This window comes from Camelina sativa, chromosome 12, assembly GCF_030686135.1.
Source record: "Camelina sativa cultivar CO46 ecotype springtype chromosome 12, ASM3068613v1".
Lineage (NCBI taxonomy): Eukaryota > Viridiplantae > Streptophyta > Magnoliopsida > Brassicales > Brassicaceae > Camelina > Camelina sativa.
Window position 1 is genome coordinate 22,056,567 of NC_141891.1, and position 243,367 is coordinate 22,299,933.

General features: G+C 37.0%; 16 protein-coding genes, 6 long non-coding RNA genes, 1 other non-coding gene and 5 pseudogenes across 47 annotated transcripts; 13 read left to right on the forward strand and 15 right to left on the reverse strand.

Moving 5' to 3' along the window:
- Positions 1 to 7,680: 7,680 nt before the first annotated feature.
- LOC147930890 (uncharacterized) lies at positions 7,681 to 9,472 on the reverse strand. Its single transcript, XM_087477077.1, has 3 exons — positions 9,080 to 9,472; positions 8,396 to 8,950; positions 7,681 to 7,965 (listed from the first exon to the last, which is right to left on the reverse strand). Exons 1-3 carry the CDS (start codon positions 9,470 to 9,472, stop codon positions 7,681 to 7,683), a joined length of 1,233 nt encoding a protein of 410 aa, XP_087333203.1.
- Positions 9,473 to 10,617: 1,145 nt separating this feature from the next.
- Positions 10,618 to 12,920, forward strand: LOC147930891 (uncharacterized; annotated as a pseudogene).
- Positions 12,921 to 15,427: 2,507 nt separating this feature from the next.
- LOC104732417 (E3 ubiquitin-protein ligase SDIR1-like) lies at positions 15,428 to 19,251 on the reverse strand. 10 transcript variants are annotated; one of them, XM_087478265.1, is made up of 14 exons: positions 18,765 to 19,251; positions 18,433 to 18,473; positions 18,266 to 18,338; positions 18,012 to 18,101; positions 17,691 to 17,846; positions 17,436 to 17,540; positions 17,273 to 17,327; positions 17,130 to 17,182; positions 16,814 to 17,042; positions 16,626 to 16,677; positions 16,491 to 16,538; positions 16,208 to 16,410; positions 15,853 to 16,118; positions 15,428 to 15,740 (listed from the first exon to the last, which is right to left on the reverse strand). In XM_087478265.1, exons 6-10 carry the CDS (start codon positions 17,511 to 17,513, stop codon positions 16,643 to 16,645), a joined length of 450 nt encoding a protein of 149 aa, XP_087334391.1. In that variant the 5' UTR covers positions 17,514 to 17,540; positions 17,691 to 17,846; positions 18,012 to 18,101; positions 18,266 to 18,338; positions 18,433 to 18,473; positions 18,765 to 19,251; the 3' UTR covers positions 15,428 to 15,740; positions 15,853 to 16,118; positions 16,208 to 16,410; positions 16,491 to 16,538; positions 16,626 to 16,642. The 10 variants fall into 10 exon arrangements, with proteins under 10 accessions (XP_087334391.1, XP_087334390.1, XP_087334388.1 ...); XM_087478264.1 differs by having other exon boundaries at positions 15,428 to 15,749; XM_087478262.1 differs by having other exon boundaries at positions 16,626 to 16,716.
- A 515-nt stretch (positions 19,252 to 19,766) lies between these two features.
- Positions 19,767 to 21,765, forward strand: LOC104732416 (cytochrome b561 and DOMON domain-containing protein At4g12980). Its single transcript, XM_010451959.3, has 3 exons — positions 19,767 to 20,738; positions 20,834 to 21,088; positions 21,240 to 21,765. The coding sequence occupies exons 1-3, from the start codon at positions 20,082 to 20,084 to the stop codon at positions 21,510 to 21,512; spliced, it is 1,185 nt and encodes a 394-aa protein (XP_010450261.2). The 5' UTR covers positions 19,767 to 20,081; the 3' UTR covers positions 21,513 to 21,765.
- A 468-nt stretch (positions 21,766 to 22,233) lies between these two features.
- LOC147930892 (uncharacterized) lies at positions 22,234 to 23,292 on the reverse strand. Of its 2 annotated transcripts, XR_015574423.1 has the most exons (3): positions 23,159 to 23,292; positions 22,697 to 22,731; positions 22,234 to 22,539 (listed from the first exon to the last, which is right to left on the reverse strand). It is a non-coding gene; the product is annotated as an uncharacterized LOC147930892 (long non-coding RNA). The 2 variants fall into 2 exon arrangements; XR_015574422.1 differs by lacking the exon at positions 22,697 to 22,731.
- Positions 23,293 to 26,044: 2,752 nt separating this feature from the next.
- On the forward strand, positions 26,045 to 26,928 carry LOC147930893 (uncharacterized). The gene is made up of 3 exons (XR_015574424.1): positions 26,045 to 26,305; positions 26,518 to 26,607; positions 26,735 to 26,928. It is a non-coding gene; the product is annotated as an uncharacterized LOC147930893 (long non-coding RNA).
- Positions 26,929 to 37,591: 10,663 nt separating this feature from the next.
- On the forward strand, positions 37,592 to 39,417 carry LOC104732415 (uncharacterized). Of its 6 annotated transcripts, none has more exons than XR_015575268.1 (5): positions 37,592 to 37,727; positions 37,873 to 37,935; positions 38,159 to 38,234; positions 38,354 to 38,387; positions 38,855 to 39,081. It is a non-coding gene; the product is annotated as an uncharacterized LOC104732415 (long non-coding RNA). The 6 variants fall into 6 exon arrangements; XR_758803.3 differs by having other exon boundaries at positions 37,617 to 37,727; positions 37,869 to 37,935; XR_015575271.1 differs by having other exon boundaries at positions 37,617 to 37,727; positions 37,869 to 37,935; positions 38,159 to 38,225.
- A 3,820-nt stretch (positions 39,418 to 43,237) lies between these two features.
- LOC104733733 (uncharacterized) lies at positions 43,238 to 44,533 on the forward strand. Its single transcript, XM_087477078.1, has one exon. The coding sequence runs from the start codon at positions 43,238 to 43,240 to the stop codon at positions 44,531 to 44,533; it is 1,296 nt and encodes a 431-aa protein (XP_087333204.1).
- A 7,528-nt stretch (positions 44,534 to 52,061) lies between these two features.
- Positions 52,062 to 52,821, reverse strand: LOC147930894 (uncharacterized). Its single transcript, XR_015575177.1, has 2 exons — positions 52,522 to 52,821; positions 52,062 to 52,374 (listed from the first exon to the last, which is right to left on the reverse strand). It is a non-coding gene; the product is annotated as an uncharacterized LOC147930894 (long non-coding RNA).
- Positions 52,822 to 54,243: 1,422 nt separating this feature from the next.
- On the forward strand, positions 54,244 to 55,028 carry LOC104732414 (EPIDERMAL PATTERNING FACTOR-like protein 9). The gene is made up of 3 exons (XM_010451958.3): positions 54,244 to 54,477; positions 54,620 to 54,678; positions 54,779 to 55,028. The coding sequence occupies exons 1-3, from the start codon at positions 54,387 to 54,389 to the stop codon at positions 54,935 to 54,937; spliced, it is 309 nt and encodes a 102-aa protein (XP_010450260.1). The 5' UTR covers positions 54,244 to 54,386; the 3' UTR covers positions 54,938 to 55,028.
- A 2,556-nt stretch (positions 55,029 to 57,584) lies between these two features.
- LOC104733732 (uncharacterized) lies at positions 57,585 to 58,984 on the forward strand. The gene is made up of 2 exons (XM_010453287.2): positions 57,585 to 57,830; positions 57,914 to 58,984. Exons 1-2 carry the CDS (start codon positions 57,600 to 57,602, stop codon positions 58,982 to 58,984), a joined length of 1,302 nt encoding a protein of 433 aa, XP_010451589.2. The 5' UTR covers positions 57,585 to 57,599.
- A 1,611-nt stretch (positions 58,985 to 60,595) lies between these two features.
- Positions 60,596 to 63,773, forward strand: LOC109128079 (uncharacterized). 2 transcript variants are annotated; one of them, XR_002034523.2, is made up of 5 exons: positions 60,596 to 60,863; positions 61,404 to 61,506; positions 61,650 to 62,197; positions 62,337 to 62,425; positions 62,547 to 63,773. It is a non-coding gene; the product is annotated as an uncharacterized LOC109128079 (long non-coding RNA). The 2 variants fall into 2 exon arrangements; XR_015573782.1 differs by having other exon boundaries at positions 60,762 to 60,875.
- Positions 62,395 to 63,733, reverse strand: LOC104732413 (peroxidase 17). Its single transcript, XM_010451957.3, has 3 exons — positions 63,417 to 63,733; positions 63,143 to 63,334; positions 62,395 to 63,072 (listed from the first exon to the last, which is right to left on the reverse strand). The coding sequence occupies exons 1-3, from the start codon at positions 63,624 to 63,626 to the stop codon at positions 62,479 to 62,481; spliced, it is 996 nt and encodes a 331-aa protein (XP_010450259.1). The 5' UTR covers positions 63,627 to 63,733; the 3' UTR covers positions 62,395 to 62,478.
- A 27,133-nt stretch (positions 63,774 to 90,906) lies between the features above and the next one.
- On the reverse strand, positions 90,907 to 92,898 carry LOC147930895 (uncharacterized; annotated as a pseudogene). The gene is made up of 6 exons (XR_015573695.1): positions 92,777 to 92,898; positions 92,494 to 92,698; positions 92,283 to 92,410; positions 91,917 to 92,204; positions 91,617 to 91,835; positions 90,907 to 91,296 (listed from the first exon to the last, which is right to left on the reverse strand). The product of XR_015573695.1 is annotated as an uncharacterized LOC147930895 (transcript).
- A 375-nt stretch (positions 92,899 to 93,273) lies between these two features.
- On the reverse strand, positions 93,274 to 196,672 carry LOC147930896 (uncharacterized; annotated as a pseudogene).
- LOC104732411 (serine carboxypeptidase-like 20) lies at positions 123,868 to 126,931 on the forward strand. 3 transcript variants are annotated; one of them, XM_087479882.1, is made up of 13 exons: positions 123,868 to 124,426; positions 124,529 to 124,751; positions 124,843 to 124,965; positions 125,044 to 125,146; positions 125,276 to 125,313; positions 125,402 to 125,503; positions 125,593 to 125,673; positions 125,758 to 125,994; positions 126,081 to 126,146; positions 126,229 to 126,350; positions 126,441 to 126,554; positions 126,627 to 126,672; positions 126,749 to 126,931. In XM_087479882.1, the coding sequence occupies exons 1-13, from the start codon at positions 124,278 to 124,280 to the stop codon at positions 126,830 to 126,832; spliced, it is 1,488 nt and encodes a 495-aa protein (XP_087336008.1). In that variant the 5' UTR covers positions 123,868 to 124,277; the 3' UTR covers positions 126,833 to 126,931. The 3 variants fall into 3 exon arrangements, with proteins under 3 accessions (XP_087336008.1, XP_087336009.1, XP_087336010.1); XM_087479883.1 differs by lacking the exons at positions 125,402 to 125,503; positions 125,593 to 125,673; positions 125,758 to 125,994; positions 126,081 to 126,146; positions 126,229 to 126,350 and having other exon boundaries at positions 125,276 to 125,329; positions 126,482 to 126,554; XM_087479884.1 differs by lacking the exons at positions 125,402 to 125,503; positions 125,593 to 125,673; positions 125,758 to 125,994; positions 126,081 to 126,146; positions 126,229 to 126,350 and having other exon boundaries at positions 126,508 to 126,554.
- LOC104732410 (gamma-interferon-responsive lysosomal thiol protein) lies at positions 127,258 to 128,522 on the reverse strand. The gene is made up of 5 exons (XM_010451954.3): positions 128,163 to 128,522; positions 127,995 to 128,060; positions 127,765 to 127,887; positions 127,584 to 127,676; positions 127,258 to 127,502 (listed from the first exon to the last, which is right to left on the reverse strand). The coding sequence occupies exons 1-5, from the start codon at positions 128,427 to 128,429 to the stop codon at positions 127,374 to 127,376; spliced, it is 678 nt and encodes a 225-aa protein (XP_010450256.1). The 5' UTR covers positions 128,430 to 128,522; the 3' UTR covers positions 127,258 to 127,373.
- On the reverse strand, positions 133,139 to 134,600 carry LOC104732409 (gamma-interferon-responsive lysosomal thiol protein-like). The gene is made up of 5 exons (XM_010451953.3): positions 134,055 to 134,600; positions 133,860 to 133,925; positions 133,635 to 133,757; positions 133,451 to 133,543; positions 133,139 to 133,350 (listed from the first exon to the last, which is right to left on the reverse strand). The coding sequence occupies exons 1-5, from the start codon at positions 134,331 to 134,333 to the stop codon at positions 133,210 to 133,212; spliced, it is 702 nt and encodes a 233-aa protein (XP_010450255.1). The 5' UTR covers positions 134,334 to 134,600; the 3' UTR covers positions 133,139 to 133,209.
- On the forward strand, positions 143,329 to 144,464 carry LOC104719173 (early nodulin-like protein 19). The gene is made up of 2 exons (XM_010437033.3): positions 143,329 to 143,878; positions 144,081 to 144,464. The coding sequence occupies exons 1-2, from the start codon at positions 143,704 to 143,706 to the stop codon at positions 144,311 to 144,313; spliced, it is 408 nt and encodes a 135-aa protein (XP_010435335.2). The 5' UTR covers positions 143,329 to 143,703; the 3' UTR covers positions 144,314 to 144,464.
- On the reverse strand, positions 144,812 to 145,447 carry LOC147930897 (uncharacterized). The gene is made up of 3 exons (XR_015575365.1): positions 145,319 to 145,447; positions 145,138 to 145,230; positions 144,812 to 145,034 (listed from the first exon to the last, which is right to left on the reverse strand). It is a non-coding gene; the product is annotated as an uncharacterized LOC147930897 (long non-coding RNA).
- Positions 151,232 to 152,156, forward strand: LOC104732408 (early nodulin-like protein 19). Its single transcript, XM_010451952.3, has 2 exons — positions 151,232 to 151,570; positions 151,773 to 152,156. The coding sequence occupies exons 1-2, from the start codon at positions 151,396 to 151,398 to the stop codon at positions 152,003 to 152,005; spliced, it is 408 nt and encodes a 135-aa protein (XP_010450254.1). The 5' UTR covers positions 151,232 to 151,395; the 3' UTR covers positions 152,006 to 152,156.
- LOC104732406 (gamma-interferon-responsive lysosomal thiol protein) lies at positions 152,504 to 153,689 on the reverse strand. Its single transcript, XM_010451951.2, has 5 exons — positions 153,390 to 153,689; positions 153,234 to 153,299; positions 153,011 to 153,136; positions 152,830 to 152,922; positions 152,504 to 152,726 (listed from the first exon to the last, which is right to left on the reverse strand). The coding sequence occupies exons 1-5, from the start codon at positions 153,645 to 153,647 to the stop codon at positions 152,580 to 152,582; spliced, it is 690 nt and encodes a 229-aa protein (XP_010450253.2). The 5' UTR covers positions 153,648 to 153,689; the 3' UTR covers positions 152,504 to 152,579.
- LOC147930898 (small nucleolar RNA R71) lies at positions 159,131 to 159,237 on the reverse strand. The gene has a single exon (XR_015576783.1). It is a non-coding gene; the product is annotated as a small nucleolar RNA R71 (small nucleolar RNA).
- Positions 196,673 to 202,761: 6,089 nt separating the features above from the next.
- LOC104732405 (calmodulin-like protein 2) lies at positions 202,762 to 203,551 on the forward strand. The gene has a single exon (XM_010451950.2). The coding sequence runs from the start codon at positions 202,932 to 202,934 to the stop codon at positions 203,388 to 203,390; it is 459 nt and encodes a 152-aa protein (XP_010450252.1). The 5' UTR covers positions 202,762 to 202,931; the 3' UTR covers positions 203,391 to 203,551.
- A 3,404-nt stretch (positions 203,552 to 206,955) lies between these two features.
- On the forward strand, positions 206,956 to 210,147 carry LOC104732403 (uncharacterized). 3 transcript variants are annotated; one of them, XM_010451946.3, is made up of 14 exons: positions 206,956 to 207,130; positions 207,574 to 207,696; positions 207,794 to 207,853; positions 207,976 to 208,077; positions 208,176 to 208,250; positions 208,328 to 208,446; positions 208,537 to 208,638; positions 208,736 to 208,852; positions 208,945 to 209,010; positions 209,112 to 209,178; positions 209,280 to 209,333; positions 209,419 to 209,538; positions 209,631 to 209,663; positions 209,763 to 210,147. In XM_010451946.3, exons 1-14 carry the CDS (start codon positions 207,101 to 207,103, stop codon positions 209,859 to 209,861), a joined length of 1,167 nt encoding a protein of 388 aa, XP_010450248.1. In that variant the 5' UTR covers positions 206,956 to 207,100; the 3' UTR covers positions 209,862 to 210,147. The 3 variants fall into 3 exon arrangements, with proteins under 3 accessions (XP_010450248.1, XP_010450250.1, XP_010450249.1); XM_010451948.3 differs by lacking the exon at positions 206,956 to 207,130 and adding an exon at positions 207,144 to 207,406; XM_010451947.3 differs by lacking the exon at positions 206,956 to 207,130 and adding an exon at positions 207,173 to 207,293.
- LOC104732404 (uncharacterized) lies at positions 209,390 to 212,575 on the reverse strand. 2 transcript variants are annotated; one of them, XM_010451949.3, is made up of 12 exons: positions 212,200 to 212,575; positions 211,971 to 212,081; positions 211,786 to 211,886; positions 211,619 to 211,688; positions 211,465 to 211,534; positions 211,334 to 211,390; positions 211,183 to 211,250; positions 211,004 to 211,084; positions 210,847 to 210,924; positions 210,622 to 210,777; positions 210,378 to 210,530; positions 209,997 to 210,286 (listed from the first exon to the last, which is right to left on the reverse strand). In XM_010451949.3, the coding sequence occupies exons 1-12, from the start codon at positions 212,353 to 212,355 to the stop codon at positions 210,203 to 210,205; spliced, it is 1,185 nt and encodes a 394-aa protein (XP_010450251.1). In that variant the 5' UTR covers positions 212,356 to 212,575; the 3' UTR covers positions 209,997 to 210,202. The 2 variants fall into 2 exon arrangements, with proteins under 2 accessions (XP_087335838.1, XP_010450251.1); XM_087479712.1 differs by lacking the exons at positions 209,997 to 210,286; positions 210,378 to 210,530; positions 210,622 to 210,777 and adding an exon at positions 209,390 to 209,497.
- A 20,110-nt stretch (positions 212,576 to 232,685) lies between these two features.
- LOC109128161 (non-specific lipid-transfer protein 2P pseudogene) lies at positions 232,686 to 233,212 on the reverse strand (annotated as a pseudogene). Its single transcript, XR_015574169.1, has one exon. The product of XR_015574169.1 is annotated as a non-specific lipid-transfer protein 2P pseudogene (transcript).
- A 2,514-nt stretch (positions 233,213 to 235,726) lies between these two features.
- Positions 235,727 to 236,227, reverse strand: LOC109128162 (non-specific lipid-transfer protein 2P pseudogene; annotated as a pseudogene). Its single transcript, XR_015574095.1, has one exon. The product of XR_015574095.1 is annotated as a non-specific lipid-transfer protein 2P pseudogene (transcript).
- Between the last annotated feature and the right edge of the window lie 7,140 nt (positions 236,228 to 243,367).

A 243,367-nucleotide genomic window follows, 5' to 3' on the forward strand; every position in this document is an offset into this window, starting at 1 on the left:
ACATGGTTAATTAAACACTTAAAGGTCGAAGGTGCAGTAGTGACCTTCACTAAGGGTAGAAATCCCAAAATAAAAATTCGAGGAAATGGCCCAGAAAAGATTTAAGAAGGAAGAGGAAGTAAAACAAAGAAGGATGACCCAAGGAAGTCCGAAGAAATATTTGTGAGTCGGAGAATGGCCGAGCCAAGACTGAAATGATCGGAAGTGCGATGAGACCTTAAGACCGATCGAAAATTATCAGTTTTTGCAGAAATAGCATCCGCGGAAGAAACGGTTAAGTACCAAGAAATATGTGTGGGTGATGTCTGAGAGAAAATCGTGATGTCCGAGAAAAGATCGAGATGTCCGGGAGATGATTGAGGAAACCGAGAAAGGTCCGGAAGAGACCGAGAAAAATTGTCCGGGAGTTACCGGGAAGGCCGATAGCGATCGAGGAGCCGAGAGGATTATCCGACAGTTGCCGAGAGAATCGACAATGTCCGAGAGACCGAGAATATTATCCGGATTTGGTCGAGAGAATCGAGAGCGTCCGAGGGACCGTGAGAATTGTCTGGAATTTGCCAAGAGGACCGAGACATCCGAGAGATGTCCGAAGATACCCGATAGAGCCGAGAGTTGCCGAGGATATCCGAGAGTTGTCGAGGATTGCCGACACTGTTCGGGAAGGGAATCGAGAGTTGCCGATAACGTCCGAGAAGAAGGACCGAGGGGCATGTCCAAGAGACACGGAGAAATGCCGAGACTGACCGAGAGTCGTGTCCGAGCGAGATCGAGAAATCCAAAAATTGTCGAGAGCGCTGGACGAAGATGACGGGTTTTGCCGAGGAACGTCGAGAGATGACCGACGACCGGCCGACCCGACAAGATTCCGGAATTTGCGGAATTTGTTTGCTCAAGAATCAACCAATGGGAAAACATGCAAGGCATGCAGAAATAAGATGGGTTGCAAATGAAAATTGTTGCTTATGGATTGGGGAGTGAAGGAGACGCGCCACATGCAAAGAAAATATTGCCATTTGTCGCGAGCGTGAAATGCACGCTCTACATGCAAAAGGAGAGATGCAATTTGTCGAGTTCCACTAAGGGAAGAGGAGGAGGATGTCGAGCCTATAAATAGAGATGTTGGGAGATCATTTTGCTCATTTCCTCAAAATTCTCTCAAAAGCTTAATTTTCTCTCAAATCCGAGAGAGAAAGAGAGAGACGAGATTGAGCGATTGCCAAGAGAGATTGCCGAGAGGGATCGCTAAGAGAGACGAGAAAGATCGTCGAGAGTAAGATTGAAGGCGAGACGCTATCCACGTTGAGATTGAGCCAAAAGCAAGACGCTGTCTGCGTGGAGAAAAGACCGAGAGAGTACCGGTTGTTGTTTCGAGTAAAGACGGTTGTAGTGGACGAAGCGAGAGGCTGTTGTCGCGAAGAGAAGGAGTGTCTGATCCGCGGTGCCGTGAAGTCCAATCATCACCGATCACGTAAAGGTGAGTTCTGCGGTAATTGTGTGTTGCATGCAGACTAGATTCACGATAGAATCAGTTAAATTGTTGGACATACTTAAAATTTGGACAAAGGATGTTGCATGCGAGATGAGAAGTGAAGTGGTTAGCAATTTTATTTGCTTAAAACCGGTTGCATGCATGGTTAAAACTAGGTGAAGTTTATTTGGAATTTTATTGCATAATTTGGTTGAGGTTGGCTTGCATGCATAAATGGACTTAATGATTTAAGCGGTTAAATCAATTTGGTTGCATGCATATTAGAACTTGTTGCATTGATTTTGCTTAAGTTGCTTAATTTGGTTGCATGCATGTGGAACAATCTTAAGTTGCTTGAAATATATTTATTGCTTCTTGTTGATTATAGCTTGTGTTATTCTTGATTGATTTCTTGCTATGTGCTTGATTTATCAATGCTCGAATTGGTGTGGTGTGTTTTATTTTAGCTTAGCCTCTTGAAATTTGTTCTCGAGTCTAGCTAGAATAGTGAGTCGATTTTTCTGTTCCAAAAGCGGTTGTCACGCGTGGGTTCCCGACGACCACTCATGCGGGGACACTGTCACGGCTAGCTAGCTACTAGTGTGACCGCTACATGACGATGTAGCTAAGTTGTGGGCTCATTGCTGGTGACCTTTGTGGTCTCGGCATGGGGAGATGGTATGGAACGGAACAGATAATCGAGGGCCCTTAGGTGAAAAGAGTCTAGAGTATTCCAAGCGATCCTTGTAGTATTCTAGACGTCTTTGTTGGTTTGGTAGGCGAAGGAGTCTAGGTAATTCGAGTGTCCCTTGTTTTACTCTAGATTGTCCTTATGAGTCGCGTATGGGTCAAGAGTATAAAGTGTTCTTTAGTCGTCTTGTAATGTGTATAGCGAGTCTAGATCATCGAGTCGAGTCGTATGGATCTGACCTCTCTCGCTTGTGTGTGGTTTAAATTGCTTCCGCTATGGTTTTCGTTGCGTAGCTTTGATAACTTGCTAAGTTTGTTTACTTGCTTGTTTTCTTTGTTTGACGGGGTAGTCGGGTTGTGGAATAGTAGAATCCCGTTTAAGAGAAAGGGGTGCCCAGACTCACTGAGTAATCTTAGATTACTCATGATATTATTTTTGGTCTTGCAGGGAAGCCTAAGTGAGTCTAGAGCTGGAGCAAACTTTAGGGTGCCGGATAGGGTTATTCATGTGTTCTTTGTAAAAATAAACGATTATGTAAAAATTTCCCGACTATCTTTATATATTGCTTTAATGATTTATTTTTGATGAATTATTTTATTAAAGTGATATATACGGTTTTCAGGAAAACATGGCAAGTTGCAAATGATACTCGGCCTTGTCCGGATTAACACAATGCACCAGGCCGTGAGGGTTGCAAAGCCTAAGTAACCTCGGTTGCGGGTGGATTTGTGCCGGGGAGGACCGGTCGGGAAGTCTGCAGCTTCCGTCCCTCGACCGGATCACCTCGGTGCAATTCTGCAAGTGGCGTCCCGTGGCTGTCCGATGGCCTTCGTGGTCATAGAGCGGTTCGGGGGCGTTACAGGTGCATTTGATAAACCGAATGGCATAACAACCATTCATACAAACCTTGCTAGTTTTGAAAGTGGTCTTCATCTCCTTCCTTCATCCTCACTTGGTGGTATCCACTTTTGAGGTCGATCTTGGAGAAAATAGTTGATCCGCTGAGCTCGTCCAACATGTCGTCCAGACGCGGGATCAGATGATGGTACTTGATCGTGATGTTGTTGACAGCCCGGCAGTCGACGCACATGCGCCACGATCCATCTTTCTTCGGGACAAGCAGGACAGGAACGGCACAAGGGCTAAGGCTCTCTCGGACATAGCCTTGTGACATGATCTCGGACACTTGTCGCTCTAATTCTTTGGCTTCCTCCGGGTTTACTCGGTACGCCGGACGGTTTGGCAATTGTGCTCTGGGGATCAGGTCGATCTGATGCTCGATGCCTCGAAGAGGTGATAGACCTTCAGGCAATTCTTCTCGAAACACGTCCGAGTATCGCTGAAGCACGTCCTTGATAGCGTCCGGGAGCGTATCCTCGAAGCCACCTGTTCCTTTAGCCAACAAATCTCTAAAAACAATCAAAAAGACTTGGATAGAGTCCTTAATGGACTTTATAACATCACTTGATTGGATAAGAAAGTTCATTTTAGAGTCTGAATCCTTAGACAGCTTCACTTGCATTTCCCTAACTTGTGTTGGAGTTAGGGGCTTCAAGTTTATACGTTTGTTATCGTATACAAACGTATACTGGTTGGTGCGGCCGCAATGTGACGTTCCCTTATCAAACTGCCAAGGTCTCCCCAGTAAGAGGTGGCTAGCTTGCATCGGTACTACATCACATAAAACTTGGTCCTTGTATGGTCCGACACTAAATGGGACGAGGACTTGGTCCTTCACGCGTATCACGGTCTTATCGTCTAACCACTTAAGCTTATAAGGTTTGGGATGGCATGTGGTTGGCAAAGAGAGTTTCTTGACCATGTAGGAGCTTGCTACATTCGTGCAGGAGCCTCCGTCAATGATCAAGCCACACACCTTCCCGCTTACCGTGCATCACGTGTGGAAGATGTTGTCGCGCTGGTTGGAGTCGTCCAGCTCCTGACTAACGTTAAGGATTCGTCGGATCATCAAGAGCTCTCTGACTTTGGGTTCAGCTACGGCTTCGTCCATGTCCGCTTCGTATTGGTTGTTCACCTCGGTCATTTCTTCTTTGGACTCGAGCTCTCCAGATTCGGCTATGGTCATAGTGCGGGCGTTCGGGCAGTCGCGGGAAATATGGCCTCGGCCTTGACATTTGTAACAAATGATGTCCCGACTCCGCATGTCATTGGTCATCTTGCGAGGATCTTGTCGGTTGTCCCTGGTCGGCTCCTAGGGCTTAAAACGCGAGTCGACAATGGCCGCTTTAGACTTCTCTTTTGACGCGCTTGGCGACCAGTTAGGGATGCCTTGAGTTTGGGTCCGGCTTGCGGTTGCGAGCTTCTTCTTCATTTGGATCTCTATTTGCATTGAAAGATGCAATAGTTCTTCAAATCCTTGGTACAGTTGGCGCTCGACCTTGCGCGCAATCCGATCTTGTAGACCATCGAGGAACTGAGCCATGAGGGACTCCTCGGTATCCTCTACTTGCAGCCGGTGCTTAGGTGCTCGAACTCCTCGTAGTATTCTTCAACGGATTGCGAACCTTGAGTGAGTCTCCTAAATTTCTTTTGGAGCTCGCGATGATAGAGTGGTGAGACGTAGCGACGTCTAATAACAGCCTTCATGGCTTCCCAAGTAGCAATTGGCCGGTCATGGTCCCACCATGTGAGTGCATAGTCGGTGTATTGTGCCACGACATAAGAAATCCTGCGTATTTCCATGTAGTTGTAGCAGGAAAAGATGTGGTCCATCCGGCTCTCCCAGTCAAGGTACGCCTCGGGGTCAGACTTGCCGGCGAAGGTCGGAGCTGACATCTTGTGTCATGGTTCGGCCGGACTTGGAGCTTCCTCGTACCGATCGACGTGGCTCATACTCGTCATCGGACTGGTCACTTTGTGCCGGTTCTTTTCTTCGTCGCCGTACGGGCGGTAGATCTTCTCTCGGAGGGTTGGGGAGTCTGAGTCGCGCCAATCGTTCGGCTACTTGTTCTATGCCGTTGCGAAGGGCCGTTAATATGGCACCAATCTCATGCGGTGGTAACGGGACCTCTGGTGGTTGTTGTGCGTCCATAGCGTCTGTGGTACAGACGGTGGTCGTACGGACCGATGGCGGTAATGTACTCGGAGTCGATGGATGGACAGAAAACTCGATCGACTGATGTCACAAACAGACCTCCGGTCACGAATGGTGGATATTACGATCGAGAGATGATTCTCGAATGATGACGTGGACTTGGTCCGTACGCGATGCGCTGGCCGAGTGAGTCACATACTTCGTCCAAACAAAAACGAATATTCATGAGTATAATGTGTCTAAAGCTGGCGGATAAGATATCATTTGGGTAGTCAATGATTGATAGGACAGCAAGGCAAACATACAACCTACTAAACAAAAAGCAACTACACGCGCCTAAAAGCAAGCACACGCACAAAAAGTAAAAACTATTGGGACCACAACATGAACGAAAAACAAAAGACGCTACTTTGCAGATCTAACAAGTCCTATACAAGAACATCGACGAACAAAACCCACAAACAGACAAAGCAACGACAGGACAAACGATCTAACAAGGATGCTACGCATTAAATGAAACCTAACGAACCTATGCGACTCTAAGGACAACTAAGGAACCGCAAAAGACACAAAAACGAAACATTTAACGCTAGAAGGAAAAGATCTGGAGTTTCAGAAAGATACAACCTTTAGTATAACCTTTTAGCTCTGATACCAGCTGATGTTAGCACCGAACGGTTTAGCAGCTCGGATGGAGGTCGGACTCACGGGACGCTCAGGAAAATGGTAACTTTCCTCGGACCAAAAAAACACGGTAAAAGGGCGACGAGGATGGACGATGGAAACGAGATTCAAGGGCAAACAAACAAGTGGAACGTGGATTTGTCCGAGCAGCTGCGTGATTGCGGTTGTTCGAACGGATGGACGCGGTAGCGAATGGAATGATCGGTGGGAATCGAAGGCGGCTAGCGAACCAAGTAAGAAACTTGACCTTGGTTCTCTAGAGAAAGATGGAGTCGAAGTGGAACACAACGGACGATCGGAATCGGATGCCGTGCGGGAGAGACGGTATGGAATGAACCGGCGGTTTGTACGAGCAATGGGAAAACGTCGTACGCCGACTAGAAGGAGAGCGACTTGTTTCGATCCTTCTAGGGTTTCTTTCAAGCGTAGCTCAAAGACTAGGTTGCGAGAAAGAGAGTTGAGACAAGAACATAAAGATTCACTCTTTGGAAAATTATAATTTCATTCAAGTCTAAAGAATCTAAGCTAGCGGCGTTGGGAGCTTAAATAGTATAAGGGTTTAGAGGGAACTAGGGACACGCAGACTCGCTTTGGTCCGCACATGTTTCCCTTGACGCGTCTCCACAGACGGTGAACACGTTGCCCTCTATGTGGTTTAAAAAAGGCCACACACGTCACACTATTCCAACGTTCACACGGGAAGGATCTAGAAAAGGTTCAAAACGCAAAGCTTAAAGAAAAGACAAAAATAGGCCACGTCCTTAGGCTGAACGTGGGAACCATGTCATTGGCTTCAAAACCCGGCGTTGTGCGTCAGGACTCGTCACCTTTTTAAAACCTTCTCCAGTAAACCTCATGGGAAAAACCCGAAGTAAGGAAAAAGAGTACGAGTCATGATCCTGACGTCTTTGGCGCCTACATCCTTGGGTAAGCACGAAGGCCGTATGGACGGTCTCGCCGATGGTTGCCTTGGCCGAGTCGATCTCTTGTTCTTCTTGGACAAAGGCTTGGACGAAGTGGTTGATCTTGTGTCTTGAAGTCCTGGCCGAGCTCTTTGTACGAGTGGTTGCGCCGGGAGTGATCCTGGGCATGCTGGCTCCGAGTTGTCCCGCAGGTGCTATGAGTGTCCCAATAGTGTCCGGGTCTGGTGCGAGCGTTCCTGGTCGAGTGTCCGATCCGGTGCTCACATAACTATATGTCTTCTCATTGATCACAGCTTCCTTTTAAGCTCCAAAATACCCGTTTCACCTGTTTATACACACAAATATGCAAATGCTATGCAAATTTTATCATAATGCATAAACTGAAGCTAAAATGCAGAAAGTGCTACAACTAGCTAATAAACAATGCAAAACATGAGATAAAAGTATGATTAAACATGGTAAAATAGAGAGACATCACATATTCTCCAACCTTGTGTTCCACTCTTGAGGACACCTCATAGTAGCAGCAACCTAAGAAGAAATCAACCAAGAATTCAAATCTAAATTAGAAACATATATAAGAAAAACGGAGAGATGTCAAAGGTTACAAAAGCATAGCTGAACCCATGACATGAACAATGAAGATTACCCATGTTTTTCCATTTTATTCACTTTATAGATTCGAAAACCAAAAAGTACAAACCACCATTCATAAGACTTGACTAAGCTCAGCAAGTTAATTTCAGACCTATATACTCCAAATTTAAACATGATAAAAATGGGTAAATCTCAGATACTAATACGATATAAAATTGGTACTTTTACAGCTAAATCAATCTTAGAAGAATCGATGGAATCATGAATGATCTGTATCAAAGCAAGAATCGAGGATCTGAGCGGAGGAGAAATCAGATTTCTTTAGGAATTGGCTAGCGCAGAAATCAGATTGGAGACGCTTGAACTTCTTGTCTACCTCCTTCATCCAGCATGACGTCTTCGTTTCTACATCCTCTTTCACATCGAGAAGCTTTGGTGGTGGTCTCAACAACATAGAAGAAAACAGTGATGACTGCTCCCCCTCCCACAATTCTAATCCAGCAGGACGCTTCGTTGGACGCTTCACCAGCCGTAAGCTTTGAAGCTACACCTGTATCTATGAAAAGCTTAAGTTTAATATTCGATAAGTTATGTAAAAGATATAATTAATTTTATCCTTTATTTATATCACAAATGCTAGGTTTGAGAAATTTGAGAGTGTGTGCTAGGTTTGGAAGAAAAACTTGGATTAGTGCTATTTTAGGTTATTTCTCAATTTAAATTTGTTTTTCTAAACCAAAATTTTACTTTCAAACTCATTAACAATAAGCTTAATTAACACTAATCTAGTACTCATTCACCAACAATTCAACAGATGAGATGACTTTATTAAATAAAAAAACCTTATAAAACTCCATTTTTAAAATGGATATATCTATATGAATAATATACTGTTTTTTTTTTCAACCAAACATTATATTAAATTAAAAAAGAACTTCAAGATTGGTTGCCCAAACAGGAGGATAAGAGTTTACAAAAGAAATTTCAGAAATTAAAGATCTCGACCAGCGAGCAAGACAGTATGCTTTCACGTTGGACACACAAGATATCATATTAAGAGTGAAGGCGGGGAAGGAGGCTCTGAGCAAGGAAAAGTCATCCAGCAGATTCGAGAACGCGGGCCAATCATCAGGCGTCTGGACCATCGCGACTAACTCTGCATAATCCGTCTCAAAAACTTGACAGTCGACACCAACCGCTAGAAGGGACTCCATAGCCCAGATCAGAGCTTGTAGCTCCGCATGCAAGGGGGTAGGGCTACGTCTAAGACTACGTGCTCCCAGGAGTAGCGTTTTGTCCTCATTATTACAATACCACCAACCCAGACCTTCGAAAGGATCTGAACCTTTCCAGGAACCATCTACCTGACACCGAGGAAAGGGTTCCCTATCCTCCATACTTGGTGAGAACTCCAAATATCTCTCAGAAAAGGATTTGGCTTCCTCCCATAACAATTTATCATTAACCGCTTGATTTATAATGTCAATAGGTTCTGCCTCAATTTCCTGAAAAACCTTTTTATTCCTGTCCTTCCAAATTGACCATAAAATTCAAGGTAGACGAAACGCAATATCTGCAACCCTAGATTGAGAAGACGCCCGCCAATAAATAAAATCTAGATTCGAATATAGTGAACCATATGGAAAACCCTCAGGGACTAGCGAAACCGGAGACAACTCCCAAATACTACGTGAACGGGGACACTCAAAGAGAGCGTGGTTTATAGTCTCCAACGCAGAGTCACAACGTTTACACAAAGCATCACATCGGACACCCCGATGAGCCAGCCGTTCCAATACAGGGAGAGTACCGGAAGCAAGCTGCCAGAAAAAATGTTGGACCTTCGGAGGAACTGCAAGTTTCCAAGCCTGTGCCCGAAGAGCCGAACACGACGGCCCGATCTCAACTGCCGTAATTAGGTCCCTAGAAAACCGATATCCCGATTTGACCGAATACTTACCCGACTTAGTAAAATGCCATACTAAGAGATCCGGTTTAAAAGTTTTACTAACCGGCATACTCCGAATAATTTGAATATCCACTGGATCCATCTACTCCTCAAGAATAGGCAAATGCCATTCTTTCGTAATTGGATTTATTAAATGGTTAACTATCAAATTCGGATGTAACAATCTCCTCAAGAATAATATATTGTTTTCTTATAGAAAAATTATATTTATAAAAAAGTAAGACCTAATAAAAATGAAATTTATAAAAAATAGATTTTATATTAAATACTTAAAACTTTCAACCAGGTCCAGCCCACCCATAAAGCAGCCAAAACATTTGCTTTAGGCCACACAATATAGGTAAAATTTTAAGACCACATCTTCAAGTGATTAGGTAGGTCAGCTGGCTATGTGTCGTTCAATTAAGTAGCTTGTCATTGGTTTGAGCCTTCTACTCTGCACCTTCTTTATTGCGTTTTTTTTTCCTCTTTTACAGTTTTCTTTTTTTCCGTTTGCTTACGTTTTTTTTTTTTTTTTTTTTGGTAAGGGTTATCTAAAATTTTTAATTAATTTTGTATAATTCCTGTTTTTAATAATAAAATCTCCAAATATTAGATTCTACTATATATTAAAATATTCAACTTCTTCAAATAAAACTAAAATTAAAAATTCTACACAAGAACATCGATTATTGTTGCTGCTGGGTAACTGGATAAGCTTTTGTTTTTTCTCTTCCTTAACTTTAATCCTTATTTTATTATAATAATACTATATTATCAACTGTTTTGAATTATTATCAAATCAAAGGTTATGATTTAAAAATAATAAATGTATTTGGGAATTAAGGATTGCAAAATCATGTTCGTCTCGTTCTGTTTACATCAATAATATTATGTTTCTATTTTAGTTTCAATAATTTAAACTCGTTTATGATTATAAGTATATGTTTTGTTTGTGACGATGCCTCCGGTTAGTTTTAGAACACATGCCCATGGACATGAAAAAAGACATAATGAAAAAAGAGAAGAATAATCAACCAAGTCTCAAACTAATGACATGTTCAAGTATGTCACTGTAACGTAAAAATCCAGAATTAATGATGAAGTTGTTGAAGTTGAGCTAAACGAGACTAGCGATGAGAATCCTGCTTTTGAAGATGTTGATGATGTTCAGAAAGAGTTGCACACTGACGAGCCACATGGAAGCGTTAATATGGATGTAAACATGGAGCAACATGTGAATAAAGATTCGACAGACACCCAAAAAGATCAACAGGAATAAGTGGATATTCATGATCCAGGAAACTGGGCATAGATTAGACAAAATGAGGGAGATTTATTGGTGAAAAATGGTCCTCCGACTAAACCACCAAGTAGTTATCTATTTTCGAAAGATAAAATTGGTAGGTGCTTTTCTCATTCATCTTATACAAGAAAAATGAGCAATGGAGAAAAACATGATAGGCGATGATTAATTTACTCAAAATCAAAAGATTTTATCTTTTGTTTTTGTTGTAAATTGTTTAGTCATGAAAAAAATTCTCCTCTATTGGCAAGTATCGGCTATAATGATTGGAGAAATAGTTTGTCGCGGTTAAGAATTCATGAAACTGGTCATAAACATATTTTGTGTATGACTAGGTGGACAGAGCTAATAACAAGACTGCAAAAGAAGACAACCATTGATAAACAATTGCATGAAGAAATTAAGAGGGAGAGATAACACTGGAGAGATGTGTTGCGTAGAACAATTGCAGTAGTTGATACTCTTGCCACTAGAAACATAGCATTCCGCGGTGAGAATGAGAAGATTGGTGATCGGAAGAACGAAAACTTTTTGGGTATGATTGAGGGGATTGCAAAATTTGATCCAGTAATGAAAGAGCATTTTTGTCGGTTTAAACAAGGTGAAAGTCAATGTCATTACCTTAGTCAGAAAATTCAGAACGAGTTGATTGAGATGCTTGCACATGAGATTAAGGTCATGATCATCAACAAGATTCTAGAAGCGAAGTATTTTGCGATTATTCTCGATTGTACTCCTGACGTTAGTCGTAAAAAGAAATTGACTCTTCTTATTCGATGTGTGGATACCTCGACAACCTCGCTCAAAATTGAACTGTTCTTTTTGACATTCTTAGTAGTCAAAGATACATCAGGAAAATGAATTTTTGGCATCTTGCAAGAGGCACTGATTGATCTTAAGTTGAAAATTGATGATATGAGAGGGCAAGGATATGACAATGGGGCAAATATGAAAGGAAAATATAAAGGAGTGCAAATCCGCTTGCTTGAAGTTAATCCAAGTGCATCTTATACTCCGTGTGGATGTCATAGCCTTAATCTAGCACTTTGTTATATGGCTTCCTCATCTACAAAAGCTGTGTCATTTTCAACGTCTTTATTGTTTGTTTTCATCATCAACTAAAAACTGTGATATATTCAGGGAAATGGTTGGTGGCATCACACTAAAACCATTGTTGCAGACTCGCTGGAAAATTCGGATCGACAGTGTGAAATCTATAAGATTTCAAGCTACAAAAATACGAGATGCCCTATTTTATTTGGCTGAAAATAGTGATAATTCAATGTATAGAAGTGAAGCTGAATCTCTTGCAGAGAGTGAAGTACATGGAATTGGAGGGTTTGATTTTTTGTTTAGAATGGTTATTTGGCATGAGCTCCTTTCTGCTTTTAACAATGTCAGCAAGCTCCTTCAATCAGAGAACTTGGATATTAATGCTGCTATTTTTCAACTGAAAGGGCTTGTTTTCTTCTTGAAAGATTATCGAGCGAAAGTTGAAGCTACACGGATCGCAAATGAAATGGAGATTGAACCTGAATTTCATGTAAAGGCCGAAACGTTCCAGAAAAAGGAAAAGACATTTTGATGAAGATGTTCAAGACATTGATGAAAGTACAGTTTCACAAGGTGAAGAAGGCTTTATAGTCGATTATTTCCTAAACATCATGGATCAAGCGATTGTTTCTGTTGAGACACGATTTGAACAATTTGAAAGGTATGAGCAGATTTTTGGATTTTTATTTGATTTAAAGAAGTTGACATCAGCTAGTGATGATTGGTTGTTGGAATATTGTGTTAAGTTAGAAGCATTTTTAACGCATGGTGAACATTCTGATGTGGATGGAAAAGATTTATTCTTAGAGCTTAAACTTCTAAAAGAAGTTTTACCAAAGGAGATTAAAAGGGCTATAGAGGTGTTGGATTTCTTAAAAAAGATGGAGGGTTGTTATCCAAATACATGGATTGCTTACCGTATATTGTTGTCAATTCCAGTTTCACTTGCTTCTGCAGAAAGAAGTTTTTCGAAGCTGAAGCTGATAAAAAATTATCTATGATCTACAATGTCACAAGACAAGCTGAATGAATTAGCAATGATGTCTATTGAGAGATATGATGGAAGAACTCGAGTATGAGAAGCTAATCAATGAATTTGCTGCAATGAAAGTTAGAAAAGTTGTTTTTTAGATTTTTTATATTGTTCAAGTTTTTAATAACTTTTAAAAATATTGTTAATTATATTTTAGTATTTTAACAGAATTTTTTTTAATTAGATTTTACATAGAAAATATGCGTTAGGCCACCAAAATTCAAAGACCGGCCCTGCTTTCAACCGTATGCTCCAAAAAATTTGATCATTAATTGTTGACTTTATTTGTTTGGTCCATGGGTCAGGCCTGCGTGGAAAGAAAAGCTAAACTATCTTGAAGGATTCTAGAGCTTTTGCCGTCTTTACTTGTATTTGAAAATATAAAAATGAGATGTTATGTTTAAAGCTTCACACAAAACTTTAGAGCCTTAAGTTTCTTCGTGTATAATGAATATAGCTAGGGATTCAATGATACCACAAAGGAGATGCAAGAGGATATGCCAATCTTTCTAAACGATAGGTGCCTGAATAGAGTTAGCAACCAATGACAGTTAATATCTTTTTTTTTGACAATGACAGTTAGTTACAATCAGAGAATTCCCTGAAATTCCAGTCACCATCTGGTCATTTTTTTTAAACCATTGGGCCATAACTGGCCAGCCCATTAGCCAAATTCCTACATTCGTAGAAGCCGGGACTCGATCCCGGGTGTAATGGTGCCTTCTACAAATTGATTTACCTCCTGCCACTGCACTAAGGTCACTTCAGATTTGGTCATATTTTATGTTACTTAAAATAATACTCCACTAGGTAACAATCCGCACATAATACGGAATAAATTGAATCAAATAAAATTATTATAGAGAAAATTATTATTTGGGATCTCAGGTGTCAAAATAATAATTTTACTCAATTTTTTGTGTTTATTCAAATTTGCATTTAATTATTTTGTGTAAAAATATGTTTTAACCTTGAAATGTGAAAAAGAATTTCAACGTGGTGGAAAAAATTTTAGTAAAATGTTATCATTTATGGTAATCTGTCTTTTCATGTTTTTAGAAATCAAATTCATATATTTTATATTTCATATTATTATCTACATCGATATGCCATTGAATAGATAAGACAATGTTTTCAAACTAATCAATTAAAACTAATCCTAAGTTTAAAAATATCATGAAGAAAATATATAAAAAAGGTTAATAATAATAAAAAGTGTAGTAGTGGTGAAAATTTGTAGGGAAAAAATGAATGTCCAGGATTTTTTTTAAAAATCAATAACAAGTTAAGATCGTTGAATCACCATTTATTATTAAATTATTAAAAGTCAATATATTATTATTATGATTATTGTGGTAGTTATTTTTTATAAAATTTTAAAGATATCTGAATAGTCATTAGAATTTTTAAATAGGAGACAGATTTTTTGTTTTTCAAAAATTTAAATTGGTGAATAATTTAAAATGTTTTTAGGAAATATTATTTATTTTTAAGATTATTGTGATAATTAATATTTTAAATATACTTGAATAGTCATCAGATTTTTGTAAATCAGAGAATAAGTTTTGCATTTGAAAGAGTTAAATAGATGAATAAGTTTTTAATAGTTTGTGAAATGTAATTTACTTTTAATAGTTAAATATGTTATGAAAATGATAATTAAATAATTAACTATATTTTCTGATTTTAATAGTTGATTAATTCTCTCATTTTTAACACTAATAGAAAGAAATATTACTTTATATATATATATATATATATACTAGCAATTGACCCATGCTACGCGGGGAAATTAGATGAAAGTGTTTTTTTGGGTTGTTTTGGTATATTGTTTTTTGGTCATGTATTTTTTTCTCTTTGCATCTTGTTATGTTGTTTGTATGTTTTTTTTGCTGTTTTGTTGGTTTTTATTTTTCCTGTATATTTTATCAGCTAGAAGTTCTCAAATGCAAGTTCAGTCTCCATTTAGTTTGATATTTAGAGCAATCTCTGTAAAGCAAGGAATTTTTTTTTTTAGCGTTGAAGAATATAGTAAACGGCTTGTTGATCTTATAATCTAATAATTAATGAACATCCTCCCGAACCAAGCAAGTATAGTTTCATAACTGGAGGAAAACATTATATAATAACAATAATTACCTATTAGTTTGGCATACATATATATAAAAGATGTTGAATTTACTTCAATTGTTGTCAGCTGATGTAATCATCCATCAAAATTTGGATGATCCTTACATCGCATCTTTTGACTAAACCTTTTTACATCGCATCAAATTTGGATGAATTTGGTGATGCTTCTTAGACTTGAAGACCAAAGCAACACAAAACCATGAGAATATAATAGATTAACAATAGAGTTTAACTGAGAGAAATTACAAGTGTTACCTTTCCTAACTTTTATTTTGGCCGAAAAATGTTTATGAATTTATTTGTAACTGAATAGTGGAATTGACCAACAACAATATAGAATCGAATATTGGTAAAATCATAGAAGTTTGTTTCTATGCAAATCCTTGTAAATTTTCACCTAGTCATCCTAACTCAAAATCATTATTAAAATGTAAAGTATCTTCCTAAAACCGAGTTGGATAATTTGTGGAACTTATGTTGGATTTAAATATTTCGTTCATAAAAAAAATGTTGGATTTAAATAAAACACAAAATAATGAAATGTCAATATTTATGTTACTATTAATAAAAAATATTGGAAGACCTTAAACATAAGTATATAGAAGTCGCTTTCGCTAAGAACATAACTAAGTAGAACAAACAGGTTGATGATCCTACTAAGTATGGTGTGGTGGTTATGGAAGAAGCTACAGCGAGAGTTGAAAGTTTCGTCGAGAAACCAAAACATTTTGTGGGAAACAAGATACACGCTGGGATATACCTCCTGAACCCATCTGTTCTCAACAGGATAGAGCTGAGACGGACTTCGATAGAGAAAGAGATATTCCCTAAGATAGCCGCAGAATGTACCTGAACTCCCTAAGAGAGAAAGCTTCGCAGGTATTGGTTACAAGGGATAACATAATTGGGAATGTTCTTGTGGATGAAAGTGCGGTTATAGGAGAAGGTTGCTTGATCGGACCTGATGTGGTGATTGGTCAGGGATGCGTGATTGATTTAGGTGTTAGATTGTTGGGTTGTACTGTAATGCGTGGAGTTTGTATCAAGGAACATGCGTGCATCTCTAATAGTATTGTGGGATGGGATTCGACTGTTGGAAGGTGGGCTCGGTATTTACTTGTGCGGGTAAATACCGTTGTCGTAAGTACCTTCTGCTGTCTTTTTCAATTGTGCCAAATGAAGGTAGTGACTGACTCTCTCCTTCTCCTTTTTTAGACACTCTTCAGACTGCAAATATAAGATCGCTGACGTTAGTAAACATAGTCCCCTGAAACTTAAATAAAGCACAGACACAAAAATGAAATCCGGAGACATGCCTTTATCATGTAATCATGACAAGAATCCTCCTCGATCCAGCTTGAGGCCTTGCAAGAATAGTAAGATGCGGTATCTTGAAGAATGAAACTTTCAAAGTCGTCTTCGTATTTATTCATCTCTCCCATTCCATTCCCAACATAGACATCTATTACGTTTTTCAGCAGTGCTCTATCAATCTGTTGCCCTCACGTTTTTTATGAATCTGGCGGCAATATATACAAATTGTGTTAGATAACCAGTATCACTAAACCAGAGTTGCTCAAATTAGTTTACATTACTTACCAGTGCAAGTACAGCGTCTTTAACAATGGACTGCACCTCTTGATAAACCTGAAGTACATCATAGAATTGCATGAACAGTTAGGACTTTTGTGGCAATTCAAAATTCGGAGCTACCTACAAGAGAGCATGACAAACCAGGTCGCGGAAGGATGTCAAGCCAACATCATGCAGTGATGGAAGACCTCTCCTGGCAATGAAGTAACGGTTAAACCAACAGTTGCTGCATCTGCTAGACTACGAAAAAAGGGACAAACGGGGACGATAACGGCATGTCAAATCCTAAAGTTTACTAAGAAATCAAATTCTAAACAAAATTCACTGACCTAAGTCATCAAACTCCCGATCAAGAAGAGCCAGCTGGAGCCTAAGTCCTTGAAGACGTCCTCTTGTAGCAACAGCAATGGAGGGAGGCACATGCAACCTCAGCTCAGTGTGACTAAAGAGACCACTTGCTACTGCAGCATGAGCTTGAGCCTGAGCTTGAAGTTGTTGGCAAGTGGCATACATCCTAAGGGTCGTTGCCATCAAAAACACCTCAAGCACAAGCCAGAGCTAAAAAAAAATTTGGAATGTCAAACTGAGAACCCTAAAGATAACTAACTGAAAAGATAAAAACTTTATTGAAAGTATATGACAAACCAGGAAATTAGGAGGCATCTGATGTGAACTGAGAATCATAAACAGCAAAAGAACTGTAGAAATACACAAACCAAACAAGTATTACATCATAACTGAAAAACGATTGCAGAGAGACATAAGGGTTGAAGTTTAAAGAAAATCACCTATAACCAGAAAAGCGAGGGAATTAGAATGAGCTGGTCGAGCTCCATGAACACGCTGTAGTGTTCAATAATACCACCATAAGTTTAACAAAAGATCAATTTGTAATGGAATGGATTTATATATGTTTCCTGCATATGAAATTGTCAAGAAGAGAAAGCATACCATAGCTCGTCTCTCGGGTATAAAACCAGAGAATCCGCTTTCTAAATCACCTCTACTTCCCCGGAAAACAAAACTCATTTTTCCCAAAATTCACAAGTGAGCCCCCTGCAAAGTTTTGCTCAATACAAATTATCATATTAAAAGCATGCAATACAAAAAAGAAAGACATGTAAAGGACTGGAAGCATAAAATCGTAAGAAAATTATAAGAAGCATGAAATTGGAGGAGATGACATTATATAGGACTTAAACTTACGCCAATTGAAAGTGTAGAGGGCTGGAAGACTTGAATTCACATCAAATAGTGAAACGGCATGGATTGTGAGTTAAGGAGAAGAACAACCGGTGGAGAGAGCAACCGGTGGAGAGCTGCAGTGTGAACCAAATGGTAAAGAGAAGCTGTTTGCCACACCTGAAATAAACATAAAATCGGAGCCAGCAAGCAAACCGGAGCCACCATGAGGCTAAAAATTACTATATGAGCTAAAACCATTGTTCCAATATAAGAATGTGTTCACGGTTTGTTATCATTGAGACGTGAAAAAGGAGTTTTCTGTTGGAAAAGGAAGAAACATACCATGTCATTCTCCTTCTTCTTCTAAATTAGCTTTATCGACCAGTCTTGCTAACTCTTTGTGAGGCCAGACCACATCATCATATCCATCATCTACATTCAAAATCTATGTTAATATGTGATTAAGAATACTGTAACCATCAAGGATAATACATTAACAGGAGAGTGGAGACTAATAGTACATGTAATCAACTAAAACTCATTATATAGTTCTTGTCAAAGGATGAGTCAAACGTGGTTTGGCATAAGGAACATACCTGAACACTACAACATCACCACGCACAAACTTGTAATCCTTGAGGCAAATTTTGTCCACAAGTACAAAATCATCTGCACCAACAATTGAACATCTAATAAGAAAAGAAGAATAGACCAAAAAATGCAAGAGTCAACTTTGAAACAGTTTTGGCTAAAGGACACTCACCTAAATAAGAATTTTTCTGGGGATTCATTGTCGGAGACCATCTGCAACAAAATCCACAAGGCTCCAGAGTTAATAAAGCTTTTAAATAATGTTTTCTAATACAAAATAACATAATCTATCAATTGCATCTTACAATAATCTTAAATAATTCCCATTCCAAACCAGACCCAATACAGTTATACCAGACTTAAAACCATAGTATTGTCAAGCAGCATGAACCGATCTGTAAATCTAACCTTAATTAAACTATGCTAAACTAATTGAACTAAACCTAATCGATTCATGGAGATGCAGCTATAAGCCGTTTGCCATTTAAAAAAAAAAAATCGTACCAATAGAAAGAGATTGGAGCATCGAAAGAGAGATTGAATCATTGACCATCGATTAGTGTTGGGTTGCTTCTCGATTCTCCTCTAAATTCATGTGCAAGGAACAATACACTCGTCGTAGCCACTATCATTGTCTTCACCAGTCTCAGCGGGCAACCTCGTCCCGTGTCTGCTGTAATGAACGACAAGAACGTCGCCAGAATCAGCAGATCCGACGAGATCCTTAAGCGCACGGCGGATGTTCTTGCCAGAAGACTGGAAGACTTCAATTGGCATCAGATGGTGAAACGGCATGGATCAAGAGTTAAGGAGAAGAGCAACCGGTGGAGATGGAGCGTCGTGACAGCGCGGAGGAGAGACATTCATAGGTTTAATCGATAACATAGAAAAACAATTGGGCCTGAATTATCTTTGAAAAACTTTGGACTAAGTTCAATCCGAAAAACCCAAAATATTTAAGAGGAGATGTTGAGGTGGCAGCACTAGGAGTGAGTAAAGTGTACTTTATATATATAGATAGATATATATATTTTAATAGCATATTTATGTGAATAATAATGAAATAAATATTTCCTTATATATTTTAGTGGCACATTCAATAAATCAAAAAACTTGTTTTTGTAAATATGTTTATCTTGAGATGCTTAACTGCAATTAAATCTCCAAATTGTTCAGGCGACGACACATCAACATTTTCAACAAAGTACTTTCCTATTAATATAGAGAGAATCTTTAGATACATATAATAGAGAATCGAAATAGTTTTAGGAATAAATGATTTAATGCCCTTTTTTGGGACCAACTAAGATTTAATACTATCTCAAAACATGCATTCACACTTTAAAACATGCTAGTTACTTAGAAAATAATAATGTAAATTAGAATTTATTTATTTAGAATGAACACCTTTTAAAATAATAATGTGAGTTGTAATTTATTTTAATAAAAGATATATAAAATACCCTATAAATATATAAAAATCCTCATATTTCGAAGGCCAAAAATACTTTTAGATCCTTAGTCTTAGGTCAAACATAATAACTGTCAACTAATCTGATTATGTTCTGATTCACGACCTTCCAGAATCCCGACAACAACAACAACAACAAAAAAGTTCGTTGTGCTGTTTTTTTTTTCTTTCCGAAAATCAAAAAAGAAAAAAACCTTCAAAAAAATATATATATATATATACAAATCTTAATTAACTGAAACCAGGTGTGTATCGTAGATTTAGATACAAGCTATAATTATCACACACCGTTTCACCTATTTATCTCCTCCGACCAATACTTAACGGTTACTACAACTCATCTCATCATCATGGCGTCTTCTTACCTTGGAATATCTCTTTCCTTTGTCTTCTGGGCTTTGCTACTCTCACCGGCTGTGTCACAGTCATCATCTTCTTGTTCGTCACAGACATTTGCCGGCGTCAAATCTTACCCTCACTGTCTCGACCTCCCTGACCTCAAAGCCTTTCTCCATTACTCCTATGACGCATCTAACACAACCCTCTCCGTTGTTTTCTCTGCTCCACCGTCAAAGCCTGGTGGATGGATCGCTTGGGCTATTAACCCTAAATCCACCGGCATGGCTGGATCTCAAGCCCTCGTTGCCTCTAAGGACCCGAAAACAGGCGTCGCCTCCGTTACCACCCTCAACATCATCTCATACAGCTCTCTTGTTCCCTCGAAGCTGTCGTTTGAAGTGTGGGACGTTAAGGCCGAGGAGGCGGCTAAAGACGGTGGAGCTTTGCGGATCTTTGCGAAGGTGAAGGTTCCGGCGGATTTGGCGGCGAAAGGGAAGGTTAACCAGGTCTGGCAGGTCGGACCTGGAGTGTCCAATGGAAGGATAGCCGCTCATGATTTCAGCGGTCCAAATCTCAACGCGATGGGAGCACTCGATCTGACCGGAGCCACCCCATCAGTCCCTGTTTCGGGAGGCGGTGAAGGGAACTCTAAGGTTCATAAGAGAAACGTGAGTTTTTATATGATTATGTGATTTTGTTTTTAAAACCGTTCTCTCCAAAACTTTGGATCCTTTGGCTTAACGATTTGAATCTGAATTGGTAGATCCATGGGATATTGAACGCTGTGAGTTGGGGAATTCTGTTCCCGATTGGAGGCATGATAGCTAGATACATGAGGATATTTGAATCAGCAGATCCTGCTTGGTTTTACCTCCACGTGTCATGTCAGTTCTCGGCGTACGTCATCGGTGTAGCCGGATGGGCCACCGGACTTAAGCTAGGTTCCGAATCCAAAGGTATTCAGTACAACAGTCACCGAAACATAGGCATTGCTCTCTTCTCTATTGCCACTCTTCAGGTAATAATTAAACCAATGCTAATCCTCATTAGGACCATGCATTAGAGTGTTATTTGTTATACTAGTGGATATTGCAAGTTGGCCAATAGAAAAGATATGTTTTGTTCTGTTGTTGAACTATGCTTTTGTGTCTTTTTGCGCGTGTTTAAAGATGTTTGCGATGCTGCTGCGGCCAAGAAAGGACCACAAGTTTAGATTTGTTTGGAATATTTACCACCACGGAGTTGGATACTCTATCCTCATCCTTGGAATCATCAATGTTTTCAAAGGTCTTAGCATCTTAAACCCAAAGCATACTTACAAGACGGCTTACATTGCTGTGATTGCGACCTTAGGAGGCATTACTTTACTCTTGGAAGCTGTTACTTGGGTCATTGTCCTGAAGAGAAAATCTGCTAATTCTACTAAGCATCCTAAGCGTTAACCAGTGTTGGCACTTGGTATAGTTCAAAGAGTTTGTATTGCTTTATTATTTTCATTTGAGTTAGAAACTACATTATATCTTTCTCCACAAATCATGATTCATCCCTAGACACTGCTTGTTTTGATGATGATGACTACTGCTTTTGAGGTTTATATGTATAGTAGGAGAAAAGAAACACATATATGCGTTTGTGTTTTTTATTTTTATCGTTTGTTATTGTGATTCAAAGTATTTGTAGGGATTTTTTTAAAAACTTCTATCTTTCCAATCCTTTTTAGATGTCCGAGATTATGACGAAACGAAATATGATCAAAAGTCTACGTGGGGTAAAACACTCGTCATAAGATTCTTATTTTTGGGTATTTTGAGTGACGATAAGTTATCATTGATAACGTTTAAAACTTTAATGCGTCCACCTACTACCGAATCAGCTTTAATTACATCCCAAATTTATAAAAATACAAGATAACGACCCGCCCAATGTTTTGTAAATAAAATTAAATTTAATAAAAATATATTAAAATATATTGTACTTTATTTATAAATTTTCTTTTTACTATAATACACTGATTTATATCCATATACAAATCTTTTATGTATGTTACCATTAAAAATGTATTTTTTACATCTAGGTATACTGTATGTTACAAATATAGTATTATTTACCACCACCTAAAAAAATGTCTATATGAAAAAATTAAGCCTAACTATTATATGTCTCTTTACTTTCACTTTTGCAAAGTTTCATTAATCAATAAAATTGTTGGATCAAAAAAAATTTTGAATAAAAAATAAATTACATTACAATAGAGTATGACTAACCATGGAGAAAACCTCGGCTCTGCCCTCCTCTCTTATGGAGAGAACCTTGCGTCCAACCTCCTCCACCATGGAGAGAACCTTCGCTCCGCTTTCGTCTCTTGGGGAGATAACCTTGCGTCCAACCTCCCCCACCTTCCTCCCTTGGGGAGATAACCTTGCGTCCAACCTTCTCCACCATAGAGAGAACTTCGGCTCTGCACTCCTCCTGTGTGGAGAGAACATGTTCACGTCTTTTAGCTATCTCAAAGTGGCTTGCTCCAACAACCAATGAATCTAAAGACTCTTATCTAACATCACAAAATCGTTTGATAGTAGCTAATGTTAAATTTTCCAATGTAATCATGGAAGTTTCTTTGACACACCATGATGTAGCCTCTGTCTCTAAGCTCCTAAAGATCTGTCAACAACGATTTATATTTTTTCAATATATCTATGTTTGTTGTAAGCTTGTGTTTGATTAGCTTATTTTATCCAACCATTAGGTTAATGACCTTCTCCTCTTTATCTCTTTTTAAGATTGAAGGAATGGTAACAGTTGTGTTTGCACAACAAAAAGGTCTATGACCAACCAATCAAGGTTGAGAAATTAAAAAAAAAATTAATTTGACATAACTAAAAAAATAATAGAAAATTATAAGCACGATAATATATGAACCTCAAATAATTCAAAGATGAATATAAAAATTAAATAAAACAATCTAAAACTACTACAATAAAATTTTAAAATACAGTATTAGAAAATGAAGATGCATATATTAATCTTCCATATTAGAAAATGAAGATGCATATATTAATCTTCCATATCTTCCATATGTTAATCTTACCTATTCTAAACTGAAAAAGTAGAAAGTATGAGTATATTCTAGTTTTAAAAAATAAGGAAAATTTGCCTTCACATTAAAAGACTTCACCAATAGAACAAAGTTGAAAGCAGTATGAATAAATTATTTTGTTAGATGAATAATATGAGACGATCTATGTTTATATAGACGTCAGTATTTACATTTTTTAGAATTAATAATTTTCTGTATATTTTCTTTAATCCCTTTTCTATTTTTTGTATAATTAATAAGTAAAAAAATTTATAATTTCGAATTTTATGAATTATATATATATATAATCTTATTATAATTATTTAAAAAACTGTTTAATTTTAATAATTTTTTGATAATTATCTTTTTATATTATTAATATTGTTTAAAACAATTTTATTTGTTTTTGTCGTAATCTTAAATTCTTTATTAAATATTAACTTTTACACATGTCAAGATCTCAGATTAGTAACTTGACACATATCAAAATCATGGTAAATACACCCCTCTATATAAGCAAATAAATGATCTTATGATCATAGAAATTATTTTGTTTTGATCGTTAAAATTGACACGTGTCACGATCTGATAAGTTACTAACTTTGATATGTGATTTCTGATCGTTAAAATTAACACGTGTCACGATCTGATGAGTTACTAACTTTGATATTTAATCGTTAAAACTGACACGTGTCACGATCTGGTGAATTTTTAACTTTGATCTATGATCGTTAAAACTAACACGTGTCACGATCTAGTGAGTTACTAAATTTGAGAACTAAGGTTTATATAATAAGATACTATACATTACGAGTATATATATATATTTTTTTTTTCCAAATTTTAGTGGAATACATTCATATTTTTTAGATGAAATTCAAATTCTAGTGGAATTCTCTTTCGAAACTTTTTCAACATTGTTTCCACTTTTCTTTCCTAAAAAAGTGGTTTGCACTTTGCACTGATCTACCCAAGATTGACTCACATATTACACCAACACTTTGAAAATTTAAATTACAGTAAAACCTCTATAAATTAATAAGGTGGGACCATAAAATTTTATTAATTTATAGAGGTTTTAATTTATCGATAAATTATTAATTATTAATTTATCGATAAATTAATAAAATATTAACTTATGAATAGATTTTTTCATTTTCGTAATTTTGGAAATTTCGTATTACAAAATAAGATACTTTTGTTATCATTCACATTTTTAAAGAATTTCTTTAATTTACAATTATGGCTATCATAATAGGATGAATGTCAATTGTTTACTAGATTATCTAGGTAAAAATGATAAATGTTAGAAGTTTAGAGTCTAAAAGAAATTGCTACTACTATCGTTCATGGTAATAATGAAGTCGAAGAAGATATTACGATACCTTTACAACCAGTTACTAAATAAGCAATTACCGCATGATTCTCTACAATTTTTGGATACAACTTTAGAAGATAACAATTAAAAAGATTAAAAATGAGCTCTAACAAGAATGCAAATCCAAGAATATGCAAACAACAAGAAAGTTATATTTCACTAGATTTTGTTAGATAGACAAACAACAATAGAGTCATATCTCACTAGATTTTCTTATATATATATATTTATATATATTTATATTTATATATTTTAGTTTATTTGATTATTAATTTATGATATTGATGAGACCATATTTTTACATAGGATTTCCAAAAAAAATATTATCTTATTATTTTATCGAAATATGTTATTTTTTACAATAGCCCAACTTGGGACTGGAAGAATTTATTAATTTATAGCGAGTATTAATTTAAAGAGTATGAATTTATAGAGGTTCTATTGTATATTTTATTTGTTAAATTGTTTTGTTTTCTTTAATGTTTAAGATTAAGATTTTATAATTATATTTTGATTACTAATTTTATGGTTTAACCTGCAGCATACCGTGAGACTATTTGATTTTTATATAATATTAATTTAATTAGATATATTTATTACTCTAATATTGATATTGTTAACAAACTAATGAAATGATTTGTTACGCGTATATCACCGAATTATTGATATTTTTACATTTTAAGAGTTTAAATTCTTTAAAATAAAGAACCGGAGTATATATACCAAATAAAATTTATAAATTTAAATGTCTGATAAATTAAGCTCTTTGTTCATTCGTATTCGAAATCATTTTGGTTTCTTTTATAGTATGACACTATGACTTTAAACCCTTGATATATTTTTCCAAATGATGTGGGATATTTTTATACACATTTTTTTATTTATCGATTGAGTAAAATATGTCCGTTTTAAAAAATTTGAATCACATCATATGCAGAAAAAATCACAAATTTTATCAAATAAATTTATTACATAATAATTAAAAATAATTTAAATATAAAATAAAATAAAAGTAAAAGGAGAATCATATATTTATGTTTGAATTAGATAGAGATATTTATGGAAACTATATAAAATTTTAATTTCTTTTTCAAAAACCTTTCATGCAATCCTTTATATTATAATTCACAAGTCATCTGGCCAATAAAAACTTGCCACATCAGTATATTTTGGCAAATTTTATTTTAAAAAATCTAATACCAAAAATAATAAGACACGATCGGGAAAAAAAACAGTTGGGAAAACTTTTAACTGATTTCATTTTTAAAGCATAAATCGCATTACCAATCAAATTTTGACAAATCAGAAAAACAAATTATTTTTGAAAAGTAAATACAAAACAGAAAATGAAATCGTGGCATAAAAAAAAAAATAAACGATACTGTATACTAACATTTTTTAGAAAAAGACAATTAAATCTAACTAATGTGAAAGCAAATAATTAAATATATATATATATATATATAATCCCTAAACCTTTGCCTTCTTTCTCGCCGTCTCCCTGTCCCCATGTCTTGCAACCGTTTCTTGCTAATCTATATATTGTTACATTTTCTAAGCGATTTATTTAATTACCACTTCTAAATTTCTCACCTTCGGGTTAGTCAGTTGCTTTTTCTTCCACCAGTTTTACTCCATGCCGCCATGGCAGATTAACAATTCTTCTATTATTATTTTTGTACGCTTTCTCTTCTAAAACCAGAATTCATCTCGCTCTCCCTTCTCCTTAGAGATCATTTATGGCTAAGAGAACGAAGAGAACTTTTATCATTCCAACTAAGGTATCAAGTTTGTATTTCCGAGATTTAATTTGCATGTCTCTTGGTTTTGCATATTTTGCATGTCTCTTGGTTTCGTTTTAACATCATTTTAATTTATACTTTGTAAATAATTATAATTTCGTTCTTATTACATCATTTTGTCCATTATTAATTTGGTCTTCAAAAAGTGTTTGAGAAACTAACAGTGGGAAGAGACATGGCTTTGTTTTCAGGTTCCGTGTGAAACATCAAACATATTTAGAAACGAAAACTCTTACACAAATCAAATCGATAATATCTATATCGTTTGTGACCTACCCAAGGTTATCAATTCTCATTTAGTTCTTCATTTTTTTTTTCAGTTAACAATTGATGTCATAGTTTTAAACGTAAACTCAAGTGCTTTCTATATATTAACGATTTTGACTGTTTGATTTGGTAAAATTACAGTTGAAAGAAAACCAAGCCACACAAGCACAACATGCAACAACTTTAGCAATGAATCCAAGTTTTTTTTAAAGACTTCATTCCCGGTTTAAAATGGTGAGTATGCTTTTTCATCTAAATTTTTTTATCTAATGTGTTGATTTCTAATTAAGCACACTGATGTTCTCAAAACAAATTAACATATAAATTTTTATTGAATTATGTTTTTTTCCGGACATAGTCCGGGCTTCGTACTAGTTAAATATAACTAAAATGATAGATTATTGTACTTTAAAAATGTTAATAATTTGGATCACAATCAAATAAATTAAAAACAGTTTTTAAACATAATTTAAAATACAAACCACTGTACCAATAATAACTTGACATGTCAGCAAAACCCAAATTATTTTTTAAAAAGTATCTAAAAAAGGTGATCCTAGAGAAAAAAAGGAAAAAAGGATTAAATCACAAATAAAGCTTTTGAAACAATCGAAAAAATTATCTGTTTTTAACTGCTTCGCCCCACTATGCTTCCACGGCTCCACGATATCTCACTTTCAACAAAGTCTTCACTTTAAAAATTCATATTATAGTGAAACTTCTATTTGCTTTCATCCTCTCTCCAAAACCCAAAAAAATAAAAAATCTAGATCCATGCAAGAAGGAAGAAGACGAAGGAGACAAGATTGAAACAAAGAAAATGAAGGAGACAAACAGGTATGATCGTCGAAACATGTACGGGAACTGGAAATGGGAACGGAAAATGACAAAGTAAAAATTAATAGATATGGATACGGCATGGTTACTTCAATAAATATATAAGAAAATTATAAATATATCTTCAACATAGAAGAAAAATAGTTGAGAATTTGTTAAAAATGCCCCTTTTGATATACCTTTTTCAAAAATACCCTTTTTTCTGGCCATTTTTATTTATGCCCTCTTTTAATTTTTAATGACCATTTTACCCTTATATGAAAATTATTTTATTCAATAAAAAGAAAAACAAAATTTTCCTGCAAAAAATTTTCCGACATTTTTTCCCGCCAAAAAATTTTCGAAAAAATTTTCTCGCCAAAAATTTTTTTGTCAAAAAAATTTTGATAAAAAATTTCGAAGCAAAACCGCCAAAATTTTTCTCGCCAAAAAAAATTTACAAGGTTTTTAAAAGGTTTTTATAAGGTTTCTACCTTATAAAAGCCTTATAAACACCTTGTAAAGGCTTTTACAATATTTTTTAAAGAGTTTTAAAAGGTTTTTTAAACAACTTGTAAACGTTTTTACAAGATTTTTAAAAGGTTTTTAAAAGGTTTTAAAAGGTTTTTAAAAGGTTTTCAAATGGTTTTTAAAAGGATTTTTAAAAGGTTTTTAAACACCTTCTAAACGCTTTTACAATGTTTTTAAAAACCTTGTAAAAGTTTTTATAAGATTTTTAAAAGGGTTTTAAAAGGTTTTTTAAAAGCGTTTACAAGGTGTTTAAAAATCTTTTAAAGCATTTACAAGCTTTTTAAAAGCATTTACAAGGTTTTTAAAAGCGTTTACAATGTGTTTAAAAACTTTTTAAAAACCTTGCAAACGCTTTTTAAAAGCATTTACAAGATTTTTAAAAGGTATAAATTTCAATATTTTTGGCGGGAAAAAAATTTTGGCGGGAAATTTTTTTGGCGGGAAAATATTTTCGATTTTGATGACTGTACATTCTTGCTGTCACTCAAAAAAGGGTAATTTGGTCATTTTGTATGTAAAGAGGGGTAGTTTTAAAAATGGTCAACATGAAGGGGTATTTTTAAAAAGAGATATGGAAAAATGGGCATTTTTGAGAATGCCCCAAAATAGTTTAAAAAAACAATTAAAAACTAACTATTGAGGAATTAATTTTCAAAATCCGGATCATCTAATGAAAGGTTTGATAACTCCATAATCCCCGCTTCAGCTTGAATATACTTTCATCTTTACCAACATCCCACTTTTTGGTCTTTTCATTTTGATATTTATCAGTATTTCTTGATAGAAGCCACAAATTGTTGTGGATGTAAACCAAGTCTTCAGCACGACTTGTACTAAATTTGTTTCTTTTGAGTGAGTGGATGAACGAGTAAGTACTCCAATTGTGTTCATCACAAGAAGAAAAGCTAGGTTGTCCAAGAAGTTTAGAAGCGAAAGTTTGGAGGAGAGGAGTTTGAGCACCAAAGTTTACCCACCAATTCATAGGTTCCATATTCTCCATCTCCAAAATGCATATCAAATCCTGAAAAAGGACCACTCTTCGTTGAGAATAATGCATACTAATTCATCACTTTATTATGATCATCACTACTAGGAAACAATCTCCGGAGACATTTCATCCTTTCAATTGAGATTTCTCTGCATCTTTATGAGGACTTTGTTTCATCTTCAAGTAGCCAAGCTTCAGTATAAAATCTATGACATATAAAAAATGTGTTATATTTATATAACATGTGGCAAGGTAACAAGAAAAAAAAATATTTTAAAATCACATACCTTGGATTTAGAGAGTGAGCTAAACAATGTAGAGGAGTGTTATTCTTTGCCTAACGAGCCACCAAGATATCATAAACAACATCATAGAAGAGACTATATTCAGATCTTTGAAGTCTTTCTTTCTTTTATATCTCAAATTTCACCTTCTCAATCATGGAATGCCACATCTCATATACCAAGTGAAGGCATGGCTTATCAGTATCACAATATCTAATCATATCATAGATAGGTATTGTGAAATCGATAATACAAGTGACTTTGTCCCACCAATCATCATTCAAAAGCTTATCCTTAACAAAGTTTGTTTTCTCTGTGTCATCCTCTCTATAAGTATACCATTGCTCACTTAAAACCATGGACTGGAGGCCGGTTTTGATAAGCTTCAATCTCTTAAGCATCACAACAATGGAAGCAAAACGAGTATCAGCCACCACGAGTAACTTAAGAGGAATGAACTTACCGAAGATATCTAGTCTCATGTTGTGGTTCATGATAAAATGCTTGATTGCGAGAGCATCCCCATGAACATTTGTTATCCAATAACATGCATCACATGTTTCAAAATTTGATTCCACAATTCCTTGCCGCACATATATTCTTCAAAGCAAGATTAAGAGTGTGTACCACACAAGGTGTCAAATAAATGTGAGGATAAGTACACTCAATAATCTCTCCAGCCACCTTATAGTTTGCTGGATTGTCAGTGATGATTTGCACAAATTTTTGATGACCCACTTCATTTATAACTTTTTTCATCAAATTAGAGATGAAGACCTTATCTTTCACTTCCTCAGCACAATCCACAGCTTTCAAAAACAGAGGAGCATTTCATGAAACACTAATGAAATTACTCAGAGGCTTTCTTGTAGGATCACTCCAACCATCTGACACAATCATCACCCCTTTTTCATTCCATGTTAACTTAAGCGGTACTAATAAATCCTCAACATGGTTTCTTTCTTTATGTAGCAAAGTCGTCCTCAACTTATTATAACCAGGAGGCACATAACCATCAATTTTATTGGCACCAGCAAACTGATATGACCTAGGCCAATGTGGATTCCTTGCCAGATTAAAAGCCAAACCTCCGGTGTAAAACATTATGGCGATTTCTTGATTCAACTGGTCTCTGGCTGCAATTCTAAATGCTCAATAGGTGAAAAACTAGATTTCCTCTTCTTGAAAGCAGAATCCGTTTCACAAGGCAAAGATACTTCTTTTGGTCCAAACTCTTTTTTCCTCTCCTCAAACTCGTTTTCTAACCTTTGCATGTCAAGCTTTTCATTCATGCGTACTTTCTTACATGCAATGATTCCAGCATTTTTTATTCCAAGCAAGTGAGCTTTAACTCTAGAATACCAACCTGATTGCTGTTCACCACAAAAGTTACACTTGAATTTCCAAGTTCCTCTTGTTGCTCCTACTTTCTCTATTTTTGTCACACAACTGCAGAGTGGAGCTTCATCGCTTTCATTTGTAGAACTTGTAAATTCATTACCAGCGCTACTACTACCAATATTATCACTCTGTTCTTAAGAATTGTTCATCTGATTAAACAACATAATGTTAAATTAAAATTAATCAAAAACAACAAGAACAAAGAAGGTAAACAAACGATCACACACATGATCATTGTATAATACTCCCTTTGTTTCACAAAAAAGTGTTATTCTGGAGTTTTTCCTTTGTTTTACAAAGAATGTCACTTTATATTTATAATATGATTTTAACATCAAATTTTCTAATTTATCCTTAACACAAAACTCTTTTTATTAAACTTAAATGATAAATTACTCATTGAATGAGGGCATATATGTATAATTCAATTTTTCTTAATTTGTGTGCAATGTGTCAAAATGAAACTATTTGTGAAACAGAGGGAGTATTTAAAAAGTTAAAAGAGAAAAGAGAAGAAGACTAGAAGAGTAATTAGAATTACCTGTTCTGGTTTCGCTCTTCTTAGAAGACGTCAAAGAGAGAAAGTGATGTGAGCACGGGATCGGTCACTCGGCCACGAACACTCACATCTCTCGGATACCTCTCGGCCACCTCTCGGACACTCGGACAAACAGTACCAGCGTCCAGTAGCTAGCGTAGGCGGTAAGTATCTGACCCAGAACACCAACGTGGCATCCTTCAGTCCCCAAGGGATCATCAAGGACGAGCAAGACAAGTCGTCTATTGGGCAGTTCAAGCCAAGCTCCAACTCTTACACCAAAGGCTCATGGCTAGCATCACCAAAGAAGAGCCTAGGGTGCGACCAGCTTTGGGAAGCTTGATACGCATGTCTTCACCAACAAGCTAGTGTGAAGACATCCCTAAGTCATTAGAAAAAGCTGTACTCTTTTTCCTACTCTGGGTTTGTCCCAATAGGTTTACCAAAGAGGTTTTAATGAGGCAGCGAACTCTAGTGCATCTCCACTTCATTCCCACTTGGCTCATGACTTGGAAACATTCATTGACATGCTTAGGAGCCAAGGAAGTGAAGATCCTATCACCACGTCCCACCAATGACGTGGCATTTCTATCTTTTTCCTTCCTTTTCTTTATTTTCCTTTGAACTCTCTTATGACTTTTGGATTGGTCTTTGTTTTGAATTGCTTTTGCTTTTGCTTTTAGGGACATGTGTGTTCCTTAGCTAGTGGCCGCGTGTCTAGGGTTTTAGTTTCTCCCATATGTTAGCCTCCCTATAAAAAGGCCTAAACCCTCATTGTAAAACTTAGACTTGAATAAGAATTAAAATTCCCAAAGAGAGAATCTTTGTTTCTCGTCTCACCCCTCTCTTCCGCCCAAGTCCGAGACTTGGCTCCAGAGAAATCCTAGAAGGTTCACGAACCGGGTTTGAGACCTTCTAGTCCGACCGTATCACGGGCCGTGCCATCTCCCGTGTGTCGTCGCATCGATCCACCTTCACAACCATCGTCACTTCGCATCGCAACCTATCGCAACCATCATCGCATCGCATCGTGTCCCCTCACAACCACCGTCGATCCGTTTTGTAACCGGTCACGGTCTCTCATAGCCGCTCGTGTCCACCGTCGTTCCGCAATGTAGCCGCTCGACCAGGCCGAGGCCAAAGTTCGAAACTCTCAAACCACTCGTTGTTTTTCCTTCATTTCGCGTTTCCATCGTTGGTTCCCACCCTAGAGATGATCCACCACGCCTTGACCGAGGAAAGTCGCCCCTAGCTCGACCGGCCCGAGAGCATCTGATTCTATAACATCCGTGTTCCGGGATTGCATTTTAGGCTGTGTTGATTAAACCAAATGAGTGGATTTTAATTAATTTTGGTTTAATTATTGGTTTAATTATCGGTTTAATTAAATCCTGGTTTAACCTAATTAAACCAAAAACCCCTAATTTTCTCCTCTTATTGTCGACGCCTACTCTCCTTTTGTGCTACTGTCGACATTGTAATCAGAAAAAGAGAGAGAGAGAGCCTTGGTAGAGTTGGTTTGAAAGAGAAAGAGAAAGAGATCAACAAAGCTTTGTCTTAGTGAGAAGGAGAAGGGAGCAAAATCGTTAGGGTTTGGGAGGAAACAGTTTCGACATATCAAATCATTCTCAAAGGTAAAGAAATTTTGTAGGTTTATTTCCAAATCTTTCATCGGCATTCCCTTTTTACAGAAGTAGATTTAGATTTAAACTCGATGAGTTATTGGCAGTTTCGCGAGTTGGAACCATCGGGGATTGTAACTGAGATCGTGGTCTCGTCTGGTTCCTGATCGGTACGAGATTTTGTGGGAAGCTTCGTGACATCTAGGGCTAGCTGTTCACCGGAGGCATTTAATAGTTAACTGTTGGTTTTTATTTTAGGGTTTCGTCTTTGAGACTGTTCTTTTCTGATGTTTCTGTCCAGTTTTGCTATAAGTCGTTTTTGGTTGTGTGGCTCGTTGTAGGGAATTGCTGGGCTGTTTCAGACGTTAGGAGAGTCTCAACGGGTTGTATTCGTTGTTATAATCAGTTTGATAAGGTGAGTGCGTGACCATGAGCTTATCTAAGCGATTGGGTTGTATAACTTGTTTTGTGTGAAGTTGTGTAGGTGTGATGAATGTGTTATTGGATGTTCTGTTCAATGGCTGGTTTGTTATGTTTTATTTGTGGTTGTACTCTTGATTTGCTTGTTTGTATAGCTCGTAGATGGGAGGATCGTCTCACTAGGTATTTCTGGTAATACTCACGCATCTCATTGTGTTTGTGGTGCAGGTAATGTGTAGCGTGGAATCATGGCGATGAGGAGGAGGATGATCTAGGGTCTCGTTTGTGTGATGTTGGTTATATTATTTATGTTGGAACCTTGGTTAGAGTTATGTTAGGTTGCTGGATAGATTGGATAGGAATGTTATTGTATTGATTATGTATCGTTTCTGTATTATTGGTATGTTTCCGCTGTGCATATTGGTTGTTATTGGTTTAATGAGGAATTGTGGTTTGGGTGGTTTAATTAAGTAGTATGGGATGCTTAATTATATGTTGTATTTACTATTAAAAAGAAAAAAAAACGGGTCAGGTCGTTTCAGATTCCGTCCGTACCGCGAGCCGTCCGGCGCTCACATCAGTTGGTATCAGAGCTAAAAGCTCCTCCAAAGGTTGTGTCTTTCTGAAACTTTAGATCTTTTCCATTTATCGTTAAAGCTTTCATTTTTGTGTCTTTTGCGGTTCTATAGTTTGTCCTTAGCGTCACATATGTCCGATAGTTTGTTTTATCGTTGCTCTGCCTGTTTCTGGGTTTTGTTTGTCGTTGTTCTTGCCTAGGACTTGTTAGATCCGTAAAGTAGAGCGTTTCCTTTTAGGCGCGTGTAGGTTCTTTTGTTAGTCATAGGTTGTCGTTTTTGCCTTGCTGTCCTCAATCATTAGCTGTCCCAAAGAAATATCTTATCCCTTGTCATTTGAATGTAAAATACTCACGCATATCCATTTTGTTTTGACGAGGTACGTGACTCACTCGGCCAGCGCATAGCGTACGACCAAGTCCACGTCATCGTTCGAGAATCATCTCCCGACCGTGGTATCTACCGTTCGCGACCCGAAGCCTGTTCGTGATATCAGTCGTTCGAGTTTCTCGTCCATACCGCAAGTCATCGTTCATACCGGTCATCGTACCAGCCGTCCGTACCGTCGACCATCTCTGCTAGCCGTCCGTACCATCGACCATAATTCGTTCCAAGACCGCTTCCAAGACCGCGATCAACATGCAATGCTTGATTCCACACTGATCAAACATGGAATCTGATGGAAACGATTCCGAGTTGGGATCATGGTACAATGAAGACCATGGCCTAGACCCAAAGCAAGAAGCCACCGAGGCCGAGCCATGGTACGACAAACACCATGGTACCAAACTGGAACCAGAGGCTACCGAGGATGAACCATGGTACGAAGAGGACTATGAAGAAGAGCATGGATCACCATACCGCAATTGATCGTCAGCTCCGCAAGCCACACTTCATCACAAGCCATTGCCGATTAGTGACGAAGATTCTGAAGGTGGCAACTTTGGTTCTTACTATACGCCACCGCGGTATAACCAAAAGCTGCCGAAGGAGTACTCGAGAAGCACCCGAGAAATCCTGACCTGGTCACCATGCGGACCGTCCAGCAAGTCAATTGCTTACCGTACTCGGAACCAAGGTCTTCTGAGCTGGTCTCCAACCGCATCATCGGTCAACAAGTCTAGTCGCGGTCAAGACAAAGCCAAGGCGAGCATTGTGGGTTCTCGGACTAAGTCAAGGGAACAAGCTTCAAGGAAGCCGATGCATTCTCCCAGAGCACTAAGTTTCACGGACGAGTTGATCTCTATCCAATCTCAACTCGGACATCTTGGAGAAATGTTGGACCAAGTAGAATCATCATACACTCGTGGAGAGTCATCGCGGCACCAACACTCGGTCCTTGTGACTTCACCAATGCCGGATCCGCGAGTTCATCATCGGCCGGAGCAAGATGAGTTGAAAAAGAACAGGCCGAGTTTCGAGTTGGTTAAGGACGATGCACCAATGGCGCAAGCTGACCGGGAGCTGAGCTTAGGACTGGAATTCGATCAATAAATCGGTCCTAAGGAAGTCATTGGCCCAAGAGGAATCATAGAGAAGCCAGCCGAGCCGCCTGACCACCAAGCTTGCGTACTCGGAGATACAAGTCCCAGCCGATACACGGACCAAGGTTAATTCTTAACCGTGTCCGATCAAGACCGAGCTAACACCCAGACGCAATGTTCGGACAGGTGCATGGTGTGTGAGTCCTCAATCGGAATGCGTATCAAGCAACTAGGCAAGGCCAAAAGTGACTGCCCCCGCAATCGACTTCATATCCGGAGTTCACTTGTTAATGAGGAGTTTCAAGCTAAAGGAGCCACCGGAGATGGCCACTGATGGATATTTTCACTCGGTATTGTTCATGACTACTTCAAGTAGTAAGCTCCAGCTGGGAGTCGCCTATACCGTGCCATCCTTCTCCATTCTCTGCGTCAATGCCGTTATCGCACATGGTCCTATGGCGACGCATTTGTCCGACTTTGGAGCGGATCAAACTTATGTGTGGCATCCTGGAGAGCCTCAGCAACCAACAACGGTTCATGAAGGGATCAGAGCGACAAACGCCACTGGCCTTACCGGGGAAGTCTTATCCTTTTCTCTTAAGGCCTTCCTGTTTCCTTTTGATCCCGGTAAATTAAACCGTGGTTCAACTTTTGATGCTGCTGATTTGGGTTTTCCTTTTTGATCCAGGTGATGAGCAAAGTTTTGAGGACAAAACTTCTATAAGAGGGAGGGAATGATGTGAGAACGGGATCGGTCACTCGGCCATGAACACTCACATCTCTTGGACACCTCTCGACCACCTCTTGGACACCTTTTGGACACTCGGACAAACAGTACCAGCGTCTAGTAGCTAGCGTAGGCCGCAAGTATCTGACCCGGAATACCAACGTGGCATCCTTCAGTCCCCAAGGGATTATCAAGGAGGAGCAAGACAAGTCGTCTATTGGGCAGTTCAAGCCAAGCTCCAACTCTTACACCAAAGGCTCATGGCTAGCATCATCAGAGAAGAGCCTAGGGTGCGACCAGCTTTGGGAAGCTTGATACACGTGTCTTCACCAACAAGCTAGTGTGAAGACATCTCTAAGTCATTAGAAGGAGCTGTACTCTTTTTCCTACTTTGGGTTTTTCCCAATGGGTTTACCAAAGAGGTTTTAATGAGGCAGCGAACTCTAGTGCATCTCCACTTCGTTCCCACTTGGCTTATGACTTGGAAACATTCATTGACATGCTTAGGAGCCAAGGAAGTGAAGATCCTATCACCACGTCCCATCAATGACGTGGCATTTCTATCTCTTTCCTTCCTTTTCTTTATTTTCCTTTGAACTCTCTTATGACCGTTGGATTGGTCTTTGTTTTGAATTCCTTTTGCTTTTGCTTTTAGGGACATGTGTGTTCCTTAGCTAGTGGCCGCGTGTCTAGGGTTTTAGTGTCTCCCATATGTAAGCCTCCCTATAAAAAGGCCTAAACCCTCATTGTAAAACTTAGACTTGAATAAGAATTAAAATTCCCAAAGAGAGAATCTTTGTTTCTCGTCTCACCCCTCTCTTCCGCCCAAGTCCGGGACTTAGCTTCAGAGAAATCCTAGAAGGTTTGCGAACCGGGTTCGAGACCTTCTAGTCCGACCGTATCACGGGCGTGCCATCTCCCGTGTGTCGTCGCATCGATCCACCTCGCAACCATCGTCACTTCGCATCGCAACCTATCGCAACCATCGTCGCATCGCATCGTGTCCCCTCGCAACCACCATCGATCCGTTTCGTAACCGCTTGCGGCCTCTCATAGCCGCTCGTGTCAACCATCGTTTCGCAACATAGCCGTTCGCAGCCTTCCGTAGCCGCTCGTAGCCTTTCGTAGCCGCTCGACCAGGCCGAGACCAAAGTTCGAAACTCTCAAACCACTCGTTGGTTTTCCTTCATTTCTTGTTTCCATCGTTGGTTCCCACCCTAGAGACGATCCACCACGTCTTGACCAAAGAAAATCGCCCCTAGCTCGACCGGCCTGAGAACATCCGATTCCGTCCGTACCACAAGCCGTCCGGCGCTCACATCAGAAAGAGTCAAAAACTGATACACGTGAATAGAAGACTAGAAGACGTCAAAACAGGGCAATGAATCGATTATATGAAAGCCTTAAGCCTTAGAATATATCCTTTAATTCCTTTTTTGTTTGAGTTTTTCTATAGAAACAAATGGTCCCCATCAAGTATCTGTCCCCAAAACGAATCCGGGACGTGAGACGGCTGTTGACAGACGTCCCCGTGCATATAGATGATCGTCACTATTTCAAAATCTTTCCACATATAATTCCTTTATACAACAATAAAATTCAACTTTGTTTCTCTAATTTATCCGCGTTTGTTTCTACTACCCCAAACTTTTTAGCCCCTTCTCTCTTTCCTTTTCATATGAACAACAAATGAGTCAAACGTATCTCTTCTCAACCACTACTTTGAGAGAACGTATACTACATCAGCGGTGAATCTCTATGTTTTTGAAACACTTTCAGCTAAAGGGATTCTAAGTCATCATCGGAATATTTTTCTTATGATTTTCTTTGAATATATTTATTTTCTTCTTCATCACATTTATGTTTTTGCTTTTATGTGTTTGACATAGGAAGACGACTGAAGGCACTTGAAATTGAAAATTTCTCTCGAATCAAGGATTCTTTCACATTCAATCGGTGATATACAACTCTTTAATCGATTTAAATATCAAAAAATTTATCATCTTGGTTACGTATCCATGTCTCTTGATTCTATTCACGATTTGTTTTGCTAACTAGGCCATAGAGAAACCTTTTTAATACAGTTTTTAGACTTACTATTAGCCATGTATCTCCTATTCATGGCTGGCTTTTCTGTCACTTCTTCCTTACTAACAATCCATTCTCTTACTGATTCTAGGAACAATTGAGTGGTCATATCTATTTCGATGTACCATTTTTGGGTTCATTCATTTCAAATGATTTAGGTAATTAAGGTATAGTTAGTAACTCATTTCTCAGTTCTTTGTGTGTTTTGTTGGATTTTGTTTTTTCTTTTTACTGAAATTAATATTTAGCAGCGATTGAAACTTTAATTTTGCCATTTGTTTTGCAGGAGAAAAAACAGACCTAATGGAAACAACAACAAGGTTAGTCTTCTATTTCACACAGAGTCAAATTCATATTCTTCTCTGTTTGGCAAATTTAATGAACCTTTTTTTTTTGTTCGTAATATGTACCTTTTCCCCAAATCATCCTTATAATTTAGCTTATTAGCTTATAATATAGATGTGTAATAGTTTTTTTTTAAATGTTTTTCCCTCCAACGCTTATTGTCTTTCTGTGCTTGAATTTTTTTTTTTTTTTTTTTTTTTTTTGTAGTAATTGCTTTTTTTATTTTTTCACTCTCAAAAATATAATTAGTTCCTCAATCAAATTGATCTCAAGCCAAGTTTTGACTGCAACTATCTTAATATCCGATGCTATTTCTATATGTTTTCTAAAGTTGATGTGTGATTGTTGGTAACTAGACCAAAATACCAAAAATGGTTTTTATATTTGTATCTAGGTTTGTTATGCTTATTTTATCTTATTATTTTTGTTTCTCGACATCTAGGTTTGTTATGCTTGGATGGAACAATAGAGGAAAAAAAGAGGAGCATAACAAGTTTGAAAAATTAAAAAGCTGAGATGAAAACGAAATTGTTCTTAATAATATTAGGCACTAACAAAATATATATACATAGCTTACTTGATGTACACATTATATATATCCGTTTTTTTCTTCGAATCTTGGTGTATGCATTGTTCTTAACTATATTAGTTAAATGGTTTTTTTTTCAATCATATATGTTATGCTTTGGTGAATTTTTTTAATTTATCCAGTCCAATTTTTTTTTCTATGATAGTGCCCCTGTTCGGGAGGCAATCGCTGCTATAGCAACCGACGATCAAAAATTTGCTTTCAGATCTCCTTCATCTCTTATTCATCTCATTTCCATCCCTCAAAATCTCTGTCGCAGCGATTAGAATCTTAGAAATTTGGTGTTGCTGGATTAAACAGCAACATAACCCAACCATTTAATTTGAAGTAGCGACTGTTGCTGTTTTATTTTTTATTTTGCAGATCTGTTAACCCAAATCAAATTACCATTCCTAAAAATTTACAAATCTGCACTATTATATTTTCTTCTGCCATTAACGACACAACCTAGCTTTAAAAAAAAAAAATTAAAACTCTGTCGTTTAAAACCAGTCGTTACTAAGAGTCGCAGCGACACTCTCCCTAACAGGGCCAGTATCACACTTCGTCTGTACCCGTGCATCAATACTAGTATACAATATTTAAACAAAGGTCTTTGCTAACCAAATATATAATGCATGTCGACATGCACCTACAAACACAAAAATAAGATGTTACTTTATATATCTTGCATAAGTAGGTCATGTTTTTGCTATTTTGCCAAACTTCAGGTCAATCAAATCAAACGACTACATAGAACAACTAGAAAACCCATATTGGTGTTTCAATGCACGATGATACACACCAATAGGAGGAATGGTAATAAATATTCTTTTCGTAATATTATTTCTCAGAAATGTATACTCAGGGTCTGAATGGTGACTGCGTATTTTGTTGTGCGGGACAAAAAATTTAGTAGTGCGGTACGGTTCAACTGCGGTTCATGTGGGAGAAATATATTTGCGGGACAAGTGCGAGTAATAGAAAATAAGCGGTCCAGAATATAACTTGATTGGTGAAAAAATGTGCGGTTTAAAATAAGCGGTACAAAATAATATAAATAATTAATTTAATTATAAATTATTATGTGTAATATATAAAAAGCTCAATTTTGGTTTGTGGAAATATATATTTAGGGAAAATGAAATGAAAAAAAATTCTTTGACAAAAAAGTTATTAAATTAAGAAACAATTTGTTTTATAACATGTTTTAACAAATATAATATACCAAAATATTACATGTTTCTTCTTCAATATTTATCCAATAATAATAAAGTTAAAAGACAATATTATTTTAATATTATATAACAATGATATAAGAAGAAAAAGAAGAGAATACATAGCTTAGGTATAAGTTACTCCCTCCGTTTCATATTAAGTGTCATTTTAGACTGTAAATTTTGTTTCAGAATAAGTGTTACTTTGTATTTCCAATGTAGATGTTTGGTAAATCTTTTAATTTTATCCCTACTGATTTAATGTATTGACCAATAGAAAAAAATTGTATAATATATTAATAAGGGGTAAGATAGAAAATTTAATGATTTTCTTAATATGTGTGAAAAATCCTAAAACGACACTTAATATGAAACAGAGAGAATATATATGTAGGAGAAAACATAACAGCTATATACTATTTTAATAATAATAAAAATAATAATATATAAAATATATATTGTCCATTGCGGTCCGACTGCAGGGTAATTACTTCTTTGAAGTTTTAGTGCGGTCCAAGGCTATTTCTGTTCTCAGAAAACGCACCCATTTTTTTTTTTCCTTTTTTTGCAAAACCACAAAAATGTAATATTAGTGGTGATTGGTAACTAAGGTGCGTTATTCATATTTTTTTTCTCAATTCCGCAAATTACTTGCTTCCATTCAAGGCCTCAATGTTTTTTAAAAATCTAAGATCCATCCAAATACATGTGTAATCTTATCAAAATATACAAAATTACTTTTATATATGAGTAAATTTGTATACTTATAAATATTTTATGAAACTTATAATTACTTGGATCAAATATATGTAGTTATTATTCAGAAGTAACTTATAAACATTATCAACTTTTTAAAATTCAGTGAAGAACCTTTTTAACAATGAATAGTTGAATCGGATATTTTTGAAAATGAACACCAAAAGGGAGACATTTTTTGTTGATTTTTTTTTTAAAAACAAAAGATCAGCTCATATGAGTTAATTTGAAGGAAAATTATTTACACACAGAATATTATGTGGAGATGTATGCGCTTAGCGTGCGAAAGAATTCACACTTATAATTGCATTTCGTGAAACTAAAGATAAATAGAAAAAAGAGAACTCCTTCCTGTCAATATTGATATTGTCTAGATTGATTAACCTAAATTATAAGTCTAAATAATAAAAAAAGAAAAATTTAAAAAATATTACTAGTTATGAATTAATTAGGGGTTTTAAAATTTTTCTATTGAATAATGTTATTAATAAACTTATTTTTAAAAATGATTATTATTTTGACTAAGTTTATAATTTTAAATTTAATATACATGTGGGAGTCAACAACCATATCTCATGATAATAAAAATATTAAATTTATAATTTCAAATTATGATCCAATACCATGTAAAAAATTATAATACAGTTCAACTAATTAAGCTTATATTAAAATCATGATTTAAGTTGTGATTTCTGATAATTGCACTTTTAAGTTTGTTTGATACTAGTTGTGCCATAGCTTTTATCAACAACGAGTCTATTGCACCCCATCAAATCAAGTAAAAAAAAACGTTCAATGAGCTTCTCAAAACTTCTTTTTGTTGTTTTTAGAAAAGAAAATGTAGATGAATAATACTATCTTTGACATGATTATATCATCAACTATAAGAATTAATTCTAGAGTTTCCCATCCCCAATAAAATTACTCGTCAACCAATGCCTGCTTGATTAATCTAATACTACTACACACTTAAAGTCATATTGAAACGAGTATGTATTTTTGAGGAAATCCTGAAATACTTATTTTTTTTTGTATCTGTGGACTGTGGATATTTCTTTTAATCCAATCTCTGGCTATAACAACTCAAATACAATCTATCACAATACCTCCATTTCACCATGGTAATTAATTACAAAAAAAAAAAAATGGTTCATATGAAAGGTCATCCATTTTTTAATAATAACTCATAAGAATCTCTACTTTTGGAGTAAATTTCAACCATATCATTTTTAGACCTTATCAAATACTAGCATTACATTCAAAACAATCCCAGAGATTTAAAAAAACACAAATGATATGCAATATGAATATAGTTTAGGACATAATCGCATTATTGTGTCAATGGTTTTCGTTAAAAATGGTTTCTCTAGTTTAGAGCCGCGTATTAGACACGCCGAACTGACTTTGGTACAGCTTTTCGTTAAAACTGACATTGGTTGAATCTTCATTATTCTCTACATGATAGATTGGAACATTATGAACTCCACCTAAATGGTTAATTGAGGTGGATTTCCGAGAGAATATCCAATTATTATAGGCCATTTGTTCGATCATATGTTGATATTGGGAAAATCTCCTCACTTCGCTTCAATTTTTCAGGTTAACTCTTTCCCAAGCGACTTGTCTTCGTGTATATATATGATAAAGATAACCTCCTCTGAAAGTGCATCAGAGCTCTGAACGTGACAGGAGCTTGTGAAGTGACTCAGAGTGCTGATATGCTGACGTGGCGTGATGTGCTGACGTGGAGAAAGATTGTGAAACGCCATGACAAGATGCGTGAGAAAGAAGGAAGAAGAGATCAAGATATACACGAAGTTATTGAGAGTATATTTGATCTAGAGAGATAAGGAAGGATATTTTCTTAGGGATAAGGAATATTTCATTTTAGTTGAGATACACAAAGATCTAGGTTAGAGATCGTTTGTGAGATTATAAAGAGATGAGGGCTAGCCGCAAAAAGAGCTAGCACTCGTGGGGTTAAAGTTGAGAGATTTGTAAACCTTCAAGCAATCTAAAAAATGCTTAGAAGGTGAGTGTGTTGTTTTACTCTTTTAGATCTACACAGGGTGTTGTGCTAGATAGATAGGAGAGTAGGCTTAGGTTCATTTCTTGTAACAAACAGAAGTTTTTATAAGATTGAATAAAAGCGTTTGCTTGGCGCGTTTCCAAGCGGGTTGTTTGATTTGTGGTTCTCTATACCTTTACAATTGGTATCAGAGCAAGCACCTGATAAAAAGTTCTGGTATCCTTTTTTCAACAGGTGAGATCTTGCGTCAAGGGTATGAAGAAATCACTGGATTTTGTTGCGGTCCAATCACCATTGAAACTCGATCCTGAGTTCTTTGGTTTTTGGAAAGTGTCAATCAAGCAGGCCATCTCAAGCATCGACATGGAAGCTTGGTTTGCATTGGAAGATGGTTGGTCACATCCTACAGAGAAGAATGAGGAAGGAGAAATGGTTCCTAAGCACAGGAAGAAATGGACAGCAGAAGAGAAAGCGGAGTCCAAACATAACTCACAGGCACTGTCAGTTATCTTCAAGTCCTTGCCTAGGGATATCTTCAATCAAGTTCAAGGATGTGAAGCCGCCAAGGAAGCATGGGATATTCTGGTAGTCACGTTTGAGGACACAAGTAGGGTCAAACGTACAAGACTGGACAATCTTTCATCAGATTTTGAAAACTTGCATATGTCTGAAACTGAGTCAGTCGCTGATTACAGCAGTCGGTTGAGTGGTATTGCGCAAGAAGTTGTAGTCTTAGGTAAACGGTATAAGGACAAGAAGCTGGTGAAGAAATTTCTTAAAAGTCTGCCTGACAAGTTTCAACCACATAGGTCTGCTATAGATGTGTCGCTGAATTCTGATGAGCTCAAGTACAATCAGGTGGTTGGAATGATGCAAGCATTTGAGATACAGCTAAAGAAGAAAGAAAAGATAAATGAGAAGTCTTTTGCCCTTAAAGCCATAGAAGAACAGAAGCTTGTAGAGTCTCAGGAGGTTGCGGATGAAGAGAAAGTGGGCTTGTTGGTTAAGAAGTACTTTAGCAAGATGGAAAGGGGTCCGCGGAAGGGAACCACATCGCTCATAAAATCCGATACTGATAAGGAGGTCAGGAAGAGTGACAAGCAAGAGCGACATTGTGCTGAGTGTGAGGGTTTTGAACATTATAAGTTTGAGTGTCTAAACAACAAACGTAAGAGTTCTCTGCCGTGCTATGGGTGTAAGGGTTATGGTCACACTAAGTTCGATTGTCCTTCACGTGAGAACAAGCAGAAGTCTTACATTACTTGGAGCGAAAGTGACTCAGATGAAGAAGTCAGCAAAGGAGAGGTTCTGAACAGCTTCCTGGCACTGCTGGGTGTCATTGAGGAAGACGAAGAAGATGATGTGGTGTTGGAAAACAAAGACATAGATGAGAAGGTTGAATCTGATTCAGATGGAGAGGAGGCTGATTTGTCGGTAGAAGATCAGATAGAGCTTCTCATCAAGACAGTGTTACAGAAGACTCAAGACAACACCCAGTTGACTTCTGAAAGAGATACTTTGCAACTACATATTGCAATGATCAGAAAATAACTAAGCGAAGAAAAGGCTAAGACTCTGCGTCTTGAGAAGCAGTTAGAAAGAAAGCTGAAGAATATCAGAGTGCTGAATAAGGGAACTAAAGATCTGGATACACTGCTTAGCGCTGGAAGATCAAGCAATCTGAAGTGGGGTCTGGATTATCAAGGAACAAACACTAACACGACCACTCAGTTTGTCAAAGGGATGGGGTCTGAGCCCAAGCTGAACGAGAAGAAATTCTCTACAACGACTAGACCATATGATCAATGTTCTGTGAAGCAGAATCCAAGAATCCCAAGGATGAGGATGCAGCATGAGTTGTCTACTAGACCGCCATATGCCTCAAGTGGGTTTCAGCAGACGGTCCAAAGACCTATTCAGCATAGTAGAAGAAAAGGTTGTTGGTACTGTGGACATCTAACTCATACTATCAATTTCAGAATCGTGTGTCTAGCGTGGTGCAACGTGGTGACTTTTATCCAGCTGTTAGAAGGAACACTCAGGGATATGTCAGGAAAAAACAGAGGTTGATCAGGCCAAGTGGTACTTTGACAGTGGATGCTCCAGGCATATGACTGGTGCCCTTGACAATCTATCCCATTTAGAAGATGTTGCTGGAGGAAGACTTACTTTTGGTGATGGAGGAAAGGGAACAATTCGAGGAAAAGGTACAACTAGTGGTGATTCTCAACCACATCTTAAGGATGTTTTCTTGGTCGAAGGGTTGAAGGCAAATCTGATAAGTATTAGTCAGTTGTGTGATGAAGGCCTGGATGTCACATTCACCAAGAAGGGGTGCAAGGATGTTGATCAACAAAGATCAGTGCGACTCAGAGGCAGGAGATCTGGAAATAACTGCTACATGTGGAAATCATCAATGCAGTGCTTTAACACGACTGTTGAGTTGGACACAGAGCTGTGGCATCAGAAACTCGATCATCTTAACATTCGCACAATGATGAAATTGGCAAATCAAGAAGTTGTGCGTGGAATTCCTAAGCTGAAAGGTGACTCACATTTCATTTGTGGTCCTTGCAACAAGGGCAAGCAAGTCAAGGCGTCTCATGGGCCAGTGGCAGACATTCGAACTAGTCATGCACTTCAGCTGGTACATATGGATCTGATGGGTTCAATACAAGTTCAAAGCATTTCTGGGCGACGGTTCATCTTTGTCATGGTTGACGATTTCACTCGTTACACCTGGGTGCGATTTCTGCGTGAAAAATCGGATGCTCTTGAATGCTTTCGTATACTTGCCCTGCAGATTAAGAGTAAAAAATGTTCTATCCAAACTATTTGGAGTGATCATGGAGGAGAGTTTTAGAATGACAAGTTCGATCAATTCTGTGGGCATCAGGGCATTGTTCATCAGTACTCTGCTCCAAGAACCCTAGAGCAGAATGGTGTTGTTGAACGAAAGAACAGAACACTGCAAGAAATGGCACGAGCTATGCTGCATGGTAATCAGGTTCCTCATCGTTTCTGGGATGAAGCTGTTAACACTGCCTGTTACATCATCAACCGTGTGTATGTCCGACCAAGGACCAGCAAGACTCCCTATGAATTATGGAAAGGAAAGTCTCCAACAGTAAGCTACTTTCATGTGTTTGGCTGTCTATGCTACATTCTGAATGACAAGGATCAGTTAGGTAAGTTTGACTCAAAGAGTGATTAAGGGATCTTTCTTGGTTATTCAGGCCACAGCACTGCTTTTCGTGTGTACAACAAACGCACGAGATCAGTTCAGGAAATGGTAAATGTTGTCTTTGATGATACTTCTTTTCAACGAGTTGATATGGTCCCTGTTATCTCCGACAAGGATCTGGTAACTGATGATGAGAAGCACGAGCAAGGGTCTGAAAGCCATAGTGACCTTGCCAGTCCTGGGTTGTCAACAGATGCTCTTACTCCATCTTCTCAAGTTCAGAATCACTCCTCAGGCGATATTATCGGTGCGATTCAGGGGGGTAGAGTTACCAGAGGCAAGCATATTGATTTTGCTCAACTGGCTGGAAAGAAACAGAAGGCTGTGGTTCCAAACACTGTCTCTCAGGACTCTGAGATCGTTCAATTTGCCTACTTTGTTTCAATTATGGAGCCAAAAAATCACAAAGAGGCTCTTCGAGATGAGTTCTGGGTCGCTGCGATGCAAGATGAGCTGGAACAATTTGAGCGCAGCAATGTGTGGGAACTCACTAAACGACCTGCTAATGTCAATGTAGTGGGAACAAAGTGGATCTTCAAGAATAAGAGTGATGCCAGTTGATGCATTGTGAGAAACAAAGCAAGACTGGTTGCTCAAGGTTACTCTCAAGTCGAAGGAGTTGATTTTGATGAGACCTTTGCTCCAGTAGCGAGATTAGAATCAATCAGATTCATGTTCGGTATGTCATGTGCTCTCAAGTTCACATTACATCAGATGTATGTCAAAAGTTCCTTTCTGAATGGCATATTACATGAAGAGGTGTTTGTGGAACAACCAAAAGGCTTTGAGAATCCACAACATCCTGAGCATGTGTACCGGCTGAAGAAAGCGCTATATGGTCTCAAGTAGGCTCCGAGAGCATGGTATAAGAGGTTGACTATGTTTCTTCTGGATTAAGGCTACGTCCGTGGAAGTGTAGACAAGACATTGTTTGTTCTCAACAGTGACAACGCGTTGATGTTTGTTCAGATCTATGTGGATGACATCATCTTTGGTTCTACCTGTCAACCTCTGGTGCAAAGGTTTGTGAAAAGCATGTCACAGGAATTTGAGATGAGTATGGTGGGAGAGCTGAAATACTTTTTGGGCTTGCAAGTGGAACAATCTGCTGATGGGATCTTTGTGTCTCAAAGCACCTATGCCAAAGAGTTGGTACAGCGGTTTGGTTTAGGGAAGAGTAAAGAAGCAAAAGTTCCTATGGGGGTCAATGACAAGCTTTCAAAAGATGAGGGAGGAGAGGATGTGGATGAGCGACTATACAGAGGTATGATTGGAAGCTTGCTTTATCTGACAGCAAGTCGTCCTGACATATGTTTGTCAGTAGGGATATGCGCACGGTACCAGGCCAAGCCTAAGATGTCCCACTTACTGGCAGTCAAGAAGATCATCAAATGCGTCAAAAGGACAATGAACTATGGTATTGTCTTCACCAAGGATACAAATACCAGTCTGAGCGGATACTGCGATGCTAATTGGGAAGGTTCTGTGGATGATCGTAGAAGTACAAGTGGAGGATGCTTCTTTATGGGCAACAATCTGATATCGTGGCACAGCAAGAAGCAGAACAGTGTCTCACTATCAACCGCTGAGGCTGAATACATTGCCTTAGGCAGCTGTTGTACACAGCTTCTGTGGATGCGTCAAATGTCCTCCGACTATGGTATGGATTCTGATACTGTGTTGATTCATTGTGTTAATTTGAGTGCAATAAACATCTCTAAGAATCATGTCCAGCATTCTAGAACTAAACACATAGATATTAGACACCACTTTGTTCGTGAGCTAGTTGAGGCGAAACTGATTGAGATAGACCATGTGAGCACCAATTTTCAGCTGGCTGATTTGTTTACCAAGCCTTTGGACTTCAACAGATTCACAAATCTGAGGAAGTCTATCGGTGTCTGTGAACTCTAACTTTTTCTCTGAGTTGTGTTGGTCTAAAACAGGAACTGGAGCTAGGACATATCATGGAAATCCTGGAATATATAGAAGATCAACATTTTGGAAAGTGTGGGAAATAGCTGCATGTCATGCCAGTCTGTTCATCCTGTTAAACATTGTCATGATTTAAGGAGGTCAAAGAGCTGTGAAGAGACATGCACATGCATTCTGAGGTTCAATGACCTGGAGAATGACAAGCTTAGAATCAGTGACTTACATAATCAAATGATGTCATTGAAGCTCAAGATGCTGAAGCAGTCATCATAAGGCTGTTTGGAGAAATTAAAAAAAAAAAAAAAAACAAAAAAATATGTGTTCTTCAAAGAGATGATCTCCAGCTGCCTTAACATGTTGGGATGGACCGAAGACTAAAGGCATGCCAGTATAAAAGACTACCCATATGCTATAGTTCTCTGATCTTCGACAATTCAAGAGGTTGTGATAGTTCCTAGTAAAGGTTCTTAACAAGTGGCTGACACGACAAAGGTTCTGTTAGTGTTCTGATTTTCATCTTATTTGTCTTATAAAAAAAATTAATTAATAATTAATGCTCATGTGTGTTTAATTCTCGATCTGGATCCCTTCGAGCTTATCATTAGTGGCTGTGTGAATCTGTGTTTTGATTCATGAATGTGATAAATTTTGGTCTTAAAAGGGAATGAATGCTGTTTATCCATGCATTGTCATTAATTGGGACTGAATGAATTGACAGATGAATATAGTCATAAAAGGAAATAGATACGGTGTACACTGATGGTTTGATTTTATTTTTTGGGCCGAGATCGTGCAGCCCATTGAAACTCACGGGTTTGTATAAAGAGGAGCGGCTAGGGTTTTGGCGTTTTCCTCATCAATTCTGCGATTTCAATCCTGTGTCGATTAAACTTCTAATCATCTTTTTGCTCTCTTGTTGATCAATCCTCTAATCGCCATGAAGTCAATCTTTAGTGGTTTCCACTATGATTCCAGTTCCGATGAAGAGCTCCACACTCCACCATCTTCGTTTCTTCCGCCCACTCCTCACGCTCCGATCGATCCCTCGACAACAATTGTCATCTATCAGCCCCGCGACGAGTCCACCACTGCGACTCCGGCTCCGGTGGATCCAATCCCCTTACCCTCCTATTTCGAGGGGAACCACGAGACTTGTGACTCTTCATCTTCTCTGCCGAAGAGGTGTCATCCCAATTCATGGTGGTAGATCTTACTGGTGATGTCCCCGTGCCTGCTCTATCGTCCTAGGGAGTCTCTTCGCGTCTGCACAAAAGTTAACCGCCTGCAGATCTTGACAGTCGTGACTCCAAGCGTCCGTCTCTCCCCAGAGATAAGGGTACCTCCACAACCTCTCGCGGTGCATCTTCGAAGGACTTCGATGCCAAGTGGTTTATCTCCTCAGAAGCAGCACGACGATATGGGTTCTTTGCCTCTTGAATGCTTGCTCCAGAAGTCTGTTACACTCTAGGAGTAACTGATCAGGCTAGGGATTTCATAGAAAGAGCTGGACTACTTAAAATAGTCACGCATATCAAGTCTTACGATTCAAATGTGGTCTATGAATTCCGGGCAAATCTTCCAACGGTCAAGGTTGAGGGGGAATCTATTGAGGTGCTGGTCCGTGACTGGGTCTACGATTTCTCTCCAAGCCGCATCATTGCATTGTTAGGTCTTCAGTCTGTTGATGTGCATGAACAGAGGCTGCAGACGGCTGCAATTCTGGAGGAGGATCTGGCTCTATTCCTCTCTAATGGAAAGGTCAAATCGTGCAAGCAGCTGGTGTCCACTGCGATCAAGAACCCTGTCATCAAGGACCTGCATCGGATCTGCTGTAGCCACTGGTCTCCCACGGTAAACACGGGTTACATCTCGACAAACAGGGCTCTGGTGATCTACATGATCATGCATGGGATTTGGTTCGATTTTGGACGGATGATCTATGATCAGATCATTCAGTTGGGGTTGCAAGCTCAGTCTGGCTTCCGGTTGCCGTTTCCCAGTCTCATCTATCAGCTGTTGACTGCTCAGCGACCTGTCACAAGTCTTCCGTCTAAAGATGCAAAGAAGACCAAGGGGAAGAAGACTGCATCGGTCCCTGTTGAGCCTGTTTCTCGAAGTGGTTCGTCTGTAGAGCGAAAAGTCATCCGGTTGGCAATCAAGATCCTGCAAGATGCCTTGGAAGCTGGTAAGTGGTTTCTCGCCTTTGTGTTTGCTTCAAATTCTGGCTTATTCTATTGATATTTTTGACGAAACTGTGCCAAACAAGCAGGGGGAGATGAGTCTGACTCAGAGGCCTGAGGGGGAGATTAAGCTGTGGGGGAGCCGTGTGTTTTTGGGCTCTGTTGTTTTAGTTGTTTTATTGTGCGAACTTTTATTTGCCTCTGTTTGAACTTAAAACTTGCTGGTGTGTTTTTGATGCAATGACTTTTGGTTCGGGGTAACAAGCGGTTGTGTATTTAGACAATTGTTAGTTGCATTTGGGTGTTGGCATGGTTGTGGTTTGTTGGCTGTGTTTGTGTCTTTCAGGTTTGATGATGTGGTTGCTTGTGTGGCAAGATTCAGTCAAAAAGGGGAGACTGAAAGTGTATCAGAGCTCTGAAGGTGACAAGAGCTTGTGAAGTGTCTCAGAGTGCTGATATGCTGACGTGGCGTGATGTGCTGACGTGGAGAAAGATTGTGGAACGCCGTGACAAGATGCGTGAGAAGGAAGGAAGAAGAGATCAAGATATACACGAAGTTATTGAGAGTATATTTGATCGAGAGAGATAAGGAAGGATATTTTCTTAGGGATAAGGAATATTTCCTTTTAGTTGAGATACACAAAGATCTAGGTTAGAGATCGTTTGTGGGGTTATAAAGAGATGAGGGCTAGCCGCGAAAAGAGCTAGCACTCGTGGGGTTAAAGTTGAGAGATTTGTAAACCTTCAAGCAATCTCAAAAAAGCTTAGAAGGTGAGTGTGTTGTTTTACTCTTTTAGATCTACACAGGGTGTTGTGCTAGATAGATAGGAGAGTAGGCTTAGGTTCATTTCTTGTAACAAACAGAAGTATTTATAAGATTAAATAAAAGTGTTTGCTTGGCGCGTTTCCAAGCGGGTTGTTTGATTTGTGGTTCTTTATAACTTTACATCCTCATCACTTAGGTTTAGATTTTTGCTTACAAAGCTTATATAGTAAAAAGTATCTACCGAACTTGATTCGGGTCGAATCCAACACAAAATGGGTGCAAATAGGTGGTGGGTGTGATCGTTCTGTGGATGGATGGTGCTAGCTTGTGGTTCTGCGAAAAGGGTGAAAACAAGTTTATTTTCTTTGTCAATAGTTGCCGTCATAGTTGTATAAGGCCACTTGACATAAGTTTTGCTTATCTTAATAAACATCTGTTTTGCTGATATTTCTTGAGATAGGTTGGTCTATCCATACTAAATTTGGAAATCAGTTTACTAGAGAGGATCGTTTTCTCTTAATCCGACTTTGACTCCTTTAGAGACCAAGGTCTTAACACTTAGAATACTGGTTCAACAATCTAAGATATGGAGGTTTACCACATTAACATTTTATGGAGATTCTAAAATCTTAGTTGGCTTACTTTAGATCAATGCAGCTCCTTTAACATCTTCGTGGAATTCTAAGGATTGGGGACATCCTATTGTCACTCATATCAATGAAGTTCTCTCTCTATGTTCTTAGGTCTTGAATGGAGAAAGCATGTAATGTAGAGCAGATCAAGTGGTTCAAGCAGATCAAGCAGAATAAAAGTAGATCAAAAATTTGGCAGTTCAAATGCAGATCAAAGGTGAACAGCATCAAAAAAGCTGTAGACCAGATCTGCACATATTTCTCCTGCATTTACCACAAAAAAACAAAAAAATATGAACTGCACACAGTTCATCTGCATTAATTTTTAAAAACAAAAAATTTATTGAATGGTAACTTAGTGATAGGAGGACTACATTAAAGGGTGATCTGCTATTTTTCTGTCCTCCCATTCAAAGTCTTACTTTTTACATGTTTCTTTAAGTTCATGAATATCCAAAAGGGAGCAAATCATGTAGAGTGTATTATTCCGACACTTTAGCTAGAGAAACTCTAGCTGACGAGTAAAGAGAAAGAGCTCGTTTAATAACGAAGATGGCGTTATTGTACTTGGTCTTCAACCTCTTATCATCGCTTTCTCCGATCGCTTTGTCGATCTCCATCTCTCTTCTTCTCACCTGTGATAACCCAAAATAATGCAAAGATCAATAAAACCCAAACTAAGAAAAAAACCCCAATGCTTTTGCAATTAGGGGACTAAGATTGAGTAATCCACAGATTTAGGAGCTTGTGGGATAAATAATAAACTCAAAAAGTTCTCTCACCTTTTGATTCCGACGACTCGAGATATCTCTATCTATCTCATCGGAAGTATTTAAGATTGGCTCCCCGGAGGAGAGATGCAGAGAGATAAAACAAAAACGAGAAATTCGTTTTGGATTCTTAAGAGCAGATTCTTCTTCTTCACTTTTATTGTTTTATGGATTTTTTTTTTTTTTTTTTTTTCCTTATGGGACAATTTTTCAATTTTTTATTGCCACACCCAATTTATCTAAAACCCACCCAAAAACAAATTATGAAAAAAATCAAAAGAGATAACAAAACAAAAGAAGATTATGAATATTGACAAAATAATAAAAATTTGAATATGAAATAGCAGAGAAGAAAGACAAAAAAGCTTTGCTCACATTCAAGATTTTCTTCTTTTTGCATATTTTTTTTAAAAAGTAATAATAAAAAGAATTTTCCTTGCAACTTGTTTTTTCTGCAGAAATTTTTTTAAAAAAAAAAATCTAGTATGTAACCGGAGACTTACAGTAGTAATTCAGTAAATGTAAAATGTAAAATCCATGATGTAATAATAGTCTAATACCAATACATCATCATTCAGAACCTAGTACAATTGACAACTAACCTAGTATATAAAGTTGTTAATGAAATTTATTTAAGGGTTAATTAGGTGAATACCACAATTTTGAAAGTTATTTAAGAGAATACCACAACAACATTTTTTCATTGGAAAATATCATAGGGCCCACGTTTTTTTTGGAGTGAAAAGACATAATCACCCTTTTCTGTTTTAGTGTTAGATAGAAAGAGTGAAATATTTGGTGTGATTTTTTAAAATAGCATGTAATATTTATATTTTACATGTTATATTGAACTAAATAACGTTTAATTGTAAACCCAAATCGACAAATAATCTCGTTTTAATTGTAAAAATCTAAACCCTAACTATCTAATTTCGTTTTAATTGTAAAATCTAAACCCTAACCATCTCATTTGTTAACCCAAACCGACATATAATTTCGTTTTAATTGTAAAATCTAAACCCTAACCATCTTATTTGTGAACCCAAACCGACATATAATTTCGTTCTAATTGTAAAATCTAAACCCTAACCATCTTATTTGTGAACCCAAACCGACATATAATTTCGTTCTAATTGTAAAATCTAAACCCTAACCATCTCATTTGTGGACCCAAACCGACATATAATTTCGTTCTAATTATAAAATCTAAACCCTAATCATCTCAATTATGAACCCAAACCGACATATAATTTCGTTCTAATTGTAAAATTTAAATCCTAACCATTTCATTTGTGAATCAGAACCGATATATAATTTCGTTCACAAAACAAAAATTACATGATATTTAAACAAATAACATGTAATATATGTAATGGGTATAAAAGTAATTGTATATGAGGAGAGAGAATGCACTGTGGGTACTATGGTAGTTTCTTAAATACTTTTGAAAATTGTGGTATCTAGTGCATATTCCCTTTATTTAATTGCCGATAAAAAGTAAACAATAATTTCTAATTATTAGATGTAAGACAGGAGATGAGATAGGGAGGCAAGAGTGGGAAAGAAAATACTAGAAGATGTTGACCGAAGAAAAAAAAGAGATAAATATGTTTGGCTATTAAAAAGAAAGAGAAGAGTTAAATGTTTTTTTAATCTCCCTTTTACAATCTTGTGGGTTAAAAGTGAAAACTCATCCTCTGCAATTTAAAACTCTTATCTCTACGTGTGCACAAACCTCACCATTAGATGATTAGTAGAAGACAAAACTTACAGCCAAATTGACAAACTTATCTCTCTCCAAAACATTTGGTCCATACGATAAAGCAAGAAGAAGAATTAATAAAAACAAGAAGAAGAACAAGACGAAGAGGTAGAGGATGAAGCATGAAATGGTGAACATCAAGCTACGATGCATATCCATCTTCTTTCTTCTCTTTGCTTTGATTCTTGGAAATTATGTAGTTCAAGGTATCTTTCTAGACCCATCTCCTTCCTAATCTATCTTATAATTTTCAATATGTTTCTAAGTGATTTGAATACAACTAAGTGACTTTTTTTTTTTTTTTTGGGAATTCTCTCGTTTGTGTGTGTTCTTCTTTTTTTGAACCAGCCTCAAGACCTCGTTCCATCGAAAATACGGTCTCACTTCTCTCACAAGTACATCTCCTGGTAAATTCCCATTTATAAGTAATTACTACAAGGAAACCATCAATATATATATATATATATATATATATATATATATTAATTTAAAAATATTTCAAAGCAGAATTCGAGGAGGAGGAATATGATAGGGTCGACGGCACCAACTTGTACGTACAACGAGTGCAGAGGATGCAGATACAAATGCAGAGCTGAGCAAGTCCCAGTCGAAGGCAATGACCCTATCAATAGTGCTTATCATTATAGATGTGTTTGTCACAGATAATAATGATAAATCTCTTAATTTTTTGCCTTTCTTTGCAATTTTTGTATGACTTGATTACATTTTTGTTTTTTTGAATGAGATGATGTTTTGGCCAGCTAGCATTATTGATTATTATTATTATTATTTTTTTAACAATTAAAATTGTTTTAAGTATTAGTTCACTAGCCAGGAGTGTCTGCAAGCTTATTAACCTTGTGTGCATGGGATAATATGGTAAGGTCTTGTTGGTACGTGTTGGTATTGGTATTGGTATTGGTGTTGATGATGATGACGATGAGGATCGTGGAGATGATGATAACATTTGGGTGTTTATAAACCGGAGGGAAAATTCTCATGGTCCTGTGGTCCAAATTTGAGGCATAAGTCAAGAAAAGATCACATGAGGGAACTAGAGTTGTTATGTTTGTAATTGTAGCCCTCCATCTTTTGTTCTGTTACGTACATATTATGACAATATGCATTAAAGACATTTGTTCTATTAGGTTACGTATGTTCCTCCCTTTCAATTGTTTTTATACACCTCATGAGTATCCATTTTATTTCTTCTTTTTAGTAACCAAAAAATTCTTAATCTTAATCTTGTTGTGGTAGGTGATATGATAATATTTAAAAACGTCCAATCCAAAAGAAGTTAATGTGTGTATGGTGTTTAATCACGCTGTCTAGACTGCTATTTACACCACTAGTAATTTACGGGAAAATGGCCATTTCATACTCGTACACACCTCAAAAGTGTGAATTGCTACATGTACAAACAAGAGGTGTCAATTTAAACATGTACCATAAGACATTTCACATTTCATACCTGTACTCACAAAATCGAGCCAATTGCATAGTCCACGTTAACGGATTTAAGTTAACCGTTAGAGAAGCTGACTCAGAATCCACGTGTTTTATGACGTGCCAACGAAAATGCAAAACGACGCCGTTTTGATACGTTTTTATCGTAAAAAATTGTGGAAACTCCACACTCCGGAGATTCGAACTCATGACCTCACATGTGATTAGCATAGGACGTAACCAGTTGATCCAACAACAATATTCGACAATATAATACAAATTAATCTTCATAAACCTAACGTAACATCCATCGAAATCGAAATTTTTTTGGGAAATTCACACTCTCGTGGGTCGAACCCGCGATCTCAAATTTTAATAGCGTAGAACGTAACCAATTGATCCCACAACATTACTCGGTTATATCACACAATTTTATCCTCATAAAGGTAAAAGAAATCTAAATCCCAAATAATTTGAAACGTCGTCGTTTTGAATTGGGGGAAAAATAAAAATCCTAGGGTTCTTCTTCTTCTCTCAAATCGCGATTTGTCTTTCTTTCTTCTTCTTCTCCGGAATCGGCGACGAGAGAACCGACGAAGATGGACGAAGAAGGTGATTAATTCGAATGGAGAGAGGAAAGAGTAGGACGAAACGAATAGATAAGGTAAATCGAAGTAGATTTCAATGTCTGATTTAAATTTAGGTTTTATTTTAAGGTTTTAATCTTAGATTTCATGATGTTGTAGTGATTCGAGAGTGAAATTCAATGTCTACAATGGTGGATACTGGGCAAAAGATTACAAAGGTGATGTTTTTTTTCTCGAAGGTTCAAAATCGGCAACTATAACATGTAATCCGAAAGAGTTATTTGTTAAGGTGTCGAATGAGTTTAGAGAAGGAATTTATGGGCATATGTTGTGGTATAAGTTTCCATTTGAGGAACATAAGGAGCGAAAGAGGTTGATAGATTCTTATATAAGTTTTACAAAGATGTGTGATGCGGCCATATGGGTTGGAGTCGTTGATGTATTTATGGTTAAGTCGTCAGAGCATCCTCATGATGTGGAGATTACTGAGCCCTGTGATGCAGAGATTCGAGTTGAGAGGAATGTAGCCTCTTTTCTTGATGAAGACCCGAATTTTGACTACCATGACACACCTCCAAACTCGGATGATGAAGGTTGTGGAGAGTAGTTTGTAAGATTCAAAAAAGATAGTGGTCAGCTGCAGTTCAAACAAGTGTTTGACACTCTAGAAGATTTCAAAGAGTGTTTGATAGATTATGCCTTGAAGGGAGGATACAATATTAAGCTTGATAGATGGGGGAACGAAAAAAATGGAGCTGTTTATTCAATGGATGGTTGTCATTGGAGGTGTTACTGTTCGTTTCATAACCCCATTGGGAAGTGGGTTCTAAAGACATTTGAAGATGATCACAATTGCACACCTGATGGGTATTGTAGATTACTAAAGTCGGCTGTGGTGGCAAAGATGTTTATGGATGAGATAAGGTCTAATCCTGATTATTCACCGAAAGCTATACAATATGAGGTCCAAAAGAGGTTCAATATTATGATAACCCCTGATGTATGCAAGAAGGCGAAGAAAAAAGTAATAGAGATGATTCACCGTGACCATATAGAGCAGTTATCTAGGCTCAGAGATTACAAAGATGCAATCCTTGAGTAAGTTATTTTTTTAAATGATTGTGTCCATATTCTAACATTTTTATGATTGTTTCCATATTCTAACACATTTTTATATTTTTTGTAGGACTAATCCTAACTCCACTGTGGAGTTAGACACTATCATTGGTGATGATGGTTCAGAACTATTCCGAAGGTTCTATGTATGTTTTGATGTGTTCCGCAAGTTATGGCCAATGTGGTGTCGACCCATATTTGGTATAGATGGCTGTTTTCTCAAGTCTACATTTAAAGGGCAATTGTTGGCTGCTGTTGGAAGGGACACCAATAATGGCTTGTACCCCATTGCTTGGGCTGTTGTTGATGTTGAGGATGAGGAGAACTGGACATGGTTCTTAAGTAAGCTAAAAGATGATTTTCATCTGCAAGAGGGTCAAGGATTCACAGTCATTTCTGATAGACAAAAGGTATGTTATTGTTCTAATTTCATTGACATTTTATTGGCCCTTGATATTTGAATCTGATCTAATTTGTTACTTTTCATTTATAGGGCTTGTTAAATGCAGTAAACAGGGTGTTGCCTTATGTTGAACATAGGATGTGTACTAGGCACATTTATGGTAACTTGAAGGGTGATTTCCCTAATCAAAATGAAGTGAAGACTCTGTTTTGGCGTGTGGCAGAAAGCTACACGGTGGCTGAATATGAAACAAATTTGGAAAATGCAAGGAACTATGATATCCGATTATATGATGCCATTATGCAGAGAAATCCCAGGAATTGCAGTTTAGCTTTCTGTTCACCTACAGCCAAATGTGTTGATGTTCACAACAACATATCAGAGTCGTTCAACAATGTCATCGATCCAGCAAGGTACGTACCAATGGTTGAGATGTTGGACACTATTAGGAGAAGAACCATGGTGCGTATTGATTTCAGGAAGACTGCGTCCAGTCAGTATACAGGTCGAGTCACTGAGAGGGCAAAAGAGATCTTAGAAGAAGAAGCTAAGTACATAAAGTACTGCTCATTTGTCCCAGGTGCAGACGGTAGATATGATGTTTGTGAGTCTGGTGTAGGTTACAGTGTGAATCTTAGGCTGAGGACATGTGTTTGTAGAAGATGGGATATGAGTGGAATTCCATGTCGTCATGCTCTACATGTGATCACCGAGAAGAAGCTTAACCGTGAAGATTACATTAGCGACTGGTATTTGAACTCGAGGCAGCAATGTATTTATAGTGATTCGATTGCACCAGTTTATGGTATGTTGTTCTGGCATAGAACTGGTTCTGTTGTGGTGCCACCTGCTGCTTTAGTTGAACAGATTGAAAACAGGAAAGGTAAGAAACCAAAGTTGAAGAGGAAGAAAGCAAGGCATGAGTCTCCTACAAAAACGAAGAAGAAGCTTAGTAGAGAGAATAGGATCATGCATTGTAGTCTATGTGATTACCCTGGACACAACAAATTAAAGTGTCCTAATGTTGGAGTCAAGAGATACAAACCACCAAGGAAACCAAGGAAGAAGAAGCAGCCATCAAATGCAACTCAAGGAAGTCAAGCAACTCAAGGAAGTCAAGTAAGTCAAGAAGCTCAAGGAAGTCAAGCAACACAAGACTAACTTATAATTTGTTGCTTGTTATGGGATTTATGGTATGTTTTTCTTTTTGTATGCCTTGTTATGGAGGTTTCTTAAAACAATATGATATGTATTTGGTTTTCTTAAGACTTGGTTTAAGACAAGATGATTAACATGTTTTCATCATTTTGTATGTCTTATGAGTTTTTTTTTTTTAAAAAGCAATATGATCATTCATTCAATACAACATCATACGATACATCATACATCATACATTCACTAAAACTAAATTCAAAAGATAAACCTAAAGAAGAAAATCATCACCAAAGCAAACACTACAATGTTCTTCAAGCTACGAAGCTGCATTTTCAAATCTCCAACCTCCTTCTCAACCACAGCCTCACATACACGAGTATCCATTGTCAAAATACCAATTTCTGATTCACAAACATTGAAGTCTTTTTCCATTTTCATCGAAGCTCCTTCAAGCTTAGTAACTTTCTCTATCAAGTCTTCAATCTCTTGAACCATACATGTATCCATCCATTTGAACACATGACCCCTATTGTCCTGTAACATTTATCTAAAGCTTATACACATAACCACAACCAAATGCGAAATTGAAAAAACCACAATCATATGCGAAGAAGACAAAATCACAACAATATCCAAAATTGAAAAAACACACTTACATGTTCTCCAAATGGACAAGCATGAAACAGTCTTCCAGGTTTCTAACCGTGTTTGACGTCTTCATCACTACACTTTCTCCACACCAACACTTCTTAGGAACCCCTCTGAATCGCTCACCCATTCTCAATCACTGTAATTCGGTATCAGAGAATAAAACCCAAATAAACCACAAATCGGGATTTGAGAGAAGAAGAAATAGAACCCTAAGATTTAAAATTTTCCCCCAATTCAAAACGACGACATTTCATTTAATTGAGACTTAGATTTTTTTTTAGCTTTATGAGGATAAAATTGTGTGATATAGCCGAGTAATGTTGTGGGATCAATTGGTTACGTCCTACACTATTAAAATCTGAGATCGCGGGTTTGACCCACGAGAGTGTGAATTTCCCAAAAAAATTTCGATTTCGATGGATGTTACGTTAGTTTTATAAGGATTAATTTGTATCATATTGTTGAATATTGTTGTTGGATCAACTGGTTACGTCATATGCTAATCACATGTGAGGTCATGAGTTCGAATCTCCGGAGTGTGGAGTTTCCACAATTTTTTGCGAGAAAAACGTATCAAAACGGTGTCGTTTTGCATTTTTGTTGGCACGTCATAAAACACGTGGATTCTTAGTCAGCTTCTCTAACGGTTGACTTAAATTCGTTAACGTGGAATGTGCAATTGGCTCGATTTTGTGAGTACATGTATGAAATGTGAAATGTCTCATGGTACATATTTAAATTGACATTTCTTGTTTGTACAGGTAGCAATTTGCACTTTTGGGTTGTGTACGGGTATGAAATGGCCTTTTTCCCAGTAATTTACACTCAAAACTCATATAGCACACTTTTTTATAATAACTTTATCTATCTTAGGCATTTTGATATTACATGTATTCGAATGAATATGTTTTGGTCAGCTAGCATTATTGATTATAAAGAAATAAGAAAAGCAAAACAAACAAAACTGCTTTTGGATTGAGCATCTAAATACATCAAAAGATGAGATATAGAAACGAACATCATTCAAATACAATAAATGGACAACATCACCTCTGCTACCTCAAACCGGAACATTTGACTCTGATCAGACTGCGTCTATTCTTGAACCGGTTTGACGGTCAGTAAAAGTTGGGCCTTACATCAGTATTCGGCCCAGTTATGTTCAAACCCAATGAGTTCTCCGGTGGTTCATCTGTTTGTTGATTTCCGGCGATTGTGAGACATCTTCGTGGAGGTAAATCTCCAGGTTTCTGAACTCTCACATAGACTTTATCTAATTACATGTAAATCTGCAAGTTTCAGTATTGAAAATCAAATCGTAGATCCCAATTATAAGCCAAAAGCTTTGTTCTTCATGTGTCTCTCTCTCTCTATTCATTATGATGGTTTGATATGTTTTACATTTTGACGTTCTCTGTTGAGTTCATTGTCAAATTCTCAAATTTTGTGGGTTTTTGTTGTTGTTGTTTTTGCCCCTCTTAGTTTAACATTGTGAGCATCATCTTTATAAAGGTTGGTGTCCTGAGGATGGTTAGATTGAGTATTTGTTTTGCTCATATGCTTGTTAATCCGATGTAATGGTTTCATCGGAAAATGCTATGGACAACAGCGTGCGTGCGACGACTAGTTAGTCTACAGACTTGTTTCTGCTCCAAAACTGTTCTGTTGCTATTGTAATTGGTAACTTGTATGTGTGTAGCTAGCTGCAGGCGAATGTTTGTAATGTATGGTTGGTTATATGTAGAGGATATTGACACATTTTTGTGGTATTTAGAGGAAAAGGAACAAGAAAAGGCTTACTCAGTTGGTCTATTGAAGAAGCAGCATACAAAAACAGAGTCCAAGTTCTTAGTATGTCTCCAAACTTGTCACCAGGGGTAAGCATTTGTGTGATATGTTGTAATATACATTTTAAGCTTCTTTGTGTACCTCAAAATTACATGTTCACAGATAAACCAAATCTTCTTGTTTTGTGATTTTGGATATTGATATGGTATCACTGACCCGACATTGTTTCCAGTTTTACAGATCGAAGTTGCAACCGCAGGCTTCAACAGGTACTGTTATTCACAATCAACTTGTGGAAATTCAAAGATCATGGCATGGCATGTAAGTGGAGAAATATCTACGGCGATACCGATGAAGTGAATCGTGTACAGAAGGATATCCGACGCCGGTTTGCTCTCGATTCCTCTTGCTAAGGAAGGAGCAATCGTCTCTCTGCTTCCGATATCTCTGCTGCTATAGTTGCCGAAGCTGAGATGAAGGATAGCTACTATGTCAATAGCTACAGCTACTATTAGTCTACCGAGTTGTTTCTGCTCCAAAAATGTTATGTTGCTATTGTAATTGGGAACTTGTATGTGTGTAACTACAGGCAAAGGTTTGTAATGTATTATGGCTGTATCAAGAAGAGGCTATTGACACATTTGTGTGGTATTTAGTGGAAAGGAACAAGAAAAGGGCTAAATCAGTTGGTCCAAGTACCAGAGGGAGGTGCCTCTTGAAGAAGCAGCATACAAAAACAGTGTCCAAGTTCTTAGTATGCCTCCAAACTTGTCACCACGGGTATGCACTGAAACCTTAAAAACATGGAGTATACATAATTTTAAGCTCATGTCCACAGGCATTTTCAGATAAAACCAATCCTCATTTCTTTGTGATTTTGGATACTTGTATGATTTTACTGACTAGACATTGTTTCCAGTATTACAGATCGAAGTTGCAACCACAGGCTTCAACAGGTACTATTGTTCACAATCAACTTGTGGAAATTCAAGAATTATGGCATTGCATGTAAGTATTAAAAGTTTTTGCATCTATTTAGAAATCATAACATCTCTCTAAATTCAAGAGTCAAACCGCAGATCACTAGGCCTTCTATTAACAACCCTACAATTTAACCTAATCTCTCCAGGTCTTCCAGATTGCAAATCACCCATCTTCACCATCCCTTGTTCAAAAGCTCTGAAGAACTCTGCTTGGTCTTCACTAAACATCTTCACATACCCTCTAGTCTCTCTACTCGTATACAAAGTCTGGTCAGAGTTCAGAAACCCTCTCCCTGAAACCAAATCTTTGAAGTACTGATTGTCAAAAACGTGAGGCGTTGCATCCAAATCTCCGGTCACATTCTCATCTCCACCCAAAGGACAGAGCTTGTTAAGCTTCTTCCGGTATCTTGGTTCGAGAGCTGGATCAGGTTTACCAGACCCGGATTGGTTATAAAGCCTAAACATGATGGAGAAACATCGACCTTTACCAATTGAGTGAGACCCTGATAAAGCCACCATGTCTCTTACAGAGAGATTGAATCTTTCGAAAAGATCAATCAAGAAAGTTGCATTGGCTCTCGGACTCGGCATGATATCATCTGAATCTTTCTGACTAGCTGTTAAACTGTCTTTCCTCCCTAGCTTCACCTCCCAGTCAGGTCCTCCTGTCTGGTTGTTCAAGACCAAAATTACAAAACCGAAGTCGCTAAACCGAGAAAATTTCGAAGAAACTACTTACTAGAGCAACGGCATCACGAGAGGCCATGATAACAATATCAGCACAAGATATAGTAGCTGGACAAGCTTCCTCTAAAGCTTCTTTGATGTCATCAACGACTTCGAAAGATCTCAGTGAATTGATGTTGGAAAGTGATAGTTTCTCACCAAGCATGTCTGGTGTGTCATCAAGCAACACAGAAGCGTCACATCCCTTATTCAATCATCAGAGAGAAACAAAGTTAGAAATCAAGAAGAGAGAAAGAGAAAGATTCTATGGTGGGGTTTGTGTTTACATTGACGAAGCAGTCGTGAAATTGAAGACGCATGACTGAAGCAACGCTTCTTGCTTCTTTAATCATGGCTTTCTTCATTTCTCTTCTTACTATGGATTCAGCTTCAGGGCATGTCTCACTGTAGAATCTTGGTCGGAGGATTTCACCGTTAACCACCGTCAAGATGAGAAGATAGAGGATGAGATGGGGACGAAGAAGAAGAAGAGACATACTTTTTCCTTATAATATTTTTTTAATTCTTTTGGATTTCAGTGATGGAAGACGAAGTGACTTTGTTTGGTTATAAAGATCTTTCTTGAAGAAGGAACCAGATTGGTAAAATGAGGAAAGAAAAAATAAATAGTTATTTCTTTGTGATTTTTCTTTAAGGGTAAAATAATTTATTACTTGAATAAGTAATTATTTTAAGCTAATAGTATTATTTTTTATTCTAAAGATTATATTGGAATACACTATTAGCATTACTTAATTAATAATCTGTATATAAAGTTAATTTTTCTACTTTTTCCTTCCTTCACATCAGTAACACTAATTTTTTAATTAAAAATACTATTTTAATATTCATTTATCAGTAATACTATATTCATTTTAATAATAGTAAAAAATTAATATAAATTTGTTTAGTAAATAATAAAAAATAACTATATAAAATAAATTAAGTAACATAAATGGAAATTTTAAAATAGTAAAAAATAATATTATGAATTTGTTTTAGTAATAATGTTATTATGGAAATTTTAACGAAACAATGATCAGATTCCAAAATTTAGAACGGATTATTGAGTTTTAGAATGAAAGTAAGATTATAATGCATGGTGAAGTTAAAAAACAATTTATGTAATTGTATTTATAAAATTTTAAACATAAAATAAAAATTGTAGTGAAATTAGTTTCTAAGAAACATATACTACAAAGATCTATTATGAAATTTCACTTAAAAAAATAAAATATTAATTACTGAAACAACCGACCCGTTTTATGTTTTAATATCCTAATAACCAGTGATCTCATATTCAATAGCAACCTAACCCCAATCAATAACAGTAGATAACACAAAACAATTCCAATAAACCAATAACGAATAAATAAATAACATAATACCATTTCTAGCACAATTCAAAACATAAACAAAGTCATAGAATCAGCAATCCTAACAGCCGTCCTAGACAACTAAGTTCCACTCTAACATCCTATCAAAGACACAGAGCAATCAACCAAGCCTCTAGAACATCCTCCTCTTCATAGCCTTGATTCTATGTTCACGTTTTGCCTTTACCTGCACCACAACACAAAATAGAGGCATAAGTATTACCAGAAATACTTAGTGAGGCAATCCTTCTATCTATTGGGCTATACACAAAAGCAATAAGATCTCTCATGCCACAATCAACAAACAATAAAACAAACCAGACAACATAGAGCAAACACATCATCAGCCGCTCCTAAAGGTTGGTGTCGACCGACACCCGCCTAATGTCGATCGACACTGACGCCTGGCGAAGGTTTTCTCGACCGACACACGACATGTTTTGATCGATACAGACCACCTTGCGTCGACCGACACACTCCTTGTGTTGATCGAAGCATACTCAACATCTCACAAAATCCCTAATTGCATCGACTGACACCTCCACATGACATCGATCGATGCTCGTAGGTTTCTCGCACCGTCCTCGCATTAGTGTCGACCGACACACACCTTGTGTCGATAGACACTCATGCCGAGCATCGCTTCCTCATGATCAGAAACTCTGAATCTCGCCTCCAAACTTCTCCTATTCATCCCACACTATCTCATGAACGAATCCAAGCCTCAGGAGCCACGAAAAACACATAGAACTTAAAGGGAACAATCACATAACACATACAAAATTACAGAAACAAAGATCTCAACTTAGAGCCATAGTCATGCACTCACCTTAGCCAAACATCGAGATCTAAGACCCAACAACGAAACTAGCACCACATCAACCTTCCCACCATGTTCCTAGTCTTGAATCCACACTCTCCAGGAAGAAAACTCACTCACAGGACAAAGGATCTCCAAAAACCCAAGAACGCTCTTTGGAAAATTCTCATTTCTTATTTTCTCTCTAAAAGTGTGAAAACGGCTAAAAAAGTTGAAGAAATCGAATTTTTCCTTTAATACTCGAGTTTACGGCTCTCCTAAACCAACCACGCAAAACCGGAAGGAATCAAAATAAAACCGGTTGAACCATCCACTTAAGGTGTCGATCGACACCCTTACCGAATTTCCACAATTCGGTTCACGGGTGTTACAATTACGCAACTCAACTTAAATTATTGATCTAAAATGAAGACATCGAAAGAGTCATATTTTTTTGGGAAAACTATGAAAATAATCTTGAAAAAATAATCCATTTAAAGAGACAAAATCAATGGTCACAAAATATAGAAAACATGATATGCAAGCCGTTACAAAAGTGATATGTGATGTAGCATATCTCATAAGGCACATTAAGTGGAGCTATAATTCTATAAAATGATAAATAAAAAAATATATAAAACAAGCTTGAGATTTCATCAATTTTATCAAAAGCTTTAACCCAAAACATTGGCAGAAACAACATGTTTAAAGTACACTGTGTTTTTTGAGAAGAAAAAGCTGAGATTGCATCACAAAATTAATATCTTTAAATAACGTATGAATGTAACTTGGATTAATGAATATATATTTATTGGCGGGTCTAACCATTTCACCATTTAACCATTCTTGACTTGGTCTGAAATTTTTTTATGGCAGGTGATGCACTTTAGCGACATAGTACTAAAAATGTTCATGAAACTTTGCATATTTGTATTTAATGTGGGATATTGATATGTTTAAATGATCTCTATAATTAGGCCAACGATCGACATTCGACGTTAGAACTTTTAAAAAGATGTTTTCATGGGATATATGAATATAAAATGAACTCTTCCAGGGAAAAAATATCATAAAATTGTCAACAATATTGTTTACTCTTCCACTGACGTTCTTAACTCATTTTTTGTTACCACGTGATGTATTGTTGATTTGCCAAAAAAACATTATTGCGACAATAGACAATATATGTTATAGATAGATTAGTAAAATAAGTATGGCGTTTATATATATTTATCTTTTAAACTTCAAATGATTATATTTATATTTAATAATTTTTATTGATAAAAATTTTAAACTTAAATCTCACGCAAATAGATATAACAAAGAAACATTATCTTCAACAATATATATGTTGTGTTAGTAAATTAAGTTTAGTGTTTATATAGATTAATACGGAAAATGACTAAAATCAACACCAACTATTTCTCAAACGTTTTTTTATATCTAAACTTCAATACCCTGCAAATAACAACATGATCCGTACTAAAATTTAAATTTGCTACCTGAATTATACGAAATATTTTCAATTTCAACATCTTCTCTAACGGTACAAAATCGAAGTTTAATGATGTTGAGTCAGACGACATGTGGCGTTCGTGTAGCACTCGGACTTACCCAAACCACGTCGTTTTGGTCATTTTTAGGTGTATTGTGGCAAGAAACAAAGTGTTATGTAAAAATTGGGGTATTGAAGTCTGTTTTTGGATGTGTTGTGGGACTTCATTTTTGGTAATTTCTTGCCACAACACATCCAAAAATGACCAAAACGATGTCATTTTGGTAAGTCTCCCTGCTACGTGTATGACACGGATCGTGTGACTCAGCATCGTTAAACTTTGACTTAACACCATTTGAGCAGATGTTGAAATTGACAACAGTTTATAGTTTAGGTAACAAATTTGAATTTAATACGTTTTAGGTTGTTATTTACAATGTGTTGAAGCTTAGGTATTAAAAAGCGTTTGAAAAATAGTTAGGGTTGTTGATTTTGGGAGTTTTTCCTAGATTTATACTCAGAAGTTTGAATGATTATATTTGAGCTAAAACATTTACATTGATAGAAAATATTTTAAAGCAAAATCCCACACTTGTGCGGTTACAAATTCTAATGAACGTATATAATGATAAAAAACTGCTATGGAAAAAATTACTACTAAATAGTTACAGTTTATGAGAGAGGTGAGAGAGGTGGTGTAGATAAGAGGATTTGCTGTGACAATAGGAGGTAACAATTTTAGCTCATTGGTTCATATTTTTTTGCAGCCGGTCAATTTGTTCTTTTGTATCATTTTATTTGACTATCTTTAATTAATTTTAATCTATCTTTATCTGAAACTTTAAACTTTTAAAAAGTTTCAAATTTTAATTAAGATTTTTAATTTAGTACTAGATAAAAATTCATGTTATGCACATACTAAATCAGATATTTTTAAAAAAAATATTTTGTTAAGATTAAGGGACCGATTAGTTAAATCTTATGTTTTTTTAAATGCATTATTTTAGCTATTAATTTTTGTCTGTGCTGTAAAAGATTTGATCTGCGAGTTTGTAAAAGATTAATATTATTTTTATTGTTAACAGTATTAACAAACGATTATTTTACATCAATTTTTTTGGTGTAATGCTTTGGCCATTTTCAAAATCTCTAATTAGGATTTCAAATTTGTTGTTTGGACTAACCCATCTCTTTCTAGAAGATATACCGTATTTGATGTATGCAAGTGGATCCCAAGGTCGAGGTTATAGTAGTGGCTCTGCTGCTCCAAGTCGTGGACTTGGTGGGTCTGGTGGTGGACATGGTGGTAGCCGTGGTGATGGTAGTGGTGGTGGTAGTGGTGGTGGTGGTCGTGATGATCTTGGTTATGACCATGGTGAACGTGGGGGAAAGAGACTTCTAAGAGTGTGTAGGTTCAGTGCCCGAATGTTCAATGACATCTTACTAGCACAAAAATCCAAAAGATTATTGCAAGTTCTACATCTAGAAAAACAAGACGGATCAATGCGGTATGCATATATATCCCTCTATGTCATTGATAAATTGAATTATTAGTTTTTGATAAAACAAATTGATTGAGTTGTTGATGATGAACTATTGTTTAGTTTGTAGTAGTAAAATTAATTGGTTGACTTGTTGATGAATTATTTTTCAATTTGTTCCTCAAATCATTTTTAATTAGTATGTTCTTGTGTTGTGTGGTTGCTTGATTAGAAACACAAGATAACAAATATACGTGAACAATCTGGGATTCACACAACACAAAATCTGGAAATGTATAACATTATCATGTTGTCTTTGCATCACATTGAACTTGTTAGTGTTTGTCTATTTTGGTTGATTGCTTTATATAAAATTAGATAAAAATATATGATAGTGACTAATCGTTTTCACTTAGTATCATGGAATCAAAATGTATTTGAATCTAATATATATGATTGATTATAAGAGTTAGAGATGCATTTAAAGTGTTAACAAACTATCTATAGAAAATAAAGTTAAAGCGAACATATAACTTTTAATTTATTTTTTCTGGATTATAAAGTTAATAGATTTTGTTCAACATTATTTATATGAAAAAGAAATTAGGGACATAATCAATGTTGGGCCCGAAAGCCCCACCAACAGGTTTGGATAGTTTGTTAAGAGATTTTAGTGAGAAGTGTCATTTTCAAAATTAAAGTTTTGAGCATCGCAATCTTCTTATTTTCCTTTCGAGAACTGTCATTTATGTTAATTATGGCATAACATGAAAAGAGGAAATTGCCCTCACTTACAACAAGAAGGAGTTGCCATTAACGTGCAGACCAAGTGTAACGACATTAATGACAGATGAAACTATTTTGTGGCTGCCATAGGAGAGCATTAATGAGGGGAGTATAATTTTGGTGGGCCTTTTGCTGTCATTAAAGCTTTATTACATTAAAGACGAATTAGAGTGAATATAATTGCATAATTTAAGATCTTAACCCTAAAACAAACAAAGCTGGAGGCGTAAACCTAGGATAGAAAGGAGGTTGAAGTCGTTGGTTGCCATTGATGTTGTAGAATAGTCAGAGTGAGATATATTCTCTCATTTATTATGGGCAGTTTCCATAAATTCTTCCAATTTGAACATTATTGTACATGTAGTTGTCATCATACATACACCTGTATTTAAGATAGCGATTGTGGTATTCAATAGGGTTTAGCTGTAAGTGATAAACAAGTTGTATGCTCATTTGACAGGATGGACGTTTAGAGTATGTGTTATTGTTGGTGAATGGACATGTCAAGAAAGTGGGATGTGGAAATTTTCTGTCTGTCATGGACAAATGGCGAGATGTCTATCTATCAGGCGAGAGACTACATATGCTGAGGTGGAGCAGAAGGTAGCAGATATTTTGGGGTTGAACGTAGATGAAAGCATGCTAGCGTTAAGTTTTTGGTACCGAAGAGAAACAAAGGTTTTCACACAAGGTAAGATGCCCTCAGTTACAAGTGATGTTGAGTTTGAGCTATATAAAGTTAAGAATGAAGAGTATGGTGGGCTGTATTTGGATGTTACGATGAGAGAAGACAGTTTCCTGGTCGGTTGTAACAATGTAGATATGTCTATCACTTCCTGGAACTCTAGAGTTAGGCGTGCTTGAGCTGGAGTAGTCTCAGGATGGGTGACGACCTTCCGGGAAGTGATTGTCAGAACTGTGCGAGTGAGGACAAAACATAGGGAAAGATCATGTGGTTATTTGTAGGGACGGTAACAAGTCTTTAAAGCCTCCCTGACGTAGCAAACCAACAGTCGGATATAGATATGCTCACGAGCCTAGTGACAGGACATGAGGCCCATTAGAAAAGGTGGGCCATGGACTAGGAATGGACATGGAGGCCACTAAGAGGTGGTGGTCGGTGCATTACAAGTGGTATCAGAGCCAAATTCAGACGAGTTTAGAGTCAAGTGGGCTCACACCGTCGAAGGTGACGGTCTTGCTGTACAACGAGGACGTTGCGATCTGTTAGTAGGGGTGAATTGTGACACCCCAGTTTGCAGAGAGGTTTAAGAAAATTGATTTGGCCACATATTTCACCAAAGTGCACTTATCTTTTCGGTCAAGGGTCCTGAGAGAACTTCAGAGTTAAGCGTGCTTGAACTGGAGTAGTCTCAGGATGGGTGACCTTCCGAGAAGTGATTGTCGGATCAGTGCAAGTGAGGATAAAACACTGGGAAAGATCATGTGATGATTTGTAGGGATGGTAACAAGTATTTAAAGCCTCTTGGAAGTAGCAAACTGACCGTCGGATATGGATGGACTCATGGGCCTAATGAGAGGACGTGAGGCCCATTAAGGAAAGTGGGCTCATAGACTGGGATTGGACATGGGGCCAACTAAGAGATGGCGGTCGGGGCGTTACATGACTGTGTTGCAAGTATGGAGGATGAAGTATTATTAAATTAATTGAGGAACGTTGGAGCAGGATACAAAGTAAATCTTTGTTCACACTGAAACATGGACTGCGGATCTAGAGATGTAGTTAGCTTGGTGGACAAAAATGGGAACATGAAAATAAAGGATAAGGTTGCAAATGTGGATGATGATGATGATGAAGGGTTCAATCATGTATTAAGTGAGGAGGGTGATAAAGTTGCAGTGGACATATTAATGGAACTATATGAGGAGGCAAATGGTCCATCGGGACAAGTTGAAAAGTATGGTTGTCCATCAATATAATCAATGTTGAGCTCAGAAGAAGAGCCAACTTATAATTATGATTAGTGGACAGAGAGGATTAACAAGACTATCCACGGAACTGGGATCCTTACAAACATGTGCAAAGAAATGATGCTGCCGAAGGGTTAAGGAGTTATGAACCCATAGGTTTTGGTCTTGGGATAGAGAAGGATGAGATAGTAAATATAGATGGCACAGCTGATGATGGCAATAACAGAATGGGAGAAGATTCATTAATCTAGGGCGATGCAACACCTGCGGGGGACAATATGACTGATCACCCGCAATCATGTTTTGAGCTTGCCATAGAGGAGGTGAGTGAAGGCGATGGCATGTCTAATGGGGTTAACGAACAAATAGAATGTAGTTTTATGGAACACTTCGCACAGAATAGAGCTATGATAAGGAAAGATGATCCAATCCTTCTGAATGATGCTCCACCTATGCATGACAATATGCGAGGAACACCAAACGAAGAAAGGAACATTGATCTGAAGATGGCGAACGATGCACTTTATGTTGGCCATGTTTTTGCAAACAAGGGAGAGATGCATAAGATGCTATCACTTTATGCAATGACAAGGCTGTTTAGTTTCAGGATTAAGAAGTTGGATCCAGGGAGAGTAATAGCTAATTGTATAAACAAGAACTGCGGATGGAGAATTTATGCAACTACACATCCAAACTCGTTGAATTTGGAGATAAGGACTATGACATTGAAGCATACTTGCAATGTGGCAGTTAGGTCTAGGTATGGAGAGAAAGCAACTGCGAGAATATTGGCCAACCTACTGCAGTCTAAATTTGCAAATGAAAAGAAAGGACCGTGAGCATGCAAGCTACCTGACATAGTTTTGTTTAAATTACATGTTACCATCTCTTACATGAAGGCGTGGAACGCAAAAGAGCTTGCTATTGCATCAGCCATAAGGGGGTGATGAAGAAAGTTTTCATTTTCTGGCGACATATTTGCACCTGTTGAAGTCAACTAATACAGGGTTCATCACAAAGGTACACATGACAGTGGGCAAAACAGGAGCTGCGTTGTTTAAGTACTTGTTTTTTGCTTTCAGATTTTAATTGCTGGATATCAATATTTGAGGAAGGTAATTGTAATTGATGGCACAACAATAAAAGAAAAGTACAAAGGGTGTTTGGTTGCAGCTAGTGGCCAAGAAGGAAATATGCAAATTTACCCTCTGACGTTTGGAGCAGTTCATGCGGAAAATGAAAGAGGATGGGTGTGGTTCTTTGAAAATCTAAATTTCTTTGTCCCAGATGAAGAAGACCTTGTGTTTGTCTCTGATAGACATGGTGGAATAAATGCTGGTCTTTGGAGAGTGTATACTTTAGTGCATCATGGGGCTTGTGCTGTCCATCTATTTAGAAATGTCAAACACAATTGTCATTATGAAGGCTTGGCTACTATGGTGTGCAAAGCTGCAAGGGTGTATACATGTGACAACCCGTCCCGTGGACCCCACTAGCCTCACTGCTAGCTGCCCAAACGGATCCCAAGCTGGCCCTGCAGGGCATCGATCCTAACCCCTCACTAGGCAAATGGAAATATTCATCCAAATCTACAGTAGGTTATTGGTGCGCCAGGCGTTCCTCGAACCCTGGTCCCCACCCTTTAACAACCTTCCCACAGGGACAGGTTGTTACAATAAAAAGTCAATTGGTGGCAACTTGTCATGTGGGAAGGTTGTTAAAGGGTGGGGACCAGGGTTCGTGGAACGCCTGGCGCACCAATAACCTACTGGTGGATTTGGATATCCACAGTGATGGGTTAGGATCGATGCCCTGCAGGGCCAGCTTGGGGTCCGTTGGACGGCTAGCGGTGGGCTAGTGGGGTCTACGGACGGTCCGTTGGGGCAGCTAGCGGTGGGCTAGTGGGGTCCACGGGACGAGTTGTCATAATACAATTGGTGATTTCCGGGTTTGGTGGAAAGAAATAGAGAATTCAAGACATCATGTGCTGCCTACCTACTGGGAACTTGCCTACCTCATTGAACACTTACACACTTCCCCAAAATATCGTTACAATGTAATGAGTACCAACATCTCGGAATCGCTGAATGCAGCGATGCAAACAGTAGTCGATTACCCGATGGTATCTATGGTGGAGTTCCTACAGGAAATGCTGATAAGATAGTTTACTGCTGATAAAATAGTTTCACTGCAGAAGAAGGACAACAGGAAAGGCAAAAACTAGATGCACATAGGAGATAGAAGAAATACTTATTGATCACCTGCACATAGGAGATAGAAGAAATACTTATTGATCACCTTACACATGAGGTGAACTGTCGTGTGCTAGCTGTTAGTGAGTGGAACTATCAAGTTAACGATGGCTATGATATTGTTTTTACAGTTGACTTGGAGAAAAAAACATGCACTTGTCGCGTCTTCGATGTGTTAAGGAAACCATGCTGTCACGCCTTGGCTGCAAGAGTAGTGAGAGTTATAGATATATACATTCCAGTTGATAAGAAGTTCATTATTGGACCATGACAAAAAAAATATAAACGAGTCATAATGCCATTGCCAAAAGAAAGAGATAGAGAGGTGCAACCTGTTGTCACCAAATTTCCGACTTATCTGCCAAAAACAAAATATGGGGGTGGGAAGCTCACGAAGGTTCAAGTACCGTCGTATGGAAAAACATAAAGTAAGTGTTTTCATCAAAATGAATCAATTGTGTTATCAATGTTTATAAAACTGTATGAAGTGAACTGACCTTTATTTTGATTTTATTTTTAATAGAAAAAAAAATGAGAAAGAAACATATCAAGTGTGGCAGATGTTTCGAAGTGGGACACAACTGGAAGAAATGCTCGCAGCTAATTTGAAATAATGGAAGACAACTTGACTAAAAGAAGGTTTTTTGGTTAGCTAATGTAATTGTCTATGAAGTTTGTGAGGCAAAAGTGGTGAGTAGAAAATTTGTTTTGTTCGATGGCAGATGTTTTGTAGTATGCCTAAACTGGAAGACGTGGAAGAAAGTTTTTTGGTTACCCAATGTAAATGTCTATCCACTATGTGGTGGACAATTAGGCAGTAGACAACTTGTTATGTACTGTTGTTTGAAAGTTTTTAGTGTACAATTGAGTACTTTGTATGGCTTGTATACCAATGTGGACAATTTGAAGTAGACAACTTGCTATTCATTGGTGTAACTATTGTTGATTGTCTATCTTTGATGTCGCAGATATTCGCTGATTTGTACATTAATCATTTTCGATAGTCTATCCTTACATATTAGGTGCATAAGAGATTGATAAGAGAGTACATATACATGATGCAAAAGTGAAGGAAGTATCAACATACAAAAAAGAACATAGTGGTTCATAAAATGCCAAAGGATCAAAAGATATAATACAAAAGTTGGCAAAGAAAAAGACCAAAAGATACTATACAGAAGTTGGCAAAGAAAAAAAGGTAGGCATCTTTTTAGTCATGTTTTAAACTGTTTAGAGTCTGTCTTTAATGTTTTTAGGTCCTTAACCTTAGATGTTTGCATTTAGGTTGTTTAGGGTGTTGCATTGCTGCATTGTTGCATTTTGGATGATAACATGTACTTTGGAGCCTAAAAAGAGCAAGAATGAAGGTGGACAAGTTTCTGCTATTACCTAGGAAAATAAAAGGAGGAAAAGATGCAAAATAGGAGTAACCCGAGCCTTAACTGAAGGTGTGATCATATAGAAGAACAGCCCGAAGCACCAACTCGAACTGGTGAAGTGAAGCGCAAGAAGAACCATCTGATGCTACCGAAGAGGAGTTTGACCCTAGCCTTGTATATACCTTGGATGACAGCTAGTGCAGTTAGGTCAATTGGTTTCCATATATAAATCCCATCTTAACCCATTGTCGAGGAACAAGTAGCGAGAGCTAAACTACACTTTTCTTTGAGCGATTTTTAGAACTTAACAGTTTCTTTTCTAGTTTTTGTAATTCATTCTACTTTGATTCTATTTCTTTGATTCTAGAATTTAGCATTTGCTTTGTGTTCACTTCTTCATTTTTCTGTTATGCGATTCTTGTTATTTGTATGTGTTTATGTTCTTTGCCATGAATTCTGAGTAGTCATTTAAAGTTTCTAAGGAAGGGATATGCAGTAAGTGTTCTTGGTCGAATAGGATGTTTAATTCATTTCTTTTCTGGATTAGTGTTCTAATTGCTGATTTTGAACTGAGAGGTTGGAATAAGATCTTAGGCATTTTCACATCGAGAGGTGTTTGATGAAATGCCTGAACCAACTAATGTTAGAGATTTACTTATTTAGCCTAAGAGATTAGTTGTCTAAACGGTTTATTGACAATAATGAATTGGATCTTAATTCCTGTTTGATTATGTTTCTCCAATGAGAGTTGGGTAAGAGAGTGACTAAATCTGATTGTTTATGCCATGAGAGTGGATTAGGAAGGTTTTGATATTCATTGTCTAGGGAATAACTTATTGAGAGTTTGTTAAATGTCCTAGGAAATCAAGAACACTTATGAACCAATTACCCATCCTTAGGAGATTTCGTATTTGATTGTTTACAGTTTTTGCCTCAACCCGATTGTTTACTCGATATATCACTCGATAACTTGCATCGTGTAACCCTACGAGCTGTTCATTGTTTATTTCCTTAATTGTCTTTAATTCGATCACCTACCCAATCTGGTACACGATTGATTGCATCGTGTACCCTGGTCACATATTTTTTTGTTTCCATTTTCTTATTTTTGTTCACCTTAGGTTGTTAGTTCATACCCCTATTATTGCTTGGCTTGACTTGCTTGTTTCTGATTGCATCTTATCTGTTAGCGAAACAACCATTTGGATCGATCTTTGTACTACAATTGCATAGGAAATATACCTCGGGCTATACACTTTTTAAATGGGTGTAAAAACCTACTATTAGTAAACAAAAGCCAAACATGTTCGTTAGAATATAAGGACAAGTAACTATAGATATCTTACTCCACCATCGATCAACACTAGTCGGATGTCTGTCGACACCAACTTTCAACAACAACTGATCTTGTGATTTCTTTGTGTATTCCTGGTTTTTTAATTGTTTGTTGTTTGTTGCATGAAGAGATATTATTGCTTGTGTGTATAGCCCAATAGATGGGATGATTGCCTCACTAAGTATTTTTGGTAATACTTACGCCTCTATTTTGTGTTGTAGCACAGGTAAAGGCAAAGTGTGATCGTTGGAATTCCAAGTGTTTTAACTGTTTTCTCTTTCAATCCTGCAATAATTGATTCACGCGGTGTACGGTCGGTCGGTCAATCACGTGGTTTTGGAAAAACGTCAGAAAGGTCAGCATTTAGCAATAAAGAGCTACTGTGAGAATTATTAACTCACGTCAGAAAGGTTTTTCACTTTTATATTTATCTATCACTATTTGTTGGTTAACTTTTAACACTTTTTCAACTGTTAAAACGTGTACATTATTTAACTTAATCGTATATTATGTAATAATCTTATACACAACTATATGTATTGTTAAAACAACAACAATTATACAAAAAAAATTTATACAACCCTAAAGACAAGACATACTGACTTACTCAGTACCTTGGTGTATGTATTTGGGAAACAAATAAAGCACGTTACGTAACTTTTTACTATAGTGCCGTGTCCAGGTTTATTGGGCTTAAAGTGTGCTTACTTAAAAGATAAATAAATATTAAAAATTTGAAATTAGAATTAAATAAATAGCAAAATTATAAAATTATAGAAATTATTCAAAAATAAAAGAAAAATCTAAAAAACTAAGACATAATTGATGATACTGTTTCTTGCCTTATGCTAAGATCGAGATATAGCGACGAAAGGATTATCAGAATATATGTTTCAATAAACTATTTTCACCAACTTCTCGTAATCTTTATTACTTATGTTTCACAACCTTACTCAGATTTCTTCATAATTTAAAGTATTGTTTTCCTTTCAGTATATTTTAAAAAATATATCTATATATATAATCAAAAAAAGAATCGAACATAGGTTGTTTAGGAATTATAAGACTCGCAAAACCATAACAATACATCATATTTTTCAGAATTGAGGATCCAAAACAACTATATATTTTGGGAGCCTGAGGCAAATGTCTTTTTTATTACCCATAGGCACGGCCCTGTATATGAGTATCAATTATAACTTTACCTAACACTACATATACGGTTAAAAAAAATAATATATACGGAAACAACTAATGGTGACAGCTTCGACCTCTTTTTTGCAATGTGATTAAACTAGAGGTCCAAAAAAAAATTAAAAATAGAGGTCCAGTGTATAAATGTACAAGACCACTCTTCAACGTGCTATTGCTTACCGTCTTCGCCAGGCCTAACTTAGCCAAATTCAGGTGATTCTTTTTCTTCTTCTTCTTCTTTTTAGCTCTGCATTTTGATGTTTTTCTTTGTTTGTTTCTGAACCATATTCACTTCACTTCATTTTTGTGTTTTTCGTTGTTTGTTGCTTGTTTGTACCGGGGTGAGCACAATACTAATGAATAAGATTTTTGCGGGGAAGAGTGAAGCTAGTTTTTTTATTAACGATGAAAACGTGAGGTCGTCACTAACACGAGTCAAGATTGAGCTCGTCAGTTCACAGGAGAACTAACAAGCCAATAATGACGAGCTCAGAAGCTGAAAAGAATTATACAAAAGACAATAACAGTTTTCGATGCAAAGTATTGCTCTCTGGGTATTGTCCGAGCATCCGGATCCTCATCTCAATAAATGTATGATGTTATTTATAGGCGAGGGTAGAACTAGGGTTCCCAACGCGAAATACCGAGACTACCCTCTGCGAAATGTTAATGACCTGCTCCAAATTTTGTCGGGCCGAAATCACAATTAATGAGTCTTGTTGGGCGGAGTGGCATATTGGGCGGAGCCCATGTCCAACAATAGTCCTCCCCTTAGTCCGGAGAGCGGCAGTTCTTCTGCAATCAGCAGGTGTACTTAAATTGTCTGTTAATATGCCTGCTCGGCACATATCGTCTCGGGTTGCTCACAGATCGTCTCGGGTTGCTTCTGATTATAGCCGATCCTTTTGAGGATGGCGTGACCAAGAGAGGTGGCTTTGCCGACCGTCGGGTCGAGGCTGCTGCGCTTATGGGCGGCAAAACTCTTGTTGAGGTCGGGCCTTTGAGTGGAGGACAAGATTTGAGCAGCAATAACGAGCTCGACGATAACATGCTTGGCGGTGATGGGCTCAGCGATTACAAGCTTGGTGGTGATGGGCTTAGCGGGCAGTTTACTCTGAAATTGGTTGTCGCGGGATCGAGCTTGCGAGCGAGGGGAATCGGCGCGAGGATGCGGCCGAGGTCGGCGCTAGCTGTCATGCTGATCTAGCAGGTGTATATCGATTCGGCAAGTTGAGATCTGTTCGGCTGGTAGTTCGGAGTACTCATGTTCGCGAGGTTGTGGACGATGTCAATCTCAATGGTCGGCAAAGTGGAGATCGGTAAGTGGAGATTGGCAAGTGGAGATTGGCAAGTGGAGATCAACAAGTGGAGATCGGCAAGTGGAGATCGGCGATATGAGCAAAAGAGGTGCTCGGCGATATGAGCGAGAGAGCAGGTCGGCGAGTTAATGTCGGCATCATGAGCGAGAGAAGGTCGGCGAGTTGAGGTTGGCATCATGAGCGAGAGGAGGTCGGCGAGTTGAGGTCAGCAAGATTGAAATTGAGGTCGGCGAGTGAGATTGAGGTCGCCACCGAGAGTAAGATTGAGGTCAGCGCCGAGAGTGAGATTGAGGTAGGCGAGAGTTAGATCGTCGTCGTCGAGCAGGGTGGAGGTTGAGATTGAGGTCGGCGAGTGAGATTGAGGTTGCCACCGAGGGAGATTGAGGTCGCCACCGAGAGTGAGGCTGAGGTTAGCGAGAGTGAGATCGTCGTCGTCGAGCGGGGTCGAGGTTGAGATTGAGGTCGGCGAGTGACATTGAGGTTGTCACCGAGAGTGAGACTGAGGTTGGCGGGAGTGAGATTGTCGTTGTCGAGCGGGGTCGAGAGGTGAAAAGAGGTCGGCGGACAAGGATTGATAAGTGTTGAGGTTGGTTCTCGCGAGGACAGCGGATTGAGGTCGGCGAAACGGTGTGTGCGATACCCCAGAGGTCGGCAAATCCTCATTCCAGGTTGGCGCTTGTCCTACCATTGGGGTGAGCTCCGAGGTCAGCTCCTAAAATTGGTGTTTATGTTGTGCACTCGCATCCCACGTCCTCTCATGGGAGCGGCAAGAAGAGGTTTGATCGTCAATTTGAGGTCGGCACTTGTGATAGTGCGGGAGAATGTTGTGAGGTAAGCACCAAGCTGGAGAGTGGAGATCGGCACCAAACTTTAGAATGCAGGTCGGCACCAAGTAGAAGAGTGGATGTCGCTATCGAGAATGAGTAGAGGTATCCACCGAGAATGAGAGTGGAGGTCTCCACCGAGAATAAGAGAGTAGATCTCCGCTGAAAACAAGAGTGGAGGTCGCCACCATGAATGAGAGTGGCAAACGCAAGGGAGGCAAGCGCAAGAGCGTCGAACGTGAGTGCGATGAGCGTGAGGGTAGCGAGCGCGAGAGCGTGAGAGCGTGAGAGCGTAGAGTGTGAGAGCTTCGAGCGTCTAGTGTTAGGAGCGTTGAGAGCGAGAGCATTGAGCGCAAGAGCGTCGAGCGTGAGGGCGTCTAACGTGAGAGCGGTGAGTGCGAGAGCATTAAGGCAGCAAGCTTGAGTGCGGCAAGCGTGAGGTAGGCGAGCGCGAGGGCGTCGTTGAGCGTGAGGGAGTTGAGTGTGAAGGCGTTGCGCGTGGTCATTGAGCATGAGGGCGTCAAACGCGAGTGCGTTGAGCGCGAGGAAGTTGTCGTGAGGGAGCGAGCTTATGTGTGATATGCAACTCGGTTTTGTATTTTACTAGAGAAAAGTGGCAGATGAGATGGACTCGCTGTACCTTTAGGTGCGGCTTTCGTGTTCGGCTTACCCTGAGGGTGCTTAGGGTTGGCAAGAACATGCAAGCCGGAGCTTGGCTTACTAATTCAGGCTCCCTCAAGCTAGTGTGAGACTTTCTCGGCTTTTTGCTTGGTTTCGAAATGTATTTTACGGAGCGAGACGTCTCCCGGCTTATCCTATTACGTGTTTCGAATACCAAGTTTTAAGGGTGGTAGTTGAGATGAGCTCATCGTACCTTTTATGTGCGGCTCTGGTGTCCGACTTACCCTGTGGGTACCCCGAGGTCGGCAAGAGTGTGCAAGTAAGAACTTGGCTTATTCAAACTTGACCGTCTGCTAGCTGAATGCAAGACTGGGCTTGGCTTTTTTTATGCGGATTATTTCACCGCTGCATCCATGTGGAACGCATTTTAAATCATACACCTGGCTAGGGTGACGATGTAGAAGCTGGACACTCGTTAAGATGGACTCGTTCAAGAGAGCTTGTTTGACGAAGTGTACTCTTCCAAGTGTAATAATTTTTTTTTATAGATATCTACTTTTGAAGAGCTGATGAGCTCGGTATGTCGAGCGTTCATTTTTTTTTTCTTGGTTCAAACCCACAAACCCTAGACGGCCACCGCTCAAGACCAAATCTGCGATCGCCACTTTGAGGTCGGAAATGGCAGGTCGGCACGTTCCTTTGGCTTCGGAGGATGAACATGAGTTTGTAAAGTGGGATTCGACAAATTTGTCCTCTCGCATCGGTAACCATGGTTGTATTGCGGGCGGCAAAGTCGATGATGACATCGATCCGGACCGAGGTCACCGCGATGGTTTGAGTCCAAGCAGGTTCAGACGGGCAGCACCTGTGGATCTGAATCGGGAAAGCGATTCTGACCATGTCGGCGGTTTTCGTGGAATCGAGAGCGGGGGTATGAGTTCCGGCTATTTTCCTTGCTGGGTCGCTAGTCGGTGAGATATGTTGATGGCGGGCAACGAGCTTGCTTAGTCTATTGGCGGGAGGTCGGCACTTTCGTAGCTCGGTAAGAATAGTCTCAGGGCGTCGTGATGCTAACTTCGAAGCAGGTTTGGAGATCAACATTGAAAGAGATCGAGAGATGGGTTTGCGCGTAACTGATGAGGTCGCCGCTGTTGAAATAGACAAGCTCGTTGGTTGGCAATCTGAGGGAGGTCAGCAAGTTGGGTTTTATTGCCGCAAGCTTGGCGAAGCTTCTCGTGAGGTCACCTGTGTTGGTGTTGGACGAGCTGGAGGACGGCGTGACCAAGACTTTGCAGATCTGGATCCGGTTGGCTTCAAGACAGATCGAGAAGATGTGGAGCTCGGCGGGTTTGGTGGTCGCAAGCTCGACGGGTTTGGTCGTTCTCGTTGGGCGGCATCAGATGCCATGATTCGAGATGGAGATCTGGGTGAGATTGGTGGACCTGACTGTTCTAGGGGAATGGAAGGTCGGTCAGTCGAGGGCGGTTGAGAGCGGCAGAATTGATTTTCTGCAAGACCGGCATGACGAGTTCGATTCTCGTGTAGTTCGGAGCGAGGCGGAGCGAGGCGGTTGTGTGATTGGTGAAATCGATTTTTTCTCAATAGGCCACACGTCGAAGTCGCTTGCTAGCTCGAGGTCGGTGAGGGGATGTGAGTGAGGACGGCGAAGAAGGCTTTCGCGAGGTCGGCGAAAGCGACGCGTTTTGCAGTATTGTTGACTTTGGTCGTCGTGAGCTCGGCGGCACCTCCCATTAGGTCGGCAATTTTTGCGGGGTCGGCGCCTTTCGTAAATTTTTAGGTCCGGATATCGCCGATCTTCTCGAGGGCGGCGTGACCCTGGGCGGCATGATACGGTTGAGGGCGTCGCCATTGTTGTTCGTCGGATTGGAGGGCGCTATGGTGGTTTTGACGATCACCCTTGCGAGATTGATGGTTGTCACGATTTGTTGATGGTGGCTACCAAGGTCGCTAATTCCTCTAATCTGGGTTCGTTGGCGAGGACGGGATCCCCTGAGGTGAGGTCGGCGCCGCTACCTAGTTTTCTCCATTGTGAAGTCGGTATGATTGATCTCGGAGGGCAGCGTACTGGTCTCGAGGGTAGCCGTGGTGAGGTGTGCGCAGTTCCGGATTTGAGGGGGAAGTTGGCGAGGTCGTCGTTGAAAGAGACGAGCTCGCTCTTCGTTGATTTGATTATGCTAAGCTTTTTTTACTACGATGATCGTTGAACGTGTCACTGTAGTCTAGTCGTCTACAGATCCTACGATGATGAACGTCGACTGGTGTCTGTGGCTCTCATATAGTTCCTAGTCTGCATCAGATCGTCGAGGTTGTTCTGATGTCCAGCAAGCATGGGAGTTGGGAGGGCGGCACCGTCGATGACAACTGGGTCCACGGTTTGGCGATGCTTGCCATGTGTTACAGTAGGAGGCGGGAGAGAGGTTGTGTTGTTCGGTGCAGCGCTCTCGACTGTGGTTGTCGTGGAAGGAGGCGGGAGAGTCCATGTTCTTGTGCCCCGAGCGAGCACCATGTTCTTGTGCGCCCCCATCGTTGTTCCGAAGGCGCTTGTTGTTCGGAAGTGTTGTTGAATTCTTCGTTGGAATTTCCTGAGTTCACCATGTCTCGATCTAGAGTCTTCGTGGAAACGGCGACAGACAGTTTTGATCGTCAAAAAGGAGTGTTCTACTCTTGCCCCACGGTGGGCGCCAATTGTTTGTACCGGGATGAACACAATACTAATGAATAAGATTTTTGCGGGGAAGAGTGAAGCAAATTTTTTAATTAACGATGAAAACGTGAGGTCGTCACTAACACGAGTCAAGATTGAGCTCGTCAGTTCACAGGAGAACTAACAAGCCAATAATGACGAGCTCGGAAGCTGAAAAGAATTACATAAAACACGATAACAGTTTTTGATGCAAAGTATTGCTCTCTGGGTATTGTCCGGGTGTCCGGTCCTCATCTCAATAAATGTATGATGTTATTTATAGGCGAGTGTAGAACTAGGGTTCCCTAGGGTTCCCAACGCGAAATGTCGAGATTATCCTTTACGAAATGTTAATGACCTGCTCCAAATTTTGTCGGACCGAAATCACAATTAATGAATATTGTTGGGCCGAGTGGCATATTAGGGGCAGCCCATGTCTAATATTGCTGAATCATCTTCACATATTTTTGGAGGAATAATTTTCTTTATTCTCTTTTTTGCCATTTTGATCCGTACGTTATTATTTCCTATAATATATATATATATATATATATATATATATATTTTTTACGTGTCAACAGTGAAAAGCAATCTCATTCAGTCCAGTGATTGAAATTAGTAACTATTTAAAAAAAAATTAAATAAAATAAATGTAAAAGAATTTCAAAATGATATAAATAATTGAAAATAAAACAATATAATATTCTAAAAAAAACAAAGCATAATCTTTTTCCTTTATGTTTCAATAATTTTTATCTTCACCAAATGCTCATAATCTAGGTTTTTAAAATTTAAGAAAAAACAATATATCAAATTATTTCAATAACAAAATTACTATAAAAATGAATTAGTATATTAATGAAGATTTATAAACACTCAAACAGGTTTTAACCGTTTTAAAGAAAAGAAGTAAATAAACAAAAGAATCTTAAACTAGATTGTGATTTTTAAAAGAAATACATACTTTTATGGTAAAGAATCAAAGCAAAAAATTCGAACTAATGTTATTCATGAAATAAAAGATCTTTCTACACTATTGTGGTACACTATATTTGTTAGATTTGGGGACCTTAGAAATCCTTTATATCTTTGGGGGCTTGAGGCAAATGCTTCTTTTCTAACCCATAGGCACGGCTCAGACCCGGTCGCCTCGTTGCCTGCAAATAATGAAAAGTAAACAATAGTACTTTTTTTAAGAAAATTGAATAAAAATTACTTATTTTTTATGTTTTCTAATTATAAAATGTCAAAACTAATAAACTATCAATACACTTCACGTACATAACTATAAAATTATGTCTGTTTATTTATTTATTAGTATAATGACTCACGTACATAGTGTATTCACGTGGTATTGGCAAACATTGTCAATAAATTTTTATGTTAATATTAGATGAGTGGTTTTTCTACTTTAGTTTGTGAATGTCAGATTTTCTATATTTATAAATATATTATAAATCTATGTCTTGTTTCTATTTGTTTGGATAACTAAAGATTAAGTATAATACTATCATATCAAATGAATATTTCAAAAATAGCTAAAAGAAAAAAATGTAAAATAGTCTTTTTGAATTGTTGCGTGTTTTTACATTTAGCACAAATCATAGTTACTTATAATTATTTAGATCTACTTATCCTTTTTTGTGGATGTAGGAGAGCTATGAAGTATTAACGCAGACCTTTTTTTTTTGTAGTTAACAAAAAAAATACACCATGCATATATAAGCTAATAAAATATAAACTTGTTTAAAAGAATTATATTAGTTTAAAATATATATTTTAATTAAAACATCTCTATTGTAGACAACTAAAAACCACATTATGATGATATATAAATTTTTTAAAAAAAAACACATTATACTCGGTTTAGACTAAAGAGAAAAACCAATGCAATAATAATTTTGGAAACCAATCTAACTACTAAATATGCTGATATAAGGAGGAAAGCACTATGTTAGGATTCACACCCGAAAGCAACACGGAACACTTTTCTGAAATCGAATCTTACTCTACTCAAGAATCATGTAAAAGTAAAGAACTAGTACGCAAGACAATTGTTAACCCAGTTCGATGTAATCGATGTGATTACACCTACGTTTGAGGCCGAATCAATCCGGCAACTTCACTATGAGAAAAGGTTACAGCTCAGAATCGAGCTTTACAACAATGGTGGATCTCTCTCTCTCTCTAACAACCTCTCTCTGTCTTGATAACAGAAAGGTGAAAAGATAAAACATAATAAGATTGAAGAAGAAAACTAAAACTTAAGAAACGCAACGTTTCAGTATTTAAGCAAACCCTCCACTGTAGTTAGAGACTTTACTCTGATCTTCTCCTCTCTGGTTTAATCAACAATTCACAAACCAGAGATAACAACCAAATCAACTCATAAATCTTCGGTTTAGAACCAAACCATTATCAACCCATAATTGAATCAGAAATACCAATCTCAACACTCCACCTTGATTCAATTCCCTTTTATCAAAACCATGAACTTGCACTTACCTGGATTTAACCTTCAGCTGAGATGACACTTCACCTCACTTGATCAGCTTTAGAAAATCTAAAGCTGCCTCAAACTTCTTAACTGGAATGCCTTGTGTAGGCATATCCGCAGGATTCCTTGATGTGTGAATCTTCAGAACCTCAACCTCTCCAGACTCAACAATGTCTCTGATGAAGTTGTACTTAGTCACAATATGTTTCGTTCTCTCATGAAAAGTGTTATTCTTCGACAGACATATTCCAGACTGTGAGTCACACTAAACTGTGACCTTCTCTTGTTCATAACCTATGTCCTCCAGAAGCCCCTTGAGCCACAAAGCTTCTTTAACCGCTTCTGTGAGTGCAATATACTCAGCCTCTGTGCTTGACAAAGTCACAACCGACTGCAAACTTGACTTCCAGCTGACAGTATTCCCACCAACTGTAAAAACATAGCCACTGGTTGACCTTTTCCGATCTAAATCACCAACATAATCTGAGTCACTGAAACCTTGAATCTCTAGCTTGTTTCCTTTTGTGAAAACCAAATTCAAATCACTAGAGCCTCTTAGATACCTCAGCAACCACTTCACTGCTTCCCAATGAATCTTCCCAGGTTTCTTCATAAACCTACTCAACAGACCAATAGCCTGAGCTATGTCAGGTCTTGTGCCCACCATTAAGTACATGATACTTCCTATGGCACTTGCATATGGAACCTTTCCCAAATCAATACACTCTCGATCATTCTTCAAGAATGCCAACTTGAAGTGCGTTCCACTCGGAGTTTCTGCTTCATGAGTCTTACTCATGTTAACCCGACTCAATACTTTCTCCAAATAACCCGACTGGGATAAATATAGGATCCCTTCTTCTCGATTCCGAATTATATCAATTCCTACAATCCTACTCGCAGGTCCCATATCCTTCATCTCAAACTCTAATCTCAACGCTTCTTTCAACCTACCTATCTCTTCCTTACTCTTAGCAGCTAGCAACATATCATCTACATAAAGTTGTAAGTAGATGATTTCACCAGGATTTACCTCTTTTGCATACACACAAGAGTCATTCTCACTCCGGTTGAACTCTTGTTTCATCATGAATGCATTAAACTTCTTATTCCACTGCCTCAGAGGCTGTTTTAAACCGTAAAGAGATTTCTTCAACAAATAAACTTGATATTTTCCTGGATCTACCTCATAACCTTCAGGTTGTTCCATGTATATTGGTCGATCAAGTTCTCCATGCAAGAATACCGTCTTGACATCCATCTGCTCCAGTTCTAAGTCATCTTGAACCACCAATGACATTAGAGTCCTGATTGATATGTGTTTCACTACAGGTGCAAATACCTCTTGATAATCAATCCATATCCTCTGTGTGAAACCTCTAGCCACCAATCTGGCCTTGAACCTCTCAGGTTCTACCCCTGGAATGCCTGGCTTCTTTTTATAGAGCCACCTACAACTAATAACTTTCTGATTTACAGGTCTATCCACCACTTCAAAGGTCTCATTATTCTTTAATGAACTCATTTCTTCATCCATACCCGCATCCCATTCTTTACTATACTTGTCCTCTTTCGCTTCATCGCTTCATGATAGCACTGAGGATCTTCACATATGACTTCTTCTGCAGTCATAAGTGCAAAAGAAAACTGCGAGTAATCAGAGAACTTCAGTGGAGCCTTGATTTCCCTTCTAACCCGGTCTCTAGCTAACTGATAGTTTCTGAGACTTGGAGAACTCCTCGAAACCTCGACTTCACCTTCTGGCTCAAATTACTCTAACTCCGTATCACTCTCATCAACTATAGTAGCTCCACCTCCATTAGAACTCACTCCAATCAATTTAACTTCCTTCTTAATCTCTGTCAAAATCTTACCATTCTTTTTAACCTTTGCTGCCCTATCTTCACCATCTTTTCCAAAGAGATCCTTATACATCACCTGTTCGTGAAATACAACATTTCGACTAATCACACACTTCGATTCTTCAAGTAACCATACCTTGTAGCCTTTTGTGCCGTGTGGATAGCCTAGAAACACTCCTTTCAATGCCTAGGTTTAAGCTTTCCTTGATCTTGATGCACATAAGCGACAGAGCCAAATCTTCTCAAGTGTTTATAACCAGGCTTCTTATTCAACCACAGCTCTTCAGGTACATTGTGATCAATAGCAGATGCAGGTGCCCTATTTACAAGATAGGCAGCAGTAGCTGCTGCTTCAGCCCAAAAACGTTCTTCTAACCCAGACTCATTTAACAAACACCTTACCTTCTCTATAAGTGTTCGATTCATCCTCTCTGCAACTCCATATTGCTCTGGAGTGTAAGTGCAAGTTTGATGTCTTTCAATAGCATGCTTCTTACAATATTCATCAAACTTCAAATTGCAAAACTCCAATCCATTGTCTGTTCTGAGGACCTTTACCTTCTTACCAATCTGATTTTCAACTAACTCTTTCCACTTGCAAAAACGATCGAATGTCTCATCCTTCGTCTTGAGAAACATGAGCCAAACCTTACGAGTCTTATCATCAATGATAGATAAGACATACTGCTTACCTGAGAGTGATGGTGTCACATTTGGTGAACCCCACAAATCTGCATGAACATATCCCAATGCATCCTCAGTATCGTGTCTACCCACATTGAAGATCAACTTCTTGGACTTTCCCATCACAAAATGCTCACAAAACTCCAAGTTAGTGACATCTTTCTTCTGCAATAATCCTTTCTCGGTTCACACTTTCATACTGTTAAGACTCAAATGTCCAAGCCTGCTATGCCACAACATAGTGCTATCTTTCACATTCTCAGTGTTGCAATTCTCGCTGATAACAGTCTCACCATTCAAAATATACAGACCATTGTTCAAACTTCCTGACAAAGCTGTTTTCCGATTCTTGAAATATCTCACTTTGCCGTCTCCACCTTCATGCTTATACCCCAGCTTGTCAAGAGTACCCGTTGAAATCAGATTCCTTCTCAAGTCTGGAACATACTTAACGTTGTTCAACACCTTAATTGAACCTCCTTGCATGTTAACACGAATAGAACCTACACCCTGTGACACCACATCTCGATTATCACCCAGCAGAATGGTTGCTTCTCCATTTTCTTGAAAACTACAGAACCAATCCCTCCTAGATGTCATGTGAGATGTACACCCAGTATCCAGAATCCACAAGTCTCTGACCAACTGATTTTGACACTCAGAGCCTCTGAGAATATCAACTTTTCTGTTATAACTCCAGCTTCATTCTGACCCTCAATTTCAAACTTCCGCTTCCTGGTATAACAGTCCTTCTTAACATGCCCTTCCTTCTTGCAGAGCCAACAAGTGACTTTTGTTTTGGAGTTCGACTTGCTTCTACCTCTTCCCTTAGAACCATTTTGTTGGCCTCTAGTTTGAGGTCTTCCTCTTTCAGTTGTGTACAGTGCTGCAGACGATCCTTTCTCAGACTCTTTCGACTCAGCAAGCTCCCTCTCCAGAGACTTAGCTGAAGAAATCACATCCTAAAACGACAGACTCTTGTTACCATACTTAAGCGTATGATTAAGCTGACTGTAGCTGGCTGGCAAGGAATTTAACAACAATATCGCTTGAACCTCTTCAGTGACCTGAATCTCCAAGCTCCCTAACTCTGCAACAATCTTCAAGAAGTCGTCTACATTATGATCTATAGTCTGAGCATCAATCATCTTAAAAGAATAAAATTTCAACTGCATATAGATCCTATTTGGCAAAGAGGTTTCCATACAACTTATTAAGCAAAGCCCACATCTCTGCAGCCGTCTCACAATGATTTACCTTTCGCAGAACCTTGTTCCCAACATGATTTATGATTAGTGTCAAATCTTGTTGCGATTGATCGATCTTGACTGGATATGGGACCTCTTTAGTCTGCGATAGTGAGGAGTCCGATGATTCTTCACTGGCAATCTTCTTTTCCTCTTCCTTCGTTAACACAACCGTCTTGGTCAGCTTGAAATTGGTGAGAATGTTCTTTAAACCAAGAACCCGAAGCTGTGTCAAGATCCGAATCTTCCATAGCGAGAAGTCGCTATCACCATTTAACATCTTAATCTCAACTCGTGCCGTTGCCACCGCCATTGATTGGATCTAAGAGAAGAACCTACGCTCTGATACCACTTTGTTAGGATTCACACCTGAAAGCAACAAGGAACACTTCTCTGAAATCGAATCTTACTCTACTCAAGAACCTTGTAAAGTAAAGAACGAGTACACGAGACAATTGTTAACCTAGTTCGATGTAATCGATGTGATTACACCTACGTCTGGGGCCGAATCAATCCGGCAAATTCACTATGAGAAAAGGTTACAGCTCAGAACCGAGCTTTACAACAATGGTGGATCTCTCTCTCTCTAACAACCTCTCTCTCTCTCGATAACAGAAAGGTGAAAAGATAAAACGTAATAAGATTGAAGAAGAAGACTAAAACTTAAGAAACACAACGTTTCAGTATTTAAGCAAACCCTCCACTACAGTTAGAGACTTTACTCTGATCTTCTCCTCTCTGGTTTAATCAACAATTCACAAACCAGAGATAACCACTAAATTAACTCATAAATCTCCGGTTTAGAACCAAACCATCATCAACCCAGAATTGAATCAGAAATACCAATCTCAACACAATACAAAAAAGGTGGTTAACGTTGGTTGTTATTGACCTTAAATTTTAATACTAAACCAACTTCAAATAAAACACCATCAGTTTAAAAATTGTCATAATAATGTATAGCGTTAAGTATTTTAGCATCATTTTAACAAACGATGATTATCTTTAATATCAAATATTTGAGTCAGTTTAAGTAAGTTTGGCAACTGTTTTTATGTAACACAAAATTTTCAAACTCATCTTTTATACAATTTACGTATATCTCATTTTTTCTTTTTTAATTTACTTTTCTGTTGTAATAGAGAAGATTGCAGATAAATAAATAACTGAAAAAGAAAGCATAAAAAGTGAGATACCACTACAAGAAAATCTGTCTTTAGCCAGAAATAATTTTGCAACTATGGTCTATATTTTGTGGCTATTCAATCCATAGCAAGGGAAAGTCATAAGATATTTTTGTGGCTATAGGGTTGTAGCTATTTGTGTTTCGTGGCTATACGTGGACAGCTAGCCACAAATTTACCACAAACAATTTTGTGGCAAATCAGCTACAAAATCGCCACGTTAATATTTGTGTCTCTCATAGCTACAATTAACCACTACAGGCATTGTTACTATTGGCCACGATTAGCCACAAATGATTTCATAGATAGTAGCCACAAATTGTATCGACATGAGTCGTGTATCATTTAGCCACAATTTAGTTACTATGTGTCCCTAGTTAATATACACAGATAGACACAAAGTATTTGTGGCTAATATCTATAAACAGCCACAAATATAAACAGCCACAAAGTATTTGTGACTAAGTGCCACACATAGACACTAATTATTTGTGTCGTGGCCACATATACAAAAAGCCCGTTACTTGTTGACATAAAGAGCCACAACTAAAACAGAGGCAAAAAAAAAAATAGAATTATTACAAAAATTTATTTGCATAATTAAATTAATTATTTCAAAATAAAACCATAATCATAATTATATATATTCATAACCTTAAAAGTTAGAGCCGCCAAAATACATCCGATGATAATCATAATTATACATTCAAAAAACAAAGTTCCTAGTTTCAAAAGACACAGCCAAAATACATCCGATGATAGATTCATAATACATAGTTTCAAGTTTCTTCAAAGTACAGAAATACTAATGACGTTCTTCAAATTCAAATCCTTCGACAGATTGCGGTGTCATGTCGGCTAGGTTGATCGGAGAAGTGTGGTTAGGTGGATGAACTGGTTCTTGTGCAGGACCAACAGCAGAGTGGGAACGACTAGGAGTTGCAGCAGATGAGGCTCCCTCAGCACGAGAAGGAGGCTGACTTGTTGGTTGAAGTGTAACAGGGTCTATTCCGTTAAGACGTAAAAGGACAGCCATAGCTTGCTTCACTACATTTATGTTTTCCTCCATCTTAGTCATCCGCATATCAATGTCCAAGTTTCGACGAAGAGATGCTGCAGCTGACTCGTTTGGATTAGCATTTTGATATTGAATCGATCCAAGACCATAGATTCGTCCTTTGTTGTTGGTTGCTACCTGCAAAAACATAATTCTCCAAAGTCAACTACAACTCTAACAAAATTAGCAGGCCATAATACATTGCACAATCAAAAGAAAACAACAAAAAGAGATACGCAAAATTATATTTGTAACCCTTCACGTATACACATGCTTATAACAGAATATAAGATTTATAAAAACACATGTAGTATGTACATAAAATTCATAAAACCACGTACACACCAAACAAGATATAACGACTGCTAATAATTGTTGCAGTAAGTAACAGCATTCGGAAATCTAAACTGAGATATAGTGCAAGTAAGAATTAAAAAGGGATTAAGTAGAAACATTACCTCTATATAAGCAGCAGTGAGATCATGGTGAGAGGGTTCAGTGGCGCTTGCCTCGCCCTAGCTATTACTATTTGATCCAGATGATCGCTGTGAAGCTAAATTAAGAGCCTCTTGTACCAAAGACTCTGCTCTTTTATCAATGAAAGTACCATCTTTCCGGGTGTGAGTCCTCCGGACCACCTCTGTTGCGGGTGGTGCTACTCCGCCAGCCTCGAGTGTCTAAGAGAAACAAACAATGTTAGTAATATGAAAAAAAAAAAACAAAAAAAAAAATCTAATGTATAAGATGAAAGTACAAACCATCTCATATGCGACTCGGGCATGTTTTTTTGCTCCTGAAACATGGCGGTGAGTGCCTAATCCATCTGGATCTGAAAGGCGGTTGTTCGAATTGGTTTTGCTCCTCTTCTTTGCTGGCTCCTCATTCCAAGCATCTAGCATGAGTTTCCAGTCCGCCAAGCCAATGTAAACTGGTTTCTTTCCGTTTCTCCTCCTCTTGCTTATGAGGTTGCCTATCGATGCTTTCAACATCTCTTCCCAGCAATGAATAACCATATCATGATGCTCATGAGCCCAGTAGTATTGTTGCTACAACAATCAGAAGTAAATATAAGTAAAAATGCAATTCCCATTCTGTAAATGCATTTAAGAAAATGTATACCATACCACAAAACTAGTCCACCAGATATCTTTCTTTCTCAATGGGACCATATTAAAAGTCCACCATGGTCCCCAAAATTCTGACTGCCATGTCGTCACTATGTCTCTCCGGATGCAATCGTCAATATCAAACCTGTAATAAAGAAAAGAAGCTATAGTTAACAATTACGTCCAAAAACAGAAAATTTATGATATCATCATAAACAATATACTTAACATAAACCACCATTAAGTCTTTGTGGATGGAGATGAGGCATGTTTCGTCTCTCAGGCGCAGACATAACCGCAGCTAGGCTGGGCAAGGGATGTCGAGCAGCAGGAGCATTAGTAGATCTTGTTGCTCCAGGAGGCATTCTCATTCCATTCAAAGCTCCTGGATTGTGGTTAGTTCCACGTGAAGAAGAAGGGCCTCGAAGATTCATCTGCAAAGATTAATCGATCCTACAATTAAGTGAAGATAATCGACCTAACATCAAAACCAAACACCAAATTCAACTTACCAGTGGTAAGACGGAGAAGCGGAAACGACTTGGAAGACGACGGCGGTTGCTAGCCTTCACGGTGAGAGAATGAGAGAGCAATAATTAAGAAGAAAAAGGTAAATCTAGGTCTTTCACACTTCACAGTATGGAGGCGGATGTCTCAGTTATATAAAATGAGAAGGGTAACTTGTAGGGTTTTTAGTAAATTTTACACTGTTGTGCTTTTTTTATTACGCCAAAATTTACCCGGGACTCGAAAGTTCCCAATTTTTTTCGCAAAAACAGTAATTTTAAAATATACCCGGGAGTTGAAATTTTTAATGGTGCCAAATATCCACCGCCATTCAGTTCGTGAAATGCCAAATTAGTGTTATGAAAGTTAATATTATTATATGAATATGTAGATTGAATGCTAAGTAAGAACTAATTTATATATAGATCGAACAATAACTCAGATATGACATAATAATTAAGAACTGATTCATATTACAATATGTCACCGATCATACGATTTTTCACTCTGAATCTGAATAGTATTCTGAATCATATTCATCACATTGGTCTTCTAAATCATCTTCAGAAACATATTCGTCATTAGGATTATCCATCGGTAAAGGCTCATCATCTGATCCATCTTCGATTGCATGTGCTTCAACTCGTATAATACCAGCAGTTGTTACCAAATGGTTACGATTGTCCTCTTGTAATGCAATTTGATCAACAACTTCTAAAGTTTCGTGAAACCCTCTTGGAATCTCGGATATGGAATGTAACATACTTGATCACATTGCTCTGGTAATATGAACGGATCATACTTTTCGTAATCCATACGTGGGCAAACATCGACAATACCAGATGGATGTCTTCTCATTCCTCGACCAAGTCTGTTGTCAAACCATCGACATTTAAATATAATGGCTTTTAGCCCAACAGCGCCGTGATACTCAATCATGAATATCTCCTCAATTAAACCAAAATACTCTCTCTCTCTGTTGTTCCACGTACACAAACACCATAATTCATCGTCTTCCTGTTTTGTCCATGGCTATACGTATGGTAGTGGTACCCCCTCGAATAATACATAGGCCAAGAAGTAAATTGATGCATAGGTCCTTGTACAAATTCAAGCATCCACAACGGAAATTCATATGACCCGCTAGCATCGTTTATCTGCACATATAATTATATAATATAAGATAAATATATATATATATATAATCATAATTTTATTTAATATTTTTTTAATTAAACTCTATCTAATAATTAATTAATTAAAGCAATAAATATTTATGTATAAATATAATTAAATAATGTAAAAGAAATATATATTAAAATAAGTAAACTTACGTAGTCTTTACACCAGTTGGCAAAGTGATTTTCTTTTGCTTTTGCCATTGCGTTGGAAGTAATATTTGGTATGCTAAGTGTCATGTATTCTTCAAACATCCTGTTACCATATATTTATGTATATGATACATGTAGTTGTGAATTTTATATAAAAAAAAAATATGAATATAAATAAGATAGTTTACCTTTCATACGGCTCAAATTCTTCACAATTGAGTAATAAAAATGTTTGGAGGACATTATAATCAACGTCGGTTAGCCATCCCTTTGTGGACTTTCCACTGATTCGTCCATCTTGTTGAAATATGACTGGAACACCTGGATAATTGTAGGTGAATCGTATTACACTAGCATCTTCTGAGGGGTCTAAACTTTCCTGAGGTATTAAATAATTGGCCGTCACGTGAGCAATCTCCTCATTCACACATTGAGCAACTATAGAACCTCCAATACGTGCCTTGTTTTTAACTTTTTTCTTCAGATGAAATATGTATCGTTCAAAAGGATACATCCATCTATATTGCACGGGACCGCTTAAAGCAGCTTCATCAGAAAGATGCACAGGCAGATGTTCCATCACATTAAAAAAGGACGGAGGAAATAGCTTTTCAAGGTTGCAGAGCTTCACCGCAATATTTTCTTTTAGTATCGCAACATCTTCGATCTTCAATGTTTTTGCAGATAAATCACGAAAGAAGAGTGCAATATCTAGACAAAATATTTAGAGAATTATTTTTTTTTAAATGCAAAAATTAATTAAAATAAATAAAAGTACTTAATTTTAATTTAATTTGTACCTGAAATTGCCGTGTGAATATTTTTCGGAAGTAGTTCTATAAACGCAATTGGAAGTAGTCGTTGCATGATGACATGGCAATCATGACTTTTTAGACCGCTTATCTTCCAATTGTTTACGTCAACACAACTTGAAAACTTCGAAGCATATCCATCTGGGAATTTAATCTCCTTCTTCATCCACGTCAAGAACTTTTGTTTGCCTTCCTTGGTCAATCTGAAGATTGGAACAGGTGCTTTTCCATCTTCAGTAAGCTCTAAGTCCACTCGTTTGCAAAATGACGGGAGATCCATCCTTGATTTGATACTATCTTTGGTCTTACCTGTAACATTCAGCACCGTGTTGAGGAGATTGTCGAAGAAATTTTTCTCGATATGCATAAAATCAAGGTTGTGCCTCAGAAGTAGATCTCCCCAATACGGTAACTCCCAGAAGATACTCTTTTTCACCCAATTATGGTAATCACCATAACCATCTATATTCCGAGATGGATTATCATGTCCATTACCTCCACAATCAACAGTTTTTGACAGCCCATCTATACTGTTTATCCTTTCATGTAGGATTTCTTCACCGTTTAACCATGGTGGGGGATCATCTTCAATTTTTTTACCTTTTAAGAAATCCTTGACATTCCGCCTGTAAGGATGCCCTTTCGGCAAAAACATTCTGTGGCAATCAAACCAACAATGTTTTCTTCCATTTGGCAACCAAAATGATTTTGTCTCCTCTAGACAATAAGGGCAAGCTAACCTCCCATGTGTCGTCCACCCAGAAAGCATACCATATGCCGGAAAATCGCTAATTGTCCACATCAACGCAACTCGCATCTTGAAATTTTGCTTCTTCGAGACATCATACGCATCTACACCGTTTATCCACAAGTTCTGTAATTCTTCGATCAACGGTTGTAGATAAATATCCAGACTTTTCTTTGGATGATTTGGCCCTAGAACTAATACCGACAAAAAGAAGTATTCTCTCTTCATGCACATCCCAGGGGGTAAATTGTATGGTGTCACTATGACAGGCCAAACCGAATGTGCATTCCCGTGCATACCAATAGGATTAAAACCATCCGTCGATAAGCCTAGATAAATATTACGACTCTCTGAAGCAAATTCAGGATATACCTTTTGGAAATGCTTCCATGCTTCTCCAGCACTTTTGTGGAAACAGGCTATAAATCTCCTCAACTCAAACTTGTGGCTATATGGGCCACGAAATGTATATTAATTTTGCCTGGCTATTGGGCCATTAATTTTATTGTGGCTAGTTGTTGAAAATTGCCACAGTTAGTCACAAAATTTTTTTGTGGCTAATTAGCCACAACATTGCCACTAATTAGCTATGAATTGCTTCATCTCAAGGTTGTGTCTATTCCGTGGCTAAATTATTGTAGTCAAGAATTTTTTGAAGCTTGATTGTGGCTATTAACAGTTTTTCTTGTAGTGTACGTCTAATAAAATTCCAGTTGGTTTACAAACAGATAGTGAATTCTTTATCTTTAATTTTTTACTATAACAAACAACTCCGCCATTTAGGATATTTATTCATGTACTCTCCAAGAATAGAAAAATTCTAACTCCTACATAGAACTTTCCATTTTTACAACCACATAACCATATTTGAGGTTAAACTCTCTCAACCTCATGTGCCTCATGTACAACATCACCATGTCGTACTTGCACTCAAAACTTACCAACAGTCTACCATAGACGTGTCTTTAGCGAATTCCCCAAGTTTGCGCAGAAAACATCCACATCTCAACGAACTCTCTAAGTTCTCGTAGCCGACATAACAGAACCATCACGGCGAGCTCTCTTAGTTCTCGTCAATGCAATCCCGTCAAGCATGATTTTCCAAGATTCTGAGCAAATTTTCCAACTTTCAGAAAACCTTGGCGGGTACCCGACCCCCAGACATGTTGAATAGTCATCATAGTCATAAGTACTTCTGAGAAGTCTCTTGTTCATCAAACAAGTCTTTAGCAAGAACACCTCCCTTCCAATCTCTTGCCTTCTTTGATCTTAACTCTCCAGCCATACTTATACTACTTGTTCCAATTAACCCATTCACATTCTCTGACTAGTCCCATAGTCCATATACAAATTACTCAGTCTGACTACTTCGTTCCAGATGATCCGATGATGTAAGATCATCAACTATAAATCTCTGTCCACACATCTCCTGTGAAGTCTCCCCCACTTCACTTGCTGATAACTCATTTGCCTTTACCATTTTGCAGTAAAACTCTCAGTCTCAGATTCCAGACCAACTTGTCCTTAACAGAATCACTAGACCACCGTCTTTTCCATCAAACACTCCATTGATTTCACGGTTTCCTTATCTTGACTCACTTGTCCATTCTGACTCTAGAATGTTTGTGTTTTGACTGAACATTCTCTCTATATCATTGTCGATAGCGCAAGTTCCTCGAACTTCATAAATCATTAGTTTGAATGTTAGATCTCCATCTAAACATTACAAAATTTCACCACAAATCAGTTCTCATCATGACATTCCATTGCCCCACTCACATTTACAACCAACTTGTACACACCTCATGTACTAGAAATACTAGATATCTATCTAGACGTTTCACCAAAACACTTTCCGGAAACCATTGCCTTAACTCAAAATTTCACAAATCTCATTAGCATTAAATAATCTCCAACGAAGTTAGTCTCCAATTTTAACTTCTCGGAACTCTTTTCTCGGATTACCTTATCCGAACAAACTTCATACTCGATCGTTCTCAGATCAAGTATCTCAACAACACTTATATGTTTTTCCTTAGCACTTACCTCGTCTAAACGACCTAGACAAGTCTATTTCCATCCTAGAACAAGTCCTACAACCGTATACGCTCTAATACCAATCGAAACGACTGCACCCAAATTCCCAATCCTCACACAGTATCCACGTGAAACATTCTCATCGGAACCCCAAAATTCTGACGAGACAACCGGCGTAGAAATCGCTCCGTACAAAAACTCCCACAAATACACCAAATCCCATCTCTTCTAGTTATTGATACACACAACCAACCACCCTTAGCGACCGAGTAATAAAAGAGGTGGGCTAGAATATTTGATTCCATCCAGTCATGAACAACAATTTCCCACAATACTCCAATTCAACATCAACTCCTCCAGTGTCGATCAGCAACTCCACCTGGTGTCAATCATCACCCATCGCACCACTTGTGATCCAACACACATGGTGTCGAACGGCACTCTCCAAGTGTCGGTCGACACCGACGCCCATGACATCACTTTCGTCGATCTCTCCTTATCCAAACCTAACTCCAGCCGTTCTCCTATGACTCAAACACACAAGAACATGCTGGTGTCAACTGACACCACTTTGGTGTCGCTCGACACCCCAACATTGCCACATCACGTCTAGGGAAAATGTCTATGTTAACCTTTGGATAATTCATAAACTAACTGTTCATTCCACAAATCCACCGTTGGATATGAATCTTATAGAACCACAAATCTCCCCACCAAATTTCAGCCAAATCGGACTATGTTTCATCCTCCAAACGTTTTCCTGAAGTAGTCATCTCGGACCAGTCCGCGCTGTTCGTATGTAAGTGTTGGTGTCGACCCTTAGTCGATTTCAAGCGCCTCTCGGCCACCAAAACCTAACTCCATAAACAATACTCTTTTCCCAACGATTAAGCACATACCCAACGTATTCACAAGGACAACAACCATAAAAATAACCCTTGGATTCTTCTCAACCCATCTTACCCATCACAAATCCACCACAATCATCCCAAAACTCTAGATAAGCCTAACATCAACAACTTACCTTGGATTAGGGACGAAATCTGAGGAAGGAGCAACATCTCACCACTAGCAGTGCTTCCCCCTCCTCGTCCACGCCACAACATCTCCACTGCCCTTCATTCCCATCGCCAAAACCATCTCCTCACCTCCATAACATCGAGAGATACCCAAATCTCTCTTCTCTTCTCTAGGGCAGGAAAACGGCTGGGAAGGGAACCCCTAAAGAAAGAGAGGCGTTCTCCTTTTATAGGGAAGGTTTAGGGTTCCCTTCAAACCACACTAAACCGCCCTATAACCAGAGATGAAACTAACCGTCTAACCCAAAATATTGCTATTGTCGACCGACACCCCCTTGGTGTTGCTTGACACCAAGCACACAAACAGTTTCTGGGTTACGGGCATTACAATAAGAGCCTGAAATATTTATTCACTCAGTCTGGACTGAATTAGAGGCAGAGGTGATGGATGGAGCTGGTACCGGATTATGATCTGGAGATAGCCTATCACCTTGGTAAGGCTAACTTGGTTGCAGATGCTCTGAGTCGGAAGCAGGGAGATTCGGCTCAAGAACAGGACATAGAGTCTTTGGTAGGAGAGATTAATGCATTGAGGTTGTGTTTTGTCTCTTAGGAGCCGTTAGGTTTGGAGGCGGCTGATCGAGCAGAGTGTGGTTGGCTCAAGAGAAGGATGTGGGGCTGGTGAATACCTCTAGAGATGTGGATTCAGAGTATTAGGTCTCTGCCAATGGTACCATACTTGTGCACGGTCGGATCTGCTTGCCTAAGGATAAGGATTTGAGGTAGGAGATCCTGAGGGAGGCTCATGCGAGCATGTTATCTATTCATCCAGGGGCAACCAAGATGTACTATGAACTTAAGCGGTACTATCACTGGGTCGGGATGAAAAAGGATGTAGCTAGTTGGGTCGCGAGGTGCGATGTCTGCCAGCCAGTGAAGGCTGAGCATCAGGTTCCGGGCGGCTTGTTGAAGAGTTTGCCCATTCTAGAGTGGAAGTGGGACATGATCAAGATGGATTTCATGCTATCTCACAAGAGCCTTTGGGTTTGGAGGCAGCTGATCGAGCGGACTTGTTGAGCAGAGTGCGGTTAGCTCAGGAGAGTGATGAGGGGCTGGTGAATGCCTCTAAGGCTGCAGGTTCAGAGTATCAGGTCTCTGCTAATGGGACTATCCTTGTACATGTTCTGGTCTGTGTGCAAAAAGGTGAGGAGCTGAGGCAAGAGATACTGAGAGAGGCTCATTCGAGTAAGTTCTCTATTCATCCAGGAGCGACTAAGATGTACCGTGACCTCAAGCGGTATTATCACTGGGTCGGGATGAAGAAGGATGTAGCCGACTGGGTTGCGAAGTGTGACACTTGCCAGCTAGTGAACGCTGAGCATCAGGTTCCTGGTGGATTGTTGCAGAGTTTGTCCATTCAAGAGTGGAAGTGGGATATGATCACGATGGATTCCGTGGTGGGATTGCCTGTGTCGAGGACGTTTGATGCAATTTGGGTCATTGTGGACCGTTTGTCTAAGTCTGCAAATTTTCTGGCCATCAAGAAAACTGATAGAGCAGCGGTTTGGCTAAGAAGTATGTGAGGGAGATAGTCAGATTGCATGGTGTGCCTGCCAATATTGTGTCTGATAGAGATTCCAAGTTCACTTCGGTGTTCTGGAGGGCGTTTCAGGTAGAGATGGGCACAAAAGTGCATATGAGTACAGCATATCATCCTCAGACGGACGGTCAGTCGGAGAGGACGATCCAGACTTTGGAGGATTTACTAAGGCCATGTTTATCGGGATAACTGATGGTGTGATCTTAGGGCTTTAAAAGATCAGATTTAATGAATAGTGGCCTTTAGATCAGGCCTTTTGATCTTATTTGGGATCAGTTCTTGGGCCTGATCCTCGGAGATGTGGCTCACTCTGATTGGACGAGAATTTTATTCCCAAATCAATTTTTTTACTTCGTTTCATTTTCATTTTTTTCATTCTGGAAATCGGGTTTTCTTCTTCTTCTCTCCCGAAAGGCGAAACGCCGAGAGATTTCTTCTTCTCCGATTCCGGTGTGTTCCGGCCATTAAAAAACCAATTCAACCGATCTCTTCGTCTCTTCTTCTCCTCGTCTCCTCGTGTCCATCGATCTCGTCGTCTCCACTGTCTCTTTTGTCTCGCCAAGTCAACCGATCTCTTCGCCTCCTCGTCTTCTCTGTCTCCTCTATCTCCTCTGTCTCCTCCGGCTTTATAGACAAGGTAAGCTCCGGCGATTTAAACCTAATCTCATCTCTGAATTAGGTGTCGATTTAGGGTTTTGATTTAGGGTTTCGATTTAGGGTTTTGATTTAGGGTTTCGATTGAGGGTTTTGATTGAGGGTTTCGATTTAGGGTTTCGATTTAGGGTTATGATTTTATGCCTTTGGTGTGTTGTATTGAAAATAAACCCTATAATAGATTTGTATGAGTGAATTGTAATCGTTTTTGTCCTCTGTCTCCTCTGTCTCCTCTGTCTCCTCTGTTTTAACTCTTGTTTTTGGTTTGTTTATGAGGCATGTAGGTGAGGTTAAGGAGGGCAAAATAAATCGGACTACCATCAACAACATTCCTTACTCGCAAGTGAAAGGTAATTCAAATGGTTTGTTTGTGTCTGAGTAATGGTTTGTAGCTTATTATGAATTGTTTGTTTGTTAACTTCAAAAAATGGTTTGGTCGTTTGTTTGTTTGTGTCTGAGTTCCTTAAATTGGTTAAACCATTTTTTGTTTGTTTACTCGCAAGTAAAAGGTTAACTGGTTTCAAAAAATGGTTTAAAAAAAATGTTTGTTTGTGTCTAAGTTGAATGGTTTGTTAACTTCAAAAACTGGTTCACTTTTCATGCTCATTTACACATAAATTCCATTTAAGGTAGTTGATTATGTAACTGATAGGATGATTTCCTTTGGCCAAAGTCCCTTTCTCGTTCTCGTTCACTTTTCTTTCTCGTTCTCACACAGCTCTCCTCATTTCTTTGGCTAACGTCACTCTCTAAATATATACTCTGACCAAACATTTACAACAATACCCACATAACGTCTCTCTCTCTATTTTTCTGGTGTACTCGATATCTCTTTCTCTCCCCTTATTGGTTACGCGTAAACAAAACTGAACTTTAGTTATGATTGTAACGAAACTGAACTTTAGTTGTGTAGTAACTGATTATTAAGAAATTTTAAGTGATTGTAGTTGCCTTTAAAGTGTTGTTTGCTTGGTTATTGTGATGGTGATTGCGATGGTCTATGTTTGTTGTTTAGTTGTGATAGTGTAGACTATAGTTGTAAATTGCGATGGTCTATGTTAGTTGTTTAGTTGTGATTGCGATGGTCTATTATTTAAAACACTAAATGTCCTTTATTTATTTCTGATTTGACTGAAGTAGGTAATGGTTACTATGAATTAAAATTCTCTAACAACACAAAACTTTGAATTAAATGATCTTCTTAACTTCTCTATATTATCCAATCTCATTTCCTTCTTTCTTACCAATCTATTAGGACTTTCCAATAATCTCTCTTCCAAACCTTCTTCCGTTCTAAATCTGCTTTCTATGGAATCAAATAATATTCCTAATAGTCAGTCTCAATCCTACTTTAGTCTTCTAAACTTCCCATACGATAGCTTTGCTCCAAATGTAAACCTTGGTTCCTCTCAAATCCCTTCTTTTAGTTCACAAACTAGTTCACACCCGAGTCAACCTCTTAGTCAAACAGAAGAGACAGCAGAACAGCGTAGGGAGAGAAGGATATGGTACGCACAAGATGACTTAGTCCTAATAAGCGCCTGGTTAAACACATCTAAGGATGGGATTGTTGGGAATGATGAACCATATGGGTCCTTCTGGAAGCGCATTGGTTATTATTATGCAACAAGTGATCATGTCCTTGGTGGTGGTGAACCAAGGCTCCCTGATCATTGTAGACAACGATGGCAAAAAATCAGCAAGGAAGTCAGTAAATTCTGTGGAGCATACGCAGAGGCAAAGGGTGAGAAAGCTAGTGGCATGAATGATGTGGATATTCTGCATAATGCTCACCAACTATACACGAAACTGTACAAGAAGAAGTTTGGTTTGGAGTATGCTTGGAATGTGCTTCGCTATGAACAGAAATGGATTAATTTAGAGCCTATGAACCCCACTCCAAAGACAACCACCTCTTCAAAAAGAAAAGCGGATGAGGCTGCACCATCTTCAGGGTCTGTTGTGGGTGAGCTCGAGAGCAGGCCTGCTGGAATAAAGGCAATGAAAAAATCAAGGAACAAAGATAAAGAGAAGGCTGCACCAACTACAGAGTTTTGTCAAATGTGGGAGATCAAAAAGAAGCACTTAGAGGGCATGAAAGAACTTCAAAAGATGTCCATTCTTGACACTCTCATCGCCAAGAAAGAAACGCTAGATGAAGATGAAAAAGCTCTAAAGAAGAAGCTAATGGCTGAATTGTTTTAGCTTTAGGGTTTATGCTTCTTTATGTTTATGGAAACACTCTCTGAAGTTTAGTTTTATTTGATGTTTTTAATGAATCGGCTTATATTTAATTGATGTTTATGTTTATGTTTAACTCGGGTTATATATGTTTATGTGTTTTCAGAAACTTAAATATATGTTTCGGTTTCTAATGAATGTCGAATGTTTTGGTTTGTTTTGGTTTCTAATCTCATGTCGAATGTATATGTTTTGGTTTCAGGTTGAGGAAGACATGTTCTCTGACTATGACGAGGGCATAAACAGCCCCTTAAACTATAGTTCTGATACAGAAGATGAGGCTGAGACCGCTTACTATGAACCGCAACCATCGAACCGTGAAGCTGGTCCACTACCTAGTCTGTCGAACCATGATGCTCAACCCAAGGACGAAGTGATCCAACTCAAGGACCAAGTGATCCAGCTCAACGACCAAATGATCCAGCTCAAGGTACTTGTGATACAGCTCAAAGATCAAGTGATCCAGCTCAAGGACCGAGTGATCCAACTGACGGACAAAGTGAACCAGCTCAAGTAAATTATTGTGTTGGATAATTGGGTTTTTGTTGCTTTCGTATGGTCTTGAAAAGATGTTTGGTTGTTTGTTGTTTAGTTGCAACCCGTGATGTTGGTTGTTGTTGTTTCTTTTCGAATTATGAACCCGTGATGTTTTGTTTGGAATTTTGTTTAGGCTAGGTTGATATGTTTAGTTTGGTGAACCCGTGATATACTCTTTCGTGAACCCATGATGTTTAGTTTGGAATTTGCCTTTGATCACTCTATATACTTTGATCACTCTATATATATGAGAAGAGCACAAGGTTTTACAAGATCAAAAACAAACATTTCTCCCAACAAAACAAACATTTGTTTCTATAAACAAAACTCAAACATTTCCTTCTCTCACCAAACTCAAATATTTCTTTCTTTCATCAAACACAAATTTCCTTCTCACCCAAAACAAATATTTCTTTTCTTAAAAAACTATCATTTCCTTCTCACCCAAAACAAATATTTCTTTCTTTTCTTCATTGCTATGACATCTTCTTCCAACAAATTTCACTATCATTATGATCCCAATAATGATAGTTTAAACCAATACTTTCAAGAGCAATTTAGTAACCAATTTGAAGCTGTTGAAGAGGAAATTCCAGTGGAAAGGAAACCACGTGAATATATTGATAGAAAACGAGAAGAAGGGCATGAACGTTTGTGGAACGATTATTTTTCTGATAATCCCAATTACAATGCTCACCACTTCCGGCGACGGTTTCGAATGAACAAGCCGTTGTTCTTGCGTATTGTGAATCGTATCAGTGAAGACGTTCCATATTTTAAGCCAAAAAAGGATGCAACCTTCCAGAATGGTCTATCACCCCTACAACAATGTACTGCAGCAATTCGACTATTAGCATATGGGACTGCGACGGACTCGGTTGACGAATACATACGTCTTGCTGCTTGTACTGCTCGTAAATGTTTGGAACATTTTGTCGTCGGGATAGTTGACTTGTTTGGTACTGAATACCTACGCCGACCAACACCAGAGGATCTTCAAAGGCTACTATTTTATGGAGAACAGAGGGGTTTTCCCGGGATGGTTGGAAGCATTGACTGTATGCACTGGCAGTGGAAAAATTGCCCAACCGCTTGGAAAGGAATGTATTCAAGAGGCACCGATAAGCCAACAATTGTTTTGGAGGCAGTAGCTTCACAAGATCTCTGGATATGGCACGCATTTTTTGGAGCTCCAGGTACTTGTAACGATTTAAATGTCCTTGATCAGTCACCAGTATTTAATGACATTATTTACGGTCGAGCTCCCGAAGTTACGTACTATGTCAACGGAAATGAGTATAATTTGGCTTACTATCTGACGGATGGTATTTACCCGGAGTGGGCGACATTTGTTAAATCCATCCCACAACCACAACATCCAAAACATCGTTTATTTGCACAAAAACAAGAAGGTGCACGAAAAGATGTTGAGCGTGCATTTGGAGTCTTGCAATCTTGATTCGCCATGATTAAAAATCCAACTCTTTTTTGGTCAAAGGGTAAAATTGCATATATAATGAGAGCATGTCTCATACTGTATAATATGATTGTCGAAGATGAACGAGAATCATACACACTCTATGACGAACAAGAATTCCAACAAGAAGATGGAACTGGAACTACTCCGGATCTTACCTTTTCAGTAACTATGTCTTCAAATCTTGAAGGTTTAGGTGATGGCCATACATTAATTCGTGATAAACAAGCACATCGCAAATTAAAGGAGGATTTGATTGAGAATATTTGGAATAAATTTGGTCATTTGTATTAATTAAATAAAATGTTTGTCTTCTTTAAATAATTAAGTAATATGTTTGTTTTTTTTAATTTTAATAAAAGTTTTATAAGTTTGCAATTAAAATGTTATTTTCTAAATTTTTATAATTGTAATATGTTTAATAAGAATATTAATAAACATTATATTATTAAATAGTTTTAAACATTCTTAAATTATTTATTAAACATTAATCTTTGTATTTATTAAACATTTTTAAATTTCTATAAAAATATTATATTATTAAATCTTAAGATCTTATACCTGTTCTCCCAATAACTAATTTCTTAACAAAAGTTCTTAAGACCTGATCTTACAATATTTTTACAATATTTCTCCTCTAAGAACACCCTCACCTGATCCCCCTATAAACATGCCCTAAGGATGTGAGTGCTGGATTGGGGTGGCCATTGGGCAGACCATTTGAGTTTGGCGGAGTTTGCTTACAACAACAGCTACCAGGCGAGTATTGGGATGGCTCCTTATGAGGCATTGTATGGGAGGCCGTGTCATACACCGTTATGCTGGACTCAGGTGAGGGATAGGAGCATTTATGGTGCGAATTTTTTTCAGAAGACCTCAGAGAAGATTCGGGGTTCTGAGGCTGAACATGAAGGAGGCTCATGATCGGCAGAAGAGTTATGCTGATAAGAGGAGGAAGAATCTTGAGTTTCAAGTGGGTGAGAGAGTGTACCTCAAGATGGCCATGTTGCAGGGTCCGAACAGGTCATTGACAGAGACTAAGTTGAGTCCGAGATACATGGGTCCGTTCAGAGTGGTTGAGCGGGTGGGACCAGTGGTATACAGGCTGGAGTTGCCTGAGGTTATGCGTAAGTTCCACAAGTTGTTTCATGTGTCAATGCTGAGGAAGTGTCTTCACGAGGGTGATCGGTTGTTTCCTAAGATACTGGAGGATCTTCAGCCCAACATGACCTTGGAGGCGAGACCGTTGAGGGTGCTGGAGAAGAGAGTCAAGGAACTTCGGAGGAAGAAGATTCCTTAAATGAGAGTCCTATGGGACTGTGATGGTGTGGAGGAGCAGACTTGGGAGTCGGAGGCGAGGATGAAGGCAAGGTTCAAGAAGTTGTTTGAGAAGCAGGCCACGACTGAGCTTGTCTAGCCTGGTCCCAGTTGTAATCCATGGCTGGAGCGGGAATGGAGTATTCCAGCCCATCTCTCTTGATACTTGGTCGCTTAGCGGTGGTTGGTTGTGCGACTAATTACCAAGATGAGGTGATGTTTGGGATATGAGTTTCCGTGAAGGCGCACTGCTAAAAGAGGAAAGTTTCTAAAAATAGAAGTTTCCAGAAATGGAAAGTGTCGAGGTAGATCTAGTTGGGAGATACCCGATGACATAAGACTTGTTTGCTCAAGGCTGTGAGGGCCCAAATCATGTGATACCGATAGCTCGAAGGACTTTGTGGCTAGAGAGTGGGAGTCGTATGTTTGCTTTGGATGACGATCCGAGAGTTTGCTTTAGGGTGACGACCCAAGAGCGGGATTTTGAGACTCCCTGGATACCGTAGCTGTGAGCCGCGGCTAGGCAGTGAGCCGGTATGTCTCAAGGGTTGTGACCTGAGAACGGGGGGAGTGAGTGTGAGTGACTTCCTGGATGTCGTAGCTTAAGGTGGTTAGCCTGATAGCGAGCCGGCATGATTTGTTAGTTGCGACCGCGAATGGGGGGAGCACTGAGTTGTGAGCAAATAACGTCTAGGATGTGAGTATATTTACTAGACGGAGACCTCAAGAGTTCAGTCGGTGTTGTTGCGACAGTGGCACGAGAGAACTTGGCTGACGGTGTTCTGTCCGGCCGGAGGACGTGCGGGCCGTGTTGACGGTGGCACGGAGGTCTTTGGTGGATGGATGGTGCTGCGGGATTCGAGGACAAATCCTTGTTGGTGGGGGAGAATTGTAACACCCGCGAACCAATTAGTGTGATTTGGGGATGGGTGTCGATCGACACCAGCTCTTCTCGTTCGACCAGATTCATTTAAATTGTCCATTTCGGGTTGTTTGATTTAATTGGTTCCAAAACCAACGTATTTAAAGGGAAGTCAAGAGTTTTTGTGTTTTGGGGTTTGCCGTTTAGTCAGAAAAAGAGAGAAAAAGGAGAGAAAGCGTTAGAGAGTGTTCTTGGGAGTTTTTGGCTAGTTCTTGGTGGTTTTTGGTGAGATCTGTTAGTTTAAGCGGAAGTAAAGATAGAAATGTGCGAGTGAAGGGAGTGAAGCGAGTGAAGAACAAAGAGAATAATGGTAGAATAGAATTCCATTAATCTGTTGTTTTACAATGTCGGCAACACTCTTTAAATAGGAGAACAAACTAGGGCTACACTCCTTTGAATCGACAACTAGGTGATAGAGACATAAAGAGAGAGAGAGGGGTGATCCCAATGGTGATAGTGACCGGTCATAGTCTCCTAGGACGAATCCAACCCGTGACTATGTTCCCCCATATCTTCTAACGGCTACAATAGGGATTCTAGATCCTTCTCATGGGCCTTAGACGACCAGGCCTCTACTCTCTTCCATATGTCTTGATAGAACTCGGCCTTATCAAACACTGTACAGACGAATGTACGGACACGACTAAGTCCCCCGGTGATTCATGATCAATACTCCCCCTCAAGCTTAGCCGAATGAAATGGCTAAGCTTGGAACACATGAAGCATCACCTCATTAAAAAACTTAACATAGAAAACCTCATGGGACAAAACTATGTTAAGGGAAAAAGAGTGTGATGTCCATGTGTTAGAGGAGTCAATCATGGGCGTGTGAGGTCTACAAGCCCAAGTTTGCCATGAATATGTTCGCAAACCTTCGGACATGCAGCCTTAGTGAAGATGTCTGCCAGTTGATCTTCACTTGGAGAGTAGCACGGAAGTGTTACATCTTCTTCAATATTCTCTCGAACCTTGTGGTTGTCTCCTTCAATATGCTTAGTTCTCTCGTGGAAGACCGGGTTGGTGGCGATATGAATTGCCGCATCGTTGTCACAATGCATGATGATTGGCTTCTTTGACTTAATGCCAAGGTCTTTGAGGAGAGCCTTAAGCCATGTCAGCTCGTTAGTTAGTTTCCTCATGGCTCTATATTCGGCTTCAGCACTAGAACATGACACCACCTTTTGTTTCTTGGACTTCCATGTGACTAAGTTGCCTCCAATATACGTACAATACCATGTGGTAGATCGTCTATCCAGCGTATCACCAGCATAGTCCGCATCACAATATCCTACGATCTCGGTATTTGCATTATTTCCCATCCAAATGTCTTGGCCCGGGGTCCCCTTGAGATAGCTTAAGATGCATTCCACCATACTCCAATGGTACTTGGTTGGTGCTTTCATAAATTAACTCACCTGATTCACAGCATAACATAAGTCAGGTCGTGTAATGGTGAGGTAGATCAACTTACCTACCAAACGCCGATATCTTGTCACATTTTCATATGGTGCATGCAATGGATCAAGTGGAGCATCATTATCTTGGTTCTGCTTGTGCTCCCCCTTTCGCTTGGCCTGGTAGCCTTCTTCAAGCGGTGTAGGTGCCGATTTCACACCAAGTTTATATGTCTCACTTAAAAGATCAAGAGCATACTTTCTTTGACAGAGAAATAAACCCTCCGAAGAGCAGTATATTTCAATACCAAGAAAGTATTTGAGCTCACCAATGTCTTTAATATAAAAAGTAGAGTGGAGAAAAGCTTTGGTGTTTTGTATACCGTCCTTGTCATCACTGGAGATGATAATATCATCGACATAGATAGGGAATACCACAATACCACTAGAGGTGTGATGTGTGAAGAGAGTGTGGTCAGGTTCCGATCGCTTGAAGCCATGGGATTTAAGCGTTGAGCTCAGCTTGTGATACCAGGCTCGGGGAGACTGCTTCAAACCATAGATAGCCTTGCGAAGATGGAGAACCTTTCCCGGAGCCACCGTATCTTCGAGAAAAGGTGGGGGATACATGTAGACTTCTTCATCAAGCTCCCCCTGAAGGAAGGCGTTCTTAACGTCCATTTGCCAAAGATCCCAAGACAGGTTCTTGGCCAGTGAAAGCACCACTCGAACAGTGTGGAGTTTAGCGACCAGAGCAAAGGTGTCCGTGTAATCAGCACCGTACGTTTGAGTGAACCCACGTGCTACAAGGCGAGCTTTGTGTCGTTCGATGTCTCCATTGCTCTGGAATTTGATAGTAAAGACCCATTTGGAACTTACTGCCTTCTTCCCTTTCGGCAGGTCAGCCTCGTCCCAAGTATGGTTCCGGACCATAGCGCCCGTCTCATCGGCCACCGCATCGATCCAAACTTGATGTTCTTTTGCTTCATCATAAGTTTGGGGAATGAAATGGTCATCCACTTTCTCAAGAAACGCCGCATGATCTGGTGGTAGTAGGGAAAGCAAACACACAGCCTGAATAGGATGAGCGACAGCTTGATTGTTGTAATAAACCCGCTTGATTGTCTTAAGGCGTTCGCTTCGCCTAGGCTGGGTTGTCTTAAGGCATTCACTTCTCCTAGGCTGGACTGGTTGGGAGATAGGAGAGCCAAGTGTCACACCGTCATCGTTGTCATCCTCACCATCATTATCAAGGACCATTGGCTCTGTTTGTACGTCTTCGTTGCTTGTTGTCACGCGCTCGGTGAGATCTTCCATGGGTGGTGGTGTGTGATCACTAACGTCAGGTGGTGTTCCCCTAGGTGCCGATGATGTCAAAGTATTTTGGTGATTAGCCTCCCTTGGTTCCATTTGAGAGGATTGTGTAGTAATGCCAAGATGATCAAGGAGGTGACGTAAGTTGGCTGCACGGTCCATAAGTCTTTCAAGCTTTCCCAATCCTTCTTTTGGTAGTACCCAAGACCTTCTATAAATTTCACATCCCGAGATATAAGCGTACGGCCGTTGGTTGGATCATAACAGTTGTACCCCTTTTGGCTTGTTGAGTACCCGGGAACCATACATTTGATGCTTTTGGCGTCAAGTTTGCTTCTTTGTTCACCTGGTATCAAGACAAAACAAACACAACCGAACACACGTAAGTGATCCAACGAAGGTTTAGTTTTGTTTAATACCTCATAAGGTGACAATTCTTGTAGGACTTTTGTTGGTGTTCTATTGATCAAGTAACACGCCATCATCACAGCATCTCCCCAAAACCTCTTGGTGACATTTGTGTGGAACATCATCGACCGGGCAACCTCCATAAGGTGTCGATTCTTCCTTTCTGCCACTCCATTTTGTTGAGGCGTATATGGGCAGCTTGTTCGTTGTAGTATGCCGTGTTTTGCTAAGTGTTCTTTAAGTTTGTGACTCGTGTATTCTCCTCCATTATCCGATCTTAGTACCTTAATTTTAGCATTGAAATGATTAGTAACATAATTCTGAAAATTAACAAAGGCATCATAAACTCTATCTTTAGAGGGTAATAAGGTTAGCCATGTGTACTTAGATTTTTCATCAATGAAGGCCACAAAATACTTGTTATTATCTCTCGATAGGCAGGGAGATGTCCAAACATCAGAATGTACTAGATCAAAGCAATGCTCATATATGGTAGTAGATTTAGGAAAAACAGACTTGCAATGTTTTTCAAGAATACAAGACTCACAGCTTGAGTTATCAAAAGAAACACTAGGCAACATTAATTCAAAAGCACGAGATTGAGGGTGGCTTAGTCTAGCATGCCATACATCACTTGAAATACTACTAAGGTTCGACATAAGCGAAAAAACATTAGAAGGACTTGATGAAGTTTTCTCTATGACATAGAGATCTCCTCTAGCATCCCCTTCTCCAAGGATCTTTCCAGTCTCAATATCCTGAAAATGTACACTATTAGGTCCAAATATAGTATAACAATTTAGATCAGTAGTAGCTCTCTTAACCAATAAAAGATTAGATGTAAAAGTAGGCATAAAGAAAGCCTTTGAGTTCTTATCAAATAGTTTGAAGTCTCCTACTCCTTTAACAGGTATACGATCACCATTGGCAATAAGTCTACAACAAGAGATGTACTAGTTATAGAGGCCAAGAAAGTGATACCAGAGTCCTTGAGTGCGGTGATGGATCTGATGAGAGCCTCCAGATCTGATTTCCTCACAAGATCCTGGAAGCTGCCATAGCCGTAGCGCCTCCTTGGTTTGCCACACTGGTATCCTGACCACTTGGTCGTTCTTGCGAAAGATTGGCCTTGAACTTGGCCGGCTTGAGATGGGGATGAAGGATCCAACATTTGTCCTTGATATGGCCCCTCTTCTTACAGTGGTCGCATACCACCACCTTCTTGTCCTCATGCTTGTAGACACCTTTGTTGGCTGTGGCCAAGTCCTCCTTACCACAAAAGAGGCCAAGTGAACCTTGTTCCTTTTGAACTTGTGAACATAAATCATCAAGTGTAGGTAACTTGTCGCCTCGAAGGATGTGCTTGATGAGATCATTAAACGCCGGATTCAAAGTGAGAAGGAGACCAAAGACCTTGTCTTGTTCTTTTCTCTCATTGAGGATAGCCGGATCGATTGTACTCGGTCGGAGCATCTCAAGTTCGGCCCATAGAGACCTGAACTTCCCAAAATTCTTCGTGAATTCCAAGTCTTCTTGGTGGAGACCATTAATTGCCTTCTTGACTTCAAACAGTCGAGTCAAGTTGGTCACATTCCCATAGACATTTGCAAGTGTCTCTCATAGCTCCTTGGCCGTCTTGCAGTACCAGTAGGCTTCAAGGATTGGTGCGTCCAGCGAGTTTTGGAGAATGGCAAGCACGGTCTGATCTTCTTGGAACCACTTGATTTCCTTCTCGAGATCAGCCTCCTTGTCTTCTTCCTTTTCCTCCTTACCGTCTTCTTTGATAGCTTTCTTGGGGAGTTGGTCTGTTTCAACATGGATCCATAAACCCCGGCCACTAAGTGCGGTCTTTGTGGTTCTTTTCCACAACAAGTAATTTTCTCCATTGAGCACCACTGGAGTAACAATCGGTTTGTTGTTATCCATAGTCAACGTTGAGAAAAAAAAGAGTAAAGAGAGTAGAGTAGAGAGTATAAGAGTGTAAGAATAGCAAAGAAGAAGAAGAGTGAGTTTCGAGAATCAAAGATCGAGAAAATTGCTCTGATACCATGTTAGTTTAAGCGGAAGTAAAGATAGAAATGTGCGAGTGAAGGGAGTGAAGCGAGTGAAGAACAAAGAGAATAATGGTAGAATAGAATTCCATTAATGTGTTGTTTTACAATGTTGGCTACACTCTTTAAATAGGAGAACAAACTAGGGCTACACTCCTTTGAATCGACAACTAGGTGATAGAGACATAAAGAGAGAGAGAGAGGGGTGATCCCAATGGTGATAGTGACCGATCATAGTCTCCTAGGAGGAAGCCAAACCGTGACTATGTTCCCCCTTATCTTCTAACGGCTACAATAGGGATTCTAGATCCTTCTCATGGGCCTTAGACGACCAGGCCTCTACTCTCTTCCATATGTCTTGATAGAACTCGGCCTTATCGAACACTGTACTGACGAATGTAGGGACACGACTATGTCCCACGGTGATTCATGATCAATAAGATATGTTGCTGTGGAAGGGAGTATTGTTGCTGGGAACGAAGTAGAAGCTCCTTGGTGTCGTTTCCACCGTTTCTCAATCAAATCTTCCTGCAAAAGAGGTGAGTGCATGACCATGGCTTATCTAAGCTTGAGAATTTTATGTTTTTGTGTTCCTTGAGTTTTTTGATTGATTCCTTGCTTGCTTGTGGTCGATTTGGGGTTTCTATGGCCTTATGTGGCGTGTGGAAGAGTTTGGGATGCTTGGGAATCATTTGGAGGTGGAGATCTACAATGGAGCGTCGTGGAAGACGATGTTCGACATCAGTGTCGATCGACACCATTGGTGTGTCGGTCGACACCAAAGCGAGGACGGCTCGGGAATTCTATGGAGTGTCGATCGACACCATGTGGAGGTGTCGGTCGACACCACTAGGGTTTTCGGGAGGTGTCGAACAAGTGTCAGTCGACACCAGGTTGTCAGTGTCGATTGACACTGGTATGGTGTCGGTCGACACCAACCTTCGTCGGTTGATGATTGCTTGCTTCCTGGTTTGATTGTATTTGTTTGATGATTGTTTGACATTGGATTATCAAATGCTTGTGTGTATAGCCTAGTAGATGGGAGGATTGCCTCACTAAGTATTTATAGCAAACTTTTTCTCCACTGGTTAGGAATGGGCTAAGAGAGGAAGCAGTGGCTTGTCACTTTGTACCTTGACCATCTTCTGAAGTTCTAAATAATCTACTGATCAGGAGATAATACTTACGCATCTCAATTGTTATTTGTGGTGTGAAGGTAAAGGCAAAGTGTAATCGTGAAATCAAGGCAATGAGGAGGATGATGTTCTAGAGACTTGATTGATTGTGGTCTAGCTATTGTTAGGTTGCTAGAATTGAGTTGTTGGAACATTGTAGGATGTTGGAATTTGGTTATTGACTTGTTGGTTATCAGATTATTTATTGTTGGGATCTTTATTGGTTTAATTGAATTGTTTGGTTATCCGCTTTTGTGATTGGAACTAGGTTGTTAGTGGTATGGAACCACTAAAGGATTATTACTTTGGAAGGGTTGTTTCAGTTACAACATTGTTTATATTTTAATATATAAAATATTATCTAATTTATTAAATATATTTTCGATTTGCATATCAATTCATTGACATCTTACTAAATTCTAATAAATCACAAATGTTATATTTTATTCAACACAATATATAAAACTAAAAAATAAATCAAAAAACTAAATTGAGATTTCTAAATATGACCGCTTCGATACGGATTTTGTTTTATTTTATGAATTTTACCAATTTATCTAACTTAAGGATTTGAACATTGTATCATGTACCGAAGACGGATTGAAATCAGAGAATAAAACTAAGTAAATTAAATTTAAAAGATTCTAAAATGTATAGAGTAAATCAAATAAAACTTATAATATATTATTTTATAATTAAAAAATTACTCTGTAAAATTTACGCAAAGATTTTATTTTTCTGTGTCATATAGCATTCATAACTATGTAGTCCCTATCTTATTATATAAAGAAAATTACTAATATACATCTATTTAAAAAATCAAAAAAAAAAAGATCACTTCTCTGTTTATATTTCTTGGATTATTTGGGTATGGCAAAATCGGTATACTATTCTGTGAGAATACTTCATGAAATTCTTATATGTTTTTTGTATAACACTTCCAAAATTAATAGTAACTAGATTGTAACCGGAAAAACGACCGGTTCTTTTTTTAATAATGATAAATACAATATATATAATTAAGCATCTCATATTATTTAATTAAACCAACCCAAACTACAACTCAACATTAAACCAGTAATAACTATTATGTACAACGGAAAACATACCAATAATAGAAAACCAATACATCATCAATACAATAACATTCCTAACCATTCTATCCAATTACCTAACATAATTCTAACCAAGGTTCCAACATAAACAATATATCCAACAACACACAAACGAGACCCTAGATCATCCTCCTCCTCATCGCCATGATTCCACGTCACAAACCTGTACACCACAAACAACAATTGAGATGCGTAAATATTATCACAAATACTTAGTGAGACAATCTCCCCATCTACTAGGCTATACACACAAGCAATTCAGATATCAATGTTTAACAATTAACAACCAAACACAAACAAACCAGGAAAAATAGACATCAGCCGCTGCTGACAAGAATTGGTGTCGACCGACACTATCTCCTTGGTGTCGATCGACACCGACTCTGCAACTCGTTCTGCACAAAGCCGAAAGTCGAAGATCCGCTTCCCAAATCCTCCAAATCGTCCGAAACTCATCCAAAACTCATAGAAACCCACATCCAACCATAAAGACACAAGAATACAACACAAACAACAACAAAACAAGCAAAACAAAGGATTCTTAGGCTTAGCTCAGCCATAGTCATGCACTCACCTCTTTGCAGGAAGTTTCTGACCAAAAGATGACGAATCCAACACCTTAGGAAGCTTCTCCTTCATCCTTAGCTCTAGATCCCCACTCCACAGGAACAGATCTCCCAAAGACAGCCAAAAAATCTCACAATCTCTCCCAAAAACCTCAAGAACACTTTCTTCTCTTGTTTTGTCTCAAACGGCGACAAACTCTTCCCCAAAACACGACCTAGGTCGATTTCCCACTTAAATAGTCCGGTTCTATGGTTTCCCTTAAACCAAACCGACCCAAATCAACAAATTAAAACAACCCAATCATACCAAAAATGACGGTGTCGATCGACACTCCCCTTGGTGTCGATCGACATCCACACCCAAAACTCACAATTTGGTTTGCGTATGTTACAGTAACCCACGCTATACAGTGCGAGAAAATATTTACGCAAATTTTGATTTATTATTTGTAAATAATAATATATTTTTATTTGATTACTTTATGCATTTTAAAAATTGATATATTAAATTTGCTTCTGATTTCAAACCATAATCGGTACCACTGTTATAGTTTAAGTATAATGTCCACATTTGTTTTATAATTTCATTAAAATCCAAAAAAAAATTGTGTTAACTTGTGATTCGGTATTACAAATTGAAGCGATCATAAATGTGACTTAGTTTTTAAATTTGTTTATACAATACTGAAAAATATGATATTTTAGTAGTATATTTATGTAACTAATATTCCAACATAACATCATATTATATAAAGTTGGATTTTGAAAGTTAGTCATTAACAAGATTTTGACATGTGTCAAGTTTATATCAATCTAAGATTTTGATTTATGTAAAATTTAATATTTAAGAAGAGGGATTTGAGATTACAACAAAAACAAAATATTTTGTTTTAAACAATATTAATAATGTAAAAAGATAACTATCAAAAAAATTACAAAAATTAAAATTTTTTTAAAAATAATTATAAGGAGATTATATATATATATATATATATATATATATTTCATAAAATTTGAAATTATATCATTATTTACTTATTTTTAATTTTAAGTTATTAATTCAACAAAAAAAAAATAGAAATGAGATTAAGGAAAATTTGCATTTAATTATTAATTCTAAATTTTGTAAATAATCACTTCTATATAAAGATAGATCGTCTCATATTATTCATCTAACAAAATAATTTATTCAAAAATATTGCGTTCAACTTTGTTCTATTGGTGAAGCTTTTTTAATGGGAAGACTACTGAAACACCCAGACCCGTTTTTTTTTTAATAATAATAACATATAATTAAGCATCCCATACTACCTAATTAAACCAACAATCCACACATTACTAACCAACTACAATACCAATAATAAACCAACATCCAATAACAAGCACAGCGGAAACATATAACCTTAATCATCTCAAATATATAACATTCCTAATCGTTCTATCCAGCAACCTAGCAAAACTCTAACAATGGTTCCAACATCAATAACATAACCAACAACACACAAACGAGACCCTAGATCATCCTCCTCCTCATCGCCATGATTCCACGTCACATACCTGCACACCACAAACAACAATTGAGATGCGTAAGTATTATCACAAATACTTAGTGAGGCAATCCTCCCATCTACTAGGCTATACACACAAGCAACTGAGAAACCAATGTTTAACATATAATCACCAAACACAGACAAACCAGGCAAAACAGACATCAGCCACTGCTGACAGAAATGGGTGTCGATCGACACTACCTCCTTGGTGTCGATCGACATCAACTCTGCAACTCGTTTCTGCACGAAGCCGAAAGTCAAAGATCCGTTTCCCAAATCCTCCTAATCGTCTGAAACTCATCCAAAACTCCTGAAAACTCATAGAATCCAACATCCAACCACAAAGACACAAGAATACAACACAGACAACAATAAAACAAGCAAACCAAAGGATTCTCAGGCTTAGATCAGCCATGATCATGCACTCACCTCTTTGCAGAAAGATTCTGACCAAAAGATGACGAATCCAACACCTTAGGAAGCTTCTCCTTCGTCCTTAGCTCTAGCTCTCCACTCCACAGGAACAGATCTCACCCCACAAGCCTAGAAATCCCACAATCTCTCCCAAAAACCTCAAGAACACTTCCTCTCCTTTTCTCTCTGTCTCAAACGGCGTAACACCACCAAAAACATGACCTAGGTCGTTCTCCCACTTAAATATGACGGTTCAATGGTTTTCCTTAAACCAAACCGACCCAAATCGACGAATTAAACAATCTAGTCGAACCAGAAAAGCTGGTGTCGATCGACACTACCCTGGTGTCGATCGACACCCATCCCCAAAATCCCCAATTTTGGTTCACGGATGTTACAATTCTCCCCCTCTGCTGACAAGAATTGGTGTCGACCGACACTACCTCCTTGGTGTCGATCGACACCGACTCTGCAACTCGTTCTGCACAAAGCCGAAAGTCGAAGATCCGCTTCCCAAATCCTCCAAATCGTCCGAAACTCATCCAAAACTCATAGAACCCCACATCCAACCACAAAGACACAAGAATACAACACAAACAACAACAAAACAAGCAAAACAAAGGATTCTTAGGCTTAGATCAGCCATAGTCATGCACTCACCTCTTTGCAGGAAGATTCTGACCAAAAGATAATGAATCCAACACCTTAGGAAGCTTCTCCTTCGTCCATAGCTCTAGCTCTCCACTCCACAGGAACAGATCTCACCCCACAAGCCTAGAAATCTCACAATCTCTCCCAAAACCTCAAGAACACTTCCTCACCTTTTCTCTCTGTCTCAAACGGCGTAACACCACCAAAAACACGACCTAGGTCGTTCTCCCACTTAAATATGATGGTTCAATGGTTTTCCTTAAATCAAATCGATCCAAATCGACGAATTAAACAATCTGGTCGAACCAAAAAAGCTGGTGTCGATCGACACTACCCTGGTGTCGATCGACACCCATCCCCAAAATCCCCAATTTTGGTTCACGGATGTTACAATGACAAATTTTTCTTATTGTTCTACTTTCTCCTTTTTCAGTTTGGAATAGGTAAGATTAATATGTTGACCCAAAAAAAATAGAAGATTAATATATGCATCTTCTTTCTCTAATACTATATTTTAAAAGTTATTGTAGTAGTTTTAGATTTTTTAATTTAATTTATATTTTTATCTTTGAATTATTTGAGATTCATATATTACCGTGCTTATAATTTTCTATTATTTCTTTAATTATGTCAAATTAATTTTTTTCTAATTTCTCAACCTTGATTGGTTGGTCATAGACCTTTTTTTTTTGTGCAAACATAATTTTTATCATTTGTTCAATCTCAAAAGGAGATAAAGAGGAGAAGGTCATCAACCTAATAGTTGGATAAATAAGCTAATCAAACACAAGCTGACAACAAACATAGATAAATTAAAAAAACATAAATCGTTCTTGATAGATCCATAGGAGGTTGGAGACAGAGGCTACATCTTGGTGTGTCAAAGAAACTTCCATGAATACATTGGAAAATATAACATTAGTTACTATCAAAATATTTTGTGACGTTGGAAAATGGTCTTTACTTTCATTGGTTGCTGGAACAAGCGACTTTGAGATAGCTAAAAGATGTGAACATGATCTCTCCACACAAGAGGAGGGAAGATCCGAGGTTCTCTCTATGGTGGAGGAGGTTGGACGCAAGGTTATCTCCCCAATGGAGGAAAGCAGAGCAAAGACTCTCTCCATGGTGAAGGAGGTTGGATGCAAGGTTCTCTCCATAAGGGAGGAGAACAGAACCGAGGTTCTCTCCATGGTTAGTCATATACTATTGTGATGTAATTTATTTTTGATTCAAAATGTTTTTTGAGCCAACAATTTTAGTGATTAAAGAAACTATGCAAAAGTGAAAGTAAAGAGACATATAATAGTTGGCTTAATTTGTTCATACATATATTTTCTATGTGGTGGTAAATAATATATGTGTAACATACAATATATCTAGGTGTAAAAATACACTTTTAATGGCAACATACATAAAAGATTTGTAGATGGATATAAATCTGTGTATTATAGCAAAATCAAAATTTATAAATAATGTACAATAAATTTCAATATATTTTTATTAAATTTAATTTAATTTACAAAACTTTAAACCGCACATTGGACGGGTCCTTATCTAGTTGAATATATTAAGAACAAAATAATACATGATGTCAAATAAATATTAGCACATATATATATATATATATATTTATATTAACTAAAACGAATTAGATAATAATGATATTTTAAAATTTTAAAAGTGAGATTAGCATATATATATGGCAGATGATACATGATGTCAAATAAATATTAGCATTTAGTCGGAAATTTTATTATGGCAGATGATGCATTTAGACAACCTCATTGTAGCAACATAGCACTAAAACTTTGAATATTCGCATTTAATGTAGGATATCGATATATTTAAATGGTCTCTAATATTAGGTCAACGATCGACATTGACGTAGGAACTTTCAAAATTATGTTTTCACGGGATATGAATATGGAATGAACTCTTTTAAAGATAAAAGGTCAGAAGATTGTCGACAATATAATTGCGACACTAGACAATATATGTTATATATAGATTAGTAAAATAAGTAAGGCATTTATGTAGATTTATCTTTTAATCTTCAAATTATATTCATATTCAATGATTCTTAATGATTCTTATTGCAAATAGATATAACAAAGAAATATTATCTTCAAAAATATATATGTTGTAAATCACTGAGTAAAGTAAGTTTAGTATTTATATAGATTTACTCAAAAGTTGGAATGATTATATTTGAGCTCAATAATTTTTATTGATAAGAAATATTTTAAATTAAAATCCTGCGCGTGCGCGGGTACAAATTCTAGTTTGCTTATATAGAGGGGTGTATTTACAATCTTTTTCCTTTTAGGATTAACAAAGTTTTGAAAAAAAAAATTAAGAGATTACAATTATCTTATGCATCATTTTACCAATTTTGAAAACTGTGATTTCTGATCGTTAAAATTGATACGTGTCACGATCTGATGAGTTACTAACTTTGATATTTAATCGTTAAAATTGACACATGTCACGATCTGGTGAGTTTTTAACTTTGATTTCTGATCGTTAAAACTAACACGTGTCATGATCTGGTGAGTTACTAACTTTGAGAACCAAGCTTTATATAATAAGATAGACTTTTAAAAATAAATTAAAAAAAAAAAGATAATGACTTTAAAAAAAAAAGTAATGCAAAGTTGTATTCTTCTATTAATTATGTTTCCCATTCAATCCTGTTTTTATAGGTTTGAAACTTATAATAATATCATCAAGACACAAATTAATCTATTAAAGAATTTAATGATCGGGAAGCTGTTAGCCTAAGACCATCTCCATTGTACATCTCTATTTTTTTTCTAAAATAGAGTAACTAAAAAATAGAGCATTGTTTTCCTTCAATGTATTATTTTATTTCCAACTCTAAAATAGAACTAGTTTATAACCCGCACTATGTGCGAGATAAATCGATTCAAATAAAATTATTATAAGTAAAATTATTATTTAGGATCTAAAGTGTCAAAACAATAATTTTACTCATAACTTTTTTTGTTTATTCAAATTTGTATTTAATTATTTTGTGTAAAAATATGTTTCACCTGTGAAATGTGGAAAACAATTTAAACATGTTGGAAAAAGTTTTGATAAAATGTTATCAGCGATAGGAGACATATTTTTATTTTTCAAAAATTTAAACTGGTGAATAAATTTAAAATTGTTTACGAAATTTTATTTATTTTTAAGATTATTGTGATAATTAATTTTTAAAATATATTTGAATAGTCATCAGATTTTTTAAGTCGAAGAATAAGTTTTGCGTTTCAAAAAGTTAAATAGATGAATAAGTTTTTAAATAGTTTATGAAATGTAATTTACTTTTAATAATTAAATATGTTATGAAAATGAGAATTAAATAATTAACTATATTTTCTAGTTTTAATAGTTGATTAAGTCTTTCATTTTTTAAAACTAATAAAAGGAAATATTACCTTATATATTCTAATGGTATATTTATATAAATAATCATTTACAAATTTTAATGGCATATTTAATAAATCGAAAAGCTTGTTTTTGTAAATATGTTTATCTTGAGATGATTAACTGTAATTAAAAGTCCAAATCGTTCTGCCGACGACAAATCAGCATTTTGAACAAAATGCTTCCCTATTAATATATAGGGGATTAGTGTAAAAAAAATAAAGGTGAAAATAGAGTTGCTCTATATATAGAGCAATCCTATCATTTTCTCTATTTTAGAGTAAAATATAGAGTAGGGTTGAAGTAAATGTTGCTCTATAATAGAAATCATATACATAGAAGTAAGGTTTCACTCTCTCCTTATTGGTCCATTTGGCAATGCAATTAAGAAAATTATTTATTTTAATCCACAAATAAAAAATATTTAATCATGACATTTAAATCATATTTTAATATAAAACTGAAATTATATAAATTATGCATTAACTATATTTCTCCACTAAATTGTATTAAAACACATAATAAATTAGAATTGTAACTCCTATCTATATTTCTCCACTTAATTTTATTAAAACACATAATAAATTAAAATTTTACATCACTTCTATTCCTATAAATACTCATTCTCTCATTCTTTCATTCTCTCATCCTCTTCAAATATATCTCAAATATTGTTGTTGTTGTTGTTAATACATAGTTTTTGATATTTTAAAAGATTTATCTTCGTAGTTTTTGATATTTTAAAAGGTTTATCTTCATTGTCTATTTTAGATTATCATCTTATAAGTAAACATTTTATATACCTTTTTACTATATTCACCCCACAAGGTCATGAGGTTGAAAAGATCCATGTCTAATTCTATATTTCTAACACTCAAATTTAAATAAAGTAAAATATAGAAAAAGAAAATAATTAAAACACATAATAACTTAGAATTGTAACTCCTATTTTTCTAAATATAATTCTACATCACTTCTATTCCTATAAATACTCATTTTCTTATTCTCTCAATTCATTCATTCTCTCATCTCTTTTACTATACCTCAAATCTTTTTGTATTGTTTTGATTTGTGTTCTTTGTTGTTGTTGTTGTATGGGTTAACAAATCAATTCAAATATCATTGTAAAAGCTTAATTCTAAATTATATTTTTGGAGTTTGTAAGGTATATATATATATATATTTTTTTTTAAAAGGTTTATCTCCATTGTCTATTTTAGATTATCAACTTATAAGTAAAATTTTTTTAATATTCTTCTACTATATGCACCCCACAAGGTCATGTGGTTGAAAATATCCATGTCTAATTCTCTATTCTCTTATAGCACTTAAATTTAAATGGAGTAATATATTGAAAAAAGAATATAATTTTTAAATATACCATCTAATTAAACCCTCTAAAGATGAAACCATTAGTATGAAATCTAGCACTATAATTTAAATTGATGAATGAAAATTTAGAAAAAGGAACCAAAAAGATAGAAGTTTTCCTTGGAAATTTTTAAAAATATTGATGATGTTATACGAAAACTAATTTAGTTTGTCACTTACAAAATAATATGAATTTGAATATGTATGAGTTTATATCAACAAAAAAAAAATCATGTGTAAGTTTAAAATTTCATTGGACCACTTGGTATTCCTTTTATAAAAAAAAACAAATGAAAAATTTATTTCTAATTAATTCACATTTAATGTCATGTGTAATTCTACATTTAACTCGAATGTAACTCCTACCCAATTATTATTATAAATTTCATTCTCCCACTAATTTGTTTATCTTTGAAAATAAAATGTTTTCGGTTAAATTTTCATATTTTATTTTTATTAGTTATATTTTTAGTTATATTATATATGTAAATATATATATATATATATATATATCTTATATTTATATTTCTTTAAACTTTGAAATGAGGAATATTTATACATAATTTTGTTTGATACAATTTTAGTATAATACAATCTTAAGAAAAAATCTATTATTTGATTATGTTATTGTTACCAGAAAAAATACAAAAAAAAAACAAAATATTATTTTTATAAATATTCAGAAATATAATAAAAACCTATTATGTATGCAACTACGCATTGCGTGGAGTAATACCTAGTTTAATTCTAAAATAAAGTAGGGTTAGAGATACCTTAATACGTACGCAGAAGTTAACGTCGAAATCAATACACAAAACAATTTTTCAAGGAGAATCTTTTTCAAACAAAACGCCTAAAACTTAACAAACAGACATAGACTTCTCATATACCTACCACGTGTCACAGTTCGGTAAGCCAGTCGTCACTTTAAGTAACCGCTTGTTTACTTTAATAATTGGTCCCCAGGTCAACTCGCGCCACTCATATCTTTTGCTTACTGCAACTCATCGCAGACGCAAGGTAAGCTCTTATTTGTATCTTTTATAGAAATGCTCAATATCGTGCCTTTTAAGGAAACTGTTACTTTTCAGAATCACATCTGTATCTGTTAGCTAAAAGATCTATACACACCAATCCTATGTTTCCTTATTTGTTCTAAAAATCAAATTTTTTTCATTCCCATATCATCATCTTTTTGTCCTTTTATTACCAGAATTTCTTCCTTAATTCGTGCTAAATCATTTTCCCAACATTCATACTTTTTGTTGTTGTATGGGCAGCTAACTAAGATCTTTTTCTGCTGTGTTGTTTTCCTATATAAAACAACTACTTACAGAGATCAATTTGTTCTTCATTGGTTAATCAAAATGGTCTGGTTAGTGAAGAATGTTCTTGTCTTTGTTACATTATTACTCTCTTCAGTTTTTGTAATAATAACAGAATCAGCTCCAGAGTCTGCTCTTGTTACCAAACTCCCTGGCTTCGACGGCACTTTCCCTTCAAAACACTACTCCGGGTAAAAATATCTCTGTTTCTTGAAACTTTCAAGAATATCTCTGTTTCTAGTTTTTATATATATAATTTTTTTCTTGGTTTTTTTTTTTTTGGATTATTAAAGGTATGTGACAATAGATAAGGAGCATGGGAAGAATATGTGGTACTACTTTGTTGAATCAGAGAAGAATCCTTCGAAAGATCCGGTCGTACTATGGCTTAATGGTGGTCCAGGTTGTTCAAGCATGGATGGATTCGTGTATGAGCATGGTCCTTTCAATTTCGACCTACCAAAGAAAAACAATAGTCTCCCACTCGTGCATCTTAATCCTTATAGTTGGTCCAAGGTGATTTTGAAAAAAAATTGGTTTTGTTTTAGTTTTCACTTTTTCATTTGTAATGTTTTTTTTTTATGTATGATTTGTTTATACTTTTCAGGTATCTAACATAATGTACCTTGATTCTCCTGTTGGTGTGGGATTCTCTTACTCAAACAACAAATCAGATTACAATACCGGCGACATGAAAACCGCGGTTGACTCTCACGCGTTCCTTCTCAAGGTGTGAATCTCTTAGTAATGTTTTAGTTCTTGTGTGTGTAATTCAGATCACTAAATGCTTCAATGTTCTTTACACCAGTGGTTCCAAATGTTTCCTGAGTTCCAATCGAATCCTTTTTTCATCTCTGGAGAATCTTACGCTGGAGTTTATGTCCCAACTCTTGCTTCAGAAGTTGTCAATGGTATATATATATAGTTTCCTTTCATATTCGATGATGGGAAAACTATATATATACACTTGTATATATATAGTTTCCAACTCTTGTCAAGCTTTTTTTTAATACACTTGTTGGTTTATGTTTATGTTGTAGGGAACAAAAACGGGGTAAAGCCGGCTCTTAACTTCAAGGTAACGAGATTAACAAGTCAATCTTAGTTTCTTGAGTTCATGTTTTGTTTCAGACAGTGATTGGATGATCTGCTCTGGTTTTGGACAGGGATATTTGGTTGGAAATGGAGTTGCGGATCTAATGTATGATGGAAATGCTCTTGTCCCGTTTGCACACGGGATGGGACTAATCTCTGATGAACTCTTTGAGGTTTGTTTAGTTTCTTACAGAATGCTTACTCTTCCACTTTCTTAATTTCTTCCTATATATCTAACAACACATCCAAAACCAAACCGCAGAACGCTACAAAAGCTTGCAATGGAAGTTTCTATGATATAAAAGGACGCGAGTGCGAGGAGCAAGTGACGAAAGTCAACGATGTATGTATGATACTGTAAAATGTTTTTACGATGTTGAAAATGTTGTGAAATTATGGTTTTTAAAACCTTGTTTTTATATGTCAGGATGTTGACAGGTTGAACATGTACAACATTCTTGAGCCGTGTTACCATGGAACATCGCTATCCGCATTTGATATCAGATCTCTGCCTTCAAGTTTCCTTCAGCTAGGCGAAACCGAAAAGCGGTTAGCTATAAGAAAAAGAATGTTCGGTCGAGCCTGGCCAGTTCGTGCGCCTGTTCGTCCAGGCATTGTCCCTAGGTGGTCTCAACTCCTTGCGGACGTCACTGTTCCTTGCATTGTAAGTAAACCTAAACACACGTCCCTCTCTGCTTTATTACTTGAGTTAAAAATTACAAGCTGAATAATGAAAACGCTTATATGCAGGATGATAGAGTTGCAACAGCTTGGTTGAACGATCCAGCGATTAGGAAAGCTATTCATGCTAAAGAGGTCTAAAAGTACTCTGTTTGATTACTGTTATTAACTAATGATCATGAAAACAGATGATTGATGTGTTGAGAACATTTTACAGGAGAGCGAGATTGGAAGGTGGGAACTCTGCAGTGGAAAACTCTCATTCGAACATGATGCAGGAAGCATGATCAAATTCCATAAAAACCTCACTTTAAGTGGATATAGAGCTCTCATTTACAGGTACTTAAACAAGAACATATAACATATAAATCTTAAGCCATAGGCTTTATATTGTTTAGAGAATGATAAAAATGAGTTTATTTCGTAAAGCGGGGATCACGATATGTGTGTTCCATTTACTGGCTCTCAAGCTTGGACAAGGTCTCTTGGATACAAGGTGATTGATGAATGGAGGGCATGGATATCGAACAACCAAGTCGCGGGGTAATCTTTCATCGCCTAGTCGAAAATAACTGCCAATGTTTCTCTACTATAATGGATTGACTGTTTTTGCAGGTATACGCAAGGATATGCAAACAATCTCACATTTTTAACCATCAAGGCAAGCATTGCAAATAAACATCTCACTTTGAAAGTTGTTTGGTATACTCTTAATTCTATCCTTGTGGTAATTGCAGGGTGCAGGACATACGGTTCCTGAGTACAAACCGCGGGAGTCGTTAGACTTCTATAGCCGGTTTCTAGCAGGAAGTATGATTTAAGAGATCTGTGTTATGAGTTTCATGTTCTGTCCTGTATTTAAAAGTGTTCATCCTATTGTATCTTGACTGATTTGAATAAAACAGATATGTTCTTCTTCAGCGCATTATGCATCATAAAACCTCACGTACAGTTTACTTAATAGCTTGAGCCAGGGATTAATAACTTCATTAATTTGCAAATGTTAGACAATTTCAAATCAATCTTTTCATAATGAATCTCTTAGAAATCTGGTATTCAGTGGCAGGATAAAGATAACTCATATAAAAAGAAGTTTGACAATTTGTTCGTAATGCATTTGTGGTCCATCTCCACTAAAACCACCGACTCTGGTATGACTTCATTTCTAAAGCATTTCCAATGAAAGAAAAAAAAAACTAAGCTGCTTCATATTATTTTCTTGGATAATATGAAAAAAAGTGGTCAGTCTTAAAACATTGATGTAGTTCAATTCAGTAGTCAAATTTTTAAACATAACAGCTTAGTAAAAGATCTTTATTAAGTTATTCCACTAACATAAAACCCATCTTACTTCAGTATGCTTCAATTGGCATAGGAGAATTGAAGCATTGGCACTTTCATCTTAGACAAGGCAGAGGAATTGCAGAGTTTTGGGAGAGCAGCCTTTCCATTGTAGGCTTTGCAGACTAAGTCCACAAAATTATCAATATTCTGCTCAGAACACAATCAGCAAGTGATTACTTTTTCAGCAAAAACACTAATCAGCCAAAGTTGTAAAGAAGTTATGTATACCTCGTAGAGTGGTTCGCCGTTGAGTGTCATCCATGGTACGTATTTATGCTCCGGTTTCAAACTCAAGGTTTGGTTTGCATACCCAAGTATCAGCTGTCCAATAAAAAAAAAACCAAAAGAAAGATTAGAAATAGATCATAGAGTAAAATGTATGTGTGTTTTTTTATGTGTACCTAGCTACCTCTTTAGAGAGATCACCATTGTAACAATCACTAATTGCTTTGTCACCTCCATACTTTTTAGCACATGACTCCCAAGCATTCGTGTTAGTTTCAACGCACCGTATAAACCTATAGTGCAATCTCTGCGTTCCAAAACCCATCACATTAATTTTTCATAATTCATTTTGTCACCAAAAACAATAGTAGTACATATATGATGAACAAAATGGAGTAATCATTAATTATATACCTGATTTGGCCAAGTGCTTATGGCGCACGCTTCAAGGGCGTTTAGTTTACATTCTTCTTCACCATGCTTCACAAATTTAACAAACATAAAGCGTTTAGAATCAGTTTAAGAGATAATCATATAATTAAGACCAATTAAAAAGAGAGAGAGAGGAAAATTGACTAGAACCTGGCAAGTGACGGTAAGATCGTCCGAGACGTGGGCGTTACCGAATGGAACAAGCTTGAGATCGGTGATTGTGTGGAGATCGGTGCTAAAGACTTTGCCTAGATAATGGACAATGAAATTCTGACAAGAAGGACAAAGTGATTCGTAGTAAAGATTGAGCTTAACTTTGTCGGATTCTCCAGCCACGAGTTTGTTCGAAGATGTGAACAAGACGAGACAAGCTAAGAACACAAGCTTGGTTGAATAAGACGAAGAAGAAGAAGACATTGCTCTTAAATCTTAATTAGTGTTTGAGTTGAGTGCTCATGACTACTTGCCTTGTGTGTTGTATCCATTTATAGATAAGATATTTTTGACTTTTGTGTCCCTACTTCCTAGTTAACCAGTAACCACTAATCAGTCCATTAGTGGGGGATTCAGGTCTATTTATTATTAAAAAATAACAATTTACTGTTTTTTTTTTAGTTTTTTTAATAAATCTACCACATTCCAAAACTTATCTTATGCATTCTACCACATTCGTTTACTTCTTTAAAAACAATACTACAAGCCACAAGTATAAAGACGAATGTAACTCTTCTGAATTTTTTTTTCTTTTATTTTTTATTATATTATTTCTTGTCCTGTCTCTTGTCTTTTTATGTTTTGTCCAATTTAAAACTAAATCAACAAACTATATTTTTCTTTTTTCATCAATTGTTCTATATTTTTTCATATTCTTATGTTGAAGCTGTGTGATGCACCCTTTGGTAGACAAGTTCTGATGGACCAGATCTAGTACACTAAATCTGGTGGACCAGTTCCGATTGACCACTTCTGGTGGATCCAACTTGTCCACTTTTACTATATAATTTTGCCCATCATGCATATCTTCTGAAGCTACAACTGATCGAACAAAAGATGAAACAAGTGATACACCTATGAAAGGCGTCATCCACGATTCAACCATCTTTACATTGTGGACCACACATTTGTCTGTAGACGGACAAGATCCGGTGAACCAGTTATGGTAGACCAAATCTCTTCTTTATTCTGGTTTCATTTAGGGGGAATGTCAAAGGAACTCTAAATTATATTTCAAACTAGTACAACACAAGCCATGAAACTTTGTATTTAAGTGTAATCAAGTGAAACTTGTCCACAAACAACAAACCAACTTGTCTACCAAAAAAAAGATCAACTTGTCTACTGACCCGAACAGCAGGAACTTGTATACATATTAGTCAATAACAAATTGTCCAAGAAATTGGAACGTGTCCATTACAATGAACTTGATAACTTTGTCTAACAGATTAATATCTTCTCTATAAATTCATCAAAAATAATTTGTCTACAGTCCCAACAAATCGGGATTTGTCTACCATAATTAACAAAAAAAAATTATTTACAAAAATAAACCAAAAATTGATTTTTTCTACACACTCAATTAATGCTCTCATTTATGTTATTATTGTATATACAACTCTCTTTTCTTTTTACCTATTTCTTCTTTTTACCACAATAAATGTCAATTCAATTATAGTACCACAATAAATGCTAAGTCAGACATCATACAATCTGACTACATATTCAGTTTTGTGCTCATTATATAAAACAACACATTTACTTTAATTTCCAGCTATTGGACAGGAGGGTATATGCGACATTTTCAATGTCACTTGTGGTATAACAGAAAAGGGGTATTGGATTATGGTAGAATTGGAAAGTTTTAAAACAAATGTGGTAGAACTGATTAAATTCCCTATTTTTTATAAGAGTTAATTATGTAGATAGTCAAATTTTCGCTCAAAAATGGTAACAATAGTAGTAAATTTATTATATGACCAACGGTTCGAGGGTGACTTTTCATAGATAACGAGGATAATGTATATAAATTGCTTAATTGCATGTCATTTTGAAAAAATATATATAACAGATTAAAGAGAAAAATATTGAAATGTTAAAAAATGTCGTGCACATTTCACCTGCTCATATATATATTTTGCAAATTATTTTTCCAACAGCATATGACGGTTTAAATATAAAAAAAATGAGTTATCTAGTGAGAATACTTAATTTATAATGAGACTCCCAACAGAAATTTATCTCTGCAAGATAGGATAGATTTTTTTTCAACTAATGGTAAGAAATAAAAGTGGATATATTATCTATTTGATGTACACAAAAGAAAACTGAAGGTGCTAGATAGGCTGGTTTGGCATTATTCAAAATCTGGAAAATATTTGGTGCGTTTGAGATATGGGTTGGCTAGGGAGATGGTGGCTGAGGTTGAAATTGGCCCAACATGCACGGTTTCAAGAGCCTAAGCATGGAAACTTCATGCTTCGCCTAAAATTAAGCATTTCTTTTGGCAAATTGCCTCTAGTTCTCTCCCAGTGACCTATCGTTTGGCTCATCGAGGGGTTCAGTGTGATATTAATTGTAAAAGATGTGACTCAGAGTGTGAAACAATCAACCATGCTCTTTTTGAGAGTCCTCAATCGCGTCAAATTTGTGTGGCGTCACCGATTCAGGTTATGCCAGGGGTTTCCCTTATGAGTCTGTGTTTACCAATCTGGATTTCATCTATATATAGCCGAGGATCCTCTCAATCGGATGCTCAAGATTATCTTCATTGGTTACCTTGGGTTTTATGGTCGCTTTGGAAGGATAGGAATAAAAAAAGTCTTTCCAGGCACGCAGTTAACGCCTGAGGAGGTGATCAATCAGGCTGTAAGTGATCAGATATTCTGGGAGGATGTACAGGTTCAGGTAGTGGATTTGCCTGGTAATGCATATCTACCAGATTCTGGGATTCCCTCGGCTTCTTCGAGTCAGGATCTTTGTTGTCAAATTGATGGTTCCTGGAAAGGATCCGACCCCAACTCAAGTTTGGGGTGGTGGTGTGATAATGTTCATGCTAAGACCCTTTTCTTGGGTGCTTGATGTCTTCGGCGAAGTCCTTCCCCGCTTCATTCAGAGTTAGAGGCTCTGATTTGGGCCATGGAGTGCCTCCTTGTAAACAGAGTTTTTTGTCATTGCTTTGCAATGGGCTGTGCAGAATTAGTAGCGATGATTCAAGCTCCTGAAGATTGGCCCGCATTTTCAAATATTTTAGACGATTTCCACATGCTAAGGACGGCTTTTCCACTCTTTACCTTGTCAAAGATTTCACGTTCCTCGAATCTGAGGGCAGATTGCCTTGCACGGTCGTCTAGATATTTAGTTTTTGTAATTTTCTTTCTAAACATTTTTCTACCGGTTTAGACTAACAACCATAGTGTTGTTTTCTAAATAGTGTTTGGTTGATAGAAAAAAAAAAGCTGGAGGTAAAGTAAAAGGGCAAATTTGCCAGATGACCAAAAACAAAAAACAAACGAAGAATATAGCACACTAATGAAGAAAATTAAGTAAATAACTATTGACTAATGTAAAAAGACAAGAAAGGGGTAGCGTGAATGACACGCGCAACCAACAAAGTTGTAGAAATACAAGGTTAATTTTTTATTTATTTATTCTTTTATTTATTTAGATAAAATAGTTCTCACCCCATTATATTTTAATGTGATATAGGTTTTCAACAAAATTAACTAAAACTTTGAAATTTATCTTAGAAAAATAGAATTTTTTTTCTGCATTCGATATAACTTGAATTTTTAAAATCGGAGGTTGAAAACTTTAAGTGATGAATAGTGTTTATAATGAAATAGTATAGCAAAAAAAAATAGTATGGAACATAAATAACTCAAAACTAATTAAACGCAAAATATGTTATACCTTAACGGATACAACATAAACAACCTAAGCAACCATGTAAATTTAACCATAAGACATCAAACATAAACAATCAAAATAAATGCACAACATAAAAAATGTTATACCCTAAGTGATACAATATAGACAACCTAAACAACCATGTTAGACAACGGTGATGGCGAAAATGATAGCAATGAGCCAATGACTATGGTAGTAGCGGTGGTGGTGGTGAAATTTAACATGCTGAGTTTAACAATTTCCGAATAAATTACACTATACCCTAAGGGATACAACATAGAGAACCCAAACTATAAATTAAACGCATACTAAAATTAGGTTACATGGAAATTAAATTAATAGAATATAATTGTTTAATTAAAAAAAAATAAATAAAAACATAAAAGAAAAGGTTTATTTTTAAGTAAGATTGTGAAATCCAAATAATTTGTGTAAATAGATTTATAAAACTTGCCCTATATTTTATTGTAAAATATAAATAAATAAATAAGAGATAAACAAGAAAATGAGATAAATAAAAGAAGAATAAAAAGAAAGGGAGGAGGAGGGGATACCCGTGAGAGAGTGTGTGTTTAGCTGTTCATAATGTCATATGGACAAAAATGTCATTATTATAGAAAATATAAAAAATATCATAGGGTGATGGTTAGTATGGTTAGTGAATTAATTAAATTTTTTTTGTTGGTTACTTCTGCCAATTCCCCAAAGTAAAATGAATACAAATATTATAAAGAGTCGAGTCCATGCTTAGTCGAGTGTCATAATGAACAGTTTACACTCACTGACTCGCAATAAGCTATTTGGTTACGTAAAACAATTATATCACTTTTTAGATCACCTACTAATCACTACAAGTTAACTCAAGATGCCAACGTATGCAGGCCTGAACGTATGGTGTCATTCGAATTTGAGTCTGGCCACAGAAAAAAAAAATTCAAATCAGTCTCTTCCTCATTTATGAACAATATTTGTCGGATTGCATCTGTTGTCAATTCAAGATGGTTTGATGGTATCTCTTAGTAAGCTTGTTTCTAGCTAGAGCAAAAGAAAAAAAAAATTGAAAAGTTTAATTAATTTTGTAATTCTAAATTTCGAATTTCTTATGACGCTGTCCTCCAACTAATAACTTGTAGAAATGGTCTTAATATAGGTCAGTTTAGGTTTTTTTCATTATAAAGGAAACTAAATATATCAGAAGGTTCATGAACGCGTAAACATAAAACTAAAGAAAAATAAAGTCTTTATTTATCATTCCACTTATAACATTAAGCTTTAGTGATCCATCTTACTAGACTTAGTAATTTTTAGCTTCATAGACATAGGAGACCTGAAGCTTCGACACTTTCCTCTCAGACAGGGTAGAGGAGCTGCAGATTTTTGGGAGAACCTTTCCTTTGTACACTTTGCAAATTTGCTCGGCCAAATTATGGTACTTCTGCATCCCCCAAATAACAGAAAAATGACATTTTTAAATGGTTAAAACATGTAAAAACAAAAAAACAAAAAAATTGAAATAAAGAGTTAATTATATATACGTCATAGAGTGGTTTGCCGTTGAGTGTGACCCATGGTACGTATTCATGTTTCGGCTCCAAACTTAAGGTCTGTTTTGCGTACCCAAGTATGAGCTACAATGACAAGAAGAGAAAAATGGTTCTAGAGTTATATCAATATATGTGTTTATTTTTATGATTTTTGTATATATCACACATAACCTACCTTCTTAGAGAGATCACCATTGTAACAATCTTTGATGGCTTTCTCACGTCCAGATCTTTGAACACATGTTTCCCACTCATTAGTATCCTTTTCAACGCACTGTATGAACTTGTAGTGCAGTTTCTGCGTTCCACAACAATCAAATTTTTGCAAATTAAAATTACAATACACACACATACGAAAATAGTATAAATCTAGTAATTAAATAACATATTCATTCTCTACCGGATCGGGCCAAATTCTTATAGCACAAGCTTCAAGAGCGTTTAGTATGCACTCCTCTTCACCATGCTTCACCAAAAAAAAAAAAATTAATCCCAAATTTAGTTAAGTAAAACACTATACAAGTGATTAAATCATATAAACAGAAAATATTAATTAATTTTATAAACAAAAGAAGAGAGAGAAATTGAAAATAACCTGGCAAGTAATAGTCAGATTGTTGGAGACATGAGCGTTACCGAATGGAACGAGCTTGAGATCGGTGATCGTGTAGAGATCGGAGTCAAAGATTTTACCTAGATCATCGACGATGAAATTCTGACAATAGGGGCAAAGTGATTCGTAGTAAAGATTGAGCTTCACTTTGTCAGATTCTTTAGCCACGACGAGGTTGGTTGAGAATGTGAACAGGAAGAGGCAAGCTAAGAGAAGATATGGGAACAGAACAAACTTGGTTGAAGAAGAAGAAGAAGCCATTTCTTAAGACTTAAAAAGTATTCTTATTGAAGAGTTTGAGTTGAGTGCTTGACTACTGCCTTGTGTAAACATTTATAGATATTGTTTTTACAGTTACTGTAAATGCTTTTTTTGTACTATTTAATACTAATTGTAACATTTTTTATCATGGGCCGTTTTTTGACTTTTGTGTTCATGTTAATGGTAACTTAAATGCCAATATCTTCATTTCCAGAGTGAGTTGGTAAGGCTGCCAGGCTGGTAGTGTATGTCAGACTAATTAGTTCTTTTTTTTTTTTTCTAGTTCAAGAATATGTATTTAACATTTTAACATATCATTATATATATTGAATATTTACTTTATAAGATTTTAAATTTTTTCAACGTTATTAGGGCATCTTTAAAGGGATAACATTTTTTAGTGTTTTTAGGTTAAATATATTAGGAAAATAATCTAAGATCACTTGTTAAGAACTTTTGCTAAAAAGTTAGTTATAGGGAGAACATGGTTAAGATCAGTAGATTTAATAATAAAATATTCTTAAACATTTTAAAATTATAAAATCTAATAAATTTAGTATATAATATTACAATAAAACTTATTACAATTATATAATATTTCTTAAACATTTTTTAAAACTTATAAACTTTTAAAATATAAATATTATAAAAGAACATTTAAATTTTTTACTTATAAAACATATAATAAAATTCATAATACAATACCAAATATTAATGAAACAACAAAACATTGTAAATAATATTTTGTAAAAAAAAAACAAACAAACATATTACTTAATTAATTTAACAAGACAAACATTTTATTTAAATAATACATAGTTTAAGGTCCAAATTTATTACATATATGCTCAATCAAATCCTCCTTTAAATTGAGATGTGCTTGTCTATCACGGATCATTGTATGGCCATCACCTAATCCCTCAAGATTTGAAGACATATTTACCGAAAACGTTAGATCCGGAGTAGTTCCAGTTCCATCATCTTGTTGGAATTCTTGTTCGTCATAGAGTGTGTATGAATCTCGTTCATCTTCGACAATCATATTATGGAGTATTAGACATGCTCTCATAATATATGCAATTTTACCCTTTGACCATAAAAGAGCTGGATTCTTAACCATGGCGAATCTAGATTACAGGACTCCAAATGCACGCTCAACATCTTTTCGTGCACCTTCTTGACGTTCTGCAAACAATCGATGCTTTGGGTGTTGTGGATGTGGGATGGATTTAACAAATGTTGCCCACTTGGGGTAAATACCATCCGTCAGATAGTAAGTCAAATTATACTCATTTCCGTTGACATAGTACGTAACTTCGGGAGCTCGACCGTAAATAATGTCATTAAATACTGGTGATTGATCAAGAACATTTAAATCGTTACAAGTACCTGGAGCTCCAAAAAATGCGTGCCATATCCAGAGATCTTGTGAAGCTACGGCCTCCAAAACAATTGTTGGCTTATCGGTGCCTCGTGAATACATTCCTTTCCAAGCGGTTGGGCAATTTTTCCACTTCCAGTGCATACAGTCGATGCTTCCAACCATCCCGGGAAAACCCCGCTTTTCTCCATAAAAGAGTAGCCTTTCAAGATCCTCTGGTGTGGGTCGGCGTAGGTATTCAGTGCCAAACAAGTCAACTATTCCGACGACGAAATGTTCCAAACATTGACGAGCAGTACATTCAGCAAGACGTATATATTTGTCAACCGAGTCCGTTGCAGCCCCATATGCTAATAGTCGAATTGCTGCAGTACATTGTTGTAGCGGTGAAAGACCATTCCGGAAGGTTGCATCCCTTTTTGGCTTAAAATATGGAACTTCTTCACTGAGACGATTCACAATACGCAAGAACAACGGTTTGTTCATTCGAAACCGTCGACGGAATTGGTGAGCATTGTATGTCGGATTATCAGAAAAATAATCGTTCCACAAACGGTCATGGCCTTCTTCGCGTTTTCTATCGATATATGTACGTGGTTTCCTTTAGAAAGGACTTTCCTCTTCAACAGCTTGAAATTGGTTGCTAAATTGCTCTTGAAAGTATTGGTTTAAACTATCATTATTGGGATCATAATGATAGTGAAAATTGTTAGAAGAAGATGCCATGAAAGGGTTGAGAAAGAAAGTGTTTTTGGTAAGAGAAATAAAATGGATTGATTTTGAATAAGATGAACAAAAGAGAGAGATGTTTGTATGATTTAAAGAAAGAAAGAAGAGAAAATATATGTAATTGTTTGTATGATTTGATCTTGATCTCTTCGCATATATATAGAACAAGAGTGAGATGTTTGTAAATTATGCATGTGACTTTGCGGACAAACTCAAGAGTGATAATGTTCCTTGTGACAAAGCAAACAAATCAGTACAAATACATGTGACTCAAGCGGACAAACTCAAAAAACATAAGTGACTCTGTCCAAACAAAGCAAACAAATGCATGTGACTTTGCGGACAAACTCAAGAGTGATAATGTTCCTTGTGACAAAGCAAACAAATCAGTACAAATACATGTGACTCAAGCGGACAAACTCAAAAAACATAAGTGACTCTGTCCAAACAAAGCAAACAAATGCATGTGACTGAAGCGGACAAACTCAAATTCAAAGTACGTTCGAAACACCAAACAAATAAGATAACAACATCCCAAACTCAGCAAACAACATCCTTTACTTGAGCCTCTGATAGACGTGGTCCTTGAGGTGCATGACTTGGTCCTTGAGCTGGATCACCAAAAGCTTGAGCTGGATCATTTGGTCGTTGAGCTGGATGACTTGGTCCTTGAGCTCAACGATCACTTCGTCGTTACGCTGGTTGACTTGGTCGGTCTGCTGGTTCGTAAGACTAGGTCGTCCAACCTCGGCTGGTTGTGTCACATGAGCAGGTAGTGGAACCAATATCTCACGGCCCGTAAGACTAGGTCGTCCAACCGATGGTGTAGGTTCATAGTAACAGGTCTCAGCCTCTGATTCTGAATCATCACTATAGTCTAGTGGGCTGTTTATGCCATAGTCACAATCAGAGAACATATCTTCGTCTACCTGAAATAAAAAACAAATGCGTATTCATAAAAAACATAATAAACAGAGGATTAAGCCAAGAGTTACACAAACATATGCGTATTCATTAAAAACAAATAAACATAGGATTAAGCCAAGGGTTACACAAACATATGCGTATTCATTAAAAACAAATAAACATAGGATTAAAACATAAAAACATAGGATTAAAACATAAAAACATAGGATTAAAACATAAAAACATATGATTAAAACATAAAAACATAGGATTAAAAACATAAAAACATTGGACTAACATAGTAAAAACTAACAACCATACACTCGAGCGAACATTAGCTAATTCTTCTAAGTTAAAAAAGTTCCGCCATTAACTTCTTCTTTAGGGCTTTTTCATCATCATCTAGGGTTTCATTCTTGGCAAGTAGAGTGTCAAGAATGGACATCTTTTGGAGTTGTTTCATGCCCTCTAGGTCTTTCTGTTTTATCTCCCAGATGTTACTAAACTCAGCAGATGGTGTAGCCTTCTCTTTGCCTTTGCTCTTAACTTTTTTTGATGCCTTTATGCCCGGAGGCCTGCTCTCGTGCTCACCAACGACAGAACCAGTAGATCCAGCAGCTTCATCAGCTTTCCTTTTGCTCGAACTGGTTGTTTTGGGAGTGGGGTTCATCGTCTCGAGGTTAGCCCATTTCTGCTCAAAGCGTAGCACACTCCAAGCATACTCCAAAGCAAACTTCTTCTTGTGCAGCTTCAAATATATTTGGTGAGCATTTTGTAAAACGTCAACATCGTTCATGCCACTTGCTTTCTCACGCTCTGCCTCTGCAAAAGCTCCACAGAATTGGCTTACTTCCCTACTGAATTTTTGCCATCTTTGTCTACAATGTTCAGCAAGCCTAGACTCAGCACCACCAAGTACATGACTACTTGTTTCGTAGTATTTTCCTATACGGTTCCAAAAGGACACTGCCTTCTGGCCATTCGCAACAACAGCATCCTTCGATGTGTTTAACCAAGCGCTTATCAGCACCAAGTCATCTTGTGCGGTCCATAAGCGTCTCTCCCTATGCTGTTCAGGAGTCGCTTCTGATTGACTAGGAGGTATATGCGGCTGTGAACTAGTTTGTGAACTAAAAGCAGGGATTTGAGACGAATCAGTGTTTATATTGGGAGCAAAGCTGTCATATGGGAAGTTAAGAAGGCTAAAGTATGATTGAGACTGACTGTTAGGAGTGTTGTTTGATGCCATAGGATAATCAGACTTAAAGAAGGAAGAAAGTTAACTAAGGAAGAAGCTTAAAGAATAAGGAAACATAAAGAAGGAAGAAGCTTAAAGAATCAAGAAGCGGCTGTGAAGGAAGAAGCTTAAGGAAGGAAGAAGCTTATAGACGATGGATGTAAGAGGATCATTAAATCAAAAGTAATTTGTTGTTAGGGCCTTTAAATTCTCAATAACCATTACCTACTTCAGTCAAATCAGAAGTAAATATAGGTCAATGAGTGTTTTTTAAAAAAATTTCAAAGTTTTAAAGTTTTAAAAATGTTCTCAGTTTCGCAAGTTGTTAGTCTAGGAAGCACACTCAAGTACAACAAATATAACTCAGTCTCGCAAGAACTAGTTTTAATGCTTTCATATATATCTCAGTCTCGCAAGTTTTAAAATTTAAACTACTGCCTAAAACACAACACCAATCAAATCATCCAAGTTTAATCAAACCTAATCAAACAAGCACAAAATAAACCTAATCTCGCAAGCAAAAAATAACCGAAATCAAACAAGCAAGAAACTAAACCAAATCAACCGACAATCACAACACTGTCAATATACACTAACCTTGAGATTCTTATCGTTTGATGATGCAGGTTTGATGATCCTTCTCCTCGATTTAATTTCCAATGTTTAATCTCACCTAGAAGCCTCATCAAAGAAAGAAGCAAAATGGATTAATCATTACTGTAACAACACACGAGATTCGAAATAGTGTAACAACACACGAGCGAAATGGATCCAAAATTACTCAAACATAAGCGAAATACTGTAACAACACACGAGACTCAAGTAAAAGCGATAAACCATTACTGTAAATTAACTCAAACAGATTCGAAATTGACTCACAAGGTTTGACTGTAACAACAAACGCGACTCAAAATCATATCAAACAACACACGAGACTCAAAATTGACTCAAACATATCCTATGTTAGGTGCATGACTTGGCCAGACGAGACTAAATCCTAACCTAATTCAAATATTTTCAAAGATTTCAATACCCTAAATCGATGACAGATCCATGGAACCAAGAAGATGATATTACCATTACCTTTCTTCGCCGGAGATGAGACGAGACAGACGAGACGCCGGAGACAGACGAGACGCCGGAGACAAACGAGACGAGTAGACGGTAAAGAGATCGCCGACGAGACAGATGAGACAGCGGCGACGGAGGAGACTACGAGATCTCTTGCAGAGAAGGTGAGGAGCTTCGCAAGAAAGCCGAGAACGTCGAGAGGAAGAGCTTGCAGAGACGCCGGACACAGACGAGCTCGCGGAGACGGTTACGAAGAGATCAGCACAGAATCGCCCTTTGAAGACCAGAGAAGATGAACCCTAGGTCGATAAAACCAAAGAAGAGGAAACCAAATAAAACACTCGACCCCCAAATAATTCTTTCCAATAAATTTTGGACACGTCGCTCAAGAACACAACTCAAAACAGTTGCGAAATAAGCACATGTTTTGGTCCAAAAGCCCAGTTTCGAATATTTTGGATTAAAAATAACATCAAGCACACCCCTAAAGATGGCCCGATATAGATGGCCTTAGGAGTATTGTTTTAAAATATAATCACACCAGCTGTCGTTTTCTACTTTTACCAATCTGAGTAGGTCTGATGGGTCTTTCAAACTACTATACTTTTAATAGTTTTGGGAATCTCAATCATTTTAATGTCAGTAAACTAGAGTAGATGGCTAGTTAGAAGTTAGAACCAAACAGAGGTCTAATTTCCTTTTTTTTTTTTTTTGCACAAATAAACACAATAGATATCTAATTTCCTACATTAGATTATGACCACTTAATAAACTAAAGGATTTTCAATAAATTCAACTTTTAGTTTCATCAAAAGAACAATATTGAAACAATAGTAAAAGTACAAGTAAGAGAGAGATTGTCAAGAAATAACGCAACTGAAGAAATCAGATAATCAATATTTGCCGTGGGTCCTTATAAAGCACTAGGATCAGATGGTTTCACTGGAGCTTTCTATCAGAAATTTTGGGATGATATCAATCCAGATATCATCCAAGAGGTTCAGAGATTTTTCGACACAAGTATCATGGATCAATCTCACAATCACACCAACATATGTCTAATTCCAAAGATTGATTCCCATCTACAATGGCTGAATTTCGACTAATCTCTCTCTCTGCAATGTGGCATACAAGACAATCTCCAAAATTTTGGTCAATCGGCTAAAAAAACATCTCTCAGGATTAATATCGGAGAATCAAGCTGCCTCTGTTCCTGGTCGACTAATCAAAGACAAAATCATCATTGCACATGAAGTTTTTCACAGTCTCAATACCAGAACAAGACAAGCTACATCTTACATAGCAATAAAAACAGACATTTCCAAGGCATACGACAGACTTGAATGGGGCTTCCTGGAAGAAACAATGAAGAAAATGGGATTTCACCATAAATGGATTAGTTGGATCATGAGCTGCATCAGTACAGTCAGTTACTCAGTTCTCATTAATAGTTCACCACGCGGACATATCATACCAGAGAGAGGCATTAGACAGGGAGACCTCCTTTCTCCCTATCTTTTCATTTTATGTGCTGAAGGTCTCACATCTGATAAACAGAAACATGGATCAAAGGAAGATCCAAGGCATAAAGATTAGTAACAGAAGCCCAGAGATAAGTAATCTACTGTTCGTTGACGATTCACTCTTCTTCACTCTCGCTAATGTGAAATCTGCAAAAAAGATCAAAGAGATTCTGACAACATATGAAAGAGTATCAGGACAAGCTGTCAACCTCAGCAAATCATCTATCACGTTCGGGAAGAAGGTGAAACAAGAAAATAAAACCAGAGTGAGACATATTCTCAATATTCACAATGATGGTGGGGGGGGGGGGGAAATATCTTGAAATACCTGAGCAGTTTGGACGTCGAAAGAGTGAAATGTTCCAGTTTATAATTGAGAAGGTTAAAGATCGGACTCAAGGATGGAACAAAAAATTCTTGTCAACGGGTGGAAAGGAAGTTTTACTCAAAGCTATTGCACTCACAATGCCTATTTTCTCAATGAATGTCTTTAAATTCCCAAAAGAGACATGCCACGAGATTAACAGTCTACTCGCTAATTTCTGGTGGGGTTCAGATACCAATAGCAATGGAATGCACTGGCTATCATGGGAAAGATTAAGCACTTCAAAGAAATCTGGAGGGCTTGGATTCAGAGACTTGGAACATTTCAATGATGCTTTATTGGGTAAGCAAGCTTGGCGACTTTTACAACAGCCGCATGGACTGATGGCCAGAGTAATAAAAGGTAAATATTTTCCAGAAACAAATATTTTGTCTGCAACGAGAAAAAGAAAAGAATCGTATTTCTGGAGATCTCTCCTTCATGGTAGAGATCTAATGAAGCAAGGTTTACGTGTTATGGTTGGTGATGGACGATATGTATGGAATGATCATTGGCTCTCAACAACCCCACCAAGACCTCCGCGCGCTAGGGGAAGACAACCACCAACAACTCTTAACGATTGGATATTGTCCTTACCAAAAGAATGGGATATGAGGAAGATAACAGAGTTGGTTCATCAAGATGATGTAGATAAATACTCAAGCTAAAGCTACCCTCACAGGAGCATCCAGATGTGCTAGGATGGCATTATACAAAGAATGGATTATACACAGTTAAATCAGCCTATTATCTTGCCAAACAACTTGGAGATAATCATCATCTACCCATACCGGGCAACACAGAGCTCAAGTTGAAGATTTGGAAAGAAAAGACTACACCAACAATAAAACACTTTCTATGGCGAATGGTTTCACAAATACTGCCTACAGAGACAACCTGCGACGGAGACATATTACTCGACAGACTTCATGCAAAAGATGTTGTCAGGAGGAGGAAACTGCATATCACTTATTCTTCACATGTTTATATGCTCAGTCGATATGGAGAGCTTCAGATCATTTCACTCCGAGTTTGATCGACCGTCAAGTACCTTTGGAAAATAAACTAGAATATTTGTTGCAACATAATAGCGATGCTACTCCAAACCAATTCACCAGTCAACCAGCATGGTTTTTATGGCGACTATGGAAAACCCGCAATCTGCTCACATTTCAACAACGACATCGACCATGGACACTTGTGCTCAAATTAGCAAAGAATGATGCAGTGGAATGGGTGGATGCAGAGAAATATGTCACAACGTTAATAAGTCCAACCAGAGCTTCCGTTCCAATCAGAGAAAAACGATGGCAAAAACCACAACTGAGTTGGATCAAATGTAACTATGATTCCACCTTCGTCAACACAACTGTTTCCCCCAATCTGGATGGATAATTCATGATGATGATGGTTTTTACAAAAGAGCTGGTCAAACAAAAGGAAACAAAGTCCAAACTCCATTGGAAAGTGAATGTCAGGGTCTAATTCAAGCTATACAGCATTGCTGGTCTCAAGGTTATAAAAAAGTCATTTTTGAGGAAGATTGTGAAGAAATAACGCAACTTCTCGCTGGAAACACAAGCCACTTTAAAGTTCATAATTGGTACAGGGATATACAATATTAGAAAACAAAGTTTGAAGAGGTCCAGTTTACATGGATTGGAAGAACTAATAACAAAGCAGCAGATCATCTAGCCAAATCCCCTTTGCCTCAAAATAAATCGTTTGTATTTCATTATTTTGTTCCTAAAAGTTTATCTCCTATCCTCCATGAGGATCAGTGTAATTCTCAACTTTAATCTCTAATAATATCAGATATTATAAAAAAAAGTAAAAGTACAAGTAAAGTTCCGGCTAGTAAAATTATTAAATCTTGATACGAGATTAAAAAGGTTAGAGAACAAATCATTAGTTTATTATATCCAATTCGAAATGCGTGTCGGTAACATTATAAGTTTTTTTTTTTTTATCATAAGGGACTGAGATAGATTAATGGTTTTTTTAATAATTTAACTCAAGTTGCACTATTCTGCTGCCAATCATTTAGTGGAACTGCGTAATTTTTTTATGTAGCAAATAAATACCAAAATCACAAACTAGGCAACTACTTCTAGAAAGAGCTGAGAGAGACAGAGAAAGTGAGTTTTGTTAGAGAGAAAATGGCGAGATCTACGGTGGTGATTGCGGCGGTTGTACTGGCTTTTCTAGTGGCGGTTCCGGTACCGGAAGTGACGGCGAAGAAATATTTAGTCGGCGACAAAAAGTTCTGGAACCCCAACGTTAACTATGCCGCATGGGTTCAGGGCAAACATTTCTACCTCGGAGACTGGCTCTGTAACGTTCTCTCTATCCCTTCTTTCTCAATCTACACTTTCAGATCTGTTACTATTAGATCTGATCTGAAGTGGGTTTCACTTTAAATCTTGTAATAGTTTCTAAGTTTTCAACTTTTCCGACCAGGTCGGGTTAGAACACAAACTCAGTCTTAAGTTTGTCTTAGGGAGTTGATGTTTGTTTTATTTTACTATGTTCTCAGATTTCGTGTTCTACAGAGACCAACACAACATTCTTGAGGTAAGCAAGACTGACTATGAAAGATGTATCTCGAACCACCCACTACGCAACTATACACGTGGAGCTGGGAGAGACATTGTGCCTCTCAATGAGACCAGAGCTTACTATCTACTTGATGGAAGAGGTGGCTGCTTTCACGGCATGAAGCTTTCTGTAACTGTTGAGACGCCTCCTCCTCCTCCACCACTAATGTAATAAAAAAATATATATTACTATGTATCTCTAAGAGTTGTATTTGGCTCAATTTGTTGGGCAAATGTTGATTTCGTACTAAGAGAACTTGATTATGTTGTTTTTGTTGTAATGCCATGTTTTCAATATTATAATTAATCTGTTTTTATTTTAACTAGTCCTTTGTGAACCGACTACAAAGGTCGTCGGTGGCTTATTTAACTACTCAAAAAAATGCGAACGAACCGGATAGAGAAGGAAACCAAGAGTGAATGATCTTATGGTCCTACTCCTAACCTAATAATCCAAATACAAGAAATACTAAGATATATATGCAATAAAATTAGGCTTAGTGAGTGGTTAAAGCAATGAATTAAGAAAAGCAAATAATAGTGATTAATTCTGGTCTGATGACATCGATATAGCCATCATATTAGTTACTTGTAGGAGTGGTCTTACTAGTTAATAAAGTTCCATTTAGGCGTTACTAGTCAGAAGGTTCATGAACACGTAAACATAAAATTCTAGAAAAAGATCTTTCTTTAATTATTCCACTGACATAAGCTTTTTAATCCATCGTAGTAGATTGATAATTAACCTAGTACTTGATAGCACCATTGGCATAGGAGAACTGAAGCTTTGACGTAGTCTTCTTCTCAGACAAAGAAGAGGATCTGCATTGTTTTGGGAGTGGAGCCTTTCCTTTGTACGTGTTGCAGACCTGGGACACCAAATCATCTAGCTTCTGCATCCCCCAATAGGCAATAATAATACATACAAAAAGACAGTTTTAAATTGGTTCTGAAAATGTAAATAAGAGTTATTAAAAGAGTTAGATATATACGTACGTTATAGAGTGGTTTGCCGTTGAGTGTGACCCATGGTACGAATACATGTTTCGGCTTCAAACTCATGGTCTGTTTTGCGTTCTCAAGTATGAGCTGTAATTACAACAACGAATAACCAAAAAAAAAAAGTTAGAATGTTTGATAACTATGCAATGTATGTTTTTATTATAATTATGCAAACCTTTTTTGAGAGATCACTGTTGTAACAATCATTGACGTCTTTCTCATCTCCAAAGCCTTGGAAACATTCTTGTTGAAAGTGTTCCGTATCGTTTTCAACGCACCTTATGAACGTGTACTAGGATTTCTGTGTTCGGAAACCATCACCATCGGTTTATTCGGTTAATTCGGGTCGGTTTATTCGGTTATCGGGTTATTTGGAATCTGAAAACTCTACCGAATCTAACCGACTAATCGATCGGTTCGGTTCGGTTCGGACACGGTTATTTTGGTTCGGAGGTTCGGTTATTTCGGTTTTAAGTGAAACTTGTCAATAAACCAACAATGTCGAACAAACACAACACAACAACAACTAAATAGAATATGATTCATGACATTTAACTGCTTAAGATAGCATACAAGTCATGTTTACAAAAAACAACAAGTTCAAGTGTTCATCAGTCAATCCTACTTCTCTTATACATAAAGAGACTATGGGAGACAATTTACAAAAAACCACACTTACAAAAGTCTCCATGAATGTCACAAAGATATTAGGAGACAATTGCCAAAAGTTAAGTCACTTGCCAAAAGTTAATAGAGAGAATGAGAATTGACAATATACCAATGATCCTTTCCTCTTACCTCTAGGCATTTGGTATATTATCATTCTCTACTTGCTTCATTCCAAAAAATAGTTAACTGTTATGAGTTTTTTTATGCAAAAGATGTAGAGAAAGAGAGACAACCTTTTACTATCGTTATTTGGTTCTAGTCTCCCTTGTTCTTCTCTAGATCACGGATCCGCAATTAGATGAGTCGCATTCTATGTAGCTACACAAGGAAAATGTTGCAAAATTAGTCATTAATCCACAAAAAAGTAATGAAAAAGGTAAGAATTAAGAGAAATGAGTTACCTAAGGACTCATGAAACTGCAATTCTTCAAACATCTGAACTAAGCTTGCTAATTTCTCTGCTTGAATGGTATTCCTCAGCCACTGTTGGGTGCAAACCAACGACTCAACCATAAAAGGTGACATAGAACTGCGATACGGGTCCAAGATCCGACCACTTGTGCTAAATGCGGATTCAGAAGCAACCGAAGATACTTGAACAGCAAGGATATCTCTAGCTAGCTCAGATAAGACTGGGAATTTAGAACTGTTTCGCCCCCACCAAGATAGAACATCAAAGTCCAATCCCAAAGCAGTTACAGTCCTTGCCACTGGTTTCTCCAACAAGTAAATATCTAGCTCACTGCTACATTCTTCATTTGTGCATTCAGCCACCATCTCAGAGTACAGCGTATCCATCCTCTCATAACCATCCTCATCCGACAAATCATACAAATCAGTTGCTGGTACTCCAGCATCAGCTACGACCCCACCAGTAGTTGGTACAACTTGTTCACTTACGCTCAACTTCACCACATACTCTGCATACATCTTCTTCATCACACCCTTAATTGATGATCTTAGATGAGTACTTTCGACACTGTCTTTTCCATAAAGCTTGTCGAAGCAAAGACCAGCAAACTGCATCTTGTTTCTGGGATCAAACACACTTGCGATGATGACAAGCGGATTCATGTTTAGGAGACCATCCCAATATTTTTCAAACTTACTCCTCATCATCATTGCCTCTGTCTTTAGTAGCACATCACCAGTGGTGCTTAGATTGATAAGATTCCTCTCAATTGTCACAATCTCATTATAACAAAGAGTAGAGGTCACTGATTTGCTGGCTGAGAAAGACAAAGTGCAGTTGAAAAAGATCTTCAAGAACTTAACTAACCTCTGCACTTGATCCCAATCAGCAAAATTAAGAGGACCAATACGCTTCTGCCCTGGGAATTCAGCTTCATCACCATTCTCCTCACTATTCTCTTCAGTCTCCATGAAGTAGTCGTTATACAACTTGTCTTCAGCCAGCATCTTTTCAAATGCAACCCTAAACTTAATTGCGGCTGTGAGCATTAGATAAGTCGAGTTCCACCTGGTTGCAACATCAAGACATAAGCTTCCTCGACCTACGTTCCCTGTGTCGACCCTCAACAGAAATGACTTCAGCCGATCACCTGATGATCTCACATACTTAATCGCATTTCTGATGGACACTATACTCCTTTTTGCTTTGGATAAACCATCCCTCACTATCAAGTTGAGGACATGCGCACAGCACCGCATATGAAGATAATCACCATTACTAACTAAAGCATCAGGTCCTCTCATGATCAAAGCATCAGTGAATACCCTTAGAGCCTTGTCATTCCCCTTAGCGTTATCCACTATTACTGTGAAGACCTTCTCAATTCCCCACTCTTCAAGACAGGCTACCAAATGCTCAGCAATTGTATCACCTTTGTGATCTGTCACTGGCTTGAAACTGATAATCCTCTTCTGCAACTTCCAATCTCTGTCAATCCAGTGAGCTGTTACCACCATGTAGCTACAAGAAGTCGTGGGAGCTACCCATATATCGGTTGTCATAGACACTCTCTGCTTCTCCTTACCAAACAGCTCCTTCAAAGCTCCTTTCTCTCTCAGATACATACTGTATATATCTGTTGTGGCTGTCTTCCTGCAATGGACCGTATACATGGGAAGCATGTTGCTGCAAAATCTCCTAAAACCCTCAGACTCCACAAATGCAAACGACAGCTCATTAGAACGATCATCTCATTCACAGACCTTCTGAACAAAGCTTGATCATACTTGATTGCAGTCATTACACCACTGCTATCACCAGCCAACACACTCTGAGTACCACTCTCTAGATGCATCTTGTACAACTTACACCTACTAATGTGATTCTTCATTGCACTTGTTCCATGAATCACTGTGTCACATCCTAGAGCTTGACCACAGTACCGACAGTTGGCGAGGGCCTGATCATGTGCTTGCTGAATAAAATGCTCCCAAACCGGAGATCTATGAGCTGGCTTTTTCCTCGGTTGAGACGGTACAGTAGAAGTTGTAGCCTGAGTTCATCGTCTCTTCCCACCAACTGGAGAAGCTGTCGGACCATCATCAATCTCTTCTTGTAGAACCGGGTCAATGTTCTCTTCCCCAGAGTCATGAGACATCTGTTAAAAACAACAAGTGAAAAAGATCAGTCCAAGTCTAAAGACTAACACTAACAGTACAAACAAAAGCAAAGATCAGTCCAAGTCTAAAGACTAACACTAACAATACAAACAAAAGCATAGATCAGTACAAGTCTAAAGACTAACACTAACAGTACAAACAAAAGCATAGATCAGTACAAGTCTAAAGACTAACACTATCGGACATCAAAAGCAAACAATGAAACCAAACCCAACACATACTTAGTTCTAACTACAACAGACATCAAAAGCAAAGAATGAAACCAAGAACAAGACATACTTAGTTCTAACAAGTAACAACACATACTTAGTTCTAACAAGTAACAACACATACTTAGTTCTAACTACAACTATCGGACATCAAAAGCAAAGAATGAAACAAAGAACAAGACATACTTAGTTCTAATAAGTAACAACACATACTTAGTTCTAACTATAACTATCAGACATCAAAGGCAAACAATGAAACCAAAGGATACTTAGTTCTAATCGGACAACATAAGCAAAGAATGAAACCAAACCCAACGAATGAAACCAAACCCAACATAAGCAAAGAATGAAACCAAACCCAACTATCGGACATCAAAAGCAAAGAATGAAACAAAGAACAACAAATCCTAGAGCTATACAACGAATCAAAGACGGACAACAATAAAACAAAAGGATTAAGACAAAAGGATTACACGATGCTTTAGAACAAAAGGATTAAGACAAAAGAACTTACACTGAAGATTAAACACAAGGTTGATCGGGACAACACAAGATCAGATCAGAAACTCGAGAATCTCTTTCTCTGTCGCCGCTAAGAGGAAGAGTTTAGATAGATTAGGTTTAGGGTTAGAACTAATGAAATAAACCGGTGTATTAGCTTATATACCTAGGGTTAAATTTCGGGTTTCCGTCGGTTTTGTCTCTCCGAACCGAACCAAAGACAAAACTGAAATTTTTTGAAAACCATTCCGATCGGAATCAAAAAACAAATATAACCGAACCGAATTGTCCAAATCTCGGTTCGGTTCGGTTCGGACAATTCGGTTCGGTTCGGATTCCCAGGCCTAGATGGCATTATACAAAGAATGGATTATACACAGTTAAATCAGCCTATTATCTTGCCAAACAACTTGGAGATAATCATCCTCTTCCCATACCGGGCAACACAGAGCTCAAGTTGAAGATTTGGAAAAAAAGACTACACCAACAATAAAACACTTTCTATGGCGAATGGTTTCACAAATACTGCCTACAGGAGACAACCTGCAACGGAGACATATTACTCGACAGACTTCATGCAAAAGATGTTGTCAGGAGGAGGAAACTGCATATCACTTATTCTTCACATGTTTATATGCTCAGTCGATATGGAGAGCTTCAGATCATTTCACTCCGAGTTTGATCGACCGTCAAGTACCTTTGGAAAACAAACTAGAATATTTGTTGCAACATAATAGCGATGCTACTCCAAACCAATTCACCAGTCAACCAGCATGGTTTTTATGGCGACTATGGAAAACCCGCAATCTGCTCACATTTCAACAACGACATCGACCATGGACACTTGTGCTCAAATTAGCAAAGAATGATGCAGCGGAATGGGTGGATGCAGAGAAATATGTCACAACGTTAATAAGTCCAACCAGAGCTTCCGTTCCAATCAGAGAAAAACGATGGCAAAAACCACAACTGAGTTGGATCAAATGTAACTATGATTCCAGCTTCGTCAATATAACTGTTTCCCCCAATCTGGATGGATAATTCATGATGATGATAATTTTTACAAAAGAGCTGCTCAAGCAAAAGGAAACAAAGTCCAAACTCCATTGGAAAGTGAATGTCAGGGTCTAATTCAAGCTATACAGCATTGCTGGTCTCAAGGTTATAAAAAAGTCATTTTTGAGGAAGATTGTGAAGAAATAATGCAACTTCTCGCTGGAAACACAAGCAACTTTAAAGTTCATAATTGGTACAGAGATATACAATATTAGAAAACAAAGTTTGAAGAGGTCCAGTTTACATGGATTGGAAGAACTAATAACAAAGCAACAGATCATCTAGCCAAATCCCCTTTGCCTCAAAATAAATCGTTTGTATTTCATTATTTTGTTCCTAAAAGTTTATCTCCTATCCTCCATGAGGATCAGTGTAATTCTCAACTTTAATCTCTAATAATATCAGATATTATAAAAAAAAGTAAAAGTACAAGTAAAGTTTCGGCTAGTAAAATTATTAAATCTTGATACGAGATTAAAAAGGTTAGAGAACAAATCATTAGTTTATTATATCCAATTCGAAATGCGTGTCGGTAACATTATAAGTTTTTTTTTTTTTATCATAAGGGACTGAGATAGATTAAGGACAGTAATCTCTAATACTCCTATTCATCAAAACAATTTCTCAAAAACCCCTCAATGGTAAAAAGACAATATTACCCTTAATGAAGATTGTTAAAGGTTAAATATAATTAAATCGGTAAATGTTCAACGAAAAACACAATAGTTCAGTGGTTGCGAGTTCCATGCGCACCCGCGCGCCCAGAGTTCGAATCCCACTATGCGAGGTACAACTAGGGTGCAACTGGTACAACTAGGGTGCGACTAGTACAACTAGGGTGCGACGGATACAACTAAGATGCGATGGGTACAACTGGAGGTACAAACTAAGGGATATCCAGTACAACTGGATGTAGTTGTACGTTCAATTTTCTTTTCAAAATTGTTAGAGGGTAGTTTCGTCATTTCATTAAAGAAGGGGTAGTAAGAATAAGTGGAGGTGATGCAGAAAAGAATTTCTGGTATAGGGACACCAGAGAATTAAATCCGATAGATTAATGGTTTTTTTAAATAATTTAACTCAAGTTACACTATTCTGCTGCCAATCATTTAGTGGAACTGCGTAATTTTTTTATGTAGCAAATTAATACCAAAATCATAAACTAGGCAACTACTTCTAGAAAGAGCTGAGAGAGACAGAGAAAGTGAGTTTTGTTAGAGAGAAAATGGCGAGATCTACGGTGGTGATTGCGGCGGTTGTACTGGCTTTTCTAGTGGCGGTTCCGGTACCGGAAGTGACGGCGAAGAAATATTTAGTCGGCGACAAAAAGTTCTGGAACCCCAACGTTAACTATGCCGCATGGGTTCAGGGCAAACATTTCTACCTCGGAGACTGGCTCTGTAACGTTCTCTCTATCCCTTCTTTCTCAATCTACACTTTCAGATCTGTTACTATTAGATCTGATCTGAAGTGGGTTTCACTTTAAATCTTGTAATAGTTTCTAAGTTTTCAACTTTTCCGACCAGGTCGGGTTAGAACACAAACTCAGTCTTAAGTTTGTCTTAGGGAGTTGATGTTTGTTTTATTTTACTATGTTCTCAGATTTCGTGTTCTACAGAGACCAACACAACATTCTTGAGGTAAGCAAGACTGACTATGAAAGATGTATCTCGAACCACCCACTACGCAACTATACACGTGGAGCTGGGAGAGACATTGTGCCTCTCAATGAGACCAGAGCTTACTATCTACTTGATGGAAGAGGTGGCTGCTTTCACGGCATGAAGCTTTCTGTAACTGTTGAGACGCCTCCTCCTCCTCCACCACTAATGTAATAAAAAAATATATATTACTATGTATCTCTAAGAGTTGTATTTGGCTCAATTTGTTGGGCAAATGTTGATTTCGTACTAAGAGAACTTGATTATGTTGTTTTTGTTGTAATGCCATGTTTTCAATATTATAATTAATCTGTTTTTATTTTAACTAGTCCTTTGTGAACCGACTACAAAGGTCGTCGGTGGCTTATTTAACTACTCAAAAAAATGCGAACGAACCGGATAGAGAAGGAAACCAAGAGTGAATGATCTTATGGTCCTACTCCTAACCTAATAATCCAAATACAAGAAATACTAAGATATATATGCAATAAAATTAGGCTTAGTGAGTGGTTAAAGCAATGAATTAAGAAAAGCAAATAATAGTGATTAATTCTGGTCTGATGACATCGATATAGCCATCATATTAGTTACTTGTAGGAGTGGTCTTACTAGTTAATAAAGTTCCATTTAGGCGTTACTAGTCAGAAGGTTCATGAACACGTAAACATAAAATTCTAGAAAAAGATCTTTCTTTAATTATTCCACTGACATAAGCTTTTTAATCCATCGTAGTAGATTGATAATTAACCTAGTACTTGATAGCACCATTGGCATAGGAGAACTGAAGCTTTGACGTAGTCTTCTTCTCAGACAAAGAAGAGGATCTGCATTGTTTTGGGAGTGGAGCCTTTCCTTTGTACGTGTTGCAGACCTGGGACACCAAATCATCTAGCTTCTGCATCCCCCAATAGGCAATAATAATACATACAAAAAGACAGTTTTAAATTGGTTCTGAAAATGTAAATAAGAGTTATTAAAAGAGTTAGATATATACGTACGTTATAGAGTGGTTTGCCGTTGAGTGTGACCCATGGTACGAATACATGTTTCGGCTTCAAACTCATGGTCTGTTTTGCGTTCTCAAGTATGAGCTGTAATTACAACAACGAATAACCAAAAAAAAAAAGTTAGAATGTTTGATAACTATGCAATGTATGTTTTTATTATAATTATGCAAACCTTTTTTGAGAGATCACTGTTGTAACAATCATTGACGTCTTTCTCATCTCCAAAGCCTTGGAAACATTCTTGTTGAAAGTGTTCCGTATCGTTTTCAACGCACCTTATGAACGTGTACTGGGATTTCTGTGTTCGGAAACCATCACCATCTTACAAAAGTTAGAAAATATTGTAACAATCATCAAATTTTCCTAGATTCAACAAAAAAAGTTTAGATGCATACCGGGTTAGTCAAAATCTTTATAGCACAAGCTTCAAAGGCGTTAAGTTTGCATTCCTCTTCACCATGCTTCACAAAATTTCCCAAACGATAGGTTAATTAGAAACTGAGTTTAATCATAAAAGTAGGAGACAAGAAGAGTGAGACATTGAAATGAACCTGGCAAGTGACGGTCATGTTATCGGAGACTTTAGCATTACCGAATGGAACGAGCTTCACATCGGTGATCGTGTCAAGATCGGAGTCAAAGAATTTGACTAGGTCATTGACGATGAACATCTGACAACCGGGGCAAAGTGATTCGTAGTAAAGATAGAGCTGAACTTTGTCGGATTCTTCAGCCACGAGTTTGTCTGAGAATGTGAACAGAACAAAGCAAGCTACGAAGACAAGCTTGGTTAAAGAAGGAGAAACCATTATTGAAAATATTTGTATGTACTAAGAGTGAATTAGTGAGTTAGTGAGTTGAGTGGCACTGCGGCCTTTATAGACAAGATATTTATATATTACCGTTTACGTGCTTTTTACTATGTTAACATTTTTTCACGTGGGTCCTTTTTATTTTTTTGTACGTTTGTGTTCCAACTCTATCGTAAGTGCGGGGCATACACGTTAAAAATTTCAAGGGGCATAATTTATTCATCATTTAAATCAAAATTGATAAAAAATTATAAAAAAGGGTTCCAAAACAGTGTATAAAAAAAAATTATCGGTAGAATCGTGATAAAGAGAGAATGTTTACAAATAGGATATATAGTATATAAATTTTGCGTCATATTGAAGAAATAATGGCAGGTTAAGAATGAAATATATAGTGTCAGTGGAAAAAAAAAACATTAAATTATGAAGAATCTCAGACATTTTCATCCATTTGAAGGTATGTTATAAACAAAAATCGTCTACAATCATTATTTGGAAATTTAAGTGAAATGTTTAGTATCATCTAGTGAAATTATTCAATTTATAATGAGACTCTCATCACATATTTTCTATTATGTGTACACAACATGGTTGATAAATAAATTCTCTATAAAGAGTCGACTCCATTGCTTTAGTGGGGTCATAATTAACATTTTAACCGTTTAATCTAACACACACATGACTCACATAAGCTTATATGGTGACGTTTATTGCTTACTAGTTATCTAGATTCGTCATTACAAGTTAACTCAAGATGCCAATGTATGACGTTATTTCTAGAGTGACTCTGATCGCAGTTGTGTTAGTGAAGACAAGATTCTACGCCTAGTTTATAAACTCTGGCAGTGAATCATAATTCTTATTTTAAAATGGTATAGCATTGTAACAATAATATAAAATAAAGTGATCTTGAGGATAGTTAGAAGCTACTCGTGCTTCTACTTAAACTAGCTAATAAGTGACCTTGAGGATAGTTAGAAGCTACTCATGCTTCTACCTAACTAGATCTTGATGCATGCATCTTTCAAATTGCAATATATAGTTACTCACTTTAATAGTTATGGAAAACAATTAATGTCAATATGCGCAAGTGGGTGTCTAGTTTGAGAACCTAATAGAGTCTATCTTCCCTCTTTATATAATATCATCAAAACTAAGATTGAATAAATCCAACTTTCACGAAAATTATGAGTTGGCTTTACTAATTTTAGTTCATCTTCTTAATTTAGGTAGCAAACTAATTCTTTAAAATGAGGTCAATAAAAGACGAATGGTTAGTTCTCACAAGATTTTCAAACGTTTAGTTAGCCAACGGGCTGAGAAAACATATTGACTAGTTTATATCTAAAATAAATGAAAAGTATATATGCCGCTGGAGAAATCAGCTAGCCGTTGAATATATGTAAAATATTTAAATAGCATTAAATTAGTTTTGTAAGTTTCTGTATCTCTCATTGTATATGTTATTGACTATGAATGAGAATTCAATATAATGTTAATAGGGTATTAGAGGACCAAAACATAAACATTAGTGGTGTTGCAGAAATAATGGCGCAATGTGGAGGTCCTTAATTATTTGATCCAACTCTAGTAATGAAGATAAGTTGAGTTATGACAAAATATAATTGGCCAATTTGTGAACATAAACCTGAATGATTTTTGCTGAAAGATAATTACTATGCATGAAGAAATTGATGTAAAGACTTTGTAACCATGAAAGAAGTATGAAACAAATCAGAATAAGAGAATGACTTAGTTATTCAAATAGTTCATAAAAGTATGTTAATGACTCAAATAGCACATTCAAGAATCTGTTTACTAGAATAACACATAAAAGTGAACAAAATATTATTAAACCTTTTTAATATTGATGTCCATATATTTCACTATGTCTTACCTTAGTTTATTTACACATTTTGCATGATTTATTAGCTAGTTTGGCCATTGTTGAGTAATTTTAGGACTGTTTGTACATTAGAGTAGATTTGCATTGCATTTGCATAGTTTCTTGCATAAACATGTGATTTGGATCCCAAGGAGCATGAAAAGATGTTGAGGAGGATTAGAGCCATCAAGTGAAGCAGACAAAGGAGCTAGAGCAGAAAGAGCCAAGTCCGGAAGTCCACTCGACCACCACACTCGACCAGACACTCGACCGTGTGCAGAAAGAGACTCGACCGATGGAAGAAACGTAAGAAGTGGTCACTCGACCATGCACTCGACCGAGCACCTGGCCGAGTTGACCGAGCCGCCTTCCTATTTTGTCTTCTAGCCATTTTAGGGCTTTCTTCTTCCTATATAAGCCTAATGTACTCTATGGCCGCCCACAAGCCACTTTAGAGAGAAAATATCTAAGAAACTTAGTTTTTAACTTTTTGGGAATATTTACTTTTTGCTTAGATCATTAGCCACTTTTCTTTGTATTTTCTCAAGATCTTTGATATTTGTTGGTTCCATAACTTTCAAAGTATTAAGAATTTGAGTTTGATTTCTTCTTCAATATTGTAGATCTTCATCTCATCTATCTAATCATGCAAGTTTCATTGATTTCTGGGTTTATGATTTTGTTTATCATGTTTAGTAAATCTGAGTAGTGTGTAGGGATCTTAGGGATGGATTAGGCTGGATAAAGGTTATGGTTGTCTCTATTGATCAAGCTTGATTGTTATATATCTCTTCTAGATTAGATGTGCTCTATGCTGTTCTTATATCTGAGAGGGTAAGAATAGATCTTAAGCTTCTTATCATCATACCAATGTTTAAGTTGTTAGATAAAGCTAATGATAGAGATTATCATGCTTAACCAAAGAGATTGGTTGTTTAAGGTGATTTTTGACATGTAATGATCTAGTTGTTTAATGCCTGTTTTTGTATGTCTTAGCTAGTGAGAACTAGGTCGAAGAGTATCTAAACTTGATTGTTATTGCCATGAGAGTGGATTAGCAAGTATTAGAAGATCATTGTCTAGAGATAGCTCATTGTTGATTGAGGTTTGTTGATCAGTTTAGATAACCATAGCTTGAGTCCAGCCTATGAATCCATCCCTAGGACCTTCTTTGTTTATTGATTTCTTTGTTTGATTACTGTTATCCGCTTGCTGTTTGATTTACTTGTGTTTTGCTCTGTTTTGATTGTTGTTTCTAGCCCTATTCTTCGTATTCATCCACTCGACCTGCCACTCGATCGAGCATACGATCGAGTGCTTGCTCGAGCTCATTCAAGAGTTCTTGTTTATGTTCTGCATCTTACTTGTTTCATTCCTTTTTCATTTCCTGTTGCATTCATTTCATTTCATGTTCATTGCATTCAATCATGTTTAGTCATGTTGCATTTATTGCCTTGCATTAGTGTAGTACTTGTTCATGTTTAGTATTATTTCTAGTCCCGGGCATTCGGCAGAACCCGGTTAACCCGAACCGAGGAAACCAAAACATTCGGTTATCGGCACCGAATGTGTGAGAGAGAGCACACCAATCGGCCAAATTAATTTTTGAATTCGGTTCGGTTCGGCAAGGCATAACCGATCGGGTTCATGTAAACCAAAGTATATAGAGAGATAAAATTTCATTAACCCTAATCCCCTTCTAGCTTCTTCGTGAGGCTGCCTCTCTTTAGCTCTCTCTGCAAAAATCGTGAAAGCCTAACCCTTTGAATCTGAGATAACTCAATCACATAATCACTAATCATCATCACGTCTCTTGTCCATAATCGTCTTCCACAACTCGTCTATTGCTCTCAATTGTACCTAGAAGAAGAAACTCCTTTGTCTAACGACCTAATCCGACTGGTAAGCTCTTATTTTGTCTCGTACTCTCTTTAGCATAATGAGATTTTGTTATTTTGCTTTAAGCTCTTGCTCCTTCTCGGGAATTAAGGATTTCAAAAATTCAAAGCCTAAACCTGATTGTTTTCAGATCGATTTCTTTGTTCTTCTTCTGGTTTTACCTCTTATTTTTCTTCTACTGAATTTCTTCATGTTTTACTTAGTTAGTTTTATTTATTTGGCTTAGAGATCTCACTACAGATCTAGAGAGGTTTGTCTGATGTCGTGTGGTCATGTCTAATGTCTACAGATCTACTGATCCAGAACGACCAAGTGTTTGAAACACACCACTCTTGTTATCAGACGGGGAAAATCAAACCATTTGGAACCATCGGAGATGGGGGGAGGTCGACTTTGTCAGATACCGTTGACGCCGCAGCCATCCTCCCACCGTTATGGGGATATTGAAAACCTTAATTGTTAATGGGTTTGGGCTTTGTCATTGTAAATATGTTAAATTGGATTGTTATTGGGTTTGTAATTAGATTTGAGTCCACTTTAATTTTTTCGTCTAATTCGGGTAGAATTAACCGAACTAGGAAAAAATTTGGTTTATTTCGGAACACAAATATTAGCCTATAACCGACCCGAACCGAATTCTATTTCGGGTCTATTCAGTGGGATTTTAGAAAACCCGAATTTTTGGAAAACCGAATAACCCGACCCGAACAAACCGATTAAACCGAACGCCCAGGACTAATTATTTCTGCTTTGACCATACTGTTTACTTTGCATTTTTCTCATATCTTAGTAGCTTCACATTCTGCATTTCATTCTTGCATTCCACCTGTTCTTTCATCATCATCACTATCATCATCATCTCACACCACACAAAAAGATATGTTTCAATTTGGCGCTGTTGCCATTTGAGTGTTTGTTTGTGACATTTAGGATTTACACAAGTCTAAGATTAAGTTATATTGTTCCTTTGATCACTACTGATTGAGCTTCTTCATCTGCTTGGTTGTTTTGAATCTCAGGTACCAACTCGACCCAGCACTCGACCGTCTGCACGATCAAGTACCTGATCAAGCCACCAACCCAGATTCAGTCAGTCTTCTCGTCTCAGTCGGTTCAGTCTTCAACTCGAGCCAGTGCTCGACCGAGTGTCAGTTTGATTCAATGATCGAGTCAGTTGATGCAAACAAGATCCAAGGGAAATCAGAATCTTCAGAGGTACCTTGATCATATCAACCGCCTACCAGGAGACCTGAGGCAGCAGAGAACTAGAATCCTCCAAGAACAGGAAGATCAGTTGCTAATGGAGCAACATAACAATCAAGATCAAAGGCCTAGACCTATTGGTGTAGGAGATGCTCCAAATACACACAACCAAAGAGCTGGCATAGTTCCTCCTGCAGTTGCCAACAATAATTATGAGATCAAGAGTGGTCTCATCACTATGATTCAAGCAAAAAAATTCCATGGTTTTTCAATAGAGGATCCTTTAGATCATCTTGATGAGTTTGATAGGCTTTGTGGCCTCACCAAGATCAATGGTGCTAGTGAAGATGGCTTCAAGCTTAGGCTGTTTCCTTTCTCACTTGGAGACAAAGCTCATCTATGGGACAAGACACTTCCAACTGGTGCTGTCACTACATGGGATGCTTATAAGAAGGCCTTTCTAGCTAAATTCTTCTCTAATGCTAGAACTGCAAGGTTGAGGAATGAGATTTCTGGTTTTGTACAAAAGAATAATGAAACATTTTGTGAGGCATGGGAGAGATTCAAAGGCTACCAAACACAGTGTACACATCATGGGTTTAGTAATGAATCTCTACTTAGCACACTATATATAGGAGTCTTGCCAAAGATAAGAATGCTATTGGATACAGCCTCTAATGGAAATTTCCTCAACAATCATGTAGAAGAAGGTTGGGAGCTAGTGGAGAATCTAGCACAATCTGATGGCAACTACAATGAGGATTATGATTGAACAGTGAGATTTGTTGCCCCTGATCCAGATGAAAAGTATAAGAAGGATTTGAAGGTTGTTCATGAGAAGTTGGATAAGATTCTACTCAGCCAACAAAAGAACATTCATTTTCTTGGTGAAGAAGAGGCTCCAGCTCAAGATGAGGAGAAAGAATTTGCTGAGATTTGTTATATGCAGAATCAAGGAGGTTTCAAAGGTTATAATCAATTCAAGAACAACAACCTCTCCTATAGGAGCAGCAATTAGTAAATCCTCAAGATCTAGTCTACCCTCCTCAACAGCCTCAACAACACAACAACTATGTACCCAAGCAGCAAAACAATGGTTACCAGGCTCCAATGTGTCCCCCACCAGAGTTTCAGACCAACCAAAGCCAAGAACCAGATTTGAGAGCTATGATGCAACAATTGCTACTTGGGTAAGCAAATGGGCAGCTTGAGAATGCAAAGAAGTTTGCTGAGATGCACCAAAGAATGGACAACACATACAGTGATCTCCATTCTAAGTTTGAAACTCTGAATTCCAAGATTGAGACTATGGAGAGCAAACTGCCTTCTTCTACCTCTACAACGAATGACCAACAAAAAGGCAAGGCTATCATGCACTCTACAGATTTTGCCAATGCAACTAATCTATGCAGTGGAAGAGTGTTACCAGAACGAAAAGGCGTGCCACAAATCACTAAGGACAGTGAAGAATAAGATGGGGAGGATTTTCAGCAAGAGGAGACTCAAAATGAAGAGAAGATTGAACTCGACCCACCACTCGAGCACACACACGATCGAGTGCATGATCGAGCAACAGATCGAGCACCTTCTCAGGAGAAGATTAAACCAGTTGCTACCAAGGAAAAAGAAGTTTGGTTCATTCCTCCTCCTTACAAGCCTCCACTACCTTTCCCATGAAGATTTAAGAAGAATATGATTGAAAAGTACAAGGCATTGTTTGATAAACAAGTTAGATAGATTGAGCTTAGGATGCCTCTAATAGATGCCTTTGCTAAGATCCCTCCTTACCAGAAATTCTTGAAAGATGCTGTGATGGAAAGGATCAAAGAGGTTCAAGGGATGGTGATTCTTAGCCATGAGTGTAGTGCCCTAATCCAAAAGCAAGTGAACCCACAAAAGTTAAGAGATCCTGGTTGCTTCACTCTACCTATAGGTCCTTTGACCTTCAACAGATGCCTTTGTGATTTGGGAGCTTCAGTTAGCCTAATGCATCTATCAGTTGCTAAGCGCCTGGGGTTTACAAGGTACAAGCCATGTAATATATCTCTGATCCTAGCTGATAGATCAGTAAGATTGCCACATGGTGTTTTGGAGGACTTACCAGTTAGAGTTGGAACAGTGGAAGTCCCAACAGACTTTGTAGTCTTGGAAATGGATGAAGAGCCAAAAGATCCTTTGATTTTGGGGAGACCTTTCCTAGCCACAGCAGGGGCAATAATTGATGTGAGAAAGGGGATGATTGATCTCAACTTGGGAGAGGACCTCAGGATGAAATTTGCCATTGTTGAAGCTATGAAGAAACCAACAATTGGAGGCCAAGTCTTTTGGGTTGAAGAAATGGAAATATTAGCAGGAGAGTTGATGGAAGGGGTAGCAGAGCAAGATCACCTTAAGACTGTTTTGACCAAAAGTGGAAAATAAGGGTTCCTCTATAAAGAAACCAAAGCTTATGAAGAGATACTGGACTCCCATAGAGAATCTGATATTCCAGAGGCTTTTGAGGGGCTACCAGCATCAAGAGAGGAAGTCTGGTCAGTTCAGATAGCAGATACATAGAGCTCGACCATCAACTCGAGCATGCACTCGACCAAGCACCAACAGCACTCGACCGAGCGCCCTGCCGAAACTCTTACAGATCACTAGTCTGAGCTAAAAGCACCAAAGGTAGAACTTAAACCTCTCCCATCTAGGCTAAGGTACGTTTTTCTAGGTATGAACTCTACTTATCCTGTAATAGTGAACTAGGTACCAACACACACATAGTGCGGGATAAATCGATTTAAATAAAAATTATGAATAATATTATTATTTGAGATTTAAGATTTGTTTGTATAAACAAAATTTGTAAGTAAAGATTATTTGTTTGTTATTCAAGTGTACGTTTATTTTGTGTAAAAATACGTTTCACCGTGAAATATTTAAACGTTAAAAAAAGTTTCAACATAGTGGAAAAAGTTTTGATGTATTTTGTGTTTCTAAAATCAAATTTACATTTTTTATGGTTCACATGGTTATCTATATCACTATGTCATTTAATAGATAAAGAAATATTTTCTAGACTAACTGATTTAATTTAAACTAATCCTAAGTGTAAAAATGCAATGAGACAACTGTATAAAAAGTGGTAAATAATAATAAAAAATATAGTTCTGGTGAAAACTTATAGGAAAAAATGATTGTTTAGCGTTTCCAAAAAATTCAATAACATGGAGACTGTAAGTTTAGAAACAAAGAGAGTAAGATGATCGAGTGTGTAGAAGAAGAGAGTTTGAGTGTGATAGAGAGAGAGTATACGAGAGAGAGAGTGTAAGAGATAAAAATGTAGAAGAAGAAAAGAACTTCTTAATTAAAATGAATCCTAGTTACATCCTAATTATAGACAAGGGAATCAGTATATTCCTACAAGATCCTATACACGATTTACATAGCTTGATAGTGACCTTCCTTCCTTAAGTCAACATGTGACTCTTCTAGGCGCCCACTTGCTTGAGATCTCAAACGGCTAAGAGAGGAAGGATCTAGATATTTTTGGTGAGACTTAAGGCTTCTTCTTGAAGGGCTTTACTCGTGTTTGACTTCAAGGGCTGAACTCACTTCATCTCTCATCTGTACGGACGGCCCATTAAATGTGTTATACGGACAAGGTTGTACGGACGTGGTGTGAGTTCTCATATTCCCCCTCAAGCTTGTCAAGCTTGAACTAACGAGCACCTACCTCATTAAAAACCTTAGTATAGAAAACAACTTGGGAAAAACTATACATAAGGGAAAAAGAGTGTAGGTGCCATGGAAGGGACACTTCATGGCTTCGTGAGATCCTTAAGGCCGAGCTTAGGGTGAATGTATTCACATACTTGTGGACTGGCTGCCTTTGTAAAAATGTCGGCTAGTTGTTCTTTGTTGTCGGTATGGCATGGAAGAGTGACACCTAGTTGAATCTGCTCTCGCACCTTGTGGCAATCTACTTCGATATGCTTCGTTCTCTCTTGGAGTATGGAATTGGTGGCTATATGAATGGCTGCTTCATTATCACAATGCATAGTGATAGGCTTTGATGATTCGACTCCAAGATCCTTCAATAAGGCTTTAAGCCACATGAGCTCGGTAGTTAACTTCCTCATGGCTCTATACTCGGACTCCGCACTCGATAGTGAGACAACCTTTTGTTTCTTGCTTTTCCACGTGACTAGGTTCCCTCCTAAGAACGTGCAATACCCGGTGGTTGAACAACGATCCCCATGGTCTCTGGCATAGTCAGCATCGCAATATCCTACCAAATCGGTGCTCTCGTTCCTTCCCATCCATATGCCTTGTCCCGGTGATCCTTTGATGTACTTGAGGATTCGATTCACCATGTTCCAGTGATGTCTAGTTGGGTTTTGCATATGTTGACTCACCTGGTTCACAGCAAAACAATGATAAGGTCTAGTAATGGTTAGATATATAAGCTTACCTACTAGACGTCGATATCGTGTGACATCTTCGAATGGAGCTGCCTCAAGCTCCCTCTTTCCGGCTGTCTTGTAGTTTTCCTCAAGTGGTGTGGTTACAGCCTTCGATCCAAGCTTTCCTGCTTCACTTAAGAGATCAAGTGCATATTTTCTTTGTGATAAGAATAATCCTTCATCGGATCTATATACTTCTATACCAAGGAAATACTTAAGCTCTCCAAGGTCCTGAATATCAAAAACTGATTTGAGAAACTCTTTAGTATCTCGAATTCCTATCTTGTCACTTCCAGATATGATGATATCATCAACATATACTAGAATGATTACTATACCTTTGTCACTTGGTAAGGTGAAGAGTGTGTGATCTGATTCTGACTTGCGAAAGCCTCTCCCAAGCAAGGTTGTACTCAATTTGTGGTACCATGCTCTTGGTGATTGCTTAAGGCCATATATAGCCTTGTTGAGCTTAAACACTTTTCCCGGACCAATGGTGTCTTCTAGACCTGGCGGTGGCCGCATGTAAACATCGTCTTCAAGCTCACCTTGTAAGAACGTGTTCTTCACGTCCATTTGCCATAGCTCCCAGTCCAAGCTAGTGGCCAATGAGAGGATAACTCGAACTGTGTGTAGTTTGGCCACCGGAGCAAACATATCCTTATAGTCCTCCTCATACGTTTGCGTAAACCCACGAGCCACAAGTCGGGCCTTGTAACACTCAATCTCCCCATCACTTCTGTACTTAATTGTGAAGATCCATCTTGATGTTACAGCCTTCTTGCCTTTTGGTAGGTCAGCCTCATCCCAAGTGTGGTTTTTCTCCATGGCTGTAGTCTCCGCATGAACCGCATCTCTCCAAACCTTATGATCCTTGGCCTCGTCATACGTTTGGGGAACCCAATGTGCATCAATCTGGCCAAGAAAAGCCTGATGTTCCATAGGAAAATGAGCTAGGGTTCATACTGCTTGAATCGGATGTGCTACCGCAGCATTGTTGTAGTACACAGGCTTGTTTTGTGAGGCAATGCGTTGGCTGCGTCTTAGTGGTGTTACTGGTAGGCGTTGGCTGCGTCTTAGTGGGATGATTTCCTCATGATCATCATCTTCTCCTTCATTATCATGCCGTTCAATGGTCTCTTCCGGGTGAGTCACATCCCCAAGGTTCTCCGAGTGAGTCTCTTCATGGTTTAATTGATCCGTTGGAGCGGGTTGAGTGGTAGACTCCGTGGAGCTGCTTTCCATAGGTGGCTCAGGCTCTCATGGTGTGTTTGACTCAGGTGAATTAGGAGCGTCCCAATCGTTTGTGACTCCTAGTCGTTTGAGTATGATCTGGAGGTTCGTTGCCCGATCGGATGAGGAGTTTGGTAAGTCCCGTAGATCTTCCCAATTTTTCTTGCTGTAGTAGCCTTGAGACTCCACGAACTTCACATCCCGGGAGACTAGGACCCGTTTGGTTTCATGATCATAGCACTTATAACCCTTTTGAGTAGTCGAATAGCCAATGAACATTGCTTTGGTGCTTTTAGCCTCAAGTTTGTCGCGTAATTCACCTGGTCTCAACACAAAACAAGTGCAACAAAATTCGCGTAAGTGATCAAATGTAGGTTTTTCATTATTTAATACCTCAAACGGAGAGACATCTTGTAGAATCTTGGTGGGAATGCGATTAATGAGATAGCATGCGGCAAGGACTGCGTCTCCCCAAAACCTCTGAGGAGCGTTGGTGTGAAACATCATAGACCGAGCGACCTCCATAAGATGTCTATTCTTTCGTTCGGCCACACCATTTTGTTTTGGGGTGTAGGGGCAACTGGTTTGGTGAATGATTCCATGGTTGGCCAAGTGCTGTTTGAAGGCATGACTAGTATATTCACCACCATTGTCCGACCTTAAGATCTTGATCTTAGCATTGTAATGGTTAGTCACATAATTTTGAAAACTAGTAAATGCCTCAAGAACCCTATCCTTAGTAGGTAAGAGAGTTAACCAAGTATATTTAGACTTCTCATCAATAAAAGTGACAAAATATTTTTGATTTTCTCTAGACAAACATGGAGAAGTCCACACATCCAAATGAACCAAATCAAAACAATTCTCATAAATAGTTAAATACTTTGGGAAAACAGTTTTGCAATGTTTACCAAGAATACAAGCCTCACATTCATTGTTTTTAAAAGAAATACTTGGAAACATAATCTCTAAGGCACGAGAGTGAGGATGTCCTAATCTAGCATGCCATATAGCATTGTTTGCTTTAATTGAAACATAACTAAAACAAGATGTATTAGAGGAAGATGATAGATTTAAGTATTCAAGAACATATAAGTCACCCTTGGAACCTCCTTGTCCAAGAACTTGATTGGTCTCAATATCCTGAAAATGCACATTGTTAGGACCAAATATAGCATAACAGTTTAAATCGGTAGTGGCTCGTTTAACCGAGAGTAAGTTCGATGTAAAGCTAGGCATATAAAACGCTTGAGTTGTCTTATCAAATAACTTTAGATTACCAATTCCTTTAACTGGAACTCTATCACCATTAGCTATAATCACATTTCCATTGGCCGGTTTAATTTCACTAATTAGCCTAGAGTCACTAATCATATGATGCGAGGCTCCGTAATCAACTATAAGCGGTTTAGTTTGATTTAAAACAAGATAAGAGTTACCGGAGTTTTCTTTGAGTGCTTTAATGAGAGCATCGAGGTCAGACTTCCTCATTAGGTTAGAGTTGGCGGCCAGGGTGGTTCTGTTCACATCCGAGACTCGCTGGTTTGGCTCTGCACTTGGCGGCTCCACGGTCGCTTGATGTGTTCTTGGTGCTCAACGGTTGTTCAGCGACCGGTTGGCTCGAAAATGTGGGTGAAGAATCCAACACTGATTTTTGAAATGACCCGGCTTCTTGCAATGATTGCACACTGGAGGGTTCTTGTCGTCACCTTGATAGTAGCCCTTGTTTGCGGTCGCTACTTCAGCCTTGTTAGCGGTTACAAACTCCCCCTTGCTTCCAAACAGTCCCATGGAGCCGTGCTCCTTTTGAATCTGGCTACACACGTCCTCTAGGCTAGGAAGTTTGTCCGACCTCAAGATATGCTTGACGAGGTCGTTGTAGGACGGATTCAGTGTGAGAAGGAGGCCGAACACCTTTTCTTGCTCACGCCTCTCATTCAAGATGGCCGGATCAAGGGTAGCCGGTCTAAGCATCTCAAGCTCAGCCCAAAGAGACCAAAACTTCCCAAAGTGTTTGGTGAACTCCATGTCTTCTTGGCTTAGATTGTTAATGGCCCTCTTGATCTCAAAGACTCGGTTTAAATTTGTGGTGTTACCGAACACATTTTGTAATGTGTCCCATAGATCCTTAGCCGTCTTGCAATATGAGTAGGCTTCAAGTATTGGAGCGTCAAGAGAGTTTTGTATGATAGCAAGCACACTTTGGTCTTCTTGAAACCATTTGTCTTCACCACTTGCGACCACTTCTTTGCCGTCTTTGGTAGGCTCTTCCTTGGGAGCCTCACTCGTGGTAATATGGGTCCAAAGCCCTCGGCCGCATAGTGCCGTCTTCGTGGTCCTTGCCCACAACAAGTAGTTCTCTCCTTTGAGAGTAACTGGAACAATCAAGGTCTTGGTGCCTTCCATGGAGTTTTGTCCGCCGGTCAATAGTATTACCCAACCGATAAAGAGAATCGAGTTTTGAGATTACAACGAAAATGAAGATAAAAGACAGAGCGGAAGTTTGTGAAGAGTGAAGGATTTGTAACTAGGAACAATGAGGCTCTGATACCATGTAAGTTTAGAAACAAAGAGAGTAAGATGATCGAGTGTGTAGAAGAAGAGAGTTTGAGTGTGATCGAGAGAGAGAGTGTAAGAGATAAAAGTGTAGAAGAAGAAAAGAACTTCTTACTTAAAATGAATCCTAGTTACATCCTAATTATAGACAAGGGAATAAGCATATTCCTACAAGATCTTATACACGATTTACATAGCTTGATAGTGACCTTCCTTCCTTAAGTCAACATGTGACTCTTCTAGGCGCACACATGCTTGAGATCTCCAACGACTAAGAGAGGAAGGATCTAGATATTTTTTGTGAGACTTAAGGCTTATTCTTCAAGGTCTTTACTCGTGTTTGACTTCAAGGGCTGAACTCACTTTATCTCTCATCTGTACGGACGGCCCATTAAATGTGTTGTACGGACAAGGTTGTACGGACGTGGTGTGAGTTCTCATAGAGACCATGTTAAGATTGTTGAGTCACATATATTTAAATAGTCATTGGATAGGAGAAAAAGGTTTTGCTTTTCAAAAAATTAAATTGTTGAATAGTTATAAGATTGTTTGTAAATTGTTACTTATTTTTAAGATTATATTAGCCCTGGCGTTCGGTTTAATCGGTTTGTTCAGGTCGGGTTATTCGGTTTTCCAAAAATTCGAGTTTTCTAAAATCCCACCGAATAGACCCAAAATAGAATTCGGTTCGGATCGGTTTGGAAGTCAGTTTGTTCGGGTCGGTTATAGGCTAAAATTTGTGTTCGGAAAGAAACCGAATTTTTTCCTAGTTCGGTTAATTCTACCCGAATTAGACGAAAAAAAAATAAAGTGCACTCAAATCTAATTACAAACCCAATAACAATCCAATTTAACATATTTACAATTACAAAGCCCAAACCCATTAACAATTAGGGTTTTCAATATCCCCACAATGGTGGGAGGCTGGCTGCGGCGTCAATGGTATCTGACAAAGTCGACCTCCCCCTATCTCCGATGGTTCCAAATGGTTTGATTTCCCCCGTCTGATAACAAGAGTGGTGTGTTTCAAACACTTGGTCGTTTTGGATCAGTAGATCTGTAGACATTAGACATGACCACACGACATCAGACAAACCTCTCTAGATCTGTAGTGAGATCTCTAAGCCAAATAAATAAAACTAACTAAGTAAAACATGAAGAAATCCAGAAGAAGAAACATAAGAGGTAAAACCAGAAGAATAACAAAGAAATCGATCTGAAAACAATCAGGTTTAGGCTTTGAATTTTTGAAATCCTTAATTCCCGAGAAGGAGCAAGAGCTTAAAGAAAAATAACAAAATCTCATTATGCTAAAGAGAGTACAAGACAAAATAAGAGCTTACCAGTCGGATTAGGTCGTTAGACAAAGGAGTTTCTTCTTCTAGGTACAATTGAGAGCAATAGACGAGTTGTGGAAGACGATTATGGACAAGAGACGTGATGATGATTAGTGATTATGTGATTGAGTTATCTCAGATTCAAAGGGTTAGGCTTTCACGATTTTTGCAGAGAGAGCTAAAGAGAGGCAGCCTCACGAAGAAGCTAGAAAATGAAAGGGGATTAGGGTTAATGAAATTTTATCTCTCTATATACTTCGGTTTACGTGAACCCGATCGGTTATGCCTTGCCGAACCGAACCGAATTCTAAAATTAATTTGGCCGATCGGTTTGCTCTCTCTCACACATTCGGTGCCGATAGCCGAATGTTTCGGTTTCCTCGGTTCGGGTTAACCGGGTTCTGCCGAATGCCCAGGACTAGATTATAATGTGATAATTAATTTTAAATATAGTTGAATAGTTATAGGATTTTTTGAAAACTGGAGAATAAGTTTTGCATTTCAAAAAGATAAATAGATGAATAAGTTTAAATTGTTTGTGGTATGTAATTTACTTTTATAATTATTGTGATAATTTATTCAATTAATTTTTCTAAATATAATTGAATAGTCATCAGACTTTTTCAAAATAGGAGAATAACTATAGCATTTCAAAAAATTAAATAAATGGTTTAATTTTTTTTTTGAAATGTAATTTACTTTTACTAATTAAATAGCTTATGAAAGTGATAATTAAATATATTTTTGGATTTTAATAGATGATTAAATCTTTTATTTTTAAAAACTAAAAGAAAAAACATTGTCTCATATATTTTAATGACATGTTTATGTAAATAATAATGACTTAATGAGAAGTGAGAGTATTTATTAGAAAAGTAGAGGAGCTCTGTGAGTGCGATACTTCAGTTTTTTGGTGAGAATGCTTCTCTATTAATATATAGGGAATGCTAAATTGAGTGGTGAAAAACTTGATTTGCTAGTTGTTGTGGTAAGGAAATTTAGGAAGGTATTGGTTATTCTTTGGATGATATTAAAGGAGTTTCACCTAGTCTCTGCATGCATAGAATTCACCTTGAAAATGAATCTTACTCTAGCATTGAACCTCAAAGAAGACTTAACCCCCAACCTTAAAGAAGTAGTAAAAAAGGAGATTCTTAAGTTGCTTGGTGTTGGTGTGATCTATCCTATTTCTAATAGTACTTGGGTCTCACCAGTATATTGTGTCCCTAAAAAATGAGGAATTACTGTAATAAAGAATGATCATGATGAATTAATTCATACTAGAACTATAAAAGGACATAGAATGTGCACTGATTATAGAAAGCTTAATTCTGCTTCTAGGAAAGATCATTTTCCTCTTCCATTTATTGATCAAATGTTGGAAACATTAGCCAATCCTACCCATTATTGTTTCTTGGATGGATACTCTGGATTTTTCCAAATTCCTATTCATCCTAATGATCAAAAGAAGACAACATTCACATGTCCATATGGTACCTTTGCATATAGGAGGATGCCATTTGGATTATGTAATGCTCCAACAACTTTTCAAAGATGCATGATGTCTATATTCTTTGATCTTATTAAGGATGTTGTTGAAGTTTTTATGGATTACTTCTCTGTCTATGGTGATTCTTTTTTCTTCTTGCCTTGCTAATCTATGCAGGATCTTAAAGAGATGTGAAGAGACAAATTTGGTTTTGAACTGGGAGAAGTGTCATTTCATGGTTGAAGAAGGGATAGTTCTTGGTCACAAAATTTTAGAGAAAGGTATTGAGGTTGATAAAGCAAAGATTGAAGTCATGGTCCAGCTTCAACCACCAAAGACAATCAAGGATATAAGAAGCTTCCTTGGTCATGTTGGGTTCTACAGAAGATTCATCAAAGACTTTTCAAAGATAGCTAGGCCATTGACAAGGTTGCTTTGTAAGGAGACTGAGTTCAACTTTGATGAAGAGTGTTTGAAGGCTTTCAAGGAGATCAAAGCTGCCTTGATATCAGCTCCAATAGTCCAAGCCCTAAACTGGGATCTTCCATTTGAGATTATGTGTGATGCATCAGACTTTGCAAAAGGAGCAGTTCTGGGTTAGAAAAAAGACAAGAAGCTGCATGTTATTCACTATGCTAGTAGAACTTTAGATGAAACTCAAAGGAGATATTCAACAACAGAGAAGGAGCTTCTTGCAGTGGTTTTTGCCTTTGAAAAATCCAGGAGCTACTTAGTAGGATCCAAGGTAATTGTGTATACTGATCATGCTGCTTTTAGGCACATCTACTCAAAGAAGGACACCAAACCAAGGTTGTTAAGATGGATTTTGCTTCTCCAAGAGTTTGACATGGAAATAGTTGATAATAAGGGTATAGAGAATGGAGTAGCTGATCATTTATCCAGGATGAGGAAATTCCAATTGATGATTCAATGCGTGAGGAGAGACTGATGCAAATCGAAGCCACTCGACCTACTGCTCGGACAGGCACTCGACCGAGTGTGTTTGGCCACTCGATCAAGCACGATCAAATGGAGCAGTGGATGGCACTTGACAGTGAAGATCTGCCATGGTATGCTGATATAGTCAATTACAAAGTGTGTGAAGAAATCCCAATAGACATGGATCATTACAAGAAGAAGAAGCTGCTCAAGGACATCAATGGTTACTAGGCCTGGGCACTAATACCCGTTACCCGTATTCGACCCGTTACTCGGCTCGTACCCGTCCCGAAAAAAAGGGTACCCGCAGCTTTAAGGTCGAGTAAAGGGTATTATAATTATATTACCCGTGAGTAAGGGACGAGTATAGGGTATTAGTTTAGTTTTCAATACCCGTCCCGTTACTCGGCCCTTTACCCGTTTTGCTACCCGACCCGTAAATACCCGTTAATATTTTGTATTATTATTAATATTTATTATTAATTTATAGAGTTAGAGTTAAAACCTAAGTTCAACTTAGCCTAACTGAATTAATATATTATTTTTATTTTCAAAATTCGTAATTTTATAATTTTTGGAACTATATATTGCATAAATTTATGAATTTTTCATTTTTTGAATTTCAAAAGATAAAATTATTATTGCGATTATTAATATTTTTTTATCGGGTACTCGTTTTCCGGGTAATAATAAAGGGTCGGGACGAGTAAAGGGTCAACTATTTTTTACCGGGTAGCCGTTTCTCCGGGTACCCGTTATTTAAGGGTCGAGTATGAGTAAATTTTTTATGTTATCCATTAGGGTCGGGACGAGTAAAGGGTCGGAGAAAATTCAAGGGTACCCGTCCCGTGCCCAGCCCTAATGGTTACTATTGGGATGAACCTTACTTATACAAAAAGGGACCAGATGGATTGTTTAGGAGGTGTATAGCAGAGAATGAAGTTGAAGGAGTGTTGGGACATTGTCATGGTTCTGCTTATGGTAGTCATTTTGCAACTTTCAAAACTGCCCAAAAAGTTCTACAAGCTGGATTATGGCGGCCTACATTGTTTAAAGACACTCACAAGTTCATTACAAAGTGTGATGCCTGCCAAAGAATGGGAAATATCACAAGAAGGAACGAAATGCCCCAAAATCCAATTCTAAAGGTTGAGATATTTAATGTGTGGGGAATTGATTTCATGGGACCTTTTAACCCTCCTTCAAATGGGAATGTCTACATATTGGTAGCAGTAGATTATGTCTCCAAATGGGTAGAGGCCATTGCAAGTCCTACTAATGATCATAAGGTGGTTCTAAAGCTTTTCAAGACCATAATCTTCCCAAGATATAGAATTCCAAGAGTTGTGATTAGTGATAGAGGGATACACTTCATCAACAAAATCTTTGAAGGAATGCTAAGGAAATATGGAGTTAAACACAAGGTGTCTACAGCCTATCACCCTTAAACAAGTGGGCAGGTTGAAGTTTCAAATAAACAAATCAAGGCCATTCTATCAAGAATAGTAGGAGCAACAAGAAAAGATTGGTCTAGCAAAATTGATGAAACACTTTGGTCCTATAGAACAGCTTTCAAGACACCAATAGGAAGAACTCCATTTCAACTTGTTTATGGAAAGTCTTGCCATCTCCCAGTTGAGGTTGAGTATAAAGATTTATGAGCAATCAAGCTTTTGAACCTGGATCTAGAGACAGCCCAAGCTAAGAGAAGCCGTGATTTGCATGAGCTTAAAGAGATCAGATTGGAAGCTTATGAGAGCTCCAAAATATACAATGAAAGAAAAAAAGCTTTCCATGATAAGAAGATTCTCATTAAAGACCTAAAGGCTGGAGACCAAGCTTTACTTTTCAATTCAAAGCTCAAGCTATTTCCTGGAAAGTTGAAAAGTAGATAGGGAGGTCCTTTTGAAATAAAAGAGGTTTTACCATTTGGAGCTGTCACACTTCTCAACAAGGATGGTAGTGAGTTCACAATTAATGTTCAGAGAGTCAAGAAGTACTGGGGAGAAAAGGAGAAACAAGAGAAGGTTACAATGTTTCTCAAGGATGCTCCTCAAGCTTGAAAAGATAGGAAGAGTCAAGCTTAGAGACTTTAAACAAGCTCACTAGAGAGGAAGTCCCTAAGGTATCTTTGTCTATATTATTCTAAGTTTTTTTTTTGGTATTTTGATTTTTGCTTTGGTGTTTTCATAGTCAGGAAAGAGGAGGATTTGATTGGGAGAAGGAAAACAAGGATCGGAGGACCACTCGACCGACCGACTCGACCGAGTGCCAGTCGATGGCCATAGTCGAGTACCCTGTTTCTCCATCCCCAAGTCAGCATCAAGACCCCAACTACACATATGACAGCATGAGTGATGCTGTAGACAACTTCTTCTACAACCCATAAGGTACCAACATCACCTTTCCATTGTAAATAACATTGCATCTCTTGTTTTATTTTATTTTTAGTCTTGAATCCTCTTACAAATTTCTCTTACACAGTGGACTGTGAAATTTAAGTTTGATGGAGGGTTTGAGATAGTATTTGATGTTGTGTTTTGTTTTTTTATTTCAAATTTTTAGCATATTATGTTTGCATTTCATCTAAGGCATAGAAAAAACAAACAAAATATTTTTGAAATTTTTTGCAAAAATCTTTACAAAAAAATAAAGTGTTCATGTAGTATGCATTGCATATTAGGATCTTGTCACTAGTAAAAAAAAGTTATATAGTTACGAATATAATTGTAGGAATAACAATAAATCCGTAGCGACATAAAATTTGTTACAAATTTGACACCAATAAGATTTGTAACTATTTGGTCGTCGCAATGTTCCATGTTGTAGCAAGTCGTCGAAATGTTACAGATATTTACAAGGATTTTTTACAAACAGTTTCAAACATATTAGTAGATACTATCTACTAATTGTAACAAAGTTATTGTGGATAAATGTCTCACAAAAAGCAACAAGGATAGTCATCATTACTGTGTTACTAATTGCGACGTGTTTATTTTGTCATAGTATTGACAGTTAGCGTCAAATTTTCTGTAAGGATTAGCCTCTATTAGCTATGTAATCTTGTATCAAATTAGCTTTAAATACATACAATTTGAGGCGACTTAAAAATCTACGAGTTATGACTAAGATTTGGTAACGAATTAGCAACAGATTGTTTCGTTGTGTCTGTAAGTGTAACTAATTGCTACGAAGTCGCTGGGTACAAGTGATGTTGAGGTGTGATAGCTACATGAATTTGTAACGTTTCGATGAGTAAGTTTGTTAAGGAAGTTGTTGCCTTTTGAGTCAAGCTTTAACGCTCACTAGGTTATTTGGAAACATGGAAACCGAGAGTACAAAGCAGAGTTATAATTCAAAAGCCTACAAGCAGATAACACATATCTGATTACAGAGCAGAGTTTGGAGGCATACAACACACAAAAGACTACAAATCAGAGTTTGAAAATACTAGTACAGAGCATAGCTTTAACCCAAAAGACTACATATAAGAGTTTGAAACAAAGGTATATAGCATAGTTTTAATCCAAAAGACAACTGAGTGATAGTTTTAAACGAAATAGTCTCTGGGAGTGGAGAAAGGTGATAGATACACGTTCATCAATTGAAGGCACTGCCGACCAGCTCTTCATCGTCATCGTCTTCGGGCTCATGGGTCTCATCAGGCACATTAGTAGGATGACTGTGGTGGGTGTCAACAGCCATCTCCGAAGGTCCATTCATAGCAGATGTCGGATTAGCATCTCGGTTCTGCCTGTTGTTGGTTTGAGTTGGAGTAGTGACAGACGCGCCAGTAGCATTAGTTGGTTGAACCAATGGGAAAGAGTGTGAGGCACCTGCAGTCATATACTGGTTCATAAATTCCACAACAGTGGCCATCTGCTCTTGAAGAGAAGTGAGTTGACATTCAAGAGAGATTCTTTCCAGTGCACCAGCTGAGCTTTCTCCACGCTCACGAATGTAGTTCTGACCCCCGAGTCCAAAGATCCTCCCATTCTGAGATGGTACTACCTATACAAAAAGTATTGTCAATATCCAAACTTCATAAAACACGAATATATGACTGGTGAACTATAATGTATCTAGATCAATCAATCGAATAGTATCAAATTATCAATAAAACCATGTAAATTGGGTTTTGTGTTTGAAATATGAACAATCAAATATATACACTGTTGAAAACAAAATAAGATTATGTACCAGTTATGATCCAAATAGATACCAATAAGAAACTGTTACCTTATAGAACAGCTCATCCTCCTCAAGCCGAGTCAATCCTGTGTCTTCTGAACCTCGTGGTGATGCACCATCAGAGGCTTGAGAGATTGCATCCATCTGTCTTTGAATCTCTTCGTCGATCGACCTCGCCTTATCATCCACATAAGTCCCATCAGATTTGTGGTGAGTCTCTCTGAGAGAGCGAAGCATGGAAGGCTCAATCCCTTCCTGTTGTCGCTACAAAATATAGACGAAAAGTTAAATCACATTACAACTTGGACTATATATAATTTTCATGAAGCATAATAAACTCATGCTCACAGAGTACTTACAATTAACTCTCGGAGCTGGTCGTAGGATCGTGAACCAGAGGTGTGAGCATGTGGACCAAAACCATCACGACAAGAAATTCGATTAGCTGAAGCTATATTGCTCTTCTTCCTTGATGCGTCGGTTCCCCAATACTCCTGCATTGTCTCCCATATCTCCCCACTTATCCATTCTGGCTTAGTACCCGAAACTTTAGCCTTTGAAATCATGTCTCTAAGGCGGCCACTAAGAACATGATACCACAAATGATACACTTCTCCGCCAAGTGCATCATCCCAGAAAAAACTTTGCTGTAAAAGAAGAGAAATTGTTATGTAGTTAATAAGTATCATGTTCTTACAAACTTTATGTAAAAAAAAAAAGTCAAAGAAATGCCTTACGATGAAATCACCCCACCATTGCATGAGGCCCTCATTGTGAACCGAAGATATGTTATACCATGGTCCATCAAAGTGCCTAGGGATCGAAGCAACGATGGCTCGCCATGGAGGGCTATCAAGACCAAACCTGAAAGTCCATCAAAGTGCCTAGGGATCGAAGCAACGATGGCTCGCCATGGAGGGCTATCAAGACCAAACCTGAAAGAAAAAACAAAATGAGTTTCTATAATCAAATGTGCTATCAAGGATATTGTTTAATAACCTGCAGTGTTGGACCTGCATCATCGACTCTACACATATGGACATCTAGTATATACCCATATACTACAGAGCCTACATCTTACCATATCACCTAAACCATTTGTGTAAGTCAAATAATTTAAACTTGTGTTCAACATTTTAAAGAAACATACCACATAGCTCCATTTTGTCTCTCAGGATGAAGAACTGGCATCAAACTCATTGTGCTAGCAAGGCATCAATGGTGAGTTGGTGATTGTTTATTCCCCTTCCCCCGTGTCCACCTCTGCCCTGTCCGTTAATTCTCCCTCCGCCGCGTCCACCACCAGTGCCATAACCACGACCCCCACCTAGTTCACTCCCAAAGCCATAACCACGACACCCACCTAATCCACCACCAAAGCCATAACCACGACCACGACCACCACCAGCGCCTTCACCATTTATGACACCACGTCCACCACCAAATACAGGACCAACTTCACCACCATTGCCTTCACCACGGCCTACACCACGTCCACCAGCAAAGGCAAGACCAAGTCACCACCAGCGCCTTCACCACGGCCTACACCATGTCCTCCAGCAAAGGGAAGACCTAAGTCACCACCAGCGCCTTCACCACGGCCACCACCACGGCCAACAGGGAAGCCAGCACCATTACCTCCACCACGACCATCACCCCCGCGTCCACCACGACCGCCATGCAGACCACCAAACCCACAACCTGGAGCTGCAGAGCCACCAGAACCTTGGGATCCATTGGGATTCATCTACCACGATACATCAGTAAAAAATAAGCAATTGAGTCATATAAACCACAACTATCTTATTACTTAAATGAGTGAACCAAATAAAAGATCTTCCATATTAATATAAACTCATGAAAAACCCTAGCTAGTTTGAGAAGGGAAAAAACCTAGTTAAAGATCTGAATATTGAAAACCATTGCTACCTTACCTTAGCGTTGAAGAAGATGACGAGAGTGTAAACTTCTCAAATGGAGAGAGTTTGAGTAGAGGTTGATACAGTGGATCGGAGGTTGTCGGAGAGAGAGCTACGGTAGGTTATGGAGACAAGTAAAGTTGCTGTGAAGAGAGGTACTCAAGGGGATATGGGAAGAAGTAAGAAGAGAGAAACCAAAGGTGAATGTTGATAGATGAGATTGACGGTGAGAAACACAAATTTCAACAATCCTATGGAGAAGGAGAAGAAGGATTTGTGAGGGAAAGCTAAAGAGTCATAGTATATCTCTTCTCCAAGAGTTATCGGTATCAACCTATAAATATTTAAACAAATTTACTTTGTTACGAAAGTAATAATTAAACGGTGAACCACTTGGTGTAATTAAACTCTTGATTGACGTCTAATCATAAATAAGTGTATAGATGCAAGACAGATGTTATATGATATCAATTGTATAATCATAAAAAATTTTAATTATCTTCCACTTGCACATAATTTCTATCTTCACCAATTGAAGAGAATGGTAAAGTTGGGCTTTAAACAATTTTCTAACATAATCGGTTGGGCCTAATTGGATTATACATTAAAGCCCGTAATGTGTAAATCCAATATCCTCTCAATGGCTTAATTTCTTCATTGAAGCCTTCTCGAGATTTTCTCAGATGCCGAGTGACGACCTAGTCCTCTTTCTCTTTTTTCACCGTCTCCACCTCCAAAGTGTTGTTCTTCGCCACCGTGATCCCCTTAGTCGGCCTACCCATTTAACTCCAAGACGGCGATGCCTCCATCTCCTAAGCGTAAGTGTCTAATTTTGTAACTCTGAAGAGAATGTTGGGTTTAATCTGATAAATTTCTATCTGCAAGCTCTCCGTTGATCGATGCTTTTCATGTTTAGTGTATCTTAATTTATGTCAATTATCTGGTAAAAGGATGGTTAATTTATGTGTTTCTCTGCAATTGTATCGAAGTTGTGTAGCAGCATTGGTTGAGAGTTTTATTTTTTTAGTGCTTGATTAAAATATATTGGGTTGCTAGTCGGATACAATGGTGTTCTCTTGATTAACTGTGGTTCTTATAAACTTTAATATACTAATCTTGCTCTGTAATCACCTTGTTCACCGACGCTATATACATGTTTAGGGATTAACTTTACTAATTTTTGAAAATCTATATGAATTGTGACTGTGGTTTTTGGTTGTTTTTTGCACAATCAGGTACTAAGCCAATAAATTCGAAGATGAACCGCAATGTTGATGAAACAGGTTTGGCCGATTAGTCTTAGCATTAAGCGAGGTTGCTTCACATAATGAACACACTGTTATCTGTTATAATTGTCACAGTTTAGTATAACTGCTACTTTTTTGACAATTATGTAGATCCTTTTGAGGTGGTTAAGTGCAACAAAGAGACATATAAAGACGTAAGTAGTTCGTAAAAAACTTTGTGTCAAATACAGGTTTTAAATTTTGTTTCTTTGTGCAGACGACAGCTATGGATCATAGCCTCTCCATCATTTCTGGTAAGAATCTTTTCACTTAATCCTTTCACTGCTATCTGTTACAATTAAGCCTTTCACTTATTGTAACCGTTTACTTGCTAGTTTGATCCGTTTTTATCACAGAACCTCCTCATATAAGGAACTGGTTTCCGAGCTATGTTTCTCAGATGCAATCAAGTGATGAAGAAGTGGCATTCCCTCAGGCGAAAACAAGTGATGAAGAACTGACATTCTCTCAGACGCAAACAAGTGATGAAGAAGTGGCATTCTCTCTGATGTGCAACTGTGAATCTACACCGGTCACAGACTTACGACCAAGAACCTCAAAGGTAAACCTACTACCTTTGACCACAAACAACACCAGCGATTATTCAATATCTAACATATTTGTACGGTTATTTTGCAGCCATTTACTCATGTTAAAGATATATATCAGCGGTACCGAGCTAATGAAGGTGAGAAAACAAGTTTTCTTGTTTTGTGGCTCCCAAAAAAAATTGGATGTGTTTTGAACAAGGGAAAATATATAAACTTGTGTTTTTTCATGTTCATAAAGATCAGATGGTGTTTGGTGATGACACTCAGTACCACGAAGACAACATTGCAAGGACTTCTGTAGAAACTATGTGCAAGAAGGAGAATGCAGAAACAAGCTATGAAGATGAAGTCATTGCCTTAAGGAACAGAGTAAGATTTCTAGAAATGGTTGTGGAAAATTTGCATCACCGTATCCTTCAATTGGTTAGTAACAATGGCAAGTAAAGACTGTGATGACATAACTGTATAAGTATGTATCATTTTCAGTTATGGCATAAGTGTATAAGTATGTATCATTTTCAGTTATGACATAAGTGTATAAGTATGTAATGGCAAGTAAATGCTGATTTCAAACAAAATAAATTGCTAACTTTTTGCCATAATAACAAATTTGAAAATGTTTTACTGCATATTATATAACATACAAACTTTACATAGAAACAAATATGCTAAACACAAAGACACATTACGATAACAAGTTTCCGACCAAGGTGAAGTTACTCTTCCTCTTCGGAACTAAAATATTCTGATTCGTCTGTCATCTCGACATCGGTATCGTTCTCTTCACAATCTTCAGTAATTGGATCTTCAAGAATATCTTCAAGATCACCTCCAGGTAAAACCAGTGACCTTACATTAAATACATTAACTGTTGTCGGATACAGAAGACCATTCTCAACTTCTTGTAATGGTGCTTGTTATTCGATGATTATGTCAAGTATTCCTCTCGGGACAACTTTCACAACACTCATTTAATTTGCGCTTCACACGGGGATATGGGGAAAAACATACTTGATCAGCTTGTGTGGTTAGCTTGTGTGGTTAAGATTAATGGATCATACAGAAACTCATATATTTGTGGGATGAAAGGTGGATGTGTATGCAAGATGAGAAATGAATGGAATGATGGATGGGTGTTTCAATTCCCCTTATGCTATTGCAGTACAAGAGGTATCAATCCTAAATGAGTGTTTGTGAACAGTTAAGATATGTATATGAATCTAAGTTAAGACAAATGTAAAGATTGTTTGTCACTAACAATCCTAAGATGAAAATGTAAAATGCAGAAAGTAAACTACAAGAACTAAGAACTAAATGCAAATGAAACAGGATGATTATAACAGTAATGATGCAAGAACAGAAATAGAAACTTCTACTAATGAACTAATGAAAGACTAGTAATGAACAGGACACTAAGTAAATGCAACAGAAATGCAACTAGAATGAAACAGGAATGAAACAAGGCAATCACAAATCATGAAACACAAAGTTCTGGGGATGAACTCGAGCAGCACTCGACCGAGTGTAGGTCGAGTGAGTGGTCGAGCTAGACAAATTCGGAAAAACAGAGCAATGCAATAAAAAAACAGAGTAATGCTAAACCAAATCAAACTACAAGCAAGCAACAGGATTAAGACTGTAAATTCAATAAACAAAGAGGGTCCTGAGGATGGATTCATGGGATGAACTAATCATTGTGGTTGTCTAACTTGGTCAACAAATCTCAAGGAAAGTTTGAGCTAACCTCTAGACATATAAATCTAAGACAAGTTTCTCCCACTCTCATGGTCAAGAAACAATCAAACCTATGCATCTTCTAGACTTGTTCTCACACAGTAAAGAATCTACACAAGCAGGCATTAAGCAATACATCTCAAACCAAACAAGACCTCTAATCTCTTAGCAAGCCTAATGGTAAGCTCTAGATCTAGCCTTATCTATGCTTCCTAAACATTGGTGTGATGCTAAGAAGCTTGAAATCAGACTCTACCCTCTCAGATATAGAATCAGCATTAAGATCATCTACCCTAGAAGAGATCTACAACAATCAAGCTTGACCAAATCACACAAACCACAAGATCAATCCATCCTAACCCATCCTCAAGATCCTAAGCAAACTACTCACAACAATACATGATGAACAAAGTAAAAAAACCCAGAAAATATTGAAACTTGCATTATTAGAAAGATTAAACAAAGATCTTCAATATTGATGAAAGGATGAAACTCAAATTCTCAATATCTTGAAAGTTATAGAACCAACAAAATACAAGAATCTAGTCTTCTCTCTTAAGGAAGTACAAGATCTTAAAAATAAAAATGCAAAAGGAATAAAGCTAAAAAAAGTAAAAACTAGGTTTAGGGAATATCTAAAAAGCTGGACTCTTTGGTGGCTGCAGGTACAAGGCCTTATATAGGTGAGGAGGTGGAAGCCCTAAAAATAGAAAAAGTCAAAGTAGTCAACGGCTCGGTCAACTCGACCAGTGCTCGGTCGAGTGGCTGGTCGAGCTGGCTTCTCTCGTGCAATCTCCACTCGGTCGAGTCCTCCTCAGCACACGGTCGAGTGTCTGGTCGAGTGTGCGGTCGAGTTGGACTCTGGACCTTGGTTCTTCAGCCTTAACTCCCTTGTTTCCTTCTAATAATTGCTTCACATCTCCTCAGCATTGCATCCATGCCCCTTAAGCTCCAAAATCACCTGTTTATGCATGAAAAGATGCAAATGCAATGCAACTAAACTCTAATGCATGATTTGGCCTAAAGCTTATGCAATAATGGTTAAAATGGATAGCAAAAGATGCAAAATATGTGAATATAATAAGGGAAAACAAGGTAAAATATATGAACATCAACACCCCCAAACTTAGTCTTTGCTTGCCCTCAAGCAAATAAGCAAGACATAAGAAGGAAAGTGAGGTTTGAAAGTGGGATCTCAGCTCCTAAAGCTTGCAAATAGACCATCTAGAATCAATGTCCAAGTTACTAATACTATGATGCAAGTTGAATGAGCTGGAATTAAAAATTTTAGACAAGCATTTCACAACCTTTATTGATTTGAGCCTTAGATATCCACATGCATTCAAATCAACCATTTCCTTTAACATTCATTAATCAAGAACATGAATCAATTCTATGCAATGCTTAAACTCATTTGGCTTGGTAATAAAAGGTTTTGAGACAAAGATGGTCTCTTTTTAGAGTAGGGCTTGTCAATATCAAGGTTCTCTCATGAAAATGGATTGAGCTTTAGAAGAATGCTAAAGGTAAGAACACCTAGACACATACAAGAATAAAACCTTGTCTACCCAAAGGCTCCCAAAGTGTTTATCCTAGCAATCTAAACCCAAATGATCCTAGTGCTACCCTTTATTTCTTCTTTTCTCTTTAACCCTTTTTTCTCTTTTGGTTTTCAAGTCTTAGGAGATGTTTTCTTGATCTTTCTAGTGGGATGGGGGATTCTTACTTATTTGCTATGGTTCTCTTTTCTTCTTATTCTTAAGACATATAAGCATTTAAGCTTTTCTTTTCTTTCTTTTCTTTTCATAACTAGAACCATCTTAAACAACACTTTTCTTCCCATCTTTTCACTAGACTTTGCTTAAACACAAACTCCTCTTAAAGACTCTACCCTTTTTCTTTCTCTTTTCTTTATTTTCTTTTCAAAACAGCCAAGTCCCAAACCCAACAAGTGAACCACCTAGTCCTATCTAGTTTGAAAAATGCAAACTAGAACTACACAAGGTCTTGCTCTTGTCAGTTCAAACCTAACACTTTCTACCAAGCTCAATCCCAAAAATAGGCCTCACACACTCAAGAATAAACAAGGCTTGAAAGAAGGTTTGGTTTAGGGGTAGGGGAACTGATCTTAATGATTTAATCAGCTACTTGGATCAACAAGAGTGGTAAAAAGGAGAAAGATGATCCAAGTATGTATATGGTATCCATGAGTTTAAAGCAATGCATATATTGATAATTAAAAGTCAATATTAGGTTCTCATAAATAGGAAATGGTTTCAAATCACAACATGCTTCAATTTAGACCAAATGCAATGCAAGAATTCAATGCTTGGTTCAATCTTATGCTTCTAACTACTCAACTAGCATCAAAGTACTATTAACTTGGGCATTGATCCTAGTCTAGTGAATTAAGCAAGCTAACAAGGAAATACTCATCATAGATCCCTAATGCAAATATTATGGAATTCTACATGAAACATGCTAAACAAGATCCTAATATGCAATGCAAACTACATGAACACTCTTTTTTTATGAAGATTTTTTTCAAAATTTTTCAAATTTTTATGGTTTTTCTATGCCTTAGATGCTTATGCAAGTACTAACATGATGATGATAAAAATTTGAAATAAGAACACAAAACACAACATCAAATGCTATCTCAAACCCTCCCCCAAACTTAAATCACACAGTCCTCTGTGTGAAAGAAATTTGTAAGAGGATTCAAGACTAAAAACAAAACAAAACAATATGAAATGCAATGATATTTACAAGTGAAGGTGATGATGGTACCTTAGGGGTTGTGGAAGAAGCTATCCACATCCATCTGCATGCTGTCATAGGAGTAGTTGGGGTCAGGCTGGTGGCTTGGAGAAGGACTTTGGGGCAGCTCGACGACGGCGATCGACCTTGACTCGGTCGAGTGCGTGTCCGAGTGGGGGGGTCGAGCTGGACCGCGAGTGTCAAATGGCTGTCCCTTCCTCTTCTATTCAGACTCCCTAGCCTCCCTGACCATGAAATCACTAAAGCAAAACTCAAAATACCAAAACTCCAAAGCAATATATACAAGGATACCTTAGGGACTTTCTCCCTAGTGAGCTTGTTTAAAGTCACTAAGCTTGACTTTTGATGCCTTTTCAGGCTTGGTTTAGATACCAAGGAGCTGATGAAATCTCCCCTGGTTCTATTTGGTAACCCTGGTGTTCCTTCTTGATCACTACCTCATTAGCACTTGAATCATGTTTCTTTTTAACCTTGAGCTTTGGCCTTGCTCTCTTCAAAGACTTCTTGTTAAACTGAGCTTGAAGTTCCTTCACTAAACCAGCTAGCACTTGAATTGGACCCTTTAGTTCTTGGACAGTCTTAGCTTGGGCTGAACCTTTAATCCTAGGATCCTCTCCATCCTTAAAAACTTCACAACTAGCCTTTTTCCCTATCATAAAGTGCTGACCTTCAATAGTAGGCTGATGAGTAGTATGCTTGATGTCAAACTTCATAGTGAAGTCTTTAGCAAGGTGAAGTTTGATGGTTCCCATCTTAACATCTATTACAGCTCCAATTGTGGCTAAGAATGGTCTCCCCAAGATGAGATGATCTTCTGGCTCTTGATCCATGTTCATGATCACAAAATCAGTTGGGATTCTTGCCTTTCCTATCTTGACTGGAAGGTTTTCAATTATCCCAAGCACATCCCTCTTGGATCCATCTGCCATGCCAATATAGAGATTGCAAGGCTTAAAGTATTCATACCCCAACTTTTCAGCCACTGAGTATGGCATTAGGCTCACTGAAGCTCCCAGATCACACAAACATTTGTTGAAGTGCATGTAACTAATGGAGCAAGGTAGATTAAATGATCCTGGGTCTTCAAGTTTTGTTGGTATAACAGCTTCCCCAATCTCTTTTAGATCCTTCATGTCTTGTTCTTGAGCTTTCATCTTGGATAATTCAAGCAGCATGTCCTTGTAGGAAGGATTTTGAACAAATTTGCTCAAGTTAGGCCCTCTCTCCTCTTCCTTGTAAGCAATGGTAATCTCTTGTATAGCCATTACTTCCTTCAAGACTTTCACTTCCTCCTTCTTCTCAATGACAACCTCTTGTTGTATGGCCATTACTTCCTTCTTTTCAATGACTACTTCTTCCTTCAAAGCCATCACTTCCTCTTTCTTCTCAATGACAACCTCTTCTTTCAAAGTTGTCACTTCCTCTTGTTGCAAAGCCATCATTTATTTTTTCTCAATAATTTCCCTCAGTTCCCTTATCTTTTGCGCCTTGAAACGTCCTGGGAATGGTAGAGGTGGTTTGTAAGCAGGAGGAATGTATCTAGCAGGCTTAATAGCTTATGTGTCTTCAACTCGATCAGTCACTCGATCAGGTACTCGATCGTGTGTGTGGTCAAGCACCTGGTCGAGTTGTTTCTCTGCTTCAGTCTGCTCATTAAAACCTTCACTATGGGCTTCACTTAGTGATGAATCCTCCCCACCTTGAACCTCACTGTCCTCAGTGATATCTTCCTCATGGAGATAGATTGCTTTAATAGTGATCTCCCTTGGGTTTTGAATAGCTTGTTGAGGAAGATGGTGTGGCTTAGGAGCTGAAGTAGAAGCAATGGAGCTTTCCATGGACTGGAATGAAGAGGTCAGACTCTCAAGTTGGTGACTCAGGTCACGAGAATAAGAATTCAACTTCTGGGTGAGTTCTCCAAACTGCCTTGCTTCCTCAAGCTGCTTATTGGCTTGCCCAAGCAACAATTGTTGCATCATTGCTCTTAAGTCAGGTTCTTGGGCTTGGTAGGTTTGAAACGCTGGAGGGTGACACCATTGAGTCTGGAAACTTTGTTGCTGGTGCATAGGTACATAATGGAACTGACTGCTTTGAAACATGGTGACTGACTCGAACAGACACTCGGTCGAGCACAGGCTCGAGTTGATGGTCGAGTCGACTGGGAAGTGCTGTCTTTTTAGATCCGGCGTCTGACTCGATCAGGTGCTCGATCACGACTCGGTCGAGTGGTGGTCGAGTTGATGGTCGAGCTGGCACCTGAAATTCAACTTCAACCCAGCAACAGAAGATTCAAGTGTATAAACGAACTTAATCTTAGACTAATATTGATCCTAAATGTCACAAAAACACACTCAAATGGGCAACGGCGCCAAATTGAAACTCATATATTTGTGGGATGAAAGGTGGATGTGTATGCAAGATGAGAAATGAATGGAATGATGGATGGGTGTTTCAATTCCCCTTATGCTATTGCAGTACAAGAGGTATCAATCCTAAATGAGTGTTTGTGAACAGTTAAGATATGCATATGAATCTAAGTTAAGACAAATGTAAAGATTGTTTGACACTAACAATCCTAAGATGAAAATGTAAAATGCAGAAAGTAAACTACAAGAACTAAGAACTAAATGCAAATGAAACAGGATGATTTATAACAGTAATGATGCAAGAACAGAAATAGAAACTTCTACTAATGAACTAATGAAAGACTAGTAATGAACAGGACACTAAGTAAATGCAACAGAAATGCAACTAGAATGAAACAGGAATGAAACAAGGCAATCACAAATCATGAAACACAAAGTTCTGGGGATGAACTCGAGCAGCACTCGACCGAGTGTAGGTCGAGTGAGTGGTCGAGCTAGACAAATTCGGAAAAACAGAGCAATGCAATAAAAACAGAGTAATGCTAAACCAAATCAAACTACAAGCAAGCAACAGGATTAAGACTGTAAATTCAATAAACAAAGAGGGTCCTGAGGATGGATTCATGGGATGAACTAATCATTGTGGTTGTCTAACTTGGTCAACAAATCTCAAGGAAACTTTGAGCTAACCTCTAGACATATAAATCTAAGACAAGTTTCTCCCACTCTCATGGTCAAGAAACAATCAAACCTATGCATCTTCTAGACTTGTTCTCACACAGTAAAGAATCTACACAAGCAGGCATTAAGCAATACATCTCAAACCAAACAAGACCTCTAATCTCTTAGCAAGCCTAATGGTAAGCTCTAGATCTAGCCTTATCTATGCTTCCTAAACATTGGTGTGATGCTAAGAAGCTTGAAATCAGACTCTACCCTCTCAGATATAGAATCAGCATTAAGATCATCTACCCTAGAAGAGATCTACAACAATCAAGCTTGACCAAATCACACAAACCACAAGATCAATCCATCCTAACCCATCCTCAAGATCCTAAGCAAACTACTCACAACAATACATGATGAACAAAGTAAAAAAAACCCAGAAAATATTGAAACTTGCATTATTAGAAAGATTAAACAAAGATCTTCAATATTGATGAAAGGATGAAACTCAAATTCTCAATATCTTGAAAGTTATAGAACCAACAAAATACAAGAATCTAGTCTTCTCTCTTAAGGAAGTACAAGATCTTAAAAATAAAAATGCAAAAGGAATAAAGCTAAAAAAAGTAAAAACTAGGTTTAGGGAATATCTAAAAAGCTGGACTCTTTGGTGGCTGCAGGTACAAGGCCTTATATAGGTGAGGAGGTGGAAGCCCTAAAAATAGAAAAAGTCAAAGTAGTCAACGGCTCGGTCAACTCGACCAGTGCTCGGTCGAGTGGCTGGTCGAGCTGGCTTCTCTCGTGCAATCTCCACTCGGTCGAGTCCTCCTCAGCACACGGTCGAGTGTCTGGTCGAGTGTGCGGTCGAGTTGGACTCTGGACCTTGGTTCTTCAGCCTTAACTCCCTTGTTTCCTTCTAATAATTGCTTCACATCTCCTCAGCATTGCATCCATGCCCCTTAAGCTCCAAAATCACCTGTTTATGCATGAAAAGATGCAAATGCAATGCAACTAAACTCTAATGCATGATTTGGCCTAAAGCTTATGCAATAATGGTTAAAATGGATAGCAAAAGATGCAAAATATGTGAATATAATAAGGGAAAACAAGGTAAAATATATGAACATCAACACCCCCAAACTTAGTCTTTGCTTGCCCTCAAGCAAATAAGCAAGACATAAGAAGGAAAGTGAGGTTTGAAAGTGGGATCTCAGCTCCTAAAGCTTGCAAATAGACCATCTAGAATCAATGTCCAAGTTACTAATACTATGATGCAAGTTGAATGAGCTGGAATTAAAAATTTTAGACAAGCATTTCACAACCTTTATTGATTTGAGCCTTAGATATCCACATGCATTCAAATCAACCATTTCCTTTAACATTCATTAATCAAGAACATGAATCAATTCTATGCAATGCTTAAACTCATTTGGCTTGGTAATAAAAGGTTTTGAGACAAAGATGGTCTCTTTTTAGAGTAGGGCTTGTCAATATCAAGGTTCTCTCATGAAAATGGATTGAGCTTTAGAAGAATGCTAAAGGTAAGAACACCTAGACACATACAAGAATAAAACCTTGTCTACCCAAAGGCTCCCAAAGTGTTTATCCTAGCAATCTAAACCCAAATGATCCTAGTGCTACCCTTTATTTCTTCTTTTCTCTTTAACCCTTTTTTCTCTTTTGGTTTTCAAGTCTTAGGAGATGTTTTCTTGATCTTTCTAGTGGGATGGGGGATTCTTACTTATTTGCTATGGTTCTCTTTTCTTCTTATTCTTAAGACATATAAGCATTTAAGCTTTTCTTTTCTTTCTTTTCTTTTCATAACTAGAACCATCTTAAACAACACTTTTCTTCCCATCTTTTCACTAGACTTTGCTTAAACACAAACTCCTCTTAAAGACTCTACCCTTTTTCTTTCTCTTTTCTTTATTTTCTTTTCAAAACAGCCAAGTCCCAAACCCAACAAGTGAACCACCTAGTCCTATCTAGTTTGAAAAATGCAAACTAGAACTACACAAGGTCTTGCTCTTGTCAGTTCAAACCTAACACTTTCTACCAAGCTCAATCCCAAAAATAGGCCTCACACACTCAAGAATAAACAAGGCTTGAAAGAAGGTTTGGTTTAGGGGTAGGGGAACTGATCTTAATGATTTAATCAGCTACTTGGATCAACAAGAGTGGTAAAAAGGAGAAAGATGATCCAAGTATGTATATGGTATCCATGAGTTTAAAGCAATGCATATATTGATAATTAAAAGTCAATATTAGGTTCTCATAAATAGGAAATGGTTTCAAATCACAACATGCTTCAATTTAGACCAAATGCAATGCAAGAATTCAATGCTTGGTTCAATCTTATGCTTCTAACTACTCAACTAGCATCAAAGTACTATTAACTTGGGCATTGATCCTAGTCTAGTGAATTAAGCAAGCTAACAAGGAAATACTCATCATAGATCCCTAATGCAAATATTATGGAATTCTACATGAAACATGCTAAACAAGATCCTAATATGCAATGCAAACTACATGAACACTCTTTTTTTATGAAGATTTTTTTCAAAATTTTTCAAATTTTTATGGTTTTTCTATGCCTTAGATGCTTATGCAAGTGCTAACATGATGATGATAAAAATTTGAAATAAGAACACAAAACACAACATCAAATGCTATCTCAAACCCTCCCCCAAACTTAAATCACACAGTCCTCTGTGTGAAAGAAATTTGTAAGAGGATTCAAGACTAAAAACAAAACAAAACACAATATGAAATGCAATGATATTTACAAGTGAAGGTGATGATGGTACCTTAGGGGTTGTGGAAGAAGCTATCCACATCCATCTGCATGCTGTCATAGGAGTAGTTGGGGTCAGGCTGGTGGCTTGGAGAAGGACTTTGGGGCAGCTCGACGACGGCGATCGACCTTGACTCGGTCGAGTGCGTGTCCGAGTGGGGGGGTCGAGCTGGACCGCGAGTGTCAAATGGCTGTCCCTTCCTCTTCTATTCAGACTCCCTAGCCTCCCTGACCATGAAATCACTAAAGCAAAACTCAAAATACCAAAACTCCAAAGCAATATATACAAGGATACCTTAGGGACTTTCTCCCTAGTGAGCTTGTTTAAAGTCACTAAGCTTGACTTTTGATGCCTTTTCAGGCTTGGTTTAGATACCAAGGAGCTGATGAAATCTCCCCTGGTTCTATTTGGTAACCCTGGTGTTCCTTCTTGATCACTACCTCATTAGCACTTGAATCATGTTTCTTTTTAACCTTGAGCTTTGGCCTTGCTCTCTTCAAAGACTTCTTGTTAAACTGAGCTTGAAGTTCCTTCACTAAACCAGCTAGCACTTGAATTGGACCCTTTAGTTCTTGGACAGTCTTAGCTTGGGCTGAACCTTTAATCCTAGGATCCTCTCCATCCTTAAAAACTTCACAACTAGCCTTTTTCCCTATCATAAAGTGCTGACCTTCAATAGTAGGCTGATGAGTAGTATGCTTGATGTCAAACTTCATAGTGAAGTCTTTAGCAAGGTGAAGTTTGATGGTTCCCATCTTAACATCTATTACAGCTCCAATTGTGGCTAAGAATGGTCTCCCCAAGATGAGATGATCTTCTGGCTCTTGATCCATGTTCATGATCACAAAATCAGTTGGGATTCTTGCCTTTCCTATCTTGACTGGAAGGTTTTCAATTATCCCAAGCACATCCCTCTTGGATCCATCTGCCATGCCAATATAGAGATTGCAAGGCTTAAAGTATTCATACCCCAACTTTTCAGCCACTGAGTATGGCATTAGGCTCACTGAAGCTCCCAGATCACACAAACATTTGTTGAAGTGCATGTAACTAATGGAGCAAGGTAGATTAAATGATCCTGGGTCTTCAAGTTTTGTTGGTATAACAGCTTCCCCAATCTCTTTAGATCCTTCATGTCTTGTTCTTGAGCTTTCATCTTGGATAATTCAAGCAGCATGTCCTTGTAGGAAGGATTTTGAACAAATTTGCACAAGTTAGGCCCTCTCTCCTCTTCCTTGTAAGCAATGGTAATCTCTTGTATAGCCATTACTTCCTTCAAGACTTTCACTTCCTCCTTCTTCTCAATGACAACCTCTTGTTTTGTTGCCATTACTTCCTTCTTTTCAATGACTACTTCTTCCTTCAAAGCCATCACTTCCTCTTTCTTCTCAATGACAACCTCTTCTTTCAAAGTTGTCACTTCCTCTTGTTGCAAAGCCATCATTTCTTTTTTCTCAATAATTTCCCTCAGTTCCCTTATCTTTTGTGCCTTGAAACGTCCTGGGAATGGTAGAGGTGGTTTGTAAGCAGGAGGAATGTATCTAGCAGGCTTAATAGCTTCTGTGTCTTCAACTCGATCAGTCACTCGATCAGGTACTCGATCGTGTGTGTGGTCGAGCACCTGGTCGAGTTGTTTCTCTGCTTCAGTCTGCTCAGTAAAACCTTCACTCTGGGCTTCACTTAGTGATGAATCCTCCCCACCTTGAACCTCACTGTCCTCAGTGATATCTTCCTCATGGAGATAGATTGCTTTAATAGTGATCTCCCTTGGGTTTTGAATAGCTTGTTGAGGAAGATGGTGTGGCTTAGGAGCTGAAGTAGAAGCAATGGAGCTTTCCATGGACTGGAATGAAGAGGTCAGACTCTCAAGCTGGTGACTCAGGTCACGAGAATAAGAATTCAACTTCTGGGTGAGTTCTCCAAACTGCCTTGCTTCCTCAAGCTGCTTATTGGCTTGCCCAAGCAACAATTGTTGCATCATTGCTCTTAAGTCAGGTTCTTGGGCTTGGTAGGTTTGAAACGCTGGAGGGTGACACCATTGAGTCTGGAAACTTTGTTGCTGGTGCATAGGTACATAATGGAACTGACTGCTTGGAAACATGGTGACTGACTCGAACAGACACTCGGTCGAGCACAGGCTCGAGTTGATGGTCGAGTCGACTGGGAAGTGCTGTCTATTTAGATCCAGCGTCTGACTCGATCAGGTGCTCGATCACGACTCGGTCGAGTGGTGGTCGAGTTGATGGTCGAGCTGGCACCTGAAATTCAACTTCAACCCAGCAACAGAAGATTCAAGTGTATAAACGAACTTAATCTTAGACTAATATTGATCCTAAATGTCACAAAAACACACTCAAATGGGCAACGGCGCCAAATTGAAACTCATATATTTGTGGGATGAAAGGTGGATGTGTATGCAAGATGAGAAATGAATGGAATGATGGATGGGTGTTTCAATTCCCCTTATGCTATTGCAGTACAAGAGGTATCAATCCTAAATGAGTGTTTGTGAACAGTTAAGATATGCATATGAATCTAAGTTAAGACAAATGTAAAGATTGTTTGACACTAACAATCCTAAGATGAAAATGTAAAATGCAGAAAGTAAACTACAAGAACTAAGAACTAAATGCAAATGAAACAGGATGATTTATAACAGTAATGATGCAAGAACAGAAATAGAAACTTCTACTAATGAACTAATGAAAGACTAGTAATGAACAGGACACTAAGTAAATGCAACAGAAATGCAACTAGAATGAAACAGGAATGAAACAAGGCAATCACAAATCATGAAACACAAAGTTCTGGGGATGAACTCGAGCAGCACTCGACCGAGTGTAGGTCGAGTGAGTGGTCGAGCTAGACAAATTCGGAAAAACAGAGCAATGCAATAAAAACAGAGTAATGCTAAACCAAATCAAACTACAAGCAAGCAACAGGATTAAGACTGTAAATTCAATAAACAAAGAGGGTCCTGAGGATGGATTCATGGGATGAACTAATCATTGTGGTTGTCTAACTTGGTCAACAAATCTCAAGGAAACTTTGAGCTAACCTCTAGACATATAAATCTAAGACAAGTTTCTCCCACTCTCATGGTCAAGAAACAATCAAACCTATGCATCTTCTAGACTTGTTCTCACACAGTAAAGAATCTACACAAGCAGGCATTAAGCAATACATCTCAAACCAAACAAGACCTCTAATCTCTTAGCAAGCCTAATGGTAAGCTCTAGATCTAGCCTTATCTATGCTTCCTAAACATTGGTGTGATGCTAAGAAGCTTGAAATCAGACTCTACCCTCTCAGATATAGAATCAGCATTAAGATCATCTACCCTAGAAGAGATCTACAACAATCAAGCTTGACCAAATCACACAAACCATAAGATCAATCCATCCTAACCCATCCTCAAGATCCTAAGCAAACTACTCACAACAATACATGATGAACAAAGTCAAAAAAACCCAGAAAATATTGAAACTTGCATTATTAGAAAGATTAAACAAAGATCTTCAATATTGATGAAAGGATGAAACTCAAATTCTCAATATCTTGAAAGTTATAGAACCAACAAAATACAAGAATCTAGTCTTCTCTCTTAAGGAAGTACAAGATCTTAAAAATAAAAATGCAAAAGGAATAAAGCTAAAAAAGGTAAAAACTAGGTTTAGGGAATATCTAAAAAGCTGGACTCTTTGGTGGCTGCAGGTACAAGGCCTTATATAGGTGAGGAGGTGGAAGCCCTAAAAATAGAAAAAGTCAAAGTTGTCAACGGCTCGGTCAACTCGACCAGTGCTCGGTCGAGTGGCTGGTCGAGCTGGCTTCTCTCGTGCAATCTCCACTCGGTCGAGTCCTCCTCAGCACACGGTCGAGTGTCTGGTCGAGTGTACGGTCGAGTTGGACTCTGGACCTTGGTTCTTCAGCCTTAACTCCCTTGTTTCCTCCTAATAATTGCTTCACATCTCCTCAGCATTGCATCCATGCCCCTTAAGCTCCAAAATCACCTGTTTATGCATGAAAAGATGCAAATGCAATGCAACTAAACTCTAATGCATGATTTGGCCTAAAGCTTATGCAATAATGGTTAAAATAGATAGCAAAAGATGAAAAAGATGTGAATATAATAAGGGAAAACAAGGTAAAATATATGAACATCACATACTTCTCATATACCCCAGACGCACGAACCTCAACAACACCAGCTTTGCGCATTCTAGTCCCTGATCCTAAACTCGTATCAAACCAATCACACCGAAATAGAGTCACTTTTAAGCCAACTGCTCCGTGGTAGGCGATCTGAATTACTTGTTGAAGTTTTCCATAATATGTTTGTTTGTATTCAGAACTCCCCCGAATACAAATCCCGTAATTGGCTGTAGTTTTATTAACTGCACGGTGAACCGTATGGAAATTATAACTTCGTGAAAAGTATGCATTCCAACATGTGTACTTCCTTATAGCCCTCGCACAAGCTCTTGTAACCACAACAGATACAAGGTATTTGTGTAATCACTTTGAACCTGATTTCCAAACACATAACAAATATAAATGTGTCAAAAATAAGATAATAACAAACAAATAAACACATATATTATACTATGGCGAATTAAAACCAAGTAAATTGCTCCGTAAAAGTTACCAACACGTATAACCAGTTCGAGTAGTCTCTCTCTTTCAAACCCGCTAAAATATCATCGGTTATGCCATCATTTGTTTCTCTCGCCTCCATTTCAAATAATCTAAAATTACCAATAAATAATGACAAATTGATTGTTATTAAAAATTTACCAAATATCATTCTAATACGAATAAACGTGTACCTTTCAAACTGTTGTAGTTCTTCGCAGTTGAACAAAATATATGTATGGGCAATGTGGCTATCATCACCAGTTAACCACTCATAATATGTTTTACCACTCCCACCACCAACATCTTTAAATAATGGTGGTACATCGTACGAGTAGTTATATTGCTGAGCAAAACCACTAGCATGCCGTTTTTGAGTACTGTTCAACGGGATATCACCATTTGTTTCAAAGTGGTAGAAGCTGAAATTTGTGATTTCTTCATTGATAAATTGCTCCACAATTGAACCTTCAACACTTGCTTTGTTATTCGCTTTTTTCTTGAGGTGAAACATGAATCGTTCAAATGGATACATCCATCGAAACCGCACTGGTCCACCAAGCTCATTTAAGTGAACCGTCAAAGGCTCCATAACATAAAAAAACGAAGGCGGAAATATCTTCTCGAGATTGCAAAGCGTCTAGGCTATATTATTTTTCAAACGCACTATGTCACTTGTCTGCAAAGATCTTGAACAAAGATCACGGAAGAAAATGCCGACATCTACATGTACAAGTGATACACCTAAGTACTTCATAGCAATGATTAAATATGTATGATAATTATAATCGATATTTATATTTACCTGAGATTGCTTCATGGACTTCCGAAGGCAGGAGTTCAGAAAACAAACGGAAGCAATCATTGCATAATGACGTGACAGTCGTGACTCTTCAAACCATATATTTTACAATCATTTTCAATGTGTATGCATCGTCCTATGTTTGATACATACCCATCCGGAAACTTTCCCACATCCTTTTACCATTTCAGAAAGCCCGCTTGGCGTTTGGAGACAACCTGAATATAGGAATCGGCGCCTTCCCAAATGATGTAAGATGTAAAGGTTTTCGATCACAATACATAACCAAATCTTTACGTGAGTTTACATAATTTTTTGTTTTGCCTGCGATATTTAGCAAAGTGTTAATAAGGTTTTCGAAAAAGTTATTCTCAATATGCATAACATCAAGATTATGTCGGAGAAGATGTGTCCTCCAATTTGGTAGTTCCCAGAAAATACTATACTTATGCCATTGATGCGTCACTCCATATCCTTCAATATGAGAGTTGACATGACCGTTACCTCCACATTCAACTGTTTTCTGCAATCCATAAATATCATCCAAATGATGCTCGAATATTTCTTCTCCCGAGCGGTAATGTGGTGCATTCTTCATTACAACATTATTCTTTAGAAAAGATCTTCTATTTTGTCTTAAAACATGATATGGTGGCAAAAATCTCTGATGACAGTCAAACCAACTTGATTTGCGACCATGCTTTAATTGGAAAGCATCTGTATCCTCCATACAATATGGACACAATAATCTTCCATGGGTTGTCCACCCAGATAACATTCTCAACGCTGGAAAATCACTAATCGTCCACATTAGCACTACTTTTAGATTAAAATTCTGCTTTACAGAAACATCAAAAGCTTAAATGCCAAATGCCGTAATTCTTCAATCAACGTTCGCAAGAATATATCCAAACTTCGTTTTGGATGGTTTTGCCCTGGGACTAAAATACTTAGAAATACGTACTCTCTTGTCATGCATATATCTTGCGGGAGATTATACGGAGTAAAAATAATAGGCCACAGAGAATAATTACCACCAGACGATCCAAATGGGTTAAATCTATCTGTACAAAGTCCAAGATAAACATTCCTACTATTAGATGCAAACTCAAGATAAAAGTCAAGAAAATGCCCACGCCTTACCATCTGAAGGATGTTCCATCTTTCCATCATGACATGTATCTTCTGCATGCCAACGCATATGTGATGTTGTTCCCTCATAAAGAAATAGCCTTTTTAGTCTATCTGATAATGGCAGATAGAACATCCTCTTGTATGGAATACGTTTTGTAGCAAAGGATCGTTTTCTAGAGATCTTCTCTGGTTTGTACCTTGGATGCTCACAAAATTTGCATATGATTAAACTTTCATCAGGGTCACCCCAATAAATCATGCAATTATTTTGACAGACATCAATCCTATGGTACGACATACTAAATGTACGCATCTGTCTCATTATAGCTTTGGGAAGCAGCATTACCTTTTGGTAAAATCTTATGAATTAAGTGTGAAACATCATCGACACATGTTTCAGCTAGATTGTGGTTCGTTTTTATGTGCATCACATCAGCAGCTAACGAGAATTTAGACAAACCTTCAACGCATTTATCATAAAGAGGCTCACTTGCAAAATTTAAACGGTTGAAAAAATTTGCAGCCTCATCATTAGGGACTTCCCAAGCATTATCAGGTACTATAGGTTCATCAGAGTGTTCACCACTTTCAATATTTATCCTATAAAAAAAATGTACTGAATTAAAGTTTAAATGTATATATAATATATATATATATATATATATATATATATATATATATAACTTTATATATCACATCTATATATATATATATCTATATGTATATAACTTTACTACCACATCGATATATTTCTAACTTTATAAATAACATCTATACATATATCAAAAATATTTAATGTCTTTTTATTAACCATAGTAATTCAAAATATGATATTATTTTTTTAAGAGAATCACCTTGTTTGTGGTATAAACATTTCTTCTGTAGAGCAAATTCTCCCATGTCTGCATTATAATGTCATTCCGGTTCTGGTTCCCCTTGGCATTGGTATCCACCCTCTAATCTTTCTCCATGAGCTGTCCGCACATAGTAGTTAGGTTGAAATCCTTTGTTATATAAATTTCTGTGCACCATATTTGGGCGAAGTTGCTCTCTGTTTCTACATCTTGAGCATGGACACCAAATTCTACCGCTCTCATCTAAACTTTGATTTGCAAAATTCATGAATTGCTCCAACTCAACTTCATATTCTGCATAAACTTTCGGCATATAAGGATCCATGCGCTTATACATCCATGCTCGCTGAACTTCAATATTATGACTTGAGGAAGACATTTGAAGGAAAAAAAAAAACTTGAGGTGAAATGTAAAGAACTGCCAGAGCAAGAAAAATATATTAGGGAAAGAAGGAAGAGTAGTCGATGTCTTACTATCAAAGACAACCCGTTTTATGTTTTTATAGAAGAGTATGAATGTATATAAAATATTTTAGATTGAACCATTATTGCAACTAGTTGATATGACAATCCACTAAATTTCATACTTTCTATCTTGTCTGAAACCAATAATACATACCCACCATTATCGACATTATCCATGTGCCACTATAGCACTACCAATAACGACAACACCATTTTGTAGTTATATTGCTACGATCATTTTGTGGTTATGTTAGCTACATGTAAACGTAGCTAATTTATTACAATTTTTATGTAGCGGTTAGTAACAAAAACATTAGCTACAAATTAGTGACGAGTACTGTTGTGTTTGACTTAGCTACAACAATTTTCGCCACTAAATCTGTTGCAAATTTCCAACAAAAATCGATCGTCTCTTGCCATCAATATATACTTACGTTTTGTTACAATTTAGCTACAATTTACCTAAACTCAATATTTGTCACTAATTGGTAGCCAACTGTGGGTATATTTCGCTACAACTACATTTGTAATAATCTCTTGTGGCTATATAAGCAAGTTTTACTAGTGTGTTAGCATGTTTCATTTAGGACTGTTTCATATTTTTGCATTAGGGATCTATGATGAGTTTAGCCTTGTTAGCTTGTTTAAATTCACTAAACTAGGATCAATGCCCAAGTTAATAGTACTTTGATGCTAGTTGAGTAGCTAGAAACATAAGATTGAACCAAGCCTTGAATTCCTATATTGCATTCTGGTCTAAATTGAAGTATGTTGTGATTTGATGTCATTTCCTACTTATAAGAACCTAATATTCAATTTTAATTATCAATTTGTGCATTGCTTTAAACCCATGGATACCATATACATATTTGGATCATCTTTCTGCTTTTTACCACTCTTGTTGATCTAAGTAGCTGATTTCATCATTAGAATCAGTTTCCCCTACCCATAACCAACCCTTCTTTCAAGCCATGATTATTCTTGTGTGTGTGAGACCTATTTGGGATTGAGCTTGGTAGAAAGTATTAGGTTTGAGCTGACAAGAGTAAAGCCTTGTGTAGTTCTAGTTCGCAATTTTCAAGCTAGCTAGGACTAGGTGGTTAACTTTTGGGTTTGATACTTGGTTGGTTTGAAAAAGAAAAGAAAAGAGAAAAAGAGAAAGAAAAGGTTAGAGTCTTTAGGAGGGGAATGTGTTTAAATAAATGTAAGCTCTAGTGAAAGAATGGGAAGTATGAGATTGTTGAAGATGGTTCTAGTCAAAGAAAAGAAAGAAAGAAAAGAAGAGTCTAGCAAAAAGCTTTTATGTCTTAAAGATTAAGAAGAAAAGAGAACCATAGGAAATAAGAAAGAAACCCCATTCTACTAGATGATTCAAATAAGAAACCTCTCCTAAGGCTTAAAAACAAAAGAGAAAAGGGTATTTGAGAAGAGATGAAGATAAAGGGTAGAACTAGGACAATTTGAAATTAAAATGTTAGGATCAAACACTTTGGGTACCTTCGGGTAGACAAGGTTTTGTTCTTGTATGTGTCTAAGTGTTCTTACCTTTAGCCTTCTTCTAAAGCTCAATCCATTTTTTATGACAGAACCTTGATATTGATAAGCCCCACTCTAAAGAGAGATCATCATTGTCTCTAAACCTTTTATTACCAAGCCAAATGAGTTTAAGCATTGCAAAAGTTTATTCATGTTCTTGATTAATGAATGTTAAAGGAAATAGTTGATTTGAATGCATGTGGATGTCTAAGACTCGAATCAGTTAAGGTTGTGATAGGTTTGTCTAAAGTCTTTAAGTACAGCCCATTCACCTTGCATCATAGTACTAGTAACTTGGACATTGATTCTAGCTAGTTTATTAGCAAGCTTTAGGAGCTGAGATCCCACTTTCAAACCTCACTCTCCTACTTATGTCTTGTTTATTTGCTTGAGGACAATCAAAGACTAAGTTTGGGGGTGTTGATGTTCATATATTTTACCATGTTTTACCTTAGTTTATTTACACCTTTTGCATGATTTATTAGCTAGTTTGGCCATTGTTGAGTAGTTTAAGGACTGTTTGTGCATTAGAGTAGATTTGCATTGCATTTGCATAGTTTCTTGCATAAACAGGTGATTTGGATCCCAATGAGCATGGAAAGATGCTGAGGAGGATTAGAGCCATCAAGTGAAGCAGACAAAGGAGCTAGAGCAGAAAGAGCCAAGTCCGGAAGTCCACTCGACCACCACACTCGACCAGACACTCGACCGTGTGCGGAGAAGGACTCGACCGATGGAAGAAACGCAAGAAGAGGTCACTCGACCATGCACTCGACCGAGCACATGGCTAAGTTGACTGAGCCGTCTTCGTATTTTGTCTTCTAGCCATTTTAGGGCTTCCCCTCCTTCCTATATAAGCCTAATATACTCTATGGCCGCCCACAAGCCACTTTAGAGAGAAAATATCTAAGAAACCTAGTTTTTACCCTTTTGGGAATATTTACTTTTTGCTTAGATCATTAGCCACTTTTCTTTGTATTTTCTCAAGATCTTTGATACTTGTTGGTTCCATAACTTTCAAAGTATTAAGAATTTGAGTTTGATTTCTTCTTCAATATTGTAGATCTTCATCTCATCTATCTAATCATGCAAGTTTCATTGATTTCTGGTTTATGATTTTGTTTATCATGTTTAGTAAATATGAGTAGTGTGTAGGGATCTTAGGGATGGATTAGGCTGGATAAAGGTTATGGTTGTCTCTATTGATCAAACTTGATTGTTATATATCTCTTCTAGATTAGATGTGCTCTATGCTGTTCTTATATCTGAGAGGGTAAGAATAGATCTTAAGCTTCTTATCATCATACCAATGTTTACGTTGTTAGATAAAGCTAATGCTAGAGATTATCATGCTTAACCTAAGAGATTGGTTGTTTAAGGTGATTTTTGACATGTAATGATCTGGTTGTTTAATGCCTGTTTTTGTATGTCTTAGCTAGTGAGAACTAGGTCTAAGAGTATCTAAACTTGATTGTTATTGCCATGAGAGTGGATTAGCAAGTATTAGAAGATCATTGTCTAGAGATAGCTCATTGTTGATTGAGGTTTGTTGATCAGTTTTGATAACCATAGCTTGAGTCCATCCCGAGGACCTTCTTTGTTAGATTACTGTTATCCGCTTGCTGTTTGATTTACATGTGTTTTGCTCTGTTTTGATTGTTGTTTCTGGTCATGTTCTTCGTATTCATCCACTCGACCTGCCACTCAATCGAGCATACGATCGAGTGCTTGCTTGAGCTCATTCAAGAGTTCTAGTTTATGTTCTGCATCTTATTTGTTTCATTCCTGTTTCATTTCCTGTTGCATTCATTTCATTTTCTGTTCATTGCATTCAATCATGTTTAGTCCTGTTGCATTTATTGCCTTGCATTAGTGTAGTACTTGTTCTTGTTTAGTATCATTTCTGCTTTGATCATACTATTTACTTTGCATTTTGTCTCATATCTTAGTAGCTTCACATTCTGCATTTCATTATTGTCATTATGTTATTAGTATAAAATCATCATCATATTTGGCTTAACATAGATAAGTGTTCACATCCTGAGTGCTTGCATCACACTCATTATGGTTTGACATCTTTTATGCTACAACTACATAAGAGTAATTGAAACACCTTGCATTCCACCTGTTCATTCATCATCATCACTATCACCATCATCTCACACCACACAAAATATATGTTTCAAATATCTATATTTACAATTCATACCATTTTGATTTAAAAATAAAGAGAACAAAAAGAAATTTAAGAAAAAAAAACCGTAAAGACATAAGAATTTCTTTATTTTGGGTTTGAAAACTGATGACCATTGTTTCAGTGATATATCCAGAAGATCTACTTTCTGGTAGCCAAGACGAATATGCTTGACGAATAGTCAAACTCAAAACCTTTATGACCTTGAAGATATGAGCAATAAGACCACACTTGAAGAAAATTTAAACTGAACACTAATGACCATGAAGATATAACAAATATAAAAGAGGATAGACAATGAAGTTGAACAATGCACTCCAAGAAAATAGGGCGATAACTGACGGACTTACTGACGGGTACCAATCCGTCGGTAATTACCAACAGCTTACCGACAAATATCTGACAGAAGTAACTTTGTCGGTTGTTCGTCGGAAAATTACCGGCAGACAAAATCCGTTGGTAATCTGCTATTTAAGAATATTTTGGGGTTTTAGAATATTTTTTCTAAAACTTTTAAATTTCTGAATTTAAATATTTTTAGCATTTAGTTAAAATTGTATAATTATACTAATTTGTTATTTTAAAAAAAATTATATATATAATCCATCGGTAATTTTTTTTTTGTCAACAATCCGTCGGTAATTATATCTGTATAACGAGAATTTTCTGAACTGTTAGTCATCGAGAATTCGTCAGTAAAACGTTTGTCGGAAATTCATCGTAAAATTTCCGTCGGAAATCCATCGTTAAAACTTCCGTCGGTAATTTCAGAAATCCGTCAGTACTTACCTACAAAATAATTTTACCAACGCTCTAAATCCGACAGACGTTTGCATCTGTTCCTTGTCGGTAATGGGTGTTTCTGACGGCTAACTGAAAGATAATACCTTTCTTATATTAAAAAGCTACCAATTCGAAAACAAAACGAATAAGTAATTTATTCATTGTAATTATCCAACAAAAAAAATATTACTTATATTTATATATCTTTTCTCACATCTTATCTAAAAGAAAGCCTTATTTTCCCTAGCTTTTCATCATTTTTACTCATGTTTAGGCCTCTAAAGGCATATTTGCATTGCATTTGTTACTTACAGGTTCATGGAGTGGAGCTCAGAGATTTTGAGGCTTTTTGAGCAAAACAAAAAGTAAAAAGAGTTGAATCAGACAATATAGATCAATGATGGATCAAGATGTGAACAAATATTGTAAGTAGAAGTGAAGAAAGAGATCATCAAGGGAATAAGCGAGTACAATCAACCAACGGGTCGATGTGTGGTTGATTGAAGCAAGAGCTGGTCACAGACAAATGGCCAATCGATCTAGTGATAAATTAATCGATTAATACTTAAGGTTTCAGGACAAAATAATCAACCAACAGGTAGGTTGCCGATTGACATACTAGTTGAGCTACAGACTAGGAAGCAATCAGGCTTGTTATCGATAGATTGAATCAGAGAATGTGAGAAACAATCGACCAAGTGGTCGGTTAGGTACTTGATTACAAGACTTCTTCTCATTTAAAACCGGGTTGTCTCATTATCCTTTGTTTTAGATCTAAAAACACTATACTAAGGTTTCTTTCTATGTATTTTATATGAAACTCGACAGCTCGGACACCGAGTGCTTCTGGTGAAGTAGGTCGAGTGTCCTTCCTTTCCCTTCTTAGAGCATACAATCCTCTTTTTTAGCCCCCAACATGACACCAGCTCCTCACTTAGCTCATCCAAGCTCCAGAACACCTGATTTCACCCCATATGCATGCATATATGCAAACAATGATGCAAAACTACGTAGATGCACTAAGAAGGAAATAAAGACTCTAAAACTTAAGAAACAAGTCCTAAACAATGCAAAACAGAGACCAAATGCAAACTAAAACATGGTAAAATACAGAAATATCATTACGTACCTAAAAAATACTTGAGGTTCATAAACGGCCTCCTTTTACCAATATTACATGGAAAGTTGATTTCAAAAAATTTACAGTTTAAAGGTACTATTTTGCACACAAAAAAAATGCACTAAGTTCTACTTACATTGCTCGGCGAGTGATTATGGTTAATTAAGCTTTTGAGGTTCTCCTTAATTGTTAAAAAATTAGATGGTTCACGTAGTCTATTTAAGGGAATATATCACTATTTTTAGCCAATGACAAAAATGAAGGATCCAAAAGTATTGAATTTATCAACAGAACCCGTTAAGCTCTCTCTGATCTTTTTCTTTTTTTTTTGTAAATTTTATGTCATTTCACGACGTCTTTTGCTTAACTTTTTTTTCTGTTACAAAATTTCACTTGATTAGGGTTTCCTTTTAGAATCTATGTCTAGATCTTAATTTGTCTTCTCCATTAGTTTTCGCTTAAACATTATATAGGTTTTCAATAAACATGGATCGTGGAGAACTAAGTAGAGTATTCCAAATGTTCGATAAGAATGGAGACGGGAAGATTGCAAAGAACGAGCTGAAAGATTTCTTTAAAAGCGTGGGAATTATGGTCCCTGAAAATGAAATCAAGGAAATGATAGAGAAGATGGATGTGAATGGAGACGGTTTCATGGATATCGATGAGTTTGGATCGTTGTATCAAGAAATGGTGGAAGAGAAAGAGGAAGAAGAGGACATGAGGGAAGCATTTAGAGTATTTGATCAAAATGGTGATGGATTCATTACAGATGAAGAGCTGAGGTCAGTGCTTGCATCAATGGGGTTGAAGCAAGGAAGAACACTTGAAGATTGCAAGAAAATGATAAGTAAGGTTGACGTTGATGGAGATGGTATGGTTAATTTTAAGGAGTTCAAGCAAATGATGAGGGGTGGTGGGTTTGCTGCTCTTAGCTCCAATTAAACATTCTTCTTTTTAACAATAAATTTTGTAAGATAACCATCAAAGCCAAGACGTTTTGAATTTATCTAATTAACACTAGTTTTCTACCAAAATAATTTAATGTCCTATGTTAGTTTTCTAGATACGTCATATTGTTGGTTAATTGAGAGATCATTACCAGACATGTTTTCTTTAGAGGTATCTAAGATTTTTTGTTGTTTGTTTTCTTCTTGTGTCAATCTATATATAATATAGAATGAAGTGGATCTAGATATGACCATATATTAAAGAAAAAGGAAAAAAAATAATGGTTCATATTACAGCATTCGATCATACGATTGAGATTTAAGTTTGTAGTTGTTAATTCTCATTCTCAGACCCTTTTGTTTTCATGTATAACTTTCAACAACACCCATTTTGCTTTTAAAAAATAACTAAGTTTTTATTCTTTTTTCGTACATCTTTTCTAAAATCTGAATTTTTCCTTAATTGATTCCACATCTTCTAATCACCATCATATTATGAATATGTTTAATAATTTATAAGGAGAAAAACTAGATTGACGCAAATTAAGAAGTTAATTACTAAAATAACTCATAAAATGTGAGGGTTATATGAGTTATTTTTTTGCCTAAAATACCATTTTCTGCTTTGTTAGGAAAAAAAATGAAGTCAAATTTATCTTCCCAGAACTTTTTTAAGAAAATTAAAATATTTTCAAAAGTCTGTTAGACTAGTTATGACAGATTTATTTGTGTATGACATATTTGTTTTTGCACAACCGATTTATTTTCTATGATAGACTTATTTTGGACGACAGATTTTCTAACTACAGTTATGACAGATTTATAATTGATGACAAATTTATTTTTTACGACAGACTTATTTATAAAGACACCACAGACTTTCACAATATATGACAGATTTGATATAATATCTGATAAATTTATTTTCTACAGTTATTTCAGATTTAGTTTCTTGATTAAAAATCTGTCGTAACATGACAGATTTTTTACAGAGAAATATTTACTAGGTTGACCTCTAATGATAACAGATTTTTTTTAAGTTACAACAGATTTTTTAATTTAACTAAAAATCTGTCGTTTGATAACAGATTTATAACTTTTTAAAAATTTTGTTAAAATGACCTATGTGAACACCATATGTTATGGCAGATTTGTTTACGTTATGACAGTTTTTAGTTTGCTTCCAAAAATATAGTGTTTGATAACAGATTTATTAGATGTAAAATATAAATATATTGACAACAAAATTTTTTTTTGGTCAACCAAACATTAAATTAGAAAATAAACATAGATTTGTTTTAAGTTATATTTTTCTCAGTCATATTTTTATTAATTATATTTTTTATAAATTATATTATGAATCATATTTTTAAACTCATATATTTAAAGCATATTTTATACATATTAATTTTCCTAATTATATTTAAAAGTTTAGCATCATATTTAAAATCATATTTTTATATATTATATTATATTTTCATAATCTTATTTTAATATTTGTTATATACATTATTTTTTAGTTATAGTTTCATACATTATATTTTTTTTATAAAAATTATTTAAACTATATAATCTTAAACTTCATATTTTTAAATCATATCTTTATACATTATATTTTAAATCATATATTATTTCTATAAATTATATAAAAAATAAAGATCATATTTTTTAATCATTTTATATTTTTCATTAATCATATTTTAAAATCAAAATATTAAATACTATAATTTTTTGGTTTTTCGTTTTTTCAAAAAAAAAAAAATTTCTAAAGTTTATGGGTTTTTAGTCTTTTTACCTAAAAATTGTGTCATTCTAGTTATTGGATGGAGTGTTAATCTAGCAATTAATTGCCTAATTTGTGTCAAACTGGTATATTTTCACTAATTTTTAATATAATTTTAAGATTCTATTAGAGAGAGAAGAAAAGAGTCTCTGGGGAGAAAACACCAAGGCCTTGAATGGAAGCACTCGAAGTGTGTATTTGAAGAGTTAAAAAAAAAGTATTGTTGATGTTACCAATCACAATTATATTCAGTTGTTTGCGTTTTCCATAAAGTGAAAAAAAGATTCATTTGTGTTTTTCCAAAGAGGGTAATAACTCATGGACCGTGTTAGTTTTTTGATCCTTCAATTATGCAGCTGGTTGTTTTAAAAAATGCACCTGAATAAAATAAAATATTTATTTATGTTTATTTTAACTTATGATTTGAAAAGAACTAATCAGCATTGTATATATTAACAAATTTCTCTGAAAATAATCTACGTCATTATTTCTTCATATATGATAAAAAATCAGTTTTAATTTTCAAGAACAAATTTATAAGAATAAAAATGCAAGAAATATACACATGTAAATAATTTGTAAATAAAATAAATAAAAAACATAAATGAAAATTTTGCAATCCAGTTTTTTAAATTAAAAACATAAATTTTGCAATCCAGTTTTTTAAATTAAAAAAAATAATTTGTGATATAATTTACTTATGTTTAAAACAGAAATTTTTAATTTGAAAGAAAAACATATGTTTAAAAAATTTCTGATTAACAACTGAAATTATTTCTTATTAACAATACAGCTAATAGTTTTTCACCAATTAAACATTATTGTGTACCGCTTATTTTGCATAAACTGCACTTGTCCTGCAAATACTTTTATCCCGCACGTACTGCAGTTGAACCGTACCGCATTATCAAATTATTAGTTCCGCACTACCAAATCCGCCGTTACCATTCAGACCCTAAAAATATCTCTTTAAGATGTTTTCTACCCTACATATCACTTTTATATTATTTATATTATATTTAAATTTATTATTAAAGTTTTTAGTCTAACTAAAAGACTACATTTCTATCACTAATAGAGATGTTGTAAATCAGTTTACAAAGAGATCCGCAATCAATAAAGCTGGAAAATTCTTCCTTGTTATTAATTTGACCAAAAATTATTTTTTTTATATTATAAATTATGTTTTGCACTCTCTATAAACCAAATTTCGTGTCTCTTTAATTTAAGTGTAAATGAATCTATTTTCTTAATTAAGACAAAAATATTATTCCAGAAATAAATAACTAACAAAGATACTGTTTGTACGATACTAAAAAATTTGAAAAAAAATGCACTATTTAGTATTTAAAAATTGTTCAAAATTTCCAAAAGTTGATTGTAAAAAAATTGAAGCAAAGGCCAAAAGCAAGTCGTCACATGGAAATTGCATCGCAATGTACGTTATATAACTTACATGAAAAACGGAGAGGTAATACTGTATACATAAGAAACAATACACGTGCGACCTTTAATGACCTGATTTTGCGACGATGCACACACGTTTTGCAAATTCCGATTCTAGTAAACGCTGTTGAGTACAATTCTTTGTTTCTTTTTGTTTTTTTTTTGTGTTTTTTTGAAGGAGTTCAATTCTTGTTTAAGCGTTGACTATACTCACAGTATGTAATTGCTTTCATACCAATTTTTATTTTATTTTTATTTTTATTTTCTATACGAAGCTAACTTTAAGGATTGAAAAGTGGTACTTATAATTGTAAAATAACCAAACTTGACGGAAAGCAAATTAATTTTCAGACAAAAATAAGGTATTTTAACACTACTGTATATGATGACTCAACACTTTACTTATTATTTGATTTTTTTTCTTTTTTAATTTTTATAAAGAAAGAGCTTAGCTTTTAGACCACTGTTCTTGAAAGATGAACAAGAAACCCAAGATTTTGAGCTCCGTAAGTTTTTTTCCTTGCTCTTTGTTCTTTTCTTCTTGTCTTGTTCCATTAAAATACCTTGGTTTGGTTCTTTTGTTTATTTCTTCCCATTTTGTCATTTCTGGGTTTCAAGGGTTTTTTTCGAAATAGATGAAAAAAAACAAAAAAAGTTATGAAATTTCAGGTCTTTTATTTTCTTTCTGTGTTAGTATAAATCATTATGGAAGCCGAACAGATTTTGTTTGGGTTGTCTAATTCTCAAATCCGTAGCTCTGCAATGTCTGTTGTATTCAGACAGTTAATAGTTTTATACTCTTCTTTCACAATCTTGAATCTTTATTGCTATTGAATGAGATCATACTACTTGTGGTGATATAAATAAATACTAGTGATTGCAGATTGAGGTACTTGTGGTTTGAGTTTAATTGTGTTTTGGGTCTTCTTATTCGTTTTCTTTTTTTCAGGTATCATTAAGTATGAATCACAAACGAAAGGGCTCGTCTCTTCGTCGCTTGTTCTCTTTAGTGTTTTTTCTTGCAATGGTCTTCCTTTTAGGGAATGCATTTATTACAGTAGACTATAAAGAGGTATTATTTTCTTCTTAGACTGCAATTCTTCTTAGCATTATATAATATTGAATCTGAATTATGTTAAAAGAAGAGTTTAAGTATGATAATTTGACAGGGGATTGCGGGATGGAGTTCGATTTTTAGACTAAATCTTGCAAAACTGCAGATGTGCAAGGTCTGTTGCTTAAGAAGCTGCTCAGTTTCTATGCTTAAAAACTAAGTACCACTGTCTATCTGAATAATGGCATGTTTTTTTTTTTTTTTTTTTTTTTTTTTTATGTTACTTTGCTCAATTAGACACAACTCAGGCCTCCTGGTAGCGAGACGTTACCGAGAGGTATTGTTGCAAGTACATCAGATTTGGAAATGCGACCATTATGGGGAGCAAAGCGCAATAAGGTATTTATTTACCTGTTTGCCAACGGTTCCCGAGTTTCTCTTCTCTGTAGTCAATTTCTAATTACCTCTACATGCATTTTCTGTTTCTATGTGTTCAGAAACCAAAGCCCAACTTATTAGCTATGGCAGCCGGAATAAAACAGAAGGAAAGTGTTAACAAGATTGTCAAGAAGGTAAACCTCGGACAATGCCTTCCTTTTCGCTTCTCGGTAATGAAACAGTTCTTTTTCTCCACTTTCCCATGTGGCAGTTTTCATCAAGTGAGTTCGTTGTGATGCTCTTTCATTATGATGGCGCTGTGGATGAATGGAAGAAGTTCGAGTGGAGTGAAACTGCTATTCATATATCTGTAGTAAACCAAACCAAATGGTAATAACTGCTTTTTGATTTATAGCATTTGGCTTGTACTGTTTATATATATATATATATATATATGTATGTTTATGACTCTTTTTTTAGGTGGTTCGCTAAGCGTTTTCTTCACCCGGATATTGTCTCAACATATTCCTATATATTTCTATGGGATGAAGATCTTGGTGTTGACCATTTTGATGCTAGAAGGTAAAAATGCTATGCAAAGAATATAAAAAGTTGTTTCTCATTTGATAAAAGATGTAAAACTTATATTTGTGGTATCTAATGCAATGCAAAATGTCAGGTATGTTTCAATTATTAAAGAAGAAGGGCTTGAAATATCACAGCCTGCTCTTGATCCCAATTTCTCTGAAGTGCATCACCAACTTACCTCCCGGGACAGCAAATCTAGAGTACATAGGTACTTCTCTCATGTTCCAATAGAAAATATTTTAGCAAAGAGAAGAAAAAAGAATGGAAGAAATCTTATTGCAATGTTTTGGTGTTAACCAGGAGAACATACAAAGTCATTGGTCGGGCTAGGTGCGACGAGAATAGCACTGCACCTCCTTGCACGGGGTACAGGAATTGAATCTCCATGTCCTTCTTCAGTGGAATCTTAACCATTGTAATTTATAGTATTTATTCTGAAAACTCATTAGGAAACTCTCTACCTACAGATTTGTTGAAATGATGGCTCCTGTGTTTTCCAGAGCAGCCTGGAGGTGTACATGGCATATGATTCAGGTATTGCACAAGTTTGAACTACTTATGCAACAGACCAATGAAGACCATCAACATCAAGATGCTTGACTTTGTGTTATTGATGTTTTTATATTCTTTTACAGAATGACTTAAACCACGGATGGGGTATAGATTTTCAGCTTGGATATTGCGCGCAGGTAAATTGTGACTGAGCCTACCCAATACACCCTTTTATTTGTTGGTTTTGTTTTTATCTCAGTATTGTCTTGTTTCTTTGAATAGGGTGATCGAACCAAAAATATCGGCATTGTTGATTCTGAGTATATACTTCATATGGGTCTTCCTACATTAGGAGGTTCAGCTGAAAACAAGACCAAGACTCAGCATGATTCAGACATATCTGTATGCAATTCTTTACTATAATTTGCTCTCTCTTGTTTTTACCATTTAAGATATTCACATCATTGTCTTATTATATTACTGTTATCACGCAGAAACCATCATCAACATCATCTGGTAGATCTGAGGTAAGCTTTGTAACCTATCAGTTTTCTAATCTTAATATCCATAGAGTGCTTTGTATTACTAAACTCTCTAATCACATTATGATACAATACATTACCTAGGTTCGGAAGCAGACTTACGCCGAATTAGAGACTTTTAAACACAGATGGAGAAATGCTGTGAAGAATGATGAGTGCTGGATAGACCGATTCCAACCATGAGATATGGCTTTCTGTATACACAATTATATACATATAGAAGCACATAAACACCATGAAGACCCCAAGGAAGGAGAGATGATTACCAGACATATCAATGATGTACTGAATCTAACCAAATTACTGAAGGTATACATGTAGCTCAAGTTAAATTCTTTTATAGGAGGTTACAAATTTGTACTATATCTCACTTTATAGAGCCTCAAAGTTTAGCACAAAAATCTTACTGGTGAGTTATATGTACCACTGGAACTACAGAAGGTTTTGAATAAAGTTGAGCTTTTACAAATGGTTTGTTCATGATTTTTTAAAGTTTTCCCAATCTTCTTGCGGAGTAGCTCGAGTTAGAATAGAGCAGATTTGCTTATGATTCTTGAGATTATTCGTCCAAGTTCCTCTCCACAATCTTCTTGTACGTGATGGCCAGCCTGATAAGGGCAAAAATATCAGTTCCAGTTAGCTTTGTTGTTTAGCAATGTCTCAAAGATGTAAGGAAATTAGCTGCCTAGCTGGTACTACATTTGGCATTTCAACGAGGTTGTGTCCTGAACTCTTGCAGAACTCTTCAACTCCCTCATAGCTTAGCCACCTGTCTCGTTGTCCCCAGCACACGGTGGTTGGGATTTTCCAGCTTTTATCCATCAGTGATGTCCTCATCTCTTCTGCATATTTCTGTCAGGTAAAAGTTTCAGTGAAATGTCAATCTTTCTCTGACAATATATCTAATAAGATGAATGGGGAAAGGAAGTCTTTATTAAAGAACCTTAAGCTCCTTCTTCATGGTCCTGCTGATGGCGTTAAGGGCAAAACCAGAAGAACCTGAGGTGAGATAAGGTCTTCGGTAAACCATTGCATCGTCTTCTTTCATTTTGTAAGGACCGCAGCTTGTCAAAGGCTTGTCGCTTGCTCTTAGAGGATCCTATTGCTTTAATAAATCAGGAATTTGTTGTACAGAACATTTGCAGAAGCAAACTTTGATGAAACCAACCTGAGAGAATATCTCCCCGAGCAAAAAGTTGCTGAATACAGACAAGGTTGATGGAAGTTTAGCATGTTCGGGTGTGAGCTGAAACCGTATATACAAGTTCTAAGTTAGTTTTAATAATAAGAAGAATGTGGTAGGTTTTTTTATGTTCGTTTCTTACAGGAGGGTTCAAGAGTATGAGATTCTTGATCTTGTCAGGTCGGGTTCTAGCATATTTTACAACAGCAGTTGAGAAGTAGCCCTGACAAAAACATCAAAGCAGAGAAGTTAATACACTCATGACAAAATCTGAAATATTTCTATTTCAGTGAGAAATGAAGTGATGCTACTACTACCTACCTGCACCACAAGTGAGACCTTACTGGTAGTTACTTCATCAATGAATGACTCAAGCGACGAAACAAACTCTGCAAAAGCCACAGATCATTCTGATAAATCTTGAAACTCTCTCGGTTTCTTGATCGATAAGCGGGGTTTAATATCATGTTACCGTCCATTGTATAGTTGAATCCATATCCAGCCTGAGGCTTGTCAGAAAATCCAAATCCTATTATGCAAAAAAAAAAATCAGGAAATGGGTTCTTTCACACAGACAAGAAAAAACTCAGGGAAAGTAGTCACCTAGCCAATCGAAAGCAATGGCGCGGTAGTTCTTTGAAAGCACAGGAAGAGTTTTCCGGTAAGAGTAAGCCTAGTCACACCAAAAAAAAAAAAAAAACATCCTCAAAAAAAAATATGTAAGAAGATGATGTGTTTGAAGGGAATATTATATTACCTGAGATGGGAATCCATGGATGAGTACAACAGGAGGACTGTCTACACTCCCGGATTCCACACAAAACCATCTATATATGGAAACAGAATCATAGACACCCTTAAGCCATTAATGCAAAGATAAAAAGACTAGAAAACTTTTTAAGTACTCTCAAAGTGTGTTTTTACCGGAAAAGGTCTTTTGAAGCTTGAGAGCTAGCTCCCATTGTTAATCCGAAAATCGGATCTTTTGCTTCTACACCTGATCCACCAACTCTATGAGCTTTAACCTGCAGAATCAAAATGTTCAATCAAAAGCTATGTATCTATTATAGCAAAGTAGACGTTGTATCCTTTTTTTTTTTTTCCTCTACCCATTTGCCTTGCTTGAGCCACTCATCTGATGGACTCGGTTGATCTGAATACTTCCCTCCACTGAAAGAGAAACCATCTCCAACAGAAACAGGAGCATCAATGAGATAATCCTGTTAGAAGAAGAAGAAGAAGAAGAAGAAGAAGAAGAAGAAGTAGAAGGAACCATTCAATTATAGCTTTTTATTGTAAACACCGATAATTCTGATTTATAGGAAGAAAAAAAAATACATCTTTGTCATTGGATTTGCAGATGAAGCTGTGATGATATTTTGAAGCAGAGTGTCTGGGAAAGAGATATGAGGAAGGTGATGCAGAGGATGAAGTTAGACGTGATCGGAGATGATGAGTGTAGAAAAAGTTAGGGTTCTGAATATGAACAGCCATTTTTTAGCTTTCTTTGGTACGGATGAGAATTAGAGAGAGAAGAGAGAGAGAGAGTACAAATTGGTGGTTTAAACCGGTTGCTTCGCGGCAGGAGTCAGATAAGGCTTTATGTGGTTGACTGGGTTCCTCGTTTTGCCGTGACGGAGGAATCAAAGATTTTTCTCCCGAAAAGTTAAAACAGATTTTTCTCTCACTAATTGTCAGCAAAACGCTGCGTTTTAATGCTTATCCCATATTCCAAAACATAAAATTAAAAAGGTTAACTCTGTTGGAAAGGAGCAAGTTTATTGGGGGTTCATATAAGGGGAGTTCTTAAATTTTTTATGAATTAATTGTGTACTGTTTGGAATATAAGAACTCATGATCTCTTAGATATAATTTTCTTTTTTATTGGTAGGTTCTTATTTTGGGTCTCTTATTTTTGAAAATATTGTTTTTTTATTTTAAAATTATAAATAGAATAGAAGTGGTATAAATATGTAAACATTTAAGATTTTACAAAATTAAAGAAATATTCCATTTTTATTAATTTTCAAACATACAAAACATAATAAAACATTAATACATATTACAACAGAAGTGCAATTTATAAATAGAGAGAACGATTAATTTTAATACTAATTAGCTCCAAATTTTACCCAAATATTCTCAACCAAATCATCTTGTTGTATTCATATACAATGTCCCCACCCCCATAGATCATATTCGAAGTATATTGATCCAGTCCTGATATGATCTCTAAACTAGAAATACTCAAAATAGATTGCTTTAAATACTCGATAACCCAAAACCTCTGTGCATGGAGAGAGTTGAAAGAACAAACACTCGTCATTAATGATTAACAGCAAGTATTACAGAAATTGATGTAAAAAGATGAGTATGACAAAAAAAATGATTGCAGGATAGTTACCAAGTGTCTGGGGGTAACAAACCATTTGCTAGCTTACACAACAGAAAATTACAACGAATTTGAAGCAAAAAAAAACAGCAAGAACAACATCCTTGATTTGTTTCATCACTGAAGACATAAACTCTTTGGCTAAATCCAAGGAATGGTTGGTACATACTGAAAAATGACTCAACTGAAAAATGGTTGGACTCAAAACCTTTGTAACTAGATTGCAGTGGTTGGACTCAAAACCTTTGCAACTAGATTGCAGTGGTTGGACTCAACTGAAAAATGATCTCAGGATCAAACCTCAAACATAAGATCTTCGATTTGGTTAAAGTACATAGTAGCAGCCATCATTCTAGCTAACAAGCAAACATCTATAGTGACTTCAGGTGTACCCCTTGGGTTACCTGCAAAAACAAAGAGCTTGTGAGTCAGTGACATGAATAAAGCCATTGAGCGAGAATAAGAGAGCTATGGGAGAAGGACTTATAGAAATGTACCATCACGATCACCACCCATCCAGGAAGAGAACTGAATCAAGATCAGATTCAGTAGTAGCAGAGCTCTCATCAACAAAATCACCTTTCTTCAGTTTGTTGACCCTACGGCGATAAGCAATCTGAACTTCCTCATCGAAATTGGCTAAGTTTGTTGACCCTACGGCGATAAGCAATCTGAACATTCCCTAGCTCATCTAGCTTCTTCGGTTCATGCTTCCCTTCATATTCTGCAGAATGCTCATAAAGCGCTTGCATCTTTTTAAAACTCAAAGCTCTTGCATCTTTTCAAAACTCATGATCATAACCAAACTCAATATCACTAAACAAAAAAGAAACGCACAAGGAAGTGGAAACAAGATTGAGAAAGTGGGTTTCGTAAAAATCAAACCTTTGAAGATTTAGAGCTGTTTCTGGACAATTTAAGACCATGAGAGGAAGGTGTTGGAGTCATGGGCCAGTTAAGAGGAGAGAGCAGAGCAACATCAGATAATCTCTCTACAAAGTTTATAGCAGCAGGAAAAGGTGTAAGTGAGCAGCAGACACATATTGGACCGAAGGAGAAACGTTGATTGATCCTATAAAGAATTCATGGACCTTCAAACGGAGCTAAAACTGTTAACACTATATACCTAGTATTTATCCATATGAGTATGTCTCTAAGGGTAGCTCTTCACTTATAGAACTGGAACCAATTGGCTAAATTTCAAACCTTTGAAAAATCCAACAAGTATCCACCTATTTTATAAACAAACTAAACCTGGCTATGAGATGAATCAAAGCTAAGCTAAGAAGAGATGAAGAAAACAGAAACCTGGACTTTTGGAGACTCTTCCGGAGCTCTGAGACCGACTCAATCAGAAACTGGGCGGAAAGGCCCCGTCTTGTCGAATCCAGAAGATGACTTCCCGTAATCTCTAGGATCGAAGCAGTAAATGGGCAAAACGGAGACGCACTCGTCATTAGCGGAGCTGATAGCCTCGTTGTCGTGGACGCGGAGGTCGTTGCGGAACCAGACGAGAGAAGAACGGCAGAGAGAGGCGGCGAAGGAAGGATCAACGGGACGACGAGGAACGATGGAGGGAGGGGAGTGGAGAGAGTTAGCGGAGATTGATCCAATCTCTTCTGATTGAATCACCTACTCCTTCAAATCGCCACCGATCGGGAGAGAAAGAGAGAAAATTTTTTTTTTCCCTTTTGTATTATTCTCTTGGCCAACAACAAATGGACACGTAGCGTCTCTTATGATAGATTTCAGTCTGTTATATAAGAGAGTCTCTTCCATAATTTCTTTTCTTTTGATTTAATTTTAATCTACCAAAAATCTTAAAACCCCCCTTACAACCCCCGATAATCATGCCCTAAGGGCATCTCCATTGGGAGGCTCTTATTTTGAAGCTCTTATATTTTTTTTACTAGGTGCTGGCCCACGCAACGCGTGGGTTGTGGTGTAGTGTACTTTTTTTTTATGTTCTTGTCTTCCCCGTTTTCACTTTTGTATTATTTTGTTTTAAGTTGGCATATATGGGTTATCAAGTAACTTGTATATATAAACCATATCTTTATACCATTTCTTTTAGATATGTACAATTGTGGGGTTATATTTTATTTAGAGTGCGACAAATCCGTCTGCGGATTGGACCGCTTTTTATTTATCATTCAGCAAATATAGGTCGCAGTGGTGCAGTCCAAATAAAGCAGAGACAAGACCACAGCGGACCAACTGCGGACCACTTTTGCATACAAATAGAGTTAGTCCGCAGCGGTCTGTAGTCCGCCTAAAAAATGGAGCGGTTCAGACCGCAGATGGATTTGGCCGCCCTAACCGCAGTTACCATTCAAACCCTTAATGTTTCTTTTTTAATGTGGATAATAGTTGCTATTGTGTCTGAATTTAAATTATGTTTCAAGTATTGTTGTCTGAAGAATGATGAGGATGTTGTTTTTTGGTAGTGAGGATCCAATCGTTTCATTGACTGATACCTTTCCCAAAATATTTATTGTATTTTATATTTTCTCATTAACTGCTTATGTAATATATGGTTTTGAGTTAAGGAAATGATGGAGCGAAGTATGGATGTAAAATTTTAGTTATATAATTTCATATGTATATATATTATATATATGTGACTATAAGTTTAGCTAATTACAGTATTTTGTAATATTTAAATATAACCTTCCACATTGTTTTAAAGAAAAATAAATAAATTTGTGAGAGGAATGAATGTAGAATGATTGGATAAAAGTTATCTTTGTGTTAAATGGCTTTTCATGCTTTTTAAAGTGAGTTAATTATTATTATATTTGTCTTGACTTTTTAGAAAAGGATTCCAAGTGTTTCCTTCCAAATTTGAACTTACACATGGTTTTTTTTATTAACTCAACACTTAAGACATAATATTTCAAATATAAAATATTACTTTTGATATGACATACTAATTTAGTTTTCTCATATTATTTTATGAACTTCAGTTTGAGTGTTTTTCATAGTAATTAGTACACTCACATTGATGGAATTATAAAAATTTGGGAAAATGTTTATTTCGATTAATCATCTGCTTTTTTAAATATATTAAATAAGTATGTTTTCGTTCCTACAAGTAGGACAACATATATTAGAGTTTAACCATGGAGTTATGCAATGAAAATAGAACTTGTGATTGCAAGACAAAATAGTGATTTGTGATTGCAAGACAAAATAGTGATTTCCTTTCGCCTCTTAGGTTGTCTAGGCATATTATGCAGGTGTTGGTCTCGTGAGGGGATGTTTGTGTTTGTGCTTGAGTAGTTGATATTGAACTGGTTTTGTAGTGGTCTGTTGATTTTCAGGCGAAGATGATTGATGGTACTTTTGTATTGGGCGAGAGTGGTTTGAAAATCTGATATTTGCCATCGGATTCATTGTATGTTTCTTTTGTTATTTTGGTACTTATTTGCTCTATTTCTTTATATATATAATGTTCTCGGAGAGTACTCTTTGTATTTTGCATTTATGGGTTTTTATTTTGTATTACGTCATTTAGTAATAAGTTTCCGTTTTCCTTTGCTGGGTGTTTTACGTTTCGGTCATATAGAGATATTATTGTCGCTTTTAGAATTTGAGTTTAATTTGAATTTTAATGCTGCAGTCGTGGTTTATGGGGATAACGTACGGTCTTTTTTGTTTTGTATTTTGGGTGTGTGGGCCTCAATTAGGCCTTCGGTTTTTTTTTAAGAGGCCATTTTATATTTTTTTCCTGTTAGTCTGAGTATATATAGGGTCAACAAAGCCGGCATTTACTTGTTGGGTCGTTGATCAATTTTCGGGCTCTCTGTTCAAATAAGGGTCATCCATTTTTTTCACCTGGGCCCCTATCCCGTGTCGTTTTAATAGAGTTTCAAACAATAGGTACAATACAGAGTAATTGGAACAAATGTTAAAGTATCAAATTTTTTTCATCTGGGGATATTGTTTTCTCAGAAAAGTACAGAGTAAGTAAACGTTGTTTCAGGCCTAATCTGGCGACATTGCAATCCCCTGCCCAGTTTGCAGTTGTGATATTTTTTGTGGCCTGAAATGGGGTTGCTCTTTGTTTTTTTGTTTTCCTGTTACCACCAAAACAACTGGATTTTCAGTCGTGATGAAATAACATATAATAAAGAGACTGATAAAGTGTTGTCTGTTTTGCGCCTAAAAAAAAGTTTGAAGAGAGGGATACAGCCTCTTTGTTATAACGTACTTTTGGTAGTGGCGAGGTCTTGTTTCGCATATTTGGCTAAACGTCTTGATGTCCTGCAATAAGATATGTAAGATATGTAGAGGCTGTTATTTGTTCTGTGGGAAATATAGAAAAGAAGGCTTACTGTTTGTCCGTGGTAGACCGTTGAAAATTTCTTTGTAGACTACATTACTGACTGTTGATTGGTCATGAAGAGGCTTCATGTTTACGACCTTTAGCCCTTGGGCAGAAGTGACTCGTGAGAAGGCGACATACAGTTGTCCATTGCTGAAGACGGTACAAAGCCACCTTTTTTAGGAATATAGAATTTTTTTTATAATTTATAGTGTCAATTTTGTTTTTTATAAAGAGAATTGTTGACCCATTTAAGGGAAACAATTAAGAGGAAGATCGTGGCGTAATTAAGAGGATTTTGTCTCGTTTTTTTTTTATATGAGATGTGAGGAGTTACGATTTTATAACATTTAAGGAGATCATGGTTAAATTTTGTTTGTATGGAAATAAATGAGTGACGATTTGGCTACATTTTAGGAGATGGTATCAACTATTTAATGGTAACAATTAAAACCAAGATCGTGGAGCAATTTAAGAGTCATTAAATTAGAAAACCTAGTAAATATCGAACAGCCAATAAGAAAAGATCGGAACTCTACTTTTATATATATGATTAAAAAGTGTACTTTTACAAAATAAGAAGTTTTTGTTGTTGAATAAAATTAGGAAAAAAGATAGTGAGCTACACAAAGTATAGCTGAATACATGACCGCACATCCCAACTTTAAAAACGTATAGCTAACTACACAAAGTAAATGTATTGCATGGTCACATGTATCAACTATATGATGGCATGTGCTCAACATCATGATCATTTTATTCTGGTATACGGTTTGTCAGAATCCGGCATTGATTAAGTCTGGCCGACGTTGACTAGGTCTGACCGGTGTTGACCAACAATTTTCTTATTTTTTAGTATTTTAAACAAAAAAAAATTGTTTTGTTGAATCATTTATGGTTAAAAAAACATATCTATATCCAATGTAAAGATATATTATATATGTTTAATGCATTCAATCTTATAATAGTTAGTTTTTTTTTAAGTTCAAAACTTAAATAAAACTGAAAATAAAAATCATTAACAGTTTTTAAGATATTGAAACCTAAACTAAAACCGGAAAATTCATGTTATAATAAATAAAATATGGAAATTACATATTATACATTGTTAACCAAATTTTTTTTTTTTTAAATTATTTAAATGCAAAAAATATTCTTCAATATCAAAATCATTATATGAACTCGTTAGAATCAAACCCAAATTATATCAAAATCATTAGAACTACTGAAATAAAAGTCATTTACTCATACACTAGGATATTTTTTAAAAAAGTTATATTGTTTGAGACAATATTTACTTAATATTGCAATTATTTGGTAAATTTACATATATCTTTCTGAATACTAATTATTTTAGAATATTATAGTATTTTAATTTTTTTGATGTATATTACAGTTATATATTGTTTGTTTGTTTGTTTTATTTGCATCATTATTTTGTGAAATATTTTAAAGTAATTATAATATTGTAATTGTGAGCAAATAAAATTTCTTAATTTATCAACCACATAAATTTAGTTTTACCAGCCCACTGATGTGGAACATTAAAACACACATTTTTTCTTCATAGATTGAATAAGATATTTTTGTTTTTAAAAATTCAAATCACAACATATTCATAAAAAATTATAAGGTTAGTTTCATATTTGTACTTCTCAATTAATATAGTAGGATATGTGGTAAAATAAAAGTTTTAATATCTTAAAAATTTTGGTTTTTAATTTATTTATAGTTAAGTTTTACAATTGAAAACAAAAACTATTATAAGATTGATTGCATTAACAAATATAAAATATATATTTATAATGAATATAGATATTTTGTTAATTATTAAAAGGCCATAAATTATTCTATAAAACAGTTTTATTTTTTCCTTTCTAATACTATAATAAAATAATTTGTTTTTAAAAAAAATTGGTTGGTCAACATTGGTCAACGCCGGATTCTGATAAACGATATACCGGAATAAAATGATAATGATGTTGAGCACATGCCATCATATTGTTGGTATATGTGACCATGCAATACATTTACTTGGTGTAGTTAGCAATACATTTTTAAAGTTGGGATGTGTGGCCATGTATTGAGTGACACTTCGTGTAGCTGAGCATCTTTTTCCATAAAATTATACTCTTCCATTGGTAGACTCTTATTAGGGTTCTTAATTTTGAAAAAAAAAATATTTTTAAAATATAATTAATTTAAGTAGAACAATTAGTTTAAATATTTTATTAAAATGGAAAATTATTGCATTTCATAAACTTTTAAACATACAAAACATAAAAACATATTAAAATAGAAGTAGGAATTACAAATGGAGAAAAAGTTTAGTTGTAATCTTGATTTGTGCCAAACTTTTGCTAGATATTCTCAACTAAATCATCCTTCAATTGTTCATGTTTTTGTTGATTACGAAATTCCTTCCGCTTGCTGAGCATGGTCATCATATTGCTGACATTTGAAGGTATATCAGTTGAAACTGTAGAGTCCACATGTGAAGTTCTGTGTGCTTCTGCTTGTGCGAATTCTGTTGGATCAATCTGTGTATATCCATCTCGTTCGTCTTCTACTATCATGTTGTGAAGTATGATACACGCTCTCATTATCTTTTCAATTGTTTCCTTATCATGGACAAGAGCCGGGTTTTTGACTATGGCGAAGCGAGCTTGCAAGACTCCAAAAGCACGCTCGACATCTTTACGGACAGCTTCTTGACATGTAGCAAACAAGGATGCCTTTGGATCTGCTGGAATCTGAATAGATTGGATAAAAGTAGCCTATTTTGGATAAATACCATTGGTGAGATAGTAAGCCAAATTATACTCCCGGCCGTTGACAATGTTATTTACTTTCAGAGCATGACCATGTAGTATATCATCAAATACTGGAGAGCGATCAAGAACATTAATATCGTTTAATGTACCTGAAGGTCAAAAAAACGCGTGCCATATCCACAGATCTTGTGGCGCTACAGCCTCTAAAACAATGGTTCGCTACATATATTTTATTTTGTTAACACACAAACCAAAAACGTGTGTAACTGCATGCCTTGTTGGTCATACACAACTGCAGGCCTACCACGAAGATGTAGAATTCCCTATTGACTAAAAGGGCAAGCCTAAATCATGAAACCATATACATTCACATAGAGACAATTAAAGAAGAGAGGCTAAATCGAGAAAAATTGTTCTAATTTTCATGGAGAAATTCTCAGACTATGTAAAACTGGAAAACTAACCTGCGAGGCATTAACACGAAGATCCCAAAGTATGACACTTCGGTCGAGAGAAGCAGACATGAGGAGACATACAAAGCGATACAACCCTGAAACAGAAGAACATTTTCGATCGATGTTCACATTACTAGTGTAAGTAGGTAGGTAAAAAACATATATCTAATTCCCAATTCAATAGGTGATATCTGTAACATCCGTGAACCAAAATTGGGGATTTTGAGGATGGGTGTCGATCGACACCAGGATAGTGTCGATCGACACCAGCTTTTCTGGTTCGACCAGATCATTGAATTCGACCATATCGTTTAATTCGTCAATTTGGGTCGGTTTTGTTTAAGGAAAACCATTGAACCGTCATATTTAAGTGGGGGAATGACCTAGGTCGTGTTTTTGGTGGTGTTACGCCGTTTGAGACAGAGAGAAAAGGAGAGGAAGTGTTCTTGAGGTTTTTGGGAGAGATTGTGGGATTTCTAGGATTGTGGGGTGAGATATGTTCCTGTGGAGTGGAGAGCTAGAGCTAAAGACGAAGGAGAAGCTTCCTAAGGTGTTGGATTCGTCATCTTTTGGTCAGAATCTTCCTGCAAAGAGGTGAGTGCATGACCATGGCTTAGCTAAGCCTAAGAATCCTTTGTTTGCTTGATTTGTTGTGTTTTGTGGTGTTGTTCTTGCTCGTGGTGGTTGTGTTATGGTTATTATAGGTTCCTGAAGCTTTTGGATGAGTTTGGAACGGATTGGAGAGGATTGGAAACAGAGATTCGATGATCGACTTTGAGTAGAACGTGTCTGCGGGATCGGTGTCGATCGACACCATGTTTGGGCCAGTGTTGATCGACACCACACTGGTGTCGGTCGACACCAACTTGTGTGTTGCGATGTTTTCCCGGTTTGTTGTGTTTATTTGCTGTTTGTTAAACACTGGAATCTCAGTTGCTTGTGTGTATAGCCTAGTAGATGGGAGGATTGCCTCACTAAGTATTTGTGATAATACTTACGCATCTCAATTGTTGTTTGTGGTGTGCAGGTTTGTGACGTGGAATCATGGCGATGAGGAGGAGGATGATCTAGGGTCTCGTTTGTGTGTTGTTGGTTATATGTGATTTATGTTGGAACCTTGGTTAGAGTGATGTTAGGTTGTTGTTTAGAATGGTTAGGAATGTTATTGTATTGATGATATGATAGTTTTGTATTATTGTTGTGTTTCCGCTGTGCTTATTGGTTGTTATTGGTTTAATGATAAGTTGTGGTTTGGGTCGGTTTAATTAAGTAGTATGGGATGCTTAATTATATATTGTATTTATTATTAAAAAAAAAAAACGGGTCGGGTCGTTTCAATTTGGTATCAGAGCCTTTATGGTTCTAGGATGGTTAAGTGGATGGTTAGAGCGGTTAGGAATTTAATTGGGTGAATTATTTTCCTGTTGCTTGATACATGTTGTTGTGAGATAGAAATTGATTATGAGTAGTTAGTCAATTTATTGTGGTATGGAGTCCTAGTATCATCCTCTTCGAGCCTTCAATGAGATTCCATGGTAAGTGATTTTGTGTGATGTTATTTGTGTAGTGTTTTTTTAGCTTTTGTGTGGGAGGTGCAGTTGGCTATTGAAAGTTGTTGGAAAGTGGTGGATCACGCTGGTATCGGGAAATACCGTTGGCGGTGATTGGTGGGTGTGGATGTTTTTCAAATGAAGTTCTTTTGGATTTTTGACTTGTGTGTCATGTGGAAAGCAATTTGCGTGGGATTTCTAAAATTGGAAAGTTTCCATAAATGGAAAGTTTTTTTTTTGGCAGCTAGAACTTGTCCATTTTTGGAAAGGGTGCGGGGGGACATCCACAGTGTTTGAGATGTTTGGAGTTAGGCCTGGGGGTGGCCATGACAGTGGTGACATTCTGGGAGAGATTATGGTGTTGGTAGGACATTGAGGTGTTCTACACGGATCACGGGGGGTGGTCCCGGTTGGAGAAATGCTTATAGATGTTATGACCGATTGCTATAAGGGTGGGGGGTCCTAAACAACTCATGAGGAGATGGGGGTTCTCCTAAGGGGACAGGGGGTTCCCTAGATACCGATAGCTTGAGGGACTGTGGTCTTGAGGGTGGCAGAGGAGATGGGGGTTCTCCTGAGGAGATGGGGGTTCTCTTGGTACCAAGATCTCGAGGGTGACGACCTGAGGGTGAGACGGTATGACTCGAAGAAGGGGGGTCTGAGAGTGTGCTCGAAGACAGGGGGGTCTGAGAGTGTGATCGGTATGGCTTGAAGGTTACGACCTAAGAGCAGATGAGTTGGTGACAAAAGTTTCAAGGACGTGGGGATAAGCATTGTAACCGGAAGTGGATTAAGTAGATTGATGGGGGTTCAATCTCAGATTTTCCATTGTAACCGGAAGTGGATTAAGGAGATTGATGGGGGTTCAATCTCAAATTTTTCTATTGTGACCGGATGTGGATTTAGGAGATTGATGGGGGTTCAATCTCAGGTTTCAGGTTGAGATCGGGTGCGGGATCTCGGAATTGATGGGGGTTCAATCTCGGGGTTGTTGTGTGTGAACCGGGAGGGTCAGGTGGATGCTGGTCGGGGGACCAGAGTTGTGATGGTTGAGAGAGTCTGGTTTGAGTTGACCGGTAGATTCTGGTTTGGTTTGACCAATGGGGTCTGATTGTGTTGACCAGTGGGGTCAGGGTGGTTTGGACCAGTGGTGTCCTGGTTGCTGTAGACCAGATGGTTGGATGGTGCAAACCGTTGCGATGGTGGTTTGATGAGTTTTGTGGATGAGTGGCGGTGTGTTCAGATTCGAGGACGAATCTTTTGTTAGAGGGGGAGAATTGTAACATCTGTGAACCAAAATTAGGGATTTTGAGGATGGGTGTCGATCGACACCAGGGTAGTGTCGATCGACACCAGCTTTTCTGGTTCGACCAGATCATTTAATTCGACCAGATCGTTTAATTCGTCAATTTGGATCGGTTTGGTTTAAGGAAAACCATTGAACCGTCATATTTAAGTGGGGGAACGATCTAGGTCGTATTTTTGGTGGTGTTATGCCGTTTGAGACAGAGAGAAAAGGAGAGGAAGTGTTCTTGAGGTTTTTGGGAGAGATTGTGGGATTTCTAGGCTTGTGGGGTGAGATCTGTTCCTGTGGAGTGGAAAGCTAGAGCTAAAGACGAAGGAGAAGCTTCCTAAGGTGTTGGATTCGTCAGAATCTTCCTGCAAAGAGGTGAGTGCATGACCATGGCTTAGCTAAGCCTGAGAATCCTTTGTTTGCTTGATTTGTTGTGTTTTGTGGTGTTGTTCTTGCTTGTGGTGGTTGTGTTATGGTTATTATAGGTTCCTGAAGCTTTTGGGTGAGTTTGGAAAGGATTGGAAACGGAGATTCGACGATCTGCTTCGAGTATAACGTGTCTGCGGGATCAGTGTCGATCGACACCAAGTGGGTTTCGGTCGACACCATGTTTGGGCCAGTGTCGATCGACACCACACTGGTGTCGGTCGACACCAACTTGTGTGTTGCGATGTTTTCGCAGTTTGTTGTGTTTATTTGCTGTTTATTAAACACTGGAATCTCAGTTGCTTGTGTGTATAGCCAAGTAGATGGGAGGATTGCCTCACTAAGTATTTGTGATAATACCTATGCATCTCAATTGTTGTTTGTGGTGTGCAGGTTTGTGACGTGGAATCATGGCGATGAGGAGGAGGATGATCTAGGGTCTCGTTTGTGTGTTGTTGGTTATATGTGGTTTATGTTGAAACCTTGGTTAGAGTGATGTTAGGTTGTTGGATAGAATGGTTAGGAATGTTATTGTATTGATGATATGATAGTTTTGTATTATTGTTGTGTTTCCGCTGTGCTTATTGGTTGTTATTGGTTCAATGATGAGTTGTGGTTTGGGTTGGTTTAATTAAATAGTATGAGATTCTTAATTATATATTGTATTTATTATTAAAAAAAAAAACGGGTCGGGTCGTTTCAATATCAAACCTGTCTTTATGCCCTTTAAAGTAGCCAAGGATCCGATTATCATACATTCACTAGGTTCATCAATTCAAGGTTAAACTCAGACAATACACCATCCTATCTAATAGCGACACTCGACACAAAGTATGAATTAAGCAATGGACAAGATCGATGGAAACATACAATTTATGCCTAAATTACACTTCATTCATGGCTAATTTTGTTAATCCTAATAAAAATCATGCCTACAAACAAAACAAAAGAGATATTGAAGAACCCTAATTTTAGAAAATCCAAAAACCTAATTTCGAAAATTGTTATAAAACAAGAATTCAAATAAATAGAAACATGAAATTACCATCAGATGGAGATTAGTTCATCAAATTCTCGAAAAGCAGTGAATGAAACGCTTTGATTTGGTGGAAAAAACTCTCAACGAGTCAACGGTTCCATATCCAAACTCGTCAATAGATCAGAACTTCTGATGTGTTGTTCTGATTGCTCAATCATCACCTCTGACTGAAGATTGTTTAATCAAAAAGAGCAAAGAACGAAGATTGGTTAATCGCAAATATGAGAATTTGGAGAAGTGAAAGAACGGTGTCGCGACAGAGATGGGGAGAAGAAAGAGAAAAAACGAAAAAAAAAAGAAAAAAAATTGATTTTTATATCAAAAATAAAACCAATCATATGTCTACACGTAACAATAAGTTAACAATAAGAGTTGATCTCAAAACTTACTAATTAAGAGGCAACTCTTATGTTTTAAATCAGTTTTGATTTATTTTTTGTCTCAAAAAAATAAGAGTCCTTGCTAAATCCTCCCAATGGACTTGCTCTAAGAGCCTTACAGATCAGAGTCACAATGTTGGGCATAGTTTGTAAGGGATGACAATTTTTGCCTAACCGTTTTTTAAATTGGGAAAAAAGCTAAAAAATTTCCCATCTATTTTTTTTTTGGAAGTTTAATACTTGGTCTTTTTTGTTGGAAGAAAAATACTTCATCTAATTAGTGTTGGTCTAAAAATACCTCATTTTTAATATTGTTGGTAATTTCCTAACCGTGACTTAACATCCGTTAAAGAATTAGTCAACAGTGTTACTTTATAAATACACGTATTAAATACATATATACGACTTCTAAACAGAAATTAATGTTTGGATTCTCATGGTGTGGTGGTAACAAAAAAATTATTTGCTCAAAGAAACCTGGGTTTGAATCTACCCTCTGAAATTTGTACCTATTTTTTTGTAATTAGTGGCAAACTCGTAAATACATCATCTTCTTTATTCTTATTACTGTAGCAGCGGTGGCCGGCGGTGGTATGCAACCGTCGATTAAAGTTGAACCACCAAATAGATCTGAGGTTCTTGCATCTTTATTCTTCGTCTGGTGAGACAGAACTAACCTGCGAGTGTAAGAATAGCCAACCCCAAAACAAAAGCTCCAATCGCAATGCCTAGGTATCTCTTCCGCTCTTGCCGCCGCCACGCCTTCTCACTCCTTACTCGAAACTCGACCCTGCCGACATTACTCCTCTTTCTCAACCCGTCCCGCCGTAGCCACCACCATGCCATCGGAGATCTGTTCGTTGGTTCAATTGACGGTTGGACATCACCGCCGCTGCTAATGAAGAAGAAGATATATTTACGAATTTGCCATTAGTTAAAAAAAATTGGAAAAATAAAACGCATATGCATTGATTCGAACCCAAGTTCAGATTGGGAACCAAACTCTTTGTTACCACTAGACCATGAGAAACTGTTCATTATGATTATTTGCTAACAAGTTATATATATCTACTAGATCAGGACCCGCAATACACCGACAAATTTTATTTTATTTTTTACAAATATAATATATATACTATTGAAGTATAATTTCTGTCTAAGTTTGTTGTCTAGTTATATTCAAAAATTTATCTATCAATAAGAATTAATAATATGTGTATAAGTGAATGATATTATGTTATTTAATGTATATATTAATATAATTTTTAAGTTTAAAAATGTATATATTTTTTTTAGGTCTAGGAGAAGACCTAACCAAAAAAATTTTGACCCGCGGTGAACCCGACTATAAAAATGAACTAGGTACCAACCCGCATATAGTGCGGGATAAATTGATGCATATAAGATATTTTTAATAATATTATTATTTGAATTTAAGATTCGTTTGTGTAAAACAAAATTTGTAAGTAAAATTTATTTTTTCGTTTATTCAAGTTTGTGTTTATCTTGTTTAAATATATATTTGACATGTGGAATATATTAAAGGTGAAAAAGAATTTCAAAGTGGTAGAGAAAATTTTGATGTCTATTGTGTTTCTAAAATTAAATTTACATATTTTATGTTTCACATTGTTATCTACGTCAGTACGATTATTGTGATAATTTATTCTATTGTTTATTTTAAACATAGTTGAATAGTCATCAGACTTTTTCAAAATAGGAGAATAACTTTAGCATTTCAAAAAATTAAATAAATGGTTTATAATTTTTTTGCGAAAGGTAATTTACTTTTAATAATTAAATAGGTTATGAAAGTGAAAATTAAGCACATTTTTGGATTTTAATAGTTGATTATTTTTTTCATTTTTAAAACTAATAGAAAAAAACACTGCCTCATATTTTTCAGTGGCCTATTTATGTAAATAATAATAAGAAGTAAATGCATTTATTAAAAAGGTACATAAATCTTATGAGCGCGACACCTCAGCTTTTTGGTGAGAGTGTTTCTCTATTAATATATAGGGGATATGGATCAATTTAATGCAATAACATTAAATGCTCAAACTTTCCAAAACTGATTTAAATGGTAAAAACTGCTGCAAAAATACTAGTACAGATTTAACATGTGTATTTATAAAGTAACACCGTCGACTAATTATTTAACATCTGTTTACGGATGTTAAGTCATGGTAGGAAATTACCAACAACTTGAAAAATGAAGTATTTTTAGACCAACACTAATTAGATGAAGTATTTTTTTTCCAACCAAAAAAGACCAGGTATTAATACATACTTAAAAAAAACTAAAAATTTGGAGAATGTTTTTTTTTTCATAAAATACTTAGTAACAAAAACTATACCCTATAAAACGAAACCAAATCAACCAAATCATAATGTGTAAAATTGTGTTTTTAAATATAAGAAAATAGCAAAATTTAAATTAACTTTAATGAAATGGCAAAATCTATAAATGCCACTAAACAAGTCTTTATCTCATAATTAACTCTATTTTTTAATCATTGGGTCAGGCTTTGTATACAATCTAGTAAAGTGGTGTCTATTATCTAGTCATAAAAAAAAATGATGTGAATCAATTACAAGAAAATCAATATTTCACAAATTTCTTATGGATTTAGGACTGAAATTTAGCAGTTATATTTATATACAAATACATTTTTGCCTTAATATTCTTTTTTGGTTTGTGTTTGTCAAACCCAAACGAAAAACAATGGATCTGATGGTGGTGACGATGAGATCAAATGATGTTTGCAATTGGAGTTCTTGGGTTCATTAGATATTATGTCCTCATGGTTTAGTTTCTTTTATTCAAAAAGCAATTAATTGAACTCATTGGATCAGAGATGGTGTTGGCGACTGATGTTTCGAAGGCAAAGGAGTTGTGTTTCGACTTTTGAGTGACGAAGATGATGTTGATGGAGCATGATGGTGAGAAGCAAGGATTATGGCTGAGAAAGCGAGGATAGTGGTCATGAGAGGAAGCAAAGGTTTTGGTCGAAAGAAGAAAAAGGTTGTGATCGGTAGAAGAATGAAGGAGAAGATATAGAAGACAAGAGCATAACAGTCATTTTCCATATCCTAAAAATGTCTAAAATCATAAAGCTGGAAAATAGTTCCAAATTTAAAAGTTTCACCCATAGAACCCTAAATCAATAATTAATCCCAATGAAAGATCGAATTCTTATTTTCAAGAGGACTAGTGTAGCGACATCTAACCCTTGACAATATGAGAAAAATCAGACATGAAAATCATACTATACTAAAGAGTAAAGCACAAGTAGATATTGTATTTTGAGCATCGAGAATAACGAGAAATATAAGGAAACAAACATTTTATTGAATCAAGTCAATAATTTTGGCATGGTAAACTTCCAATATCAAAAATAATTTTGAAGATTATAACATTATAGATTCTGTTATAAATATTTGAAAATTCAACAACTAGGAAAAGGTATATCACAAGCCGCTAAACCTCTTTTAGCAGCTGTAATATACTTACCAACCGATAGATATTTCAAGAATCACATAAACACGATTGTTGTTCTTTCCGTTTTTCGCAACATCCTTTTGAAGATGAGGTTTCGGTTGTTACTGTCGACTTGCATATTTGAAGATCTGCCACAACGCATGCCGCTCTCATTTCAGCCTCCAAAATTATTGTTTTGGTTAGAGCAAGTAACAACAGAGCGAAGGCCATGAACACTATTGTAATGAATTTCATGTCTTGAAACCATAATGACTTCTTTCTATATAATTTTATTTCAATTTCTTGCAGATGTTTGAGATTTTGATTATGGAATATGCTCACAGAACGGTGCAGTTATATAGGGGTATGGAGAGATGGAGTAGTGTTTTGCAATAATCAAGTAAATTTTTTTGGGGTAAAAAGCAAATGTCTTTTTTATTTTTATTCAGCTTTAATTCATAGATATGTGATACAATAATTAATGAAAATGTGTATGATTATCAAAACTTTAAAACAATGTCATTTTGTATTAATTATAAATATATGTATAGACATATATAATTTAGATTTTTTAGCGTCATATATATATTTTATATTTGTGTATGATACAAATGTATATTGATATTAAAAAGTATCTTTGAAAATATTCAAACAGTAATTGTGAAGTAAATAATAAAATAATTTGTAAAATAAATAAATAAATAAATAAATCTATGTCGAATCTGTAAATTTATGTAAACCGGGGCACTAAATTAGATTTAATAAATCAAGATTAAGGGAGTGATTGGGAGAACTTCAAAAACTTTATATTTAATTTAAAGTTTTAACAGCAAAAAAGTTACCCATCATGTTTTTAGAGTTTTATTTGTTTTTAACAGTTTTTGAAGTCTAACTGCTCACTTTTTATTTATTGGTGTACACTTAATTTTTTAAAGTCACAAATGTGAGACTTGTTCAGACTGTAGAAAAAAGAAGAAGGTGTTTCCCCCATAATGATTTCAACCTTCTTTTGCAATCTATGTATAATTTAACATAAACTTTGTTTTTTGTTATTTTGATATCAATTTTTCATAATTATTTTTGTATCATTGACCATCATAAACCATTATCAATTACATCTGAGTGATGGTTGTTCCATCCACAAACCTAACCATATCTTTATATGGGTTAATTATTTTTTATTTGTTGTTAATGAATTTTACTATTTCTTTAAACTTTTATTTTAAAGAAAATTTATTATGTTGCCACATAAATTGAATTTTAGCACAATTTTTATTTATAAAAAATTTGTAATAAATATAACAGTCACAGTTTCTACACTTTTTTGTTACTAATCGTATTTTAACAGCCAATGTTTAATAGTTTATACAATTAAAATTTCTACAACAAAAGTTTATGCAGTCAAGTTACTCAAGTAACTACAACCAAAAGTAAATGTCTTTACTAATCGGTCCCTAAGAATATGGGTCATGATAGCGAACTCGAAAATAATGAAATTTTTTCTCTCTCGCTCATGTCAACAAAAATAATGATTATTAGTCATTAGAAACAAATACTAAAATCTTCATATTTTCTTCAAAATGTTAACTCTATTGAAAAGGAATTATAACAGCCTTACAAATCATAGTCAAAATGACGAACAACATCATTTGATTCATCCTAATATGGTGGGCATAGTTTAATCATTGGGACATGCCTAATATGAAACTCAAAAGTTCGCGAAAAAAAAACTATGTTTCTTCTATGGAAAGCAGTTCGGAATGCTTAGCCAGTAGGTGAGGATCTTCTCCATCGTCATGTAAGTGACTCGATGAAATGTCCTTATTGTGAAGCCAATGAAGCGACTTTACATCTCCTGCTCTAGTGTCCGTTTGCAAAACGAAACTTGGAATTGGCTCCCTTTCAAAATAGCTTGAATCTGGAAGGTATCACATCACTAGAAGAAGGAATCATGGAAGTTAAGAAACTCTTTTGTTTACCCCCACTGGAGTAGGCGACAGACCTCTCTTTCCATTTCTCTTCTGAGCAATCTGGACCTCCCGTAACCAATTGATTTTCAACAAATAGCATATTTCAGTGGAAGAAGCCCTAATGAACGCCATTATGCGAGCTTAGGAATGGAAAAATGCCCAACCCCTCAAAACCTGATCCAATCGCCACCCCCAAATTATCTAGATCCATCAAACCCCACAGAATTGCTCGACCAGTTACACGCATGTTTCTTGGAAAGAATGTGGATAGACGGGAATCCGCTAGATCTGTAAGGACCAACTAGATAGGACAATCTTTGAACGCTCCGCCTCGTTGTCGAAAATTTGCTCACTATTGGTGGCCGAAGCCAGGGCAACTCTAGCGGCGGTTGGAGTTGCAATTGCATCGGGCACCAAGACTATCTCATTTGGTTATGACTCATTAACCCTAGTCAAAGCTTCAAATCAGAAGCTCTACCATAAGGAATTTCATGGGATTGCTCATGATATCCTCTCTATATCCTTTAATTTTGATGTTTGTTCTTTCTACTTTATAACTTGATCCCTCAATCGCCATCATGCTTTGGCTAAAGGGGATTTTTCCCTTCTTTGTACGGAAACATAAGTTTTTAAGTGAGGTCAATTTTCTAGGTCAATAATAGATGAATAATAATAAAAAAAAAAAAGAAATCTAGGTCAATTTTCTAAAGTCACCAAAATGAAACTTTTTTGGAATGTAGAAAAAAATAATAAAAAGTATGTATTTTTCTCTTTTTATTCCTGTATGATTGTAACCTTCTTTTGCAATCTATGTATAATTTAACATAAATACATAAATATTATATGATTAGTTAACAACAGATTTTTCTTTTATTATTTTGGATTCAATTTTTCATAATTATTTTTGTATCAAAAACCATCGTAAACCATTATCAACTACATCTGAGTGATGGTTGTTCGATCCAAAAACCTAACCATATCTTTAGATGGGGTTAATTATTTTTATTTGTTGTTAATGAATTTTTCTATTTCTTTAAACTTTCATATTTTAAAAGATTTATTATGCTACCACATAAATTAATTTTTAGCTCAATTTTCTTTTATAAAAATATGTAATAAAAATAACAGTCACGGTTTCTACACCTTTTTGTTACCAATCATATTTTAACAATCAAAATTTATACACTTAATTCTTTTACAACAAATATTTATGCAGTCAAAGAAACTATAGCCAAAAGTAATTATAGTTACCAATCGGTCCCTAAGAATATGGGTCGAGATAGCGAACTGGAAGAGAGTACAAAATTTTTCTCTCTCGCTCAAGTCAGCAAAAACATTGAGTTTTAATGCTTATCTCTTTGTCATTAGAGACAAATACTAAAAAACGTTCCTATTTTCTTAAAAATGTTAACTCTATTGAAAATGAATCATAACAGCCTTACAAATCACAGTCACAATGATGAAAAATATCATTTGATAAATCCTATATATGTTGGACAAATTTTAATCTTTAAGACATGCATGACTAATATGAAACTCAAAATCTAGTAAGCCGTATCTCTACCTAGTAACAAACTGAAGAACGAAAAAAAATAGTGAATTTTATTTTCAAGGTGACTAGGGTTAAGACATTCCGACCCTTGTTGATATCGGAGAAATCAGCCACAAAATTATACTCTATCAAAGAGTAAAAACAAGTCAATATTGAATTTTGAGGATCGACACTAATGATATATATTAGAAAACAAACACTTTATTGTATTAGGTCAATAACCTTGACATAATAAACTTCCAATCTCAAATATGATTTTGATAATTATAACATTAACAACTAGGGAAAGGTATATCACAAGCTGCTAAGACTTTTTTGGCAGCCGTAATATACTGACCAGCCGATGGGTCTTTTAAGTAATCACAAAAACACGACTGTTGTTCTTTCAGTTTTGCGCAACATTCCTTCGAAGGTGGACTTTCAGTTGTTACCGCGGACTTGCATATTAGAAGATCTGCCAGTACACATGTTGCTTTCTCTTCTTCCCCCAGAATCAATGTTTTGGTTAGAGCCAAAGACGACATAGTGAAGGCGATGAATACAAATGTAATGAACTTCATGTCTTGTAATCTTAGTGTCTCCCTTCTATTTACTTCTATCTCAATTGTTTGAAAATATTTGAGATTTTGACTATGAAATATTCAAAGGATGGTAAAGATATATATAGAGGGTATGTAGATATGGACTAATGTTTTGCAATAGTGTGCTTTTTTTTGAAAAAAGATATTGTCTTTTATAGTTTTATTTATACTTAATGATTTCAAATCTATGTGATACAATTGTTTTTGTAAATATATGTGTGCTATTTTAAATGAAAGTGTATTTTTTTGTGGTAAAAGACAATGTCTTGTGTCTTTTTATTTTAACTTTAGTGCATATCATATCTATGAGATATAATTATAGATGAAAGAGTGTATTACTCAAGCTAAACTAAGTGTGCTTTTTTGTTGGATAAAAGCTAGTGTTTTTTTTGTCTTTATATTTACTTTTTTAGTGCATTTCATATCTATGTGATATAACTATTAATGAAAATGTGTAAAATTAGCAATTTTTTTAAACAAAGTCATTTATGATATTAATTGTGAACATCTACTTATATATAGTTTTTTGAATTGTGGACGATACTAATCAATATAATTTTTTGATATCAAAAGTATTTATAGAAATTTGAAAATTTTCAAAAATTAATTATAATAGTAACATAACTTGTAAAGTAAATAAAACAGATTATCAAGGTCAAACCCTATGTTCGGTTATTTTGAAGCTTTGAGGGCTGAGGAGGAAGAGGAAATCACTGCTCCCTATGAAACCCATATTCTTTTAAGTGGAAGCAAATATTTGGTCACTCAAAAGTTCGCAAAAAAAACTATGTTTCTTCTATGGAAAGCAGTTCTGAATGCTTAGCCAGTAGGTGAGAATCTTCTCCATCGTCATGTAAGTGACTCGATGAAATGTCTTTATTGTGAAGCCAATGAAGCGACTTTACATCTCCTGCTCTAGTGTCCGTTTGCAAAACGAAACTTGGAATTGGCTCCCTTTCAAAAAAGCTTGAATCTGGAAGGTATCACATCACTAGAAGAAGGAATCATGGAAGTTAAAAAACTCTTTTGTTTACCCCCACTGGAGTAGGCGACAGACCTCTCTTTCCATGGCTCATCTGAGCAATCTGGACCTCCCGTAACCAATTGATTTTCAACAAATAGCATATTTCAGTGGAAGAAGCTTTAATGAACGCCATTATGCGAGCTTAGGATTGGAAAAATGCCCAACCCCTCAAAACCTGATCTAAATCCCATCCCCAAATTATCTAGATCCATCAAACCCCACAGAATTGCTCGACCAGTTACACGCATGTTTCTTGGAAAAAACGTGGGACGGGAATCAGCTAGATCTGTAAGGACCAACTAGATAGGACAATCTTTGAACGCTCTGCCTCGTTGTCAAAAAATTTGCTCACTATTGGTGGCCGAAGCCAGGGCAACTCTAGCGGCGGTTGGAGTTGCAATCACATTGGGCATCAAGACTATCTCTTTTGGTTCTGACTCATTAACCCTAGTCAAAGCTTCAAATCAGAAGCTCTCTACCATAAGGAATTTCATGGGATTGCTCATGATATCCTCTATCTCTTTTAATTTTGATGTTTGTTCTTTCTACTTTATAACTTGATCCCTCAATTGCCATCATGCTTTGGCTAAAGGGGATTTTCCCCTTATTTGTACGGAAACATAAGTTTTTAAGTGAGAAACTGTATTCCCCCCCCCCCCTAAAATAAAAGAAATCTAGGTCAATTTTCTAAAGTCACCAATGTGAAACTATTTTGGACTGTAGAAAAAAATAATAAAAAGTATGTATTTTTCTCTTTTTATTCCCGTAATGATTAATTTTTTATATTTTTGTATCAAAAACCATCGTAAACCATTATCAACTACATCTGAGTGATGGTTGTTCGATCCAAAAACCTAACCATATCTTTAGATGGGGTTAATTATTTTTATTTGTTGTTAATGAATTTTTAAATTTCTTTAAATTTTCATATTTAATAATATTTATTATGTTACCACATAAATTAATATTTAGCTCAATTTTCTTTTATTAAAATATGTAATAAAAATAACAGTCAATATTTCTACACGTTTTTGTTACCAATCGTAATTTAACAGTCAAAATTTATACACTTAATGTTTTTACAACAAAAATTTATGCAGTCAAAAAAACTATAGCCAAAAGTAACTATTGTTACCAATCGGTCCATAAGAATATGGGTCGAGATAGCGAACTGGAAAAGAGTACAAATTTTTTCTCTCTCGCTCAATTATAGCAAAAACACTGAGTTTTAATGCTTATCTCTTTGTCATTAGAGACAAATACTAAAAAACGTTTCTATATTCTTAAAAATGTTAACTCTATTGAAAATGAATCATAACAGCCTTACAAATCACAGTCACAATGATGAACAATATCATTTGATTCATCCTATATATGTTGGACAAAGTTTAATCTTTGAGCCATGCATGACTAATATGAAACTCAAAATCTAGTAAGCGGTATCTCTACCTAGTAACAAACTGAAGAACGAAAAAAATAGTGAATTCTATTTTCAAGGTGACTAGGTTTAAGACATTCCGACCCTTGTTGATATGTGAGAAATCATCCACAAAACTATACTCTATCAAAGAGTAAAAACAAGTCAATATTGAATTTTGAGGATCGACACTAATGACATATATTAGAAAACAAACACTTTATTGTATTAGGTCAATAACCTTGACATAATAAACTTCCAATCTCAAATATGATTTTGATAATTATAACATTAACAACTAGGGAAAGGTATATCACAAGCTGCTAAGACTTTTTTGGCAGCCGTAATATACTGACCAGCCGATGGGTCTTTTAAGTAATCACAAAAACACGACTGTTGTTCTTTCAGTTTTGCGCAACATTCCTTCGAAGGTGGACTTTCAGTTGTTACCGCGGACTTGCATATTAGAAGATCTGCCAGTACACATGTTGCTTTCTCTTCTTCCCCCGAAATCAATGTTTTGGCTAGAGCCAAAGACGACATAGTGAAGGCGATGAATACAAATGTAATGAACTTCATGTCTTGTAATCTTAGTGTCTCCCTTCTATTTACTTCTATCTCAATTGTTTGAAAATATTTGAGATTTTGACTATGAAATATTCAAAGGATGGTGAAGATATATATAGAGGGTATGTAGATATGGACTAATGTTTTGCAATAGTGTGCTTTTTTTTGAAAAAAGATATTGTCTTTTATAGTTTTATATATACTTAATGATTTCAAATCTATGTGATACAATTATTTTTGTAAATATAAGTGTGCTATTTTAAATGAAAGTGTATTTTTTTGTGGTAAAAGACAATGTCTTGTGTCTTTTTATTTTAACTTTAGTGCATATCATATCTATGAGATATAATTATAGATGAAAGAGTGTATTACTCAAGCTAAACTAAGTGTGCTTTTTTGTTGGATAAAAGCTAGTGTTTTTTTTGTCTTTATATTTACTTTTTTAGTGCATTTCATATCTATGTGATATAACTATTAATGAAAATGTGTAAAATTAGCAATTTTTTTAAACAAAGTCATTTATGATATTAATTGTGAACATCTACTTATATATAGTTTTTTGAATTGTGGACGATTCTAATCAATATAATTTTTTGATATCAAAAGTATTTATAGAAATTTGAAAATTTTCAAAAATTAATTATAATAGTAACATAACTTGTAAAGTAAATAAAACAGATTATCAAGGTCAAACCCTATGTTCGGTTATTTTGAAGCTTTGAGGGCTGAGGAGGAAGAGGAAATCACTGCTCCCTATGAAACCCATATTCTTTTAAGTGGAAGCAAATATTTGGTCACTCAAAAGTTCGCAAAAAAAACTATGTTTCTTCTATGGAAAGCAGTTCTGAATGCTTAGCCAGTAGGTGAGAATCTTCTCCATCGTCATGTAAGTGACTCGATGAAATGTCTTTATTGTGAAGCCAATGAAGCGACTTTACATCTCCTGCTCTAGTGTCCGTTTGCAAAACGAAACTTGGAATTGGCTCCCTTTCAAAAAAGCTTGAATCTGGAAGGTATCACATCACTAGAAGAAGGAATCATGGAAGTTAAGAAACTCTTTTGTTTACCCCCACTGGAGTAGGCGACATACCTCTCTTTCCATGGCTCATCTGAGCAATCTGGACCTCCTGTAACCAATTGATTTTCAACAAATAGCATATTTCTGTGGAAGAAGCCCTAATGAACGCCATTATGCGAGCTTTAATGAACGCCATTATGCAAGCTTAGGAATGTAAAAATGCCCAACCCCTCAAAACCTGATCTAAATCCCATCCCCAAATTATCTAGATCCATCAAACCCCACATAATTGCTCGACCAGTTACACGCATGTTTCTTGGAAAGAACGTAGATAGACTGGAATCAGCTAGATCTGTAAGGACCAACTAGATAGGACAATCTTTGAACGCTTCGCCTCGTTGTTCGAAAATTTGCTCACTATTGGTGGCCGAAGCCAGGGAAACTCTAGCAGCGGTTGGAGTTGCAATCGCATCGGGCACCAAGGCTATCTCTTTCGGTTCTAACTCATTAACCCTAGTCAAAGCTTCAAATCAGAAGCTCTACCATAAGGAATTTCATGGGATTGCTCATGATATCCTCTCTCTCTCTATCCTTTAATTTTGATGTTTGTTCTTTCTACTTTTAACTTGATCCCTCAATCGCCATCATGGTTTGGCTAAAGGGGATTTCCCCCTTCTTTGCTACGGAAACATAAGTTTTTAAGTGAGACCCCCCCCCCCCCCCCCCCAAAAAAAAATCTAGTTCAATTTTCTAAAGTCACCAATGTGATACTTTTTTGGACTGTAGAAAAAAATAATAAAAAGTATGTATTTTTCTCTTTTATTCCCGTAATGATTGTAATCTTCTTTTGCAATCTATGTATAATTTAACATAAATATAATATGATTAGTTAACAATAAATTTTTCTTTTGTTATTTTGGGTTCAATTTTTCATAATTAGTTTTGTATCAACAACCATGGTAAACCATTATCAACTACATCCGAGTGATGGTTGTTCAATCCAAAAACCTAACCATATCTTTAGATGGGTTAATTATTTGTATTTGTTGTTAATGAATTTTTCTATTTCTTTCAACTTTCATATTTAATAAAATTTAGAATGTTACCACATAAATTAAATTTTAGCTCAATTTTCTTTTATAAAAATATGTAATAAAAATAACAGTCATGGTTTCTACAACTTTTTGTTACCAATCGTATTTTAACAATCAAAATTTATACACTTAATGTTTTTACAACAAAAGTTTATGCAGTCAAGGTAACTATAGCCAAAAGTAATTCTCTTTACCAATCGGTCCCTAAGAATATGGGTCGAGATAGCGAACTGGAAAAGAGTACAAATATTTTCTCTCTCGCTCAAGTCAGCAAAAACATTGAGTTTAAATGCTTATCTCTTTGTCATTAGAGACAAATACTAAAAAACGTTCCTATTTTCTTAAAAATGTTAACTCTATTGAAAATGAATCATAACAGCCTTACAAATCACAGTCACAGTGATGAACAATATCATTTGATTCATCCTATATATATTGGACAAAGTTTAATCTTTGAGACATGCATGACTAATATGAAACTCAAAATCTAATATGCGGTATCTCTACCTAGTAACAAACTGAAGAACAAAAAAAGTAGTGAATTCTATTTTCAAGGTGACTAGGGTTAAGACATTCCTGACCCCTGTTGATATGGGAGAAATGAGTTACAAAATTATACTCTATCAAAGAGTAAAAACAAGTCAATATTGAATTTTGAGGATCAACACTAATGATATATATTAGAAAACAATCACTTTATTGTATTAGGTCAATAACCTTGACATAATAAACTTCCAATCTCAAATATGATTTTGATAATATAACATTAACAACTAGGGAAAGATATATCACAAGCTGCTAAGACTTTTTTGGCAGCCGTAATATACTGACCAGCCGATGGGTCTTTTAAGTAAACCCCGCCTCCGATTCACGGAGTAAGTAAAATAACGTTAAAAGTAGTGGTATTTCACACAAAAACATGATTGTTGTTTTTCAGTTTTGTGCAACATTCCTTTGAAGGTGGGGTTTCAGTTGTTACCGCGGACTTGCATATTTGAAGATCTGCCAGAACACATGCTGCTTTCTCTTCTTCCCACGAAACCAATGTTTTGAATAGAGACAAAGACGACATAGTGAAGGTGATGAATACAAATGTAATGAACTTCATGTCTTGTAATTTTAGTGACTCTCTTCTATGTACTTCTATCTCAATTGTTTGAAAATATTTGAGATTTTGATTATGGAATATTCAAAGGATGGTGAAGATATATATAGAGGGTATGTAGATATGGACTAATGTTTTGCAATAGTGCACTTTTTTTTTTTGGAAAAAGATAATGTCTTTTGTCGTTTTATTTATATTTAATGATTTCAAATCTATGTGATACAATAATTAATAAAAATGTTTGTTAATATAAGTGTGCTTTTATAAATGGAAGTGTATTTTTGTGGAAAAAGACAGTGTCTTGTGTCTTTTTATTTGAACTTTAGTGCATATCATATCTATGTGATATAATTATAGATGAAAAAGTGTATTACTCAAGCTAAACTAAGTGTGCTTTTTTTTGGTTGGGTAAAAGCTAGTGTATTTTTTTCATTATTTTTACTTTTTAGTGCATTTCATATTTATAACGCTCTGATCGCCACCTCTTAGTGGGCCCATGTCCAATCCCAGTCTATGGATCCACCTTTTTTAATAGGCCTCACGTCCTCTCACTAGGCCCGTGAGCCCATCCATTTCCGACCGTCGGTTTGCTACGTCCGGGAGGTTTTGAAGACTTGTTACCGTCCCTACAAATCGAAGATGGTGGAATACGACTATGGACTACTCATCCATACGGATGTCTTCTTATGCCCGTATCGGAGATTGACATCTCAGTTCCATGTTCAAAGAGATTAAAAAGTCTCTACATCGGTGTTATTATTCTCTTCCCTTTGTTGCTTATTTCTTTTAGTATTAGGAAGACGTGGTTGAAAATCAAAACTAGATATCTTAATCTTGGATTTGATGATGTGATTGCACTTCCCCAATCGGACCAAATTGTTGCTCCCATTCATGATCATATTGTTTGTGATATGGATTTAAGGCTGCACCAATTTGGCTCATGTTGGATTGAGATGTCGAGTTATTATGTGGTTTTGGTTATATATTGGAGACAAGATTTGATTGGTATTGAGCAAATTTTTGGTGGATGAGAAATGCATTGGTGATTATTAGATGGGAACCTATTGCCAAGAGAGGATCGGGTACTTTGCATGATACGATAACATCTATGTGGTCTTGTTGAAGAGAATAACAAAGACGTTGATATATTTCAGACAGACCGTGTTACAGAAGTTTTGGTGCCACAATGTCTACATTTCAGAATTAGAGTTGGGCACATCGGGTTTAACGCTACGTTTTGTGAAAAAAGTTTCATCCACAAGTTGCTGCGTACAATTCTTAACAAAGAAAAATCAAATATGAAGTTGGAAAATAACGGATTTTTTGATCGGTTAGTGAATGAGACTACTCTAAGAAAAGCATCGTCAAACTTCCTTCTGCTTTATTTTTTTAGTGTATGGCGCATACATTTGCGTATATAATAACTGTGGCACAATAATTCTGTTTATGTTTTTTTTTTTTGGTAGGAACAGGGAGGTTAGCATCCCTAACTTTATTCAAAACATATAAAATTACAATCTAAATTGTCTTGGGAACATAGTTCCACCAGCATCCTCAAGCAAACAAGGCTTGACACAATCTGGAACAGACTCAAACAAATGAAAACTGAAATATAAAGAAAAAACATAGTTTGCTAATCCGTCTGCAAGACGATTAGCTTCCCTATGTATGTGCGATATACGGACTATCCAGTCCCTTGATAAAAAGCCATGGCACAGGCGTACCAGAAAAGACAATGGATGAGCATCATTGATCCCTGTCTTAAGAAAGTCGACCACCATCTCCGAATCCAGCTCAAGTTCCACTCGCGATACCCGCCGCTCCCAAGCAATATATAAACCGTAATACACTCCCCATAATTCAGCTAAAGGCGAAGAACAAATCCCAATGTTAACAACAAATCCCCCAACCCATTGCCCAGTCTCTCCCCGTAGTACTCCCCCCGCAGTAGCAAGCCTAGGATTCCCTCTAGACGCACCATCAGTATTGAGTTTCACCCACCCTTCAGTAGGTCGCTTCCAACCTATCAACCTCTCTACCCTTACCCCTCGGTCACTCTGTTGAGTCTCCATCTTCTTATAAGCAAGTGAAACTTCTCTCGCCAAGTCTTTGAGAAATTGCAGCCGGTCTCGACACTTGCCATTGGATCCAAAAAAAAATGCCACAGCGCCATTTCCACCCCTACCAACCGTAAAAGCAAACAACGTAGACGAAGAGCTCTCACCTATCATCTCAGTCTCCCCCAGATTACCATACAACCACTTAATTAACAACTGCTCAAACAAAACCCTCCTTCTCCTAGGTAACAATAACCGGCTCTAAACCCCTGACATGGCTGGACAGTCACGCAAAATATGGATAATGGTTTCTTCTCCTCCCTTGCAGACTGTACAAATCCCAGAATCACATAGATGCCGTCGGTGTCTTTCTTTATTTGTCATAAGCACCTGGCTAATACCTAACCATAAGAACACTCGGACCCTCTCTGGAACACGCACTCGCCACACACGTGAAAAAAGCTACTAAGATCCGGTCTTGGGCTGGTATCCCGTGTCAGCAAGGCGTACGCAAATTTTACTGAAAATTTTCCATCATGATGGCCACCCCATGATACACGATCCATGGCGCCTGTCACATTATCAACAACCACCGCTCCCAGCTGTAAGACATTCTCTACGGCAACATATGGTTCAATCTGGTCCAACCGCCAACCCCTACCAGTCTGCCAAAGATCACTAACCTTGAGTAACTCTGCTCCCACTGGTAAAGTCACCTTACTCACGGTTGTTAAGGCAGTATCCGATAACCATTTATCAGCCCAGAATCTGATCTGACTTCCATCACCAATGACCCACCTAAGATTTGGTACCACCACCTCTCTTAGGCCAATGCTCACACTCCTCCATGTTGATGACCAATTACTCTTAGGTACCAACCAAGAGCAGTCATGTATCTCCTTCACTTTGTATTAACTCCAGAGCACCTGAGACCAAAGACTAGAGCGATCATGAATTAGACGCCAACCCTACTTGGCGAGAAGCGCTTTGTTCATATTCTGCGATGATTTTACCCCCAACCCTCCATCACTCTTAGGACGACAAACCCGATCCCAGCAGACAAGATGTTGTCGTTTCTTTTCTACAGTGCTACCCTACAAGAAGGATCTTGACACTTTATCCAAACTGTCCATAGTCGACTTTGGTAATGAAATGGTACTCATGGTGCGAACCGGGATTGAGGAAAACACCGCCCGTGTCAAGGTCAATCTCCATGCAAAACTCAAACATTGGCTCCTCCACCCTGATAGCCGTGATGAGACCCTCGCGAGTATGTCGCCAAACGTCTCTTTGTTTAGCCGTTTATGTAGGACTGGCATCCCAAGATACTTCCCCAAATCCTTTGTCGCCTTGATACCACTTTCATCACTGATCAATTTCTCCAAGTCTCGACTCACATTCTTAGAAAAATAAATCTTTGATTTCTCCAAGCTAACCTTTTGTCCTCACGCAATACAAAACCTCTCAAGCACTTTCCTTATCACCCAAATTTGTGTAACAGATGCTTCAGCAAACAGGATTAGATCATCAGCAAAACAAATGTGGGAAAGTTTAGGACCCCCACTAGAAAGAGAAATTGGTTACCACTCCCCTGCATTAATAGACCCGTCAATAAGATGACACATAATCTCCAGACAGAGGAAAAACAAGTATGGAGACAAGGGATCTCCCTGTCGAAGCCCCCGCAATGGTTTGGAAGAGTCCGACTTCTCTCCATTCCACAAAAGATTCATTGATGGTCAAGTGGCACAAGACATGATCCAATTAACCCATCTGTATGAAAATCAAGCCGCTTTGAGTGTATCTGCCAAGAAATCCCATCTGATCCTGTCATAAGCCTTCTCCAAATCCAGCTTTATCAACATCCACCCCTTACGACCCATCTTGCGTCTCATGGAGTGTACTACCGCCTCCTGGACCACTACCATATTGTCAGTGCTCAACCGCCCTGGAATAAAACTTGATTGAGCCGGACCAATTAACTTAGGCATCACCCTCTT

Coding starts and splice junctions, on each gene's coding strand:
- LOC104732408 (XM_010451952.3), top strand. CDS start 151,396: ATGGCGAGATCTACGGTGGTGATTGCGGCGGTTGTACTGGCTTTTCTA. Junction 151,571..151,772: donor CTACCTCGGAGACTGGCTCT/GTAACGTTCTCT, acceptor CTATGTTCTCAG/ATTTCGTGTTCTACAGAGAC.
- LOC104733733 (XM_087477078.1), top strand. CDS start 43,238: ATGAAGAAATCACTGGATTTTGTTGCGGTCCAATCACCATTGAAACTC.
- LOC104732404 (XM_010451949.3), bottom strand. CDS start 212,355: ATGGCTGTTCATATTCAGAACCCTAACTTTTTCTACACTCATCATCTC. Junction 210,778..210,846: donor TCGGGGAGATATTCTCTCAG/GTTGGTTTCATC, acceptor TTAAAGCAATAG/GATCCTCTAAGAGCAAGCGA. Junction 210,287..210,377: donor ACCTCGTTGAAATGCCAAAT/GTAGTACCAGCT, acceptor TGCCCTTATCAG/GCTGGCCATCACGTACAAGA.
- LOC104732411 (XM_087479882.1), top strand. CDS start 124,278: ATGGTCTGGTTAGTGAAGAATGTTCTTGTCTTTGTTACATTATTACTC. Junction 125,504..125,592: donor TCTCTGATGAACTCTTTGAG/GTTTGTTTAGTT, acceptor ACCAAACCGCAG/AACGCTACAAAAGCTTGCAA. Junction 125,674..125,757: donor AAGTGACGAAAGTCAACGAT/GTATGTATGATA, acceptor TTTATATGTCAG/GATGTTGACAGGTTGAACAT.
- LOC104732410 (XM_010451954.3), bottom strand. CDS start 128,429: ATGTCTTCTTCTTCTTCGTCTTATTCAACCAAGCTTGTGTTCTTAGCT. Junction 127,677..127,764: donor ATGGTGATCTCTCTAAAGAG/GTAGCTAGGTAC, acceptor TTTATTGGACAG/CTGATACTTGGGTATGCAAA. Junction 127,503..127,583: donor ACGGCGAACCACTCTACGAG/GTATACATAACT, acceptor TGTTCTGAGCAG/AATATTGATAATTTTGTGGA.
- LOC104732409 (XM_010451953.3), bottom strand. CDS start 134,333: ATGGCTTCTTCTTCTTCTTCAACCAAGTTTGTTCTGTTCCCATATCTT. Junction 133,758..133,859: donor TAAGAATTTGGCCCGATCCG/GTAGAGAATGAA, acceptor TGTGGAACGCAG/AAACTGCACTACAAGTTCAT. Junction 133,351..133,450: donor ACGGCAAACCACTCTATGAC/GTATATATAATT, acceptor TGGGGGATGCAG/AAGTACCATAATTTGGCCGA.
- LOC104732417 (XM_087478259.1), bottom strand. CDS start 17,513: ATGAGTTTTGTTTTCCGGGGAAGTAGAGGTGATTTAGAAAGCGGATTC. Junction 17,183..17,272: donor CCTCGCTTTTCTGGTTATAG/GTGATTTTCTTT, acceptor GTATTTCTACAG/TTCTTTTGCTGTTTATGATT. Junction 17,043..17,129: donor AGATGCCTCCTAATTTCCTG/GTTTGTCATATA, acceptor ATTTTTTTTTAG/CTCTGGCTTGTGCTTGAGGT.
- LOC104732403 (XM_010451946.3), top strand. CDS start 207,101: ATGAACAAGAAACCCAAGATTTTGAGCTCC. Junction 208,251..208,327: donor TTAACAAGATTGTCAAGAAG/GTAAACCTCGGA, acceptor CCCATGTGGCAG/TTTTCATCAAGTGAGTTCGT. Junction 209,179..209,279: donor GTACATGGCATATGATTCAG/GTATTGCACAAG, acceptor ATTCTTTTACAG/AATGACTTAAACCACGGATG.
- LOC147930890 (XM_087477077.1), bottom strand. CDS start 9,472: ATGGATCCAGTGGATATTCAAATTATTCGGAGTATGCCGGTTAGTAAA. Junction 8,951..9,079: donor AGTTGTCTCCGGTTTCGCTA/GTCCCTGAGGGT, acceptor TCAATTTGGAAG/GACAGGAATAAAAAGGTTTT. Junction 7,966..8,395: donor TAATTTCTGAAATTTCTTTT/GTAAACTCTTAT, acceptor ATACAGGTGTAG/CTTCAAAGCTTACGGCTGGT.
- LOC104732405 (XM_010451950.2), top strand. CDS start 202,932: ATGGATCGTGGAGAACTAAGTAGAGTATTCCAAATGTTCGATAAGAAT.
- LOC104732406 (XM_010451951.2), bottom strand. CDS start 153,647: ATGGTTTCTCCTTCTTTAACCAAGCTTGTCTTCGTAGCTTGCTTTGTT. Junction 153,300..153,389: donor ACATGACCGTCACTTGCCAG/GTTCATTTCAAT, acceptor AATTTTGTGAAG/CATGGTGAAGAGGAATGCAA. Junction 152,727..152,829: donor ACGGCAAACCACTCTATAAC/GTACGTATATAT, acceptor TGGGGGATGCAG/AAGCTAGATGATTTGGTGTC.
- LOC104732413 (XM_010451957.3), bottom strand. CDS start 63,626: ATGTCTCTTCTTCTTCTTCGTCCCCATCTCATCCTCTATCTTCTCATC. Junction 63,335..63,416: donor TTCACGACTGCTTCGTCAAT/GTAAACACAAAC, acceptor TGATTGAATAAG/GGATGTGACGCTTCTGTGTT. Junction 63,073..63,142: donor CTCGTGATGCCGTTGCTCTA/GTAAGTAGTTTC, acceptor TTGAACAACCAG/ACAGGAGGACCTGACTGGGA.
- LOC104732414 (XM_010451958.3), top strand. CDS start 54,387: ATGAAGCATGAAATGGTGAACATCAAGCTACGATGCATATCCATCTTC. Junction 54,478..54,619: donor TGGAAATTATGTAGTTCAAG/GTATCTTTCTAG, acceptor TTTTTGAACCAG/CCTCAAGACCTCGTTCCATC. Junction 54,679..54,778: donor TCTCACAAGTACATCTCCTG/GTAAATTCCCAT, acceptor ATTTCAAAGCAG/AATTCGAGGAGGAGGAATAT.
- LOC104733732 (XM_010453287.2), top strand. CDS start 57,600: ATGTGGTGTCGACCCATATTTGGTATAGATGGCTGTTTTCTCAAGTCT. Junction 57,831..57,913: donor TCATTTCTGATAGACAAAAG/GTATGTTATTGT, acceptor TTTCATTTATAG/GGCTTGTTAAATGCAGTAAA.
- LOC104732416 (XM_010451959.3), top strand. CDS start 20,082: ATGGCGTCTTCTTACCTTGGAATATCTCTTTCCTTTGTCTTCTGGGCT. Junction 20,739..20,833: donor CTAAGGTTCATAAGAGAAAC/GTGAGTTTTTAT, acceptor CTGAATTGGTAG/ATCCATGGGATATTGAACGC. Junction 21,089..21,239: donor TCTCTATTGCCACTCTTCAG/GTAATAATTAAA, acceptor GCGTGTTTAAAG/ATGTTTGCGATGCTGCTGCG.
- LOC104719173 (XM_010437033.3), top strand. CDS start 143,704: ATGGCGAGATCTACGGTGGTGATTGCGGCGGTTGTACTGGCTTTTCTA. Junction 143,879..144,080: donor CTACCTCGGAGACTGGCTCT/GTAACGTTCTCT, acceptor CTATGTTCTCAG/ATTTCGTGTTCTACAGAGAC.